Raw genomic sequence first — 288,358 nt, 5'->3', positions numbered from 1 at the left:
CTGCCCAGTGTGTTCTCCCTGTGCTCGACGGTTCTTCCTGTCGACAGACGGATGGTCCCACAACCCAAGCAAAATGTGTGGGTGACCTTAGCTAATATAACCCACCAGGAAGCCTTGTGCCTTTCTGTAGCAAACCCAGAGAATCCTTTTTCTACCGGCTTCTTATTTCCTAGGGTTTTTTCAAGAAAGAAAGGAAGTAAGTTTTCTGGAGAACTGCTGTGAATATAATACAGTAGGTGCAAATTACATGTAACATATTACAGGTTACTAACATTTTATCCTTTTAACAAAAAAAACCCAAACCCCAACAATATTTTCTCATCAGAAATCAACGTTACAATGGTTAAGTAAAAAAAGAATAAACATACTGGCAAACTGTATTATACAGGAACCCGGAAAACTCAAAAAGCTTGTAAGAGGAGAATTCAATATCTTCTACACCTTGACATCAGTTAATCTCAGGGACTGTTTAAAAAGCTTTTTTTTTCATCATGTTTCCACTAAAAGCAGACGCACAAAGCCTCATAAATCTTGAGAGTCTATGTGCCCTTTCCAGCACAAATTTTGAGGTTTGGGTTAGCATGTAAAAACTTGTAAAAGCTTATCCAGACTGAACTTTTGAAGCTTATCCATTGCTAATTGTCTCATCAAGCATTTGCACCTTAAGTACCAACTGTGTCAGCAGCTTGTTCCTACTGTACCATTTTGATGCAAAGGCTCTGGATATCTCAGTGTAAATTTCTTGATTGTATTGAAATTATTCCCTCACAGATCTTTGGCATTTCTGTAGCTGAGATGAACAAAAACATTTAGTTATAATTTTTAGATGGACTAGTCTCTTATGTTATATATGTAAAAGAAAATACATTTTAAAATTTAATTAATTGTGAATGATGGTAAAGTGCAGGCAAACGGGATATACATAAATACTTATGTTTTTCTACCTCTCATATCTGTTCATTTTTCTTCATTTCACTTAGCAGAAAGCCATCTGGTTAGAAAATAAATTCTCTTCCAAACAACTGCAACCACACAAAACTGAGGCAGGGGGAAATGGTTTCATAAACTCTAACTTTTTCCTATAGAGGTTGATTATGTTAAATCTATGCTCAGTTGAATAACAGGTGCTTCTCTGGAGAGCAAGTGAGAGCTCATGTCTGATTTGAGACAGATGGAAAGTTCTGTTGGTTTGCCCAGCTTAAACCACAATGTTGAGCTCACAAGGCTCACTGAAAACTCTAGAAAAGCTTAATTTTTAAAATTCAGACTCATCTATGACCCAAATATAGACTGACTTTTGAAGTGGCACAGTTGACCAGAGATCTTTTGTGATTGTGCTGTAAGGAGGTGCTTTTGAATTAGATGATCAATGGAGCATAGAGGCGTGAGAAAGGAATCATATTAGGATGTGAAACCAGCTAGAGTATGGTACAGTGTAACTTCATGGCACAAGATAATTGTAAGGTCCATTGTGCTTTTTAGCAAGTCAGCTTGATATCCCCTATTATCAGAGCTGAGTTCTTCCTTGGTTTTGCTACGTGCTGCAAGATAGATACATCTACCCTTGAAACACAATGGTAGAGGTCATGCATAGGGGTGAGAAAGATGATGATGGGAGGAAGATTATGCGGGCAGGGGTCGTTCGCCCCTTGCCCTACAAGTAGGGCATGCACAGACTGTTGCCATTAGGTAATGATTAGGCGGTGTTTGGCTGCCATTCAGGCGTCACCTTATACTGCATACTGGCCCTACGTAGTGTAATGTGGAACTGATAAAATGGGGTGTCGGGGCTGCTGAGCCGAGTGACACTCATCCTACCACTGAGACTGTGTTGCTCCGAGGGGACTCCCGCTAAGCGTGGGCACCGACCAGCTGCTGCAGATCCTGACAGCCCTGGCCTGTCTGTGTGGGTAAGCACAGTTTATTGATAGGAAGAAACTTTTTAATATCAGTTTAGTGTTCCTTTAATTCCCCTTTTATTATTGAATATTGTTACATAAATAAGTTGTTCATAGTATTTCCCTTTAAACTCCCTTTTTACTAGTTAATATCGTATTATAAATGCTGTTCGTAGTATTTGTTTTTAAGGCCACACAATAAGGTAGTTATTTTGTATCCTTTTTTAGTTTTTGATTCTCTTTGCTAAGTTTATTATTATTATTATTATTATTATTATTTTCACTGTAATAAAAGATATTTTGTGTGTTTGAATATTTCTGGCATTTGTCTTTATTCCGGACATGTATCCAAATGAATTGTTACATGTGCTATTTCTACTTGAAATTTATGAGACTTTGTGCATATTTCTTTTCTATCTTGCCTTGAGCTGCCTTAGAAATAGAAAATATCTTGTTCTCTATTTCTTATGTTCTTCTTTTAGAGTAATTCAAGAAGTGAAAATAAAAATATAAAGGCATGTCTATATGTACCCACTCAAACTGTTTTGAAGTTTCAGAGTTCAGATCATGTTTGTGGTGAGAGAGAGGATGGGAGTTCTTGAGCAATGCAAACAATCTGCCCATCACTATCTTAGCACTCAGTTTTCTGTTTTACTTAACTGGGGTTTTTTTAAGTAGTTCTCTCACAGACTTTTGTGGGGAATGGCTGACACCTGTAGATAACTTCAGGTCCATGAGGAATCTTAAACTAGGGTAAGACAGGTGAAATTACACTGTCTGCAACTTCAGAATTTTCCTGCATACTATTTACTGTTTGTTTCATGTTTAGTGCTGACAACTGTACCAGAAAGAATCTAAATAGGGAAGGAAACTGTTGGGGAAATTTTATGAGGCAAACTACAGACATATAAATGCTGAAATATAAAAGAAAAAATTAATGAACAATGCATTGAGCAGAGTCCTACTGCAATATGCAGTTCTGCACAGTCTGCAAAGATGTGTCACAAGCAGATTCCTTATACATACTTGAACCAGCACCAATCACAAGCACAGTTGTGTGGGACAAGTCAGCCCAGTCCTGGATTCATCCCATAGCCCAGCCCAAAGGTGACTGCTGGTTTGGGCCCTTGAGTGCCTAAATTCCAGGATGCTCTACAAGACAATTCACCAAGGACAACTTTACTCTCTTGCAAGGAGTCTGTTATGTCTCTTGCATTCCTGCTTTCAGCAACTTTAACCCCTTCTTGCAACTGGGCCTCCTTGCCCTCCCTCTATGCAAAATCATTTCTCTGTCACAAATTACCACTGCTGAGCAGTTACAATTAGAATTTCCCTGTAAGAAGTAAATGCTAACCAAATTATTTTCCTTAACTGCATATAATGTGCACTTCTAGGCTGAAGTCCATCTCTCTTTCTCTCTGTCTCTTCCGCTCTCTCCCTGTTTCCCCAGTTGTCACCATCCTCCAGGGCCTCTAACATAACAGGAATTTGCATTGATTTGCAAGTGTTTTACTTCTCCCTATTTTCCCCAAACAAGAGATAGAAAAATAAGGAAGCAAGCCCTCACTCTAGGCTGCCTGCTTTCCACAAAAGGAGTTAAGCTAGTGTGCTTCATATGCTTTTTTTTCTAGGAGGGTGTTCAAGTGCTGATAACACTCAGTTAAAAATTTCACACATCTCTCAGTCTGACTACCCTGGATCAAGTGCTACAATATTCAATTCATGCCCAGACAGGTGCTGAGTGGTGGCAGGTTTTGAGGCCAGAGAAATGTTTTCCTTGGCACTTAGCCCCACATTCCTAATTCCATCCAGAATGCTTTCATTTGGGACAGAACAATAACCCATTGCACCAAGAGGCCAGTCAGTTAGCCATGAAAGGCTGGCATTTACTAGAAAAATAATAAGCTTTATCACATAACCCTCCTCCAAGATCAAAACATGGGGGCAGGGGCTAGAAATCTTGTAGTCACAATTTGTGCTGTCTAGCTTTTTCTGACTACAAAGCTATTGACTACCTTGCAACAGGTATCTTGTGGAGGATAATCAGTGCTATTTCCTTCCATCAGCACATGAACTCTGCAATATCAACTCTACAGCAAGATGTCAAAGTAACCTTCACTGTAGTGAGCCTGCCAAATACTAGCCAGACATTGAAAAGGGTCTAACTAGTATAGTTGCCCACCTTCTGCTGTGAAGGCAGTGTGCACATTCAAAATGAGTTAATAATTATCACCAAAATTCACCAAAATGAAAGCTGTCCTCTGGTCAAGTCCATGTCCATTAATCTTATATGTGCTTAGAGTTGTGCTTAAAAAAAATCCTATAGTCCACAGCTGGAACACACTCTTTAATCACTGTTAGAGTCATGATTAAAGAATCACAGAATGGGTAAGGCAGCAAGGGACCACAGTGGGGCATCTAGTCCAACCTCTCTGCTCAGTTAAGGTCCCCCAGAGCATGTTACTCAGGAGTGTGTCCAGATTGTTTTTGAATATCCCCAGGGAGGGACACTCCACAACCTCTCTGGGCAACCTGTTCCAGTGCTGAGTCACCTGCACAGAAAAGAAATTCTTCCTCTTGTTCAGGTGAAACTTCCTGTGCATCAGTTTCTGCCCATTGTCTCTCATCATTCTCAACACCACTGAGAACCTGGTTCCACCCTCTTGACACCCTCCCTCCAGATACTCATAAACATTGATAAGGTCCCCTCTCAGATGTCTCTCCTCCAGGCTAAACAGGCCCAGCTCCTGCAGCCTTTCCTCATAAATGAGAATCTACAGTCCCCTCATCATCTTCATTGCCTTTTGTTGGACTTGTTCCAGGAGCTCAGTGTCTCTCTTGTATTAACGAGCCCAGAACTGGACACAGCACTCCAGATGCATCCTTTACTAAGGTTGAGTAGAGCAGTAGAATCTGCATCGACCTGCTGGCAATGATCTTCCTAATGTACCCCAAGATACTATGAGGGCACACTGCTGGCTCATGGACAGTTTGTTGTCCACCAGGATTCCCAGATGTCCTTCTCCACAGAGCTGCTTCTCAGGAAGTCAGATCCCTGCCTGTACTGGTACATGGTGTTACTCCTCCCCAGGTGCAGGACATTACACTTCCCTTTGCTAAATTTCAGAAGGTTCCACTCTATCTCTCCAACCTTCTGAGATCCTTCTTAATGGCTGGACAGCCCTCTGCAGTATTGGCTACTCCTCCCACTTTTGTGTCATCAGCAAAATTGCTGAGGAGATGCTCTACCCCTTCATCCAAGTCACTGATGAATAAGTTAAACACTGGACCTAGTACTGACTACTGGGGAGCACAGGCCTGCTTATGTCTGAGTTTGACAGGAGTTCCTAGTTCATCCACGCAGGTCTCCTGCCCTTTTTGTTCACTTTATTGCCCACAGAGGTACACCATTCTTGAGCCTGGAGAAAATGATCCTTGATCTGTTCTCTTGGACCCCTCTTCCTTCTAGGGCACATTCCCATGGGATTCCTCCAAGAAGGTCCCTGGAGAGGCCAAAGTTAACTGTCCTGAAGTCCAGTGTCGTGATCTTACCCACTGGCCTTCTTCCTCCTTGCAGGATACTGAACTCCATGATCTAGTGGTCCCCGTAGCCAAGGCCACCACCAACCTTCACATCTCCAACCAGACCTTGATTGTTAGTATAAAGTCCAGCACCACACCTTCCCTTGTTGGCTCCTCTACCACCTGTACCAAAAAGTTATCATCAGTGCTTTCCAAGAACTTCCTGGGCTAATTGTGCCTTGCTGTGCTCTTCCTCCAGCTGTTGTCAGGGTAGTTGAAGTCCTCCATGAGAACCAGGGCCTTTGACTTTAAGGTTGCTTCTAGGTGTCTGTAAAAGACCTCATCTACTTCTTTCTCCTGATCAGACGGCCTTTAGCAAACACTGGCAATCTGCCCTTTAATCCTCATCATGCTCCTCGAGATTGATCTCAAAATTTCCAGTTCTTGCAGTTGATGGTATGCTTCCTCTCCTGTTTCTGTGGAATTTTCATTAAAGTCAGATTGACATGCAAATACTATGCCCCTTCTGCATACAATTGTGCCTCTGGAGAAGACAGGGCTCCTGGGAACAGAACTGGAAACAAATACAATCTTGAAGTCTCATTCTCAGTGTGAAGAACATGCAGCAGATTCACCATTAAAAGTTCCTGAATTTAACCTTCATGAAAAGTCATTGGCCCAATTGAAGGAAAAAACTTCTCTGCTCTGCACATAAGAAACCAACTCAATTACTTGTCTTAGTTGCGAAAAGACCAAATCTCACCTACTCCCCCCCAAAAAGACATTCATGACAGCATTTCAGGAGACTCAGATAAGACAAACATCACGTCTGAAACAAAACTACAGAGTTTCTGTTTGGTGCTGTTGCCACAGCTGACAACATACATTCAGAAATTAGTAAGTCTGACTACTTTTATTGTATGCCAGGGTGCAGAAAACAATATTAAGCTCTACCAGGATTAGACATTTTCTAAAAAGAAAGCTTCAAACTTTTTGAATACTCACTTATGACAACTTTCTAGTGGCACAAACAGCAATTAACTTCAGAGTTTATGAGGTTTCTCAATCAGTCACAGCAGCATTTTAATTAACAATGAAATTAAAAGCAAAAGGTTAAAGAGTAAACTGAGCTGCAACCTGCTATCTGTAATCTACAGGAAAAACACAGCATAAAAATGTAAAGGAAATGCAAAAAGTCTTTGTGTTCAGCACAGTTAGAGAGGTGCTGAGAAAAAAATTAAAACTTTTTTTGCCTTAAAAATCTATAAAACTGAAGAATGTGAACTTAAACTGGTATTATTTTGTCTCTTAAACTGATGTCAAGAAAGAATAAAAAGTGCAATGCTGCTTCTCACTGGACAAGCAACATTGATTCTGCACTATCTGGTGAGCTATAGCAGTGACCCAAAATCTTGCTCACTTCCTCTGTTGGCTTTCATCCCACCACAGCAGTGATATTTCCTAAACCTTTCAGAGCCTGCATATTTCCTTCTCTTTTCTCAAACAAGGGGCAGCATAGCTCCAATTCGTTACTGCAGAGTACTCCTCCTTGACATGACTTTCATATGGAGTTAGTCTTTTGAATTCTTTCTTCACCTATGCCAAAAATACTGTACTACAGGACAAAACAGTACCTTTAAAGGATTGCAAAAACAGCTGTCTGACAAATAAGCATACCATAACTGACTGGCAATTTAAATAATGGGTTGAAAATACTCCACTCATAAGAATCTTTTCCAATCCAAGCATCAATCTAAATGCCAGCTTCCCTCTCTTCTACCCTCATTCCCTCCCCAAAGAAAAAGAAAAGAATCTCATCAAACATGGACTAGAAAATATAAATGTTCTATAGGTGCACTGAGCCTATAACCTGTTTCTGCAGATAACTACGAAGCCAGCAAAATGTTTCTGAAAATTTGTTGGCTGAACAACCTAATCTTGAATCAAGGGCCATTTTATTTTTGCCTTATACACAGACAGTATCCAGCTTAGCCTTCTCTGCAGTAAATGCTTATTTCCATGGTCATCCTAATACAGAATAGAAATAAGAATTTGCTACACTGTCTGCTTAATACAGCACAACTTACTTCTTTTAATTAAAAAGGCCTTTCAGAAAAAGAACAGTGAGCATGCATGAAAGAAGGAATTAACAGTGTATTTAAGAGGTTATATAGAATCATAGAGCCATTTAGGTTGAACAAGACCTTTAAGATCTTCAAGTCCGACCACTAACCTAACACTGCCAAGTCCAACACTAAACCATGTTCCTAAGTGCCACATCTATACTTCTTTTAAATACCTCCAGGGATGGTAACTCAACCACTTCCCTGAGCAGCTTGTTACAATGCTTGATAACCTGTTAACATGAAGATTTTTTTCCTAATATCCACTCTAAACTTCCCGTGGACAACTTGAGGCCATTTCTTCTTGTGTCCTGTCACTTGATATCTGAGAGAAGAGACAGATCCCCATCTGTCTACAACCTCCTTCCACATAGTTATAGAGAGCAATAAGGTCTCCCATGAGCCTCCTTTTCTCCAGCCTAAACAACCTCAAGCTCCCTCCACCACTCCTCATAACACCTGTGCTCCAGACTCTTGACCAGATTCAATTCCCTTCTCTGGAGAATTTACAGTATGTCAACGTCTTTCTTATAGTGATGAGCCCAAAACTGAACACAGGATTGGAGGTGTGGCCTCACCAGTGCCAAGTACAGATGGACAATCACTTCCCTGGTCCCGCTGGCCACACTATTTCTAATACAGGGCACAATGCCATTTTCTTGTCCACCTGGGCACACTGTGGGCTGATGTTCTGCCAGCTGCCAACTAGCACCCCCAAGCCCTTTTCTGACAAGCAGCTTTCCAGCCACTCAGTCCCAAGCCTGTAGCATTGCATGGGGTTGTTGTGATTCAAGTGCAGGACCTGGATATTTTCCTTTACATAATTCACACCTTTCTTCAGACATAGCTTAGCTTTTAGCTTGGTCAGGTATACCTGTAAAAATACAGATCTATATCATAGAATTTACACCCAAATGTCACATTTTCTAATTTGCATCCATGGATTTGAGACTATTTTTACCCAGAAAACTGTGCCTTAATATGGAACCACTTTTCAGATTAACTAAAAAACAAACAAACAAACCAAACCCACAAAATTAAAACAAAATAAATGAACAAACAAAAAATAGAAAAACTCCACACTACCAACATTGCCACAGCAGCTCTGGAAGTTTTCAACTACTGAGAGCCAAAAAAATCCTTTGGGTCAGAAAGTTCTTGCAAGCAGCCCCAAAGGCCAGAGAAAGGTTCACAACAGCTGAAAGAAATGGAAAGGTTAGCTGACACAGTTCTTAAGAAATTCAACAAGACTAAATGCTTGGACTGAAGGCTCAAAATACAAATAAATTATTTTCCATTTAAAAGACAAGTCTTGGAAGAAAACTGTATACAGACATTTGGGTTCTACTATATCTTTTATGGTTCAGTATATCATTCTGAAATTCTGCTAAAGGCAGTATTGATAATGCAGGCTATACAAGATTTCCAACAGCCTAACTAGCAAGACTTCCATGTGACTTCTCTCAAACTTTTCTTCCAGAAACAAAAATGAGCCCCACTATGCCCTATGTTTTCATTAAACAGCTTTTTTTAATTCTGGAAGAATGTGTAAACTTTAAGACTAGTTCTTCCAGCCTCACGCACTTAATCTTTCTTTTCCTAAATTAATATTAAAAGGGAAAAAAAGCTTTTTTCTTCTTCCTCTGAAAGCAAGAGTTTTGCAATGAGCTCTCAATGTCGCAGGATGAAACACTAGGAGGGCACTAGACAATTTTTGTGTGTTGGTAGATAAAGCTCCACTTTCTCTTCATCTCTCCTCAATCCAGAATGGGCAAACAGTGAATAGTCTGGGAAAAATCATAAACAGAAAAGAACAGCAGAAGAGGCTGATGAACAGGGCTGGTTATTCTATTTTTCAACAAATTTTGAGTTTTGAATTGTGTTCTCCACTGAAGCAGAAAAGAAGAAACTTTTGAATGTTTTCACAAAAGAGAACCACATCAAATGTTTATGTTATGACAAAATAAATTCTTTGATTAAAGTATATTTTGCCAGAAATATTTCTGTTGGCTCAATACGAATTGGTATTGTTAGTAAGATAAAGTAAAACAAAAAGTATTTCACTTCAGGAAAAAGCAAGGAGCAGGGCAGAAATTATCAATATCTCAGTCATAAAATTCACCTCTCAGGGCTAACAGAAGTAGTAAAAAATCAGTTTAATTCCACATACATATAATGAAAACATCATCACATCATTTGTGTCCCAAATGTTTGCATTTGTAAGACCTTAGTCTCACAGTCACCTATAACATGACTTTCTCACAAAAGTGAATCACTAAGTACATTTAGGTTATTGAATAGGTTAAAAATATCAGTTGAATTTGCAGTTATCCCCTTAAGTTTTAAAAAGTCTTTATTTCTTTCAGTGTTGGAGCATACTATGATTTAACCGCAAAGTGTGACAATATCCTATTTGCAAAACATGCCTTCACTTAAAAAATAAGAACTATTTAGTCCTGATGATCAGATTACATTGCACGCATTATGTTAAAAGACAAATGTGTTAAGCAATGTGATAGTATTTCATAAAAAAATTATTTGTCAACTTAAAATAAATATATTCAAACCTGGCACTTTATTACATACCTAAGTTTACTCAGCTTCCAGTGAAAAATGCACAGATACACTCTCAGGCTCTCTAATATTCTCTATTTGTTTCAATTTACATCTAAGGAAAGACAGAGGGATCACCCCACAGAAGAAAAAGATGTATGAGAACTACCAAATAATTTGGGAAAATACATTATTTCAGAACTTAATAACAGTTATATTAGAATAAGGAAAAATTTAACTCAAATGTTATATTCTTTATGGAACTGTTTTGTATTAACCTAATTGCAAAAAAGAAATTAAGTCTTCCTGCTGAAAGGTAATAAGGTTACTTAATTTACTCACAACAGTTTCCTGACTAAAGTGCAATTTTTTTCCTACAAAGATATCTATAAGCTCAAATAGTAACATGTCTCCTTATAAAGGAGGTTTCTAAACTTTCTATGTGGAAGAAAAGTCAAGATATAATTCTATCATTCATAGTCAAATAGCATGAGACTTTATATGAGACTACTTTTGTGGTAGGACATGGATTGTCTTCCTATTTGCAAGCAGAATATACATCAGAAGTTTCTTTTCTGTTGATATTTCACAACTAGGCACAGAAGCACAGAGGAGTGCTAAGTTCAATTCCAACAGAACTTTGTTAAGTATTCCCAACAAAGCTCAACTTATGTATGTGAGTTCTGCCACTTGGTTTCTACAGCAGCTACTGCTGCGTCTGAGTTGTGATGCTTTGAGTTTCCCCATGCACCATCCTGGTTGTAGCTTGTTGCCTATTTGAGGAGCCCCTAACAACTATACCTTGCATATGGAGCCTCAGGTCTAGGGAAAAGTTACAAATGTTTTCTTGTTGCCCTCAAATTCTTCTTCTTCTAGCACTTGGAAATTCACATTTTAGTCTTTGTTATAGAGAGGACCTTGCTAAATCTCTAACACTAGCAAGCACACTCGGTTGAAATTACCAAGATGCAGTTATTTTCAACAGTAAACACAAGAATGCAGTGAATATAATGGAATGCACAGAGCAGAGAGCATGGAAACTAATCTGCTATTATTTAATGGATTTGCAAATTACCTTAGGGAAGATATTTACAGATAAAACTGCATACGTTCCTATAAAGGGACTTTAAAATGTCCTTCAACAGATTAAGCATATGACACAGCACCTACAGGATGGACAAGGGATCAGACCCAGCCAGCATGGGTTTACAAAGGGCAGGTCCTGTTTGACCACCCTGATCTCCTTTTATGATCAGGTAACCCACCTGGTGGATGAGGGGAAGGCTGTGGATGTAGCCTACGTGGACTTCAGCAAAGCCTTTGACACTGTTTCCCACAGCATACTCCTGAAAAAGCTGGCAGCCCACAGCTTGGACAAGGGGCACTCTGTGCTGAGTTAGGAACTGGCTGGAGGGCCAGGCCCAGAGAGTGCTGGTGCACCCAGTTGACATCCGGTCACTAGCGGTGTCCCCCCAGGATCAGTGTTGAGCCCAGTTCTTTTTAATATCTTTGCTGATGATTTAGATGAGGGAATTGAGTCCACCATTAGTAAATTTGCAGATGACACCAAGCTGGGGGGAATGTCGATCAGCGGGAAGGCAGGAGGGCTCTGCAGAGGGACCTGGACAGACTGGAGAGTTGGGCTGATTCCAACAGGATGAGGTTCAACAAGGCCAAGTGTCAGGTCCTCCACTTTGGCCACAACAACCCCATGCAGCGCTACAGGCTGGGCACAGAGTGGCTGGAGAGCAGCCAGGCAGAAAAGGACCTGGGAGTTTGGATTGACAGGAAGCTGAACATGAGCTAGCAGTGTGCTCAGGTGGCCAAGAAGGCCAATGGCATCCTGGCCTATATTAGGAATAGTGTGGCCAACAGGTCCAAGGCAGTGATTCTTTCCCTGTACTCAGCACTGGTTAGGCCACAGCTTGAGTGCTGTGTCCAGTTCTGGGCCCCTCAGTTCAGGAAGGATATTGAGGTGTGGAGCAGGTCCAGAGAAGAGCAACAAGGTTGGTGAAAGGACTTGAACACAAGTCCTATGATGAGAGGCTGAGGGAACTGGGGTTGTTCAGCCTGGAGAAGAGGAGGCTCAGGGGAGATCTCATCACTCTATAACTACCTGAAAGGAGGTTGTAGCCAGGTGGGGGTTGGTCTCTTCTCCTGGGCAGCTATCAGTAAGACAAGAGGGTATGGTCTTAAACTCTGCCAGGGGAGGTTTAGGTTAGACATTAGGAAGAAATTTTTTACAGAGAGAGTAATCAGCCATTGGAATGGGCTGCCCAGGGAAGTGGTGGATTCTCCGTCCCTGGAGGTTTTTAAGATGAGACTGGATGCGGTACTTAGTGCCATGGTCTAGTAACCACGGCGGTAGTGGATCAAGGGTTTTACTTGATGAACTCAGAGCTCTTTTCCAACTCAGCTGTTTCTATGATTCTATGATTTCCACTGAAATTAAGTGAATTAGGTTCCTAACCTTGTTTGGTACTTCCGAACCCCATATATATGCACAGTGGTACATACCACTTGCGAAAATATGAGCATGGAGAATGGTTTGAATACCCCTTTGGCTCCTTAAATCAACACCTACTCCATTAATTAATCTTTTACTTAGCTTTTCCTTCAATAAAGTACAACAAAATCAAATATCTTTGACATTCTACATTTCCAGTTTGGAAGAATGCAACCAGAAAAAGAAAAGCTTACTTAACAAATGTCATATGTCTCTGTTCAGAGTGCATGCAATTTTTTTTTTCTCCAGGAGAAAACTGTTCAGAGTCAATTATTTTCCCTTGAATGATAGAAAAAATGTTTTATATTGGCTTTCTCATTAGCTTTAACTTTCTTATTATGCAAAAGTAACACTCTCAAACAAGTTCTACTTTTAAATTCTTTTAATCAGTATATGGTTTGGAAAGACATGCAGTTTATACTAAGCATTTCTTTACTATTTTTTTTTTTTCAGTGCATTAAGGTAATTATTACCACATTACAAAACCAGAAATATTTCTGCATAAAGTGCTCCATTTTTTATCCACCTAGAGCAATCAGCATGTATGTAGAAGAAAAAGAAAACAATCACATTTACTTGTCATTTAGGTTGGTTTGAGCTAGGTGTAACTACAACACAAGTGAGAGATAACTTAAAGTTGAAGGCAGACATACAGAATGACTATTCTTGGAACTTTGGGAGTGCTGTAGCAATGTCTCAAGTTGTGTTAAATTTATTCAGAATTCTATTTCAGTTAGTATCAGAGTAATTATTCATAGACTGTTTATTGAACAGTGCATAGATATGAGAATATCTTATAAGAATGGCTTCCTTTCAGGTGATGATCTTAATGTTTTATTTGAAAGTGCTGTCACAGTCCATTTGTATCTCTAGAATTTACAGCACAGCCTACTCTGTATTAAACTTTATTTCAGGAGCTCATTCAGAAATGCAACAACTAAACACAATAAACAAATTCCCTCTTGCCCAGAGCAATCTATCAGGTGAATCCACTTATTCACCATCCAGGTAATAGAGTTTCATAACTTATAATCCATAACTCTCAATATCATGCACTTATGGGGAAAAAAAAAGTATTTTATCTAGCCAAGGGTGAAAATGTTCATCCTTCCATCTTTGTCACAATGCAGATGTACCCTGGGTCACACCGGGAAGCACAAAAGCCTCAAGAGTCTAGCTGCTGTTGGATCCACTTCAAAAGCTTTCTGGGATAGCTGGCATTTTATACCTTGAAGGTATATTTAGAGGATTCACATCTACCATTTCCATAAGTTAGTGGATTCTGATGACACTGCCAGGGAAAACATAATTTCCAGAGGAGACAGCAATTTTCTAGGAGACAATTGCTGCATAATGGTCCTGTAACTCTTTCTGGTCACCTGTCCTGCCTACATGATGCTCCTGCTTTGACCTAATGGCACTGCTCCCAGCATTCATCAGGCCTTAGCATGAGCTGGCTTAGCCAAAATCTACACAGCAGTTGAGCAAACAGTCAAAATGCTCAATAGGTCATTTAGGTGTTCGGGCCATTCAGTCATTGGAGAGGGAAGAATAAGTTACCTAAAAATAACTTACAGACAGACAGGAAACTTCTTACAAATAGGAACTGAATCAAGAAGACAGTAGAGTAGAACTTAAAAGTTCTGTATCCTACTTTGCCTTCTTATGAGGGCTAAAGGGTAAAAAGGAACCCATTCCTTTACTGGGTGGAGGAACAGATTGGTAGGGTATTTAATTCAGCTTTTGAGTAATTGATTTTGTGAAACATAGAAGCTATAATTCTTCACAGATTCCACAGAAGAACCTTAAATGAATGTACTTTCAGAGTTTCAGTTTTAATTTAGCAGCTTTAAAGTATAGATCAATACGGTTTCCTTACACTTAAAAGTTGTAGTGTTCCATAAAAATAAAGAAAGTTTGTCTAAAATAAATAAAATAAATAAAGAAACTTGTCTAAAAATTTAGCCTCCTTGTCTTTCAGTCAGGCCTAGCAATTAGAGGAGAGCCAGGATGTTAAAATAAGAATGCTATAACACAGGAAATAAATGAAGCACTATCTACATATCTTGTGTAATACTTTTAAACAGGAACTCAAATCAGTTACTTCCACGATAGCTATAGTTAGTACTATAATGGAATGTGATTATTACAGCACTAAACAGAGAGTGAAATTTCTTTTTTGCTCTATTCAAATCTACAAAAAATGTTTGCACAAGCATTAAGTACACATGTACATAGTAATTTGTCTAAGATGGATGTACTGCAGCAAGTTACAATCCTAACATCCTTGTCAAATGTTGCACAGTAGGACATCTAAATTTGGGGCAATCCAGTTCAGCTATGGCAAATTCTTGGCCATTCTATAGAAACACTGATAATGTAGTGAACATGATTCTCTTAGGCTTCTCTGGAAGTCAGGGCCTCAATGTCCTAGTTAGAACAGCTGGGACCAGTTCATCACTGTATGGGTGTAACCCAAAACTGTGTATTCTATAGCCTTCCATGCCATTTCCCAGAAACTGTTATCAACAGACCATTTACACCATCTGCCCAGAGCACGCCTGACTCCTCAGGCTATAAACCAGGTGTTAAGAGGCCTGCAAGACAGGAGGATGCTTCTGTCCTCAGGTCCATTGTGGAACTCCCCACCCTGAGGGAGGTACTGGGCATTCCTGCCTTGAACCGGAGGATATATAATCTTGGAGTCATGGGACTCTTTTTTAACTACTTGTGGGATCCAGAGAAGGACTGCAACCACCACTCTCAACCAGACTGCAATCACCACTCTTGACCAGACTGCACCAGCACTCTCACCAACAGGTTTTTCCCCTCTCCTTTTACTTCGGACTCAGGGGGCCCAACGAACACCACTCTGTTCATGCCCCAGGGTGCTGGGTTATACATTTGGGTTTTGTGGGTTAAAACCAATTGTTTGTATAATTGTATTTATTGTATTATTTTATTAAATTGTTATTCTGATTTATAATCTCTCTTTTGGGTTGGGTTCATTTCCCCTGCCAATTTACCTTTAAACCAGCACACTCAAACGTGTTTTAATTATTTTTAAAGATAATAACAATAAATATGGTTTGAATTATTTGTTCATTAATGTCTAGGTTTAAGTTAGAATCAACATCTTACTCATGTGTGGCAAAGTAATCAAGAAAATATTTTCAACTGGTTTCATCCGCTTGTTTAAATATGCTGTCCAAATAGCTTAGTTTTGTCCCTTGGAATAATGCAGTTGACTAAAACTACTTTTTTCATGAATTGCAACTGCTCTAAACACAAATCTGTCTTTTGGTCATAAAATCAATTTGACATAAAACCAAATACCTGAAAAATATATAAACTATGTGACTTTTATTTTCCCTGACTACTGTCTCACACACCCAGTATACAAATGGCTCCATGCTGTTGAGGCATTTGCCTTAACTACTCACACTTCATATAGCAATACAAGCAGTTATATGACACAACACTCTTTAGGGAAAGGCTCAATGCAGCAATTAAGCTGGAAATATGCTCAATTAAATCTTTGGACATTGTGTGTGCAGTGTTTTCATTCACAGTATGAGAGAAACACAGCACAGTAACTGAAGCCACAGAAAAACAACAATTACAAGAGTAGTTCTACTTTGAAAAGTGGTTATTAAACAACAGTGCTTTCTTGGCAAGTAAATGGAGCTGATCACTGTATATGTGAAAGCATATTTGTTAATCTCTGCAGCAAAAATAAAATAATACATGAACAGTTATCAATTCTGCATATAGTCAGAGTACATGTCTGACCTCTTTGAAGATAGAAGGAAAAAAAAAATGAAGGTGGATCAAGTAATGTGCTTGGAATAATAAGTATTTAGGATAACACTGAAAATTATAGTAAATTCCTTGTTCTGCCCCAGCTACTCACTGTGACCTCCAAACAAGTTATCTAGATTATTTCTACTTGTGAAGTTAATAGCAGAACAAAGTACACTATACATTGCATAAAGAGTTCATCTTCTGTCCATTCTGCTTGCTGTACTTCGCAAAAGTTGAGCTGAAGATATCTGTGTACATACAGCACTATTTCTTCCACACATCCCTCTGTCCAACATTTAGAGTGTGAGTAGGCCTGCAGATATGGTCCCTAAATTTGCAAAAGTACTCCTGAACATAGTACATGCCTGTGTGGGAATAATCCAAGGGACAGGATAGTCTGTCAAAATTTAAATTCTTTACAACAGTCTCAGATTCATTAGCCTAAATCGACATGTACAAATACCTTTTGACTCATCATTTCAGGCTAGCCTAAGTGAAACGTTCCCATATAGGCATGACAAATATTTTTTCCTCTTCAGGATGCTCTTTTTACAGAAAAATCACAGAATTCCACAGTAGGCAGTATTCTTTATGGAGTCACCTTTCAGAATTCACTTGCTATGGGAGAGAACATGAAAAATATAATCTACCATAATGCAAATATTGTCATGAGATATATGGGAAATAATTTTAGATGGGAAAATGCCTACAAACTTGATGTGAAATGAAAAGAATAAAGAAAATACTCTGAAACAGAAGAAGAGTGTTTGAGCCCTGATTTGTCCAGATTAAGGGTTGTACTGTGGTTAGCCCTGCATGGATGCACATGGAGGGAGGTGTAATAGAAGGACCAAACTTTCCCTGTTAAGGGGGTTTTGATTAGTGTTCTTTAATAATTTTTAGCAATATCAATTAGACTATTTATTATGTTTAATGCTGTTTAGCAATTAAAATACATCACAGAAATCATGATGGTCTAGCATCATGTCTCCAATACACTAGGAGAAGAGCTGAAGCCCCTACCTTTTCTATTTTACATAGGTCAGCATGGCCCACTGGGCAAACATGAGGCATGACTCCTTCTACAGAAGGTAGTACTCTAAAACCCTCAGAGGCATCCTGGATTATAAAATTAAGACTGTCCTTACTATCTGTACACATAGCATAACAACCTAGTTCGGTTTTTTCCTTGCTGATTAGTCATTAAAAAAAGACAAAGTTCTCTAAAGAAAATTAAGCTTAAATAAACTTTAAAAAGCACAGACTAGATATGCCTCCTCATTGGCTTCTGATGCTGGGAAGCAAACAAAAAAACAAAACCAACTTGCAACATGAATCCAAGCACCCCACAAATCTTTAAAAATATTTGTGTGAAATTTTTTATAAAATTTTGCGTAGATTTAATTTCTTTAAATTTATGGCAGTTTGGTTGATTTGTAGTCCAAATACATTCAAAACCAGAAAGCTGTATTGTGGAGAGAGCAGGATTGTGTGAGCAATTTATCCTGCATTTGACATGGCTGGGCACAGACAGTGTAGAAGTGCACAGTCATCATGGCTACAGGTTCTGAGGCTGAAACAAAGAGAAATCTGTGGCAAAATTAAGGAGGAGTCCCAAGAGGTAAACAATGTCTTCACATTGTGTGGACACCTGCAATAATCCAATTAGAAGTGTGTCAATAGGGCATGTTTAGATCATGAACACTATCATGTAATCAATAATGTAAAAGTGATCACACGTCGGGGTGTAGAAAAAGTATAAAAAGGGTAGCTTATGTAAATAAAGCGGACATTTTGTAGATCATACTGGTCATGTGCAATCTGTCTCTGAACCCCTCTGTCAACACTATATTTTCAGTCAAAACAGATAAGTGTGACCTGACAAATCAGAAAAACACAAGCAAACAAGGGATACACCTTCTCCACTTGATTGTTTCAGAGTCTGGCCTGATTAGCTTGTAACTATGTTAGCTCAAGAATTTCCCAGTCAGACTAGTTGGATCAATCTGATTTGACTGTAAACTAAAAAGTTGAAGAATCATGGAATCAATTAGGTCAGAAAAGATCATCAAGTCTAACTTTTGATTGGACATCACCATGTCAATTAGACCATGGAACCAAGTGCCACACACTTGGCACTTCTTACATCCAGGCGCAGTGGTTCCACCACCTACCACTGAAATGGGAAGCCCATTTCAATGCTTGACAACCCTTTCTGTGAAGAAATTCCTCCTAATGTCCAGCCTGAACCTCCCCTGGTGCAGCCTGGGGCCATTTCCTCTTGTCCTGTCACTGCTTACCTGGGAGAAGAGACCAATCCCCACCTGGCTACAACCTCCTTTCAGGTAGTTGTGGAGAGCCATAAGGTCACCCCTGAAGCTCCTTTTCTCCAGGCTAAACAACCCTAAGCTCCCTCAGCTGTTCCTCATAGGACTTACCCTCTAGATCCTTCACCAGCTCTGTTATCCTTCTCTGGATTTGCTCCAGCACTTCAATGTCTTTCCTAAATTGAGGGACCTGGAACTGGACACAGTGCTCAAAGTGTGGCCTCACCAGTGCTGAGTACATGGGGGCAATCACCTCCCTGGTCCTGCTGGCCACAGTATTCCTGCTACAAGCCAGGATGCCATTGGTCTTCTTGGCCACCCCAGCACAGTGCTGGCTTATGTTCAGCAGCTCTCAACCAGCACTCCCACCTCCGTTACCTCTGGGCCAGTTTCCAACCACTCTTCCCTCAGCCTGCAGCATTACATGGGGTTGTTGTGGCCTAAAGACACTGAAAAGGACAAAGATATTGAACAGGACTGGAAGGTCACATACATTTCTTATTTCACAGTGATTAAGGGACAGGAAAATTCTCTGTGTCTAGAGAAATCACACACACAAATACCAGACAAAAAAATAGAAAGAGAATAAATTTAAGTCTTCAATAAGTGGCATTTCCTTGTGGACTGAAAAGTAGCACCAATGTAGTCTAAAACCCAGCAATGTGAAAAACAACCACTTCTTGTGGATCATTACTTACCTAAGTAAGGACAGTATATTCTAGCTTTGATGGATAAAAGAATCTTTTCATGTCCAGACTAGGATAGACTACAGTTCTTATTAGCCATTAAAATTTCCATAAGCTTGTCTATGCAGTAAGTTCTTGAGTGCGATATTCAGAATATTTCTAACATGAGGAAGGTACAGCATCAGTATTCAGGAACACAGCTTTGTATTTCCTGGAATTATTAAAGTACAGCACAGAACAGTTATGCTAGAACTCAGTGTGCTAGAAACTAAACTAGAGATAATACAACAAATGATTATACATCTGGGACAATATTTCAAACAGATTGAAGGGTAAGAAAAGGTGCACATCCAGATATTAACATGATAAGCAAGCAAACAAGAGTAAAGTGTGACATGGATAAAAATTACCCTGACAGAACGGTTGGCAGAATCCTGGATAAATTCCTTTTAGAATAATTCTGAGCATTAGAAGTCTCTTTCTATCATAAAAAATATCTAAAACAGTGAATCAGACAAGTAAAGGAAAGCTCCTCAATATTTTAACACTGTAAAAAAGAAGTGTCCACATATTAATGTGATGCTGGTGAGATACTTTAGCTGAAGTTATTTGCCCATTTAAGTTTTACATGTACTGAAGAGATCTCTACATTTCTAGGATTCTTAGAATATTCAAATAATAATAATAATAATGTGAACTTTCTTATTTTGCAATGCAAAACTAAAGTACTAAAAACTGTCACCTGTGGTGTAATAAGTTACTTTCAATTCTATACTGTCTCAATAACGGCTTTCAAAGTATTCACAACTATTAAGCCCAGGGTTTAACTTCAATAAATCATCTTTGCTCTGCTAAATCAGGATTTCAATGAAGTAAGGCAGCATTTTAAAAAAATTCTTAAGGACACACAGATTTCATTGATTTTGACATTCAAAAGTTATTTACTGAAATCCCTTAGATGCTTTTGAAATCCGTAACTACAAATCACCATACTCTTGTTTCTTCTGTCCTCCCTTCCCTTAGTACATACAACAAAGCTAAAGTTAACTTTTCCACAAAAGCTAAAATGAAGTTATATCTCATGTACTACAGTTAGTGGTAGGCATTCTGATATAAATGACAGCCAAAGCTTCTACCTTATTCCATATTTTTAATGAGGTTTCTTTAATATATAGGTAGAAACATTTATTTTAAAACATATTATTTTTCACCTTAGTGTGTACCTAAATCACATACATACAAGGAAAAGAAAAGTTCTGGTAACTGTTCTTCAAAAAACAGTACTATGGGATGAGATGTCTACTACCTACAGAAACTGCTATCGTAATTTTCAGGGCACTTGATGGGAGTTTTCAACAAGTTGAAAATTATGGATTTTTAAGGGGTGTCTGTGTTCGGCAGCAAATGTAAATGCAGACTAAATCAGCCAGCCTTTTGAAACTTCCCACTTGTGGCTAACAAATGCTATTTTTTTCCTTTCTTATTATCTTAACTTGATTACTGTTATTCCAAATATATAATAATGTGATTGCATGTAGAAGTTAAGGACCACAAAACTTGGCCATTTTTCTAATCAAGATATATTCAGCTGGTAATTTACATTACCGTTTCTGCTTATAGTCAGCTGCATGAGAGCAGACACTGCCCTAAGTTGAATTTTGCTAAAAATCACAGTTTTTTTACTTGAGGCAGCAACAGATAGGCATAAGAAATAAAAAATAGCCATGTTCTTAAAGTATTGACTTAGATCTCGGGAATTCCAGGCTTTTGTCACAGATTTCATGTGAAGGATTGGAAGTTCACATGATCTCTCTTAAATCTTTCTTTGAGATCAAATTAAATAGGTCTTAAAAATCCATGAATCCTCTACTTTCTCCCATATCACTCCAAAAAAAATAAAATCAACAACAGACTGAGGACAATGAAACTGAAACTACTTCAACATTTTCCCTTATCTTTTAACAGTAGCACAAAACTTTTTAAGTTTAAAGGTTCAGCATGTCTTTTTTTATTTTATTTTATTTTAAATAGCATATTTTAGATTTTCCATTTCAGTCAAAAAGGAATGCCTGAATACCACAGGAAAGGCTATTCTTGTGTAACTTTCCAGTTCAGTCATATCTAGGGTATACTGAAAAGCTTATGCTAAATGTTGTTCCCATATCAAAGAAATTCTACTGAGTTTTCTTCAACTTAAAATTAATAATCCTACCTGTCTAAAGGCATCTGCAAACCTCCAGACAATTCAAAGCAAACTAGACTTTAGAGACTAAACTTTATACTCTCATTACCAGCTAATTCAAAACTTTGCACACATTCTTGTTGGATGTTGCCCTCACAAATTCACAGATTTATCAGTTTTCTCTGTTCAGAATGTGATTCCTATAATTTCTATATGTATTAGGAAGGGTTTGAAACCATGACACCTTTAAAAGCTTAACAAAACCCAGTATTTATTACCAAGAGGTGGCCAACAAAATGAACAAATCCAAAAGGGAGGAAGGAGAGAAATAAGCCCCCAGTATGACCTCCCCAGTTACCCAGCTGTTGCCCATAAAGTTATCTTACCGACCTAGAATACCTATAATTACCCATAGCAGAAGCTGCATCCTTGGAGAGTCAGTAAGTTCACAAACTGGCAGGCGTCCCTGCCAAAGGCAACATTGTCCTTGAGGTAAAGCTAGCTCCCTCCAAGAAAGCACTATCTGCTTTTATACAATTAACTGAGTGACCTCAACCTGGGCAGGAGTGGTCATCACTGCCCAGCCATAGGCTCTGCATCCCACCCCCTTCGTTATGTAAGTGCATCTCTTCTGCGCACACGTGGCTTTCCCTGTGCCTGCATACTCCACTTGAGGGGGTCTTTTCCAAATGAGTCTGAGGGCGCTACTTCATCCTCCTCCTCCTCAATCTCTCCTTCAAGCGACCTTGGAGGACAATTAGCCAATCACAGAACACCAATTAAAACAGTTTATACAAGAAGCTCTCTTCAAGGACAACTTTCCCATTTATCAGTGCTTGTTTTCCCATAACTTAGGCAGGGAAAGAGCAAAACTTTCACAGGTGGTGAGGCCAAACACAGACAAAAAGTATCAGCATAATTAACCCTGATATGCTATAGCATCTGGTTACATGAGGAATGTATTTATTTCCTTTGCTGCTATACTATATGCTGCTATACTATAAATTTGTTAATTGGTCAGATTTTGTTTTGTTTAGTGACTTTCACACCTTCAAGCTCTAATTCTAAAACATCATATTGTCTAAACCCTCAGATTGCCCTTTCTTTTGTTCTTGGAACAAAGAAATTCTTTTAAAACTCTAACAAAAGTCTAATTACAGAACCAAAAAGAAAAGCTATATAGAAGTAGTGCAATGCAAACAATAGGAAACAGTCATTCACTACAAAGAAATAAAAAGAATATGACCAGCATAATGAGAACATGAGAAAATACTCACGGGAGGAAGTGAGTGAGCAGTTGCACGGTACTTAAATGCTAGCTGAGGTTGAACCACAACCCTGGGACAGAGTTAATTTTCTTCTTAGTAACTGGTACAGTTCTGTGCTTTTCAATTTAGTATGAGAATACTGTTGATAATACAAGGACATTTTAGTTGTTGCTAAGTAATGCTCACTCTAAATCAAGGACTTTTCGGTTTCCTATGCTCTGTGAGTGAGGAAATACACAAGAAGCTGGGAGTGAGCATGGCCAGGACAGCTGACCTGAACTGGCCAAAGGTACACTCTAGCCCTTCATCCAGGCCATTAATAAACAGGTTGAATAAGGCTGGACCCAGTATTAAACCCAGGGAAACACCACTGACTACAGAACTCCAACTGGATTCTACTACGCGGATCATGACCATTCCGCTCTGCCATTCAGCCAGTCCTTGATTCACCTCACTGTCCATTCATCTAACCCACATTTCCTGAGCTTACATATGAAAACGTTATGGGAGACAGTGTCAAAAGCCTTGCTAAAGTTGAGATACATAACATCTACTGCTCTCCCCACATTGACCTATCCTGACATGCCATCACAGAAGTCTATCAGATTGGTCAAGTGTGATTTCCCCTGGCTACTCCTGATGACCTGCTGTTCTTCTCCATGCTTGGTGACGACCTAAAGAATTTCCTGTTCCATCACCTTTTCAGGGATGGAGGTGAGGCTGACTGGCCAGTCAGTAGTTTCCCAGATCCTCCTTGCCCCTTTTGAAGGCGGGAGTAACATTGGCCTTCCTCCCAACATCAGACACTTCTTCTATTCTCCATTTTTCAAAGATGATGGAGAGAGGCAGAGCAACATCTGCCAGCTCCCTTAGCACCTATGGGTGCATCCCATTAGGGACCATGGATGTTGTTATGGGTGTTGAGTCTGTCCAGCTGATCTCTAACCCAACCCTCTATGACCAAGTCTTCCTTTCTCCAGCCTTCTTTAACCCCTGAGGTCTGGGACTCCAGAAGGCTGACCTCAGGAATAAAGACTGAGGCAAAAAAGACATTCAGTAATTCCACCTTTTCTGTGTCTTCCATTACCAGGTGTTACGCCTCAGTCCAAAAGCCTCAAGTTTTACTGGGTGTTTCATTATTATTTAGATCCTCAATAGTCCCGACACAAAACTTCTGCAGTCTTAGTCCTTTGATACCTTGATTTCACATCCAGAGAAGAAGCTACACACTTTTCTCTAAGAGAATTTCCTTTAATTTACTGAGAAAATAGGTGTTTAGGCAAGAAAGATTTACAGGAGCAACATACAACCAAGGAAAATATTCCACAAAAGCATTACACTTAATAGCAGGCTACTAAGTACAAAAGGATTTCCCTACTTCCCTCCAAACAGCATTCTGAGCTCTGCTTCTATACTCTTCCAAGGGTTTTACCAGCCAGTAGGCGTTGCTGTGGAGTAGGAAAACTTCGTTGCACTCAGCAAAACACCAACCCACAACTTAAATGAAATACCACTCAATTGGTTTTAAGTTACTCAGAAGAGGAAGAAAAGAGTAAAGGAAGAAAAGAGAGATTAAGAGAAAAATAAAGAGAGAAAGAGAGGAGAGAGTAATAGTTACTGCCAAGAGGTCACATGGTGGCTGGTCCAGAGAAAGAAAGCCAAACTAAGATGAAGCTTATGTGTGCCTCTTTTACAGAGTTTGGTTACTGTGGCCATACCCTCTAGGCGGGACATTTGGTTCACTGCCCACTCACTGCCCTTCTAGCCAAAGTGAAGGGTGCTGCAGCCAATCAGAGGCTCCACAGGGCATGGTGTGGGCAGGCTACCAGAAAAGCCTTCCTTGATTGACAGCCCAGACACATGTCTCCTGGCCATGTGCCTCCAGATTGTGGAGGCCATGTTGGCTGTAGGCCTTACCATGTGCTTTCTGTCGGCAGGCCTGGCCATGTGCCTGCAGGCCTAGACCTAGGCCTAGCCCTTCCCTGTATCCGCCCCACACACAGACAAGATGGTTGATTTGACCCATCAATCAGTGAGATAAAAATCTGATCTCTAACACCAGAACACCCATCTGATTCTTATTTCTCATCTTATTCTGATTGTTGATAAATTAAATTAATTTCCCCAAGTGGATTCTGTTTTGTCCATTATGGTAATTGTTAAGTGATCTTCCGGTCCTTATCTCAACCCATGGGATTTTAATTGTATTTTCTGCTCTTATTCTGTTGAAGAACTGGAGTGATAGAATGGCTTAGTGGGCACCTGGCAGCTTGCCAAGATCAACCACCACAGAGCTTCCAGCCTGGTCTAACAAGCAGATTAAACACCAAACAAAAACTGCAATTACATGCTTTTTACTGAACCTCTTAAAGCTGAATTTCTTAGTTAATTAGGTAAATTATATCCAGTTGCTAAGTCTTCCACATCTCAGCCACACCTGAGGTGGACAAATCAGAGAAAACCAGAATGTTCTGCAAACCAAGGGCAGTGAAGCAGAAATAGCAAAATACCAATCAAGAATCTCCACTTGGTATGAAGAGAGGCCAAGAGCTCTTGCAATTGTGAATTTGGCAACAACGTCTGCATAAGGATTGCTGAGCTTCTGCATCAGATAGGTGATATTCCTAAACTGCAATCTCCTATTGATAAATAGTACTGAATATATTGTGATACTAGTTTTGAAGCACAAAATTAACCTCGGAGAAATGTATCATCACTCTTGAATTCACGGGAGTCAAATAAGCAGGGGTATTACTGCACTGGTGCCAGAAGCAACTTATGTCATAAAAGTGAGTGGTAAAAGCTGAATGCTCCCAGTTTGGGTTCAGATGTGCAGTTACGAGAATTCACCCTTTAAGCGAAAATCATAATACCTTCCTAATTACCAGTCAGCATATTCAATGAAAAACATTTTAAATTAACTATTTATGCATAATTTGACACATTCCTAGCAGTAAAAACCATGTTATTTAAAGCATAATGAAAGTTCTCTCTACATATTTCAGGACACACAAACTGAACGCAACATTTTTTCCTCCACCATTTCAACCAGTTAAAGTATATTACTCTAAGAAGCAAGCCAAATTTTCTCAAACTTGTCTTTTTAAGCATAAAAACCTGAATATATTTTTCCTTTTTTTTCTCCTCTAAGTTTAATCTTCAAAAGTCCTAATAACTAATAAAAAGTCTTTCTCCTCGGGAACACAATAAATAAAGAGAGTCTCTCAAAAAGCAATACTTACTTCAGAGTATAAAAAAGCATCATTTTGAAACACTTTTGCAGCCCTACTTGCTTAGCGGGAAACTGCTAAGGTATGAGAAAAAAATGTAGACAGCCATTTAAAATCTAGACTACTGACTTCTGTTCTTTTGACAGGTTCTTTTAAGTTTGTTTTCTATAAATCTCTGTCTGTACCATGGCAACAACATAGTAGGTGTTCTCTGGTGTATGAAAGTCACATATGACAATGCAGTATAAAATGTCCCAGATACCCCAGCTCTGAACATCTGCACAGGTCAATAAGGGAAATTCAATCATTAAAGCTGGTTTACTGGTTTTGGTTGTGCTGGAGTTAATATTCTTCATAGTACCTCATATGATGCTATGTTTTGGATTTGAGACCAAAACTGTGTTGATAAAACACCCATATTTTATTGCCAAGCACAGGTTACAGAGAGCTAAGGATACAAATCCTTAGATTTAAAAGGATATTTAAACTTAAAAGGATAGAAATAAAACTGCCCTATCAGCAAGAAGGCTGGAGATGCACAAGAGGCTGGGAAGGGACGCAGCTGAGACAGCTGACCCAAACTGACCAAAGGGATATTCCATACCATATAGTGTCAAGCTCTGCATATAAACCTGGAGGGAAAATAGAACATGGGGGATATTTGGAGTTATGAAGTCTGTCTTCCTAAGCAACTTCTATTTGTAATGAAGTCCTGCTTTCCTAGCAATGGCTGAATATCTGCCTGTTGATGGGAAGTACTGAATTAACTTCTTTTTTTTTGTTCTGCTTGAGCACACAGCTTTTGCTTTACCTATTAAGATGTTTTATTTCAAGCCATGAGTTTTCTCTCTTTCTCACTCCCACTATGGGGGAGTGAGTGAATGACTGCATGGGTCTTAACTGCGTGTAAGGGTTAACCCATAAGAGCTGGGCTAGCAATCTGGCACTTCTAAATTAATGTATGCTTTGTCTCAGTCATGTACTGTAATATGTATATTATATACAGTCCCGAAACAATTTACAGTGTCTCTAGTTTGGATGTTCTAGGACTACACTATCTTGCATAACTGTAAATGTGCTTAAAGAGATGAAACAAAACCATGAAGATGTAGATTTGCTCAGTCTCACATGCTTAACACATTTTAATGCTTAATTCTCATGCTTAACCCTCAGTGGGAGATCCAAAGGTCTAGATCTGGGCCTAGAGGACCATGAGCTATAAATAACAACAAAACAGGATCAACTGAGGTGTGGGGGGAAAAAAAGTATAAAATTCACACTATTTCTTTTTCCATATGGTAATAGAGACTACTACAAAGGCTTTAAATCTGCTTTCATGGTCACTGACCTCCCTAAAAATAAGCATGCTAACATGTGCCTGTGAATAGACCACATTTCTTTGTTTCTATTCTTCTCAAATATTCAAAGCAGAAAAAACTATGTGGAACCAGTATATAACATTAATGACTAACAACCAAAGAGAATAACTGTAAATTAAAAAGACGTGGATAAACTCTTTGTCATGGTTTGAGATAGCCCAAAATCCAATTCCCTAGCTCCATCCCCCCTCCCACATCTCAACCCAATGTGAGATGGGTTTTTTCCAGACAAAACACAACCGGACTCAAAGTGGGGGAAAGGGAATATATTACAATGACTGTACAAATAAATATCCTAATACATTATACACAAAATCACAACTATCTCTAAAATGACATATAGTATTTACAATGGATCAGATCTCTTCTCCCCTCCAAATAAAAGTCCAGGAGGGAAAGAAGGACAGATCCCTTCCAGTCTCTCAGGGCAGCAGCTTCTTCAGAGTAGCAGAAGCACTCTGTCTCTCTCTCTCATGCATGCAGCTGTTGCTGGATCTCTGCCAGCACTCACGAGGGAGGTATCCAAGCCCCTCGGCCCCGTCATCTTTCAAGTGAGGGGTCTTCTCTTCCATGGGCTTCGTAACCCCAGACAAAGGCCGTTTCACCACGTCATATCACGAGACGCAGGGGGTCTTCGTGACGGTCTGGTATCTCCAGGAGATTCAAGCTCCTTGCAGGGCCTCTGTGCCCTGCCTCAGGCTGCGAGCTTCTTTGTAGCTTGCAGCAAGGGAGGGCCCCCAAGGCCAACCTCCCACACCGTCCTGGCTCAGCTCTCAGGACGACTGAGCTTCTCAGCTCCTCTCTGCAGTGCATGTTGCACTTCAAGGCTCTTTCAAGTAAGAGTCCATCATCTTCCTCCCTTTCTAGGAGGTATCAAAGGAGTTTGGGGGGTCTGGTATCAGTTCTTACCCCCAGAACTCTGTAGCTCTGCTGCTAGCTTCTGCTGCTTCTCTGGTTCAGTTCTTATCAGTTGGCTTTTAGCCATAACCTCCGGACGCTGCCGCCGCTTCTGCTCTGTCTCTGCTCACTCACAGTAGAAAACATCCCCCAGCTCACAGCTACAGGCACATAGTCCAGCTTAACACTGTTCCAAGTCTCTGTAGCCCCCAACTGGGGCTGGGGGGCCCCAGAGGCCCCGAGGGGCTCAGAGCCCCTCTCCTCGTGGCTCCTACAACATGGCTACCTCTTCTAACAACCAAACTACAACTCTTCTCTTCCGGTGCTGGTGATATGTTTACATTTCTGCAGGAGCGCTCACTGGACAGAACTTCAAAACTTCCAGGGGTTTCCACCCCTGGGGGTTACCACTTTTCTTAGCCTCTGGGGGGAAAACAAGGTTCAAACCACTACACTCTTTCTTCCCTTTCTGTTAGTTATTCTACAGGAAAGCAAAGTACTATTTCCTACCATATACCTCAAATTCAAATATTTTCACATTAAATTATTCTCCTTCCAAATATACATTATACAAGATCTGACTGAAAGGTACCTTGGCAGCGATGACATTCTGTGAAATTTCAAGGCTTTCCATGTATTACTTAAGGTGTCATTTTTGTGCACTCCATTTTTGTGTATTTTATGCTGTACCATGAATCCTAATTTAATACATGTTTGTTTATATTAGTATTGTACTCTGCAATTTAGACTCTAATACTGGTTCAGGGTATTCTTGTTTGCTGTTCAAAATTTATGCTCATTTTCTAAGAAACCTCATATAGGGTAAGGCTCTTATAGTCACATGCCATTAACTTAACTTTACTACTCATCTAACCCTGGTATAAGCGAAATGTTCAAAGGCAGGCAAAGTAAAATACAGGTCAGTAAATATCTTCTATAATTGTTAAAGAAATTTGTGTACAATAGTAAATCTCTCTTACTGCTGCCTTCATACTTGCTGGCTGATAGCTACCACACTCCTGTTCTGTGGGTCAGAATAAACAGATCAGTCAAGATTTATCCATTTTACCTTATCAGTCACTCTACAGGCTTTCAAATATACAAAACTCTATTTGGTATCGAAAGCAAGATGTTTTCAGCAGGAGGGCTGCAGGGGTGGCTACATGCTGGCCTGGGCCAGTTACAGCAAGTTCCAGAGAGACCCATCACAGACCAGAGCTGAATCCACCAGAAAAGTTAGAGGTACATCTGTAAAAATGTATGTAAGAAAGGACAAAAAACACCACAGAGAGAGAGGAAGAGGGGACAGAAAAAAAAAAAAAGGCGAGAAACAAGAGGGGGAATATCGGGCTCAGAGAAAGAGGAGAGGGAGGAAGAGGTGCTCCAGGTGCTAGAGAAGAGATTCCCTGCAGCCCATGGAGGACCTGCACCAGTGCAGATAGTCACTGCAGTCCATGGACAACCCCATGCTGGAGCAGATGGATATTCCTGAAGGAATTGCAGCCATTGTAGCACTCATATGACAGTATATTTTCTGTACAGGAACTGCAGCCTAAAAGGACCCGCACTCTCGCAGGCGGGAAGTGCGAGCAGATAGGAGTAGCAGAGACTCACTACAGTACACCATTCCCATCTTCCTATGCCACTTGAGGTGGGGTACTAGCAGGACACTAGGGTGAGGCAGTGATGATGAGTCTGAGTAGGGGTAAAGAAAGATGTTATTTCAAAGTTTGTCTTTCTTTCCCACTACTCAAACTAGTGATTACATTTTTATTTTAATTGGCAATCAATTAACTTATTTTCCCCATAACAAGTATTTTTGCCCACAACAATGACTGGTAAGCAATATCCCTGTCTTCATCTCAACCCTCAAGCTTTCTCATTCCTGCTCTTCCTATTTTCTGCCCCACAACATGAAGCTGTAAAAATGTTTAACTTTTCTGCAATGTTTACAAAACATTTTCTTCTGGTCCTAGTGAAAGGAAGTCACACTGGGCTACTCTGTACATCAAGACTTCAATCTTTTTCATCATTACAGTCACTCCTCTGAAATATAAAAAAATAAATAATTAAACCTATACCACAACAAGAATGGTCTACCCAGCCTGAACATGAGGCTCCTTTGCATGCACTTGTGATGCTAACTAAAGTTGAAGAAACTTTCCTGTCTGACTATCCAGGAGCCACTCTGGCAGTCACCACCTGAGATTGTCACTGCTGGCACCGAAGCCCCTTCTCAGCAGGTGGCTCCAGTGCACCGACGGGTGCCCCACTTAACTCCCTACACACCCCATTCACATGATCAGACAGGTTTCCCTCACTGGCTCTGCCCCAAGTTTCCTGTAGCAGAGTCACAGATGTCTGGTTCCCTGTAGCAGTCACAGGTGTCTGGTTCCCTTAAATCAAGATCACGCCTTTATTCGTGGTGCAGCAACACAACAACACTCGAGCTAGTGCCTCCAGGGAGGAACTCCAAACAAAGGAATCCCTCTGGGTATACAAAAGCCCATACAAAAATTGGGGTTTGTTCCTTACAGCCTGTATGCCCATTCCAATGGTGATTTTGGATCTGGAGTCTTCTCGTCCTTCACTGGCTCCTGCAGAGTCTCTGGGTGACCAGCCACTAGGCGCCACAGGTCCATGTACCCTCAGCTGTGCACAGGGTTGGCGCCAGGCCACGGCTCGTGACTGGGGCCTCAAGATACTTCCCCCCTCCAGGGCACAACATGCAGCTTGCAATGCAGCTGCTCACCGAGCTGTCTGCACTGGGTATAGTTCTCAACACTATGTGGATACAACAGGTCACAATCTTAAAGCTAAAAATTGTTAGCTAAAACAACAGAAAGATGCTTTTCCCCCTCTCAGTTTATCAGCTTAAAATCCAGTACCTTTCCCACTACAAAGCACAAAAGTTGTATAACTATTTTAGCCTAAATATGCTGCAATTCAACCCTGACTTTAGTTCAGTTGGTTAGAGCATGGAGCTAAGAACATCAAGGTTACAGGTTCAATCCTGCATGGGCCATTCACTTAAGAGCTGGACCTGATGGCTTTGGGGATCCATTCCAACTCAGAATATTCTGTGAAATTCTATTTTTTTCTTAATTTTTTTTCATCCCATCACAGTCTTTCTCTGCATTAGGAAGCAATACAGACCAATTAAGGGCAGGTTAGTACAGCACAGCAGTTAGTGCTGAGGACTTCATGTCAACAACACATGGATTTGGAGGCTTTATTTTGGAGTAGCTTCAGTCTGACCACCGAGACCAAACACCTGTTAGTGGTTAAAGTGCATTAGGTGTACTTTTGGAGTACTTTTTCTGATATAGCTGGGGGGAGATGGGGAGGGATGGCAGAGAGAGAGGCAGAAAAGAGAGAGAAATAGTTCATACATTTCAAGACTGTCTCAGGATATGAACCAAAATATTTTCAGTGGTAGCAATTGGGAGATAAAGTGCATTCTTCATGCAGCCTTAAACACTATTATGGATGCTAGATATTCAAAGAAAGTGAAAAGGAATTTATAGGAAAAAATTTGCAGCAAAATAGGAATGCTGTTCTATTTCTATTTCTTTATATGCAATTCCATCAAAGGTAACTTTATCAAATATGTCACATAAAGTATATTAACCAATCCTTTCTCTTTTATTCTGTACCACATGTGCTACATAATACTTGATGCTTAAAGTCAGGAAATCAAGTGTATTCTGTCGTTTGGATCCCTTCTATTTCCTGGCATATCCAAGCTCCTCATTAAAATAGGTATGTAGTTCTGAGCGACATGATGTCCAAAATTAACTATTTTTCAACAATAGGAAATTAAAGAAATTACAGCAATATAATGTCTTTTATTTAAATATTTATTATATATCCTAATAGATATATAAGTTTCTGGATGGCTTATTGCTCCCATAACCTGCAATAACTGATTTCATCAAATAACTTTCCAACCATAGTCATTCAGGCAAAGAAAACATAAATACCTATATTATTCAGCAATCTGAAATAATGGACATTCTGCACTGAAAGTAAAGGGGACACTTAGGAGCATGGCTGTTTCTTCTTTCTTAAAAAATAACCACTTCATTACTCACAAAAGATTAGTATAGTTGTTGTGCACCAAAATATACTATAGTATCCATAATTTGTATGTGTCAACAGATGTGTTACACAAAAGCCTGCTAAGATAATAATTCCATTTTCAAAAACCTCTTACCTTGGAGTCACTGGCAGGCCTGGGAACCATAGCTTTAAACAAATGTGAACTACATTTGTGGAGTTTAAAAAACAAATTGATTTATTTTTGTCTTTTGCAACATATCCACTAAGCAAAATTTAGCATCTGTAAATGGCCTCTGTGTCCAAGTGAATGGACTCAATATTAACTTGAGCAGAGCTTTATGGTTGGCCCCTCTCCAGAGCCTGAGGCTTCAGGCTACATTCCTAGGATTCGGTGTGCACGGACTCTTTTTTGCTATGATTAGGTAGTTCTCTGTTAGAACTCATGGCAGCAAATCAATGTCCTTTTCATACTACCTGCTGTGCTTTCTTAATCTCTTGGAGTTCAAAACCCAGAGAGGCTGTATTTCATTCCGGCTATATAGCATACTGGCAATTTCCCGTTGATTAACAAATAAGCTTCTAATGCTTACTAGTGGTCCTACCCTAATCTTTATATGCATTTACCACTTCCTGACTGGCAGAGTTAGTGTGATCTGTCCAGGGAGTAGACAACACATACGTTCCTGGATCAGCTAACTTGGCAACTGTAAGACATAAATACAAGCAGACAAAAATAGCATCATGTTGGGAAAACTCTAAGAAAAATGGTCTAACACACCTTCTTTAGGAATTGGTAGTAGAAAAGATGAGGGGAGGGGAATTAGGTTCCTTTCTTCTTTTTCCTCCTCTGGTCTTTGAGCAGAAAATGAGATGTCAGCCACAAAATCAGTAAGAGAGTGGTGCCTCTTCTTGCTATAAGGCTTTTCCACTGTTTTTCTTCAGACTGAACTAAAGTCAAAATGCGAGCTACTTCTTATGAAGTTTCCTTAATTTCAAAGTCCAGTAATATATGGTATAGTAATTTGTATTTGCTTTTAAATGGGCAGGTGTAAGTCACAAGGCACTTCATTGTTTTTGAAGGCTTTCTCTTCACTTATCTACAAATTGGCAGTGGAAAAAACCCTTGTAAGATTCTTTATGAATGAGTGACATCTGCTGGATAAAATAGGCTTTAAGAGAAACATTTCCCCGGAGTTCCATAATCTTATCATTCCAGAAACCAGAACTTAAAACCAACCAGAGCTTCCTTTTTTTTTTTTTAAAGGGAAAAACATGCAAGCAACACATTGTCTCTGCTTTCAAAGTCCTCAGTCAAATCAAAGTGAAGTTTGTGCTGAAAACAAATGAGCTATCACGAAATTAATCTCATTTTTCTGTCTGGAGAAGTATTCAACAATAAACATAACATTCATATATATATAGCCCAAAATAGTAAATGTACCTTTGCAGAACTCTCATTGGTAGGCTCTCATAATGACAATATATCTGTTGTTTAACAAAGCTGCTTTCTAGAAATTGTAGATAAAGTTTAGAGGTTTTGTTGCCAAAAGAATACATATTAGAACTATATTGAGAAATCAATGTCAAGGAGCAGCTAGATCACCAAATATAGAATATATGGATGAAGTCTTTAGCTGGTATAAATAAATTGGCTACTACTTCTATAAACAGTACTTCTATTCCTGTCTTTCTTCCTTTCCCACTAGAACAAGTTGAAGAGTCCTGTGATAATACTTAAACCCCCAGAAAGATATATAGCATATTCATACCATGTCTCAAGACATTTCATGGAAACACAAAGGACCTAGAAACTATCTGTACAATAATTTTCTAGGCAAGGAATATTTTCTTTAAATCTTTCTCTATAAGGATCCTCCAAGACCTCTAATAGGAATAACCTCCCAGAAAAACTAATGGCTACTTTCTACACAGACTCCTAACCTTTGTTTGAATGCATCAGGACTTTTGTACTGCTTATACAGACCTTCATAGTAATGTCACAAGTAAATCACATTTCAAGTAAAACATGTATTCCCACCAAAACATGACAATCCTTGCAAGTAGAATTGTATTGGCCTAGGCATATCAGTAATAAAACAAATCTGTCCAACCACTGTTGTTCATTGTTTGAAACTGAATGATGCTCACAAAAAACCAAACCAAAACAATCCATGTATATAATATACAATATATTTACTCTACATAAAGCACAATTTAGACTAGTGCTCTCGTGTACCAAAACAAGTCTAACAATCTACTCTGACTGAATTCTGTTTTGCACATTAGATATTTCTTAATCAACATTGCTTTTTGTTAATATTAACTTGCACTTTTTTAGCTACTACTTGGCCCTAATTTCTTGAGGAAATGAAGATCCCACAATTCCACTTCTTGCGGAGTAGATTGCTCATCAGACTTAAGAGAAAGCCAAATCACATGGAATTGGATCTTTTTTTAAAGCTGCTTTGGTATCTAGGTTCAGGAAGATGGTAAGTGTTCGCCAGTTTTTTAGAAACATCATGAGACCTCATGCCAGTAACCCTAGTAAGCACTGTAAAAAGCAAAGGAAAGAAATATGAATAACAAATAGATGTGAAAACATACATGTATACACACAAATATATTTTTTGAAAAGGGATATTTTGTCTCATGAACCCTCTGAGGGGGTCAACAGGCTTGTTAGTCTACTTGGTACATGGGTAGGAATTGCCAAAAAGCTTTCAGGAAGGTTCTCCCCTCTTCCAGTCAGTGGAAAAGGATAGCAAGGGAAGTAATTACATTTGCACATACAGAACAAAAGGAAAGTGCATTTTTTACAGTGAAGCATCATGGCCTCTTCAAAAATCCTTTTGTCTAACTGGTTTCTTCCTCTACCAGAGGAGCTATTTAGTAAAGGAGAAGGAGTACTAGCCAGTTTCCTCACAAATGTTCCAATATACTGATCTTAAAGGCATTCAAAAAGATATAAATTATACAGCAAGTCTTTCACCCATAAAAAGGCTGTAAGACAAGAGGAAGCTGAAGCCTCCAGCAAGGTGAAGGAAAGTCAGATTAACCAAATAAAAGCAACAAACAAAATTTTGCTGAGATAAAATTTAAAATTAAATTTCCCCAGTGATGTCTATGGCAAAATCTGGAGTTATACAAACAAGTTAGTAAGAAAATTTCTTTTTCTCGTGAAGTTACAAACCCAAAGATTTTCTTTGCATTCTTCTCTTTTTCAAGACATTATAGATTTTATCTTTCCCACGTCAGGATTCTCACATTGCCTTTTATCCTATCCTGACTTAAGTTATAGATATAGTACTATGAGCACCATGAATTACATTTCACACCCGCCTAGACCACTCCCTTGGTTTTACTAATGCACACTATTCCTGTGACTGCAACAGCTCAAACTGAAAAATATTTAACACATGTATTGTCCAAATGCAATTGTGCAAAAAGATCTGATCCACCATAACCTTTCTGCCACAGTTTCTCAAACAAAGAGTGGTGCTTTGCAAAGAACAATTTGAGAATATCTGCTCTGCACTTGATAGTTTCAAAAATGATACTAGGGAGAAAATAGTTATTGCACATGACAAGGCAGGGAAGGGGAGCTGTTTGTTCTTCCAGATAATTAACTTCCATCATGAGGGAGATTCTTCTAGCCACTCAGGCTCACTTGTCCACCTGCACGTTCTGTTGAAGGACCAGGATTTCACTCCTAGATCAAGCAATTCAAGATTAAAATAATACCCACAAAAATATCTTCACGAACTAATAATAAAGTGAGATAGGGTTCCAGACAGGGAAGCACTTCAGTCATATTTAGTTCTTCTTGAAAATTAAAGAGAAAAATGCCATATCTGTTCATAGCAGACAACCCTGACTAACTCTGTGAAGGCAGACCTGAAAAGGAGAAAAGCAAACACTGTTTCTGAGGAACAACAGACCTGACCCAGATGGGCAGAGCTACAAGGAGGTAATGGGCTCCATCAATGGCCCTGTCATTGCAGGGGATTGACCAGGACCAGGGCCCAGCCAGGTGAAGCAGGAGATGTGGCCATTTATAGAGGTGGTCTGAGCCAAGTTGACCAATAGCCCCCGTTCAGGGAGCTGCAGTGGGATCTAAAGCAGGCAGAAGGTGGAGGTCCCAGGTCAGGCTAGGCAGGGCAGGGCCTATTAGTGCCCTCCAGGCCCTGATGTAAAGCAAGCAACTACTTCAATAATTACATTTTTTCTGACAGCCCAGGATTAAAAAAAGAAAAATCTTTTTTGGATTTCACTTCTGAAAACTATACTAAGGCACCAGTACATCCCCAAGAAGACTGTTGGCCAGATATTCAAGCCTGAAATAACAAGAAGTTTCCAAGTCAGACAGCATGTGCCAAAACATCTGGACTTGCATACCAGATCACAAATTACATATTTTTGTCATTCATAATATAATTTTGACAGGTTATCCTTACCCAGAATTTCCAAAGGAAAGGGACTGGGTAGTGTGGCAAATTGCCCCAAGTACACTGGCTGTTCCTCATTTCTAACTGAAGAATAATTATTTACTGTCCTGCCTCTAGTTACTCAACATTTTCCTCTTAAATCCGTATGTAAAAAAGTTAGTTATATTTGTCTATTATCTAATACTGCAATTCTTAGCACTTTTAAAAGACAAGAAATCCTCTGAAATATCTGTAATCCTAGATTTTGACAAGCTAAATAATTATCTTTATATAAAGCTGCATTTTTCAATAATTGTTTGTAAAATTTAGTGCATTATAGTTAATGTTTTAGTTAAATAATTTTCAATTTGGTATAGATTCCTGTAGTGTTAAAATTAGGAGATTGAACATAGATTTAATTGGATAAAAACTTAAATGAATTAATTAATTTTTAATAATAATAAAAATTAATAATATAATATTTTAATAATAATAAATAATATAACAAATAATATTTAATAATAATAATAATAATAATAATAATAAAAGTTGTGGAAAATAAACATGAAATTTTTCATCCCTAGGAAAGTTTAATTTTTCTGCAAGAATACTCTCAGGGCTCCAAGGTGATCAACAGGCTTTGATGGCCCTGAACAGTCTCCTGTTTTATGCTCCCTCACTCCCTGCCCCTAGGCCCAGAAGACACACATCAGCTCAGGCTTGGGAACCCTTACCCCTTTTCTGCTCTGTGCCATGGTAGGCCTGCGGCCAGTCTCCTGGATGGACTACTCAGACCTTCAAAGCAGCATTACCTCCAGCCCTCCCTTTGACTCTGTCTGCTTTTGCTCACTCTTGAAGCCCATATCCAGATCCTAGAGCTGGTTTATTCCCTGATTGTGTCAGGGCTTGTCAATGAATTCAGTTACAAGTCCTCGGCTCTGCCCACCTGGCTCAGGTCCAGGGGTACAGCAGCCCATCGGTGAGGGCACAGCCTGCACTAATGCCTACCAAAGCTCCTGACTTTGCATAGCCCCACTCCTACTAGTTGGTAATGACAGTAAGATACCCAGAATGCAGTACTTCTTCACCAAAATCACTCAGTAAGGATCTAACAAACAATGTGTTTGAATATATATCACCCAAAAGACTTCCTTCAGGTATTTTTTTTAGAATCACAGAATTATCAAGTTTGGAATGGATATCCACAGGTTATCTAGTCAGACTCATGTCCTGCTCAAAGCAGGTTGCTCAGGGCCCTGTTCTATTGAGTTTTGATTACCTCCAAAGACGAAGATACTCCAGCCTCACTGATACACTGTTTGACCATCATCATGGTGAATTTTTTTCCTCTCTAATTGGAATTCTTCATGTTGCAGCTTGCATCTACTGCTTCTTGTACTACCAACACTCACCTCTGAGAATCATCTGGCTTCGTATCTTCTCTATAGGTAGGCATAGACACCAATAAAACCTGTCTTTAGCCTTCTCTTCCTAAGGCTGAAGGGACTCTGATCTCTTGATCTCTCCTCTTAGACCCCTTCACCATATCCTGATAGCTATCCACTTGGACGTGCTCCAGTATGTCACTGCCTGAGTTCTGGCCCAAATTTGGGCACAGCACTCCACATACAATCTCACAGGTATCACAGAGAGGGGTAAAGCCACTTTCCTCAACCAAAAGCACATTGCTGGCTTATCTTCAATTAGTGTTCCAACAGTATCCCTGATTCTATAAAGCCTCTTTTCATCTGCCTGGCCTGTACTAGTGGATAGGGTTATTCCATGCCAGAAAAAGGAATTTCCACTCTCCTTTACTGAACAAGTTGAAATCTGTTAGTTGCCTCTGCTGCACAGAACAAATATTCATTATGGATCTCTATAGTAACAAAATTACTGTCTGTATAAGGCTTGATTTGCCGTGTTATCCTCATTAGTGAACATAGATCTTCTTAAATGAGAAGAAAAATATCTTTCTATCACTTCTTCAGAAAGTCTTTAATTACTAGTATTTTGTTAAAGATTCTGGGAATAGAGTATTTCACTGCCCAACTCCATATAAGCAGTCATCATCATCATGGCTAGGTTTCGCGAACGAAGATTTGGGAAGGGCTCTACCCACATTTGCTACAAGTGCGCTGGTGACTAAAAAGGCCAATACGAGATAGACAAGACTGGTTGCAAAAGACACAGCAGAAGGACTCCTTAGGTGGTATTAGCAAGGCACGATTCTTTCTGCGTTGTCTTTTCTCCTCAAGAGTGATCCTGCGTGCTTTCTCAAAAGAAGCAGCAGCGTTATAGGTAGTGTGTCTCCAGACCTCCCAATTTGAGGCCAGAGTAGACCAGTGATGAAGATCAATATGGCCAAGGCTGAGATGTTGTTTCAAGGAGTCGTTGTATCTCCTCTTTGGGGCTCCTCTCTTGCAGAAGCCAGTGGCAAGTTCACCACAGAGCAAGATCTTAGGGAGGCAGTGGTCCTTCATCCTTGAGACATGTCCTGTCCAACACAGCTGTGTTCTTAGCAACATGGCCTTAATACTCGTAACTGCTGCCTGTTCTAGAACAGATGTATTGGTCACATAATCTGACCAGTGGATGTTTAGGATTGTCCAGAGGCAGCGTTGATGGAAGCGTTCTAGGAGACACAGGTGGTGGCGGTAGATGACCCATATAAAAGAGTAGACAGCACAATGTCTCTGTGAACACTGATCTTTGTACTTTTCTACAGGTGTTTATTTCGTCAAACTCTTTTATGGAGTTTTCCGAAAGCACTATATGCCTTTGCTAACCTGTTGTCTATCTCTTCGTCAGACTTACCGTCCGAGGAGATGAGGCTACCTAGGTAATTAAACTGCTGGACTGATCTGAGCTCTGATTCGCCAGTGGTGATATGGGGATGATGGAAGACTTCCTGAGGTGTAGGTTGATAGAAAACTTCTGTCTTTAAGCTGACTTCCAGCCCAAAAAGCTCAGTAGCCTCTGCAAAGCAGGATGTTAAACGCTACAGAGCTACTTCTGTGTGGACGACAAGGGTGTCGTCATCCGCATAAAGCAGTTCCTGGACAAGATGATTTAAGGTCTTAGTGTGGGTCTTCAATTGCCTTAGGTTGAATAGGCTTCCATCAGTACAGTATCGAATGTAGATATCATCTTCATCATCAAGGTCTGCCGTGGCCCTTTGGAGCATCATGCTGAAAAAGATTGTGAATAGGGTTGGTGCAAGAACACAGCCTTGTTTCACATCATTAGTTATCAGAAAGGGCTCAGAAAGTGCATTGTCATATCTGACTTGGCCGTGCTGATCCTCATGGAGTGAGATGATCATTTTAAGGAACTTGGGGGGACATCCTAAACGTTCCAAAATCTGCCATAGACCTTTTCTGCTCACAGCATTGAAAGCCTTGGTGAGATCAGCAAAGAGAGACATCTTTGTTCTTTTCCATACACTTCTCTTGCAGTTGTCTGAGAACAAATTCAGCTTGAATTTCAGTTTCAGAACTCAAAGAAAATCTTGCTCTCCACAAAACTCTTAGCCATCTTGACAGTCATATAGCAGCACTCCATATCGCAATATTTAGTGAATTTATACTCATAATTTCCCTGTGAGACCACACAGGAGCTCTCCTTTTCATCCTCCCATATGGGGGATATAGGCAAACAGATACTATGTGCCAGGCTAACATGCAATATAAAATTTTTGAGATCTGATCTTCCCTTTACTGACAACAGCAGAAAGACCAGAGATACAGGGTTCATCTATGCAATGATTAATGTCATTGATGACACATGATAAAGCCCCAAATCAGCTAGAGCTTCAGGGCAGATATGCTCAGGCCTCTCATCTCTAGCAAGTTGCTTGAAAAAATAGACCAGAGAGTTTTAAATCTCAAGAAAGTCATGCTTCATTTGAATATCAAATATGTTATTTTGGTTTAAATGAGGAAGTAGAAAAACACAGTGGTTATGATAATAAGATATACTGAAGGTTTAAACAGAACTCATAATTCCCTTCCTAACCCCCAGAAAGGTATTTCTAGGTACAAGTTTTGACTTTTCATTCTCTTATCTTCACAGCAAACTGCCCATTTTTCCACATATGTAGGGGGTTGGACCTTGCTCCTGTAAACCTTGAGCACTCTATATCATGAGGCTTGTGAACCTCTTCTCCCACAGAATAGCCTCCCCAAACAGAATAATGATCTCCCTTTCCCTCTAGGACAGCGGGCCTAACCTTTCTTCCACAGAGATACAGTGCAAAAGCAGAATCAAGCAAAGAGAACGTACAGCACACTGAACTATAATTTACTATGGTTGGTGGGCCAAGTGGCTACATAACTGAGATGTCAGAATGTCATTGCAGGCCTTTTGGGCATTATTCCATAGGAAAGAACATTTTATAGTCAGTGCATTGTAGGAAACAGTTTTATAGACTTCATTTAGGAAAAAAAAAAAAGAAAAATCCATGTCAGAGATTCCCAAATCATGTTTGTTTCACAATAAAATATTTAAAGCAATAATTGTGTTTCCCACCTTTCTCTTATACCACTTGTGCTGCAACAAATTGTATACAATCGTATTTCTGTATTTAACATAATCATATTAAAGATATCCTACTCTTCACACCAGCTGCTCTTAAAAAACCAAAACATTTGTTTCCTCAGATTCAAAGACAACTTAAATTTTCCTGTGTTTGTCAGATGATAACACCTATATTTGACATTCAGAGAAACAGATTTATTTGTGAAATGCAAATATTATACAGAAAATATTTTAAGGAAAACAGTAACCATTCCAGAACTAGGCAAACCAAAAGGTCTTTCATCTATCTTGACTCTTCGTGAGATGTGTGCACAGCCTAAGAGTTAATTAAAAATGTAGAAAACTATGGACCTATTATACCTGTACTAAGGAAAATTAAAAGTAGTCCAAAAAAGTTTAGATAACAGAAGAAAACACAGCGGGGAAAAACCTGTAGTTCTCTATACAGCATACATGAGAATGCAACTAGCAATAGCAGAATTATTATTATTGACTCAGTGCTGCTGTCTGTGCAGGGGCTTTTCAACTAGATGAAGACTTTCAACAAAGTCAGCAGATGGCAAATGAAATGCTAAGAGGCAACCTGAACGTTATTTACAAAGAAAAACGTTTATTTCAGAAGACATTACTTGATACTGGGAAAAAGAAATGGCCAGAGTTTAAATGTGGTATCTGCTTAGACGCAGGTTCTGGTCAAATCACTTGAATCTCCCTAGGAGTAAAAAATAAACTGTTAAGATACATGTTGCAAGAATTCAGAGCCTGACCTTGTGTACTGAGTTTTCATGGTCAGGTTTTAGTAGCAGGGTTGGGGCTACAGGGGTGGCTTCTGTGAGAAGCTGCCAGAAGCTTCCCCCATGTCTGACAAAACCAATGTCAGCTGACTCCAAGATGGACCAGACTCTGGCCAAGGCCAAGCCTGTGAGAGAAGATAGTAACACCCCTATGATAACATATTTAAGAAGGAAAAAAGTTATTGTGCAGAGTGAAAATACTTGAAAAATATGCATGTGTGGAGGATGGGATTTGACTACGTGTCAGAAATTAGTTTCATGAGTTTATAAAATCTGCAGGTTGGGAAGATATAGCACAGAGGAAAGTAGAGATGTCTTATTCTGAAGGCACCTTTTCCTTTATTTCTTGAGAAATAAATACAAAACTAAAAATAGAAAGGAAACAGTAGGGCAATAAAGACTCTTGATTATCCCTACTTAGAAGACAGAGGAGAGTAGCTAGCAATAACACCTCAGCAGCAGTGGAAAGGCATATATTAAGAGTAAATTTTTGACTCTGAACTTTTTGCAGACATTTGGAGAAAAGTAACATGGAATTTTATGTTAGATTATAAATTCCTTAGTCCAGTTTACTGGTCATTGTTATTTCCATTTTCAAGTTTTCCCAGATACCTAATGTGAATCTTCCGTGCTCTAACTTCATTCTTTTAGAGGTAATCCAACTCACCAGGGTCTTAAAATTCTTTTCACTTTGCATGCATTAAGAGCAGGAGCTCGATCTTCCTCATAACTCATCCTCCTTAGCAAAACACTTTAGTCTCATTAAACTGAGACACCATCTTTTCAATAGGTGGCTAAAGGATTCATGCCACTGGCAGAATTTTGCTTTTTTCAACCATGGGGCAAATTCTATGGTATCTAGCCTGCTAGAGTCAGATGGGCTTCATCTATCTAGCAAGGGCAAAAGGACTCAAGCCCATAAGTTTTTTTGGGTTGATCAGGAGGGCTTTAAACTAGGTTTGAAGGAGGAAGGGATTGAAATCAGGTTCTCCAGAGCTGAGCCTAAGGATGGAAAGCCAAAGTTAGAAGTGAAATTAGCAGCCCAGCTGAAGTGATGTACACCAATGCACGCAGTATGGGTAACAAACAAGAGGAGCTGGAAGCCATCGTGGCAGCAGGAAAGCTATGATGTAGTCACCATTACAGAAACGTGGTGGGATGACTTGTGTGACTGGAGTGCTACCATGGGTGGCTACAAACTCTTCAAAAAGAGTAGGCAAGGTAGGAGAGGTGGAGGGGTGGCTCTATATGTTAGAGAGTCTCTTGACTCTGTAGAACTTGAAGTCAGTAATGCTAAGGTTGAGCGCCTGTGGATCAGACTCAGGGGGAAGGCCAACAGGCTGACATCCTGGTGGGAGTCTGTTATAGATCACCCAATCAGGATGATGAGCGTGATGAATTATTCTACAAGCAGCTGGCAGATGTCTCAAAATCACCAGCCCTTGTTCTTGTGGGCAATTTTAACCTGCCAGATGTCTGCTGGGAACTCCACACACCAGAGAAGAGGCAGTCTAGGAGATTCGTAGAGTGTATAGAGGATAATTTCCTGATCCAGCTGGTAAATGAGCCTACCAGGGATGGGGCCCCGCTAGACCTGCTGTTCACAAACAGAGAGGGGCTGGTAGGAGATGTGGTGATCGGAGGCTATCTGGGGCACAGTGACCATGAAATAACAGAGTTTTCAATACTCAGGGACACAAAGAGGACCATTAATAAAACTTCTACCCTGAACTTCCAGAAGGCAGATTTCAGCCTACTCAGAAGACTGGTTCAGAAGGTACCTTGGGAAACAGCCCTTGAAAACAAAGGGATCCAGGAGGGATGGACATGTTTCAAGAAGGAAGTCAGCCAGCCTGGCTGAACATGGAGATTTTTGAAGGAAATTAGGGAGAAAAAGAGAGCTTACCAACTATGGAAAAAAGGGCTGGCTACTCATGAAGAGTTTAGGAATATAGTTAGGTAATGTAGAAAGAAAATTAGAGAGACAAAGGCACAATTTGAATTTAATCCAGCCACTTCTGTTAGGGATAACAAGAAGTGCTTCTACAAATACAAATAACAATACAAATCAATAACAAAAGGAGGGGCAAGGAAAACCTCCATTCTTTGTTGGACATGGGGGGGAATATAGTCACCAAAGATGAGGAAAAGGCTGAGGTACTTAAAACCTTCTTTGCCTCAGTTTTCAACAGGAAGACAGGTTGTCCTCAGGACAACTGGCCTCTGGAGCTGGTAGACAGAGACAGGAAGCCGAACAGCCCCTCTGTAATCCAGGAGAAAACAGTTAGCAACCTGCTGAGCCACTTGGATCCTCAGAAGTCTATGGAACCAGATGGGATCCATCCTAGGGTGATGAAGGATCTGGGGGCAGAGCTCGCCAAGCCACTCTCCATCATTTACCAACAGTCTTGGCTCACTGGGGAGGTCCCAGACGATTGGAAGTTGGAAAATGTCATGCTCATCCACAAAAAGGGCCAGAGGGAGGACCCGGGAAACTACAGGCCCATCAGCCTGACCTCAGTGCCTGGCAAGGTTATGGAGCAATCACACAGCACCTACAGGATGGACAAGGGATCAGATCCAGTCAGCAACAGGTTTAGGAAGGGCAAGTCCTATTTGACCACCCTGATCTCCTTTTATGATCAGGTAACCTGCCTGGTGGATGAGGGGAAGGCTGTGGATGTAGTCTATCTGGACTTCAGCAAGGCCTTTGACACCATCTCCCATAGCATACTCCTGAAAAAGCTGGCAGCCCACAGCTTGGACAAGGGGCACTCTGTGCTGGGTTAGGAACTGGCTGGAGGGCCAGACCCAGAGAGTGCTGGTGAATGGTGCTGCATCCAGTTGGCGGCCGGTCACCAGTGGCATCCCCCAGGGATCAGTGTTGGGCCCAGTTCTGTTTAATATCTTTACTGATGATTTAGATGAGGGGATTGAGTCCACCATCAGCAAATTTGCAGATGACACCAAGTTGGGGGAGCGCGTCAATCAGCTGGAAGGCAGGAGGGCTCTGCAGAGGGACTTGGACAAGCCAGAGAGTTGGGCTGATTCCAACAGGATGAGGTTCAACAAGGCCAAGTGCCGGGTCCTCCACTTTGGCCACAACAACCCCATGCAGCGCTACAGGCTGGGCACAGAGTGGCTGGAGAGCAGCCAGACAGAAAGGGACCTGGCAGTTTGGATTGACAGGAAGCTGAACATGAGCCAGCAGTGTGCCCAGGTGACCAAGAAGGCCAATGGCATCCTGGCCTGTATCAGGAATAGTGTGGCCAGCAGGACCAGAGCAAGTGGTGTGTCCTGTACTGTGTCCAGTTTGGGGCTCCTCAGTTTAGGAAGGATACTGAGGTGCTGGAGCAGGTCCAGAGAAAAGCAACAAGGTTGGGGAAGGGACTCAAGTACAAGTCCTGTGAGGAGGGGCTGAGGGAGCTGGTGTTGTTTAGCCTGGAGAAGAGGAGGCTCAGAGGAGACCTCATCACTCTCTACAACTACCTGAAAGGAGGTTGTAGCCAGGGGGCATTGGTCTCTTCTCCCAGGCAACCAGCAACAGGACAAGAGGGCATGGTCTTAAGCTTTGCCAGGGGAGGTTTAGGTTAGATATTAGGAAGAAATTTTTTACAGAGAGAGAGTAATCAGACATTGGAACGGGCTGCCCAGGGGGGATGGTGGATTCACCATCCCTGGAGGTTTTTAAGGTGAGACTGGATGTGGCACTTAGTGCCATGATCTAGTAACCACAGTGGTGTTGGATCAAGGGTTAGACTTGATGATCTCGGAGGTCTTTTCCAACCTGGTTCATTCTATGATTTTAACTATCATGTTGCCAGGTAGAGATTGCAACACAAGGGCCTTGGTATAGCTTTCTCACAGTTATTGTTAGTAAACAATAAGCATCTTTTAAAATCTCTCTTTCCATCCCTTTTTTCCACTACTCTAACACCAAGAAAATCATCCTATTTCCTGGACTTACTGTGCACTAATATTCTCATTTCTTACCAAATGCTTAGTTTTATGCCCACTTTTTAAGATTCATGCAGTGTGTGAAATCTCATAGCTACCAAGTGTTTGTAATAACTATTGAATATAAAATGCAGCTCTTAATTTCTTCAACACATTTGAATTGTTCAGTCATGTTGAAACCTAATGTCTGAGTCTGACTGTGTGAGTACAATAAACTGCCAGTAGGGAAGCATTTACCCAGCCCTGTCTTTATCTCAGCTAATAGTGTCACTTATACCTTCATGTATCTCTTTTCCTAAACAGGTTTACAGAATATTCAGCTGCAGAAGTAACTAAAATAAAAGACTTCATTTAAACTGGAAACACAAGTTCTAAATGTTATTCTTGTAGAAATGCTACAACTAGGTATATGAATACCCAGAAGTCCTCAATCCATTATGTACATGCCATTAGAAAAGAACACAGTAGAAAATTGTAGATGATTTGGTGGGTTATTATTTTAATATATAAGGCCAACAGAGTGAGAAGTAAAATGACTGAGGTTGTAGAAAAGATCAGCAATGTTGCCAGAAATAAAAAACAAAACTCCTATCTACACTGTAACCTGTACTGAGTCCTTCAAAAACTATATGAATTGCCATATGATGTGGGATTTGATAAAAGATTCATCTAGTATCTCATAATAAAAAAAAATTATCATATTATGTTTCAGAGGGAAGGTTTGCTAAAAAAGTTTGAATAAAGTTTTCTGATGAAGCAATTCACACTAAATTGTCATTATCTTTCTCATCATTACAATCTACAGAGAACATTTATATTATCAAACTTATGTGGGTAAATTAAAATCTTCAAAAAAGGTTGCACTGTATTTGTTCAGATCAGAGATGTATTCTCCCCAGGGTCATTTTAAAGTACTGAAGTGGAGATATTTCTTTCCTCTCTAAGACTTTTCCTTCTCCTCATCTACATAAAAGGTTTTCTGGACTTTAACAACAGTAATCATAGGGCAGTGCTTGAATTACAGTTTCTCTCTTAGTGGAAATGTGTCATAGTTTGAAATTGGCCCCCCCCGAGAGTGGGGGGCTCAGAGGTGGTTGGGTGCCAGGGCAGTGTTCCCTGGAGAGCCAGTCACCACTCGTCTTGTTCGCTTCTGCTAAATATAATATATATATAATATAAATATATATATAGGTGCCTTTAGTTTGTATAATATTTATTTGTGTAAATAAATGTATATACTTCCCCTTCCCCCTATAGAAGCCTCTGGCCTGAAAGTTTCTCTCCAGTGTTGAGATAAATTGTGGGAAGGGGTGGGGGGAAGCCTGGAAATTGGATTTTGGATTTCTAATGTGGCTCAAACTGCCACAAAATGATAAATAAATAAATAAGTAAACAGCTAGTTATCCTTTTTTTTTTTTTTCCATTTACAAAACAAATTGTATATCTTTTGGAAACTCCTCTGAGTCTTCTACCACCAACTGAACATCAGGCAGTAAAGACGCATTTCTCCAAGGTCAACTGCCCCAAAAAATCATCTCTGAAAGTTAAACTGAAAGGAAGTGACATCTTTTGGCATTTACTTTAGATTTTACACTCCTGTAAAATACAACTGTGTATAGAATTAGCACAGTACTCTTTACAACCACAATACTTTGGACAGAGGAGAAGTTAAGATTTTATGAGGATACCTGGGATATCTTCCCACAGCATATTTTTAAATGTTTGCCATTTTGTACAAAGTCATTCCAAAAGGGAAATGGTCCTATTTATTTTTATGAACCTTAAGAGATGAGCCATGTCTGGCAGAGAAAGTTTAGCTCAATTCAGAGAAGAGAACTCCAAAAGATAGAGTAATCATTTCTACTCCTTCACTGCATTTGGATGAAGATGTGAGAGCCCAAGAATTGTGTTCACCATATCTCCACACTCTGCCTCAGAGAAACATGCTACAACTAACTGCTAGAGCAACTTATGCTCCCTCCTTTCTCAAGCAAGCCACTGACACCAGAATCAAAAATCTCCTTACATTTACATTTATTCAGTGAAATTTGTCTAAATGTAAATTAAAGAAAGCTATATTAAAATAAGTCTAGTTTGAGGTCAGAGCTAATACAAATGGTAAGAGTTACAAACAAAACAGAAAAAATAGATTCCAACTTAATAGAATTTTACAACATGTCTGTAAGTCACAAAATATTTCCTGTGACATCGTTCAGATTCTCTGCTTCAATAGTACTCTAAAGACAAGGACTGATGTTTTGGTTAGGTGATAAGGACTGAGAAAATTACTATTTTCAACCCCTCAGTAAAGTCTGAGCAAGTTATGTAACTTTGAAAAACTCCTACAATAACAATTTTACATTAAGATATACTCACTGGAAAACAAAAATATTTTGTTCAGTGTTCTAATAAATCACTCATTTCAGTTGAATATTTTTTGATTGTGTACTTCTCAGAAACTCAGTCCTGTCCACGAATTTCAACCACATCAGAGGTCAGAATCCTGGACCTTGTGATCCCTCATATTAACTATAAAAATACTTGTATCAAACAACATGTGCCAATGTAAAAAAAATAACTATGTGAAAATTGTTGGAAGTCCACTAATGGTTATGTATAAGTAAACAACTGAAGAAGAGCAGAAGAAAAGCAATGGAGGCACAGAGACTCTTCTTTGGCCAGAAAGTCAAACAAGGCCTGTATAGAAATGATGGGTGAATTTCCATCTGCTTTCAGTATGATTAAGGTTCCACTATCTGCCTCATGACTAGCAATTCTACTGAATGATGCTGTTTCTTTGAAGAAAGCAAAAAGGAACATGCATAGAAGAGAGCCAGAGGTCTAAAGTTTATTTTTCTGAATACCTCACTCTAGTGCAATTATTTAGCCTCCAAGATACTCTTAGATTAACTGATCATAACCACTATAACAAAACCGCAACCCAAACAAAACAAAACAAAAAACCAACCAAACAGAAAAAAAAAAACAACAACCAAAAAAAATCAAACAAACAAATAAACAAAAACTACAAAAAACCAAACAAAAAACCAAACCCCAAATAAAAAACAAAACAAACAAACAAACAAACCCCACTTGTAATAGCATTTTTGCATCTAACAATGACACTAATCTGCAATTAGGCATTTTCTCTGACCTTCAAAGCCTTTTAGTGACTATGTTGCTTTCTTCTGTCAGGTAGAGTTGGGCTTTTAAAACCTTGCAATAGAGAGTGTGACACTAAAGAACAAGGTTTAAATATGTGGTATTGTTATGTCTACAAAACTGCAATCATGTGGAAATATTCTTTTCTCCCCAGGCATACATAGTTTTTGGCAGTCAGTCATCAGTATGCCCTGGGGAAACATTAGATATCAATCTGATATAAGTAGGAACTTCAGCACTGCTCTGGCATTACTGAAGACATGTGTTAGTGAGTCTGTTCATTATAAAACAGATATTTACCCATGGGTAAAAGGAAATTAAAAATAATGTTGAAAATCTCAGTGGCAAGCAAGAAATATGTCCTTCATTACTGTGTAGCTTCAGGAAGAAATACATACTTCAAGCTACTTAACCCAGCCTTCAAATACAGCTTGATGCCTAGCTCCTCTTCAAATCAAGACAGAGCTCTAAGGCTCAGCTTTCTTTAATCTTTTTGTCTACACTAACTTCACATGTCTCTTCTTTCAGCACCCTGCCAAGATTTCATAGTAAAAAAGAAAGTGATCCAACACAACACAGTTATTGTTTCAGTGAGTCAAAAATAGGTCTATATTGAAGACAATATGAATCAATTGATGTAACTTGGAAGACATCAGCATGAGTACCAATACTAATTCACGCTCATATACAAGTTTATTTGCCACAGTTGCGCTTTTTTTAGTATTTAGAGTTAGCTTTAATTGAGCTGAGCCAAATATATCAATGCTGAGCTGCCACATTACAAATATGCACTCAGTTCTGCTTTGTACTGTTTAAGAGGAAATAAACACAAAAATCTGCTGGCAATATTTTATCAGCAAGTGCCCAGGTGTGATCTCTGGAAGAGGCTACCCCAGACCGGGTATGGCTGATTCCAGACAGCTCCACAGCCCTAGTGCAGCCCCTCAACCTGTCAGCCTCTCAGCCATGGGTGCCATAGGGGAAGCACAACTGAGAAAGGGCAGAGCACTGGCCAGTGGGGGGTTGCTGAGGGGAAAAGTAGAAGAAACAGCTCTTAAATTTACTTTCCCCAAGTCATATCTGTTTTGCCTGTAATAGTAATCAGTATGTGACCTTCTTATCTTTGCCTTGACCCACAAGCTTTTTCATCATTTTACCCCCTTGTCCAGTTGAGGAGGGTACACAACAAAGAGCAGCTAGATCAGGGTTCGGCAGGCAGCCAATGTCAACAAATATCTATTGGAAGAATTGAGCATCTAATAAAATGATTATTTATTAAAAAGCCAGTGCTACAAGGAATGTACAAATAGAAACAGAACAACTATAAGTAACACAATGCCAGGGTTGCTAAAAGAACTATTTGATTTTTAACTGATGGGTCTTAAAAAAATTCAGTACTCAAAGAGTATCAAAAGGAAGAACCTATTGAAGCAAAAAGAAAGGGTAACACTATTGGACTTCAGAATAAGAAGAGGACTGATACCAACTATTACAAAACCATAAGCCTACCTGAAGAATCAGTATTAGAGAGGAAAGCCATTCTATTGTACTCATGCTCTGCAGTGCATATGTGCAATTATAGTCACACTTAGAATAAAAGAAGAGTGCCTCTTCCAGGTTTCTGAGAACACAGTTATTAGGCCCATACTTCAAGAACTATGATCAGCAAGAATATACATATAAGACCAGAGAAAAAAGATCATGTAACAAAGAATACCTGATTTTCTTCTAAAATTAAATATCTGAGGCAAGATTACATTGTGTGACTTGTATCACTAATTCAGAATGGCTTGGTTATAAATACTAACTACCAAATACACTGCGAATTAACTGAAGCAATTGAGAGAAAGCTCTCAATTTGTAGAATGAAGTACAGTATATGGTTAGCTACCAACCAGCTCTATTGCACTTGTTCTCTAATAAACAGGAGGAAGAATTAACTCATATTCTTAAATGAAGCTGCTGTGAAGATAGGTAAACACTGAAAAATTGGAATGAAGAAAATACCTGTGGTAAAAATGGACAAAATAATTCAAATATATAGAACCAACAAATATTTCTTCTCAGAAGGGAAAATTAAACAGTTTGAATAGGGAAGAAACATGGAAAAGGAAGTGATGGGGGGAAAAAAAACCACAATAAAAACAAAACAGAAAAACACAGACCTCAATTATGTGAAGAGCATTTCCTAAATGTCTGGTCAAAAGTGACAAATAGAATGTCCTAGGCACCATGTAGATGAGCAGAGACACACAAATCCCAGCTTCAGGAGGTTTGCAATTGCCTTGTCAGGCAGGCAGATGGGCTTAAAGAAATGTGAGTTGGAAAAACAAGGTTAACAATAAAACAAGTGTTTAGCATAAAAGCAGTTGTATTAGATGTGTTTCATACAGGAGATGTGAAGCACTAGCAATAAACAAACTATCCATTTTGGGGATACCCACTCTACTTCAGGTCATAGAGCAAGACAGCAGAGTCTCACTATATCTCAGCTGAAAATGTAATTTATGGAACAATTGGAAAGGAAGAGTAAAACTCAATAGCTAAAATGCTTTAATTTCCTAGTGTTGGAGAAGGAAACAATAAACATCCTCTCGTCTGAGATTCATTCAAAGACACTTCATACACTGTTAAAAAAGAAATGTTATTCATTCTTCACTGGCAACAAGGTAAGTGGGAAGTCATATAGCGATTTATATTAATTTTATTGCAGATTTTCACTTTAAGAGTGGAAACCGTGTCCACTACTTACTCATATATTATTCCCTTTGACTAGTGGTTTTTGGTTTACTAATTTACTGCAAGTAATTGTACAGCAAATTAAATATGGAAAACACATTACACTGTCTGCATAGTCTAAGTTTTCTGCATCCTTTGAAAAACTGAAGAAATTTCTTCACAGTTCTGATCACTCTCAAAGATTTAGTCATGACTTCACTAGGACCTGCTGGCACTTGCTGTTTTAATCACTATAAATGAGGTTGCAAGGGTTCTATACCAAAGAACATTTGCCTTTATATGCTACTCAACCTTCAAAGCGAGGTCAAGTCTCAGACTCATATATCAAAAACAAGCCACTGTTGGCCTAGTCTCACCCGTACTTTTGCAACAGGAGATCACTGACTTCTGACTCATTTATCAGCTGCTGATGATTTGATTGTTTGTTTTTCCTTTTATTGTACCAAATGTTTCTTAGATGACTGTAAACTTTGTTTTCATTTTGTTTATGTTTTTCTGGAAATGTGTTTTCCTACAGAGGTTTCTGAAGCAGTCATTATCCCTTTTTTCCCAGATCTTTGTGTTTTGAGACACAGAATTCAAGTAGCGACCTGTCTACTGCCAGATGTGGGATATCACAGTAAGTGTAGCACAAGGGAAAAATATGCCCAGAACCACAGATTTCTACGAATTTAAGTCACTTATTCCAGGAATAATATTCCTGGTGTACACCATACTGAAGCCATGACCGCCGGGTGCTGGGTTTGTTCACATACGTTCACAGTATGGACTGAAGTTCCTCAAGTTGTGCATTATTAGATCCAGCCAGTTTGCCCACCTACTAAGTCATATTTTATGTTTTGCGCGTGGCATAACTAGTCCTTAAGAAGCCATTGTCCTACATTTGTTTTGTGGCTGAAGTCAATCAGACCTGTAGGCTATTCTCTTTCGGTGACATCCATTATACCAACCAGTACTTGCTAACAAAAGCTTAAGGCATTTCATCAGACTTCTACAGGAGAAAAACAATGGTAGTTCAGTGACAACAAAAAAGACCTAAGTAGATAAAAAATAAAACAGATGCTCACCTGCTTAGTGTAACTAAAACAGCGTCTGAAAAACAATTCATTAACTCACAAGTCAACAGTATCAGCATGCAAGACAAGCTTGTTTGATGGATTAATTCAAAATTAATCTGATCCCAGAGATGAGGACAGATAGAATCTCTTCTTTCTAGTTAGTGAACACTGTTCCTCCTACCTTATACTCTGGGAACATCTGTATGATATAGCTATGTTTTTTTAAGTGCTAAATAATATGCTATCAATTTTACCTCCCTTAGGTTGAGCCCTGAAGTTAACCATTTCAAAATTACATAGTCTCTGAAGCTACTGTATCTAATAACCAAAGTCCTTTGAATAAAGCAGTGATTTTCTTTCTATAATACTCTTTTAAAATAAACAAAATCTATTTATTTCTTACATACATGATGAGGGAAAAGAAACCCAAAAAGAGCACTGTTTTACACAGGAAGTTTATGGTAGAGTTTAAAGCTTAAGCCAGGCTTTCTGCCAAGGCACTGTTGTGAGCCTAAACCTCATAGGCATTCTTTCAGCTTCCTATTTATAGTCAAAAGAATAGTCTATTTACATACTTAGCATTTATAATAGTTGAGCTTGAGCTTCAACCCCCTCCATGCTGCCATGACCACACAAACAGGGACAAAATGTGTCTTTTAGATTAAATCAAATTAAGGAAGACTTATGCTTAAGTGACTGTGTTCTGACTTGCTCCAGTGGCCTGTCTCTATGTGGAAATAGGAAACAATATCTACTCTAATTTGCTTTGGCAAACAAATCCCTCCCCTTACCTGTTCTGCGGGAGCAAAAGGTGACGTGCCCATCAGATATACTTTTGCTCTGATGCCTTATTTTGCAATTAGAGATTTCTAAAAAAGTTGCCATGGTTCTTTTCCTGTCCTACTCATTTATTCACACAGGATTGTAGATAATTCCTGCGGTAGAGCATTCTTCAAACACTAATTTAAAGTAGCAGCATCCAGTTATGTTCAGCTATCTGAGGTTTGAGTAAGGAAAAAAAAACACCATAGAGTAAGATTTACTGAAGAAAACAAGGCTAAAAAGACAAGTCATTCAGGACTGGAATTCACACAACTAAAGAACAGCACTTCAGTAATCACAGCATGCTGTGTAGCAATCTGCCACCAAGAACACAGAACAATAAGACCACATGGGATTTAAAACTGTGCATTGCCGTATGGTAGATTGGGAGTACCTAACCCTGACAAATACCTGAGGATTTCTATGCTTTTGAACTTTCAGAATATGCCTATAAATGAAGACAAACATAACCCATGCCTCAAGGAATGAAAATTGTCACTTCTCTGAAACTAAAAGCCTGCTCCCAAATTGTATGAATAAATTTGAAAAGAAAAAGCAAACTACGAGAAAGTTTTCTGATAACAAGGGCAAAATCCCTCATTTCAAAATTGCCTTTCCCTTGTAATCAAATTCCACACAAAGGCTGTCACAGAAATAACATGACAGCCAATTGCTCACATTAGAAAAGTCTTTATAGGAGTTTTGCCTGGACTCAAAAGCCCTCATGTCTCTCATCTACTGCCATTGCTTGGATTAAATGTTTCTTTTAATCTCAAATTCTGATGTTATCAAACTCATGGAAGCAGGTATTAAGAAAGGTATAGGGTTTGTAAGAAGAGGGTTGTTTGCATGGGTTAATTTAAAATATTCTTTGTTTCTTTCATAGTATTTTTATAATGGTAACTTGTTAGGGAATTGTCCATAAAAAAACCCACTTCTGCTCTTCCAAGTGCTTCAGACTGTTGACTGCCAAAACAAGTAGAGGTGGGATGGGAGGAGTTCAGCTGACAAAAATATGTCCATGGGAAAAAATAATTTCAGTAAAACATTTAACTTTTTTTTTCAGTTTAGTTCACTTTTTACCTTTTGGAAATGTAGTCAGTGCTACTTTTCATTTTCTGGCTAATCTGTAATGTCCTAGAAAGATCTCTTCTGTGTGTCAAACTAGACTTTTGGCAAAATGAAGAAGTCGATCCCTCAAATATCTATCCCCAGTTGAGATCATTTATATTCTAATATTACTTATATTCTAATAAAATACTTTGGATGTTTTCAACCTATATATAGGTAGCAGCCATATGCACATAACAGGAGGGGTAGTCTAGAGCACAGTTCTGCACATACATTCAAGAGATGGGAAGTTTGTTTATACTAAAGCACTACATAAAATTGGGAACATTTAGGGTTCAGTAGCTGCTTGACCATAGTGCCGTGTGTGGATAATCACAGTTTTTTGACAGATGCTAAAACAGTGAATTAAAACGACTTGGCTAAAGCTCTTGCTGATGGTAGGTTCCTGTCAGACTTGTTTGACTATTGTCAAATCATGGGGAAAAAAAATAAATCAGCATAGATCATGAAGCTCAATCAGCAGCTAAGACACATTAATCTGATATGCTAGACTTCTCCAGTTCAGGAACTAAGCTGTGAAGGGCTTGGGTATCTGTGATTTTGAGGCAGCAAAGTATAGTGGATGGTAGGATGTGGGAGGTCATGAGCAGTAGCAATCTTCAGGGGAATAGCTAATTCATGCTGTTAGCTAATTAATGGATACTCTGACTTATTCCAGTAACTTTTCAGTGTAGACAACAAAGAAATTTTATTCCAGGTCCCACTTATGACAGACCTGAATCTGCTTCATGCCTCAGCTACCCCTCTATTAAACAGATATAATGTTACTCTAACATTACTCTAAGGATAATTCCAGGAATGTTTCTCAAAACTGTGATAAATGATCAAGAATCAGTGCATAAATCTGGAAGGGACCTCAGGAAGTCATGCAGTTAACTTAAGTGATGAGATAAGATAATTTTAGTGCATGGTTAATGAATTACCTGACTTCAAGAGCAACTATGACCCTGAGCTGGCAATATGACAGGTAACATCCCTAAATACTGAAACAGTCATTAAAAACTTCTCAAAAACTAGTAATATTTATTGCCTTCTAACTTCACACTTAGTTGCAGCACCTGAAAAATGACAGAGTGAAACATGTGCTATACTCACAAAAAAATCGGGAAACTCTTCTAACCACATCAGGAAAGCATGTGCAGATACTATGTTCTGAATAGAAAACTGTATTCAAGACATACAGTTTTTTAGACCTGTGGGAATACTCTAAATCTCTGAAAGACCAAATGCCCAAAGAAAGATTCAGTGGAACTTGTTGGAGCAAGGTCAGGATAAAATATATGGCTTCATGATGTAACAATAGGATTTCAGTGACCTCAGTCATTTTCTTTCTAAGGTTTTCCATTCAAGAACTATAATACAGTTATAACACACAGTCAAAAGTAAAGCTCCAGTCCTGCAAAATGACAGTTTCATGCCATATATGCAAAAACTTATGGACCCACTATATGGACACAGAAAGAGACTTGATTTGTATATAAGAATCTGAATTACTAGGATTTACAAGGTCTTCTACATGTACTTGTGCATGCTGCACTAAAAGAGAAAGCAATGAGTTGAAAAACAATTTAAAAAGTAGACGGAAGAAACAAAAAGGAAGAAAGGTTCAACAGAGCACAGCGCATGAGAAAAAAACATCAGAGGGGAGAAAGCCAATTAAGCGACTATAGTCCAAACTCACTGAAATAACATTAAAAGATGCATTTTAAAGTTTTTACATCATTGAAGCAGTTTCAGCCCTACTTAATAAAGGCAGATTGAGTTTATATATGAAAGTACTGCTTGCTTTTATTGTTCGTCAGTATGTGCAAAATCCGCAAATCTTTAGATACCATTTGCAATTTTTACTATGTTAATATCAACCAGCTGATGAAGCTTAGCCAGGCACACCAAGATTTAAAATCTGTGTCCTTTCAAATATTCATCTGAATTATACAAAGTATAAACACATAAACCAGCTGAAACATCTGAAGGGAGTTCAAGGTTCTCTAAAGCACCCCTATTGCCTCCCTTCAGTCTCAGAAGCCCGCTGTATAGAAATATTAAATGTTTCCCCTCATTCTAATGTTTTGTTGTAAAGATTTTTTCTGTTTGACTCACTGACAGTATCTAGTTGGTGCTGTCATCTCCAGCCACAAGGGACTTAAGCTAAAGAATAACTGTATGTATCTTACAACAGTCATCTTGGATTTTTCGACATTTTACAGATTTTTGTGTCTAGTCCTACAGTTTCAACTCTTATTTGGACAACTTGAAAAACTTGTCTAGTCAGCTCAGTTTTGCATCACTTTCTTGCTGTTCTCCATCTTGCACGTAACAGCACCCAAACAGTGAAATGTGCCATTTCACCTCTACTGTATTTTGCTGAACATCACAAGTCATGAATTCAAGTGAAAGAAAAACACTGCTGACAGAAAGACAAAAGCTCGATTTTCTCACACTTCATGAAGGGATAGGTGTGTGTGGGAGTTTATTTTAGCCCTTTACAGCGTCAGCATACACAGGGTGCCAGTGATGAAATATTTCTTTGGTTTGGTTTTGATGGGGTTCTTTTGCCCAGCTGGTATAAACAAGCAGATGCACAAAATTTTGGTTATTGATCTGGGAAAAAAACCAGATACTTGCTGTGCCAAAGTCACCTGAGCCACAGGAAGTGTAGGCTGGTGGGACTGGCTGAAGGCATCTTCATTAAGGATGGAGGCAGCATTCTCCATCACAAAAGAGAAATAATACCATTCTGGTCATGGAGCAAGGAGACTGAACAGGAAGGAGACTCGCTCTTGATATCACATCATTAGAAAAGCTGCAGAAGGACGTTAATGCCATTTTGTTTGAGCTAGACTACCTACCCTGAGAAACACAAAGGGGGTCTTGTTTAGTATTTGTATGTGAAGCTAAAAGCATAGAAATGCTAACAAGGATGAGATTTAAAAAAGCCTATGACTACAGGAGTCTCTCAAATAGGAAAGCTGATATTTCTATTGAAGTTGTAGGGCACTATCACTAAGACTTGATTCTCACCCAGCAGCAGTTAATTGTGCAACTGAAAATCTCCCCCATTATACAATAGCAAAGGGTGGTAAATAATGATGGTGAAAGCTAGAGGCATGGATAGAGGACAAAGGCAGATATTTAAAAACTGGTGCATAAAAACTATATGCAATTGGCTCAATAATTTGAAGCTTTGCTTCATTTGCTTTAACCAAATGAAGAGTATTTGAAGCTTTGCTTCAAATTAAGGCTTTTCTGAAAGCACTGTTTTTCTCCTTCATTTAACCACTGACATCTTCTATGAGAGAACCATAAAAAGTGTAGGGACGTGGTTCAGACTACATTGCTCTGCTAGAGTTTCTTAGATGTGACAAAGATGGAAAAGCTCCACTTGTGCATCTACTTTTACACTCTGAATCCATCTTCACAGATGAGAGGAGTCAGTGACAGTAATTACATTGTTGTGAGCTCACTGTTGAGAGGAAGAAAAATGTCTATGCTAGCCACAAGCTATTTTTTATATTTCTCACTTCATACTTAATAAAAAGAAACTCAAAATATTTACAAAATCAAATTAAAGTATTTACTCTGACCCATGTAGATAGCAAACACAAACATTAGAAGGGAGCACTGCAACCTAAAAAGCCTTTGACTAGAATACTAGCTTTTCAAGTTTCCAACAGATCTCTATAATTGCCATATTTGAATACCAGTATTTTAAATTCACTAGAACTAGTAACTGATAAAACAAAAAAGCTGTATTCAGGTATATTCAAAGTTTCCAGTCTGAAGTGTAAGCAGAGACAGCTCTAATACGTGAGAGTTCAAAGATGTGGTTAGAAAGGCCTGCTTGTACGACTGGGAGCATGTGTTGCAGTTTCCTCATTTTGGCATCAATCTACTAAGAAGGTCTTATATTTCTCTTCATAATACAAATACCTTATCATTTCTGGATGTTCTCATGGCAAAAACAAAAAAAAACCAAAAAAAAAAAAACCACAACAACAACAAAAAAAACACCTAACAAACCAAATCAAACAAATAAGCAAAAGAAAATTCCCCCAAAACACAAAATAACCCCAACAAACCATGCCACAAAATCCTTACCAGACAAAGCAAAAAAGCTTGTCTAGGGAACATCCATTAGCAGCAGATTTGACTTAATTTCATCTAGGTCCTAGGACACATTAGTTCCAATTCTCTGAACATATTGAAAACCACATCATGCTTTTTCAGTGTTAACTACATATAGAATATATAAGTTCATAATAGGTTTCTAATTACACAATAGTATACAAGCATTATAAGGCGTTTCAGAACAGTATCATACACAAATTTTGCTAGAAATTTACTTAAAAGGTGTTATTTTTAAATACCTGTAAAATCCATTCAGAAACTATGCATACTAATGACTTAAAGGAAAGAAATGCCTGTGTGTCAGGTTGTGCTGATGCAGCTCAGGGTAGAGGTTAGAAACACAGCAGGAAAGAGTGATATCCTGTCTCTCTCATAATTCTTCATATTTCACTCTGGGAACTTCTAAGTTTGACTCTGAGCAGTTGGAAGGAGGTATAGTGAGCTAGCAGAGTGGGGATGTGGGGATACAACTCCCAGGAGAGGGGGTACAAGAGCTCAGGGTTCTCCTTGGTAGGTTTCTAGACCCCATTCAGATCCTATTCATTGCCCACAATCACCAAAACCACCTCCATTATTTCCTGCTTTTTAGAAACCAAGTGGCACCATTCAGTTTAAGCAGAATGGCTTCAACTTCAGAATAAAACAAAGCTGAACAACTTATGCTGCTCAAAAGAACTATCTCCTCCAAGGATACTGACAGATAAAACATGCCCCCTGTTTTCTGTGGAACAAAAAGTGTACATGCAATCACTGTTATCTTAACTAGCTGAACAGTACCTCGGAAAGCTCAACAACAGAGAATTAGTTTTACATGCCCAAGTAGGTCTCAGGCACTGTACAATCGCTCCATCTGCTGGGCAGACATTTTCAGTGATCAGCAAAAACTTCCGAGGAACCTAGAGATGAAAGGGTGACAGTGCTGGGAGCTAAGGGAACCCGAGTTAACCACAGTCTCCACTGTAGAGACTTTCTTCATGGCTGCTTAATTCCAAAGGCTAAGAGAAGGCCTTTAAGCAAGAATTTGTGTCTTTAAAACTCTTAAGTACAATTCCCAGTATGGTCAACCATAAATAGTAAATTAAATGAAAAGAAAAAGAATTCCCAACTGCGTTCTCTCAAGAATAATAAAAGCAGATGCTCCCAAGGAAATAAGACAAAATAAACTTGGGCACAGTAGTAATTCAATGGCAATTAGGACTGTCAAGGGCTCTGAAAGTAAGGTTTTCTTTTGGTTCTGTCATTACCTTGCATGGCCAGACTTCTTAAATTTTCCAGGCTTTCACTTTCCTCCATTTCAGCATATACAAAAATATAATACAGTGCACATATATGAGTATATAAAAAATAGAACACACCAAGCCCATGCATGACAACTGATTCTGGAAGTCTTTGCTTAGCACTTTGGTTACATAAGGAAAATTCAATTTTGTATACAAGTTAAGCAAAATGACTTCCACTCTCCTCACAGATCTGCTTCACATGACATGGACTGGTAATGCTGTGAAGCTTCTGATTTGGTGCTTTGCCGTATGGAGAGAGAATCATAGATAATAAGCAAACTTAATTGCGTTGCTGAGTCAGTTTTTGTATCTGTATTAGATAAGACTGAAAGAATAACCTAAATTTTAAAATCAGTAAGACTTGCCAGTGGCAAATGCAGATCTCATGGAACATATTTAGAAGTATGCAGATAATTAATACCATATAGACCAACACTATATTATAGTTCTGATAACATAACATGTGACATTCTTGTCTGGCTGTATGTAAATGTATTTGTGGGATGCCAGTATGTTTTTTTGCAATGCAGTTTTGGATAGTTTGTATAAATATGGTATCTGAGTCAGTCTAGGATCTGAGTGTGACACTGTGTTTCTGATAGTGTGGGGGCTGTGGGCTCTGTCCTTGGAGGTTTACTAGCATTTGCTTTTGCATCCCAGCAGCCATGCTTGCCTTTCAGGCAAGGACCCCACAAGCAATAGTGCTGGCACCAAAGGGGAGGGGAGAGCTAGACATTCCCTCAGCAGCAGGAATCATGCAAGCACTTGACCAAATGACAGTGGTGGTGAGGCTCACTGCATGCTGGGCAACTGCCAAACTGGAAGCAGTCTTCAGAGCGTAACCTGGCATCATAAACACTTCAATACTTGTTTGAAGGCAAAGCTTACCCAGGAAGATAGGCCATTTTAGGAGAAGCATATGATGCTGTCCAACAGTAAGTCATTATCCATGTGTGCCAGATGTTACCGCAGGCTCAGGCACTGTAAAGTACAGGCAATGTACCCAGGAGCCACCGTGCAGAATGTGAAAGGTCCTTCTCTGTCTTTCCACACCCGTTAAGTCAGCATGTAACCCCATATGAAGAAGCAGTAAGGACAGCGGATCTTGCCATTGCCTGGCAAGTGAAAGGCAACGGCTATTGCCAAGTTGTGTGTGCAGCAAACAGACCTTGGTAATGTGGGCACACAGCACAGCAGCCACAAGGTCACAGGTATCACTTATGAGGGAAACTCTCTGACCGTGTGAGCGTGCTGTGTGTAGGGAGTCAAACAGGGCACCCATCATCTCACTGGAGCCACCTGCTGCAAAGGGATGGGGGATGCAAATAATCCTAAAGGGAGCATTTGTGCAGTAAGGTCTAATTGCTGGTTTAACTGATGCCTTGCTTTAATATATAATGGAAAGTCATTTGAACACCTTTAATACATGTGTGTTATGTCTTATATGTACATGTGTACACATAAATGTGTATATATCTTTTACATATGATATATATGATTTATATATATCATATATGATTTATATATATAATATATATAATATATATCACATGTATGATTTATATATGATTTATATACATATAAATGTGTATATAGCCTTTATTTCAGTACCAACCGTGTAGTCCAAGATTCAGCAATTCAGTCCATCACACAACAACCAGTAAAGTATGACTTGGATACTGCCCCCACTTTAGGAGAAACCCTCAAGACCATACAGCAGGTGAAAATCGGCAAGGCAGCTGGGGTTGATGGAATTCCACCTGAAGTCTGGAAACATGGGGGCCTTGCACTCCACACCAAATTACACGAGTTTGTGGTGCGCTGTTGGGAGCTCGGTGAACTACCATCAGACCTTCATGATGCAGTCATCATGACTTTGTATAAGAAGAAAGGTATTAAATCAGATTGCTCAAACTATCGTGGTATTACTCTGCTCTCCATTGCTGGCAAAATCCTGGCAAGAATACTCTTGAACAGACTAATACCCACTATAGCAGAAGGAATTCTACCTGAAAGTCAGTGTGGTTTCAGAGCCAACAGGAGCACCACAGACATGGTGTTTGTTCTCAGGCAACTGCAAGAGAAGTGTAGGGAACAGAACAAAGGTCTCTATGTAACCTTTGTCGACCTCACCAAGGCTTTTGATACTGTGAGCAGAAAAGGTCTGTGGCAGATTTTGGAACATTTAGGTTGTCCCCCCAAGTTCCTTAAAATGATCATCTCACTCCATGAGGATCAGCACGGCCAAGTCAGATATGGCAACACACTTTCTGAGCCCTTTTTAATTAAGAATGGTGTGAAACAAGGCTGCGTTCTCGCTCCAACCCTACTAACCGTCTTCTTTAGCATGATCCTCCAAAGGGCCACAGCAGACCTCGATGATCAGGACGGTATCTACATTCGATACCGTACTGATGGAAGCCTTTTCAACCTAAGGCGACTGAAGGCCCACACCAAGACCTTAAACCATCTTGTCCGGAAGTTGCTTTATGCTGATGACGCTGCCCTTGTTGCCCACACAGAAGCAGCCCTGCAGTGTTTAACATCCTGTTTTGCAGATGCTGCTGAGCTCTTTGGGCTGGAAGTCAGCTTAAAGAAGTGTAGTGGTTTGAACCTTGTTTTCCCCCAGAGGCTAAAAAAAGTGGTAACCCCCAAGGGGTGGAAACCCCTGGAAGTTTTGAAGTTCTGTCCAATAGGCGCTCCTGCAGAAATGTAAACATACCACAACCAGACCGGAAGAGATGAGTGGTAGTTTGGGTTGTTAGAAGAAGTAGTCATGTTGTAGAGCCACGAGGAAGGGGCTCTGAGCCCCTCGGGGCCTCTGGGGCCCCCCAGCCCCAGTTGGGGGCTACAGAGACTTGGAACAGTGTTAAGCTGGACTATGTGTCTGTAGCTGTGAGCTGGGAGATGTTTTCCATTGTGAGTGAGCAGAGACAGAGCAGAAGCGGCGGCAGCGTCCGGAGGTTATGGCTAAAAGCCAACTGATAAGAACTGAACCAGAGAAGCAGCAGAAGCTAGCAGCAGAGCTACAGAGTTCTGGGGGTAAGAACTGATACCAGACCCCCCAAACCTCATTTGAGACCTCCTGGAGAGGAGGAAGATGATGGACTCTTACTTGAAAGAGCCTTGAAGTGCAACATGCACTGCAGAGAGGAGCTGAGAAGCTCAGAGCGTCCTGGGAAGTTGGACCGGGACAGAGAGGAATGCAGAGGGGGTGACCTTGGCTCCCCCCTCACACTGCTGCCAAGGTGGCAGCCTGAGGCAGGGCACAGAGGCCCTGCAAGGAGCTTGAATCTCCTGGAGATACCAGACCGTCACAAAGACCCCCTGTGCTTTGTGATATGACGTGGTGAAACGGCCGTTGTCTGGGGTAACGAAGCCAACGGAAGACCCCTCGGTTGGTTGGCGACGGGGCCGAGGGAGCTTGGATACCTCCCTCGTGAGTGCTGGCAGAGATCCAGCAACAGCTGCATGCATGAGAGAGAGAGATAGACTGCTTCTGCTACTCTGAAGAAGCTGCTGCCCTGAGAGACTGGAAGGGATCTGTCCTTCTTTCTCTCCTGGACTTTTATTTGGAGGGGAGAAGAGATCTGATCCATTGTAAATACTATATGTCATTGCAGAGATAGTTGTGGTTTTTGTGTATAATGTGTTATAGTATTTATTTGTACAGTCATTGTAATATATTCCCTTTCCCCCACTTTGAGTCCGGTTGTGTTTTGTCTGGAAAAAACCCATCTCACATTGAGTTGAGATGTGGGAGGGGGGATGGAGCTAGGGAATTGGATTTTGGGGCTATCTCAAACCATGATAAGAAGACAGAGGTCCTCCATCAACCTGCACCTCAGGAAGTCCCCCATCATCCCCACATCACCATTGGCCAATCAGAGCTCAAATCAGTCCAACAGTTTAATTACCTAGGTAGCCTCATCTCCTCAGATGGTAAGATCGACGGAGAGATAGACAACAGGTTAGCAAAGGCATATAGTGCTTTTGGAAAACTCCACAAAAGAGTACGGCGTAATAAACACTTGAAGAAAAGTACCAAGATCAGTGTTTACAAAGCCATAGTGTTGTCTACTCTCTTATATGGTTCCGAATCATGGGTCATCTACCGCCACCACCTGTGTCTCCTAGAACGCTTCCATCAACGCTGCCTCCGTACAATCCTTAACATCCGCTGGTCCGATTATGTGACCAATACATCTGTACCAGAGCAAGCAGCTGTCACAAGTATTGAGGCCATGTTACTGAGAATGCAGTTGCGATGGGCAGGGCACATCTCAAGGATGAAGGACCACCGTCTCCCTAAGATCCTGCTCTATGGTGAACTTGCCACTGGCTGCCGCATGAGAGGAGCCCCGAAGAAAAGATACAAGGACTCCCTGAAACAACATCTCAGCCTTGGCCTTATTGATCACCATAACTGGTCTACTCTGGCCTCCAATTGGGAGGTCTGGAGACACACCATCTATAATGCAGCTGTCTCCTTCGAGAACACACGCAGGATCACTCTCGAGGAAAAAAGGCAACGCAGAAAGAACCGTGTCTTGCAGAATACACCATCTAAGGAGTCTTTCTGCTGTGCCTTTTGCAATCGGATATGTCTGTCACGTATTGGCCTCATAAGCCACCAGCGTGCCTGTAACAAATGTGGATAGTGCCTTCCCAAATCTTCGTTTGCGAAGCCTAGCCATGATAGCCTTTATATGGTATATAATCTTTTATATATGATATATGATTTATATAAATATTAAATTTATTAATAAGATTATATATGTGTATATATCTTTTATATAAATTTCACAATGCCAAAGAACTAATTTTAATATATTATTTCGCTGCATATCAGCAATCTTATATGCACATATTAGTACTAAGTCCATATATGTACGACTATATGTTTACCTGTTAAGCTTACTAGACTTTGCATATGATACCTATTTCTGCTGTGGGCAAGGATTCCAATGTCTCTTTCTAAACTACACTTAAAACTGAAGGTTTTCCTTGCCGTAATTAGCAACTGGTTGTACTTTAGATACTCCATCAGTGGCACGTTCATCAGTACTTAACAGTGTGACACTGACAACACCGCTATTGCATGACAACTATAAGTCATCCAGAGGAATGGAAAAATTTTCATTACAACTTGGTCGTAAGGGGCTACTGTTTCAGGGACGTGTGACACAAACATTAAACTTTTTTTTTATAAAGAAGAGGTCTTGGAGGACATGATTGTCTGCATTCTCACAGACAAGAAGAAAACACATCTGTATCTGATATCTAGTTCAGTTTGTGAATTTTTATGTACTTTCTTCTTCCTTTTCATTAGAATTTATCCTATCTGAGAAGGATTTCTGCTCTTATAGAAATATACTAATTCACAGGAACTTGAGTTTCAGAAGTGCATTCTAAAGCAAGCAAAATGGAGATTCAAGAGTTAAATGCTGAGTGCTGGTCCGTTCAGTGGAGAGTCTGCATAGGGGAGAGAATGGCCAGGTGGTTCAGGAGAATGGAAAGACAATGGGTGCTGTTACCTCCCACTAGTTTCTTGCTTACTGATGTGATGATTTCTAAAGATGGGTAAAATCTTGGCATTATTTAATTAGAGCTGTGAGGAGAGTGGAAGTCATTTTGCTTAACTGGTATACAGAATTGATTTTTCTTTATGTAACCAAAGTGCTAAGTAAAGACTTAACATGCATGTGTCTTAACATGGAGTAAGTGCTAGAATAGTTGGTATTTTAATTGAAAATCCAGGTGCTGAAGTCATGTATTTATGAAGAACTTCACTGGTTTAATTTTTTCCCACCTAAGCATATTTTCAGACTTCATAATGCTAATATTCAGAAGGCAATTGAATTTTTTTCCAAGTATGAATACGTCATCTTTTAAAAAGAATTTTTGTTGTGTTTTTAAACATTAAGACATACAGCTATGTATGGCACATATCACAGTAGATATCGAGATATCTATATAGTCTCTAATCCTAATAAAGAGCTGGCTTTTCAGTGTAACAATTAGATTTGGAAAGAAGATGTAACAGCAGGCATTGTTTTTCCCCAAATAGTTTTTGTAGTACGCAATTTCACCGTGTGTCCAGAATTTATAAATTGTTATCAAGACTCAAACACTGATTAGCCTTAAAAAAATTCTATACAGAATACATTTAGATATGTTTTATGTACATGCTATTGCTGGACCATGTAGTGTTTATACTGAGAGGTTTTTCACTGAAAATTAGTGAAAACTTCTTTTGAACAAGAAAGAAGTCACTAACTTGATTCTGGGTCTTGAAGCCTTAAAAAAACCCCACAACCAAAAAATGATGGCCGGTTCTTCAGAAAAGTCCAAAGAGCTCAGCAGTACTGATGCTTCACTGTGAAGAAACTTGAGTTTTCAGTGATGAAACAGCATCTGTATTATTTACCTGTGATAAACATTCGAACTACACTAAATCCTTAAGTGTACAACTCAGTAACCAGCTACGTGCTCAGGCTCACCAACAGATGAAGTTCATCTTTTGCACCTTTGAACAGAGAATTGAAACGTCTTTTATGCTGTTCTAGCAAAGTGAAACAAAAAAAGAGATTCTTCCAATCATGATGGGAAGTGCTCTGAATGAAGAAGTAAAATTTTCTCAACAGAAATGTGTACAAATCTGAACTGTGAGGTCATCAAAACACTGCAAGCTCTAGTCGTAGTTGTTATGAGGAACACTAAGGCAATATCTAAACCTGATAAGGCAAAATCTGATCATGTTCCAGTTTCTTATTTGCACATATGGGAATAGAATAGAATATTTCAACTGGAAGGGACCGACAATGTTCATCCACTCCAACTGCCTGATTACTTCACAGCTGACCAAAAGTTAAAGCATGTTATGAAGGGTGGTGTCCAAATGACTTTTAATGCTGACAGACAAGTCAGGCATGACCAACTGTAAAGCCCTGGTCCCAAAGCCTCAAGCTTTACCAGGAGTTTTATTTTTATTTAGACTCCAAGAGTTTGCCCACCAAACTTTTCCAGAGCCTTTGAATACCCTGAATTCACATAAAGACAAAAAGTCACAGACCTTTTCCCAAGAGATTTCTTTTAATTTAGTGAGAAAATAAGCATTTTGGCAAAAGGTTTTACAGGAGTAAAATACAAGCAAGGAGAAGTACTTAACTAAAGCACCCAGTACACAACCACCACTATTTTTAATGAAATACAACCCATCAGTTTTAAGTTACCCACAAGAGATTAAGAAAGAAAAGAGTAAAGAAAGAAAGAGAGATTAAAAGAAGAAAAAAGTAAAGAAAGAGGTTAGAAGAAGAAACTTGTGCTACCATCAGAGATCACTTGACAGCAGGTCCCACGAGAGAAGGCAGGCCAACACAGAAGCCCTCTGCACCTCTATTTATGTGCCCTAGTCAATGTGGCCACCCCTGCCAGGCAGGACGTCCAGCTCACTGACTACTCAATGCCATCCAGGCCAGAAAGAAAGGTGGTGCAGCCAATCAGAGGCTCCAGGGGGTGTGGTGTGGGTGGGCTACCAGACAGGCCTTTTTTGATTGACATGCCACCCACAGCCACATTGCTCCCAGGCACTCAGCCATGTTGGCTGCAAGGCCTTACCTAGTGGACACTGATACTGGGCTCCTGGTCCGCTCCCCCCCTCCACTACACACACACAGACAAGATGGTTGATTCGACCCAACAATCAAATAACCCAGTGAGATACAAATCTGGGCTTTCACACTCTTCCAGGGTCTGACAGCCCTCTTGGTAAAGAAATATTTCCTCCTGTCAAATCTGAACCTCCACTGAGAGATGCAGGTTTCAGCCATTGCCAGAGTCCTGGCACTGGGTAGCAGGGAGAACAGATCAGCACCTGCCTCTCCACTTCCCCTCCTCAGGAAGCTGTAGAGAGCAGTGTAGTCAGCCCTGAGTCTCCTTCCCCCCAAACTACACAAACACAGTGTCCTTAGCTGCTCCTCAGAGGACATGCCTGCCAGTCCCTTTGTCAACTTTGTTGCCTTCCTCTGGATGCATTCAAGAACCTTCACATAATTTTTAAACAGTGGGTCTCACTCAAGGTGAGGCCGTGCCAACACTGAATACAGAAGGATAATCAACTCTTTGGACTGATTGGTGAAGGTGTGTTTGATGCATCCCAGGACATGCTTCATCCTCTGGGCTGCCCAGGCACACACTGCTTACTGATACCGAGCCAGCTGCCAACCAGCACCCCCAGACCCCTTTCTGCAGGGCTGCCTTCCAGCCACTCCTCACCTAATTTAGACTTGTGCCTCGTGCCACCCTGTTCCAGATGCATTTGGACTCATTAAATTTAGTCCCATTAATCATTGCCCCACGCTCCAAGATATCCAGATCCCTCTGCAAGGCATCTTGTCTCTCTTGAGAGTCAGCAGCATCTCCCAGTTTGGTACCATCAACAAATCTGGTAATGGTGCATTCAAATCCTGCATCCAGTCACTGAGAAGCATATTGAACAGAACTGGCCCTAGAATTGAGCCCTAAGGAATGCCACTGGTGACCAGTGACCAGACAGATGTAGCCCCATTTACTCCAACACTTGAGCTATGCCCTTCAGCCAGTTTGTCACCCAGCGCACCATGAATCTGCTCATTCTACAACTGGACAACTTGTCTTGAAGGATGCTGGAAAGGACAATATCAAAAGCCTTAACTAAAATCCAGAAAAATTCAATCCATCACCTTCCCTTCATCCACTAAGCAGGTGACCTCATCATAAAAAGACAGCAAAACAGTTAAACAGGACTTTGTGAAACCATGTTGACTGTACCTGGTGATTGCACTATTTTTTAAATGTCTTTCAATAGTTATGAAAGTTTTTGACTGGGGTAGAGTTGATTCTCTTCACAGTAGCTCCTATGGGGGTGTATTTGGATTTGTGCTGAAAACAGTGTGAATAACACAGAGATGTTTCCATTATTGCTGAGCTGTGCTGGCATAGCATCAAGGCGTTGTCCCTCTCTGTAAGGTAAGAGTTAATAACATGTGCAGCATAAGCCTTAGACATGCCTTTGGTGGCAAAACTTGTTGCAGAAAATGTCAGGCTTGGTGGTGAAAGGTTGCAGAAAACAGCACAGGTGCCTACGCACAAGCTGCAAAAAGAAACAAAGTGTTGGTTCTGGCTTGTGGAGGCAGGACTGAACCCTGCAACTGTCCATTGCAGTGTGTTATATAACAAGTGTATAACTGCTCAAGTGCAAGAAGTGGGGTCACAAATAGGACATTTGATTTTGGGAGTACTTGACTTGTAAGACCTCCAGAGTAGACCCCCGACGACCACTGAATTAAGACCCAAGCATGTGCAATGACCACTCCTACTCTTGCCTTATGCTAATGAGGAACTGAAAACCACTACTACCCTCACCTCCCATGCCAGGTACAAAAGTGACTCAGGGTGTGAACCGAGTGGGACCTTACCACCACAAAGCCAGTGGTGTTGCCGAATACCTCCAAAATTGTTATGAATAACAGAACCCTCTAATACTGTCTTTTTAGTGTCAGAAAGCAAGGCATTGCTTTATTTGCAGCACTGGGTGTGTACGTGAGTGACAAAAATCCTGCCTCCATACAGACACCAATACATCACTTTTTCACCTAATTATACATTTTTAACAAACAAAGAAATTGATGTTCATCATTAATTAGTATTCTATCCACTACTGGTTTTTAATCTCTCGTTGCTTATGCTAATTAATTCATACTTTTAGTCTTTTAGTCTCAGTAGGGATTTTCCGAAACAAATATCGAGTCATTTTTAGTCTTCTTCGTTATCTGCTGCTTTATGCAAATGATATTTATTTCCAAATGTCCAGCTTCAACAACACATCTTTCTCTCATGGCCTTTGTTCACTGAAGCATATCAAGATTAACAAAACTTACAGTTTTAGTACTTTTCCCAAGCTATATTCTCACAAAAGTTGTTATGACAACTGTTTTCTATATTCTGGCTAAAAGTTATTTAAGGTCTAACACACAACCTATGATTAATTAAAACAACTAAATAAAAGGTTAATTAAGACCATTAATAAAATTAGAAAAGTTATGTAATTTCAAACAGTGGGACCCCACCATCAAGAAGCAGTCTGGCACACGGAGGGACTAATTGTACACCACTGGATGCACATTGCTAACTATCTTCTGCTCGCACTCCTCTCCCCCCTCTCCTCTCTCTCTCTCTTTCCCCTATACACCTAATGTTAGGAATAAAGCAGGTATTGTTGAACTGGCATTTCATCTTATTTGCACCTTAATTTGGGCAGAGGACTTTAACAGTGGATCCTAACAGGCTCTCACACCACCCCACCAGTGAGGAGGCTTGGGGTGCACAAGAAGCTGGGAGGGGACACAGCCAGGAGAGCTGACACCAACTGACCAAAGGGATATTCCACACTATATGGTGTCATGCTCAGCACATATAGCTGGGGCAGAAGGAGGAAGGGGTGTACATTCAGAGTGATGGTGCTTGTCTTCCCAACTCATCATTACACGAGATGGAGCCCTGCTGTCCTGGAGATGTCTGAACACCTGCCTGCCTATGTGAAATGATGAATGAATTCCTTGTTTTGCTTTGCTTGTGCATGCAGCTTACTGCTTTACCTATTACGCTGTCTTTATCTCAACCCATGAGTTTTCCCACTTTTCCAAATCTCTCCCCACCTCACTATGCGGAAGTGAGAGAGTGGCTGCATGCGGTTGTCACTGCTTGCCTTGCCGACACCTATCAGCAAGCCCAAAGTCGGCTGTGGGAGAACAACCTCTGTTCAGACAAACTCTGTCTTCTCCATGTGTGCCCTTTCTCCTGTGTCTGCTGCTGTCCTGCTGGTGCTCCTCGTGCTGCTCTGGTGTCCATCACAAATAGGTACTGAGTAGCAGAACAGAGTAACAATTCCCAAAGAGCTGCTCAGGCAACCTCCTCCATGGGGCTGTGCTACCGTGAGCTGCATCACTAGAGCTTTGTGGCTGTATCATTCCACCAGTTGGCAACAGGTCAGATCAGGAGACAAAAAGGCAAAAAACCCAACACTTCTATTGAGTTTTTGTCATTGTAAATATCTAACACAAAAGCATGTAGAAAGGGAATGCCTTGTTCACGTGAGCAGAAATCCTAGGGATAACTTGGGAGTCAGAGCCATCCCCTTGTCAGAGACTGAAATGGTTAACGGCTTAAAAACCAAAAAACTTTTCTTTACTGTAGAAAATTGCAAAGAAACAGATGCTAGTCTACAGAAGTCCACTCCTCCTTGAATATGCCTACTAATTTGGACTGTGAAAGGACCTTGAGATAAGGTGGTACTAACTGCCCAAGTATGCCAATCCAGAAGGGCATGCATACCTGAAGACACAAACTGGATTTCCAGATAAGGGAAGAGGCTGATAAGATGAAAATCCTACAAGGTGGGATACTCCTTCTTATCATGCCCATGTCCTCCCTTACATGATGACTCAGCTGTGAAAACCACTCCAGGGAGCACCAAAGACATTCACACCTAGCCTGAGCCTGGTTCATCTCGGATGATGAACCATGAAGGGCCATGATTAATTCAACTACACTGACAGCTGCAACATCTTAGAAGGTGTCAAAGACTTGTGGAATGTCTGATGATCCAGTATTACATCATCCAGGGGAGGTACAGGGGGCGTTTCCACCTAGCACGTTATAAACCCCATGAAATGGGAGTTAGGTGGACTCTTTCTCCCCACCACTCAACAGATACAGTCTGCAACCATTGAGAAGACCCTAAGAAGAGCACCAATGGGACACTGTCAGAACCTATGGAGTAGTGATATCTTTTTCTACTTAATCTGTTTCTCAGTCACTTGTAGGGAACCAAATTTATATGACCCTGGGAGAAACTTAGAATGGGAACTTGGCAAGATAAATGCGGACATGGTGAGATCATAGAATCACAGAATCATAGAATTAGCCAGTTGGAAAGGACCCCTGAGATCATCAAGTCCAACCTTGATCCACTACCACCTGTAGTTACTAAACCATGGCACATCCAGTCTCATCTTAAAAACCTCCAGGGACGGAGAATCCACCACTTCCCTGGGCAGCCCATTCCAATGCCTGATTACCCTCTCTGTCATCCTTGATAAACCCAATAACCTTCTCTGATGAAATGACTGGTTTGGATGAAGGTAAGGCAGTGGACATTGTCTTCATGGACTGCAGTATGGCCTTTGACACTGTCTTGCGTAACACCTTCCTAGACAAGGTGTTGATATAGGGGCTAGATAAGCAGACAGTAAAGTGGATTGAAAAGCACCTGAAAAGCTGGGTACTGAGAGTGTTAATGAGCAGTGCAAGGTCTAGTTGGAGGTCAGTAAGCAGTGGTCTACCCCAAGGGTCCATACTGGGTCCAGTCCTGTTTAATGTTAATCAATTACCTGAATGGATGATGGGGCAGAGTTTACCCTCAGCAAGTCTGTCAGTGACACAAAACTGATGCTGAGAGAGTTGGGACTGTACAGCCTTGGAGAAGAGAAGGCTCAAGGGGGAGTTTATCAATATGTATAAATAATGGGAGGGTGCAAAGAGGACAGAGCCAGGCTCTTCCAGTGGTGCCCCGTGACAGGACAAGAGGTTATTTGCACAAACACAGGCAGTTACCCAGGAAACATTTTGTTACTGTGAGGGTGACTGAGAACTACGACAGGTTGACCAGGGAGATTGTGGAGACTCCATTCCTGGAGATATTCAAGCTGTCTGGGCATGGTCCTGGGCAAATGGTTCTTGATGACCCTCTTTGAAAAAGGGAGGTGGACTAGAGGACCTCCTTAAGTCCCTTCCAACCTCAACCACTCTATGATTCTGCAAATACTAAAACATTAAAATGGGTCCAAACATTTCTGCTTTATGAGACATTAAATGTCTTCAAAGAAAGGGAATAGTTCCGGTTTGATATCCCTTACAGTGACATGCAATGCAAATTCCTTCTCAGTTATTCAGCAAGATCCTTAAATTCTCTAAAAAGCGCCCCTTTGCCTTCTTAGTACTCTGCCAGATTTGCTAGGACTCCTGCAAGCTTCCTGTTTCTGACTTAAGCTACTAAGAACTTCTTTAGCTACTCGTCCTTTGTGCACGCTGCCTGATGTAGTTTACACTATTGTAATCTTTGTGCTAGGTGTAAACAGCAAAAGCAGATGAGGGATTTACTCTGCCTATCTTGGTGGGCCAAGTTTTCTTGTTTCAAGATTTTTCTAATAAAAATATTTAAAAAATCACAAGGCAACAGGTTATGCCCCTTTTTATGGAGTATCACTGTTCACTTAAAAAGTCCCTCCAAAGAAATTTTTTTACTGACCCTTTCAAAGACAAAAACACAAAAGGGCTGAGTGCTGACTTGTTTAATCTTGCCAAAGGAAGAATGAGGGACTGAAGGTGGGTCAGATCTCTTGCTAAAAATACCTCAGGGAGAAAACAGTTATTCATGCTAAGAGATAGTGCTGGCATAAGAACCACTGCCTATAAACCAGTTGTGAATACATGTAGGATGAATACTGAAAGCATATTTTCATCCACTAGAGCAAACAGACATCTTCAAATGCACTGAAGAGCAGCACACATGTGCACAATGGCATCCAAGTTCAAGGACAGGAGTTTAACAGGAGAGACTGGACTCCTGACACGGAAGATTCATTTTGCTCTTGCATCCTTGTCATCTGTTCCACATTATAAAACATTCCCATAAAAACTAATACTTTTTATTAGTAACTCCATTGCATTACGCCCACGCATAAACCTCACAACAGCCTGTAGTGATGAAAGACAATAAAGTACACTCAACGAAAAATTCCTGCCAGCCTAGAAAAGGCATCGGCATGACATACCAGACATATCAGCATGACATATCAGTCTCCAAAACAATCCTGATAAAGCATGTATATTACTCAACCTTCAATGTATGGTTGATGCACTAATTTTGAACCTATTTCAGCTAGGGGTAAGATTTGTCACCCCCTCTCATGCTCCTCTGGAAGGTTTTCCAGTGTAATCACTGTAGAGATACAGTTAAATGGGTACAGCATCTCAGAAGATGACATCATATTCTTCCTTCTTACACTGAAATACGCAAAACAGGCAAAAGGTGTTTTTATATCACTATAACCAAAAATTAACTAGGGATTCAGTTCAATTAACTGAATTGAACCACTAACACAGACTCATGCAAAGTCAAGTCCTTGAAATAAATCTCAAGTGTTTCTTAAAACTAAACCCCAGCACGCAACCTATTCTTAATTCACGAAGAACGTTTTACTCATTAGCTGGTTTTGAATACCAGAAGGTAACTTTCATTCAGAACAGATGGCCATGTCACACTGTGTTATGGAATTCCACATTTGTAATTTTATTATAATTCTGAAAGAGGTGGTATCTGAAGAGCAGAGAAAATGACTATACAAAGAATTTATAGAAAGATTCATTTATATACTGCAGACCTTCAGATGCTTCTTTACAGTTTCAAGAAAAAAGTAAAAATTTTCACTAATAGAAAAACCAAGAAAGAAACATTAAATTTTTAATGATACTGTTGGATACACTGAGACCATTTAATTAAAAACATGGCTTTTAGCATTTTTTTATTAACACTGTATGATTATAGTACCATATTTACTAACTATGTTAACAGGAGTCTGGTTAAATGCATGTGTCAACTTGCTGCCATTAGTTATGAAACTGCATATACACATCTACCAAAAATCTTGAAAGAAAGTGCTGTGTTAAAGATTTAGTCTTGTATTTGCCTTGAACATATAAGTTCCATGAATATCTTTCTACATACACTACATAATGGTACATACTGAACTATTTTGCTTTGTGCATTTTTTAATTCATTAAAAAGCAAGAGCACATGGCACTATACCATCCAAAGGAATGCATAACAGAAAACTTCCCTTAGAAACAGGGTAACTTCTTTTTTCTCACTTACCAAGTAGAGCTAAACTCCCAGGAAATACCACCAGGAGTTTCAGCATTCAATCCCTTATGCTTTTGAATTTAGAAGACCTTGAAAAAGCACAAGGAATAAAAAGTAAGGCCCTGAATGGAAATAACAATACATGAGAAAAAAGACATTTTATCTTCAGCCCAAAGGCCAACACTTGGTGTCTGAGAAGACACACTAAAATTTAAGTACTTTCTACAGAAGTGAAAAAATAGAGTAAAAAATTCTTCCTCATTTCAATGCTCACAATGCATCAGATTTAAATCTAACTGAGACTTAAATCTAACTGAGATGTCAGCTGAAGAAATTCTCTGGGCTCCAACTGGCTGACTACATTAGGCAACTGGAATCTTTGTACACCAAAAGAATATTAAAAGAAAACTCGTCCTAACATTTTTTAAAAGGAGCAGAACTCCTGGAAGTAAGAACTGCATTCTTTTTTTGGATGGTACATAAACTCTTTAAGCAGTATACCTCTGTGCCAGAAGAACAAAATTATTTGTTAAAATCAGAGCCTTTGTTGCTTCAATGGTAGCTATTGCTCTTTGGATTGCTTCACCCTTTCACAGACATCCAATGCCCCCTGCTACTAATACACCACTTTCTGGTCCCAATGCAAATCTTTCTTATCTTCCCCTCTCTTCCCCACTCCCTTCCTTTTAAAAAGCATAAAGTTATTTACACAAAATTCGTAGTTACACAAATAAAACACTTTGGCTATGGTCACTGAATAAGGTTTCCCTGGTCCTAATACTTCAGGAAAGAGAGCTATTAAAAAAAACCATCATATTTTATACAGGACAAATCTAGTTCAAATTGGTGGAACCCTCTTAAAATACAGCCCAACCAGAGTTTCTCATTCCATTTAACCGTTACTTAGTAACAGTGGATAAAAGGATTAAAATCTAAAAGTGGGTATAGTTACTAGTTAATCCAGCGGCTCATGCATTCAGCATGTAGTATTCAGCATGTCATTTTATTCCTCGGGTTATGAATATAATGTTGACAGCCACACATGAAAGAAATAGAGGCAATGAAACTTTTCAGCACTTGCGAACACTAAAGCTCCTTTATTACCCCCAGTTCTCATATAGGGGTCTAGTACTGCTCTTTTTGAGTGAATGGGAATTACACAGTAGACCTCAGAGGCTTACTCTCCTTGTGCAGGCTTCCACTGTAACCTACTGTATCGATTTTCTGAAAAGCTAACTAGCACTTTCTTATGCATTTCAAATATCAATGTGTTTAGAAAGATACCGAGATATGTACAAGTGTGATGGTTGTAGAAATCAATACATAAATGCTCTCAAGAAATGGGACAGAGGAACAAAATAAATTCCATTCACTTTCAGATTTGCTGACTCAAGGAATTATAAATCAAAAATAATTCCTACTGATAAAAAAAAGCCAAAAAATCCTCAAAAATTCAACAAAAGGGGGGCAAAAGAATCTATAAATATAATTATTAGGTAGGGGAACAAATGTTACTACCAAATCAGTGTTGCAGAGACAACACTGTAACACAAAAGTATCTTGTCACTGTAACACAAAAGTGAAAATATCAGACTCTATTGTCTCTATACAGGTTATACACACTTTTACTTACACAAAATAAGTAAAGAGGCAAAGCTCAGCAATGGTATAGTTTCAAAATGATCTGTATGACATATCAAGATCTGAGATATACTATAAATTACACAATTTTCCTCTTTGTTTTCCCCTCATTTTTACCCTGTAATTATTAAAATGCAGAACGTTCCCTGCTTAGTTCTTTGTATAAAGACAATACAAACCTCCCTAATTACAAAACAGATTTCCACACAAACTTTTTTTGTTCTGTCACTTTTTCCTTATTTAAAAATTTTCAAAGTAAAACAGCCTAGCCCTCTTAATACTAAATACAGAGCTATCTTCCTGAATATTCCAACTGCCACTCCTTTCTTACCAGAAATCAACCTGCACAAACCTTCTCTTCACATACATCTTCCCCTTTCTCCATTCAGTTCCCATCACTGATCACAAAGATGAAGGGAAGAGCAAATAGTCTTCCTCAGCTGATCATTCTCTTAAAAGCACATTTGCAAGGCCTATAGCTACCATTGATGCAACCATGGTAAGTGTGTTTGTAGAGGTTATACACTTTCTGAACAAAAAAGTAGCACAATCTAATGAGCATTTCTGCTCCAATAAATGATGAGAAACAGCGTGTGAAGATATATTAGGAACCCTTCAGGAGAAGTCTTTTGTTTATGCTTCATTCAGGTATGGGCTACATGGGTTTGGGTGGCACCCAGCTTCTTTTGTTTTATCATCTGATATGAAAGCAAAGCAATAGTGCTTTGTGAAGTCAGAGGCATCTTCAAATAAAAACCTGAACCCTTGCAAACAAAGTACACAGACCATCCTCTGCTTTCCTTACTGGGAATGACAAGGTTCAGACTGTTGCTGAATAGCCTTTCTCCTTCTCACACTGATTTCCTTCAGTGACGTCAGTGAAGAGCTCTGAATCAAGGATGGAAAGGCATCAGATCTTCTTCTGAGATCCAATCATGACCTTTGATACAAAGTTCACAATGGCACTGGCAGGTTGCTCTGGATCGTGCTCTGCAAAGAGGTGGCATACGTTGTCTGTGGCACTGCCTTGCTTCCTGGCAATGAACCCAAACACTCTGCAAGGGCAGCAATCACAGTACGTCAGAGAAGAGACAGACAGGCATCACCTCTCTTCATAACGATACTGCAGAAACGAAGCACACAAACCAGACTTCCTCTGTTCTGATGGACAAGGCCCCATGTGACTGCTAAACACAGTGATCCAGATGGACCAGACATTTCAGGAGAGAATCAGGGAAGGACACTTCCCCCTTCCTTCTACTCTGTGTGTTGTCAGAGAAGTGCTGATGACCCTTGGGATACATTTAATCTGATTCAATACTGCTGTTCTCTTACCTATCGTGGGGAGTGTGTGGTGTGGTGTATCAGGGATTGCCTAAAGAGAGGTTTTTGAGGGACACACATCTCAGTGAACAGAGTATTGTAAAAAGGACTTAGACCATCTATTTCTTTCTTACTCTTCTTCACTTTCCAGAAACAAGTGCCTGAACCTCTCTGTTTAGGTTATTTCTTTTGGTTAAAGGGGACAACAGTGTTTGCCTTCAACAGAAAACACTTTGCAATCCACTGGTAATTATATATTTATGCCACACATTAATATTACTAAGAGTATTTTCATCTATGTATCACAGGGGGCGATTTTTTTCTAAAGATATCATTTTAAGTGAGACAAGTAAGCTTGTGTACTGTTGCTGGACAAGTGGAACACAAAACTGAATAGCAAATAGTTCTGTTTTAAGTTCTGAAACCTTAGTCAAATCATAGACCTGAAACCTACATCAATCAGACATTCCACCATCACCCATCACACAATTAGGCCTCAACTTGAAGAGGTGTACATGAAGCAACTAAAGTCTAATTACAGTGGGCTGAGAGACTTCTGTCTCTCAACAGCTGCTTTCCCTTCTACATCTCTGACAAAGGTAATTTAGAACACCAAGAAACTGATCACTTTAATGATATGCCTAAAACATTCAGTTAAAAGACTCACAGAAGTGTCCACTTACTTTGCAGAAAGGCCATCTTTCATCCATCTTGTCCATTAAGAAAGCAGTAAAAAAATAAATGGAGAAACAAAAATGAAACCTATGTTAGTTTTGGTTTGCGTGGTTTTTTGTTTGGTTTTTTTGGGTGGTTTTTGTTTTTGTGTGGTGTTTTGTAGGGGGTTGTTTTTTGGGGGGAGGTTGGGGGTTTTTTTGGTGTATCAACAATATAAACGGCATATTAAAAATACTGCTTATCTTCCTTACTTTCTGTCCTGTGGATCCAAGGCACAGAAAATAACAGTATTGACTGAATAATGTCGCCGAAAAAAGAGTCTGGATAGGAAGAAATAGAACAAGTTTCAGAAACATTTAAGATACTTAAAATTTTAAACAATAAGCAGATCTGAAAAATAAATTTTTTTAGTCTTAACAATGACAATATATACTTTTTGGTATTTCTGAGTGACCTTGAAAGCCAACTGAACTGCTCCAAGGAACATGAACTTTTTGAACCAAAGGAAAACTAATCCTCAAGCTAAGAAAAAGGATTAGGAGTATTCTAAAAACTGGTCATTTAGATACGATATTAGTACATAATGCAACTTCTTGGAACTTGTGCATGATTTGATTACGTTACATTTCAAAATATACACACTTCTAGGCATTACAGTTTAATGTCCTGTCCTTGATCTGCTACAAATGATTGCACACCCCATGGAATTAAGAAGTCTGGCACTTTTTTTTTAATCTATAATGAATTCCTATTGTCCCTTTTTTGTTTTTGTAATTTTTCAAAATGAAAAGAGTTCACGGTAGCCTAAATAGCATTTAGTACAAAGTAAATATAAATTAACTTTTAATCATAGTTTTTTACAGGATATCCAAAGCACTGTTTTAAATACTGGAGATACCCAGCATCTGCTTAAGTCAACTCTGTTCAGTGATACTAGTGAAAGACATTGTAAAGATAAATCATTTCACTGAATAAGTTCAATATCAAATGCTGGCAAAGCCATTACTTTGTTTTTTTATAAGAAACAGCAACAAAAAAATGCCATGGCAAAATGACCTTCCGGAGGTAAAATATGCCATGTGGAAGTAATCTACATAGTTTAAATATTACTAATGTCCATAGCTCCAGTACTGCAGCCAGCTTACACTGTCACCATCATTCTTTCGATAATCCTAGTATCCTCTAAGAATGTAACTGGGAACATTAAATCAACAGCAGCCAACACTTGCTGAGGACAGGGCTGGATAGTCTCTTCCCAACCCTCTTTTGCTTACTTTCTTTGATTATCTGTCAGTGTGATTCCCTGTGCAGACACCTTGAAATGGACAACAGTTGAGACAGGAGAAGGATCTTGCATCAGTGTCAAGCTCAAGGCTTTCTGTACTGCCTGGTAGCCTGTGAGGGATTCCATCTCCACTGAATTCAGGTACCACACATTACAAGCTGTAACAAAAGAGGGGAAAGGCTTTGAAGGGTCATAGGCATTTTGCTCTCCCTTTGTTTTTAATACCGCTATATTAAAGCCAATGACTATATTTATCTATTACCCATAGATCCTGAAATTTAAATAAATACAAGACATTACCAGAGAGTACACTTGTAGGGACTACTGGAGCAAAGGCTTTCCCGAGGGGAAAGAAGGGGAGTGTTTTGCTTTTAAGTTCAAATACATCAGCCAATTAGAAAATACACATTCGCAGCATACGTTCAAACATTTTTTTAGTTTCAAACAGTATTTAAACTATATTCAAAGGAAACTATTCACTTGTTTGACATGACAAAAAAGTTTTCACCCCAGAAAGAATTGAGATTTGTTGCAAAGCTCACTTCTCATTAATTTCATAGTGTTTTTTATGTTTAGGGATTTCAGGGTAAACAAAACACTGATAAAAATTACTGACATATATTTTTAGGCCTATTCTTTGCTTCAGCATGTTCTTACTTCTAAAAGAACTATTTGTCTCCCAGAGATAATAGTAACTTCTGAAATATCTCCATAAAATAGATGCTCATTGGTTTCTAAGGTTACCAAACAGTTACTTTTTTGACCTGGTTTAATATCAAATCTGCAGTGAGCACTACGAAAAAATGTACTAATCTTACATAGAATTATACAGTGGTACTATAGTACTGTATAATACTACATAGTACACCACTATCTAACATTGTGCAGTACAACTTACTATTATATAGTATTAATAGAATTATTCACACACTCATTTTGGGACTGTGGTATAAAGTCAAATTTACAAACAGATTAAGAACAAGCAAGAATGATTATACACATCCATAGCTAAACACTGGTACCAACAGATTTTGTGTTTGGTAAAAATATCTATGTCGGTATCCAGGACAGAATTTACAACTCTGGCAGCTGACACGTACAAATTACCATGCTAATATTTCATTTGTTTAGCACTTTAGCTTGGCTTGACAACATTATGAAAGCAAAGATCAAATTAATCTAATGGCTTCTCTTGAAGCCAGGTAAATCCTGGAAAACGAATTTAGTAGAGCAATGTAAAGATCAGAGAGAGTTAAAAGCAAAATCCTGGCTTTAAGCAAGGCAGAGAGAACTTAGTATCAAGAAATAGCGGAGGTAATAAATTCACTAGAATACAAGACACTCTGACATGAGAGAACATGAGCATGAACAGAAAGAACTAAGAATGCTAGCATACACAAAAAAAAGATTGCCAGCTTAAAAAGGAGATTATGGGAAAGGAAAGGTAATGAGAAAGGCTGAAAAATTTCTCATTTAAGAACATCAAGCATGGTCTAACAATGTATTTAATGCAGCTGTGCTGCAATGTTGCTGCTCTCGGTCTTTCACACATGGCATTTTGGAGCACGTTTGTGCCACCAGCAACAGCTTAACAATGCTGCTTCTAGACTGGCAATGTGATTTGTTTAGAATGCTTAGTCCCCTGACTGTATCAGTGGAAACAGAAATGAAGAACTGTGATTTATTTGCTGCAGAAGATTTTGTTGCTGAACAGGAAGTTTAATAAAGCAATGTCTGTCCTAGGGAAAAGCCTCTTATCTGTATGGTTTCCAGTCTTCAACTGTCACTCTCCATGAAGCAAAGGATTTCTAGTCGGCTTCTGCATTTAGATCATAACTGGAAATGCTCATTACGTTTTTCAGACAGCTATAAAAAATAATCATTCTAGGAGAACAAGTAATATTTTGCATGTGGAGTGGGAGAAGGGTAGGGTAAAGAAAGGCAGGGAGAAAGTGTATCTGCTTTGAAGTTTCTTTGAAAGGACAAAATGTACAAGTTTCTGGTTTGCACTTCAGTGTTGAACTCCACCAGCTAAATGTCTCTATGACTGGAAAGGGACTGCTGAAACATGGAAAATCAGTGGGAAATGATGTATCAGGGCAAAATAAAAACCAAACACCTGATAATCTCTCCTAGCTAATTTATCTATTCAGGTTTCAAACCCTTGTTTAAAAACGAAAGTAACAACAAAACAGGTTAAACCCAAATGTACTAAGCACCCCAAATGATCCATGATATGACAGCTCCCATATGACTACTGCCCCAGTTGAAGGAAGAATTATTTCTTTTTCTTTGAAAAGCATTGTCTGAGCAAGGAGAAACCAACATTTTTTCTATATTGTCCACAAGAAACCCCAACCAGTGAGCCAACATGTGCTCACTCCCAGCACAGCCTCGCAAAGACTTGCTGTTGCCTCAGCCACACATGCCTGCTCAATTACAGCACTTGAAGTAGTACTTCACATTTTTAAGTCAAAGCAGATTGCTGCACAAGCAAGGAGCAACATTCTCTCCAGAGCTGCTCAGCTTGGCAACTGCCTCCTTCAGAAGTGCTCTAAAATAGGTGAGGGCCATGAGGCAGCATTCTTAGAAAGGCACGCTTGGCCACAACACTCACTTGTGGTCCAGTAGTAGACTAAACTCAAAGGAGAGCGGTAAATGTAGTGTATTCCCATGCTCTAACGGCACTAATTGGGTGGATAGATAGATCCTAGGGAGAATTCAAAGCAGCCTGAAAACCAGGGACCATGGGAGGGCATGGACAGGATTCCCTGGGCATGCTCACTGTATAGTGGAATAACACAGTAGCTGCATTTCTTCTAAGGACAGCCTTAAGGTTACTAAGAGGTACTCAGAGCAATATCCAATATAGTGAGTTAGGATGCCACCACAGTTCTTCATACAGGTTGTTTAACTAGCTCTCTGGATCAGCCATACACAAACAAAGCAGCTAAGAAGCAAAGCTGCCCCTACACAGCTGCTGCTAATACCTCCATTTGAGAGTGATACAGATGGTATCAATGCATAGCATCACTTTGTTTGGAGGTAGTCTGGTCAGGGTTCTTTTGTCACATCAATAATCTCATTGTAAGACAAATTAACTTGCCAGAATGGGTGCTGCAGTATGCGTGAGAATCCATAAAACAGCATCCAATGGGAAAGACACAGGATATTTCCTAACAACACGCAGTACAGCACCAAGTGAAGCACAGCGCATTGTTATTTAATATTTTTAGGGGTTTTTTCAGATTGATAGAACAGTAAGCATTTTCCAGTGGTATTGTTGACCCCTATTACGAGAACTTAACTTAACTTTAACCTTCCTTAGTTGGCTTTTACAGACCTCAGACATAGATCATGAACCTCTGCAACCACAAGCTGAAAATATCTTCTCTAAGATCATCAGTTATGAAAGCAATGTCACTGCTTAAAAGCTGCTGTGCTTGAATAAACCTCTGTATACCTCACAGTCTCATGAAATACATGACTGGAAAGCAAACACATGACTGTAGAACTTAGGAGTTGGTTGCAGAAAACAGAATGAACCTGGTACATATCCACACTGTACCCTTTACACTTCTACACAGCACTCTAAATTTAGTTGCTCCCTTTACACATCCTTCAGTCTAGTCCAAGTTTCAGTTTTTCCCAGCCTGTAAGATACAAACTTTGGTGACAGTCAAATGCAAGGAAAAAGTTTAACAGACCTGCACCCTGTTTGAGAAGCTCTGCAGCTGAGTTTGCAGCAGTTTGTGGAGAAGTTTCTGCTATCTCCTCCAAGGGATCTGCAAACAGAAAACACTGTCAGTGTCTTGTATGGACTTCAATCAACAAATCAAAGCATATGGGCAAGTATGAGTTTAGCATTTTTAACTGTGATCTCATCTACTGGACAACTCTTGGCCAGAAACATGAAACAATCTTGTATCTGAAATTATAATCATTTATGTGGGTTTTGTGCTGCATCAGGTTTTTTTACCTTGAGCACTGCAAGATGCTAAACCTTTATTTCCTGACAATAAAAGACATAACTCCATAGGCATATGCTGCAGGGGCACACGATGCCACACTGAAACAGTACTTATAGCTATATTCCCTCACTACAACCTGAAAATATTTTAAATAGTGAAATTTTAACTATCTCATTGTATAATTTACACTAATTTATACATAAAGGCTTTGTGTTACCATGATGAAGCCAATTAATTATATTTTGATTCAAAAGATGACAACATAATGCTCCTTTCTTCTTCCTTAAAAAACATCTCAACCTTTAAGACAGCAGTGGAATGTTTGCCTCCCAATCGTTTGTTAAAATTAGTGAAAAAACCATCTACCAGCCTGTTGTTTCAATTATACAAATGCATGTAAAAACATGTCACTTACTGCTTCCTTTAGCATGATGTAAGCTAGCTTTGAATATATTCAAATGAGGAAGAGAGCCATAATACAATTTGTGACACTGTCCACATGTCTAGAGTTATAAGAGTTATCCAGATGCTTTAAATACTCCAGGTATTGCATCCTGTCATTAACCACAGAAGATCATCTTAAAACATGAGATCAAATCGGATTAAAAACTAAATACAAAATAAAATTTCACTGTGGTATGTTTACTCAGGGCAAGGCAAAAGTTTCAGTCCTGTACCTCTGGCAGAGAGGAGTAGTTTTCCATTTTAGGTGAGGAGGGTAAGGAGAACAAGCCCACCTGCCACACTGTTTTGCCACATAAAGAGATCTCTTGTCACATCTACCATAGCATATTTTTGTGCTAAAATGGTTTCATTAATGTATTTGCATTAATCAAATGCTATTTTTGAACACTGACATACAGTCTTTAACAAAAGTTTAAAAAGTTCAGTCAAAAACCACTTGAACATTTAACATCTTAGTAATGCGTCTGAGGTTAACTTAACGTGGGAGAATATCAGACAGCTGTGTCTAAATCTAACCATGCATGAGCATAATATAATGTCTAAGTACATTTGTCTTCCTACATGCTAGATTACTGTGTGGATTTCCATGATGCATAGATTTTTATGACTGGAATATCACAGTACTAGTGTGTTCACAACTACACCTTGGATTAGGGTCATCACCAGTACTGAAGAACAACTCTTAAAACACAGTTTGCTTCCCTGAGCATTTTTGCTTAGCTCTCGACTTGTGACACATTCACCTGCCTTCAGACACTGACTTTAAAGCAGAGTTTGCCTGGGTATATCTCTTCTGTACTTTAACAAGCATACCTCTGTCTGGGATGAGGAGCTTGCAGGGCAATGCCAGTGGAGTGATGGAATGCTGATACACCAGAGCTGTCAAACTCCCTGTGGTCAGAAAAGCAACAACACATGCACAGTTAACTTGGTGGACAAAAAGAATGCACAAGTTATGTTTGCTTTCAAGTATTTTATAGACCAAGGGCCCCTTCTGCTTCCTTTAAAAAAAAAAAATCTCCTGGTACCAAGAGACCAAGAAGGACCCAAGATCTTCTTGGGTCAACTTTAGTGTATTCATGCTTCCCATCCTAGTTGGATGATCTTGAACTCATTAATCACAATCATATGCCCCCTTTCCCTGCTTAAATGCACTGCTTAAATCCTAACCTAAATGTCTTTACTTCAAATGGAGAAAGCAAAAAAATGCCAAAATACAGTCAGTAGATTCTTTTCAATGCTCTTAACTTCTGCTACATTAAATGCAGTAAAATCTTATTAAGATGATAAGAACACAAGAGGTCACTATTCTATTATGAGGCAGAGAAAGACCGAGGAGTTCTACCTCTTAGCCACCTTCACTGTCTAGTGTTCTGTTTAATACACATACCTGTATTCTGTACTTCTGAAAGTGTAAAAGACGGTCTTGGGTAAATCCCCTTTCATTCAGTGCAGCAGTGAGGTACATAGCATTCTCTATTAAATTATTCTTTTTTATTCAAAGTCACTTTTGTCATTTGTACTTGGTTTAATTAAAATAATTAAACATTAATAATCCTTGAAATTAGCATGTGAAACTATACTCTAAGCAGTGAGAGGAAAGCGCAATATTCATCAATCTGTTTGTACAAAAAGCCATCCTTCAATACCATTTACAAACAAGCATCAAACATTATAACTATGTGCTGGAGAAAAATCCCAGCTCAACCAAAACCAACCTCATTTTTACAGTTCATCAAAAGTTTCTTCGAAATGGAAAGATGACCCAATTCTTACAGAAATGCAAAGACCAGTTATTCCAAACTATTACTCCTTCACTTTATATTTTGTGTTTCCCACAAAAGTGTGTGATAGTGCCTGTCCACCTACTTTGTGGACTTTTTCCCTGGGGAAAGCCCACATTTCAGCAGGGAAAAGTTAGGAGAGGGATGAAGAAGCAGAGGAACTGTTTTGTAAAGACCATATGCCACCCATCCCCCTGTAGTGGGCATGAGAAGTCTTTGGGGAAGCAGTGAAATTGAGTTTGGAAAAGGGGAAGGATAAATGCTATTTTCATACTAGTCTTTGTTTCTCATGTGAAGGAAACTTCCTTGACCAATCATCTAGGAGCCACTCTGGCTCCCACTGTCACACCATGTGAGCTGGGACTGAGGCCCCTTCACAGGAACTACACACTCCACACTCATGGTCAGACCAGGTTTCCTTACTGGATCAACCCAGGTTTCCCATAGCAAAGTCTCACACATCCCAACACTTAAAATAATTTAATATTGGTGCAGTAACTAAATAAGAAACTAAAAACTCAAGCTGTGTGCCTTCAGGAGGGACCCCAAACGAAGGAACCCATGGGCTTTTATATCCTTACACTCTAAGCAGGGGAAAGTCTGGAGGTCATCGGCTCCTGCTGTGTCTCTCAGTGTCCTGTCCCCTGGAGCCACAGGTCCACAGGCCCTTTGTTATTCAAAGGGTTGGCAAGTCATGGCATCTTGACTGGGGCTTTCACCACTTACACTCAACCTGCAGCTCACACTGCAGCTGCACACCAAGCTACCTGCACTGAATGTATTCCTCATACTCTCGCTACGTGAATATTGATTTTAACTGGAAAAACTTTAATTTTCCCCAAGTTGAGTTTCTTCAGCTCAGTAACTGGTTAGCATCTCCCTGTTTTCATCTCCACCCACAAGCTTTCTCATCTTACCCTCCCACCCCACTGAGGAAAGCAAATGAGTGAGCAGCTAGGTAGGTGTTTGGCTGTTGATCATTACAGTTATCATATTATTACATTGGGTAGGCTGACACAGCATAATGTACTTTGTGAATGTATCATTCTGGTCTCATTTTAGCCAGCTTATATACAGCACATATATAACACAGGACAAAACAGGGCAAAGGTCCTGAATCAATAAGGACCACAACAGCGATATAGCTCAGCTATCTGATGCGACATTGGCAGTGGTAGACAAGCTTGACTGCTTGAAGCTTGGTCATGTGCATCTGTGCTAGAGCACCCTGTACATCTACTTAAGGTAAATGTGTACAAGGCTCCTGTAACCTTACAATGGGTTCCTACAGAAGTCATCAGGACTCGAGCTAAGTATTCTCTTGTTCGCACTTCACCCAAGTCAGCACTGGCAAATGCAAACTGTTTCCATTTTCTCTGTCCCTGTGATGCACAGTACTTACCAAAATATGGTTCATTTGGGCATCCTTTCAAGCGTACCCCCTTCTGAGTACATTCAATCAGAAAATGCCTCACAAGTTCATTTGACAAATCTCCAACTGTGTTAAAAAAGAAAGCTCATGAAAAGAAGCAATGAACTGACAATTCTCACAAATTAGCAAGTCATTATGAAGCACTTTGTCCATATTATGACCAAATGTTTTATATGCAGCACGCAAAGAATACATTAGATCTACTTTGCTGCAAAATTACAAGCTGTAGTAAAAAGGTCATTTTGCAACAAATAAATAAGCAACTAGCTCACTTTAAACAACCAGAGGAAACGGTTTTATATTCATAAGTGATTGACATCCAAATATACACTGGTGACCAAAATTTCCAAGCATGGTCACAACTACAGACGGGAACAGAAATTTGGAAAATGAATGGTTAGAAATTTTGATGCACTTGCCCATTAAAAGAACTCGTAACCAATGTGACCAGAAAGCAGAAGTACAAAGAAATACTCCAATTTCCAGTGACAGTTCTGTTTGCACAACTTTTCCAGATTAAAACAACAGAAGATTTAGCTACATGAAGATAATGATGCCAAGTCTTTCAGTGAATTTTTAAATTTCAAAATATTTGCAGTTTTATGCTAAGTCTCTGCTCCTGAAAACAAACATATTACATGAAACACTCAGGTTTCACTAGATTTGTAAAGACAGTTTTTATCTCTGGAATCTAGAACAAACCAAAATAGTTGGACATAACGAGGAGATTCAAAGTCCAAGAGATATTGAAAAATTCCCCTGAGTTTTAGCATTCTTTTAAACATAAACATATATATGTAGACGTATAATTAAGGCAACTTAATTATTTCTTGAAAGATGCATTCACAATATTTCACACCTAACTACAAACTGAATCCCACTCCAAATAATTACAGGGCTGCTTCACAGCAATGGGACAAAGCTATGCAATCATTCAAACCTTAACAAAAGAGCAACAAATGCGAATACTCCCTTTGACTCCGATCTAGCAGGAAACACATCAAGGGTTGATTTTCAGGCTAATACAGATGCACATATTAATACGGACAGCAGAAACTTCTATACAAGCAAATATTGTAAAGACGGCTCTTTCAAACAGTTTACTGTTTGCCATTATGCTCTCGCAAAATTAAAAATAAATGACTACAAGGTATATGGGAAGGGGAAGCCTGGAACAAGAAACCCTGCAGGAAACGGAACAAATTTGTGCCTTCTGGGATGAAACAATGGATATCAAAAAGGCTAAGTATCACAAAGTAAGAAGTGGAAGAATGCTACAGTCTTACTACTACTTGCCTGTGGTACTACCAACATAAACTCTTAAAGGCTAGCAGGGTTTGAACTTTCATGTCTTTCTGTACTTATTGCAACTATCACCACCCTCTGTTGTCTTTGTGACATGGAAGTGGTTCTGCTGATGTTTACTGGCAATAAAAAGAAGGACTACATGGCAAATTGTTATTAAAAGTTGTTTCAAGATACCAGATTGAAACAGAATTTGTAATAGAGGTGCACTGCTAACCTAGCCCCAGAGAAAGCAAACCCAAACCCAAAAAAACCAAACGAACAGCCAACCAACCAACCAAAACAGACAAAACCACGCTTCCATAACAACAACCCTAAGAATCATTGCTTTCCGATGATCTCTGTTGCTTGGCTCACCAGATAGCATGTACTAATGAAACACAATGAGCTTTGTAAAAGAAAAACAGTAGCAATAAAAATAACCCCACTACCCCTGCAGTAGCACAAATGGAACCAAGAACACTACAGATATTGGAGGCTGAGTTTCCATACATCGATTAATGATTTCTGTACGTTCTTCTCATTTTACCTTTCACAACCATCAGGAACATGGAGGCACTGAAACCAGGAGAGTGGGTGTATTTCACCACTTCTTTTAAACAATTACCACCTTTCCTTAGGGAACCACCTACTGAGTTTCAGTTCTACTTAACTGAACTGAATATTTTGGGGTCAAAAATATTCAACCCTCCAGCGAAGCGAAAGCTTGACATGGTGGTCTGTGAATCAAATGCAGACTTCTGATTGCTAGGGAGGATTAATTGCTGAGATGATAATAATTTTCTATTAGGTTGAGAAGGTACAACGCATGCACAGCCACAATGAATAGATTTACACATCATGGTGAAACTATATATGTCTCATTCAACAAGGTACCAAATGTAGCCTGCAATTCAATTGCACTTATGAGATGAGAGGAAGATTCCAACAGATTATTACCCAGTAACAAGGACTTCCTACTATGTATGGTTTGTTTAATAATATATAAAAGCCCTTAAGTACCTTTCTTTAACTGCAGCACAGAAGGAGGTGGTGTTGCAACTTTCATTGCTAGCCCATAGGCTCCCCGGAAAGAATGACTGTCTCGAACAATGAACGACCCAGGTTCCTTGTCCTTGAGAACAGCAATGGCTGCAAGGAGTTCCAGGAAAGAGAGAGAGAAAAACAGTTCAAGTACAATGCACAGACTCAAAACGTACAGAAGTGCAAATCTATATTTAATACAGGTTTAAAGGAAATAAGATGCTTTTCTCTGTCCTAATTGCTGTAGAACAGAATACAGTCAAGCATATTTGGGGGACCCAAGTGGAAACATCTCATCCAAATTTCACAGATACTTCTTTCAAAGAAGCCTGAAGTACAGATCCCTACTGATTTTTAAACTGAGAAAGGTGCTAAGGTCCCACCAGGATTCCTACAACCAGTGCAAGAGCAAGATGATTTCTGTTTAGATTTTGTCAGCTTGTTAAAAGTGTTACAGACTGCATAGCTCTCTGTAATTCCCACCGTAACTAGACAGCGCTGTTTTTCACTTCCTATTCAGCTTCAACAGGCAGAACAGATTTGTTTTCATCCACCACCAAGTTTCTGTCTCTGCAAAGCAGTCTCACTCCCTTAGTAGTTTTAAAGCAAAGGAAGGGAGGTAACTGAATATTTTGCTCTTTCACTGTCCAAAAGGTTTCTGAGAGCAGACAGTTCTTTGGTATTGCTTCATGCTTATCTGCCATTCCAAAATCTGGAGCTTCTTAGTAAAGGATATTTGCAGCAGCTACCACAGGTAGATCTGAATTACTTCATAGTTCACTCAGTTAGGCTAATAATTTGATTAACTGATAATCTGATTAACTGGATATTTTTTAAGGACTATTTGACTGCCCTTTCACACTCAAATTCAGAAGCCTTTCAACCAAAGAAATTAAGTGAGGTTGTCTGTGGCCCTTCTAGGTTTAATATTTCTTTTAAACATCAGGGATGTATCAAAAAAACTTAACAAGATTTCATCAACTAGCTTTTCTGTGAATGGATATACCAGAATATAGATCAGTTGATATACCTTGTTCTCGTGAAATATTGGGTTTATACCAGAACTTGGATGTGTCCTGAACAAATTTTACGGTCACATGTTTATCAATTGTGTTTTCTGTAAAATAAAAGGGGAAAATGTCAAGATATCTTTTAAATATAAAAGCATTTTTACTTTTCTTTCTAACATCTAATCACCCTAATTACTCAAAAATCTCATCATTAGGACAATTTAAAGACACTGAGCTGTTTTAGAACCAGAAAACACATAAGATACACTGCACTAAGATTCTGAAAGCATGTTTGAAGCTTCATTTTGCAAAATCTACAAAATATTAAAAACTCTTATAAAACTGTATTAAATACACACTTCTCAACAGGGTCCAGTGAACACACATCTACATTTTTAACTAGTAGTGGCACAGGTCTAAAGGGTGCAGAGAGAAGCCAGCCCTTTTTAAAAGAAATTGGACTCCACGTTACTCACTTGTAGTTTGGCAGTTGAATAGGCAGGCTGCTCTTCGCAGATAATCTAGGAAGTGCAGGAAGAACTCTGCATCCTTGTTTTCTGAATAATACATCCAAAGACAGTGAACTGGTACTACTTACTGCAAACATTCAAGTCCTCTGTGCCATTTTCATTCCACCGCTTTTTTTCCCCTCTATTTTTTTCTTTCTCTCTTCCACTTTTAAAATCTCCTAAATGCTTTTTATAAACTCATATAAAACCTAATGTATTTTGCATTTCTCTGATGCAGAACATACCTGGCACTGGGGAAGGGCTTAACATCTTTGAGAAATCTGGGAGGATGTTTGGGAAGGGAATGCTGATTGTGCTTCCACTGTGAGGGCTAGAGAAGCCACTTGAAGAAGGTGACACGGAGGCAAAGAAACATTCTCCTTCAGAGGACCTCTTCTTCTCTGGAAGAGGCGGTTGAGCACGTACGTTCCCTCCATGGTGCTGCTGAACTGTACTGTTCTGGTTATTGTGTCCAGAGGTCACTCTAATAAAGTTTTGTGTCAAAAAGCCACTCTCCTCAGCACTTGCCACTGATGAGCTCAGGGTTTTAGGAGAGGTGCTAGCATTGGCTATGCAAGTAGCTTGTGTCTCCTCTCCAGGAGAGCTACTGCCCCTGACAGCCCCACTGTAGCTCAGGTAGGCACGGGCACTGCTACTGATAGCATGTTCTTGCTGTGGTTCTGCTGGTGAATTCTCCAGGTTGCTCAGGGTGACCACTTGCAGTCCTGGAGTTTGGAAATGAGACAAGAGAGAGACATCTTGCATAGCATTTGAAAATTCAGACGGCACAAGGTAACCTCCTGGCTGCCTGGTGTTTCCCATTGAAAACTGAGGTGATAGGGAAGCTTTAGGGTTGCTTTCAAGCCAAAGACGTTCTGTTGCAGGAGAGCTGTCAAAAAAATAAAAAGCCAAAAAATGAACATAAAAATAAAACAACAGCCAAGTCATTCCTTTAAAAGGTCACTGTACAACCCATACTTCAGCAATCATTGAAAGCAATGAAACACCACACCCAGGACAATACCTCAGAGTGCTCTTTGAAAATTTGGTGGACCAGATAATGCAGCCGGATCAAGGGATTCCATTCTCACCCTGACATTCATTTCTTCAGTGTAGGTTACTATGTTCTACTTATCTCCACCTAACCATGTTGATGGGATAGTTTCTGAGTTTGCACCATAGAACAGTCCATCAAATCAATGACAGTTGAAGATACTTCTCCTTCTCCCTGTTTGAGAGGGTTACTTTTAATATGAATGAGTTTAGTGAAGCTGTTCACAGCATTGCTTCACATACAGTGGTCTTGGTGAGCTAAAGTTCTACCTGGAAAAGAGCAGTAGGAGGCAAGAATTTCTTATGCCAAAGCTGCCATCAAAGGTAGAGGTTTATAGAAGGAACCTGACATGCTCAAATCAGTTCCTGCATGCAGAGTGTCTTTTGCTCACAAAAAAAAAAAAAAAAAAAAGAAAAAAAGAAAAAATGGGCTAAGGAGGTAGCTGTGCACCATCAAACAATAAATTAATAACTATTATAAAAACAGAGTTCACAAGGTCCATCTTGCAGACCAGGTTGCTTTTAATACAATTTATATTTTAAAAAAGAGGTAGGTCCAGCTGTTGATTTATTTGACAATGGAACAATTTTGATTTATAGAATTAGAATTAAATATTTCAACAGTAAACATTAGATTTTTCTACTGCGTAGCAATTCTACCTATTCAAGTGAAAAATAAACAAAAATTCCTTCTAAACAAGAGAAACTAAGCTTCTGATGAAATCATCTGATAAAAGTTTGTCTCCCTGCTTCTAAAAATGTATGTCCTTAGACTGTAGCTGGAAAATATTACTAATATAAAATCTAGAGGGAGTAAACTCATCATGAAATGCAAGGGGGAAAGAGTTGACGTAAGATATATATTAAAAAGGAAAGGATATTTAATTAAAAGGGAACTGTGGGCATGGATGCCAGTAGATTTGAACGGCTCAAAGTAGAAGGACCATAAAGAAATGGAAGGGAAGCAAATGGAAAAAGACATCACTGCAAGAAGAAAAAACTCTACAGCTGTAGCTATCTGCTAGATGAAATGAAAAATGACAGAAAAAATACTTTGAAAGAAGGGAACAAAATTTTCTCGATAAAGTCTGAAGCAAGTATGTAAACTTGATAACTGCGTTGCCTGAAAGCTTTTAATATGTATCCACTTATTTGTTTCATTGCATCCTCTGCAGCAAACAGCAACATACTTTGTTCAGTCTTATGATTCACATTCGTAATCAAAACCAAAACATTCTTTCACAGTCTCAGTACTGATAGAAAATTGAACCAATTATATTGGAAGATAAATAAAAGATAAATAGGTAACAACATACTTGAAGTACTCACTGAGAGTCTGACAACCAATCAAATACTTAATGAGAAAAAGTAATCAAATAGCCAAGAACAAGAACAGGATAATTAGCCATAAAGGAATGTTATCGCATAGTGACAGAGAAGGTAACCTCATCAGGTTATGCCACCTTGCCTATTAAGTAAATATAGGGCATAACTAATGACTTATGATTATTTTTATGGTGCTCTGAACCTTCAAACAGTAGCCAGGGACTCTTTGTTTGTTTGCTGCTTTTTGGCATTTCTCAGCTTATTCTGTAAGCTCCTCTGGACAAGCACTACTTGGTAAATTTATACTATTCAAGCTCTGGTCCAGAGCCCTACAAGTTTACCACAATACAATTATAAAATAATAACATTTCTAAACCTGCTGAGCAGTAGAAAGGGAGTCAGCTATACACTACCAAAACAAACCCACTGACATTTTACTGACTAAAAACGCATGGATTGCAGCAAGAAGAGTGCACCCTTTCTCTCATATTCCAATGTGAAATTTTATGAAACAGTTTTCAGTAAACCATAAGAGATGTTGATTAAGCACACAGAAAAACATATATGAGTTTGTGCTAGCATGTAACATAACTGAGTTATAAAATCCTATTTATTTTTGTCTTCTCTGTATCTTCAAAGCTAATTGTGTCCCTGACATAATAAACAATATCTGTCCAGCTGGTGGACAACATCTACATTAAATGTCACAACCAAACTCAAAGTCCCTAGACAAATGCTCTGCAATGAAGACGCAATCATAATGTCTTGGCTGGGAACTATAGTTATAAGAACTAAATAAAAAAGTAGGGGAATCTTTTCCTACCTTTCTGCCCCTGGGATAGGACTGTTACTTGAAACAGCACAAGAAGATGCAAAACAGGGTTGAAAGGGGAGATCCATCTGCATGTCGGCCCTCAGCAAAGGATTAGTGCCCACAGTGCTGTCAGGCATCACCACAGAGTGGTTAATGGCTTCCACGTAACTTTGAGATTCTGTGGCAAAGAAAACAAAGTAAAAGCAAATTTAAAAACAACACGCATTTGAAGAGTTTTTGTTTCTTTGAGCACTAACAAGTTATTTCACAAAATTATGTTGATCACTGAAAACATCCAGCAGGTCAAGTGGCATATGGAATAAAGATTACAGAATTGCAACACAAACTGTTTGATCAGTTCTCCAGTATACATTCCCCAGATGAGAACGGACCCACCTGTTCCAAGATGTTTTGCATTCCACAGTACACAGTGTTAATCAGGTACATCTAGTCAAGCATCCTGTGTGACTATATACACTACCTGCACTTAAACAGCAGAGCGACAGAAAATTGAGTATCCTGGTTCTGGCCCAGGACAGGGTTCATTTTTGCAGTAGCCAGAAGGAGACATGGCTAAGAGCTGGAGGTTATTCTATACCACCTCAGGTCATTGCTAAGGGTGGGGGGGAAGGGAGTCTCTTCCAGGGAGAAGGGGTTCCTTCCGGTTGAGTAAGCATGGTGGAAGGAGCAGTGGGACGGCACCAGTTCCAAGCCAAAGGGAGCAGTGAGGGTGGCATGGCTGCAGTTGGGTCAGGTAAAGCTCCCCAGTAAGCATTTTTGCACGTGACTCGTTCTCTCTTTTGTACGTTTTTGTTATTAATATTGTTGCTGTTACTGTTCATTTTCTTATGGCTGTTTCCAGTAAATTTTTTTTATCTAAACCTACAATCTTCACCTTTTCTGACTCTAATTCTCCTCTCCAGCCCACTGCAGAGGGAAGGGGGAGATGGAACGAGGGAGCAGCAGCAAGGTTTGGAGAATCTCACAACATTCGGGTATTAATTCAGCCTGCCCATTCAGCCCACTTGCTGAATGAGGCAGGGGACCTGGTGCATGATGGCACAGAACACAATGAGGTACTCACCGCCTTCTTCATATCAGTCTTTACCAGTAAGACAGGCCTTTGGGAACCTCAAACCCTCGAGACCACAGGAAAAATCTGGATCAAAATGTACCTTCAGTGGAGGAGGACTAAACAAAGGAGCACTAAAACAAACTGGAAATATTTAAGTCTATTGGAGTCTGACAGGCTGTACACACAAGAGCTGAGGGAGCTGGCTGATACCACTTCCAGGCCACTCTCAATAATCTTTAAAAGGTCTCAACAATTGGGAGAGATTCCTAAAGACTGGAAGAGAGAAAGCATCACTCATACCTTCAAGAAAGGTATGAAGTATGATCCAGGGAACTGCAGACGTGGTTAGCCTAACCTCAGTCTCTGGAAACAAATTCCAAACATATGGAAGAACAGAAGATGATTGAGAGTTGTCAGGGTGGATTTATGAAGACGAAATCATGCTTATCCACTGAGATAACCTTCTTCAATAAACTGACTGGCTTAGTGATTAAGGGAAGAGCAGCGGATGTTCTTTATCTTGATTTCAATAAGGCTTTTATCATGGTCTTTCATAACACGCTCATAAACACTCTGAGAAAGCAAGGGTTAGGCGAGTGGACAGTGAGATCTACTAAAAACTGGCTGAACGTCTAGGCCTAGAGGCTTACAATCAGCTGCACCAAGTCCACTAGAAGGCAAGTCACTAGCATGATACCCCAGGGGCTAACACCAGGACCAATACACTTCAACACCTTCATTAACAACCTGGATGATGGGATAAAGTTTCATCAGCAAGTTTGCAGACAACAGAAAACTGCAAGGAGTGACTTGACAAACCAGATGGTTGAGCTGCCATTTACAAGTGGGAGAAATGGGCCAAGAGAAATCTTAAGTTCAACAAGGTGAAATCCCAGGCACCAGCACATGTTGGGGACCAGCTGGCTGGAGACAGCTCTATGGAGAAGGACCTGGGGGTCCTCAGGGACAGTAAGCTGACCATGAGTCAGCAATACAACCCCATGGCAAAGGTGATCAACAGTATCCTGGACTGCCTCACAAAGTGTTGCCAGCAGGTCTAGGGAGGTGATCCTTCCTCTCTGCTTAGCATTAATGAGGCCATATATGAAGCTCTGTGCACATTTATGTGCTCCTCCGTACAAGAGAGATAGGGACTTGCTTGAGCAAGTCCAGTGCAAGGTCTCAAAGATGCCTGAACCGTCACTGGGACTGGAACATCTTTTATATAAGCAGGGGCTGAGAGAGCTGTGACCGTTCAGACTTGAGAAGAGAAGGCTCAGGGGTATATTATCACTGACTGTAAAAACCTGATGGAAAGGAATGAATGCGCATGAGCCAGTCTTCTCACTCTTCTGCTCACGAGGAGAAAAGGACAGAACTGAGGTTGAAAGGCAGTTTAGTTGCACAGAGCAGCACAAGGTTTAGCTACCTGTTGTGCTCGTTTTGGCTGGGATAGCATTAGCTTTCTTCACAGTGGTAAGTATGGGGCTATGTTTTGGATTTGTGCTAAACAAAGGGTTGATAATATAGAGATGTTTCTGTTATTGCTGAGCAGGGCTTATGCAGACCCAAGGCCTTTTGTGCTTTTTATACTGCCATGCTGTTAAGGAAGTTTGAGGTACATGGGTGGCTGGGAGGAGACACGGATGGGAACAAGTGACCCAAACTGACCATACAACGTCAGCATATAAAGTAGGGGGAAGAAGGATGAAGGGGGCACATCTGGAGCAACGGCAATTGTCCTCCCAAGTTACACATGATGGGGCCCTGCTCTCCTAGGGATGGCTGAACAGTCAACTTCTCCTGGGCCTGCCCAGGGGAAGCAGTGAATTAGTTCTTTGTTTTGCTTTGCTTGTGCGTGCAGCTTTTGCTTTCCCTATTAAATTGTCTTTATATCAACACATGAGTTTTCTGGCTTTTACCCTTCCAATTCTCTCCCCAGTCCTACGGGTGGGGGAGTGAGTAGTGCTTAGTTGCTGTCTGGGGTCAAACCATGACACCTGTGCAGCTGTAGTTTTCACGTGTGAGTTCGTCCACACCACAGAGACACTAATGTAAAGCAACTGTAAACTGTAAATTATTTTCTAATAGCTTACAAACAGCACCAGAGTAACTGGTTTCTAAAGTGACTGGAATCTGAACTACATTCAATTTAATGATACTGGACACAAATACTAAATGATGTAGTTAAATAGATGCATTTGGATGAAGAATAATAAGGATGCTATTACTGAAGAGCTTTATACGGCACCAGTTTCATCCTATTCTTTACAGGTACATTAAATAACCAGTCAACCTGCAACGAGGATTATATTTTATTATTCTGGATTAGTAAAAAAAAGTCAACACCTATTCACATAAACGAGGGTCAATAGCACTACTTTCTACAACAGAAAAGGCCATGCACTGATACTACAAATGCCTGAGCATCTGAACAGCTTCTTGCACCTGAACAGTCCCATTGACCTCAACACACATTACTCAACTGGAATCCAATAAGACAATCACAGATGAAACAATATCTAATTACTGTCTCGAGAGCCGATGCACTTCGAAAGATGGGGGGGAGGGGGGGCAAGAGAAAATAAAAAACAAACAAAACCCCAAACAAACAAAAAAAACCCTGCAAACAACAACAAAATACAACAAAAAATAACCAATCAAAAAAAACCAAACCACAAGAAAGTTATTAAACAATTCCATACCTTCAAAGAGCTAAGATCGCACTAATGTACCTTTTTACACAGAAATCTTTCTAATGCAAAAAGGAGGAAGGCCACTGAAACAAGTCTAAACAAATCTTGCTTTCCCTTCAATTCAGGGCAGAACCTGATAGGAGCATGCAAGGTACTTAAAAGAAATGCCTGAGATAAGAAAATCTGCAAATCAGTGTCCTGACTATAAACCATCTTAATTCCTCACATAGCACACATACTGTACAGAGTAAACATTTACCTGGATGAGGGAAACAGAAAAGTGCAACACTGTCTTTTACTATACGCATTAATTGACTATATCCACAACAGCCATAAAAGTGAACTTCAAGGAAATACTGCAGAAACGTTGTTTGGTGTGAAAAAGCTAGAGAAATCTAAATCTCTTTCTTATCTACTAGATCACCTAAATGACATTCATCCTTGTACTGGTGCAAACAGAGTCAGAAAAGCTGGTTGCATAAACCGATGATTTAGGCCATATTTCTACTAATATGAGTGGTGCTTGTTTACACACATATATAATACACAAATATTGACTGTTTATCCAAGTATTATAAAAACTGATGTCAAGTTTTGAGCAACGATTTCAAGAAAAATATAAAAAGCCAATTAGTTTAATGTAGGTTGGTCAAATTGATGCTGTACGTCTGAAGACTACTGGAGTCTCCCCAAACATCCAAGTTTAACTAGGCTAAAAGCAGACAAATGTCCAGAGATCAGTACCTGTAAGACAAAGTATTAAAAGTGCAACTGACATCTCATCTCTGCACATGAACATGCAGAATTATACTGCAGGCTGAGATGACTCCATTACAGTATAAGAGAGTTTAATGCAGGCATACGAATTATGATCACAAGTGTAACTCCATATGCTTGCTTGTTTTCAGTGCCTCTACGTCTGTTCCTCTGATACCAGACTACATAGGGGAGCCTCTGGAATACAGTTACCGAGAGGCTGGGGGCAGGAAGGGGAGTGGCACTCCTTCTGAAATAGCTGAAAATCTTCTCCCACTCTAATGCCATCTCAACTAAGTGCGTAAGAGTTAATCTAAAGGATAAAGCCACCAAATTTCACTCCTTCTTCCACAGCACTTCCTTGAAGAAATGGACCAAGACTTGTTTCTTCTCTGTTTCAGGCGCTGGACTGTTGCTATTACCTTTAGAGCACACTACACTTCATGAGAGAAGGACCGCTGTAATGCTCACAGATGCAACATTTCTTTTCACCCCCATTTTCACAGGTGTAAAATACTAAACGAAGAGTGGAAGGCCACTGGCAGCCAGGTATGTCATCTGCAGAAAGAATACAAACTCAGTACAACTCTTCCCAGGCTATAAACAAGTATATCTGAAAGGCACTTCCCAAGAAAGCAGCTTTGTTTATATTTCAATTAGAAACAAGCCTGCTGGATATTTCAGCTATGTCCTCTCCATTGTCTGATGCAGAGTCCACACTCAGTGGTCAGCTTTTAACTCTTTATCTCATGGAATCAATAACTCTGCAAACTCTTCGCTTCTACAGGATTTCTACATGCATGGTAAGAACTACCCTGGCACGTTTGATGCAAAGCATTGGTGCTGCTCGGTTCAGGCCCCTACCATGCCATTTATAGCTGTGGAAATATTGAGAATGCAAAAGTGCAGCTCCCTGCTTCAAGAAGTGACATGACAAAGCCAAGATCATTCACGTCTGTGTCTCTTCATGCAGCCAGGTAAGACCTACAGTTACTATCACTGCTCATCAACTTTACAGGCAGAACCTGAGAGAGGAACTGGACTCTTTGCACAATACACTATTGAAAAGTGACATTCAGGAACAAAATGAATACTATTGTGCCAACATGCAAGGTAGAAAAATATCCAGCTCACTCTTCTACCTGGCAGCAAACTTATAAGTTGCAGGCCTCTTCCAGTCGTAAGCCGAAACTCCCGGATATGCCTAGGACACAGCTATACTAATTAAGATGTTACAGATTAACCTGTATTTTAATCCACTTAATCTGTTAAAATAAAAAAGTAAAAGGAATTCCACCCAAAAATCTACCAAAAAACCCCGGAGTGGCCTAACCCACACCATGGTCCAGATAAAAGATAGGTAAAAATACTCCTTTTCCTTTCTTGTAACAGCTGAAGGTAAAAGCACCTCATACCTTTGGAGACAATGGTCCAACAATGGCAGGAAAGTGAAAGCAGTCATTCCATTATCATATCTTTTATTTTAGTAGCTTCTCACACATTTCCAACTTTGTAGTCCTTTTTGTGAAAAGATGACATGCATCACATGAGCTTGAAAAATCCAGTCAAGACCCTCAGTTACATCTTTTGGGGAAAGGGAGCTTTAGGTCAGTTTTCCGCTGCCAAAACCCTTGGCTGGACACCCCACAACAACTTCAGGCTAGCCTAAAAGCTTAATGGACACAGAAAACCATACTGCTCTAAAGTAAGCCAAAGTAACCAAGCCACTGCCTGCCCTAAACAGTAAGCAGAAGGATAAGAAGCTTTGTGCAATACTTTTAAATTTAACAGTCTATTCTCGGTCCATCCTTTGATGACTTCAGCAATGGTGAAAAAATCCAACCTCACTATAAGACTTGCAAGAAGCCACATCAGACATGGCTGTGAAACATTCCTCTTACCAACACACTCAGAGGTCCCTCTGCTTCCACCTCTCACTGTTCACACCAACAGCCAATGAGGCAATTCCTCTACACAGACTTCCTGACAAACTTGTTTAAAAAGACAGAACTGAAGGTATCCAGGAACATAATGGAAGAGGTTTTGTTACCTTCTCTACACCGGAAAAATATTTTTTTGGTTTTGGATGGTCACAGTAGAAGGTTTTTTTTGGTTTTGTATGGTTGCATTCTGCTAAGGACTTCCTCCCTTCAAAACGCATTGGAAAAAGGCACACAGTACTCTCCAGTATTTGCCAAAAACTCCATGGCACTTTGCAGCTTGGCATTTAGCTGGCTCCAACTACGTTACTTCTAACGTAAACTCCATCTCAGCGCTGAAGCTGTTCATCTCTCCTTCCCACATCTATGGAACTGTAAAAGTTTTTATGTTAATAGTCTCTGCTGATACAACTTTATTCTACCTAGGAGATCAAGGGTGAAAAGATAACTCTTTCCCAACATTAATTTTTATTGCTCATTAGGCATGTTTACTCTGCCATTCACCTGCATGCCATGCAGAAGGTTTAGGCTCCATTCAAAGTTGAAATGTTACATGTGCAAGGAAAGGCAGAGCAAGGACTGAAGTAAACCCTAGCCTTTAGTATTAAACATCAGAACAATCTATCTAGAAACACAGTGGATGGCTCCATGGCTTGAACTGTATCAGTAAGATAAAAAGGAGGCACATTTTATGAAAGCAGTTTGTTTAGACATGTTCCTTTCCAAACCTTAAAATCTAAGAAAGGAAAAAGCTTTATCAGGGAAACAATCCACGAAAGCAAAAACCCCAACAAGCAAAATACAGAGCTAATAATACTGACTAGGCACAGTTTTAGTTCTTCTAAGACCTTTTGCCAGTATTTCATGAATGGAAATGCTGATGAAAAGATTAGTTAGAAAAATCACAGTTTGAAATAAAAAACTGAAGCAAGCAAGAGAGCTTCAGTGGAAGAGAAGTACTAACCTGCAACATTCAGTGGTAAGCTAACTGTACTGAACAAAGTGAAAAGAACCAAACAATTCCAACGGCACAGTGTGAGTATGGAGGAGCTCTAGAGGCTTATGGTACAACATAAAGCCAGAAACCCTGGCAACAGTGAATTCATGACAAAAGGATTTGTCTCCCTTGAAAAAGAATCATTTGAGTAGCTGACAGAGTGCTAACAACAGAACTGGCACTGATGAAGCTACAGAGATCCTTAGCAACCTCTAAGGACAGAACTAAAAACCCTGCATGTGAAGAAAGGAGGCTGAAAGATGGCCCACTTGAACCAGTTTACAAACCAACACCTTTCCAAGTCCATTAGCACTGTAAGATTCCTATGGCTTATCCTTTTCACTCTCTCTTGCTTTTCCAAATGCACAGGTACCAAAAACTATTAAGAGAAACAAACTCTCTGTTGCTTTCATTCAGTCTGCAAACAATATTAACTTCACTGAAACTTTTGTCTAGTATACTTCTTATATTCTGCTTTCAATGTCAAAAAAATACAGTGAACCAAATTATTCCCTTACATGAAATCCATCAAATTGGGTCACATTGTTCCTTCCTTTTCACAGTATATGTGGAAATCAATGAAAGATGCTTAAGGTCTTGTCTTCTACAATTTTAGATGCCAGGGAAGGGAATAACTTTATTGTCTCTTTTGCACAGTATACGCTATCCTATCCAACGTAAGTAATTCCACCTCTCATTTAGAAATAGTACATGTCATGAGCCAAAATCATGTAGCAACATGGAGATACTAGTGCTTCCCACACTTTTCAAAAACCCACCAACAGCAAACAGATAGAATAGAATACAATTTCTTTCATGTTTGTGAAGGAAAAGACAAATTACTATTGCTTGGCGATTCTGCTCTTTGCAACCAATCAGTAAACAATCAGTCAGGCTGAACCTGGAGAAGTTATGAAGATGGTAGCTCAAGCATCTAAGTATTAACCTTTCTGAGCGAGAAAGGTTAGCTTCAGTTGCTTCATCTGAGAAGAATTTCAATGGAATATGTATGCTGATATATGACAGAAAATACAACAATGGGGTGGCTGACAACCTAGGGAACAAAAAAACAAATCTGGAGACGCGGTAAAGTATTTCTCAAATACATTTATTTGGTGGAAGAAGTAACACATTCAACAGGTAGAACCCACACTGCTAATAATTAAAGATAATCTACACTGCAGTACTGAAGGTTTTTAACTTCATGCAATTATTTACTGTATGCATTTAGAAAGCTTTCACTCTATTTTGGGAACCTTTCAAATGTATTTAGAATTTAAAAAAATCATTCTTGCCTTATGCCTAAAGAAGGCTGTAAATGATCCATGTTGTTCCTCGAAGAAATAATCCTTGGCACAGCAGCCCTCCCCAGTAAGCACTGGGTGAGGAGGGCTAGCACTTTGGAGATTCTGGCCTGCTGGCAAGATGCATGGCAAGAGTGGGGGTGCACTGGGAGATTCCTGTGTTCCATAATGGCCCCACAGAGGCTCCTGCCAGTAACAATCAAATGCAGCCTCTGAAGCTATGCCAGGGGTCAACTTATCTCCAGGCAACCACAGGATGCCAGAATTAACTGCACTTACCCTCTGCCCCTTCTGCAGGGGGATAAGAATCAAAAGGGTGATTTACCAGAACCCACTCTCCCCCACCCACAGTCCCTGCCCTAAAGATTATATGATCTGACTTCTTTTCTACTGAGGAAATAGCCAGACCATTTTACAGATAACTTGGTATCGTACACTCAGTCAAACACCAAAATACAAAAAACTTCTATCTGCTGAACAGAATTTGCAATACAGCATCTTCAAAGCAATAAAACCCTTATCATGCCTTTCTGAAGGACTTTCTTATACTTTTTATTTTCCCAAATAGCACCAGGAAAAAAAAGAAACTTCCCTGGGGACTAAAGCTTTCAGTTGCACATCTTCTCATGTATTTTAAAAGATCTTACAGATGGTCTGCTATTCACTGCCGTTTTAGGAATGCAAATCAGCTGCAGAGGCATGTCCTCAGGTCATCCACATCACGTGCAAATGAAAAATGTAGCGTTTATTAAAACTCTCTTTTAGGAGACACACTATCAGTACATAATGCATAAACAAGAACACTACTATTCTGTCTTTAAGGGCAGCAGATCATTCAGTGATTTTAAAAAACAAATCCAACAAAACGATTAGAACATAGTTATTAACATGCCCACACTAAGTTTTCACAGCAAATTGGTGAAGTGGCTTTAGAGACAGACAATTCCATCCTTATCATGGTTTATCTCATAATGGAATTACAGTTATTCACATTGCTGAATACATCGGTTTTCATTAAATTGTAAAACTAAATGGCAATAGTTTTAGAGCAGGAAAAAAAACAACCTAGGAATTAGAAGTATGCAAATTGGTACTTTCAAAATGAATAGTAATATTTTTTCAGGCAGAATGCACTGAAAAGCCAAGCATCTGTTAAGAAAAGAGAGTAAAATGTCTGTCCTGAGCTCCAAAGTTCATCAGCTATAGAAAATTGCCTGAGATGTTGGAGATGCAGGTCTGGGTTCCCTGTGCTGAACTCAAAAATGCAACTCTTGTCTACTGACACATACAACACAAAACCAAAGGACAGGGTGCAAGGGTGAAGGTAGAGGGGGCAAACTGGAGCAAATATTGAATGACAGAAGAAGGGACGAAGCTTGAGCCTGATTTTCTAACATTTCTGAAAAGCAAGCACCAAGACTCATCCACGGAATTTTTGATCTTGTGTTATGATCCTATCTATTTTTCCTAAGGCAAAAAAAAAAAAGGAAAGAAGGAGTCTGCACTCCCCTTTTCCCGTTTCAATCCAGTTCCCTGGTACCAGCAGGCACCAGAGGTCCCAGGCTGTAGTTTTTGATGCTTGAGGTGTACTTAGCCAGGAAAAAAAACTGGAAGCGATCAAACTGATGTTTGTACTTTCTACCAAAAGTGTCACTTTGGTCCCACTCTTCTGCTGTCAGAAAAATACTGCCTGAATGTGACACTCTTGAACTGATCACTTTTCTAGTAACTTGCCTATAAGAAAAGACTGAACCAAGCTCACTGAAGCTTGAATAGCAAAAGTGAGGGCTGCTTTTTGGTTTTCAAGTAGTATAACTAAAGCACTTTCATTTTAAAATCAGAAAAAGAACTGATTTTTTCAGAAGCTGCTATTAATTGAAACAGGTAAAATCAAACTCAGTTCAGTTTATCTTCAGTGCTGTTCAGTATCACAAAACAGGACTGAGAAGGGAAAATCTTTGGTTTTTTTCTTGATTTGACTCCTGAGAACTGTGATTCAGTTACGCTCCTTTTAGAGTTGCAGTCCTTACACAAGCATCTGCTGCTACTGTCTGCATAGAAAACTTGTTTGCATTAAGGCTGTAAGAATGAGGCTCTTTATTCTGGTGCATCCTCTACATCGTATCACACAACAGTTGGTTGATCCAAGACCCTATTATATGTTGATGGAAAATTCAGATCTAGAGAAAGAAAGTGAAAGTATTTTCCATGTACTGCCAGAATTAAGGAATTACTCTGCCAGTGCTAATGGTACAACGAACTCTTTTTCTCATTAAGCAAGAAAGGAAGTAAACTATGTCATTCAGGAAAGACGTTTAAAAGTCTGTACATTTTTCATGCTTTTGAAAGGAAATTCAATGCTTTGATAACATTACTAAGAACTCCTCAGAGAAGGAAAAAGACTAAGCCCAGACAAAAATTTCGTACGTAGACAACAGCTATGTATGTTTCCAGCAGTCCCCATTTCTTCTACCTTGTAAAAACCCTACCACGACGCACAAAAAATTAGAAGTCTTCCTCGGCAAAGAAGTGACTGCACAATGCTCCCGAGCCCGGCCTCATGCCCTCCGTCGTTCCACCAGCGACCGCAGAAAACTCTCGTACTGGCAGAACTCCTTGTTCTCAGTTTCTCAGGAGACTTCCAACGTCGCTACATCACTACAAAAGGCACAGCTCTCACCCCCCGCTTCTTTTCTACAGAGCTCGCAGCACCAGTAGCAGGCCGCAGCCTCCGTGTGCGCTCCGTGCTCCCCTTCCCTCCCCGCCCCGCCGGCAGAGCGGCCTCAGCGGCCTCCGGCGGGCGCTGCCAGAGCCCGTTTCGCTTTATTTACACTCCCGCCCCCCCCTTCCCTCGGGGTCACGTTTCTCTGCCGCTGCGCGGTCCTGCGAGGGCATCCAGCCGAACCCAAGACCGATAACCCACGAAACGAGTTTTCAGACTAAGGACGACGCACAAAACATAAGGAGCTCAGGGAACCACGAACCTACCTATGGAAGCCATGGTAACAGCAGCTCTCCCGGAGGGTACGGCCTGTCCGCAATCCTCCTTCCGTGCCGCCGTGCCGCATGCTGCACGCTTTTCACCAAACCGCGGCTGCGTAGCGCGCCGCCCCGCCACGCAGAGACTTGGGAAAAGCCATTTCCCACATTTACCCGCACCCTCCGCTCTCCCCCGAGTGTTAGAATATCACCGCAAAGAGGTGTCTGCAGCGAGAGAAAACCAGGCTCACGATCTTAATACAGCCACCTAGACGAAAAGAGCCGGAGTTCACTTCATCCAGGCGGAAATTAATTCCCCGATTGTTGTTGGGTTAGGTTTGCCGCTTGCTGTTTAGCTCAACTGCTCAGTCAAGTATATGCTTGCTCTGCTGACTCCACCTCATTTGGATGTGACGTCTTCCCCCGCCTCGCGCAGCGCCGGCAGGGCGGAAAGCTCGCGGCCGGCACAGGAGCTGGGCCGACGGGCGGTTTGTTTTAGTGGGGATTTTTGGTTGGTTGGTTGGTTTTGGTTTTTTGTTTGTTTTTGTTTGTTTGATTGATAGGGCTTGGTTGGGGGTGGTTTTTCTGTTGTTTTCTGAGGGGCGGGGGAGGGTGTTCTGGGTTTCTTGGTGGTGGTGGTGGTGGTGTTCTTCCCCCACCACTTTCTTTGACCTTACAGATTTGTTTCTTTCAGAGAGATGCAGGACACGGAACCGAGCACTGAAAGATCAGTGCTTTTTAATGTGGACCAAAGCCCAGCTGCTCTGTTATACCAAACTGGCTCGACGCTCTAGAATAAATTTAGCATCCAGAGCTCTGAATAACCTTTGACTTGCCTCCCAAGATCTGTTTCACAAAACATAACTTGTAACCTTACTGTGTTGCATTCCACATACCCCGTCGTTGTTCTGAGCAGGTTTTATTTACAGGTCAGGAAGATGAGTGGAAACACTGCAGCTCCACAATGAGCAGCACGTTTCCTCCTCAGAGCACCGGATTCTCTGAAAGGATGACTGTAGGAAATTACTAGGTATAGACAAAAACAAATATGACCATTTAAAACTTTCCCATAATGAATTACTGTATTGCTTTCAAATTTCTACCAGCATATTTTGAACGTGTCTACTAAACTCTTTTGATAATTTAAAATTATACAAATTGGCTTGATTATAGAGAGAGATGAGTCCTAGTAAACTAATTAGAATTTTTCTTTCTTCCACGGACTAAAATGTAAATCAAACTACTCCTTTATAAGAATATTCATTCCTACTACTGTTTTTCTTCATACCAGTTACTCCTAATTAAACAGGTTTCATAGTGGTTGCACTAAGGAGACCCAAATAGAAAGGGTTAATTGTGATATATACCATATTATCAGGTAAAGAGAAGAGAAAATCCTTGCTGCAGGGGCAGAACCAGTTATTAATGCAGCAGTCCAGAGCTGCCATCAGTTGCTTCAATTAATTCATTATACAACTACACTTTGTCTTGGATGCTTCCCGGCAGAAACAGATGCAATCAAACAATAATAATTAGAGAAAACTGCTCTCCATAGAAAGCATTCCTGGCTCTGCATAAAAAGCAATGTAATCACAGGAATCTTTGGATATCTCATTTCTTTCCTGATTTTCAAACCTTGGAAGCTTTGCTTTTTTGGCTATTTACACTTGCTGAATTAGAAGAGAACAAAGCAGATAAATTTAACAAGGCAGATAACAGTGGTCTGACATACCATACAAAGAAGGCTGCAGTAAGTAAGAAAACATTATTTTCCAAAGTAATGTAGAGATGTAATATAAGCAGAAATCAGGTAATTAAAATTATTAATACACTTGAGTTTTGTCAACATTTATCAAATTCACCCTTAAGATTTTTTTTTTTCGCATAGATCTTTCTAACAAAATCAGGCTCAGTTACACTTGGCAGACATCAAGGAAATCTCTCTCACATGGACAGTTAAACAAAACAAACAAAAGGTACAGGACAGAAAATCTCACCTTTTGTTTGTCCTTCTGTCACAAATTCAAAGTTTCAACCAGATGAAATGAACTCCAGGGAAGAAAAAAAATTCATCTGAAATTCTAAAGCAAGGCTAGTTGTATACAAAAAATAGAAGAGTTAGGAAGGGAAGGGCGGTGTTGGATGTCTCGGGTGAAGAACTCATTGGGTTTAGGTGAGCACAGTTTGTAAGATAATGCCATCTCAGAAGGTCTGTTACTTGGCAAGGAGAATTGGTTTCATGGCTGTTCCAGGCACAGCACAGCCACACGGATCAGCTCCTCCAACCTCTGCCAGGTGGTAGTATTTACTCACATAGTGAGTTCTTCTAGATGAAGTGCACAAGATTCCCAGTTTGATCAGAACCCATCACAGTGCAAGATCTGTCCAAAGTAGCTTAAAATGCAGGGCTTGAATTGTAACACAGGCTCTTCTCCAACATAAAGCCCTGCAGGTGGGTGGCTATGCTGTGGCCCTCATGCAAATTCAGCTGCACTTTGTGAAGGAATGGCATGCATTTCCGTGCTACTCCCATAACAGAGAGAAATGTGGGAGTCAATGTCAAGTGGTTGTGCATTTCTGATTTTGTCTACAAGGTGCCTTAATATAAATGGCTTTGTGAAATAACATGCCTAACTCTGGCATGGAAAAACACAGATTAATTTAGTTTTCTTCTCCTCTGCAAGAGGGAATAAACATGAAGAAAATTAATGCTGAGGAGAACACCATCTTAAAAAACATAGAGAAACGTGACCTTTGGACTATAAACAATTAAGTGCAACTGAATGTGTATTTCCTCTCTGTCCCCACTCAACACTGACAGGTCTGTAATTCTGAAACTGCAGAACATCTTTGACTTGTGAATGCAGTAGACAGACCTTCCCAGACACTCAAACACAGGATCACTTTAAAACTTTATTTTTTGGAAAAAGTGTGCTCAAGCTGTATTTCAGTTTCTGGACTTTCTTCTTCAGCCTTCCCTAAAACTACATGGATTACTCTGGCACATCAGAGACATGGAGTACCACATAATATAGTAGGAGGCCTCACCCTGGAAAAGTTGAAAAAATTTCATGGAATCATAGCAAGATAAGTAGTTGTTCCCATGGATTTTTGTTAATTTAACCTTTTCCAGACAAAGTGACTAGTGACATCTCAAAAATGCATGCTACACACATGCACGGCTAACAAGCACCATCAAGTATGTGTAAAATCAACCCAAATCTGCCAGACTGCCTGCTCATTCAATCCTGTATTTCTGTTAAACTGTTGATAAGTTTCTGCCAATGGCTTATCTCTTGCATCCTCAGAAGGAGCAAAAATTACTGGTGGACTTCTCAGCTTCAGATTCTTCTGTTTTTTATATATGTGTAAGATATTATTCCTCTGTATTTCAATGAACACATGCACAGAGAGTTATTTATCAAATGACAGATTTATGTGGGGAAATGCATGACTTTTCCCACTGAAAGGGAAAAAAACAGAAACCAAGCTCTCAAAAACTTAGTGCTTTAGCAATCTCTCACGTAATCAATTTTTCAGTGGTTCTTAGTGAAGAAAAAGGGGGAAAAAACACCAAACTAAATCACCACCACCCACCAGTGTAATATCAGGGTGTATTTCAAACCTAACTGAAGAGGCACATCTGCTTTGAGATGTGATCAAGTGACAACACTGAAGGATTTATAAACACATTTTTCCCACGTAATATTTCATTATGTAAACAATATTTGTTGGCATTTATAACTTCAGAATTACACAGTTTATTTTGCTCCCTGAATTTTAGAATTTTGAGCTCTTACAGATATTAGTGAACATAACAAAAATCTGTGTTCAGCACCCTTGGAAGTGCCATCATCTTTTCAGCTAATGGGTGCATATTTCAAGTACAGTCAGTTATCTTGGATGGCAAGTATAAAAAAGCCTCACATAAATAAATACCAGATAATGCTACTGCTGTCTCTCAAGAGAAAATATCTTTGGACTAGAGCTACAGGAAGGATGTAAGCTGCAGGCTGCACAATTAAACTTTCAGATGTATTGTTGCTGAATGAAATTCAAAGCCCTGGCACAACCCTGGATTTGCCATGTAATAGATGGGAAATACAAGCCTTGAAGAATCATATTCATTTGGTCACCTAAGGCTGGGTAATAAACACTGCACAAGGGAGATTTTATGCTATTGTAGAGAGCTTAAAATTGCTGACCAAAGGAATATTTTTACACAAGTTTCACACTTACAGACTTTAAGCAGTCTAATGGAGTTAGCCCTTTATCCCTGTCAGAGAACTTCCTTTAAATCAGGCCACAGATCTGAATTTAAGTTTTCTTCCTGTGAGAAGTCTGTTCTATTCCAATTTTTATTAAATAATAATACGTATGAACTAGGCCAGAAACAGAAATTTGGCTCAAAAGCATCTTAGTTTTCAGACCTGCATAGGAAAGCCTGGTTCAAGTCCTGCTGATAATCATGCAGAACAGGAAGATGACCTTGGATGTCTTCCAAGACATATGAATTCTTGAACTGGTCATTAGATTTGCAGGGAAAAAGTTCCTCCTTATAAACACGATATAGAAAATGTCTAGTATTTAGGTTCAGTTGGTGGAAAATGGAGAAGACAATCAAGCTTGTAAATACTACTGGCTTTAATAGCATGACTGTGCAGACCTGTCAAGACCTCAGTGGCCACTTGACTGAAGTCATAGTATTTGCTTTACTGTTTGCAGTGCTAATGCCCACGATACTCACAGCTCTCAGCACTGGGTGGTGAGAGTAGTAGGAGGATTCCTCAGACTGTAAAGTTCCAGAACTGTGGCCATCAGTGCAAACACTCCCTTGCTTTGATATTATTTTCTGACCAGCTTTTCCTCTCAGAGTAACTCAACCTGAAGTTTCCAAAATGCATCAATTTCCTGAATGATATTAGAAGACACTTATTTGACAGGCATGTATTTATGAGTCTCTTACTGCATCTATTTGCTAAGCTAACCCTGGTGCCTAGCAATGATCCCAGTAGACTGCTCGTATAGTATTGCTCCCTGACAGAGCAAATACAAATTGGAATGAAATTTGTAGAAAAAATACTGCATAGAGAGGACATGTTTTGAACATATTCTCCATTCTCTGTTTTGTTTTCTAATGTTTTCTTAAGCTTTATCTTCTTTTTCAAACATGCTTTATCATTCCATTACCAAAATATTTGTGGCAAATGAACATAGGTAGGAAAAGATCTTAAATTGCTAAGCTGTCACTCAGACATAGAAATAAATGGCAAGATAAAAGAAACAAATTCTAAGCACAGCAGAAACATTAACAATATACTTTCCTGTTTCACACAGTATTGAGCTTGATCTTATAATTTCAAGAGACATGAGAACAGTATGAGGTTCCCCTTACTTATACAGGTCTCAGCTTTCATTAAAACACTTACTAATATACCTTAGTACTAGGCAGTTTTATCAGCTGAGTGTGTCATCTCCCAATTGGGCATCACACCAGTTTGCAGAGAATTACAGCCAACAGGTACCCTTCAAAAGCATCGAATAAAGGGGATGAATTTTCTTTTAACCAGGTATGAAAGTATCTAAATAAAGCCAATGAAAAAAGAAAGCCGCAACTGATGTGTAATCTCAAGCTATTTTTAAAATATTCCCACTGTTTTCCAGAACAAAAAATATCTTGCTAATCTTCAGGTAACATTTTGATGTGATCAAGAGGATAATGGATTTATAATCTAATGCATCCTGTCTTAGGAAACTAAGAGCTTTGTCTGTTCTCTACCCTCAACAGAGAGCGGCTCTTGAGCGCTCAGGAAAAATGAACCACTTCTTGACATAATTTATTCCAATTTTTGCATTAAACAGTTTTAACAAAATAAACACAATATAAAATTTACTGTCATATCATTCAACTTTCTAATACTGGTGGGTAAATGTATACAAATGAAAGCTCAGTTTGGCTCCAGTAATTAAATATATCTGAATGAATGTTCCCTTAGGCTTTTTATACTCTTCAACTTGTTCTTCATTTATCTTCGAAGGAAAAAAAAGTAAAAAAAAATCTGAATATGATAAAAGATAATAACAAGAAATTACAAAAATTTCTTCAGGTTTTTCGAAAGCAGTAAAATTCATATGGCACACTTTAATCTTCTTAGAAAGATTACAGACTTCTTTATATTAAAATTTTTATTTCCTAGAATTTATCGAGTACACAGATCAATTCAAGGATCCCCATGACTATTCCACAGATTCAGAACATCTCACCTGCAGTACTGCATTATCTTCATAGCTGTTTTATAAACTCCCAGCAAAGAATTTCATTCTCATTTACCCTCCACTGAAAATGTAAATGAAATTTCATTTCATTTTCTTTTCTTGAAGCTTTCTGACCAAATTCTTAAAACACCATGAGAGAACTGACAAACTGAGAATATTCAGGAAATCCAGTTACAACAGTGGGCACAGTCTAGCAGTGTGATTGAAATACTGAGATTGCCTTCACATTGTTTTTCTTGAAATGCTATAGATGTACTACTGTTTAGACTCTAATTTTATTTATACCCAATTTAGAGCTTTTAGCACAGTGTTTGATGAAAGACTGAAAAACACAAGAATCTATTCTGCTTTCTGCACTGATTCTTAACGTACCGTCATTACTTCTCTTAGCCCCAGCTACAGTGACTCTGCTCCTCCCCAGTTTCCGTCCTGCTGTTTCTCCCCCAACACACACACATAGTTTTTTCCTCTCCACTTTTTTTTCCCTCCACTTTTACCATGGCAAGTACTAAGTCAGTGCCAAACCTTCTGGGAATGAAGGAAAAAAAATTCAATGTACCTGTAGCCCCTCAGGGATCCTAAAGTCACTTGGGCAAAAAAAAGTGTATATACATATTAGAGAAATTTCATATATCAGGTTTTTAGAGCAGGGCGTAGTAGAAGATGGCAGGAGGTAATAATAAATGAACGCAAATTGACAATTCCAAAGACTATTAGAAGAATTGTGTGATTTTTCAAGGCTTTTTGACACAACTAGTTTTGCAGAGAGAAAGAGAAAGGGAGAAAGCACACAAGTGAATGCTCAACATATAATCTTGGTGCAATATGGTAACCATAATAGCATGCGTCTTACGCAAAACTTCATCCAGGTTTTTCTCAGTTATTAACTCCTTTTGAAAAAAGGCAGTTGTTTAACTTTCAATTCACAGTGTTAGGAAAAGTTAGTCAAGACCAAACAAACAGCAGACAGACTGCATTAGAGTGAAGTGCTCCAAATAAGGGATGAGGTCTACAGGCTGTGTCTTCTTGAAGAAGAACCCATCAGTAGTTATTTGCTTTAACGGTACTAGTGTGGGATTATGGAGTAGTCAGACTTGTTGAGGTACCACTGATGAAAGACTTATAACATGCAAGAGACTTTAAAGATGTCCTGATCTAGAAAGCTTATTGCATATGAATTTCCATAGGACAATATTTTCGTCACAAGATCTGCCATTCTTCTAACACAGTTCAACATTTGAGTGGATGAGAAAGTGGAGAGCCTGTTTCTCTCCATTTAGGGTCCCCATCACTTAGATACTCATTTCCCTGAGAAAAAAGTTAATTCACATTTGCTGTTTTAGGCAGAAGACTTCATATAACTTTTCAGCAGTGTCTTTGTTCAAATGGATAATGCAGAGAGGGCCCTTTTTAGGGCGACAGTCTCAGTTCTCTGATTTACTTATCAATCAGCACTTTCTCCATATGGAATGAAAAGTCATCCATTAAAACCAAGAAAATAAAGCAATGTGAATATTTGCACAGGAAAATGAACATGCACTATAAAACAGTCTTTCCAAACCAGTATCTGATTCTTTCTCCAAAGCACTTTTAACAGGGCAAAATACCATTTAAGGCTCGTTCTGATCTATGATCACACTGTTTCCGTCCAGATGAAAATCCTGCTACAAAAGTGAAGGGGACAGGAAAAGAAGAGAGTGAATAGCTTTACAAGATCTCTTCAACGTAATGTCTGAAGCACCTAATCATCTTCTCTTTTTTTTTTTTTTTTAATTCTGCAGGATTACAGAGAAGCTGCACATGGAATTATACACATGTGCACTAGATTATGCATTCTGCTAGCACAGTATTTTCCCTGACCATCTGTAGTACATGAATTTTTCTCATTCAACATGATGTTCAACATGTAGGTCACAGCAGACCCTGTCTCTTTGCAGAAGTTTAGCTCGCGGGGCTGTAAGAACATTTCACCATGAAATATCTTTGTCTTGACATGAGCATCAGATTTAAAGAATTTTTAAGTCTGTGATCAGGTACAACACTGGCTACAAAACAAAATGCATTCATGTTTCAGAATATTTTATGAAACTACAGTATCCAAAATCAATGCAGGACAAAGTATACTTTAGAGAATGAGCTTTCTTATGAAAATCCAGTAAAAAGAATAGCATAATTTGTAAACTTTAACGTATCAGCCAAAGAAAAGACATTTATATTGTCCCACTGCTTTATCATCACATACTATCTTCCATGGATTTGGCACTACCTAGTTTTTTATATTCTGTTATGTATAATTGTATTCCTTTCCCTCTGAATCAATGACATGTTAGAATGTTTACTGAGTGGCTGAAATACGTACAGTTTTTTTAAAGTTTCATTTAGAAACACATAACATAGCTGTAAACAAAACCTAGCTAGCTAAATGCATTAATATCTAAATATTTAATCTCTAAGCCAGAGAATAAAGCTTCGGGAAGTTAAGCAGTGTGGACTGGGAGACTACCTCCCATGAAAATCTTACCCAAACTGAGTGGGGGGAAAAAAAAAGCTAAATTAAAGCTGATTACCAAACAGCTCAGTTGTAGACATTTAACTGTAAGTATTTTGGTTAATACTGCTTACTAAAAGCAGGCATAGGCTACAAGTATTTTAAGTTATTTTCAGTTTCAATTTGGTTCTTCTGTTACAAGATATTTTCCACCATTCTAATTGATATAAACTAAATTAAATGGTTATGTTTTTCAGCATATGAGATGTAATATTACCTTTGCTGTGAATTTGGACTATTAGAGTGAAATCACTGATAATAAGCAATGCTTATTTCTCTGCAGGCCAAACAAATACAAAATTTCCATGTTTATATTTGAAAGATATGTTAAGAACTGTACTATAATCAGTGGCACATAAGGAGGGAGGTCTGTGACAATGAAGACTTGAAAATGCATCAAGTCATCTCCAACCTTCATGCAACCAAACCTTTGTATAAAGGTTAATTTTACTGAGGTCTCAATGAAAGTAATCCAGGGACAAAAAGTGTGATCATAGCACATTATACCGACTTCAGTCCTTACAACAGCCAGGAAGCGGTCTCTGAACATTTATGATTAAGCTTTACAGTATTCCACATGCTCTTTCTGGAAGACTTCATTAAGTTCACGCTGGTAGAATCCAAACAGGAGAACTGAGTCCTTTCCTGCTTGCTCCTGAAGCCTACGGAGGCTTCTTATGCACTGGTAAATGGTATATTTATGATAATTAAGAAACATTAGGTGTTTGATTATAAAAATATTGTGTAGATGAACACAATATTCATCCATGAGATAAACATGTCAAGGTCAATTTCAGGACAATGAAAAACATAACTTCGTATATCTGCTTTGTATTAAACATCATAAATTTCCTGTCTCTACTTGTATTTTTTATTTCTTGTTAAAGCCTCAACAAACAAATGAAAAACCACAAGAATAAACAAAAACCCAAAACACCCAAAAAAACCCAAACCCAAAATCACAACAGCAAAAACCAAAATGCACCTTTGTTTCCAGGAGCACAGAGCTTATGATAACCATGCACATAAGTGGATGCGCTCTTGTTTTAGGCAAATGAACCCAAATGTCTGGAAATGTTCCATACCTATTTCTTGATTTGGCCATGTATATCTTATATAAGCAGGTAAGAGGAGGAGAGAAAGGCAGGTAAAAATCAATATTATATGAAAGCTTTTCACACTGTGGAGAAAGTGTTTGCCCATCATAAACAGGGAATTTTTTCCTTTCACAAATTAGTTTCACTTTTATTCCCAATGCTACTGACTCTCCTGACACGCAGAAGACATTTTCAGTCTAGAACCCTGAGACTCTTTTAATCAAACAATTAAGCAGTATGTTTTGTTTCCCTTGCAACTCAGTGACTGGAAGAACTTATAATCCTGGAATAACAGTATGAAACTACAACAGTGTAAAATTCTAATCAGTATACAATTATGCAGTAATGAGGATATCCTTTAGGTTGCGGCTCTGCCTTCCGAGAGATTTATAAACACTCATCACTACTGGATGATGTAACGGAGTAAGTCTATGTTAGTCAATTGGAGGAATTGAGGGTTAAAATGTCAGATAAAAACAGTCTGTAGGAGAAAAATTGTGGAAATACTCCAGTGTCTGGTCTGGAAGAGTTCCATGACAGCATGAGGAGAAAAGATGAAATTTTTAAAAATTTTAGAACAGATGCAGCTCATACACGACCTTTGAGTACAGTACCTAGGTTAAGCTCCAAAGAGAGGATGAAAAGGCAAGGCCTTACATGTTTGAAGGCTCCAAGATTCCTCCTACCAGCACCAATGCTATCATTCCATCCTATGCACTGCTTGAACTACACAATACTTGGGCTGTTTAGAAAAGATGGAAAAACAAGGCATTGTGTCTTCTCTTTGTCAGTACATTGATAAAGGATTATAGACAATCTTCCATTGTTCTGCAGATCCCTGCTTTCTGTTACAAGACAGTGCCTGTTTGTGAATGGAGATTTTCTACGAAGTTCTGTCTAAGCTTTGGCCAGGGCTGAAGAAGGGGCAGCTCCTCACATCCAGCCTGAAGGGTGGAGTGGAAGGGCGGTTAGCCAGAGTTCAGTCCTCTGTCAAAGAGCTTACTATGCTTTTATTCTATATACAAAGGGACTGCAATTAGCTGTATGCTGTCTGAGACAAGAGAGCCTTTATAAGCTTCAAAATGGCCTACAAGTAATGTTTCTGTTCCTTCACTAATGTATGAGACTCTCCCTCCCATGGGATATACAACTGCCATTGTGGTATTCAAGAGAGCTGTATATGAATTCTACCTGGATTCCTGCTTTTAAATGGGGTATTTATAAAACTAGCCATATTATAGACTGCTAGCCAGTTTATAGACCACTCAAGTTTGTCTCAAGAAACAAGGTAAGGTATCTTTCAAAAGATAATTCAGATTGAACTCTGTGGGTGCTGTATTACTTTCAAGCTATGTAAAGTAAGGAAAAGGGCGATGAAACCATGGCAGGAAATGATCCCTGAAGTAGCAGTGCTGACCCAAAATGACTGCATGCACACATACTGAGGGAGGTGAAACTTGCTCCTGTCTGAGAAAGAACAAGGCTCTGGAAAGAAATCCTGCAGGCAGGACATCTCCCATAAATGTACAGGGAGAAAGAAGAATCACAGAGTAACAGAATCAGCTAGGTTGGAAAGGACCTCTGAGATCACTGAGTCCAACCTTTGACCTAACAACACCTTGCTTACTAGACCATGGTACTAAGTGCCACATCCAGTCTCAAACACTTCCAGGGACAGTGACTCCACCACTTCCCTGGGCAGCCCATTTCAATGCCCAATCACTCTTTCTGTAAAGAACTTCCTAACGTCTAACCTAAACCTCCCCTGGCACAGCTTAAGACTGTCCTGTTGCTGGTTGCCTGGGAAAATAAACCAATACCCACCTCACTACAACTTCCTTTCAGGTAGCTGTAGAGGTCTCCCCTGAGCCTCCTCTTCTCCAGGCTAAACAGCGGCAGCTCCCTCAGCCTCTCCTCACAGGACTTGTGCTCGAGTCCCTTCACCAGCCTCATTGCTCTTCTTTGGACCTGCTCCAGCACCTCAATATCCTTCCTAAACTGAGAGGCCCAGAACTGGACACAGTACTTGAAGTGCGGCCTAACCAGTGCTGAGTACAGGGGAAGAATCACTGCCCTGGTCCTGCTGGCCACACTGTTCCTGATCCAGGCCAGGATGCCACTGGCCTTCTTGGCCACCTGGGCACACTGCTGGCTCATGAGCAGCTTCCTGTCAATCCAAACTCCCAGGTCCTTTTCTGCCTGGCTGCTCTCCAGCCACTCTGTGCCCAGCCTGTAGCGCTGCATGGGGTTGTTGTGACCAAAGTGGAGGACCTGACACTTGGCCTTGCTAAACTTTGTACCACTGGATTCAGCCCATCTATCCAGCCTGTCCAGGTCCCTCTGCAGAGCCCTCCTGCCTTCCAGCTGATCGACACTCCCCCCCAACTTAGTGTCATCTGCAAATTTGCTGATGGTGGACTCAATCCCCTCATCTAAATCATCAGTAAAGATATTAAACAGAACTGGGCCCAACACTGATCCCGAGGGACATCACTAGTGACTGACTGCCACCTGGATGCAGCACCGTTCACCAGCACTCTCTAGACCTGACCGTCAGCCAGTTCCTAACCCAGCACAGAGTGCCTCTGTCCAAACCGTGGGCTGCCAGCTTTTTCAGGAGTATGCTATGGGAGATGATGTCAAAGGCTTTGCTGAAGTCCAGGTAGACTATACCCACAGCCTTCCCCTCATCCACCAGGTGGGTCACCTGGTCATAAAAGGCGATCAGGTTGGTCAGGCAGGAGCTGCCCCTCTTAAATCCATGCTGGCTGGGTCTGATCCCGTCTGTCCTGTAGGTGCCGTGTGATCGCACTCAAGATGATCTGCTCTATAACCTTGCCAGGCACCAAGGTCAGGCTGACAGTCCTGTAGTTTCCTTGGGTTAGGGCATAGTTTATGAAAGGGAGACAGATAGATAACACCACTTAACTGATTTTGCCTAGCAAAGTGTTTTCACCTGGAAAGAAAATTAAGATTTCTAGGGATAACAGAGCACCATTTTATACTGGGTTTTATAAGGCTTTATTAAAGATCGTGCTCTTCAATAAATAGATTAAAAATCAGATGCATTCAAGATACGAGGTTCAAAGTTTACAAGAATATCTTAAGAAAGAACACATAATTTTATCATTTTTGTACATATGGACTGGATGTCATTGCAATTCTTGACTACAGAATATAAAAACCCATGTATTGTTTTTTTGAAATGTATACTTTTGCGCTTTTCTAAACCCACAACAGAATCCCTTGGTAAGTGCTAACTACACTGAATGCTATTCTCCACAAGGAAATGAGGAGGAAATACGACAGTAATATATCCAGATAATTGGTAACCAGGTTACAGCATCCTCACTACTAATGTGGAAAGCAGATAAGCAGCAAAGCTGAGATGCAGCACAAAGCAATTTTGAATTCAGGGGTGATCTGAACTGAAACAAAAGGGGCAATAATCTTAATGGTAGAATTAGTCCATGACTTCAAAGGCCTTAATCTGTTGAAAATTTCCGAAGAAATTTGATAGAAGTCCAAAGTTTTGACAAAAATAAAAAAGACCACATCAGCATTTAAAAGAGGAGCAAGGCTGCAAAGAAAAGTACTAAAAACTGGGGTTTTTAAGAATGCTTGCAAAATGCACGCTGTTAGTGTCACCTTTATTGCATGTGCATTAAAGCAGTTTCAACCACCAGAACAGGTATTTCTGTTCCCTTCAGATTCTTGGCCGCATTCAACACACAAAACACAACACTCTTGGCTCTGAGCATGAATTAGGGATTGGTAGCAGAAATAATAAGAAGTAGCCTTCTTCACTTCTTGCTAAAGTCAGAAGGCACCAAAGCAAGTAGATACAATAAATACTTACAGTAGATATAGGCAATAAATAAGAATAATAGTGAAGTTAAAAGAGAGAAAATTAAAATAATACTTAAAGTAGGTTTCTAATTTGCCTCTGACAATAGAAGTTTCTGTGCTCTGGTGGGAAAGTCACCCAATCAACAATCCTTTGAGATGCTTGCTAACAGTGAATTGCATGTTTTCTAGCTGACCCACCTCATACACCTTTAACCTTAGTGTCACAGTACATTATGTTTCCAGATAAAAGACAAGCCCTACAGAGATGAGCATTTAACTTGCAGCATTCAGTGCACCTTGAGCCTCATGTTTAAATGGGCATTCTAAGGGAGAATTGTCTGCTTTGGTCTAAGCTAGAGTAATTGCTTTCAGTGTTCCACTAAGTGAGTATCTAAATCCAACACTTGAGAGATGACCCATTTAGAATAAAGGAGGAGAATCAAAATAGAGAAATACACTGAAAGTCAAAAGTTTTTCCAGGGCAAGTCCTAACTCTTAGCAGCATTGATGGAAAACATTTAACAAGAAGGTGTTCAGTAGATTAACCTGTAATGGATTTGCTGAAGCTGTCCTCAGGAGAATACCTACCACTATTATTTAAGAGTTGGGAGAGTAAAGGGAAAAGCCACAGCAACTGAACCATAAAGAGATGTCTTGAACTGGGTAGATGATTTTTTATTACTAAAGATAATTTTATTCTGTGTTGATATTATTTGATTTTGACAACTATTAAATGAGGCAAATTAAACAGGAGAGTTGGTTTGAAGATTTTTTTTAAGTCAGAACTGCAACACTATTATTGCATCAAAATCCATCATCAAATTTAATGAAAACTCTACTATCAGGAACCTGCCTGAGAAGACAGTCATAGCCTAAGCAATAAAACTATATCTATACATAAACTTTCACTTTAAAATCTTCTACTGCATAAAACTTAAATGAATGTCTGTGATTTTTATTGAGATTTTAAACAAATTAGTTAGTTTCCTTCTATGTCCAGCACTTTCTGTGCAAAGTCTGGAAATACTTTTTTCTTTTAAATCTTAGTGTTTTCAAATAATTTTGCACAAAAAAGGTCATAAGTAGCAGCTTAGCTGCTATTTTTAGCAGCAAAGAGTTAAGGTCTCAAAAATAATCCTTTATTAATAAAATTCATAGCTGGATCACATTAAATCTTTAACCATTGTGGTGGGGAAAAAAAGGGTGTTTTTCCCCTAGAGTTAAAAAAAATGGTAACCCCCGAGGGGGTGGTGTCCCTTGGGGTTGATCCAATCAGTGCCCCTGCAAAATTTAAACATATCACACCAGACCGGAAAAGAAGGATGATGAGGTAGTTGGAGAAGAAGTGGCCATGTTCTGAGACCACGAGGGGAGAAGGGGCAGGAGCCCCGCTGGGGGGCCACGACCCCCAGCCCCCTGGCTGGGGTTGTAGAAACTCAGAAACAGTGTTAAACTGGACCAGGTTCTGTGACTGAAAAGCTGGGAGTCTTTCTCCACTGTGAGTGGGCAGCAGGAGCAGCAGCAGAGACAGCACTGAGCAAAGAACTGTGGCAGAAAGCCAGAAAGAGATAAAAAGCAGCAAAGGTGGCATGCAGCCAAGCAGGAAGACACAGAGATGTCTGAGAGAGAGAGAGAGAGAAGAGAAAGCTCAACAAAGACAGTTTTGGGGGTAAGAACTGAATCAAAGCCCCCCAAAACCCCTTTGAGACCCCTCTTAAGAGGAGGGGGTAGACTCCTACTGGATGGAAGTCCTAAAATGCAACATGCAGCAAAGAGAGAGGAGCTAAGAAGCTCAAATGTCTTGGAAGCTGGACTGGGACGGTCGGAAAGAATGCAGAGGAGGGCCTTCCCCCCACCACCACCACTGCTGCCAAGCTGGCAGTCTGAGACAGAGCAAAGGAGCTCTGATAGAACGCTTGAGGAAAAGACTTTCAACTGAAAGCTGCCCTAGATGTTCTGACTCAGGGGAGCTTGAATCCCCTGAGGAAGGGATCTTCATGGGGGTCTTACACCCCATGATATGACGTGGTGAAGCAAGCCTGTCCCTGCATCACAGTCCACAGGAGAGAGACCTTCGTTTGGAGTCAAAGGGCCGAGAGGGGTGAGAGGAGACCCCCCCTTGTGCATAACGGAGAGAGAGATCCAGCTACAACAATCCAGCTACAGCTGCTGCATTGAGGAGGAGAGACTGCTGCCCTAAAGGTGGAAAGGATCTTTCCTTCTTCCCTTCTGGACTTTTACTGGAGGGAAAAGAGATTTGATCAAATGTAAATATTACTTTATCATAGGAGAGATAGTTAGGATTATGTATATAATGTATTATAATATTTATTTGTGTAGTGATTGTAATATAATTCCCTTCCCCCCACATTGAGTCTTGTGTTGTGTCTGGAAAACCTCTCTCACACTGGGTTGAGTTGTGGGAGGGGGGCTTGGACTCGGGAATTGGATTTTTGGGGGTTTCAAACCACGACAACCATATAATCATCTGCTAACAAGTACTTTTCCAGCTTGCACTTTTACAAACTGTATTGTGGCAAAAAACCCCTCCAGAACATTCATTCCTTTGATTAAGGATCTCCTTCATTTGAGCAGGCCAAGCTCAAATGGAGAGACGGCAAGAAGGATATCACCCCTCGTTCCTCAGAGGGAGACAAAACCTACTTAAAATCACATGGAACTCAAGTCTCCTGACAGTACCATTTCAACATTATCAAATATCAGCAGAGAGATCATGGAACACTGAAACCACGCAAACAGATCAAGAGAAGAGCAGGATTTCCTCTTGTTGCTGTGATGCAGCTGCCTAATTGCTCCACGCTGATTTCGGACACTGAACGTGAACATGGGACTCCCTGTTGGCAATTAAACACTGGACGGCATTAAATCTTTCTTGGATAATTCTTCATTATTTACTTCTTTTTGGTATGATTAAAATAGAACTGCTAAAATCTGTTTTTCTGACTTACACGTCTAAATTCACCATTTATATGTCCTATTTATAAACCACTGTTTGTGTTCGTTGCCTATATACACGGTTCATTTTCACATTATTTAGGAAGTAGGGAGTATCTTACCAGGAATGGTTCTGTATAGCTCAGACGGGCTGCTGACCTTTTGGCTGGAGAGAATCCGCTGCTGGTATAGTGGAGGTGTTGTCACTAAGGGAAAAGGAAAAGGGCAATTCCTCTTCAGTAACAGCTAAAATGTTAATAGTGATATTAAAATAAATAAATAGAGATGGACATTTTCTTACCGTATGTCATCTCTGGTGACAGGGAAAAAACTGGCATGGATGTGACAGATTCATTTCCATTTTTTGTTGTGGAGATTTCTCCACCTATTTCATCTTGATAACTTACAACAACCATCTAAGAAAAGGCACAAAAAAGCAAAATTATGGTGTGAAAATTCTCACTTAACCATTGTCATAATTTGAGATTGGCCCTCCCTGAGAGTGGGGGGCTCAGAGGTGGTTGGGTGCCAGGGCAGTGTTCCCTGGAGAGCCAATCACCACTCATCTTGTTCGCTTCTGCTCAAAATCATATATACACAGCATCAGAAGCTGCTGGCAGTGTTTTTTCTGTTGGTGTCTGCTGCGTGTAGGTGGAGAAGGCCAGGGGGTGGCTGGGCTCCTTCTTTCCCCCCTCCAGGGGGGAGAGAGGAGCCCTGCGGCCCCCCCAACTCTGCCTAGGCCAGAGTTAGGGACAGCATTTGGAGTGTGTGCTGTGAAGGAAGAGATTCACAGCACCTGAGGTAAGAGGGAGGAGGCCAGGCCCTCTTTCCCCCCCCCGAAGCTGCGGGATGCTTGGGACAGTGTATAACTGGACAGAGCTGCCTGTGGCCAAGGCTAGGGGGCTTTTATTCCCCTTCACTGCATTGAGGCTGGTGGGGGGTGGATTTTAAGGCTCAGCATTGAAGCAGAGCCAAGTGGACGGGCTGCTGACGAAACAGCTCAGAGCCAGGGAAAGGAATCCCAGGTGAAATTGGAGACAGACCCAAGAGAGAGGCCTGGAGGATGTCTCTGCCGTGATTTAAACGCAGGACAGCCGAAAACCCGGAGGAGGAATCAACATTCCAGGACGTGTACGCTGATAAGCTACACTACAGCAGCCTACGAACCGAGGTATGAGACTGAGAGAGAGAATGACACAGCAGAGACTGACATGGGACCGAGGAGAAAGGACTCAAAGCTACTTTCTTGGACTTCGTGAGGAGAAAAACTGCAACAAACAGCTGGAGCTTGGTGAGGGGGGAGTGTTTGGGTCCTCGAACACTCCCATGAGAGATAGATTGCGTTACATATCAGCCTTGAAAGGCTCTTCCTGGACTAAAGTTAAAGGGAGGGGCTTAAAAGGACTGATAGAAACGTTATATATATATATATAGTTGCCTTTAGTTTGTATAGTATTTATTTGTGTAAATAAATGTATATACTTCCCCTTCCCCCTACAGAAGCCTCTGGCCTGAAAGTTTCTCTCCGGTGTTGGGATAAATTGGGGGAAGGGGTAGGGGGAAGCCTGGAAATTGGATTTTGGATTTCTAATGTGGCTCAAACTGCCACAACCCTACGACACAGTGGGGCATTCTTCGTCAAATTACAGAAGGTTTCTGTAATCAAATATAATACAATCTACTGTTCCAGCAGAGATATCTTGGAACACTGAAAAACATGCAAACACACAGAATAGACAAGAGCAAGATATCCTTAAACACTGAATTGCATTTCTGAGGTAACTGCAGTCATTTGTTCTTCTTGCCATGATGCAACTGCCCAATTGCTTCACATTGATTTTGGACACTGAACATGAATGGGACTTCCTATTGGCCATTCACTTCAGTAAGTATTTCTTGAAAAATTCTTCATGGTTTACCTCCTTGGTCTCCCCTAGAGCAATTGGTGATCCTAGAATTATGGCCTCATCAGTAGCAGGAGGTGTCATCCATCCACACCTGTTACACGATGGCTGCCCAGGGACATCATTGTCATACTGCCCCACACTGAACTTTCTCATCCTTTTCCCTGTTGCACCATCATCTCGCATACCTGTTGCTGAAAATAAATGGGCAAGCTGATTAATAAACTCTTTTTTTTCCCAGTTAGAGTTGTTAAAACAAACTTTAATATTGTGCCTGTAGTGATTCTATTCAAGAATGTTCATGAAATAACTGTTTTACAAAAACCACATAAGTGGGGAAAAATATCGGTTGTAGTTAGCCTTGCTGACACCAGCTTGAACATATTCACAGTGCCCTTGATTCTAGAGGAGTCAGTCAATCAGCACGTTTCCGCTCATTTTTGAAGCTGCATCCCCAGTGCCATCGGTAGAGCTTGCCAGCAGGGGCCGCTACGGGAGCTCCAATGGGAAACCTCTCTTGCCACTCCTGACGCACAGCGCTTCTGGGCAGAAAAGCTATTGCTGCGGTCCAGGACTGCATTCTCCCCAACCGCCCCTCCCCCCCACCGCCCTAGTTTCTTTTTAGCTAAAACAGACCCTGGTCCTTATAAACTCAGCTCATTGTACACCCTTTGTGACTCACATGACAATCACACAATCACAAAAATTAGGTGTTAGATACACTTAGAAGCTGTAACTGTTCTGAGGAACAGCACAGAAGAGTAAGTTGACCCAGCAGAACAAACCAGGATATTCAAGGGCATAAAGCAGTATTTGTTTCCAAAGTTGCTATTAAGAGCATGTCATTAGATACAGGCTTATGATTAGCAGTACTTTATATCTGGTCATCCCCACCAAACAGCAGGCACTTCCAGAACATTCCTGCAGCAACTGCCTATTCTACCCTTCTTTGTAACAGTAAGGATCCCACAACAGTCCTTACTGTGTAGTCACAGGACAGTACAAAAATAACTGTATGCATAGCTACTATTCAAATACTCCTCTGAGACCTTTTATTGTCTGTACATGCAAAAAGCTCTTTGAGAATTAGCCGTTTCTCTTAAAAGAACTGAAGATTTCTAAAAGAACTTACTTTAATTGCTTGGTGTCATTTAAACCCTTACAATCATTTTCAACTGTAAGTATGTGTTGATGAAGCACATCTCCTACACACCCTGATCGTGGCACCATAACAGTAGGAGTCCAAAGTGTGCCCTTCATCTAAACCAGCGCGAGGGCTGAACTGGACTTTGGTAGAGAAAGACAATAGCATACACCTTACACACACATCCATTCTGTACAGAAGCCAGGGTAGAAAGTCTAGCATGCAGCATAAGTATTTGTATTATAGACATTTTACCTTGATTACACAGTGCAATTATAGAGCAACTATGCACAAATATGCTTTGGTATAGAAGAACAGTTTTTATTCAAGATTGAAACAGAGAGATTTCAGATTAAAACGTATGGTACTTAAATGATTTTGCATTGACATACATATGTATCAAACTAAGTAACTTGCTGGCAAGTAGTGGCTTATCCTAAAATTATTAATAAATCTCTTGCAAAACTACTGGATTAGATACATCCAAAAAAATCCAGCTCTGCTAGCATCAAAGCCAGTATGATAGTAACTACTTTAATAACTAACTAACTAGCTAAATTAAACCCTGTCAGTCACTTTTGAAAATTCCAGCAGTAGGGTTAAATTTCAGGGTCCAAATTTAGCTAGTTATTTATTTTATTGAGTCAACATTTATACACCTAGCACATTTTGGAAAATACATAGCTGAGATTCAGTTTTTATGGTGCAATTTCGAAAACTAAAATACTTTTTAAGCATCCATATTGTAATCATCTATTTAACTCTTTTTCCCTTGACTTGAAACTTTGTGTGATCTTTCATGTATGGAAAGAGTATTTTCTGAAGACACTGTGAGCAAACTAAATGCATGGCTCAAGATCTTCTAAGCCAGAAAGGGACATGAAATATCAAATACCTTCCAAACCTCTTAAATGATGCTAAAAAGTCATGATGATTTTTACTGAAATTGAAGACACTTAGGAATATAGACTGAGTTCATACTACTCCAGAATTTACCAACTTTTTGTATTGAATTTCTTTTTTTGATTTGAAAGTTCATAAAGAAAAATGAGTGTGAATCACTGTGCAGAATCTCAGACCATCTGAGACCAGACACTCCCAGTCCCACTGCTCCTCCACAGGAGGCAATCGGAGGCAGGAACAGCACAGAAGAGCTTTCACTCAATTTGTAACCAAGTTAATGAGGCACAGACAGTTTATTTTGGAATACTCCTCTCTTAGTTAACACAGCCTCATAGACTACTTTATGAGAGAGAATGTCTACCTTTTGAATAGGTCAAAACAGACCCATTTAAATTAAATGCAAATTTTGCTTGTCACACTAATGAAAGGACTTAATCATCAATGATATTAATACACTCATGTCATTAGTATTCATACACTCATGAAGCTTGTAATTTCTACAAAGTTAATGTAGTCCCCAGAAATCTGGCTACAAACAGGTATCTCAGAGAAAATGGATATTTTCCGTAAACAGACTGGAAGTGCACAATATATCAAATTCCCAGCAGATGCTGGACAATAGAGGGGAGAAGTTGAGCTGATATATTACAATAAAGCTTAAAGCAACTAAATCTAAGAGATTAAAATTGAGGGAGTGAGCAAAAAAATACTTTTACTTAGTTTATTAGTTTCAAAAATGTACTTCAGAGTAGCCTCATTTAATGTACCAGAGTTACCAATTTAAAAGGCATCTTTTATAGTGTAAAGTGTCAGGAACCAAGACTTCCTAGAAGCTACATCATTCGTTTTTGTTCTTATAATTTAGCTTAAATTTTTGGCAGAGCTTCATAAATATCCCAGGAGCACATATTTACTTCTTTTCTTGAATGCATGTGAACTGCAGAAGTAATCTTGTTTTTCCTGAAGAACAAATTATAACATTTCAAAAGCTTGGCATCAGAACAACACTGGCCATTTCTCTTGTCAAATGGTTATCACTATGCTGATGCTACAGCTAACAGAAGCATGGCCAGTGGCTAAAGGTTAATTGTTTTTTGGTTTCTTTAGCTGCTTAGCTTTCCTGGACTACTGTCGAGATGTATTTACAGCTATTAGAAAGAAAACAACACTAAGCTTAAAATCTTGTCTATGGTGACATGCCAATAACAGTACTTTATCTCATATACTAGCAGTTGTCCCAGCTAAACTGCAAAACAAATTACATTATCTCTCGAGATGTGTCATACATGCTTGTATTTACCAAGTGCATTAAAAAGGTCCACATTTACTTTCAGTTACCACAACAACTACCAAGATGATGCCTGCATGTTTTCACTTGATTCACAGGGCTTGTGGGCTAGCCTCAAAACCAGCTTTATGTGAGAGCAGAGCAAGCACAGCATACGTGGTAGAACTCTCTGTGAAGAACTTTTCTTGTGGATGTATAAAAAGAAACTGGGCTGATAGCCCTTCTACCCATCATGGAAGTCCTAATCATTTGTAAAACAGAACTATCAGTCTTTTCCAAAGCCCAGCATGGTGCATTGAAGGCATTCCCTTAACTTCTACACTAGGAGTGTGTATCACAGCTAACTGTGCAAATTAAAGTCAAACTGGAGCAGATAATTACAAAACAAAGTTCAAAAGAAATATAAAAGTTTAATTAAAGTCAAACTGGAGCAGATAATTACAAAACAAAGTTCAAAAGAAATATAAAAGTTTCAGCATCTTGTTCTTTACCCCTCTATAAGAGGCTCTAAATCACATTAGGATGTTGTACACAAAGCAGTTCTAATGATCTGAATACTACAGGCCACTCAACTACCCTTCTATACCTCTGCATTGTTCTTCTTGATAGAGGAAGTTCTTTGCTTTTTAAACAAAGCGATATATTACAGAAAAGACTTTTAAAACTCTATCAGCAAACTCATTCAAACTGCTTGGGGCAGGGGTGTGTGTCACCTCTCAGCCTCCTTCTCTCTGAACTAGACAAACCCAGCATCCTCAGCCACTCCTCGCAGGACATCCCTTCAAGCCGCCTCCCCAGCTTTGGTGCCATTCAAGCACCTTCACATCCTTGTTAAATGGTAAGGCCCAGAACTGCACACAGTACTCAAGATGAGGCCACATCAACACTAAATACACCTTATAAAGCAGGTTTATTATTAGACAATGCCAGACAATATCAAATCACCAAGAATCAATTTCAAACTGAAGTCATTAAATTTAAATTTTTCACATTTAAACGTAAGACCAAATATGTTTTCATTTACAATATTGCTTAGAAATTAGCAAGTATTTACATCATCTTCAGTGTTTAAAGAAAATGTGTCCGATTGCTAAATTTTAGTCATAATTTTATAAATAAATGAGTGATCAAAGGTGATGCTTTGGTTTTTTCAATCAAAAGTACTATCAAACTTTGAACCTAATACTATTAACTGAAATTTCACATTGTCCTCAACAAGTACTTAAAATCTGGAAAGCAAGAATTGCTGCCATCAAAAGGAAAGAAACCGATAGTTTTTACAAGACACTTACATTAAAAATTTACTGCAGAAATTATCCAACTGATTGCAAACATGGTGAATTGTTACAGCATTAAAATATAAATGTCTGAACTCATAAAACTGATTTTAACCCCTTTGATCATCAATGCTTAAGTAACAGTAAGGTAATTTTCTCTGGATAGAGCTTAAGCAATGTTAACTATTATTTCACAGACAGTTACTCGCTTACTTAATTTCATTTATTCCCCAGCAGGATTTTTGGAATATGCAATTCATTTTAATACTTTCCCTTTCACAAGAGACAAAAGGTAACACCTATACATACAAGAAAATCTGCCAAACTTCTGGTGGTTTTAGAAAATTACATACTGTTTCATGAAACAAAAGGAAAATTTACTAGGATGTATGTTTAATCAATAACTAATTAATACAACTTAATACAACAGACTCTACAAACAGACAAGTTAGAAATCATTGCTGTGTACAAGAATGTCACACACAGAAGGGCACAGAGAGGAACAGACGAAGCGCTTGCACTTCAAGCGAGCTTCTTACCACAGCTCCAACTGGTGTGAAAAGTTAGCATGACATGAGAGGCTCTACCAATTCAACCCACAGATCAATAAAATGCAGGGTTCTCTTGAGAAAGGTACAGTGAAAACTCCCATAAGGCTCTTTTTCCAGTGCCCCTTTCACAGACCTCAGCAGCAGTCACGAAGGCTGAAATAACACTCTGGGGAGAATTATGTTAGCATTGCAGAAATTCCAGATGCCTTTATAGCATTTTAAAAAGACCTATGAATTACTGGGAAACAAAGGGATTCAATCCAACATAAGGCTTAAGAATTCATCAAGGGGAAAAAAAGGTCCATAAGTTAACTTCTAACAGAGGAACATTTAGGGACTATCCCACATACTAAAAAATGTTACTAACAACACTATCCAAATCAAAAGTGATTTTCTTCTCTAGCACCAATTATCTGCTGCAAAGTTTAAGATTTTTGAAGACTTGTAATGATCAAGCTTTCAAGACAGCTTTATGCTTAAACCATAGCAAATCTATTTTAGGAACTTAGAATCAGCTTTACAATCACACTTAAAAGAAAAATACCATCCTCAAAGACAGCAAGACAAAACTCAAGCTACACACTGCTATAGTGGGAAAAGGATAAGCAAATATATACCCAGTTGAAACAAAATCACAGAATCACAGAATACTGAGTTGGAAGAGACCCACCCATAAGGATCATCGAGTCCAACTCTTAAGTGAATGGTCCTTACAGGGATCAAACCCATGACCTTGGTGGATTTCTGATGCAAGTACTAAAGCAGTATCTTGATATACTCAAATTTTCAGATTCATAGATCTATAGAAACACTGTTTCAAAGGGATTAACTAGAAAAAAAGCCAACTAAGCTGTGTCTGTGATATCTTCAGTGCATTAATCTTTCTAAAATGTAGTACAAAGTGATGCTGCACACCATATTTAGCAATGATTTACAACCAAACTATTCTTTTTACCCATATCTACAGCAGTTAGTAGACTAAGAGTGTAGACTCCTTATAATCCATTAGTCTAACAAGCGAATGAAAAGGTCTAAACTCTACCCCAAATCCAAGCACACCATCGAACCTGTCCATGTAGGGCAGAGAGCAGCTCTGCAGGTCTGGACACTTCAGTTTCTTAGCCCTTTTACACTACATTGAGGATGGGCAGCAAGCCTGTTGCAAAATCCCAAATGGTATTTCCAAACCATTAGAGCGAGTTCATAATGATGCTACATGCAGGCTCACATCCTGAAAATTACAGGATGGAAAAAAAATTTGTGGAGTTAAGTACATGGCACAACTTAAATTAAAAATTACAGTGCTGCTAAATGTAACTAAAATTCAGGTTTTAGCTGTAGGTTAAAAATTAATTTAACTATTTGTTTTAGTTCAGTTTTAAAATTTAGATTAGTTAAAACTCCAGTTTTAACTTAAAAAAATCAATTTTTACTTTTAATTTAGCTAAAATATCAGTTCAAATTTACTGTTAACCACTGTAAAATTACCTCCCAAGTCAGATACCAAAATTTTCTTGTGCAATGAAAACTACAACAGTTTTTGTAGTGTATTGTACATACAAATAAGGCAGGTGAAGATTTGGACAAGCTTTATTCTTCTCTCACATCACAACTTATTTCAGATAGACTGAGTCTGCTCTCCCACAGAATAGCAAAGTGAATGGGAACATCTGGAACAGTTCAATGCTTTTAAAAATTATTATTTAATAAAGTATGCAAAAAGGATTTCTTCCCCTCTCCTTTGTCTGCAGATGCACTGTAGTATGATTTATGATACTGTACTTTAGACCATCTCCAAATATTTACTTTTAATAGAGGAAAGATCTCTGAAGATATTCTAGACATCTGTAATCACATGCTTAGCCACCTTGTTTTTATTTTTTTAATGCTTTGTTTAATGCACAATTCTTTACTGAGCTGATAAGCTATATAAACTCCATGCAAAATGAAAGGCTGTATGAATTGTGTATCTGTGTTGTCCCTACAATATTAGGTGACCTAGATATGTTTTAAGATAATAATTTCAAACACAGTAACTTATGCAGGAAGAAGAATTAGAATGAGCTGAAAGCAACATATATTTCAATCTTATGGAAAATACAGTCCCACCCTTCCTCATGCTGGCCAATTCAGACAGAAATGCATCTCTTGGTCACAGAAATTGAAACAGGCTGCCTCAAATCTTGAATGACTGTGTTCTCCTGCATTCTCCTTTAGCTTGATCACATCTCAGCTGCATCTAACATTTTTCTAAAGATGCAAATTGTTACATTTTAACAGTGACAAGGTGAGACACAGGTGACAGTAATGGTAGGTTTTAATGAAAATGGGTAAAAACCTTTCTGTTTTATAAATTTATTAAGATTCTTGCTTTTACAGTTTTCTAGGTAGAAGCAAAACATTGGTTTAGCTTTCCTTCACTACCTAATAAGCACAAACCTTGCACTAAAAGATGGTTGGTTTGAGAAAGTAAGTCTTACAAATACCTTTAACAGTAGGCTGAGTCATGTGTTATTAGGCATGAAAGAATACACAGAGAGTGAAATAAAGGGGGAACATAAGGCTGCAGATAAAAGCTTATGTACACACATCAAAATTTCTCCATGCTACAAACTTCCTGTCATTTAAAATTAAACACTATTGCAGCATTGTGTTATTAGTAAACAGCAACTCCCCTGACTACCAGAAACTCACCTCTGCATAACTCAGCTCACATAAAAGATAAAAATTGGAAAAATCTTAACATACAGTGCAATGATTCACACGTACCACTGAAGGAAAAAAGCAGTCACCAGCCACTGTTTTATATGGTTCATAAAGATACCTCCTGGGAAGAGAAATTCAACAATCACTGTCTGCTTCTTCCTATCTTCAAAAACACTGACCAGTTAACCCAAGGCATCATTTTAGACAGAACCCAGAACTCTGCTGCATGGGCAGCAGAGTTTGTGCATAGTTTGCACAAACATAGTTTGTGCCATGTTGACCTATGCTAAGGGAATAAAAACATCTAAGAAGCAGCATGAAAGGAGAGGTAGCTGCCTATCTGTGAATCAGTGCAGAATCATATGAGCAGAGGCAAGAATGCACTATAATGTACGTCCCAGCTGACACACACACAGTTCATTCTTAAGCTTATTCTTCCAGCTTTGTGGGGCACTGGAAACATGCACATGCCTTTTAAGGCGTACATTTTCTGCATGTTCATGCAGGAGACCAGATAACTCCACCATCCTCTTGGAATTCAGTCTCAAATTAGACACATGCATATCACGCATCCTGGCAATCCCATTCACCTCCAGCACTGTTCGCTCCCACTCATTCAGAATATCTCATTCGTCCATTCAACCTCACTCAGACCATTCAGTCCTGATTTGCCAACTCCCTCCATCACAGGCAAATTCATTCTCTTAATATACTTGTTAGGTCAAGGGCTGTTTAAGTCATGGGGTATAGAACTTCCCCTAAAACCTGACTATGTAAGATCAACCATTGTGAGCAACTGCTGTTTTGGCTATGCTTTTATTCATGACTATTTCTTCATCTCCATAGCAGTCAGCATTTCTTTGTGCTATCAGTTACAGCTCCTGGGCCACAGTAGTTTAAATAGCTAATTAACTGCCTTGGAGATTCGCCTGCTTATCTTAACTCTATAAAATTCTATGAGGCTACTCCAAGGTAAGATAAACCACATCCAATACATTCAGGATTATGGCCACTCCTCCCAGCTTTACGTCATCAGCAAACTTGCTGAGGAGGCACTCTACCCCTTCATCCAAGTCATCAGTAAATTAAACAAGACTAGACTCAGCACTTGATCCCTGGGCTACAGGCATCCAACTAGACTGTGCCAATGATCACAACCTTCTGAGACCTGACTTGCAGCCAGTTCTCAATCCAGTGACTCAGATCAATGGTGTATCAAGGGAAAAAACACTCCAGTGTTCCTAATTCTTAACATTCTTTCAGTTAAATTGCTTTTTCCCCTTGTTGCTTTGTGCACACCATGCACAAATGATTCTGTTATATATCAATGGGGCAAGTCCAGATACGTAAATAAATACATTCTACAGCATTTGGAAAATCAGTCTGTGCTGGTGAACTCCCAGTCTCAAGCAGAGGTGACAGCACGCCACCTATGTGTTGTTTTACCTTTGGAACCATGAGCAGGTTTAAAATCAAACTCTTGCTAGTCTGAACTGAATGTTACTTGCAGAAGTCAGAAAAAGAACATTTTAGCACTTGACATAAAGACAAACTTTAAAAAATTATTATATTGTGCTAAAACTACACAAAGTAATTAATTTTTTTTTTAAATATTGTTTAAGGGCTGTTCTTATGTTGCTTCCTGACTACTAATTCTCTAAAACAAATCCTCTTCCAGAACATGCCCCAAGGACACTGGTCTTTATTTACTTGACTTTAAAAATGGAAGTGACTCCTACTTCCTTTGGGAGATGACCAGAATTTTTGAGAGAAATTCAAATATCTCTTTTTAGCTTCATGTATTTAAACACAGAACTGTAAAAGGTGGCTTATTCTGAGTGACCTTTTTATCCCCTTCACTAGATTTACTGTATATAAGGAGAAGAGTTCTCTCCTGCTGAAAAAAATCTCAATTTGTCCATCAGCTAATAATTTGAAAAGATTCAAGAGAATTACAAACTAATTAATGTCACAAAATGGATATCATTTATTAAAAATAAGCAGTGAAGCATCTCACATATATGCATCATGGATTTCTGGACTTCTTTAGTCCTCGGTTACCCTCCTAAACAGAAAATTGTGATTTCTCCTTCTCTACAAGCATCCCATCCTTAATCACGTAAGGCCTGAACATTAAAAGAAACCACACAGTAGTTAGGCACATTCATCGTTGATTGGTTTAGCATATCCTACAGGGCTTGAGCTGAAGCAGCTCATTTGTGTTCAATGAGGCCATGGGCACATCTTCTGTCATGTCAGCTCCTCAAATCATGGAGACACAAGCTATTCTTTCATTGCACCATGACTGGAGTCAGGAAGAGGGAGAAGAGGAAGATGGAAGGGGAGGAAGGAAGGTAAGGGGATATGTCCTGCCAGAGGAATTAGACCACATAGGCTCTTCAAACATGACAGTAAGACCAGCAAGAGCTTGTTTGTCATAAATTTTAGCTACACCATTAATAACAGGTTTCAGTGAACTTAGCCAGAGGCAGACTACTCATCCTTTTGCAAAGCTGCTAGTTCTAGTAGCATTACTTAGGCAATATATTCAGCAAGTGTTGCATGTTTAATTCCACCAATTGATTTCTACAGTCATTTCAGAACCAGAGATAACAAGCAAGCACTGGGGCGTGTAAATTTTTAAACAGAAAAAGGTTTCAGAAAGAGCATGTTTTAAAATACTTTACTGGAAAATAGTACATTATTTATAGAAATATTGCATAAAAAATTTAATGCCAGCAGCATTGCACTAAACTTGAACATAAAGTTGTTGGAGTTTTTTCTCCCACTTCAAATGGAAATAATGAAAAAAAAAACAAACAAACTATAGATGCCTTCAAAGAATGTCTCAATGTACAAATTCTGCTCCCTTAAACTTACAGCAGCAAAAAATCCCAGCTGATGATCCACAACAGATAAGAACTTGCTGAACAGTATTTTTTTCAAGCAAAAAACCAAGTACCCACAAAACTCACTTATCTTACATCAATTTGATTCCATAATATCTTGGATTGTTACATAAAGAGGATATCAGAAATAATCCCTTGATAATCATCCTCAAAGTTTTAAGTCATGACCTGAGGGTCCTGCTGTACCATATCATGAACACACAGGTGCTAGAAAAAGCATTATGTTCAGAAAGTATTACAGCTTACCATGCCGGGAGTGATTCCTGTTTGTGACCTCTAATTTGTCACGGCCTACAGGACTAATCTCAAGCTCTTCCACATTCACATCAAGGTTGGCAAAGCCATTTACTTGATTTCCGTCGCTGGTGACAGTGTTAATGCGGGTTGGGATAGGTTCAAAGGTAGGGTCTAACTCCAAGATCAGCCTGTTCAGTTGTTCAATGGACTGATCAATATCCAAAGTTGGAGAAGCTGGCAAGTCCCCAGCATTCTGTCCTAGATTCAGGCCATTTGTGTTCCTTTGAGGCACTGGCCTTGACTTAAAACTCTCAGCACTTGCATGTTCCTCAGTTTCTGCAGCACCCAGCATACTTCCTAGTCCTCTCTGCACAGCATCTCTGCTGCTGGAGCCACGTGTTGGCATGTCTGGGACTCGAGATTGGCTCTGGACATTGCCCAAATTCTCCACAGCATTATGAATGCCAACCCTAATTTCATTCTCTGGGGCAAAACCATATTGGTGAGCAGTGACTATCTGCTGCTGGCGCACCCAGGACTGAGTAGAGTAGTTACTTGGGCCATAGGCTTGAGGATGGGCTGAGGCAGAAGGATTCCGCTGCAATTGCTGAGTTGACTTTGGCTCAGTTCTTGAAAATGATCTCTCATAGAGGAGATCCACACCAATTCCCAGGTCTGCAGCAAAAGCATTGTGATGCTCTTCCCCAGCATTACTTCCAAAGCCATCTGAAAGCAGTGAGTTCTGACTGCTCTTGTGACAACTAAAGTTCCCTAGGTGGGTAGAGTGCTGCCCTTCTGAGGAAGACAAAGTTCCAATGCTGTCCACACTGTGAAGGTCATGATTAGGCATTTCGTCATCCAGTATATCAGTCTCCCTGTCCTTCACTTTGGTGACTCCATTCATGTGAACTTGAGCTGGCACTATGTGGTGAGTCCCACTGTACTTGCTTTGAGCATCAGTCATATCCTTGGTGGTGTTCACAGAATCCTCCAGACCAAAGCCATTAAGGAGCTGGTCCAGTTCTGCCTTCTCTTGTGGGCTCAAACCACATTTGACTCCTGGCATACGGTGTTCCTCAGTCTTGTCTGTCCTGATGGAAGCTGTGGAGTGTCCTGAATCACTACCAACAGACAGGGTATGATCACTGTGATCAGGACTGCCAGTCACAGGAGCACCCTGAGCAACACCAGGGATGTTGTTGTCTGAAGAGCTCTTCTTTCTCACTTTTGCATAGAGACTGCCATCAATGGGACCTTGGGTATGCAGCACTGTGGAGACATAAGTGAAAAGAAAGGGAGACATAAGGAGAAGACATGATATAAGGATTTTGACTGGTGTCATACCACATGAAGTATTCCTAACACTAATGGTATTGTTTACTCTACAACTACAGCAAACCACCAATGGCATTATCTTCTTTCATTTTACATTTCAATTTATAACAGTTTTCTAGATTAAAACACAACATGTCATTTATAGATCAAGATCAAATATAATTCACTCTTTTTATGCTGTTTTGAATGCATATTTATAGCTCTTCATATTAGTTTGAAGAATCACACTTTACAGCACTAGAAATTTGAGTGGTAGCTACTATGCATTCCATTCAGAGCAAGAACGGTACGAACCTATCAGCAATATTTGCCTTCAGTATACATATTATACTAGTTCATGCTATTTGACAGTCTAACTACACTATGAAGAATCATTTTCCCCCTTTCTTGGTGGTGCAAGGACAAAACAAGCCTTCAGTCAGAGTTGCAGTCCTCTTCACAAAGGATGCAAAAGTAAATATTAGATTATGAAATTTCCAGATGTGTGGAGGATCTAGTATGCGTTTCATGGTTTTGTTTCAAAAAAGGACTAATGAACTCAAGTAGATGGTTTCACTGAAGCAACTATATTGACTTTGATCCCAGAACTGTTACTGGTATCTGTAAACCCTGCTGCTTCTTGCTATCTCAAGACATGCATCCTGTATTTTTATTCTGATCTATTGATTTTCTTTCATGCTGCAGCCATCATTATTTTTGTTCAATAACCAACAAAAAATGAATATAAAACATGCAGCAGAAAGTCAAGAGAATCAAAGTTAAAGATTCAAATCTCAGCCTCAGAATTGTCTCCTACATACATGTTTTATCACATACGTAATATTTTAGATATTATTCTTTACTGCAAATAGAAATCATAGAAAATATATACTCAACAATAACAGACTTTTTCATGCTGTGATTTCTCATGAGCTGTGACTTCTAGGACAATGATGCACACTTGGCACTTCATGCGGAAGTACTGAGTAACTATTAGGTGATGCTTTTCTGTTTGCTTAGTTTTGAGTTTAAAAACTAGAAAAGAAACCAATAAAAAACCTGCTTTGTTTGGAGTAGTTGAATATCCTGACACGACATAGACTTGAAGAGGTTACAGTTCTGAACTGGAACACAGTTAAGTAAATACCAAACTTGTATACTTGAACTATTACAAAGTCTTCCTGTCTGACTTTTCTCCTGTGCACAGTGCTGTAAACCCTTCAGACATGCTAGTCAGTCTTAAATACTTCACACCAGATCAAACATTCTAGCATGCACATTTAGTTCTCCTTGCAGAAATGTTAAGTACAAAAAACCTGTCAAATTCTTAAGTACGGCTATGGAAGCAACGGAAAACCTTTGTGTATTTCCCTCTGTTAGCCTTCCCTGTACCATCCCACAGTACCATCCAAGCATAGTAACAGCAGTACAAATAAGAACACAGACAGATGCCAGTGGACTACTGACCTGAGCGTCTTCCACATGTGCACTCTGTAAGATTCAGAGAAAACCCTGTCCGGTACTTCAACCCCTTCCAGTACTTCACCCCTAATACAAAATTATCAAATTCATTCTACATGTTGCCTGGAACGCTAAGCAACCACAAACTATTTGGGGGTCTTCCGACTGCAAACTGTACAGCTTCCATTCTGAAGAAGAGATGCGAGTTCATCTTATTAAAAACTCATTTAGGAAAAAAAAAAGAGCAAAAACCCCAAACAGAAAATGGAATACAAAGAAACCTACAGCCACATAATTGAATTATAAATATCAAGAATTATTCATCCCCCCCTCTTAATGTTTCCACTTAAAACAAAAAAAGCTTTTTTTAGAAAGCTGGGGTTTTTTCTCTTCAATCTGTATAGCAATGTTACACACAAACTGGAAAATGTACAAAAGTAATTCTCAATTTATTTTTAATGGGGTTAAGAATTAGCCTCATTGGGTATAAATATGAACATAGCTTTCAGAGGATAGGGGCTTAGTTGCTTATGATCACTGTTTGCTGTTTACCTATGAAGTATGCAAACTAAAGCAGGTGCTTCTTTCCATTAGATTTCAGATTGGATGCAACAACTTTACAATATTCAGGACTTTGTTGGGATTTTGCTTTTTTCAAATTCTGACTATTTTACATTTTTTAGAGACTGTTCTTCTTCATACTGCATTTATGTGTTAGTACAAAGCTTAAACTACTTCAAGTATTCTGAGATATCTTTGAAGTAAGTTTAAAAGTATCTTTTTCTGATAAATGTCGAAGTTAAATAGCTGGTTTTGAACTCTCAAATTATTCCATTGCTAAGACATTTAATTAGTTACCACTCAAATCCATGTTTTAATCTGAGCTATAGTTTGAGTGAACACTAAGATTGTAAAAAGTTTCATGCTTGTCTGAATGGTTAGCATTACCCGTTCAGTGTCAAGGAAGGAAGTGGGAATGCTTTGGGCCAGTAAATCAGATGAAAGGAAGAAAAACTCTGCTAGAGGAATTTCCCCCTCCCCTAACCTGTCATGTAGATGAATGAAAATATCTTTTTTGCAAACAGTTTTCCAAAATTACTTAAAAGCATAGATGTCTACTACACTGAAGAATGACATTGTACCCCTTAGAAGCCTGATTGATAAAGAGATACTGGTGGGAACAAGAGTCTTTCTGGGACTTCTCATAGGGTTTGGCTCAGAACGGTCCCCCCAAAAAAACTGCTTAGAACAGAGGTAGCAAACGTAAGAGACTGAAAGGTTCATGGCCAGGAGAGAAAAGCTTACATACATGAGTCTGCATATGTTAATGAGTCTGTATATGGAAACAACTGGTCTGGAGCTTCAGCAGTAACCATGTTTTTGTTACAATATGGTAATTGTTAAAAATAAAATCTCTGAAATTGGAAATTTTTCTAAAATTACTAGAGCCACTTCATATAAGCAACTGACAACTGTGAGTTGTCTGGGCTTCCCAATTATTACATATGCAAATGAATCACACAAACCTGTCAGAACTGAACACCATGGCTGAAGGGATTATGTCAGCACAATAACATCTCTGTGAAATATTTTGTCACCATAAAAGGGGCAATTAGGTTTTGTGGCATTCAGTGTCTCACCCTACTACCTCAAGATTGCTAGTATGCAGAATACCGGATTAAAATGCCTGAACATCTGCAAACATGAGTACTATCTTACTCAGTGTCAGCCTAAAACTGTTCTTAACCAAGAAAACAACCACTTATTAAGAACAATGTCACAATGAAATAAACCAACAGCTTATATTTTATGCATGCTGCATTGTTATCTGATAAATGTAGATTATTTAAATTGGAAGGAAATGTACATACATGAGAGGAGAACCAAGAACTCAACATGACTAAATGCGCAAGCAGTTTACCAGGATTCCCAGTCCTGCATGAACCATTTTAAGTGAACATTCAGCTATATAAAAAAGAAATTTAAGCTGCATAAGAAAAATGTAATTGGTAAAGTGTGGGAACCAGATGTTTTACTTAAGTATCCATATCTGAAATTCTGGTCTACTGCCAAGTTTCAAAAATCCCTAAGGCAATTTCTTAAAGCAGTGGCTTCCCAAACAGAGGTCTCACTGGTCACAACTGGAATGGTGAGCCTGGCAGACATTACTTTTGATATTTATCCTAGAGCTCAAGGAGTCATATTATGTTATACGTCTACAAGTGAAGTGAGAAACAGAAAAGTCTGGGACCTGCTGATTTTTGGCTCTGAATTTAAATATCAATACAATATTGTCAGATGTCACAAGGAAATACCTGTGATTGTAGATCAAAACAATTTACTTGCAACTAGATATTTTGCTCTACTAGACAGCTGCCTTTTTAGGAACAAAAAAATTATCTCTGCATTATAAACAGATGAGAAAGAATGAGACTTGCAGCTAAACAAAAATCCAGCTATTCTGATGAGTCTCTCAGCAGGGCTGTTCTCCATCTCTTCATCCCCCCAGCCTGTATTGATATCAGGGGATGTCCCAACCCAGATCCAGCATCTTGCAGTTGGTCTTATTAAATTTAAACTATACAAACTATATATATATATAAATCATATATATAAAAACTATATATATATATAGTTTATTTTTTCATAAAACTAGGACAAATGAACTATTCAAATACTAGAAACCTCCAAAATACAAGGTTTTGAAGTTGTTCTTATGTAACACCTTCTCTTCATATGCGACCTTTTTCTTAATCATATTTTTAGAATATGACTTCACTAGGACTTTTGGACTTCACTTTACCCTGGTCTTCATCCATATTTTTCAAAAAGAAGTGATAACCAACTTAATTGCAAAAGTTAATCTACGCATATAGGTAGGAAAAATTTTTGAACAAAGAAAATGAGAAAATGTAATGGCAGTGCAACATTTTATTCTATTCACCTTGCTAGTGATGGTACCACAGAGCATTCAATACCTCATCTCCATGCACAACTCAATCCCTGCTCTCATGTTTTTTCCAAGGAAGCAACACTCTGTAAAATGCAGGAGTAACACAGTTGTCAAAAACCAAGGAAAGTTCACAATGGAGACCTAAGAAATGCTGGAATTTAGTTAACCAAACCAAAGGGACCCACTTTCTTTCAACTTAACTGCTCTTCCCAGGAGCTGTTCGAACTCTCTGAACTGCCCAGGCTCAAGCCTCATTACACTCCCACACCAAGACTGAATTACACACACACCCTGCCCCCAACATCAGGGACTCCCTTACAAATGAAAACCTCAGAGCAAAAGGTATGTGTGTATTTTTATTCCTCTACCTAATACACAAAGAGCAACTTATTTAAAAATTAGGACCTGAAATACTAACACATACCAAATTTAGTGGCACCCTTCCAAGCCTGTGTTTTCCTGGCACTTCCCTCCTTAAAATCCAAAGATACAAAGGCAGGTTTGTGAATTAAAAAGATTTCAGTCTTTCAGTATTTTGAGTTGTCCCCACAGCTACCCCCTGTCCATTCACCACTTAGGAAAACACATACCAATAAAAGCCAGTTAGGTAAACTCATATACCACAAATTCAGCAAGAGCTGTTCTGATTCAGTCCACCTGAACAAAAACAGGATGGCTGCAAACACACAAACCTTTGCAAACTGTACCCTTGTTCATGTTGCAGCAGGAAACATTACAGAAGATCTGGATTATTTTTTTCAACCTCATAAATAAATATTTTTACCTTCAGGCAAACTGGACAAGTCCAGAGCTGCATTCCATCACAGTTAAATCTTTTTCTGTGTGCTTTCCTTTCCTTTCTCTCTCCCTAACAAAGACAGGCCTTCATTCCTTGTGAGCTCTTCCTGTATATTTCCTATAAAATCCATACAGAAATACGTGTGGTTTGTATTTCCAGCTCTTGAACCGCAATAAAGCTTCTTATCTCTTTACTAGGCACAATCAGGAACTTTCTGCAATAGTTAATCAGTAGTTCATTTAAATCAACTAATTTTCTCTAAGCAAAACTATGCACAGAGGAAAGTCAAAGTTAGGGTAAAACCCCCTAGCTTTAAAAGGCCAGAAATGCCTCTACTCCCACTGTTTGAACTGCACCTGCTGTTCCTGCTCCTGGAGGTAAATGGTCTTGCTAAAGAAGCATGAGACTTGTATCAGCCAGAAAAAGCAAATGAAAATGTGAACACAAGGGGGGACAATCAAGTTCAATGAAATCCGAACTACCGCAGCCAAGGAGAAATGGAAATGTGTTGGCTAAAAAGGTAATTCAGTCTACAAGCTATTTCCTTACAGTGGTTCTTTTCACAGACTGTTTCAAAATCCAAATGAAGCTACGTGAGTTTCTGGCATCTTTTTTCCTAAAACAAACAGCTGCTAGAAAAACTTGTTCTCCTGCACTGAACAATCAGTTACTGCTCTCGAGCTCCCAGACCCCAGCAGGCTTTGCCTTCTCTGTTTTTGGGATGACTCACCTCAAACTAGGGGGATGTGAACTCTTTAGTTCCTCCTTTAATAACAGCTGTATCTCACCACACAGAAGCTCACAAAATTTTGCTCTAAACGTTATTCCAAATGTACATGTGCATCACCACCAGAGAGCTGTGGCCCTGGACAATGCTCATTTTCTATTTCAGGGACTGTCAGCACTTGAATGACTTCTCAGTTGAACAATGGATAAAAGTGGCTCTTGTATCCTAAAAATAAATCTACCTGTTCATTGTTAATGTAAGAGTTAGAAGTTCAAACCTAAATGAGAAAGCACAGACTTTTTGGTTCAAGTGTTTCTGTTCTTGCAAATCAGTAAATGGCTGCACATGAAACAAGTCAGGACTCTGATAAAAGACATAAAGCACACAAAGTTGCGTTTTTCTCCCTGGGGCCTTTTGCTTAAATAGCACTGTCAGGTATTTGTAAGTTTCTCGTGTTCTGGACTTCTAAATAAACTTTTGAATTCTTTCCACTGCCTTGGCATTTCTGGGGATACCTGTGTATCTTACTTTATAGGTGTATTTCCCAAACATTCAAAAGGATCACATTTGTACTTTAATGGTTTTACAAGTACACTGGAGCAAGAAAATGTGCTTCACAAAGCACAAGCTTCTAGACCAGAGGCTGGCTGCTGTCCAGCCAATATGGAACAGAGGCAGAGTCAGCCAGCACAAACTCACCCTTAGAATACTACTGTAATATAACATCCCCCTTTTGCCCACCTGGGATCAAAAGAAAATAATACCTGTGCCATGATCCAAAGTACAAAGAACAGACTGCAACATTTACTACTGCAACCCAATATACAGAAGCTATTGTGCCATTTTGATTCTACTTCTACAAACTTTTCTCAGTCATTTTAAGCAAAAACTTAAAGTACCTTGTGCTTGGATAACCAGCAAAAGAACAACAAAACATCACGGTACAGAAACATTGCCACAAGTACAAAATACTAAGCAAAGTTTAAGGCATTTCAAAGTCACTGAACTACATGAAAATATTTCCCTTCATTCATATCAAAACCAAAGCCCATCTTCAGGAACACTTCACTAATTTACAAGTGTATACTCCAAATGTTGAGGTTTAGAATTCATGATTATTATTCTTCCTTACAGTTGGAACAGCACACACACAGTGAATTGTGCATTTCTCTTACTATACTGCTAGGCTTTCAGCAAGAATTAGTTATGCTCATTAAGTGTAAAATAGTGGAAAAACACTGGTTGCTGAAAACTGTACAGGACCACAGTATAAAACAAAAAGGCTTAAAGGGGCCATCTAGAAGGTCAACATAGTTAATTTCCTCTTTCTGTTAAGTATGGAATGTGTAATTTCACAATATTGCCATTATTAATAAAATTGCTCCACCACGCTATGGCACCTTCAATAAACTGATCTTTAGATGTTTCTAAACAGGTCCACATATCGAAAAGGGAAGTAAAGGCACAGATACATTTAGCAGAACTTTTTGATTTCCTAATTTGCTTGTTGAACTTAAAAAGTTTTGCACTGGAACTCAAGAGACTTGTGAGTTATTTTCAAGTATTACAGCAATAGCAGAAGCAATATATAGTAACCTTATATGATGATAATTATAGTATTTACTTTTCTCAAAAAAAAGTACTTGAAGATGATCTACACATGCTCAATACAAGCATATACTAACACAATAAGTTATGTGTATTTAGTGCAAAATTTATATTGTACCTAAATGACTTAGAAACAAATATTCTTCATACAAAGAATATTTTACATGTATTTACTGAAAGGGAGACATGGAATATCTTGACATCAGAAGCCTAAGATGAGCTTCAGAGGTTTAGCAAGTCTCTCAAATGGGTAAGAGATTAGGAAACATTCTTCAAGGTCCAGAATAAGATAAAAGAAACAATATCTAGCCCATACTACTTGAAAGACAGGTAGCTCTTCAAAACTGAGACACTGAAGTATAAAGTTGTGGGACTCAGAAGGACTAGTCTTTTATGATGATGCTCTTTTCCGAAGACAGGAAAAAAACCACTGGCACATATATTAAGTGGTTATGCAAGTACTAATACCACCTTGAAAATACATGCAAAGGGGAAAAAACCCTCTCTATGGTTCACTAAAGAGAACCACTATTTGCAGAAGATGTTTGCTGCAGAAACCTTTCCATGAAAAGTTCTCAGTTCTTCAGTATCTGCTGTATATATTCAATGGCAGAAACTTAGCACATATGCTTAATTAACCTGTGTGCCATACTGAACAAAAGAGACAGTTACAGGATAATCCAAACAAATCACAGCATGCCAAATTTGCTGGAAGAGCCCTCCTTCAAAACCAACACGTGTCACAGAACCAAGCCTACCTGATCCACCTTCATAACAAGCCACTTTCATAACAAAAAAACACATTTTGCACAAGCTGTAAGCAGAAATTCATCAGGCCTTTCTAATCAACAGAACATGTTTGCCGATGGGCAGAAAAGGGTGAACGTCACACCACAAAATCATTAGTCTTCTTATGAAGGGAGTGGTGCAGTGGCTAGCTGAAATCCTGAAGCAGGACCAAGAGGAAAGAGTCAATGGAAAGAAATCTAGCCAAAAAAGGCAAGGTACGTGATGTTGAAAGACCAGTTAAAGGGCAGAACAATATGACTACTTCAGGATTTACCAAAAAGAAGATTGCTATTGCTTCATGGTGGCCTTAAAAAAACCAAGAAAACTCCAACCAATTTCATGTTGTCTGTTGTTTTGTAAGTCTTCCCAGATATTTGTCATTCGACAATTATAACTAAATCGGTATCATAACTCACAAGTGCATTCATGCACATGCAATGATTTTATGACCTCTAACATCATGTGCAAATGGCGCCACGACTGATTATGCCCTTCACATTTTCTTTGGTTACTGGACTCAACACTCATATATATATGATGCGCAAGGTAGTTCAGTGTATGCATGCTTTGGTGCAGACACAGAGACAGAACTTAAATGCTTCTCTTTCTGGTCTTAGGAAAGTCACAGAACAAACAAGCACCAAATCCCAATTTGCATTTTGGTTTGTTTCTTCCAGTTACACTTTTAATCTCCAATGCTTTATTCCCAAGCAAGTCAAGTGTTAAAATATATCCAATAAAAAAAATATACCCAATACCTACACCATCATGAAAGCTATTTTTCCTTGCCTAATGAAGCTAACCAGGTGGGGTGCCCTACTGCCTTCACAGGAAAGAAGAATTGTTAAGGAAGCGGGTGCAGAGAGGAAAGCAACTGTGGCAGAGGTTTGCCTTTCACAACTTTTTATTCAACCTGGTCCATTAAGCAGGTTATAAGATTTGGCTAAGAGGTTTCTACTGTTGTATCTGTACACAGAAGGAGAGAGATATTGATTTGGACATTAGTGTTTAAATTAACAATATTAACAACCAATTAACAACAACATGACTAAGAAACAAGCATGACTTGTAGTCGACATGACTAAGAAAAAGCATATGCTAAAAAGTAAATGCAGGCCTGCTCAAAAATGCATATAACCTGGGCAAAGATAGACTTGGTTGAAAAAGCAGCATTACACGATCCCTAAGATAATGCTAGACTGTGCTAGCATTTGTTGCCTTCCTCCTAGTTTCTACTGTCTGAATCTTCCTCTGCTGAAGAGAGAAGTCTTTTGCATAGTCTTACAAAAATACAACAGCAAAAGATATTTGAATGTACCATAAACTACCTTAAACATCTATTAAACCACTCAAATTTCACCCTGTGGTCTTTGGGTCTAGAAGTGTAACAAAAGCTTTTGGCAAAGGGCTAGTGAATAAATCCTTGGGATGACAACAGTGCTTATTACTGACACAGGACAGAAATAAATTGGAAGACATTAAAATGCTTTTTTAAAAAGCAAATAGTTGGCTCTGCAGTAGCTTTGAAAGTAATTGACAGGTGCAACCTGTGCTTCAAATAAACCTGTGCACTGTTAAAGACATTGATCCTAGGGGGTGTGGAGGCAAGGGTACCCAAAAAATGGAAGTAAAGGTAGTTAGAGGCATATGGAAAAAAACAGGTGCCTAGGGTAAATGCCTATGAGACCCTGCTTCTGTTCTTGTCTTCAAACATAAGACTTTTATTATTTAGGTTAGTTATAACTATTCCTCTCTGGCTCTTAGCCAGAGGGATTGTTGGAAGGATTCTGTTTTTATTTGAGATAAGTTTAAACTCAGCAGCACTGAAAAATGGTACCTAGCAAAATCAATGTCCCAGGTCCCTAAGTAAAATGCACATAATTCCTCACTTCAGACACTGCCTTATCAGTACGGTTACATGTTTGGGTAAAAGGTAAAAAATAGCTTTCAATATAACTGGACAGGCCAAGTTCTGGAACTCAGCTTAGCACTTAAGCAAATACTCCAGACTTTCAAAGAAGTATTCAGTAAAAGAGATATTCTTTTAAAAGAGCAAAAAAAGTCACTTTAAATCAGTAAATCCCTTGAAAGTCTGGCCCCTGGCTGCACTTAACGGTTGGCTCTTATCTGACCTACCCAAAATATTATAATAAATTTCTTTTTGGCAACAAAATAAAGAAAAAAAAAGGCAAAAAACAACACAAACCAAACCAACAAACAAAAAAAAACAACCAAAGCAACAAAAAAAAAAGACAAAAAAAACCCCAAACCCAAAACACACAACAAAAAATCCACACCAAGCACAACCAAAAATCCCAAATCCCCTAAACATGGAAATGAGAGTCCAGAGCAATCTCAGCTTATCAAGCACAATGTTGAAAACACCTGTGTGAACTTATATTTACTCCCTAACATACTGAGCTAACAAAAAATTTAAGCCACAGTTCTTTTACAATTAATGCTGTATTAATGGAAGAAAAGAAAGAGAATTGACTATTGCTGCACACTTAGAAATGAAACCTTATGTTTGCATTCAATAGTGTTAACATACAAAAGATACCATTTTATATTATTTTTTCTTCAGCTCATTGTCACCTTCATGATTAAGTGGACTAACCAGTTTTACATTATATATGTTTTTAAAAAAGGAACATACAGAGCTTCAAGAAACAAAAGACTTAAGTTTCCTCAGAGAAAAATCAATTAAAGACAGACACTCCAAGGCATTTCAGATACTGTTTCAAGCTGGCAGCATTTTACAGTGTAAATGTTTCTATCTTCTATAGGGGTGTCTATTTTCTCTGACAGACAGAGGAAAATTGCTGGAGGCCACTTTTTAATCCCTACCTTCTATCAAATCTCTTTGTCTCAAAGAATATTGCAGCCAACTTGTGACTACAAGCTGGAGTTACCATTTATTCAGCACCAATTTATCCTTCAGCTTCACTCACCAGAAATGGCATAAAAGCTGCTGTTTTCTTAGGTAGTCATCTGCATTCCTGTTAAGGTACCAAAGCCAAACAGTTTTGCCTCAGCTCTTGAGTTTTGCAATACTGAAGGGGCCCTCTGGGAAAAACAAGAGTTTAACTACATGTGAGGGCACCTCCCCACTGAATAGCTATTTACCTTGGCTGAAGAGGAGAAGAAAATTTCAATAAAAGTCAAACATCCCATCTCATCACATGACATGGTTGCATACCAGAATGTTAGCTATTGCCTACCCGGAGACACTTCTCAGATACTATTCTTTATGAAAAGAAAAAGAGCAGGAACAAACCAGTTTATAAATAATTGACAATTTTTGACTGATTGTTGCTGATTACAGTTACAGAAGGCTAGAGAATTTGTAAAGCAACATTCTTGAGATATATGAATTTGGATTCACTCAGCCTACCCTATTTGGCTTAATTATAAACATCTTTTTGTTGCCAAAGCTGTTTCTTTTCTAATTATCAAAAACTATTAAGCAAGCAAACATAGTTTGCTAGGAAATAAATAGCAAGGTTTTGTTGAGAAAGATACTTAAGTATCTTAAGTTCCTGCCTTACAAATTACTTAAAAGTAATTCTCTTGTCATTTTAAGCAATTTCTAACAGTGCACATGTTCTTTTCTTTCCACAGATTGTAGAGCTGGAAGACAAAAGAGCACAGAGGGACTTAGTGGTTCCACCTGTGGGCTCCGCACAAACTTATGGTTTCCACCTTCCAAAAGAAGACTTGCACTTTCATCAGGAGGTGTTTAACAACAGTATCTCCTATGCACTATAGCAATAATGCTGAAAATTATCAGTGAGAACTAAAAAGAACCCTCAACAAAAGAGAAAAACCTTTACCATTTACCTCATCCCTCTGGGAAGCTTTTTTCAAAATTATTTGTCATTTGGTAATGGAGGTTTTGGTATTAGAAGACACTACACGTGTGGCTACAGGTATTATATCTTTGTGGTCAACTTGCTATTTTGTAGCAAATGAGTGACCTTTTGTAAATCCATACACATCTACTGTATGGTAAGTGATGCTTTAAAGAATAAAGTAAGAGTACTCAGCAAGATCAAAAGCAATTCCTGTTCCTTCATACCACAAAATCCTTCCTGACTTCAAAACCACAGGAAAAGCAAATGGCAGTTATGTTAGACTTCTACATGGCAGTTGGAAGACCCAGTTCTTGTGATTACAAATCCTACATGTGACTGCATACTTTTAAATCAGTGTCATGGTATTCTCTGTCAAGGAGGAGGAAATGTGATACAAATCGAGAATTAGAAACTTAATATAATTTTCAGTCTATTATGGAGGACCACTTCCCAAGGTGAAACAGTATTTATGAGAAGAAACACAAATAATTTAATGCTTTCCAATTGTCAAAATTCCTTAAGAATGTTAAGAATGAAGGATAAGGAACTAAATTCAGACAGCAAACTATCCATAGCCTGGCTATATTCAACACATGTACACAACCTTATTAACAAAATGTTCAAGATCATTTAAAGGCAACTGCTTCTGTCTGTAATACTGTATCATGCCAGCAAACCAAGAGACCTTAGGAACATTTTTCTTTTATCATGTCCTTCTGTCTTTTTTTCTTTTGGTAATAAGGCCAAATAGTTGTATGATTTCAAAAGACATATACTGCTTTCTTGTTCACTTCTAAATTTTTTATTTAAATACATCAGCTTGGAAATAGCTATTCCACACACAATATACCTGCAAAGAAAATTCTGTCCACTTCACAAGGCTCCTTTGTAGCCTTCCTTGTTAAGAAATTTCATAGGCCTACATTTTTTAAATTCACAAAAAGGTGTATAACTGTAATATAGGAATCATCTGTCACAGTAACATCTCATACTATTCCTACTGAAATTCCTGTGGGAAAACAGGTCCAAGTAAAATCATGAAGACCAGTTTCTACATAAAGCTAGGAGTTTAACTTAATGTGAAGTAGATCTGAAACAGGCATTCTGTATGAGACTTCCCTGATCCTTAAGCATACCACCACTGTTATGCACTTTCAAATGCACCACATCTTGCACCTTAATCTTTTCTGAAATACAGAAAAGATTCTCTCTCAGCCTTCAGGATTGTAGCTAAAGGCTTCAGATTCGAGGGCTTTTGACTTAGATCACTTTCTGAATGTGAAGTCAGCCTCTCTTAGTGGTCTCTCACCTGCAGTGTAAACTAGGACTCAATACACCTTTTTAATGTACAAGCGAGATACTGAACATCTGCACAAACCATAAAGAGAAGCCTGCCCCAGTGTTTAGAAATCTTACACAGAGGATGACTTAACTGCACTATATTTACCTCAAGCATCAGACTAAGCTTAAATTTGTGCTAAGAACTGACCTCATCCTTAAGAGAAAAATATACTTGTCCCCCATGTGCTTTAGCCCTTCATTGTCTTTTGCCCAGCTTATGCAGAGCCAAATGGAATTGCTCTGCCTGCAATTCCATTGCTGAATATCAGAGGGTAACAGCCTGCTTCCTAAATGGTTACTTGAGAAGAGATTAACTGGATACATCTCATATTCTTATGGTATATTTTCTAGCTCGACTTGAGTGATTTCTTTGCAGATGCACAATGAACTCAGTATCTATGCTAAAACATTATATTTCTGTTCTAGCTCAGGTAATTAGAAATGTATCATGCACACAAATTAGACATAAAAGCCTTTATGACTTCTGAACAACAGGCAAACAAGCTAATAGTACTTGTGAATGGTCTCTGATCAACTCTTCTAGAAGACATGAGCAGCATACAGTTCTGTATCTTCCAACAGAGTGCTGCCTGCACATTTACCTCTACTTTCAATTCTCTGTAGTAGTTACCTACAATGTAATGGATGAGAATGGGAAAGTCAAATCCATCTAGCCAATCAATCTCAGCAATTAAAAAATATTTTATATCAATGCAATTCTTGGTGAAGGCTAGGTATATACAAAGGAAAGGGAAAAGGATGGCAGATGGAGGGAGGTAAAGGAATCACAAATTATATGGAAACATCCTGGGTAGAAATTAAGACATCCAGTCAAGATTCACACTCTCTGATGTTACTCCTTCTACACTACACAGTCTTATCCAACTATAAAAGCTCTGATGACTCCCTTACGGAATGCTCTACCTGCCCCATGTAACAGCACCAAATGACTCTTCTCTTTACACTCCCTATATTCCCCTAGTTTTCTGCAATTAGAGTCTGCTGTGCATTAGGAAATGCTCCTGTACGAGACTGAGGCAGTGAAAAAAAGTCAAGCTTCAAGTATGAGTCCGCCCTAAAACCCTCACTGATATGGTCATTAGATGGTCAATGTTGAATTCAGATTATAAAAACCGACTGAAACTTAGCCTAGAGATCAGCTAATTAAGTATCCTAGCTTTGTCTGTCTCTCATTTCAGAACAGGAGAGTTGTAAAAACAAGAACTTTGCCATCCATTCAGTACCTTGTCTCATGTTTTTACTTGCAACAATGTAAGGCTTGCGTGTGTCCTGAGGTGTGCAGACACAGGTGTGACATTCTGAGTCCTTACATGAAAACTATATCCATTAAAAGCACAACATTCATTCATGCAAAACATCTGAAAATCATCCACACTGAAGTCAGAATCTGAAGGCAGCTACTGGAGCTTTTCATTTTCTACATTCGTCAGCAGATTACAGAAAAAAAAAATCTTAAGAAATAAAAGGGCAATTTGGAAATAGGTAAATTTACAAGGGGCGATATGCAAATAGCCACATCCTTTGTTGTTTGTTTATCCATAACAGTCTAGTGCACCTTCTGCAATACTCCAGATAACATAGAAAGCAAAAGCTAAAAACTCACCATATTATTTTGTTGTTCTTAAAATTCTGTTAAGATTCCCACTACAAGCTTTAGAACAAAAAAAAGAATCTTTAGGCAAATTTACAAGTAATAAAGTAACTTGTATCAATGAGTTGTTTCTCAAACCAATTCCATGCATTGACAAGAATCTCTCTTAACTAGTACTGCTTTCTTTCCTAAATTAGAGCCACTAACGCTAAATAGGGGAGATTAGACAGCTACTTAACGCATCAGTAAAGTGGCATTAGCTTCAAGCAAATGAGATCTCCCTTCTCCTTCCAAACACTGCAACAGTGGCAAAAAGTTTTGCTTTGGTCTCATGTGATTAAATACTCACCTTCCCCATCAGGGCTCATATTTTCATAGGAATCCCAGCGTATTAGTGGGTCTGAGGTATTGTAATCAACTATTATTCCATGATCATTCTGATAGTGTTCACATCCTGAAAAATAAATATATGTTTGAGACCAAAAATTATCATAGTCACATTTTTAACGATATACAGACACAGATGCATGTATGTGGCCTTCTGACATAAGTTTGCTCCCCAAATGGCAATATCATATTCTGAAATGTAAGAAGCAGCAATAGGGGAAGAAAGATTAAATAAAACAGTTTTAAAAAAGCTTAATTTATGGTTCAAGCAGAGAATTTTATCTTGAGCTTCTTGATTATGATGTAGTCTGATAATTTGGATCAACGCCTAAACACAACTAACACAGATGACCCACCCAGCCATACACAACGAAAACAGAGAAGGAAACCACAAGTATCTATAAAGAGATGGTACCAAAGGAATTATAAAATTAGACTTTTTTTTACAGGTTATTATTTTGATACCAGGCAACTTATCATTAAAGATGAATAGGGAGAGCTGAAAACTGTGACTCTGTGTCCTTTTCAGTTCCCCCAAGGTGCCAGTTCTTCAGAACCTGAGACTGGGCAGCTTGCCTTCAACGTGTTTTGCTGCTTTAAAGTGTGTTCTGCGAAACCTATCTGGAATTTTCAGCAGTAACCCATATTTTTGTGCCCTTAACAAAGCATAATGTAATATTCAGGTTTTAAATGTGAGGAATTTAGGTGTGGTCACAGTGATTCCAAAGCAAAACACAGGCATCAAGAACTCATGACCTTGAACTTGGCTTTGATACTGATGCAAATCAAACAGGCTTTCTTTCTGTCTTTTCACCTCTATCTAGATAAGGGAACAAAGAAATTCTCAGTTATCAACTCTTCGACTGTGTCTGCAGAAGCAAGTCCTACCGTAAATTGTTCTAAAGCAACAGTGTTATCCACATGCTGTGACTTTTAAAACATAGTTAAAATTAGAAGGACAAGAATGTTGTTACAGTCCTATACTTTTACATACAAGCTGGAAAAAGCTGTCTGTAGAATGTTTCTGTGATGACATTTGTCACAAGGCAGACTGATGAAATTTATTACTAAATATTTAAGGGTCTTACATTCTTGGCAACCTCATTCTTTCTTTAAAACTATATCACAGTCAGTTATGTTCTAGAATACCATGTCCAGTTACAAGCTACAGAATAAAAGAAATGTATGAATAAAGTGTAGCAAGTTCAGGGGAGCATGACCGGGCGGTCAGGACCGAAATACTCTCCCTGTGAGGAAAAACTGAGGGATCAGGGCTTCTTCAGTCTGAAAATAAGATGGTCTTGACAGGAACCTGACAGCAGCCCCTGAAAGGCCATAGAGGAGACAGAGCCAGATGGGAGCAAGGCAGAAAGACAATATGGAACAGGCAAAATTTGAATCTAGATAAGTTTAGAGTCAATATAAGGAAAAATAAATCCACTGTTAGGACAGTTGGACATTGGAATAGCCCACCCATTCAGGCTGTGATGTCTCCATCCTTGAAGGTTGTCATGATTTGACTGGACAAAGCTCTGAGCAACCTGGCCCAATCTCACAAATGAACCTGCTTTCATTTCAGCAGGAGGATAGACTAGAGATACCCTGTAGTTATTCTGTAATTCTGTAATATTTCCAGATGTGGAAAAGTCATTTTGCAGAAATTGTAAATAAATATTTCAAGGTGAGCTCTTCTTCCTAACCAGTTAATCCCTTAGACAGTAACTGAACACAAATATCCAATTACTTAGAACGTTACTTTCCAACAACTTGAAGCCTACTAAAAAGACCACACCTCTCATCTGCCATCTAAGGAAGGGAAACTTGAAAAAATTTTGGTCCTTTATTAAATATGTCAGCTGTCCTCTCTTCAAGCATTTACTATCCAGAAATGTTTAGAACAAGCTAGACAAATTTATTTATAAAACTGTTTTTCTTACATAGCTTTCCAACAGGCTGAGATTTTTGTGTTCAGTTGGACAGAATCCAACTTCCTACTGGCTGCTGCCATAAGTTTCTAAATTATTAAACTGGGGTGGGGGAAAAAAAAAGGAAAACATGCAATTCACAGGACACTGAATGGGAATATGTATGAGACATACAGTTAAGAGTATTTGGTTTTCATTCAATCTCAGGTAGAATCCATACTTTTTGGGACACCATAAAATGACTAAGAACACATTCATTAACAGAATTAAATTGCAGTATAAAGCATGATCTTAAGTTCTTACTGCAGGTCATAATTATCAAATAATCTCAGACATATTATAATAGAATTCTAGAACCATACAGAATATATCCTACAAACCAACTTCAAAGGAGAAGCATTTCCAAGAAAACTATAACTGTATCTCTTTATGCTAAACTGAAGACAGTCCAAACTTCAGTACTGCAAACATAATCAGTTGTGACAACATCCAAAGAGGGTTATAGGATAGGCCACTCCTGTCACTTATGCTGGGCCAAGCTACCTATACTATCCATGTTTTATACAGATACACTAATGTTTTCTATTAGTTGTCAGCAACTGTTCTGGTATAGCTTTAAAACAAAATCTGATCATTCCTAGGCTGATGTAAATGCAGAGTCTTCATTAAATTTTTCAAATTTAAACAAGTCACTATATTGCATATTTTAATGACAAAATCAAATTTCAGATTTCCTACAAGAGATTTAGAATTTTTTTTAAGTACGTATTTCAGTATTATTTATTTTCAAACTAAGCATACTTTTTGTTCTGTATACTCACCTTGAATTTTTTCTGGAGTTCCTGAAAACACTAATTCCACTTTGCTGTAATCCGGGAAACGGTCATCTGAAAACAAAGGATAGGATTTCAACAGGCTGTCTTCCAGGAGGGCAGCTTCAGAGCACTCAGAAATCAGGATTCTCTATAGCTATCTATACACATACCCTCATCACTCTTCCCTTCTCACTTGCAGTTTAGTGATTTGCTTTTAAAAATCACATTCTTTGTGCCACATGTTCTCCAGAAAAGATCACATAAGTGCCAGCTGGAGTTTTGTTTACTTTCAAGAACAGTCAAAAGCCGAAAAGATGTACAGTTCCTAACCCTCTCTCTAGACAGACATGGTTGAGTTTTGCTTTTAAGAACACATCCATGAAAATTAAAATTGTTTCCTATATTGGCTAAACTGCAATACTTGATCACAAAACTTCTGTGTAGCCATATGTTGAATGTGGGACAATATGCTTGATTTTAGCTTGCTAGTAACATAGCGTGAGAGAGTTACAGTCCTGCATATAAACACTTTTATGTTTTATTTTTATAAAACTGAAGTTATAATTCTGGAAAATTTTCAAGTGTGTCTGAAAACTTTATCTCCATTTTTGGATATTCTGAAGCATATTATAAGATCTCCATACTCAAGCAGACTATGTCACAAACACAGCAAGAGACTTTTTTCATCATCTTATTTCCTTCAATGGTGACTAGCAGTGTCACCATTTAAACAAAGGTCTATTGTTTTTATAAATGTAAGAGAAGGTGATAAGGACTATGTAGGAGAATCTGAGTATTTTGACAGGTTGACTCACTTGAAGAGCTTTTCTTTCTTTACCTGTGTTTTCTTGTGTTTATCTGTGTTATGTGCTATAAGTTAACTATAAGTTAACTAACACAAAGCAGTCTCCCTAAAAATAAGGAAGGGAAAAAAACCCAACCAATAATCCTTTTGAAAATGTGTGCTGAAGATGATCATTGCCATGCACAGGCACACACCTGCATCCCCATCCACATACACATCCAAACAACCACAGAAGACAAGTACCTTTGTTCGCATTGTCCAAGTCTTCTTTGCCAAACACCAGGCCATGTCCTTGAATAGCTCCAGTGTGAAACTGAAGGCGAAAAATCACATCACGAGTAGCTGAACGGTATTTTTTGTGATAACACTTCATCTAGAAATAAAAAGAAACATGTCAGGACGTATTTTCTTGCATTAGTTGCTAATTAAAGCAGCCACAATGCAATTTACTGTAGACACCTCTGATGTTGAACCGAGAAGGGTATACATTATTCAATCTTTTAAAATTACAGAGGCCCAAGGCAGGATATTTCTAGATGTATAAGAAATAATAATTGCTGTTTTCATCACTATCAGTCACTGATCAGTAGGTTATGTTTCAGAATCACAATACCTGGCAGTACAATACTGAAATGCTGATCTGTATCCAGACTTCTTCGCAGTACCAAATTAATGAATTTCAGTACACCCATTTCAAAATAACTGAAGAGTATGAGGAGTTTTTCAAAGCAAGCCTGCAAGCTGATTACATCTATTTTTGGACTTTTAAAAAAATCTACTCTAGTGATAACAGTATTTTGATTTATGTTACTGCAGGAAGTTGGTAGCAGTTTTGATATCTTGCGTAGGACACAAAACTCTATAAAATTATCTAGTATGAATTTCAGCAGGTAAAAGTAAAGACAATATTCTCTAACACCATCTTCCCTAAGATTAAATCTATGGATATTTTACCAACTAATTCTCTGAGTCAACTGTAATACAAAGCCACTCAGTGTATTCTAAGAACAATACATAAAAATTTTGGTAATCATAGTCACAGGGCTGAAAATTTTATTATATTATCCTGATGATATCAGGTCTTTATGATAAAGCAGATATTAATGAAATGTATTAAAAGACAACAAAAATCACTTTTATTAAAGGCAGACTAAGAAAAGTGTCCTAGATAGAAAATACCAAACAACTAAAGAGTGGTTATTCAAAATGAAGCAATAGAAGAAAGATGTAGGAGTTTAAGAGGGACACTTTTGGAAGCTAGGATTAAAACATAGTTATGAAATTCTTCTCACTACAGGATTTGAAAACTCTAACACAAGCCCTTGTTCTCTAACCTTCATATAGTAACCTCATGATGTCTTAAATTCCAGAAGTTAATCAGGATATACATGGCACATAGGACAACTACTGAAATATTTCAGCCCATGTACCAGAGATGGTTTATGGTATTCTCTACACAAATTACATATTTCTAATCCTTTGTAAGGGCTGGGAGATTCTCTATGCAAGTAATCATTATTTTATCTGAAAGTGAGGAGGTTGTTTGTTTTTTCGTTTTTTTTTTAAAGATAATCCCCCTACAGCATATTGCCAATACCAGATAAAACAGTATTTGCTTCTTATTTTAGACAGTGCTTTACATGCACCAAAAGAAACTTTGTGTACACTGTGAACATTGTGATCCCTGCCTATTGAAGGAATCTATTTCCTTTTAGTCCAACACAACTCCCACCATCACTTCACTACTTAAATTATCAAAATGGAAGGTACAAGTAAGTTTGACTGCTTGATTCAAGAATAACTAAATGCTCATTCTCCACTACGCTGAGCAACTCTATGTAAAAGCAAAACATCATCATAAAGGATGAAAACTGACAGTTTGCCCAGAAGTGAAAAATAGACAAAAATGGAATTAAGAGAGCCCCGATGAGAGGCATGAGTACTAACCTGCTCCAAAATGTAGAATTGGTGGGGAAGTAACTGTGATAATTCCATTTAATCATATGATGTGAGCAAAAAGAAGTTTGAAAAGAGTTTCTTTAAAGTTATATACATTCCTCCACAATGTAATTTTTAAATTACAACATTAACTTCTTTAGCTGTTCAAACAATCATACTATTTTTACATGTGGATCACATATGACAGTTGTTGAAGATACAGAAAACTAAATACCTGAACAATACATTTTATACTTCAGCTTGTCAAGAGTTGGCTTCGCACAGTTGCTGGATTTACAGACAATGTACTGTCTTTTGCATAATTGTGTTCATAAAAATGGTGAATGAGAGAAGGAGTTCCTCCTTCTTTCTAGTTTCTAATTCAAAGTAACAGCCTTGGATAATTTTAACACAGATTAACTTAAAATTAAACTTAATTAAAGATTAAAATTAATTTAGTATAGCTTAAAATTAACTTACTGGTTTATGAAAATATGTCCTCTCTTACAATCAGTAATATTGTACATCTATACACAGATACTGAAAATATCTTTTAGTGATCAGTACATATTGTAAGCTTTCAATGAAGTCTAAGTGTAACTTTGAATTCTGACTCCACTACCTTCTGATGCCATAATCCAGAATTAATGCAAGCCACTATAATATGCTGGAAAATACTTATACGCATTTACAGATGTCAGTGCAGCTTTTCAACAGCTGTGCTGTTTCACCAAATGCTGTTCACATTGTATTAAATTCTCTAAAGCAAGGATATTTTTTTTCCTTTTTTCTTTTTTTTAAACCCTGCACTTCAAGTAGTTAAACCTTTTGGAACTGGAGGTGAAGCATCCTAGAGATTATTATTTTTGTCTGATACCACTGATGCTTTTGCTTAGACATAATAAAAAAATATTCAAAACTTAAGTGAAGCCTTTGTTTAGGAAATATTACTATGCTGAACAAGACAGTTACTTCCTCAGAATTAGCTCAAATAATAGCATGTGATAAATGAAGATGATCTCTTTTAAAATTATGCAAGCATTACTGAAAAGCTATGTACCCTTTTTTCATTCCAAGAAACTCATTTGAGAGATACTGAATGGATCTTAGACTGATTTTTGTTGTTATATATTCCACTTCCTTAGGCACCAACAGTCCACCAATACGTTTTAATTTGAAACTGTCCAAAACTTCCACAGTAAGCCAATTTATAAAAGTATATTTAAAAATTGTTTCTCCATTTTTCAGTGAAAGAAAGAAAGAACACTATTTCAAACTGAATGGGGGAGGGAAGATGAAAAAAAGAATCCGATACTAAGGACTCTATGGTGGTTTAGGAATGGTACTCTCCACTTCAGTGTTCCCACTGAAACACTGCAAACCACACATGGCTCGATCCCTCCCCCTCCCTCTGGGGCAGGCTGCAGAGAAGAACTGGAGGCACAAAAGACAAAGATCACAGGCTGAGATAAAAACAATTTACTGCAAACAGCAATGGGATAGTAAAACAAACAGTGTCAGCAAAATACTAATGACAAGAAAAAAATCCCTAACGATTCACAGGATTGCTCACCCACCCACCCTCTGCCACAGTACCCAACACAGAAGGGAGCCCTTCTCCCCTCCCCAAAAAATGAGGTGACTTGGTATAGAACAACCTCCCGGTCCTAGCCATGCCCCTCCAGGCTACTGCAAAAGTTAACCATATCCTGGCTGGAACCAGGACAGACCCACTTATATTTAGGTCCAACATTTCTCAAAAGTAGTCAATAACATTAAAAAACATTGTGAAAGCTACTAGCAACAGACCAGGAATACTCTCTGACAATGCTTCCCCCCACCATTCAATCCACGTGTTTTAGTTTAACAACTTGAAAGGCACAGCAGCTATTTTTCTTTGCTTTCTCTGGGCTTAACTGTATATGACAATCAAAAAAGAAAGCAGAGAGATTTAAAATTATAGTGTTGCAATGCACTATATCAGGACATATAAATTGCCTTCTAAATATTGCATGTGCTTGTAGAATCAGAAAGCTTTTGTTGGGTATCACACCTTTGTGAGTCCCAAAACAATTTAAAATTACTTAGGTATTTTCTTTACAACATACAGTTTTACAATTTTGCACACTGTCTGCCAAATTATAGGACAAACAAATTTTAATGCCAAGCTACAAATACTCCCCAAAGTAATCTTTAAGAAGAAGATAGCAATACAGGCCTTACTGGACTTGGTGATACTATGAAATGGGAATGCTGAAAGCAATCGTTTTGGCTCCTAAAAAACCTTCCAGTTTTGAGTTTTAGAAGAATTTTGATTCCCATGAAACTCAAAGATGATGACTGAATTAACTTAATAATGTATTTTGTAGCATCTCCAAGCATTTCCTCAAATAATTTTTTTACAAGAACACAAAACAGAACAGAGACTGTAAAGTAAATGGCACATTAATAGATTTTCATTCCATACAATTAGCTTACCATAATATCTCCCTTCAAAAGCTGGGCAGGGTCTATAGCAATGCAGATTCGGTTTTGATTTTCTGACCCTATACTACTCAACAGGAGAGAAAGGAAGAACAAAATATATGGTTTAAAGAAATAAAAAAAAAACAAAAAAAAAAAAAAAAAAAAAAAAAAAACAAAAACAAAAAAAGACTTTGTAATTCTGCAATTATGAAAATTAAAACCTAAATTCAAACATAATGGGAAATGTTTACAGCTTACTATATTCCAGATGTATAAACTGGTTGCATAGCCTGGTATAACTTCAGAAAAGGCCGACAAGCTGAAAAGAAGTCAACAGAAAGACTGTTTAGTAATATTTAGATACAGGAAAACAATTACAACTAGGAAGCTTCATGCACATCCAGACTGAGCAAAGCAGCACACACGTGGTGCAATGTTGACTGTAAAAATATCCTTCAAAGCAAAATTTGCTTTGATAGATTCATTTTCCCCTAAAAAAGTATTTTATTTTATGACAAATATACTTTTTCCTGATCTCCAGACTAGTTCTGAATTGGATATTAGGATTTTAAAGGATTCTGGTAAGGACAGAAACAAATTCTGCAAGAAAATAAAATTATTAAGGAAGTAAGACAATGGCCAAAACAAAACCAACCACCTCCCCAAAAAATAAAAAGCGTTTTCAAAATTAAACAAAATATTTGATCCACAGTTTCGTTTCGAAACTAATAAGGCCCTTAAATTTCTTACTTGAACAAACAATACCCTGACTTTATTGAAACAGTTATTTTAGAAATAAAACCAGACTGAACAACATTGACAATGAATATTTGTAAATTCATGCTGATAATATTTTAAAAGACCAGTGCTATTTAACTCTCAGATAATAAAAATACAGATTCATAGGGCTGCTTTAGAATCATAAATCGTTAGGGTTGGAAAACACCTTTAAGGTCATCCAGTCCAACTACTAGAGTTGGATTCTTTTACTGTGCTCTAGCACAGTATCTTATCATTTTACTTTTAAAGCCACTTAGTATAGCAAGCCACCTTAGAAGTATTGGTGAGGCCACACCTCAAGTCTTATGTCCAGTTTTGGGCCCCTCACTTCAAGAAAGATACTGAGTCGCTGGAGTGTGTCCAGAAAAGGGCAATGAAGCTGGTGAAGGGTCTAGAAAGTAAGTCATACGAGGAGTGGCTGAGGGAGCTGGGGGTGTTTAGCCTGGAGAAAAGAAGGGGAGACCTTCTCACTCTCTACAACTACCTGAAAGGTGGTTGTAGCAAAGTCAGCCTCTTCTCCCAGGCAACTAGCGACAGAACAAGAGCACACAGCCTCAAGTTGCATCAGAGAAGGTTCAGGTTGGACATCAGGAAGAATCTCTTCATGGAAAGGGTTGTTAAGCATTGGAACAGACTGTCCAAGGAGGTGGCAGAATCACCATCTCTGGAGGTGTTCAAGAAACTGGATGTGGCACTTAGTGCCATGGTCTAGTTGACAAGGTAATGATTGGTCGAAGATTGGACTCAATGATCTTGGAGGCCTTTTTGAACCTAAATGATTCTGTGACTCTGTAATTCTGTAAGCACACCATAGCCGAACAGCTTTTCCACAGAAAATTCAATCTCAAAACAGAAAAGAAATTATATTTACAATTATTTCCTAAACAAAGAGGAAATTATTGTGAAACCTGACAAGGTTCTCAGATCTTTTGCAGTAACAGGGTTCACAGCTGTTCAAAAACTAGGCAGACATGAATAGCATCAACTCTTCATTTAAGAGAGAACATGAAATTCATTTGACCTGCTCCAATTTTTACTCTTAGGATGTTTCTCTTCTGGTTTCATTATTGGAAATATTTGGATGGATATCAAGAAGATACTCTACTTTGAGATTCATGCAGGCTTTCTCGAAAGCTCCAAAATTAAACAAGACTTTAATCCTATACCTGAATAGGAAAAGTTAGGTAATTTACCTCCCCCAGCATCTAAGGTTGGGATGCCATGAAGAATAACATAGTGCAGGAAAAGAGGGGTTGCATTCATTTTCACAGATCCAGATAGAAGGCCACTTAAGAATTGCACGTATCTAAAAATACAAAATTTATCTGAATTAAATAAAAGTAGTAATATCAGGGAAATACATTATTTACACATTGATATTTCTAGATCATGAATAATGAATAGCATTGTGACATGGCACATAACTCCAGAATAATAATCCTCACAAAACAGCATTAAAAGACACTTTACCACTTTATTAAACGCATGGCTGTTGCATTTCTGTTGTTGATATCTTCATTTTAGTTATTTACATCACTACTCTAAGTAAGAAAACAACTAGAAGATACAGTAAAGTCAATTGTTTTGGTACACATTCCTAGTTGCAAGTGCAGGTCTTAAATAGCTTTCACAGCAGTATGATATGGGTCCTACTCCATCTACAGTGAAGATCACTTCATTAAAATAAGAGCAAGAAGTGCCCTGTCAGGAATCTTAGCATTATCAGCAATGCAGTCCAATGACATCTTCATAATGAGAAGTTATCTCATTCAGCACAAAACAGAGGAAAATTACCATAGCAATGTGAAAATCATTTTATTTCTGCTATTTAACACCTGGTTTAGTCACAAGCTCATGAGCAAATACATGCAAGTGAATATCACTGAAGTGTACATTAAACAAATTCCTCTTATTTCCTTAAATAACCAAGGGAAATCAGTCTCTAATTTTTCTACTGGATTTGAGTCCCTTTTTCTTCCATGCCTATGAGATGATCATCATTTAACATTATTCTCAGGAATGTATAAAAGAAAGAAAAATCACCTCTTTTTCCCCCTTTATCCACAGATCTCATTAACTGAACTCATACTGCACAACTAAAGATATTCTGCCCAACAACAACAGCTTTACTACACCAGAATGGGGGTTGTGGTTGTTTCAAATAGTTTTCATTTTATAGAGAGCTAGCAAAGCTCAATTTATTTTGAAACGTTAAGTAAAGGCAACTTTTCTTTTTGGTTTCCTCCTTCAGAAAGGTATTCTGAAAGTACTTGGTACATCAAAAGCACAAATCTACAAACTGTCACACCTAAACAAAAAAAACAGTGCAGCAAAATGTTTTGTCTGAATGTTTGCTCTCTACCACTACCTGCTTTTAATTATTCCAAAAATTTGACTGAATTTTTGAAATCCTTTCTCAAAGCAGTGCATTTAAGAGGCCGATAGGCAGTCGGCTTACTTTTGAGAAGAGAGTTCAAAGATCCATCCTGAAAGTTTATGAGAAATTTTTTTCATATGAAGGGTATGTATCTGCATGTCTTCTTCAGGCAAATCTTCAACTGCTTATCTGAGAGTAAGTGTCCATTTTAAGTATTGTCAGAATGGATTTAGAATAGGAGATGTGGTCTATAGTTATTTTTCTTGTCACTGTTACAGCAGTGGGGAAAAGCTGAGTGATACTTTTAGGACTGATGCACTTAATGGCCACAATTTATCTGAACAAAACTTACTGGTGAAAAGTTTTCAAAATACAATTAATGGATGAATTTTCATATTTTATCATATGGAGATCCACCTAAGCTATATCCATTTATATGTCAACTGGATTTTAACAAGGACATCACTAATTAATTACCCAGGAATGGTTTCAGAGAAAAAGCATTTTAAAAAGGTGATTCGGGCCACTCACTGATCAGAACAGGAACAAAAAAAAGGGTTATAAAATTATCCAAAAATATTAGAATTGGTTTTCCCTGCAATAGGATTAGTAGCCACCGGCAGGCCAGGCAAAGGTAGGAGAGGCAATATTCAGGAGGAGAATGGTTCTGACCAATGGTTTGGAGAACCTCCTCTGTTCTCATGGGAAATAACTCTCCAAAATAAAGTGTCTGTAAGTGTATGTGTCAGGAAGACAGTAAGAGCAGCTCAAGTTCAGTACTGCTGAGCAAAGATATAAATCACATCAGTCAAGAGGTGAACTGAGTATCTCTGAGACCCTCTCCCTTGCCCCCCCAGAAAAATTAATTAAGCAAGTGTCCTTGAAAAAGGTAGGAAAAGATAAATGCAACTATTTACACCTATTTAATCTCTAGTTTTAGGACTCACATACAGATCACTTAAGTTAGTGGCTATTGAAGCTTCCTGTCAACATGGTTGAAAAAACTACCCTCATGCACAATTCACAGGCTCCTGTGACGGTTCCTGGCTCTCCCTGAAATATGCCTGCTGCGTGAGGCTTCTTGATGGGAAGATTAACAACATCTATTCCCTTTTGCTGCTATGGTTCACATTTCCTTTTGTGGTAGGCAGCATTCTCAAATTCTTCTTATTCAAATGCAATACACATATATGCAAACATAAAACTAAAACCAAAAAAGGCCACTAAACTTCTAGTTATGAAGTTTATTTCAAGTCTAATGGAATGTTGTGTTACTATTTTTCAAGTTAAAAATAACTGTGCATGCCAACAAATAGGTTCAAAAACTAACAGAAAAATTTTTCTTATTTAGAGATAACAAAACTAAATGCCTTACTCTAGTTGTTACTACTGATTTTTCTGCTTTAATTACTAGCAAAGGCTTATACTTTAAACAACTTCTAAAAAACCTACTGCATACATGTGGATTAATACAAAAATAAATGAACAGTAATTACTAAATCAAATCCAGTTGATATTTTATATTTCTAGAAGAAGATTCACCTATATCACAATTACTCTGATGGATATCAGTCTGTTCTGGTACTGAATCCTTCATTACCTCTCATCAAAACAAGGTAAATAGCAAACTCCAGATCTATTCACTTTCCAAAATGTTTTATTACTTTGAGTCCTAACTCAACTTTATTTAGGCAGACTGAAAAGGTAACACATCCAGATAGACATAATGAATAAGGCCTGCTTTGACAAACATTTACTAGCATGGAGATGGGGCAAATGCATTATCTATAGATCCTCTAAACAAGTATTACTAAGATCCTTATTGCACACTAATCAGCACACATTCCATACACATCATTTATGTCACAATGAGTTTACTATTATCTTGGAAGAATCAAGAAACAGATTGTGACATCTTTTTATTAACAAACAATGCAGTTAAGAACTCAGATAACAGTGTGGTACAAAAGATCTTATCTGTCTTGGTCTACATGCAGGATCTGAAGGAGAGATCTCATCAATCAAGGAATATTAACATAAGATAAAGTGCTAAGAGTTCAGGAAGCATCGGAGGATCTTGTGGAAATAGTCTTCACATAGCATGGGAGAGAGTAAGGGATGGGAGCAGAAGATAATGATGACATTTCTTATTGGTATGAATCAGAAGCAAATTGAATACCTTCTTTGGGATGGCTGCATTAAAGCTGAAACTTTATCATCAAAGAATTTCTTCATAGCAAATCTGTCTAGAGCCTGATCAGCACTGTCAAAAGAGAGACACAGATATCATGTCATTTTGCCTTGGTGTTTTCTTGGAAATTCTTCAGGTTACTGCTTGAAATATGCAAAAATATTTGAAAGACAAAAAGGAGGGAAGCAAGGAAAAAAAGAAGCACCTAACTAGCAACTTCAGCACTTTGGACATTGTGAACAACATTTTTTCCACTGACACCTTCTCATTCGACACATTAAGGCAGTTTCCTTCCTGAGGCAAAGCACCTACCCTCTTATTCAATTAACTGGATTGCATACATGCAACATGAATATGTTAAAGTCATAATGTAACGAACTTGGGCAAAGCCAAGCAGCTCAAGCTCCCAAAGAAGAATACTTGCCATAATTTCCTCCCAGTACCACTGGGGACTTTTCTCTACAAAATAAAAATTTATTCTCTTTTTCAAAAAGAACTATAGTACCCAGCTAGCGGATCATTTAAGCAGTCAACAATTCATTCAGTCTTTGTTTGCTGTGCCCTGAGCCACCAAGGAAAAGACTATTTAAAATAAGTGGTTTATGCCTTTTCCAAAAATTATTTAGAAGTTGCCAATTGTCTTGACAGGCTGTAAAGTCAAACCTTCTCTTTATGAATGTTAAAGATTACACAGTGTGTACTTGACCTAAAAACTTTTTCTCACCCAATCCATCATATATCTTCATATATCTTCATCCAAACTACCATTCAGAATTTAGGCAACCCATTCCTAACGGGCCAAAGACTGCATTTGCGTGTTAAAACAGAGTTTACCAACAATTACAAAGAGCTCTGTTTGACTTCACTAAATTTGATGACACATTATTCCTTCTTAAATGAGACAAATCAGATATTATAAGACATAACCAAAATAGATTCACATCATTAAAGGTTTTTTCATAGAATCATGGAATGGTTTGGCTTCAAAGCGACCATAAAGATCAAGTAGTTCCAACCCTCCTGCCATGGGCAGGGATACCTTTCACTAGACCACGTTCCTCAAAGCCCCATCCAGCCTGGCCTTGAACACTTCCAGGGATGGGGCATCCACAACCTCTCTGGACTGCCTGTTCCAGTGCTTCACCAACCTCATGGTAAAGAATTCCTTCTTTATATCTAAACTAAATCTACCCTCCTTCAGTCTACAGCCATTCCCCCTTCCCCTATCGTTGCATACTCTTGTCAAAAGTCCTACTTCACTCTTCTTGTAGGGACCCTTTAGGCACCGGAAGGCAGCCAGAAGGTCTCCCTGGAGCCTCCTCTTCTTCAGGCTGAACAACACCAGCCCTAACCCTCTTAGCCTGTCTTCGTAGGAAAGGTGTTAAGCCTAAATTCACTATGCCTAGATTTTTTGGCATGTTGCCAGAAAATGAACAGTAGCAGCAACAATACTTATGAGAGGGTACTAGAAAAGAAATATTATTGCTCATTTCAGAAACCCAACAAGAGACAATACCCAATCACCCCCTCCAACATGTTACCCTTGGAACTGGCCTTACCCAGCTGGTCCCTCCAGCCTGGAACCAGCATTACCCAACCATTCCCTCCAGATCAGAACTGGTGCCATTGCACCACTCCCTCTACCACACTTTGACCAGAAGGAACCCCTTCTCCCCCAAAGAGACTCCCTTACCCCTGTCCTCTTCTAGCTTCTGCAAAAATTAACACTGCCCTGGACAGAAGCAGGAGATATGTGCATGCTGACAAATCAGGAATTTTATTTGGCATGAACATCAAAGTCTTCTGAGTACCATTTCTGACACAGAAGCTGGCACCCTCTACAGCTGCAACCATAGTAATTTTCTGCCAGGTACCACCTTTAAGGATGACATAATATTGCAACACTGAGATCACACCACAGTACCGTACTACTCTTACTTGACTGATTTTGTCATTCACAATGCTTCTCAACAAAATATTATGAAATTGGGGCAATCACTGTTGCAATTACTACTTGAAAATATTCAAGTACTTTTTTCAGCACATACTGGTGTATACAATGCACCTGGCTTCTTGGTCTATAATGACCTCTCGACTGGGCTTACCCTAGTGAGCACAGATTGTTATCTGAGATTCTCATTTTCATGAAATCCATGAGTAATTTGCCATCAACCTCTAGTGATTTAAGACCCCATCAACTACAGCAGTGGATCAAATCTATTACTGACAGGCTGGTGTGAATTCAGAACCAAATTTGACTTAACCATGGCAGTTAGAGGGCATTTTTATTGTAATACATTTATGTACGTGCATATATATAAAAGAAACCAACGGAAAACGATGTGATTAAAAACCCAACAAACCCCTCCGAAACACATTTCATCCTTTTTGAGACCATCTATTAAATTTTATCCTTGTTGACAAATTATCAATTGCCATTTCATAATCTGAGCATTCCAAACGAATCAACTAAAAAATCAAAATAAAGTCTAGATTATTTCTTAAACTGCATTCTGCACTTTGATCAATGTCTAGGAATTTTCTATTCAAATACTGTGTCCAGATTCTAATATCTGTTTTCCTTAAGTACTTTAAGAATAATTTCTCACTGATTCAAAAGAGGTCATCTTGAAACACCCTTTAGAAGTTTCCTGCAAACCATTAAAAATCTCAGTTTTGAAGAGACCTTAGGGTGTCACCTAGTCCAACCTCCTACTGAAAACAGGACTACAAGAGCAGTGTGTCATGAAAGCAGGCTCTGTTAAGACATGCTCCAAGACTCTTTGGGAGGAATGTCTGACAAACCTTAATTGACAAACTGACAGAGACTACTCAACTAAAAGGCATTTTTCCTTATGTATATTGTAAAAAACACACAACATGCATTATTCACACTTACCTTGCAGAAACATTGATGAAGTGCATATACGATGATATGACTACACCTATTCTTCCTTTTCCCCCCTGTATTGGGAAAAAGGGAATGATAACTTATTTATTACATGAATGGGCATTATTTTATTTAAGACCCATAGTAAATACAATTTTAAGACAAGAGATTCAGTCAGTCCTTTTACTCATGCATTCCCTTTGTTGATGGAAAGGTGGAAAAAATGGGCAGCAGCTTATTTGTCAATGCAAGCTGGCTCACAAATGACAAAAAAACCCACTAAATAGGATTTCTATGAGCATGCCTGTCAAGTCTTACTGATTTAAAGGAATGGGGGGGGGGGGACAGAAAAATTGTGTCAACTATTCTAATTTTTTATTATTTTTTCCCAGAAATCATTCACAACAAGTTTAGACAATGTTGCACTTTCCAGCATGAAATGCTATAAATTACCTATTTTGGAAAGAATACGAGTTTCTAACAGGTTCAGGCATTTTTACCTCCCCAACATTTGAGATTTACAACTAATTTTCTATGGATAATTTAAAAAATGCTCCAAAGTAATTTTAAATAAATGTACATGACAAATTCAGTACAATCTACTAAGCAGTAATTCTCATGGATTTCAAAATGTTTTCAGTTTCTCAGCTGATACACATAGCTGGCTGTATCTATCTTTGCAGGTGGAAACCAAAATTACCAAAAGACATTAATCAACAACATGCATTATCAATTTGTATATAACTGTATATCTAGAAATACTTTGTTCCCTTTTCTTTTGTCCTGTGAATGGCCCTTACTCCTGGCAGTAGTCCTGCAAACTAGTAAGACTTCAAGCGTTTCATACAATAATGGCATTCTGCCTGTAAGAAATTCAGGACTGGGGACTATAGAACCTGACTTGAAGAGAAGTTTTGGTAATATTATCACGCTCATTTTGTTTAGAGTAACATCTGCTAGTGATAGAGAGACAGGTTTGCCTCAAGTGTCACCAGCATAGCTACCAACTCAGTTCTGAATTCATTTTATCCACATTTAACTAAGGTTTTTCTTTATTTCTCTTCTTTGTGAGCATGGAAGGGGAAGCTCACAGCATACTGGTAGCTTTGCTATAATGCATCGCAGTGATGCTGCCAGTTAAAACCTTGTCCCACAACAAAATTCATGAACATCACAGAACATGAAGAGCTTCTAAGGAGTTTCCTATAAAGCTGGAAAAACCTCAAGCTTCTAAATACGCCCACAGAAGTAACAGTGACCTTTGCAGGATGTGAGCTAACATCACTGCATGCTGTATCTGCAGCAGGGGCTAGGATCTTAGTCATCATAAAAAGCAATCTATAACAAGCATGCAAGGTTAGTAGATTTAAGCATACTTATATCAACTGAAGATCTGGCATACTGTTTCCAACACTGAAAACAGATCAAACTTATTATTTTTTAAAAAGAGTAAGAATAATGTTTTTGAAAATGAATACGAACTATGTGTATATAAAAGGCTCACTTACTCTGCAGTGTATTACCACCACATGTTGAGGATCATTGTTCAGCCATGATTCCATAGCCTTGCAGATGGTGCACACCTTATTAAGAAGCGGAGCATGGAGATCAGGCCAACCCACATCCATAATCTGCAATTAAACAAGTAATATTTACAAGAGACACCTTGACCCTAGTATCACATATTATAATCTGGATTCAAATAATTGTGATGGTTCAAAGTCTCCACAGTTCTTCCAATCCCAGACAACCGTGCCATTCAAATGCCATGATGCTTACAGGTCTCTTAAGGGGAAGAAGGGAATTTGTTTTTAAGATTCTGGTATTTTATAAAAATAAACAAAAAGCTCCCCCCACAATCCCACCAACCACTTAAAAGTGACAACATTTCTGAAGATCTCAAGTTTTTAAAGATTTTTCAATTAGATATTCAGGTATTTTATAACAGTAAAGAAGGTCAGAGTTAGAACAAAGATTGTTCTAATTTGATTGGTTTCATTTGATTTGAAATTTATTTCCTTAATGTGTAACAGACATGGCATCTTAATTTTTTTCCTTTTTTCTATTCAGCTTTAGTCACTACATAATACTGTTTACTCAACCTATTATTATATGCATATTTAACACTAACAAAACCAGTAACCCAGTAACCATGAACAATTTAAATCCTTTATGATCAATAAAGCACTGAAAAGGTTAAAACTAAGAGTTCTTTTAGCTTCAGTTATCTGATTGTACATTACAGTATATAATCCCAGTATCCTGTGACTCCACAAAGAAAGTATACTTGAAGTAAAATTTATAGCATTCAATAGGAGTTTTTCAGAAGTCACAACAGGTCCTGTGTATAAAGTCTAAGAAAACAACAGGAACAGGTATGTAAAACACAGACCTAACAGACACAAAACATAACTTGGGAAAAAATAAAAAGGGATGCATGTGGGGCTTTTTATCATCTTCCAAAACTTGTTCTCTTACTCTGTATATCAACACTTGCATAGCTTCAGGGCTTACCAAGACATTTAAGTTTTATTTAACACTAGAAACAGATGTTATGGAAGACAATCAATACCTTTGGGTTAAGCTTGGCAAGGTCATATCTCTTTTCAGAGAGGTTTAATACCTGTTAAAAAAAAAAAAAAGAAAAAATCAACCATTAAGATCCATAATTTATGTCGTAAATAGCTGTATTTGAAACATGAAAACTACAAGAAACTACAGTGATATGGTTTCAGGTTTGTCCACTGTTCTACTAAACTAAATTAACATTTGAAGTCAGGTACCACTAGCAAATGTATTTTAGGTATTCAGTTGTTATATGTTGAAGCTAAAACTGAAACTAAGTGCACATTTTGAAAAAGGACAGTTAAAATTCCACTACATCTTATTTATTTTGTATGGTTTTATCTGAGTAAGAGGTATAGTGAGAGACCTGGGCACCATGCAAAATAACTGCAGAGTGTAAGAATTAACAATGAAAAGTCCGTGAGGATGGTACAGCATTAAATATTCGAATTTGTGGGCCTGACAAGAAATTACTGCTCTGTCAAAACTTTGCAGGGAAGGTATGACATAGCTATTTAACTATAGCTTAGCCTATGAGATCTTCCAACTCTTCTGTTAACTCATTAAATAGCAAGTTACCATACACCTAGTGCTCAATAAGGAACAGTTAAAGAGATAAACTGTAAAATGAACAAAAAAAAAAGCAGTGTATACAAGTATAACTGTCTCTTTCATTAGAAAGTACTTTAAATCAGTATCAATAACAAAAAGCTGAAATATCAATACTGAAGAACTGAAACAATGCTACTGAGGCAGATTCACAGTGTGGCTATTTCACATCACAAGTTAAGTACACATGACATAATCACTGAAAAAGTTTCATTACACTTTTGAAATGGAATAAACAGATCATAAATTTGAGATAGAGTAAATATAAGTCCATTATATATTTTACTATTACCCAAGGACAATTTAAGAACCCTTTTCTAAAGTGTAACGCTTTTCTAAAATACCACCTGAGGCATTAACCTCAGCTGGCTCACCAAAAAAGCCAGAAGTCAAAGAGGTTAAAGGAACTACACCATTTTCCTTCTAGAAACTGGTGTCTGCTGCTCACCAATGTGGTACTTAAAAATGTGCAACTCCATTATGGACATAGTGGAAACAGTATGACATTATGGCACCTCTAGGAAAAATTACGTTTTTTAGGCAAGAAATTTATCCAGATGAAGAAATACCCAAATTAACAAGGCACTCAAGACAACAGCTTCTATTTTAAGCTGCACAAGCTTCTGAAATTACATATGATATTAACCATAAAGGGTATACACCACTTCCATTGATCAAACTACAAAAGAAAGAATAAAACTTCTTTATATTATGAGAAACATTGTCTAAATTCCAGTTTTCTGTTTTCATTTTAAACGGATTACTCCTGAAGAGCTAAATAACAATCAAAAATTTTTATGTTCATTCTCTGATATATCAGGAAGATATATCAACAATTATAAATAAGACTATACTTATCCTTCCATAAATATCAATAGTAATTTAACAGGAATGAAAAGAAAAGTCTCTTCTACAAATGAGACATTTTTTTCTAATTTTCTTTTGGTTTTAATATTTGCCAAAAAATTAAGAGTTGCAGTTTTCGGTACGGATCTCAGTACAGAGTTCTTAAAATTGGTGAAAAAGCTATGTTAAGAAATCAATTACCTAAAATTTTGTACAGGGAAAAAAAGGGCTATTTGATAATAACTTTTTTATCCATCTTTCTTGTTGCTTTATATTTAAGATCAATTTAAAATTCCTGTGTGTCAGAATACAGCCCTGTTCATGATGGGTATTTGTCATTGCTGGATCAGATGTCAAACTCAAAGATACCCAAGTCCTGTGAAGCTGAGATACTCCAGGAGTCCTATCAGCATAGAATAAAGACCAAAAGATACAAGAACCAACATTTCACATACAACAACAAATCAAGGCATTACAGAAGTCTTTGAAGGGAAGCATATACCATAAATAGATGTCACTGTGTGTTGGGTTTGGCTGGGGTAATTTAATTTTCTACACAGTAGCTCACAGTGTTTTGGATTTATGTTGAAAATGGTGTTAATAACACAGGGATGTCTTCATTATTGTTGATCAGCGCTTACACAGTGCCCTGGGCTTTTCTGCGTCTCACACCACCCCATCAGTGAGTGGGCTGGGGGTGCACAAGAAGTTAGGAGAGGACACAGCCAGGAAAATTGACCCTCACTGACCAAAGGGATTTTCCATACTGTATGACATGCTCAGCATATAAGTTTGGGGAAGAAAGTGGAGACATTCAGAGTGATGATGTCTCCCCAAGTCACCACCACACATAATAGAGCCCTGCTTTCCTGGAGATGAGTGAATATCTGCCTGCTGCAGGAAGCAATGAATGAACTCCTTGTTTGGCTTTGCTTTTGTGCAGAGCCTTTGCTTCACCTATTAAGCTGTCTTTATCTCAACCCATGTGTTTTCTTCACTTTTACTCTTCCAGTTCTCTCCCCCGTCCCACTGGTGGGGAAGCGAGCAAGCGGCTGTGTGGGACCAAGTTACTGGCTGAGGTTAAGCCATGATACAGTGGAAGATTAACTGCATCCTTTTTGGTCCCTTTTTGGCATATCCTAGGTCTACTTACTTATATTTTGGTACAAGAAAGAGAAGCATTAGCATCGGTTTCTAAATTTTTATCTGTTGGAGAAGTCACATTTCTTCTAGGTACCAAAGTCTGCAGGGAAGATACTTTTTTAGAGTAACGAAGCAGAGAAAAATTTACCGCAAGCTATGGACAGGCTTTCATCTCTCCATAAAGGACTCTTATCTCAGACCATCAAAGTATAATCCTCTACTGCTTAGAGAAAATTAGATACTTAGGATTTTTTGTTCATATTCTTCATAACAAACAGACTCAAACAGGAAACAATGCACTCACACAATTCTTTGAGTGTATCATTCCCTTCTCTGTTCTCACTATCAACTGCAGCACAGAGAGAACAACTAGGTAAAAAATGACAAATGCCGATTTGTAGTATATGTTCTGCTAGTTGAGACCCTGGCCCAATGAAAGAGCAGAACTGTTCCCATCAACTTCAGCAGAATTGCTGACTTGAATACTCTTCTGAGGAGATTTTGGGGGTTTTTTGTTTTGCCCATCATGGCTAGGCTTCACGAACGAAGATTTAGGAAGGCTCTATCCACGTTTGTTACAGGCACGCTGGTGGCTTATGAGGCCAATACGAGATAGACATATCCAATTGCAAAAGGCACAGCAGAAAGACTCCTTAGGTGGTATATTCAGCAAAACATGATTTTTTCTACGTTGTCTTTTCTCCTCAAGAGTGATCCTGCATGCGTTCTCAAAGGAAACGGCAGCGTTACAGATGGTGTGTCTCCACGCCTCCCAATTGGAAGCCAGAGTAGACCAGTTAGGTTGATCAATATGGCCAAGGTTGAGATGTTGTTTCAGGGAGTCCTTGTATCTCCTCTTCGGGGCTCCTCTCTTGCGGCAGCCACTGGCAAGTTCACCATAGAGTAAGATCTTAGGGAGGCGGTGATTTTTCATCCTTGAGATGTGCCCTGCTCAGTACAGTTGTGTTCTCAGCAACATGGCCTCAATGCCTGTGACTGCTGCTCGTTCTAGAACAGATGTATTGGTCACATAATCTGACCAGTGGATGTTAAGGATTGTTCAGAGGCAGCCTTGATGGAAGCGTTCTAGGAGACGCAGGTAGTGGCAGCAGATGACCCATGATTCGGAACCATATAAGAGAGTAAACAGTACTATGGCTCTGTAAACACTGATCTTTGTACTTTGCTTCAAGTGTTTATTTCACCAAACTCTTTTATGAAGCTTTCCGAAAGCTCTATATGCCTTTGCTAACCTGTTGTCTATCTCCCCATCGATCTTACCATCCGAGGAGATGAGGTTACCTAGGTAATTAAACTGCTGGACTGATTTGAGCTCTGATTTGCCAGTGGTGATGTGGGGATGATGGGGGACTTCCTTAGGTGCAGGTTGATGGAGAACTTCTATCTTCTAAAGAAGCTTAAAAGATGACTTTCAGCCCAAAGAGCTCAGCAGCCTCTGCAAAGCAGGATGTTAAACGCTGCAGAGCTGCTTCTGTGTGAGCAACAAGGGCAGTGTCATCAGCATAAAGCAGCTCCTGGACAAGATGGTTTAAGGTCTTGGTGTGGGCCTTCAGTCGCCTTAGGTTGAAAAGGCTTCCATCAGTACGGTATTGAATGTAGATACCGTCCTGATCATCGAGGTCTGCAATGCCCCTTTGGAGCATCATGCTGAAAAAGATTGTGAATAGAGTTGGTGCTAGAATGCAGCCTTGTTTCACACCATTCTTTATTAGAAAGGGCTCAGAAAGTGCATGGCCATATCTGACTTGGCCGTGTTGATCCTCATGGAGGGAGATGGTCATTTTAAGGAATTTAGGGGGACAACCTAAACATTCCAAAATCTGCATAGACCTTTTCTGCTCACAGTATTGAAAGCCTTGGTGAGGTCGACAAAGGTTACACAGAGACCTTTGTTCTGTTCCCTACACTTCTCTTGCAGTTGTCTGAGGACAAATACCATGTCTGTGGTGCTCCTGTTGCCTCTGAAACCACATTGACTTTCAGGTAGAATTCCTTCTGCTATAGTGGGTATTAGTCTGTTCAAGAGTATTCTTGCCAGGATTTTGCTGATATACATGTGCCTCTTGAGCAGGTTGAAGAGGTATTCAAAACATAAGAAAAAAAGAGTTTAAAAACAAGCTCTGAACCTACAACCTGGCTGTGGTTTGTCAGGTTGTCTTGTGAATTCACAAAAACATACTTGAAGCAGATGGCATCAAGGTCTTTTATGACCAAGACAGCTGATTTCCAAAATGTTCATTAGAAAATAAATTAATAAATAGAACAAAACCAAAACCAAATAAAAAAATTCCAGCTTTGCAAGAGAAACTGACTACATTCCCTCTCAGAGAGAGGACATACTAAACAAGAATTACCATATATCAGATTTTTGTAATACAAACAGGTATTGAGATTTAACTAGACTGAGACTTACAAGCTTACACTGCTGTCCCATGGAAAAGAGCACTGAGAACAGCTGAATTTGTACCTGTACTGTTTTACATACAGAAGCTTTATATACATCTTCAAACTATTACTATTTTGTGCCTTATAAGCTACCAGTGTCTGACAGAAGGGAAGTGAAAGGCACCAAGGCAGCATGCTGAGGGCATCAGACCACGGCACAAGTATTACACATGCATCTTGAGGACAATCTGGTTCATAATGCACCTATGACATTTTGGGTTGTGAGCAAAAAGATAATGTATTGAAATCATTAGATGGAATCTCTCCAGAAACTAATTTCTACTGAGAGTAAAGTTCAAGCTCCTGAAGTCAGAGATTTTACTCTAAGAGTTTATACACACTAACTAAAAAGACAGTAGAAGGAAAAAAGTAAATAAAATGTTGGTCTTGTTTTAAATTCACCTTCATAGAACAAGCTGAGACAACACATGCCATGGCACTAGCCAGAAAACAACACAGGAGATTAATAGCTTGTGTTATCATTAAAAAAAAAATCTGCACACAAGGATCATTATAGATTTGCTTAAAATTTAATTTCCTATAGAAAACTAAACAGCAGTAAAAATACGCATCTACAGCAAGTTAATGAGAAAGATCTGAGAACACACCAACAGCAATCCTACTTTTACATGTTGTTTCACAGTATACGGTAGAGACAGACAGTGAACACATGATGGTGAGAGACTATCAGATGCCCACTTGAGGAACCAGAGATAGCTGGCTGTTAGGAAAAAAGAACACACTCCACATTGCAGGGTGTGTATTTTTTAAAAGCATACTTTGGACAATGAAAATGGTCAGTGCAATCATTCTACAGTGTTTGACTATGTGTTATTACAAAGAGACTGCAGTGCCCCAGCAAAAGAGTGCTTTCAATATCTGTTCTTGACTAGCAGCTTAAAACATTACTGAAAATCTTGCACTTGCTTGCAAGGCTGTAAAGATGGACCAAAGAATAACGTCTAGTTTATAATGGTATGTGTGGACCTACCAGTAGCCTTCCTGTGTAGACAAAAGAAGATGTATCACAAAACACTCATCTTACACATACCAAGTAATTATTGCCATGTTTGGATTTGAGCATTCGGGTTACATCTTGTAGATTGTGGAGGTAAGTTTCCTCAGAACAGCTAGCAGGGAAAGATACAGCAATAATCCGCTCTGTGATGTAAGTGAGGTCAAGTTCATAGCCTTCTTCCATAATGTGATCAAAGTCCACACTTCTGTGAAGAAATTAGATATGGCAGTTCACAGCAAAGCAGCCAAGAACAAACATAGCATATTAATGAAAAGAAACTGCAACTTGAACTCCTACAGACAAGCATCAGATGTTTCCAATAATTTCATTACAATTACAACTCATTAAATGCCTACAGAGCTCAAATTATTCAGTTCAGAACACAAACTGAGTTATCCAAAAATCAGAGTTCTTCACATCAAAATCACAGTGAAAAAATCTCTGCAACCAGTAACGTGGAAAAGCACTAAAATGAATACAAGCACTTTTGGCAAATACCAGCACAACAAATTTGGGAGTTAAATAGGAAACTTCTAGGTACTTATGTCTGCACACATCTCTCTGTAGAATTCCGCAAATGCTTTACAAGTTGGTAGATTCACCAGTGATCTGTAAAACATTGCAGATCTTGAAATCTGCTCTGAGTAACACTGACACGAATCTAAAACCAGTCCCCAGACTGCAAGACATGAATATAATCCAATTAATTTCACAGGTTAGTGTACGGATACTGTTTACTTTAACTTTTCTTTCTTTTCCAGGTTAAGGGCACAATCTCACCTTGTCTGTCTTAACAGAATAATCAAAAGATTCTAGTCATTAAATTACAAAGTAAGCTCAGCAAATATGCCCAGTTGTTTTCTCAGACAGAGATTGTAAAATGGTAGTTGCATAGCAGGTCATGTCTTGCAGAAGACTGAACTCAGAAATCACAACCACAAATAACAAAATCTAAACCCACCAAGGCAAGATGTGACACTGCTACATAAAATACGAAAGAAATACTTGCTGTGATTCTCTGTCACAACTGGAAGCAGAATTCTTCGAAGCACTGTTGCAATTCTGCAACAAAGAAAACAGAACAGTCAATCCAGAAGCTTACTTACTGTCACTGATGTCAATGTTTCTGGCTTTTTTCCTTGTTTTTTATGTGGAAAATTGTAACAAGAGGATATGAGAGGATCATTGCCCTGTGTTTTGAAGGCAAACACTGTTGTTACAACCAAGTTATGTCTAACTCTCTATCACCTCTTCCAACCCACTATAGCCAGAGAAGTCTTTTGTGCTGTCTTTTGTGCTCTTCTTGGTAACTGCATTAAGATTAGAGAAAACATAGTGGTCTTTGAAAAGATGAAATTTGAATTTTTTTATAAACCTGCAAAAGCAAGTTCCTCTCAACTGATTTCCTTATGACAATATTGAAATATATACTCAATATATTCCTGAGAATTTATTGTGTAGTAGTTTATTCTTGTAATTCCATTTGTTCAATAATAGCAACTATTCATGAAAAAGTATAAAAATATTCTCCCTTGTGAACCTTGGTAAAAGGAAAAACAAAGACAGCTACTACTATACTAACAATAAATAAAAATAAATTAAAATAATTCATTCTACATTTAGTTATGTCTATATATATATTTTAGCTTTGCATATATATTATTTTATATATATATTAATTTACATATAGTATATATTTTATTTTAGCCTTTAGATAAGTATAATATGTTTTAATACAGAAAAGAAGGAGTTCAATTTAATATCATGTATCAGTAATTCCACAGGTGAAAGAGTATTCACTCCTCTCCCTCCCCTGAATATACAGAAACATGCACACAAAAGCTTATTTAGATTAAGGGTAAGAGCTGGAAGGCTGACAAACCCTATTTATTTTGGCACACACATGGCAAGTATTCCCAAACCAAATAAACTGTGTTTGAATGGAAGAGGCCTTAGAACCTTACATAAAGTGATGCTGTATATCAAAATCTGGGAATAGCTAAGACATACAATCATGAAAGTGACACGTTTTCTTTCAGAATTTCTGAAAGAGAACTGTTCTGGCACATTTTAAAGCACAACTGGTGTCATAAGGTGCACCTCACGTAAGTCCCAGTTTCACTACTTCCTGTCTTTACTTAGACAACAGAAAATGAGGGAACTTCATGGTATTTCCAGCCTCTTTTTACACAGTCCTTTCTTAGAATTTTAAAGGTTGTAGGTAATACACTATGGGTGCCAAAACAAGTAAATAACTATACTTGAAATACAAGACATAAATTCAAGGTTTTGGCATATTTTGTTTTGGTTTTGTAACTAAAAAGAAATTAGCATCATGACTCTCCCTCCACTTCCTTGGCCTCTGTTGGTTACACAGATGTATCCATTGCTTAAAAAGTACTTCCACCATTTATTAAAAATTATATGACTAAACCTCCATGTAACCTGAAAAATCAATCATTTAACAGCTTCCTCTGGTAAGAAAATAAGTGATAAAATCATTCTCTGTTGCACTGTTGTGCCACATAAATTAGCATATAACCTAGTAGCATGCAGCATATAAGCATATGAACAACAACATAATTCAAACCACTAACAAACAAAAAAAAAACCTGTTAGTGAGATATGTATTTACTGTAAGCATGCCATGTCACCTACTGAAATACACAGTTCTATATACTCTTTCCTGTTCTGTGTACAAAAATGGATAGTCCTGACAACTTCCGCAATTAAATAACTGGTACAACTTAAAATTTTAACTGATAGATTTATATTTTTGTATGTGTAAGCAATCAGCTTAGTGTTTTAGACTGTGTTATGGATACTCAAAGGAAACTTCAAACAACACTGGTAATTTAAAAGAATTCTTCCTTCGATATCTCATCTCTGTATCATGTTGCATTATATGGTCTCAAATAGCTGCAATACTCTTCTATCTGTCATTATGGGTACACTTTTATACAGATTCTGTACAGCTCCCAAAATCAACAGAACTATACCATTTTTAAAAGATACTTTGATTCAGACCATCAAACTCTCCATTGCCTATCTATGGTGCACAAAACTTACTAAACAAATTTTACTTAAACTTGCATAAGGTCACGATCACCTTGCATGTTATATGTTGGTTACAGTCAATGACTTACTGGTAAATGGACAAGCAGTCAAGGACACACAACCATTTTTCTGCATGCCCTCTAGATTATATTCCCTTCCTCTTCTTTTCCATGGCTTAATTATCTTGTAGCTAGCAATGCATTCTTTTTTTCTTCATATTTATTTTTTACTAACTCTCGATGACTACACCACTAACTTTTCCCATCACAGCTGCAATATTTAGCAAAATCCAACAAAGATATGAGTTGCTACAGAGGTAAAATGTTTACTGAAAAAGCTTTTCAAAGATTTGGTGAAGCATATAACATATATACACACACCCCTACAACATGTTCTTAATATGAATAAGTGTTCCAGCATTTCTCACAACAGGCAAGCTGAAAATGTAAGCCATATCTTACCATGCTTCTGACTGAATTCTGGTTTTGACTGACTATTAAACTTATTTCAAACTTCTGTGACTGCCTCTCTGGGCTTTTTCCTAACATTTCTGTGCAGTTTCAGGGTCATTTCACTAAGAAGGGCTTCTTTTTCATTCTGGACCAAGTCATACACACCTACCATCAGAATACAAGTTTAACCAAGCAGAGGATTCAGTGGCATGAGGCAGACTATCCATAAAGGCAAATCATTTCCATCCGAGTAAAATAAAAACAAAACAAAACAAACAAACAAAAAAAATCAAACCAACAAAAAACCCACCCAAAAACATTGTTTTCTGCCTTGTTGCACACTGGAGAGATAATAGCAAAACATTTGGCTAATCTTCCCAGAGAGCAAATGCTGCTATCTCCCAGGATGGACAATTACCTGGAAAATCTCGCAAAACTAGGTATGATTTTCATTTCCTGACAACCAACAACAGCAGAGAAGATGAAAGGGAATTAAATTAAAATCAGTGGCTCAAAATGGGTGTTTAAACACATCTGGCTAAAAATTTAGAGTTGTAACCAGGCCAGATTCAGTGAAACTAGCGCTTGATATATTGCCAGTAGGACAGACCTGAGATTAATCTTCTGTGAGCTTTTCCCCATGATTCTTGTTCCCCTGCTTCCCTGGGACTGCCTGGCAATGCAAACGCTACAACCAGTCATACAAGAAACAGAGTTTTCAAAACAGAAAACACCTTCTATTCACCTACTCATTCAGTTTTAAGGAATTTTCGTATTCCAAACAAACAGATCAATCTCAAACAATAACATATAGAAGTTATTCTTATGTAAAGAAGTGCGAGGAGCCTTTTGGTAAAATTAAGCTGCAGTTGTATGGAAGACAGCAGGGGGAAGCAATTGCTTATAAAAGACAACCATCTTCTCACCAGTCACAGAATTAGATTACCAAGCAAATTCATTGCATCCAATGCACTACGTCATTGCCCTTTTCCAGTAAAAATTCAAGCCATGCAACTCTTTCCTTTGACATCATCCTTATTTCTTTCACCACCGTTGGCTCCTGTCAGTCCTAGGCTCATCACAGAGCCCAGTTATCCCAACTTTCTCAAAAATTCAGTCCTCAGACAAAAGCATCCCAGAGTCCACTACAGTCTTTGGATAATAAAGAACCTAAAAAACAGTCCCATACTTAATTCTACATAATTTTCACCAGGTCACAACATTCACTAGACAGCCTGCTGTCAATGGAAGCATAGAAAGTGAGCCAAAGAGCCCAATTAAACTAAAGTACAGCTTGAACAAAACAGACTTTTGAGATCAGCCCTGTTAATTCACCTTCTTCTGACACCAAAGATGGTGAACTTGTTTATGGATTACCTGGTCTGCCTCAAATAGCAAGCTTGTGTTTGTCCAATGCAGCATGCAGCATCTCATACCTTTACAATCCTACTTTGAGCCACTCCACAGCTTCAGAGCAAAAACATGACAAAAGGTATAGTATAGGCCATCTCACACTGTGTGGCACAGAGGTGGCATTGAGACAACTTCTCCATAAAAGTCCAGAAACAGAAGGAATAAGAAATAACCTTCCTGCTATATCTTCTGTGATGAAAGGCTGACTCTCAAGGAAAAAAATGGAGACAATCAAGTAAAAAAATAACACCTAAAAAAAAAATCATATCTGTAAAAAAAATATCAGCAAGATGATCATCCACGACTTTTCCAAGAACTGAATACGGAAATCTGCATTACAATCAGTAGGCTTAAACACTTCAGAGGCTAAAGTCCTCTGTCATAGAGTGCCAGAGACCAGAAAGGACAAAGGGTAAAGGGAGATCAGTTTTACCCCAGATAAACTCATTTGCATTTTGGCAGTACACTGAGTTACTATGTTTTATATAACAGTTCTAGAAAAATAGATTAAAAAAAAAACTTAGTGGGTAAACTACTAGTTTCCAATACCAAAGTAAAACTAGACACATGGGCCATGCATGAACTTAAAAATACCAGGTGGGATAATGACTTGCCCCTTTTGAGACCAGAATCAAAGACGACAGGCTAAGGAAGCCAAATGAAAAATCATTCAGTTACCTTCCCCAAGGCCCTGTTCCTGGCATTGAACTATAATAATATCTGCTTAAAAGCTATCTCAGCAGAATATAAGAAATACTGATTTCAAGGACTGGGTTGTTTTAAACAGTTGAAACAGCTGTACATGAACTACACATATGTTCCTCCAAGAAACAGCACTGCTGAAAACTCAGGGCTCCAGGATCTGATATGTATTCATGCAGCTCATCTGTTTCTCTCTTGGGGTCCTTCTTGAGTGAGAGTATTAACAGGTATAAGGACCAATGAATAGAAACTACAACTATCTGAAATGTAAATCACTAATTAATCTGTGGCTTAAAGGTATCAGGACATATTTTGAAAGAATGACATGGATCTATTTGGGATGTAAGTATTTTATTTGTGCCTATTTTTCATGTTGCTATAAGTATCAGAAAATTTGATTAGCTAATCTGCCATAAAACTACATGTATTTTACACAGCATTTTACACAGCTTCTGAAACTCTTTTCCACATGATTGCTCACCATTCAAACACCATAAATAAGAATAAGAATAGAGAGACTGATCAGCAGAAGACCTGAATACATTTGAAACAAATTTGTAATGCATTTTCATTCCCCAAGCCATGGACAGGGATCAGAAGAAATTCTGCAACCTATTCTAAGGCACAGTGTAACAGTTCTATACACTCCAGGATACTGCAGAAAAAGACAGAACAGTGAACTACACTGATAGTTGGACTACTCCACCATGATAATTCCTACTGACACAGTGAATGTGATGTTTTGGATGAGAACCAGAATTTGAATACCAGAACCTGAATTTGGTCTCTGGCTTTAGAATGATTCCTATTGCAGAAAAGATTCATGCCTTGCAAATGCAAATGTCTCTATGCTATTGTGTATGCATTGCTTAGTAAATTTTACAAGTTAATTAAAAATATTTTTGAAGTTCTCTCTGCAGAAGAGATTTATCATTTCTCCTGCAGACGGCTATTTGAGAGCAGATTTTAGTTCTGTTCTGTATGCTGTGTCCCATAAAAATCATGATCTGTTCCCCTGTGTAGTATAACAGCAAGACTCCAAACAGATGTGCCCCTGGCAGTGTCTGCAGAAGTTATAAATCCCAGCTTGCTTTCTCTCTGCTAAAACCTACCCAGATGGCAAAGGTGCTCCTATGATTCTTTCCTATGACACTTGAGCCAAAACAGGTTAGGCTCCTCTAAACAAGTTCACTGTAGGGCTCTGCAATCCAGCTCATTTTTATCAAGTTTGTGGGGCACTTGGATATGGAGTTCTATCTAGCAATCTGCCAGGGAAACAGGGAACCAAAGAGGGCAGAAAGATCATCTTCCAACTCACTTTTATTGACAAAAGCAGCCCTGCTCACAGCCTGAAATCTCCTGGTACAGCCAGGTTGTCTATTCATCCTTTGCTCTTTTCTTAAAATATTTAATTCATAACAGAGAGAAGGTATGTAGCACATTTTTGCTACTAAGGACTCTTTAGAAGAAAATACTGAATACATATAAAGTTATTATTCAAGTGAGAATGAGGCATAATTAGTGTTTTAATTAATGTAAAATTTCACAGGTATACATACTCACATTTGGAAAACTGTATTTTTGAAGCCTTAGCTCTACAATGTCTCAAGACAAAGAGTTTAAACAAAGTTTTGTGAGGCTAGCACCTACCCCTAACCAGTGCTATTGTCTCTTGCACACACAGAACAGGAGCACTAACTCACTCTAACCCAGGTGAGTTAGAGTCGTGTCAACACTGAAATGACTGTATTCCACTACGAATCTATGGAGAAACTTCCTATATTCATATTTAAGTGTTAGGCAGGGAGTGTACTTCAACTGACTAAAATAATACATGTGGTCTAATTCTGGTTGTAGTATAGTTTCACAAGTACACTAGAGCTTTGAAAGAGCTTCCTGAAGGAATACTATCCACAGGCAATGTATTTAAGCACAACAGATACAGCAGAGTGTAAAAAAGTTTCTGCATTAATTCACACATACCACATGGTGAGGCTCTGTAGAAGTAATGTATGGCATGATCCAGTACTACCTAATACAAAGCTCCTGTATGTGTGCACTCTGCTTCCTAATTCTGTAAATAGCGCACAGTGGAAAGAAAAAAATGCGGTGGCAGAGGGAAAGACTTCAGAGTAAATCTCCTGCGTTTCTCTCTGACCTATTTAGGATGTAAGAGATGAAAACTGAAGTAAACTTTCATTACAAATTTTGCACCCTGTTAACTAACAGAAAATTATGTACACACAATCCTTGGATAGAAAGTGACAGAAACACTTCTGCCAGCCTTTAGTTGAAACAAGAAGCTTAATTATTTGTTTTAAATATGTTAATATTAAGAATAAAATAATATTCCAGTCCATAAGGGCACAAGGAAGCCCTCTAAATGTAAGAAAATGCACTTCTTATTTCCCAAGTAAGAATGTGCTATCCATCCCTCAGAGCTATCCCAAACACTAGAATTAAGCTAACAAAATTTTGCATTCTAGGTAGTGTCAGAACCAAGTCATCCTTTGCTCCTGGAGTATACTTGTCCATAGAAAGTAACTACCAACAATTTCAGGAAACTTGCTAATGGTCAAATAATAATCATTGCAAAATGCAATAAGACAAAAGGCACAGCTGAAAAACATTTAAGGCTGCCTTCAAAATGGCTGTGCACAAGGTATTACATGTACAGAAAAACAACCAGAAAACATATGATCTTGGCTTGTGCAATAAGCAACCAGTAGAAACAGAAAACCCTCTAAAGTATTCAAATGTAACACAATTATGCTAAAAACTTCCAACTAGTGACAGAAAATGATCTACAATTATTTTCCTCACAATGTATCTCATTATTTTGCTTCATGCTTGTTGCACTAGAAGCAGCTGTCAAAACCAATTATTCACATACAGATAACTAAGAACTTAGTTCTTCTCTGATTTTTTAGTTTTAGTTAATTTGTCTAGATAAGAAAGCAAACAGCAAACTGAAAGGTGAAACAATCACGTCACTAGTCATTTATAGCTGGTTTCATTATCAAATATATTCTAGCAACTAGAAATAACTCTAATTTTATTAGAACAGTGTGGTTGATAGCATGGATTCAACCACAGAAATACCCTTGGTTGTAGAAAAACATTCATTGCCAGGCCAAGTAAACAAACTATACAGCTAATACAAACGTAACCTCTGAATGTCTCCTGTCTACATGGGTAACCAAGGATCAGAACTCTTTACACCCTGCACAGAGTGGCACCAGCAGCATTACAAAAAAAATGCAATGCACACAAGACTAGCACTGTGCAACACATGCTCATTTGTTGCAATAGAGAACTGCGCTGGAATTGAACAATGAATCAGTGAAGACCATGTACATCTTGCAAGTCCTTTCCTCTGTCCCTTTTTAAATTTTAACCTCATTTTTACAGTAGTGAATCAAATACCTGCATCACAGTTGCCTACTAACAGATAGTTAACTATAGGTATCTCCCATTATTTATTTAGAAATCTACAAAACTTGACATCTCTGTTAAAAGATAACTCTAAAGGACTTCAAAAAGTTGTCTTCTTTGTCTTACTTACTTCACAAAAATTGTGCTAAAAGTATACTTTTAAGGGCTATCAGTATCGAAATCAGCTATACGTCCCATTTGCACAAATTTCTACATCAGTTAGACTGCTGGGTTCTATTGCACTTCAATAAAAGTATTTAATACTACTTGTACCAGTAGTACTACAGCCATAGTAATAAAGGGTTGGAAAGGGGCATTTATTTGTTTTGTAAAAAACATGGCATACAAATGGAACAAATAAAAGCTAAAAGATCAATTGCATATTGACCACAAGACAAAAACTAGTATCATTCTTGCTGGGAAAAAATAAAATCTCTTGACTTTCTGTACTCTTCTGAATACAATTCAGTCTATGAATACTTTAAGATTTATCTTTACTTTCTTCCCTGCTTAAATTAAAAATAAGAAATGTAGAGGTCATTTCATTGTTCCTGGATAAACTGAAGTGTGAAGAAAAACCACTTATGCTAATCAGAAGCTAATTTCACATAGTATAGAAATCAAAATGTGTACTTTAAAATGGTTAGCAATGGATGCTTTGTGAAGTTGTAGTAAAAACAAGCAGACACAAACAGGAAAATAAATCAGGCCAAGTAAAAGAAAAAGGAATAAATAAAATTACTTACGCTTCTGGTTACATGATTTTTAACCACCTCAGAGTTAGCCTGCAAAAACAGAAAAGTTAACAAAACTGACTTTAGTTTTCCAGATAGTTTAACTACATTCTAAGAAATCCCCTCCTAACATATACACACAACGACAACAAATTCATCTTATCATCTTATTCATCATTCAATATTCATCTTATAGTACTAACAAACAAATTATCTTTCAAACAGATGTGGAAAAACTAATTGATTTTGCATTATCATTCTGCATATTCAGGTCTTGTAAGACAGTGCTCAGGTACTGGGAGTGCCTATTCCAAGTTACAATATGCATGGAGATGTACACTGTTAACCACATGTGCCCTTCTGCCTCTTTTCCCAATCTCTCATTTTATACTTTTTCATGAAAACAGACACTTGCATAGGTATTAATGACATGAACTGCCAGGAATTTTCTGTAAGTGTTGTGCAAAAAAAATCTGTACAAGGCTGGCTTTAAAACATGCTAAATTATATCAACAGAGATTTAAAACAAACTTTTAAAAGCAATGAGCCAAGCTATTACTACAAAAATGTAACATGAATCACCAGAAGCACAGCATTCCAAAAGTACATCCTTTTTTATTGATGACTACAATCAGCATGAAATTAAGGTGATATAATGGGGAAGTACAGTGGTAAAACTATGTAAAACAGAAAAAGTAAAAATGTTTGCCTAAGACTTCAACAAAGCCAAGATTCAGCATTTCACAAGAGAAGATATCTTCAGTAAAGATTTTATAATTTGGATTTAGAATGGAAGAATAACAGAAGTATTTCATCTTGAAAAACACTCAAAATGAGAAAATGAAGTAACACTAGAACTAAGTGCTGTAGGTTAGGTAAGACTGCACTTGACTTCAGTGGGATTAAGTGCAGCCTCAGCAAGTTTGTTGATGACACCAAGCTGTGTGGTGTGATGGACGCAGTGGAAGGAAGGGATGCCATCCAGAGGGACCCTGATAGGTTTGAGAGGTGGGACATTGCAAAACTCAAAGTTCAACAAGGCCAAATCCAAGTTCATGCACCTGGGTTGGGGCAATCCCAAGCACAACTATAGGCTGGGCAGAAAATGGATCAAGAGCAGCCCTGCGGAGAAAGACTTAGGGGTGTTGATGTACAAGAAGCTTGACATATCTCAACAATGTGCGCTTGCACCCCAGAAAGCCAACCATATTGTGAGATGCATCCAAAGAAGTGTGGCCAGCAGGTCAAGGCAGGTGATTCTGTCCCTCTGCTCTGGTGAGACCCTACCTGAGTACTGCATCCAGCTCTGGGGGCCCCAACACAAGAAAGACGTAGACCTGCTGGAGCAACTCCAGAGGATGGCTATGAAGATGATCAGGGGGCTGGGGCACCTCTCCTGTGAAAACAAGCTGAGACAGTTAGGGTTCAGCCTGAAGAAGAGAAGGCTCCAGGGAGACCTTACAGCAGCCTTCCAGTACCTCAAAGTGGCCTACAGGAAGTCTGGAGAGAGACTTTTGGCAAGAGTATGCAGTGATAGGACAAGGGGGAATGATTTTAAGCTGAAACAAGGTAGATTTAGCTTGGATATTAGGAAGAAATTCTTTACTGTGAGGGGAGTGAGGAACTGGACAGGTTGCCCAGAAAAGCTGTCGATGCCCCATACCTGGAAGTGTTCAAGGCCAGGCTGGATGGGGCTCTGAGCAACCTGGTCTAGTGGAAGGTGTCCTTGCCTAGGCAGGGGAGTTGGAACTAGAAGATCTTTAATGTCTCTTCCAACTCAAACCATTCTGTGATTCTATGGTTCTACTTGCACACATCACCAATCATAGCATTTCAAAATCAAACACAACAAAATATTCTTGTCCTCACTCTCCAATAAAGACAGTTCAGAGGAAATTTGATTGTTATGGTTAGAAAATAAAAACTTCTTTTCTACGGAACGAGGAAAAATCATTCCAAAACAAATTATCCCATCTTCCATCATCATAGAAGAAAACCATCACAGATCCCTGCCAATGGCTCCCTAAAAACAGCCTTTCTGAAAGAAAAGTCATTAAAGCAAAAGATAAAATGACACTGTTACTTCAAAATAAAGTTATATTTCTTTTACTCATTAAAAAAAAGGAACATACATCAGCCCTTAAAAGAATGCCACAGGAGATGCTCTAACCCCCTTGCCTCATTGAGGACAGTTTCTTCACCTTTGTTAACTGTTTTGCTAGTCAGTAGGGCTATCTTGCCCTGAAAGCTTCTCATTTGGATTCCACTTCAAAGACAACCAAAACCAAATTAGCTCCCCCTTTCCGCCCACATCTACAAGGTACTGTGACATTTCTCCAAGAAATAGGCTTGAGTCTTGACTCCAGAATCAAAAGCAAGTTCATACATAACACTTCTGCCACACACACTTTGTTACTTATATACAAGTACTAAATTTTTGAGCCAATGTGAAAAACCTAAAGCAAATTAACCAGCATGATTTCTGACATGACAGTGAACTAAACTTGAATTGGATGCTAGAGATTGAAGTTTAGTTAAGCAATAAGCAAACAGAATCCACCATTATATAACAGTCACACCAAACATAAGAATTTAATCTAAGGAATCACAGTTCTATCTGAACAGAGGGGTCTACATGGATACATGATTCATTGTGTTTATTAAAATGAATGTTGACTATAAGAAAAGCTGATTTTTAAATTAACATTAAAAGATTTTTCTTTTCCTTTCGAAAGACAGGTGGCAGTCCTCCATGACACTAATAACTAATGCTACAGTCATTTATCATTTTAATATTTGGCTGACATTCATTTTATAGTGGTGGGATTAGTGCTGTCCTTTCCTTTTACACATTCCACTGTTGAGAAAGCATTTTCAAAGACTAACTAAAAGCATATTCCCAGGGGATATAAGATCTGTCATTCTTAGGATAAGTTATGACGAAATAGAAAATTACGCAGACAAGCAGGAAAAAACCCCACACTTTGGAGTGTGTATTTCCCTTTTCCAGTGTGAGCTGTCCAGCAGAATCTACGCAAGTCCATTTGTTGTTTAGAGAAATCAAACATATATAAAAAGTTTCTATGCCAATTGAAAACTAATGATACAGGAGAGTCCGAAACACTGATAATTTTGCTTTAGAAAAAGAAAGCTAGGAAGGCAGCAAGAAGCATGCTTTACCTTGGAAGAATATTATGCTTCTGCATTTATCTGCTACAGTAAATAGCATCACACTTCAGAAAAGCAGACACTTCTGCCTTGCAGAAGTACCTCCCTCACTCAGTGGAAAGGTTTAGAGAAAATAAACAAGCAGGCAAACCTGGCTCTGAAAATTGCCAAACCTCTCCCTCTTGCTGATCCCCTACCTCTGTAGTTTGTTTTTTTTTAAAGAAAGTCTGCTGTTCATTTCATTTTGGATGAATACGTGGGACTGAACACACTGCATTATAATGAAACTTCATATTTGAAGACCTATTGAATCTTGTAAATTCTCTAATATTCCTAGAAACAACATGAGCCCTCCCTCCAAGTAAACTATAGCTTTTGAATTTTTTATACCTTGCACTGCTCAATTCAGGATCACTACATTTCATTCATTTAGGGGAGTGGTGTTTCCATACTCAGGCAGTTTTATTCTCTGTTCCCTCTTATGGCTAAATCAGAGACATTTATGAACAAGGTGCTGATTGCACTTAAAACAGCATTTTGGAACATCTGCTCTGCAGATCTCTGAGGTCCATGGTCTTACTCTGGTAAGCACTTGAAACGTAAAGCCAAAAAACAAACTCCAATGAAGTGCATTACACACAGGCAAATCGAAAAAAAGTTTGAAAAATATTCATATTCGAATCGGGCATCAGCTCACAGCTTTTATCAAGAGGGTGTCTCATAAGTCTGTGCTTCTGCCTATCTTTGACACTAAGAAATCAAGAAAAGTAGATTTATTTCTTTTTTTGAAGTTGAAAAAAAAAAAAGGAAAGGAAGAAAAAAACACAGGTCAAAATTTAATAAAGCAAAACTGAATAGCAAGACAGAGCAAGCTACAACCTACAGCACTCCCTGGCAGAACTGCTCTGGTGAGAGTCATGAAAGGAGCCAGGAAAGGTCACAGCAACTGGGGATGTCTGGAGACTTAGTGTATCCTTCACCAACTCATGCTTGCTCTGTGCATATAATGCTTGTTTTGTATGCACCTCACAGGTCCTGTGAGCAAACGCCTGAATGTAGTAAATAGGAAAAAAAGTCAAGTCCCTCTAAAAAACAGACCTGGGCATTTTCCTAATTTTTTGTAAGATTTCCGTGCTATTGTTTGAAAGAAGAAAGACAGGAAAATCTAGAAACTAATTAGCCATTAGTCACACTTTTATTACAAATCAAACCCACCTGACACATTTTCCAGAAAAGCTTTCACTGATTTAAGCTGGACACCAAAATTACAGCCAGCAGAGCAAAATCATTGCATATGTCAGTTTCTAACTATTTACTCACAGTCATCATACTCCAGGGTATTCAGAGGTCATACTGATCGACCCAAGTTAACATCTTACGTCTTCTAATACCAAGGCTCCACTTAAAATGAAATTGGAGAATGCAATCCTTCATCTACACGCACAGGCCTTCCCCATAGCACACAGTTATTTAGCCTCATATTTCTCAAAAAATTTCTTGCAGGTTCACATTAAAAACAGATGGGCAGAGTTCCATCAGACTGCCTCACATTGTTCTTCTGAAAAGATGTGTTTAAAAATGAATGCAGTAAACATAAAAATTCAAGCTGTCATATTCACTGATCTTTTTCATACAAAGCATCTGGGGAGGACTGCATTCAACGGACAACATGAAAAAGAGGGAGGGGTTTTTTTGCCATAGGGAACAAACATTCTTTCAAACACTGTTAAGAGTACTGAGTTTTCTTAAGGTTTTCTGTTGTCTTGCTCACTTTCCCCATATACAGTTGGGGGGTTGGTTTTATTTTCTATCAACATGTATTTTCAGCTTTTAGGGGTTTTTTTGAGAAAATGCTGGCACTAGGGTGAATACATATAGGTATATGTTAATTGCCATAGATTTCAAGTAAAAAATGAGGTATGCAACTAGAATAAGGGCTTTGTGACTTTATCACTTAAATTCTTCAGCATTTTTTTCAAGGTATTCTCTCCTGCTCCTTTTAAAAAAGGACACATACACACACAAAAAAACCCAAATCTATTTCTCCCACAATTTCTTTTATTCTGTTCTCTTCTTATTTTGAAAGAGGTTAGAGCACAGTTTGACTCACTATTCAAAATCAAATGTTTAGTTAGTTATGAGGGGTATAAATGTTCAAGTCTTTAATTTTTCTCCTCAGAGACAGAAAAGAGGCTTGAACAATTAAGGGGGAGAGGAGTGAGGCATAATTAGACACCCTTCCCCAATTTTGTCAAAATGATCAAACTTCCACTGAAGACTTAGCAAAATAGCTGAACAAACTTCAGTTTGAAGTGACTGTTATAATAAAATATATGTTGCAAATAAGTGTCCACTTACTCTTTCCATATCAGAACAGTTGGTTATGAAAAGTGATGTTTAAATGGTAATCTAGAAGTATGCAGAATTTCCTGGTAATCATTTAGGGGAGTGGAGGGAAGAGGAAAAAAAAAAAAGCGGTGGGAAAGGAAGAAAAGTTATAAAGATCAAATCAGAAATTTCTCTGTTCAAGATCACTATTTAACCATGTCTTAGAATTGATAAGTCATCCAGTGATAAGGACCATTCATCAATGAAGTTATTCTACAATAAGAATCCACATACATAAGAGGTTTGGGCCTTCACACCACATTTCATTACTGCGAGATATTTGTCAGGATAGGGGATGGGCCTCCGAAGAATTAAGATTTAGTTTCCTTTATTCTTTTCAAAGACACACCATTATGAAGGATGGAAAAAAAAATTCAGCGAAGAAGACAAACTTACTGATCTTGAAGCATCTTAAACTATCCTAGAATATTTCCCAGAATCTAAAAATTACCTAAAAAATAATATCCTTCCACTAGCTTTCCTTTAATTTTTATCTTTAAGTAACAGATTAAACAAAACCTATTTGGAGCTTTAAGATTAGGGCCTAAACCTTCTCATTTTGGTAGCACTAGAGAAAAAGACTTATTTAAGAAAAAAACTGTGTAGCTGTTAGCAATTTGTTTTAATTTAAAAAAATACGATCTACTGAGTAACTAGTAATCTTGCAAAATAAGATCCAATAATTCCAATAAAGGCTTTTCAAACAAACTTACCATTTTTGATTTTATCATATTTTAGAAGTATTACGCAGGCTAAGTCACTCTCAGGTTAAAAAAAAAAAAAAAGGCAGTGACCATATGTGGTCACCACACATGGCACTTTTCTTTCCTTTTTTTTCTTCCAAAATCTTTGGGTCAAGCTATACATCTCTGCAATGAAAGACCATTTTTAAAAATAGCCCATTGCCTCTTCATGAAATATAAGTGCAGAGGAACTGGTCATCTTTGTTAAACGTTTGGCTTGAATTAACAGAGCTGGACTAGCATTATCTCCCTTTCTCCAATTTGAGGAATGTGCATGACAACATAAAGTCATATTAGAACACTTAGCAGCTGTTTATATTCTAGCACCTGAACTCCTAATAGCTGCATTGAGTTGATATATGAGGCTCTTGATATCATTACAAAGTTTCAAGATAAATGCCTGTGCTGGTTTAAAAGTTAACTAGCAAGGGGAAATGAACTCAACTCAAAAGAGAGATTAAAAGTCAGAACAACAATTTAATAAAATAATACAATAAGTACGATTATACAGACAAACAATTGGTTTTAACCCACAAAACCCAAATGTATAACCCAGCACCCTGGGGCATGAACAAAGTGGTGTTCCTTGGGCCCCCCCTGAGTCCAAAATAAAGGTAGAGGGGAAAAATCCTGCTGTTTTTTTGGAGAGTTGTTACAGTCTGGTCAAAAGTAGTGACTGCAGTTCAGTTGAGGGTGGTGGTCTCAGTCCGGTTGAGAGTGGTGAGCTGCAGTCTGGCTGAGAGCAGTGAGCTGCAGTCTGGCTGAGAGCAGTGAGCTGCAGTCTGGCTGAGAGCAGTGAGCTGCAGTCTGGCTGAGAGCAGTGAGCTGCAGTCTGGCTGAGAGCAGTGAGCTGCAGTCTTTCTCTGGATCCCACAAGTGGTAAAAAGTGGTAAAAAGGTTCCGAAACTCCAAGCTTACATATTCTCCAGTTCAGGCAGGAACGCTCAGTCCTCCCCTCAGAGTGGGGAATTCCATGAAAGGGTATGAGGATGCTCAGTCCTTCTCTCAGAGTGGGGAATTCCATAAAAGGGTATGAGGATGCTCAGTCCTTCCCTCAGAGTGGGGAATTCCATAAAAGGGTATAAGGACAGGAACATCTTCCTGTTTCGCAGGCCTCTACCGATAACAGTTTCTGGGAAATGGCATGGAAGGCTATAGAATACACAGTTTTGGGCTACACCCATCCAGTGATGAATCGGTCCCAGCTGTTCTAACTAGGACAATGCCTCATGAGAAATGGGAAGAAAGGGCCTCTTTGGAAACTGGCATCCAAGCCGAAAATAATCAATAAATCCCATATTCTGAAGAAAAAGAACATCTGTGAATTTCATCAGGCTTCAACAGTCTTCCAACAAATATGTCATGGAGAGTTTAACTACAGTTATTGCTATAAGCCACCTTAAGGAGAGCAATACAGGAAGCCTTTACACTGGCTAAATATATGCAACGCTTATTTAAAGCAGGCATACGAAATTGTTTAATCATGTGAAAACTAAAAGGTTGGACTTCCTTGCTGGAATAAATGGTGACAAATCCATGGTTCTGCAGCAAACTGTAATGCCACAAAGTTTTGGTTAATTTGGATAGATGTTGCCCTCTCTATTATCTAAAAATCTCAAGAAGATCAATTCTTGATCTTCTCAAGATTTTACACTCGAAAGTTGTAAAAAAAACAGTTTACAGCTAATGCCATCACAGATCATGCTCCTTCAGACCAACAGAACTCTTCATTAAACAGATAAAATTTACTTGTGCACAACAAAGACTCTTAATCTAAAAACGTCACCATACTTCACATCAAAAGCAAAACACACTGTTCAATCTCTCTCTCAATAATAAGAACACATTGCACACTATGTAGTAAAATATTTCACCTACAGATTTCCCTGCAAGAAATTTAAATAGAATTCTACTCCTTCTTCTGCCTAAAACTAGTAAATGTTTTATTTGGGGACTGACTATACCTCTGTCTACATCCCTGCTAGTAAACTAGAACCGGTTAGGCCGCTTTTGCCATCTAAGCTCTTCACCTGTCAGCAGGTCACACTTGTGCCCAGATTAGCACTGCCCTATATTAACAGTTCACATAAATCAAATTCAATCAGAATTATTAACGACTGGTAACATACCCCACAGGTTTAAAATTGTTCCTGAATCACAATGACAAATGTTCTCTGCCAGAATCAATACTCGGGTTGTGTGCACAACACAAAAGAAACAGCAAGTGCAGTTGCCAGTATGCACCTAATACTGTGAGTTGCATACATAAGAAAGGGGTTTTTTTCTATTTATAATTTTAGCAGTGATGCCATACAAGATTCTCAGACCCTGATGTGGGTTAATTCATAAAATTACTGGGTCAAATTTAGGAGAGACCTCCAATGAGTTGATATTCACATTCCTCATAATACCAGAAATTACTGATTTAGGTTTCCAGGCTTTCCTTTATAGGATAATAATTTTAAAAAGCACCTTTTGACTTCTGTGGTTCATAATAAGTAAGTATCGCTACCTGTATTCTTCCAACAGGGAAATCAAGACACTAAAATATGCAAAGTGACTTAGCCAATTCACTTAGCAAGGCAGAACTGAGATGCAGGATTCCTAATTGCCAGTGGTTGCATTACAATACACAGAGTTCTTGGCTGACACTTGGGCATCAGCTGTTGGCTGATTAGTCCTAGTAATGACACTAGTGGGTGCCAATGCTGGTTCAACAAGTAACTGTTACACCCCATTCTCCAGGCATCACTCATGTTACCCTTGGAGCTGGAATAACCAAATTCAGTCATGCAAGCCAGAAAAGGCTTATAATTTTCCTATCCTGATTAAGTGTGGATTAACTTCCTGTCTTCCACCTTCAACAAAAAATAACAGGCCCCAACCAAATCTTACAATACTTGTACTTTCAAACTGATATGAGGCATCAGTATGTTGAAATAAATAATCAGTCTTTTTTTATTATTATTTAAAACACAAATAAAAGCATAAAACATCCGGTTTTATGCTTTCTTGCATGGGACAAGACACAGTAACAAGCTTCAGGAATAGACCCTTAATTTGCCAAGCCTTCAGAGAGGAAAGGTGATGGCACAGTACTGAAATAACAAGAGAATGTATCAGACTGCAACAATAACCTAACCTATAACCTAATAAAACTTGATGGATATCAGTAGTGCCAAAAATACTTACCAGCTCGTAGTTGCCTGGAAAAAAGCAGGGTGTCACTACCTAGAATAAAAAATGATAATAAAGTAAGGAAAAACAGATACTTCCTCTGAATATGTCCCAATTGCATTGATTGAACTCCCTCCAGGCAGAGTCAAAGGGTCACCAGCCAGACCAGGTGCAGACCTGAGTGTCCACTGCTGCTCTCAGCTGCATTACTTACTTACAGGGAAACATGGAGGGCTTTCTCCCTTCCTCTATCCTTTTCAGCATTCTTCCATCATCATCTCAGTTTTAGTTAATAAATAACTTTTCAGCTTTTTGAGAAACCTGGAACTTCAGCAATCCCCAATACCTTACCCTTGTTCTGGAACTTTTACGGGGCATGGGCTGAGCAGAGCAAGTAGAATAGATATTCTGTGCACTCACACAATTTCAGAGGTTTGGCTCCAAATTAAAACACTTCCTATGAAGAAGATATTGTGTATACATCGCTCCCAAAGAAAACAACAACACCACAAACAAAAACCCACAAACAAACAAACAAAAACCAACAAAAACAACAAAACACCACACACACACACACAAAAAAACCCCACCTTGTTTGAATATTCAGAAAGCAAAATTCAAAGAAATCCAGGAAAAGCATGACTAACATGGATTACATGATGACTAGAGAAAATCAAGTGTTAGATTATTTCTACAATCCCATACAACAGGCACCCTCAAATTTCACACATAGAGTCAGAAAACTGTAGGTTCACCCATTTACGCCACTCAAGTGAGCTTCAGTAATAGTCACCGTGCATGTTCACTTTAACAAGCACCTTGAGGTTAACTCCAGTTAAACAGTGAAAACTGTTTCATTTAATATGTTCACCTTCAAATTAATGGCTCTCCAGGACAGACTCACCTCTCAACCAGCAGAGTGGAGCCAGAAACTCTGCGGTAACACCTGGACAACAAAGGAGTTTTCTTTCAGGAACTGTTGGTGAGCTGTCCTGCCTGCTTTTTTGCAAGCAATTTAACCACTTGGCTATAATGCATCACTTTCTTCTGAGCTACAGTTTTATCAAGTAAGAAATGCTGGCATGCATGCCACAGCTTATATGTAACACAAAGGATGTGCAGGTGAAGGAATCTTCACCAAATATATAAAGTGACCTACTAAAAATCCTGATCACTAATTCACTACTAACCATGTTACAAAATTGATGAGAAAGGGTAAAAAGAGCAGCAAATTGAAGCCACTGACATCCTGCAAATAACGTAAAGTTAGTTATGTTAGGAGACCTTCAGAATGTTGCACAGATGATTGTGAGGAGCCCAAATGGTAAGCTCATGGACATATTTAATATGAATATTTATATACATATATATATATATATTTACACACACACACACTTCTTTTTTTAAACACACACACTTAGCTATTTCTTTCAATCTACAACTTCGGAGTTAAGTCTTGAAAATGTAAGAAATTTTTCTCTTTAGTTTTCTTCTTCTGGCATGTCTGTCAGTTATTGTCCCTCTTGTCCCAAAACAGCCAAGCCATAAATTCCCTTACTAACTTAGAAAACAAACTAAAGGATATTGAGTGCAGTATATCTTCAAGTAACTCGGTGCTCTCAAAGATACAAACTGCAGCATGACAAAATGAAAAATGTAAATTCAATTTCTAGGATAAAAAGGGACACAGAGAGGATATTAACTTGAGATAAAAAACTACAATAGCTTTGTTTGTTTGTTTTTTTAAATAGACCATCTCCCATTGCGTGATATTAGCATCTAACTCAGACATTTGTCCTGGAGATATCAAGTAGCCTCAGTATTTCATGCCAGACAGAATAGCTCTAAAGCATGCCTAAAACCCACCAAGTTTTCCTCTTCAAATTAAGCATTTTTTGGATACATTGAAAACAGCAGCCTTAAAGGAAGACTTGGCAAATACAGCAGAAACAGAACAAGCACTTTGCAGTCAGTAGAATATTTTAATAAACAAGATACAATTGTTTCCCCAAAAGAAAAAAGATAAGATACAGTAAAATCAGCTGAGCTTCAATGCAGCTATAGACTTGGGATTATGCCTTATGAAATAATGTCTGAAATTAGCACCTGAAATTAAAAGTTACGTGCCTTCAGGAGGGTTTTCAAAATTTAACGTATTTATATACATAAAAATTCACATTTCCCTTTGTCTACAAAACGACAAAGTTATTTCAAACTAATTCATTGAAGGAAAAGGAATCTTTCACAAGTAACTAGGAATGCAGTTATCCCAAGATACAGAAATGTATTGTTCACATATAGAAAGCCATCTAAAAGTCTGGCTTTCTTCCATGCTGTGATATTTTGATCTTGCTATGTCACAGTCCTGACCTACATCACTGAAGATGTTCAACTCTTTAAAGAACACATATAGGGCAAAGACACTTGTTGCATTGGCTATTTGGGAAAAGGGTTAAAAAAAAATAAAAAAACACACACAAAAAAAACCCCAAACAAACAAACAAACAACTCCAAACTCCAATGAAATAGAAGGTTCCTAGAAGCAAAAATGGGTTTCTCTTGATAACTGTAAACAAGAGATGAAGCCTCTTCCTTTATCAGTTCACTAGATTTGCTCCAAAAGAGTTCAGAAGCAAAAGAAAATAAACTTGGTCAGAACCTGGGTGTAGCTAACAGGGGTTAAAACAGCCAGCAGGAGCCAGGATCCTAAAACTAGATTTTACTGGACTTTGCACTAGCCCTCTGCACTGCGGTTTAGTTTGCCAATTTGAACTGTAAATGCTAGCTACTGTCCGTCCTGAGATAATCTGTGTAACGAATTAAAGAGGTTTATAAAGCAGGTTGAAATTATTTGACGCAAATGAGTGTAAAAGCATAATATCTTTGCTCAAAATGTCTTGCTTTGCCAGTGTCTTCAGCTAAAAAAAATAATCCTGATTTTGACAACTGTACACATCTTTGAGAGACTTGACTTCTGCTTTCTTTGTATGACATCTGACCTCTCCAAGCTTAATGAAGTATACATTCCTCAGGGAACTATGTTACCCTTTCACGACACTAGGACTACTTCTTTTGGTATAATCCCCATGAGAAAACATTCTTTATTTGCAAACTCAAACAAAATTTGCAACACTACCAGACAGGGAGGGCCCCAGGAAGCAAAGGGGATACAGTTCTACCAATATTTTCCACTCCCAAAGGAACAAGCTACAGCATGGATTGGATTTTCTTGAATGGAAACGAACTGTGCACTAGACCTGGTACCTCAGAATTTTGGACCTATAACATATATATCGGTCTGATTTCTCAGGCTTTCAGTAGGCTTCCAACGTCTGAGCAATAGTGATAAGAACTACGGGCATTATGGTCCTATGGTCATAAGTAGCACAGAGTCAAAAGTATCAGAAGTTTTAGGAGAAGGAAATAGGAGTTTTGTCATGACAAACTGCAGAGGCCACTGCTCAGCCCACAGGTTTCACGGCATCCAGTGTACCCCTAAGATCTAGGACAGATAGATGCCGCCCATGATAGGAAAGAATTAAAGATAAGATATTAACGATATTAAAGCAATATATAAATTATAAACATAGGTTAAAATGGGGGGCAGAGGTGTATTTCTCTTGATACATATTACAGGGAAGAAGGGCATGAGGTAAAGAAGAACACCAGAAGTCTGCAATGTCATTCTTTTCCACTCAAATCACAGAAAGATACGAAAGCAGAAGTCACGTCTCAAGCTTGTTTGTAAAGTAACGAGTTTGGGGGTGGTTTCGGTTTTTTGCTTTATTTCCCTACAGTCGAAACCCATCCATCTGCAGGATGACACTCTGTGGCACATGGGGCACCATTTACAGCACCATTTGTGGCAAATGAATTCAAGTGGGACAGACTTTTGTCCAGGCAGAACCCTCTTGTAACTTTATTGCTCCATAACTATACACAGGCTCTCAGCTGACTCTGGGTCCAAACTCCTCAGCCAGGCCAGGTGTTTCTTATCTCTCACATACCACATACATCCACGTGACTCTCCCAGCCACAGAGAACAACCATGCTTCAAGCAGCTTTCCAGCTTGACCTTGCGATTCTTTTCACACACACACTACTCTTAGCTCTAGCTAGCTCAGGACCACAATATTATTGTTTCAGTATTTTCTTCTTCTTCTTTAGCTGCTCCTACAACACTCTGCATCTCCCTAAGGCCTTCAATGCTTTAATGTATTAAATCACAAAAAGGAATTGCATCAGGCAATACTAAGATACAGAGAGCAATTTAGCACAGGCTTGGTTTCAGTCTGACAGGATTGCAAGAGTCAAGTCAGAGGCAGTGACCTCTCCAGCATGAAGTTTATAGAAAACCTTTGGAAAAACTGTTGGGAGTACACTGCTCAACAAGTCAAAGGACACTAAAGTAGCCCAAAGGGTTGTGAACCAAGCAGGAATCTTTCACTTTCCCACTAAAATGTACTCTCATGTTGTAAAGAAAGGGTCCCCTCTACAAGGCCCCCATTTTCCCATTTTTAAGATTGAGAGCACTTTGTTGGAGGCTGACATGAAAACAAAGAAAGTGTCTGAATTTTATGGCATTATTTCTGACTTTCTTATATCACAATAGCTCTCATTTTAACAAATTTCTCTCCTCTCAAAATACATTAAAACAAAATCTTAAACATTTATATTCCGAACATATCTTCAATTTTTCAGCTATTCAGAAAAGACATAATGCAAGAATAGGGTACAGAATGACACATTTAAATACATATTCTTTTAATCATCAAAACTAGTTCTCCCAGATGGCTTTCACTAAGACTGAATTTGCTCTATTATGCTTTAACTGTGGGAGGTATTTTAAATGCTTCCTTCAACAAGACAGAACAAGACAAGAGAAGGAGCCTTTTAGAAATAATTTCTAGTAAAATACCATGAAATGCTGCGTTACCACACAGAAGTAGTAAAAGAAAATTCTAATGAAGCTTAGATACTTCAGTTTGCTGATACAAAACAGTCAGAACTTCTGGGATGGAGCTCATAATGTTCAAAACAGGTAATATTCTCATTATGTTTCCACAAAATTGTGGTTATTCATAAGGATGTCTGTACCTCGGTTTCCAATCTTTTATCAAGACAGTAAGGCAATGTACGGCTCAGGTGGCTTTAACTTTGAGATGCAATATTGCATGAAAGAATTCAACCAGTTTCATGAGTATGCACACTTTATCAAAATACCCAGCAAAAGCAATATAGTATGACACAGCAAAAGTAAAATAATATGGCACAACAATGGTGTAAAATGCTATACATCACTGAGGCCCAGTGCATTTTGCCTGCTACCCAATTACAGCCACTGCTGATGTTCAGAGTACCCTTCAAGATGTTGCTATTGCCTTTAGCTTTAATAGTGGATGCAAAAGCAGTGCCTCTTGAATAGAAGCCAAGAGTCTAATGTACAGTAAGGGTAAACAACTTTTTATAATAGAAACTCAATAAGAAAGGATTGGTATATTCCTGTAAGCTACTTGATTCCCATTTCCCAAAGACAAACATAGCACGAGATATGTAATATGATCTAAGGAAGCATTCCAAGCAGCAGCAATGTAAAATGCATCAGTCCTAGGTTCTTTCATCCTACCTTCAAGGGCTAACAAATGCCTTTCTCCTTCTCTTAAAAAAAATAATAATAATAAATAAATAATTTTTAAAAGTTAGATGGCAAGTCTGTGTGAGATTTCCTGTCAGCAAATAACTGGAGTAATAAACAGATCCTTCCCAAAATCAGCCAGAACAGGATAGGGCACGGGAGGAAAAAGCAGAATTTTTTTTGTTGTTTCTTTCTCTGACTAATATAATCTTATCCTCTTTTCCCCTTGCCAACAGATTTATTTATTTTTAATGAAAATCAGCAAGGAAACAAACCAACCTCAAAGTATACATGTTCTACCTAGGTCTTGCACAACAAGAGCCAGCTATCTGAAACTAAGTCTAAATAAGAGTTCTTATCTAAAAACATTGAAGACTTCATATGAGCTACAAATGTCAATCACAAAACTCATACAGCAATCCCTTGGACTTCAACTGCAAACATTTTCATTTCACCCCAGTGCCAGGTAGCACTAGTAGGGTTCCATGCATGGCAGTATTCATGAGAAACAGTGCCTCTAAACAAAAAAATTCTTGAAGTCTTCAGCCTTATTGAATGTGTTTGGATTTATGGATTTCCAGAGAAATGTGTCAATCACAGAAGTTCATTCACACAGTTCTCTCCCGAAAACAACAAAACAAAAGTTTTCATTTAAATTCTTGATTCCCTTTGCCCAAAATCTAAGAAGGGTAAAGGAGAACCCATACTGAAATAAAACAAAACCCAACCAAACTCATTCTTCAAAGGGTAAAATTATCTGCCTTCATGTTCATCCACTGCAAGAGCCAGAGCCCAGCTGCACAACCTTAACAAGCCTGCTCCAAGAAAGCACAAGGTTTATTCACAAACTTGTCCAGGAAGTACTCAAGTGACAAAAGCCAACAGAGACGTCTGAGACCCAGGACAGCTTGTGCTTTAAATCTCCAGACTAAAAATACGTGACCAATATTAATGTGTCTATATATGCAGATATATATAGATAGGTAGAAGTTCTTTATTTTCAGAATACAAACTGAACAAACCAACTAATAAAACCAACTATCACTCCTTGCTAATTTTTATGCTTGTGATTACTTTCATTCTCCCTTCTATACTGCTGCTAATCACATGTTTTACATTAAATCAAGTTAAGTTTTAGTTTATTTCTATGCATTTTTCTGCAATCATGTTCATATTTCCTAGACTGTTAAAAGAGACTAAGAAAGAAAAAGTTAGGGTATCACAAGGAACTTCGGGGGTAGTGGGGAGCTTCCTTTCAATCCTCTCCATCATCAACAGCTTAATCAGTTTAAGGGAAAAAGAAGAACAGTGTGAAGGGAAGAATTATATTTTCTCAGACACAAATGCCTAGACAAGAAAGAATTAGAAAAAACAGCCTTTGAGAAAAACAGAAGACAAAGTGCCAAGTCAGAGTTTATACCTTTTATGATTAAAATAATTTTGGTAGGTTTATAAATTAAAAAATGCTAAAAACATATTATAAATATGTCATTTCTCTCTTTAAAAAAAAAACACCTACAGAATTTTAAAGTAATCTTGGTTTACCAGCATTCAAGTGGCACAGCACAGCACATGAAATTAGTCCAAACAAGTATTTTAGTCTAATAATATAAAATTCTGAAGCTTTGATTAAATTTGGACTTGACTGAGATGTTTAAGACAGTTTATTGAAGCTGAAGGAAGAAGTGTGCTGAATCAAACATAAATAAATTAATCTTACTGGAACTGGAAAAAACCATGGAGCTTAGGTTATTAGTCTCCTTGAAACATCATTTCAGACTTGCGAAGATTCAATGTGTATTATGTAAAGAGTCTTTTTGGCTTAAGCATAAAAAAAATATTTTCCAGGTTGAATTAAGGATAACTTAAGGAATTAAGGAATAAAGGAATTAATAATTAATTTGCACAGATTAAATAATTTATGCAAAAGCATAAAGCTGCCTCACATCTGATTCAACCAAAGACTCCAGTAAATACGCTGACTGATTCTAAGAGAATTTAAGCATTTGCTTACACACTTAATAAAATCAGTCAGTTCTCAAGAGGGAGAATTAACATACAAGAAACAAGTCAAAAAAAACATGGTCAAGAGACATGGTCAAGAGGTTCCCCCTCTAGCTTTCACTCTTCCCACAAGACAGAAGATAGAAACTGGTTTTCACATTCCCAGACTTCAAAAGGACAAAGTCTGGCTACAGTCATGAGATGACAACTTTCGATGACTCAGCTCTATACCACATACCTAACAGACAGAGTAAAAGCAAAAGATAGGAAAAAAAATGGCATCCCAAGACAGAGAGCTAAGTGAAAGCCTTGTGGTGGGACAACTAAATATTCCTACAGATCATACATTCCTATCATAAGCAGAGAGATGTGTCCCAAGAATAAGCTACAAAACAGAAAGGACTCAAGTTCCCAGAAAAAAAAATGCAGAGTAAAGCCCTGGGGCATTAGACATATTGCAGCTTCAGAAATGTCAGGGAACACTAACTAGGTACATACATCTGAACAATACAGAAACATTTCTAGATTAAACATGTAAAGACTGAGGCCATACAGGACAGTCAAAAAAATGAACCAGGTTTCATACAACAAAAAAAAATTTTTTCAGAATTCATTCTTATGATGTTTTTCAGAGTGAAATAAAAAACACTGCCTTTTAGAGAGCATTCTAAAATATAATACATATGGGAATAGAAACTATTTTCCTCTAGAGTGGTTTTCTGCACCCATCACTTAAAAGTAGTACAGATGAGTAAAGCACAAAATATTTTTAAAAGTAAATGGAGACAGTATTATATGTTGGTATAAAATTTGAAAAGTTGGCTTTAGTTCTAAATAAGCCTGCTGCAAAACCAAACACATTACAACAGCTTAATCTATGCAAGGTCAATGACAAGTTTATGAGAACTTCCCGTGATCAGAAGAGGTATCACTATGGTTCAGCAACTTAATAACACCCTGGCACTGTTGAAGCAGGGCAGCATTTTTAGGTTCTCTTTTACATCAACATGCAGCTGATGCAGTTTCTGAGGCTAGAGCGACAGGGCTGTCCTAGCTCAGCACTACCAGTGTACATCACACTGATGAGTGCCGAAGTCATGAGCCTTATACAAGTAGGCAGAGAAGACTCATACAAAGATTCTGAATTTAAGCTACTTGTTGCCTTACTACTTCTCTGAAAAATCAGAAAATAAGCCTCTTGTAAGAAATATCTGATTATTAAATTCGGTTTTGTTTCCAGAATTTGTTTTTTTATATTCTGCAATACATGCTTTGTACATGCTAAATGAAGTATGCTTCATTTCAATTATTCAAAAATTATAAAGCATGCCAGTATCTTGATGATAGCTAGGCTATTATATAGTATTGGCACTCTGTATATTAAGTCTTTTCAACACTCAACATCCTGAGAGCATAAATACTAGCTGAAAGACAGTTTTCTGTTTTTAACATATGTTACACATACGAAATTATTTGTCTCCAAAACAAGTTTAAAGAATTACAACAGTCTCTAGCATAGTTTAAGTATCATCATTTCAGGAAACTCTAGTTCCGTGTAGCCCCTACCCAAGCAAATCTACAAGTTACCAATGTTATCAACAAACTAGATTCTTTGTCACGGAACCAGTGAATTCCATACTGCAAGTGCTCTTTGGAGAACTAAAGCTACTGTGCAAAGAGGGATCAATTACATCATCTGGTCTAACAAAAAAATACTTCTTTCTACTAAACTGTTTTGCTTCTACTTCTGGACCACCATTTCTAATAGCATTATTACAAATCATTATCGAATGTAAATAGGTGATAAAACTCTTTAAAAGGTAATACCTTACTTGCAAATTTAATTACCACTGTATTTTATCATCTTATTTCATTAAAAAAACCAGAATTCTGCATTTACTCAGTATACCACATAACACAGTGATTTTCAAATGCACATGTGCCATTTTTACTCAAAATGAGAGATGCTCGGCCAAATGAAACTTGTGTTTACTAGAGTTTCCCCAAACGGCCTGAAAAAATCTCTAAGTCCTTCACAAGTAGAGATCTTCTCTTGAATTTAGTTATATTTCTTGGAAGCACTGAACAAAACAAATCCTTGCATAAGACCAAACATCAAGTCAACAACACAGGTAATAGGACTAGATCTGTAGTGTCCAGAAGCTCAGTGCTCTCTAACTATAACAAACGCTGTCTTTACAGATAGCAAGTACTAATCAAACATTTAAGTTAAAAGAAGGGAATATTATCTCATTAAAGTGCTTCCAGTACAATAAAGCCCTCCAAGACTCCTAGATTTAGACTGCAACACTCTGTAAATGCCTCTGATTTACACAAATCTAGCAAGGGGAAACTCTAAGTCACCTGAGACCATGGAAATACTGATTTCAACTTGTGTAAAAGGAACTTGAAGATTTTTAAAAGTAATAAAAATCCAGTAATGAAACTGAACTGAGGGGAATCTACATCAATTAATGAAAAGTAATAATGTCCTTTTTATATCCCAATGCCAAAAGTTTGCCTTTAAATCTCTGTTGCTGTACAAATTTTAATATCTACATATATGTGTGTATATACACACACTCTGAAACACCTAGAGGGGTACTGTAAAAATATATAGGTGTGCATGGATACCTATATACACCTTATTCACTCAAATATTTGTTTTTTATTTTCTGGCAGAACTGTGTGATTTGTATTTCACCCACTTAACTTGCTGTTTTCAACTGAAAACACATCCTCCTGTGGGAGAATGAGAAATTCAACCACTGGTGCAAATATTTTGACTACATAGGGACCTTTTTTTTATTAATGGTAAGAACAATATCCCAGATAGGCATCTGATTTAATAATCATCTTATTCTTTATTAGTTGATACAGATTTTGTAGTCTCAACTGTGAATATGTGGGATCAACAGCAGAAAGGGAGGCCAGTAAGTACACTTACCTTTTCTTCACATTTCCTGTGGCAGGCATATTTGCAAACTAAAACAAAAGTAAACAGAATATATGAGTAAAAGAGTATGTGGATTGTCTTCTCTCCTTTCTTTAAATCAGCTTCAAGAGATCAGGCCAAACTCAAATCTGTATATATAAAAGTATTTACATACTTCAAAACAAAACTAAACTAAAAATAGAAATTCATTTAGTTTTCACCCATTCCTGAAAGATTAGTTAAACTACAGCAGCATTATCAGATTTGTGCATTCTATCGGCTTGTGATAACATATGTCTGGTTAAACGTCATGAGCTGATTGTCTTGACACTTACTTTTACAGCTTCACATGTGCTGGAAGTGTTACCACTTAAATAACACCAACAGTAAGATGAAATTGTTCCCAGAGTAACCTGTGAATCTTAGTCATATCAGCAGCTCCAGAGACCTAAGAAAAACAGGTTGACTTCAACTCACAGGCAACTATGACTGGCCAGAGTATAATTTCATAATGTGATATTCAGGTTATACAGTGTTGCAAACATTATTTCCAAGACATAAGCACTTGAGGTTTTTTAAATTCCTGTAAGAGCAGGCAAGGATTAATTGTACCAGCAAGTTCAGATTCAGAAAACAGCACTTAACTTAAAAAGCAGCCAGATGAGCAGCAATGTAACTATGATGCAGCAGCACAATAGCTAGAATCTGACACAGCCTGGTTTTAACTGGTTTTCCATTTATACGCACTTCCTTCTTTACTCTGAAATTTCCTTTATTTCCATGCAATGTCTACCCTTTGGGTTACCATGAGCTAAACTTACTAAATTTTAAATTCAGGAAAAATTTACTTATTCAGTCTCCAAGATCAGTAAGCTACAGAATACCACAGAGGTTTAACTGGAAAATTAACTGCAGCCTAACCATAGACCACTGAAGCTGAAAGTCATGCTTGTTTCTTGATGTTTTCTACCAAGAGGAAGATATACAGCCTGACCCAACAGGAAAGATACAACTATCAAGGTGTGAGGTCAGCAAAAACTCATTTCAGATTCAAGTGCATTAACTGCTGAATGAAAAACCCTTATGCTGCAGTCACTTCTCAGGGCAAAAAAAAGTAAGGATTACTGACCCATCTTCTATTCAGTTTTGTACATGCTATGTTCACTTATTTTCCCCATGTACAAGTTAGGAACGAGTTCTTTGTTCAGAGTGCTTCACAGGATAAGTTGTCTTTATTCTAAAAATTTATTAGCTTTGATGCAAATACACTACTCTAACTATTAGCACTGATAATGATCTATAGCCACACACCACTTACAAATGCTATCACCTTAAAGCAAATGGAAGACAGCTTTTAATCCATAATAAAAAGCTTAATTTTCTTGTGTGACATACAGAATAAATAACTAAATTCATTAAGTGATTTGACATACCAAAACTGTCTAGTAGAATCCATATTTTAAATCAGCATGATTAGCTTTAACTTTGCAAAAGGCTAATATGTTCTAAAAATATGCATGTTATATGTTTATTCTATAAGCTACTTTGAGACAAACACTCACAAAAAAACCAAAGAATAAAACAGTAAATCTGTAAGAAAACCCTAATATTACAGGCAAGGTTTTCATGTTCTTTACTGATGCTTAAACCTAGACTTCTGGGGGGTGAGATGAAATACAAAAAATAGATTTCATTCCATGACAAACTTCCATGATATTGGTACTGCTTCATGCAAAACCAAATCACAAATGTCACCAACAAAACACAAAATCTCTATTAAAGACGTCAATAACAGTAAATGCAAGCACTGAGTTTTTTCAGCTTCCATGTAACAAGTAAAGTCAGTGTTTTCTGCTCTTGTGAAACACAACAGTACTTACTCTCTTTTTTGGAAAGAAATCACTCAAGTCAGATGTGAGCTTAGCCTGGATAGCAACGTCAAGATTCAGCCTTGAAGAAGCACCTCATTCAAACTCATAAGCAACACAGAAACAGATCATACGAACTCCATACATAATTAAAGGAAAAACACAAACAAAACTATATTGCTATATTTATGAGATTCAAACAAAGCAAAGACTTAAGCCTCAAGAGGTAATCAGTCAAATAACATCAGGCAAAGCTCTCTGACTGAAACAAACAGCGTACTTTTTTTCAGGTGTTCAAATCTATTACGTTCTGAGCATAGAGATCTGATTCATTCACAAAGACTGCTTTACTCCTCCTCAGCATACAGAAACATCCTATTCATATCTAAATCCAGCACTTGTATGGATTAGATTAAGTCATTATCTTTTCTTCTTCAATATCTAATAAAGCTGATTATAATAAAACTGGATGGAAATAAGCACTCCAAAAGGAGATCACAGGGCGGAGGAGGGAGGGAGAAGTATTCGAAGCATTTGAAAGGGAAGGAGATATTAAGAAAATAATATGAATTGAGTATGAGGAAGCATATGGGCACACTAAGAAAGAGTGAATGGAATAAGGGCAAGGCTGCAGCAGTCCAGTATCTGAGTATAGATGAGTATTGGAGAGAAGCACTGTTGCCTTTCCAGGCACATCCTTTTACAATTCAATTCATATGGGTTTCTCAGCTATAGCTGCTACCATCAAGAACAGTGAGAGATCCCTTCAGCAACACTAGCAAATTCAACAGTTATCCACAGAGAGAAATCAATTTGCTTGATATTTCATTATTTAGAATTCATTGTGCTAAAGCTACGATGAATTCTACTACATCGCAGAACTGTTTTACCTGGATGATTGCAACACTTCAGTCCAATGCTGGTTTTATCTCAGCCCAGGCATTTACAGTACTTGCAAAGAGATAAACTATTTCAATCACTACCAGATTGTCAGAGAGACTGAATCATGGTTCAATATGCCAGCTTTTTTCTTTATGAAAAGCCTTAAATATTAGAGATGCACTTTCAGAAAATTTCTAAGGCCAAAAAAACAGTATTATATCACAATTGTGCAACACATGCCTTTTCAGTGCAACAAACATGCAATGCAAAAGCATATGAATAACTGAACAACTGATTTGCTGTTAGTATGCTAAGGAAAATACATACAACTTACATTTAAAAGATCTCAACAAGCATCTTCTACTGAAAGCTGGCATTCTTAAGGTAAAGCTCACAAGTGAACTAGCACTCAGCTCTCCTCAGGACTGTAGCCTAAGTGTATTCAAATTCTAAAATGTGCCCAAAACAGTCCAGAGGATTTAATCAATGTCACACTCTACAAGGCTACTTCAGTTCTTCAGCTGAACAGCTGAATTTCTGCATCCCACACATCAGCTCTTGCAAATACCATACTTTCCAAATTTGTGTTCAAGGATTTTGGCACCAGTTCCAAGAACAACTGTCCCAAGCTGGCTGGTAATAAAAGGGAGACCAAGCCATACTTAGTCAATTTACTATACTTCAAAACAGCTCCTAAACAATAGATCCAAGAATCCATTTTCTTAAAAGGAGGAGAAAGGGGGGGGGGGGGGAAAAAAAAAAAAAAAAAAAAAAAAAAACATATTTCTTTGCATCAAAATGAAGATGTGTTAACTCCTTGTCCTAGTTAGAACAGCTGGGACCAGTTCATCACTGTATGGGTGTAACCCAAAACTGTGTATTCTATAGCCTTCCATGCCATTTCCCAGAAACTGTTATCAACAGACCATTTACACCATCTGCCCAGAGCACGCCTGACCCCTCAAGCTATAAGCTGGGTGTTAAGAGGCCTGTGAGATAGGAGGATGCTCCTGTCCTCACACCCATTGTGGAACTCACTGCCCTGAGGGAGGTACTGGGCATTCCTGAGGATATATAATCTTGGGGATCTTGGGACTTCTGTACCACTAGTGGGATCCACAGAAGGACTGTGACCACCACTTTCAACCAGACTGCAACCACCACTCTCAACCAGACTGCACCAGCACTCTCACCAACAGGTTTTCCCCTCTCCTTTGGACTCGGGGCCCAACAAACACCACTCTGTTCATGCCCCAGGGTACTGGGTTATACATTTGGGTTTGGTGGGTTAAAACCAATTGTTTGTCTGTATAATTGTATTTATTGTATTATTTTTATTAAATTGTTATTCTGATTAATAATCTCTCTTTTGAGTTGGATTCATTTCCCCTGTCAGTTTACCTTTAAACCAGTACACTCCTGTAAGTCACCAATATTGCTGCCAGGTTAAAGAGAGAAGGACAAGCATGGTGAGTCGTTGTTTTCAGACTTAAGTTCCAAAATTTTTGTGAAATCAAAGTTCTGTTTTTTACACTCTTGCATGTAAGATGCTCTTTGAAAACCCATAGCAATGTATTTGTAAAGTAAGAAACTACTTCACTAACCACAGCATGATTTATGATTTAACAGGACAAAGAGTTTAACTTTTGCTCTGTGTGGTAAAGGCTATGCACCTTGACAGATTTTAGCATTTAATGGTCATATGGTATGGCAATATATTTCATATATTCCATACAAACATTCTGTCACACTGCACATGCAGTGAGTATTAAAACATGGCTAGTTTATAAGGACAACCTTGCACTTAACCACAGCTGTTATCGAGTGATTCTCCATAGTGGGTTTTTCTGTGTTTCTTTTTAAACAACTATGTACAACAAGGGTAGAAACAAGCTAATTCAGGAATCCTCTTGGGGCAGAAACTTGCATACAAATAGAGAATCTAAGAGATGTAACCCAGTTTAATACCTTTCTAATCTCTAAGAAAAATCACTTGCCCCGAAAGCATAGACTCTACAGGCCTCGATATTAATTTTTAACTTCCTGGTGACAAAACAAGTTGGGATACCGAGTCACAGGCTTAGATGTTTAAAAGATGCTTTCTTTCCCTCAGCACCTCCAATGCAGCTTCCCGAAACAGATAGATGCTATTACACCTATTTTTTGACAGAAATAGAAGAGTCCTTGAAGATCCACAACAAAATGTAACCTAAACCAAGCATATAAAAAGACTTGTGTAATTAAGACTTAGTTTTTATAGCTCCCAGTTCCAGTCTTCTCTCTTAATACCAGGTAAGATAGGTATCAGACCATCGCAGTAGTGGTAAAGCCTAGCAATTTTAGTACGTAGGCTAGTGCTACCACTACTGAGCAATATCTCAGGCCTGCAGGAAATGTTTTGCACAAAATATCAGGTCTGCCATTGGCTCTGAAGAAAAGATGGGGGTTTTTTTGTTAAAACATCTTAATTTGGTTTCTGAAAATGCATAGTAAGGCCACCACAACAGGGTCTCCAGGCAGAGCTTGGTACAGAAAGCCACATATGACCAAAATCTCTTAAATGGCTGCTGGCTACCTCTCCCCTCCCCCAACCACGTGGCACACCGGGCGTGGAGAGGAGGCAAGAGAGAGTTTATTGTTGGGGGGGTTACATTTATAGGGTTAGGAGGATTCAAAGAGTAACCAATTACAAGTCCCAAGGGGTTTACAGGAACACCCAATCGCAGGAAGGGGTTAACAACCAATAGGAAGGGGTTAAAAGAGTCCAATGGGAAGACCTCAGGATATCTTCTCAGGAACACTACCGTGGGGGGTCTTGGGAAAAAGAAAGCAGGAGCCAGCAAAGAGACTACAAAAAGCCATTTTGAAGCATGTTTAAACCACAGTTTCTCATATACTGCAGATTTACTGCCACAACTACCGTAGTCTGGTTGAAATGGTTTTGTGGATGAAATGTTGCAATGCAGCTTGCCGGCTATTTTTATTTCAACGAGTGTTTAATAATATTGTGATCAGATTGTTAGAAATAAACTTGCATCAACACACACTTTCCTGCTGGCCTGTTCCTACCAGCTTTGCAACAATTTGACTTAAGAAAAAGGTCAAAAGGAAAGCAATATGAAAACCAGACAGATGGAAATTATTTGCAGCATTAAATATAAATTGTCATGCAATTTTATGTGAAGCAGTTTTGTGTGACTCTTACCCCACCCCTTTCTGCAGGGGATGAGGGAAGAGTACCCTAGCTGGAAATACTGGGCTTTAGATGCAAAAGTAAACACTTCTATTTTTAAGGAGTTATCAGAGTTACATGCCAAGGATTTCACAAGTCTAACAGACACACTCCAGCAACATCTGCTGGTGCACTTCCTATGCCTCAAACATTTTTCTAGATTTTCTTTTGTTCTTTTTTTAGATTCAGCCAACCATTGTCTCTTCATCTGACTATTGCTCCCAGTACTTCATGACAGTGAGTGCAAATATAGTTTTTGAAGATGAAGGCTAACAGACAGTTATGGGAAATTTGTGCAAAGCTTCAGCATTTTTTTACTTGGAGTGGCTATACAGTAAAGAGTGTTTTGAATGAGCTTTCCCACAGAAAAAATAGTCTACTTGTTACTGACAACAGCAGTGGAAAATCTTTATTAAGAGAAAAATATTTTGGCACTAGTGCTGCAATTGCACATCTCTTTCTTTACTCCCACTTTCTTCTTGTCTTGTAGAAAAATCTTGACCATCAAAGGGTAGGGTTTGGGGTGTTTTTTCTGTTTGGGTTTTTTTCTTCCCTGCCCCCCCATCATGGAATGTATAGTCAAACTTTATCATTTAAACTTCATCCTGAAAAGTCCTTGGTTGGGGGCCTTTTTTTGTTTGTTTTGTTTGTGTGTGGTGTTTGGTTTTGAATTTCTTACAGATGCTGTTACAAAGGCAGAATATTACCAACAATGAAAATGTTTTCACAATTTTAAAAATAAAGTACTCATACAGCAAATTTCTCCCATCTATTTAAGCTACACCTACCAGTTAGGTAGGAAGTTATTAAACCTTAAACCAGTTTAGAACCAAAGGTTATTTTTTTACCTCCTCCCTCCAGCTAAACAGATAACCCCATGTTGCAACATTTCATCCACAAAACTATTTCAACTAGACTACAGCTTACATGCCAGCAACCCATATGAAAACAAAAAAATGGCTAGACTGTCTCCAGGTTTTTCTCATCTTCAGCTGCAGACAGTGCAAGAACTGTAAGATGTCAAGAGCTTGCACATCTGTGATGGATATTGAAAACAACCTGTATAAATCATGCTCAGAGCAAGGATCAAAGAAAAATAGGATATCAGCTTAAAATGGGCGATCTCCAAAATAAGTAAGAAATCTGATATTGCTAGGAAACTTATTTTGTGGATAAGACCTAGTGGGCCTGAAGTTCTGATTCGCAGATGTTCTTAAGCTCCTATGGAAAATATAAGTGACAAAGACCATTACCAGAAGAAAAAATAATATAGGCTATGCAAAGGAGATCATCAGTATGATCCTTAAGTACTTACACAGTTGTAGGCACGTTTTCTAAGGGTATTTTTTAAATCTCATCAATGACAACAGATGGGAATGCTGTTCAAAATCAGTTAACAACTACTTAACAGTTAACAACTCTTACCTATTTACAGGGTTCAGATCCAGAATGTGCCTAAACTGAGTTATGTTTGTAGCTTTCTTCATGTACTGGAGCAAATTCTCCAGTGTTACAACAGTTCTTTTCACTCATCTTTTCTTTATTTAAACTTTATCTTCCTATACATTACTCCTGTCTCCCATAGTAGTTGTTCCTCCAGCCCCACCCCTTGTTTTGAAGCCAGTTAGAAGGATGAACTTTAAGCCAAATGCATCAAGATTTACACTGAGATTACTCTCACCCCATGGCATATCAAGTTCATCACATTCAAATTGTACACTCTAATGATGGTAGCATTTCATTTCAAATTTTCATGTTAGAGCAGGTAATTCTAACTTTAATTTACCCTTAGAAATTTTAGGTTCTCTTTAAGTGGTCTAAGCTTACAAAATTGCAGGAGTACCAGATCAAACAGCAGTCCCTGGCTTTCCTGTCAAAAATTGCGAGGTGGAAAGCACACAGGATCACATTTACTTTTTTTTTAATTTATTAGCTGTAATGAACAGAAGCTGCAGCTTTTTAGAGAACTCTGAGATTTAAACCTTAACTTTAAAATAAATTTTATAACCATAGATCAAATTCTGGCATGATTAAGTTGGTCCTTCTGAGGTAAACAAATAGGGAACTCGTGTTTTCAGTACAGACAGTTTTCTGAAACATCATCTACCAGATGTGAACATTAAACATTCCACTAGAGATCTTTGCCTTGTGTATTTTTTATTTTTAAATTAGTAGAAACTTACCTTAGAGATTTCTGTCAAAACTCCTCCCCCCTCCCCCAGTTCCCACTGAGGTTGTCAATTTTACTACCTCTCTTAGCTCCAGAGAGAGCTGTGTTCAGCCAGGATGCTTATGTACCACTTGTGTACTCCTTACTAATTACAGTGGCTTCTTTTGTATCTCTTATGCTCCAGTAAGTCTTTATTCATCCTTCCCTTTCATGTCTTTGCTGCTGTTATGCACATAATTTCCATAATGCACATAGCTTCCATCTTTCACTATCTAAGCTCAGCACTGAAATATGAATGCATACCTTGTACAGCTCTGTTAATTAGAGTACCTTTTACTAATCTAGTGGAACTTGCTATTTACTGTGCGCACCTTTTGTCTAGAGAAGAGGAGCTGACCTCCCAAGCCACAGATGGGCTACAGCCCACATTTCTTTTTTCAGTCTCCTCCTTCCCAGAACAGGACACTCTGCACCACTCATGTCCAGGTCAACATCCACCCATTTCTGAAGGGGTACTAAAAAGACTTCTCTACTGTAACTACAACAATTCATGCAGTCTCCCTTGGATATCCTCCCAGATGACTTTCACAAACAAGGTGACAGTCAACTGAAATTTTATAGCAAGAGCATGGGTCCCTACCTAACTCAGCCTTGCTTGACCAACTCGTAATCTCTCTTCCTTGGAGTTCACTCCAGCTGTGAGCTATTAATCTGCTCTAGGGACAAAACAAACCATGCTCTTTGGTCCTATAGCCTGCATGTCCTGATTTAAACTTGGAAGTAATCAGCAGTTAGAAAAATAGTATGGTTTTCTGATTTGTATTCTGCTGTTCCTTGACAAGTCTGAACCACACATACAAGAGATTCATCATTGTAAATCTTTAAACTACTGAAGCAATTATTTTAAAGCTGTCTTAAAACAGTCCCACAGAAGGCAATATGATTTGCTGGATCATTGCTCAAAAAAAACATGTAATCGTACATACAAACACCATGCAGAAAGAGAAGAGTGATATGATGAAAACCCCTTTTAATTTGATGACAATCTTTTCATCCTCTCAAAGATGTCCCACACTAAGATTAACATGATTAGATGGGTATGCCTATGGCCATCATTAATGATCTTATGGTTAATTAACCAATGTCTATTGTCATAATTAACTATAAGATGGTTTCATTCTGTTGAATTAACAGGGGGTTCATATGTATAATATGTATTATAAAATCAATAGATTGATAGATTTCATAATACACCCATGTAAGTGCCTAGTAGTACAGGATCTTATTTCATAAGGATCATGCCATGGAAACTAGAGTAACACAAACACCTCTTCCTCACTACATGCTTTGTCATTTAGAGCCAAGTGTAACACCACTGGCCCAAGCATGATACAAATTCCTTTGGCATTTCTAGCTTTCTAATTTGTCTGCCTGTAAAAAGAGACATGCTTTGCACATTATTAAGATGCTCATATGTTATTACTGAACTTGGCACTTATTGAAAAACAGAGTATATAAAACCACCTGCAATATAATTATATAAGATTAAATATGCATATATTTACACACATGGTATGCCCAAACAATTTGTCGGCTCCAAGTGAATCTTAATGTAAAAATGTATTTTGACTTGCCAGAAGCAACAAATATTTGATTAAATACAGAGGTCTCTTTGTATTGGGTAACTTCCAGCTAACCCAAAATGAGACTTTAAGTGGATCACTACCCAACCACAAGCACAGTCACAAATGAGTAGGTGAATTTCAGAGGAAAATACCAAACCTCTTAGAGAAAAACAGCTCCAATTGTTTCTTCAAATCCTGACCTATGATCTTTAAGCATCTGGAAGGTCTTGATTATACACAGATATTGTAATTTGATGAGAAAATATAGTTTCTACTAGCACTTCATGCTCAATGAAACAGTTAAGGACTTATTTACTGTAAGCCAATTAACAATTGCATGAAATCGTATGTTAACACAACTTACAACCCAGAAGTTATTATACAGATGTATAATAACTTATCATAGTAAAGAAGGTGAATTGTATTCTTTGTTACACTCAGCTTGCCCATAATAGCATGGTAAGCATTTCTCTGCTAACAATATAGTTAACAGCACATGCCAACATAATTTAACACCTCTTGGGATAACATTTATACGTGGTTCAAAGTATGAAAGTTTCATATATATACATACATATACATGATTTCAAAGGAAGAAAGCAAAGCTCTTATGTAGTCAAACCATCAAGGAAAAAAGGTTTTCAGGAAAACACAAAAAAAATTAGAAACTAATATTCTATAAGAACTCTTACTGGGATCATTCCAACATATATTTCCACAGTCAAGACATTCATAGACGAGTTAGATTAACAAAAAGATACTCAGTTCATTCAAAGAATCATTAATTGCTTTAAGTTCAAAATTTAGTTTATGGAATACTTTGTATTGCATGTAAACCCTCATTAGCAGCACCTAAACTAGGTCACTTAATCGTCAATTGGAGGTGAGAAGAATTTCATCAAAAGACATCTGTACAGTGCTTCAAGTTTTCATACTTATTTCACTCATCACATCAATGCTCTAAGAGCTACGAAATAATACTATATTATTTAAAACTACTCAAATTTCCCAGATCTGGTCTCCAGTTTTTTTAATTGCCAGAAAAGTAGTTTCCAGAGATTCAAAAAACCTAAGAAGATCTCTGTTCTACACTAACAATCATTTGATCACAACACAACCACGAAAAAAAGCAAGGGAAAATAAAGTAAAATAGAAAATTTTGAACATCTATTTTACATATATAAAATATAAAATAAATAAAAAATAAAATCAAAATACTTCTGTAACATTGCAGGTCTTTCACTAACTATGTAAATATGCGCCATTAGTATGTATTATCTGCTTGGCCCTGAATTAAACTGAACTGTACTTCAGGGAAGATCAAACCAGAGTTCAAATCCATTCAAGTTTGAGTAGTGCTGAAGAGATATGGGGAGTCATGTGGTCCACGGTTTACTGCAAAATGTGCAGGTATGGTAGAAATCAATCAACAGCTGTTTGTCCTTACTTCATAATGAGAATCTGCATCAAAGACATTGTCCAGCGACAAACACGCTTACCAGGCACAGAAACAGCCATGAGCTTCCCCTTCTTCAAATCTGTCTTTCCTTTATGCCACTGTTTTTGCTGAAAAACTGTAACTGAGTACGCTTTACTGAGGTGGACTGAAGTACACAAGGACAAAGAGACATCATCATTCAAGGGTACCCTTCATTCAGTCGTTCATTGTTCACAGTAAGCTTTCAGAAACCGCATTTAGACCTTGCTACAAGAAAAGGACACATTTTGCAAGACAGGGCTAAAAAACACATCCCAAAAATGTCTGCCACATACTAATGAAAGCTTATCTAACCAACACAACACCTAGTTATAGCTTTTTTTTTTCCTTACAAGTCAATGATTCATTGCTAGATAAACAGCAAATACTACATACTGACCAATCTGGAGTTCTCCCCTCCCTCAATTCTCTCACATGTAAATTTCCTTTAACTGATAAGACACAGACTGAAAGGAAACTGCAGCCTGTACAAAGAGCTGTTATTTTCTGAGAAAAAAACTGTTAAAAAGCAAGATTTTTCTCACTAATAGACAAACTTTATTTCTTCTTAATTAAAGGCTTTTTTTCTCCCCTCCCTGCCCCCCTTTCCTGCAATGCCAATTTACACACTTTCATTCAGCAACATCAGGGGAAATTTACCAAAAGCACCAGTATTTGACTCCAAAACAGCTAGTTTATTTTTCTTCATATTAACAGAGTTTCACGGTACTAGCGTATATTTCAAGTACTGCAGTGCTGGCAAAGAAAGAGGCAACTTCCAGTTCCAGCTTTTCCAGAACTCTTCTTTATGAAGTCCATGTTGTAAGTTAAAATACAAATGGGTTCTTATTAAATTGAAACTACTTGGAATCATCACTTCACTGTGCAACTCCTGTTTGCTCCCATCCCACAGATAAGTATCAATCAATCAACAACCAAAATGAAACAACAGCAAAGAACAGCGGGTCTGCCTGGTGCTTACATCAACAAAAGGGGCTATGTGATAGTATCAAGGGGCTCCTTCTGAAAATTGCATCCAGAAACCTAGAGAAAATTATCCCGGACTGACTTAGATACAGACACAGACTTACCAAAGACATGAATGTATTTGAATGGGGAGTGTGTGTGGAAGACCAGGGTTGGAGGAAAGTGGTTGAGAGACCATTCCCCGAGGCATTTAAGTAGATGTGGAGTTAGGGACATGGTTTAGTGGTGTACTTGGAAGTGATGGGTTAGTGGTTGGACTCAATGATCTTAAAGTCTTCTCCACCCTAAATGATTCCATGATTCAAAGCACTGATTCTCTTCTGGTACAGTGCTTTTTACACTGAACCGGATCAAGAAGTTCTTTAGGCAGTTCCTTCACTAAGCAGGCTTCCTTCCATAAATACTATTTCTGCTAAATTGAAAACAAGTAAATCCTAAGAACCAACCTTCAGGACAGACAGAAGAAATATGTTAAAGAAATGCATTCATAACTACCACTCCTATGATGATAACTATAATGCTGAATACATAGCTGTTCATCTGTAAAGTCTGCACCACAGCTCAGGTAATGGCCGCATTCCTTCCACATCCAAATCTTTCACCTCCCTCTCAAACCCTCAGAGGATCCCTAAGGTGTCTGAAGAATATGGTTGGGAAAAGGTGGGAGAATGAGATCCAACCAGAACTGGAAGCTGGTGCGAACATCTCTCAGTGAAATATCCACTACATTTTACACGAAGAGACAATAGAATTCGCATTCTAGGAAGTAAACCATATATACAGCAAGTAAAGAAACTGTTTCATTAACATGGAATAACTGGAGTTGCATATTAACCAGGCAGAACAAGCACAGGGGATCAAAAGCCCTATCCCTGAACAACTTGCAGAAAGTACCTGTTAAGCTTTCCCAACATTTAATTTCATCACAGGTATCTCATGGAGAAGTAGGCTCAATTCTACACAGCAAGGGAGAAGATGGAGGGAAAACAGTAGTAAGGAGCAGGAAGCAATGCTAGGGGCAGAAAGTCTCTAGTCTGTATATCCAGATCTTTATTATTTTTGCGAGTGATCAGACTGAAGGACTAAGGATTAGACAGAGCATAATACAACTGGAAAAATTAAATAAATACACAGCTGCTCTTGTGATTTTTTGCAAATTAATGTAGATAAAACATGCCTCAGGGAAAGAGGGTCACACACTTCCTCATTTGGAGACTGAATTCCAGAGGCATCTGTCACCCACCGTGTACACATCACTCACATGCTCCTCACAGAGCCTCCACAGGCACTGCCTTATTCTGGAACCTGTCTGAATAGCACAGTACTAAAAGCACGTGATTATACAAGCCTAATTACCTACTACAGCAACCTATTGCCTGACAAAAGCAGGGAACATTATCATACAAAAGGAAGGAAATAAACCAAGGTAATACATGCTTAGTCCAGGGGGAATTCCAGAAACATGGATTCCTAGAAATTTTAACATCAATATAGAACTAATTTCCTTTACACAGCAAGAAAGTAAACACCACATCACACATTACTCACCTCTGCAAGAAATTCCTTGGCTGTCAATTACTTGTTTACAGATTCCACAGATTCTGGATTTTTTAAAAGACTTGTTTTTGAAGGTATGAGACCTTGAAGCTGTTTCCTGAGGCTGGAAGCAAGAAGAATAACATCAGACCATCACTCAGCTTTTGAGTTATACTTTTAAGTGAAATATAAATAATTCTAAAATAAATATAACAGTAGTACATATATAGTATATATACAAATATACATATATAATACATATATAAATATAGCAGTAGTAATATTTAGTAGTACATCTAATATAATGTCATATTATATTTAGTAGTATATTTAGTGCTTGCACTCTATCGCTCATCCTTGCTCTTGTTCAACAACATGAGCTTTTTACTTTCAAGAGTAGGAAACAACAGAATGTTAGGAACCTCTTGCATATCAGGACACAGACATCTCAATTCATTTTTATTGTCATTTCAGAACTCACTTTATGACTTACCTTTTAAATATGGAATACAGTCTACGATATGACCCAACAGTCTTCCAACCTAAGGTCTTATCTACATAAAAACTAGCACTGGTTCAGGTAAAACTAGTTACAAATATCCTAAGCAATGCTCTATCACAGTAGCAAATTTAACTCATCTGGTACAGAAGGTAGGTTGGGATGTCTTAATAATATCTTGGTCAATAAATGGAAAGCATCCATGTAAGCTGACTTTGGCACAGATCACTAATTTTAAAATCCCTTCTTTCCTGCATAAGAAATATACACTAGCTTAAAGTAACGTTATTTCCACAGTGTCACAGCAGCTGAAATATCATGTTAAAATATAATGCAATAAAGAAATTTCTAACTGGGGACAGAACTCAAAAAGTCAGTATCATATATGCAATGGCTTCTATAACTCTGGAAACATTTAGGTAACATTTAGATAACAAAACAGAGGAGTCTACGAAAAGCCTATGACAGCCATTATCTCCTCTGGAAGGCATGTAACAACATTCATTTTCACTGACAGATTTTTTGAAAATATCAGTAACCTATTCAAAAACAAAAATACATTTCACCAGACCATGAAAATCTCCAAATGTCTCTTCATATTCTTCATTTTCATTTCACATTTGCACCTTACGTTTTTTACCGTCAGTACTGCAAACAGGCCTGCATTCAACACTAATACCTGTGCTGAGCTTTAGCAGCGCAAGTGTCTAGAAGCAGAAAGCTGTCCCTCCACAGCCAAGCCAGACCACCACAGCACCCAACTTCCATCCATATGTCTGATGAGAAAGTTTCCCAGTGTGTGGGCAACACACAAGGTAACGTGGCAATGAGGTATCATGGGATTTCTTTGTGGCTTTAAGCAACTCAACATGCAGCTCTAGGCAAAATGTTTACTGTCTCCAAACATAACTACAACACAGTGCCACAATAGGCACAAGAACAGCCATAAAAATGAATGTCACCTTCTAAGTACTACCTCCACATGGGCCTACCCAAAACGCCAAAGAAGCCCTGAGGAACACAAATGGCAGTAATTGACCACATTGAGCAGGCTAGCGGCTCAGAGGCCATCCCCAGTGGGGATGCACAGTCAGCCTGATCTTAAGAATAGCTTCAGGAAGTATCACTGGTTTTACCCGCAGTGTAAAACCAAGATAATTCACATACTTCCATAAACAATATGGTAGAAATTACAGGGTCTGAAGGAATAAGCCTTAGTCTGGACTCTCAGGATCTTTCCACTAGTGAAGTGCATTAATCAGCAGAAATTAGTAAGAGAAATAATTTAATAGTCCACATCCTTGAAAGGCTCAAGCAGGGGATAAAACACTTGAGAAATAAAACTGAATTGTAATTACAGTGCTTCATTAGACACTTCAATCACTCACTGTAGAAATCAAAACCACAAATTTCCCTGTATCTCCAACTGCTGGCATTTGCAATATGTTACTTCAGATTAAACTGAAAGATGTTGTAAGACATATGATTTATATTTAAAAAAAAAGAACAGCCGAACTCCAGAATTACATATGAACATACTTGATGGCAAACAGATCAACTTTATTAGTTTTGAAAAATCTCTGCCATGATTGAGGGTTTTGCCTTTGAAAATACAGGAGAAGTTTTTGAAGAGACAGAGGTCTAGGAAGGAAGGAAAAGTACCATTACATCCAGGTAACTTCACTAATCCAACACAAGGAGGTTCTGTGCCATACATGGTTCAGGCATTGTGCCCAAAGAGCTGAGAGTCCCTCATGTCCACAGCCTCTTCTATGTAAAAAAAAAAAAAAAATCAGCAATGCCATCATTTCCACTAGTTGCTGCAGTTTCTATGCTTTGTAGATTTACAAAAACCAGAAATCTCATTTTATTTTATCCTCTCTTCTTCCCTACAGAGTCTAACTTCTTGGACATGTCTGCAACCCCTTGAAAATGAGTTTTGCAGAGCTTGCACTTTTGAAGAAATTAATAGATAAACTTCACTAAACGTTTATTCTGTAGTTAGGCCTGCTTCTCCTTATTTCCTACCTCTCAAACACTTCTTTGTGAACTCTGATGCTTAAACTGTTCCAAAGAAAGACAACTGTCATGAGAACTCACTGTTTAGAATACTGGAGTTTTGTGTAAGTAGGTCTTAATATCAGTTGATCAACTCGTCAATCTGTCCATTTAATTTGTAATGTAAACATCAAATGTAATTTTCCTTCATGGCATTTAGGAGATATTCTGCAATTGAGCCTCTGCATCTGCATTAAAATACATGCATTTTTTGTTCACTTTTGTTCATTTTAGGTACATTGCACTATGTGGAACGTATGGGGACAGGGGGAGAAAATAAAAGCAACCACAGCAGGCAGCAAGCAATGCTACTTTCATGAGGCTTAAGACTGGAATCTAAAGTGCATATAACTGCTGGGAGAAAAAACTGGAAGAAAACAGTGCAGAATCACAGGCTACAGACTCAGTTTTTGCCCAAGAAAAAGGCTATAATTATTTCTGGTCTCAACTGATAGTGTTATGAAAATTACACTGGAAATATTTTGCTATACTATGCTCTCTGTGGTACACAGAAATCTAATGAAGCTGAAGTTTCTCCCAGACTTGCATCAATATAACACTGCAGACTGCCTGAAGACTTAAATGGGCATCCCTGGGTATGATGAATTTCAAATACTACTTATCATTGAGCATTTTCATTAGGTAGCAACAGGCAAACAGGCTGCCCCGGATGAGGGGAGAAGAGAGGAGGATCTTCGGAGGGCACAGAGGTTTGCCAGTCCAATTTGGGGGTGGGGAGGGGGTCTGACGGCCGTAGGGTCTCAGTGGGGAGGAAGCCTCTGTATCCCTATGAGGTTGCGAGCTATGCTGGTGACGATACATGCCATAAGCAGGGTCTCCCATGCCAGACAGGTCAAAACCAAAGGGTCACATATAAAATATGCACATGGGCAGGATGGGCTCACTAGCCCTCTGGCAACCATCCTAGGAGAAGGACAACTCTAATTCCCAAACCCAGGCAGATGGTGCTTGCTTAGCCCTGTAAGGCCATCCATCTAAGAGAAAGTCACTCTAATTAAACGTACATCCTGAGGACCTCACTGCCACCGTCCAAGCTCGCTTGGCCCTGGCAGATGAACCTCAGGATTAAAGGGTGGGTTCAGTTCCACGCATACTGCATCTCACCTAAAAAATCCACTGCGCAGGCTTGAAGGCTTTACACATTCACAAAGTCCTGTAGCAACAGGCGAGGGTCAAAATAGCAGGTGAAAGGTACATTGGAAGCCGCAGCCCCAACCCTGTATGCAAGTGGTTCAGGATATTGGTCATTTGAGACGGACCGGAGATGACAGGTCTCTTGGGGCAGCACCCTGAACAACCAAGCAGCCTTTCCAAGGACAGCACTGCTTGCTCCACTTGGAGAGAGGCCTAGAAAAGGTGGCCTAAACAAAGCTCATCTCCACCTTCACCCAGTTGGTTAACTGCAGACCAACAGGCATCTTCTTCCAATGGGGTCACACAAAGATCAAGACAAAGGCATACATCTGCCTCCAAAGGTGTACCTAAATTAACTCTAGCATGTTGGAATATCAGAACCATGCTCGATTCTGCGGATAGCGGACATCCTGAGCGGCGTTCTGCCCTAATTGCCCATGAACTGGCTCGTCTCAACATCGACATAGCTGCTCTCAGTGAAGTTCGCTTTCACGAGGAAGGCAGCCTCAGAGAACATGGTGCCGGTTACACACTCTTTTGGTCAGGTAAACCTAGAACCGAAAGGCATCTCTCAGGAGTAAGCTTCATGATCAAAAACTCCATTGTTCCTAAACTCGAAAATCTGCCAACAGGTCACTCTGACCGCATTATCTCCCTACGCCTTCAACTACACAACAAGCAACACGTTGTCCTCTTGAGTATATGTGCCCCAACTCTCCAAGCTGACCCTGCCAAAAAAGATAAATTTTACGCTGACCTGCGCTGCCTTACCCAAAAGGTTCCTGCAGGTGATAAGATCATTATCCTTGGTGATTTCAACGCCAGAGTAGGTAAGAACTTTGAAGCCTGGAAAGGAATATTAGGCAAGCATTAGTGTTGGAAACTGCAACGATAATGGTCGACTTCTGCTAGAATTCTGTGCAGAGCAACAGCTCACCATCACTAATACTATCTTTCAGCAGAAAAATAGTCTGAAGACAACCTGGATGCATCCTAGATCTAAGCACTGGCATCTCATTGATTATGTCTCGGTGCGACGGAGAGATGTCTGTGATGTCCATCACATCCACGTGATGCCCAGTGCAGAATGTCAAACAGACCATTGGCTTGTGCACTGCAAACTTAACTTCAATCTTAAGTTCAGACCAAAAAGGGGCAGTATCCCAAGGAGGAGACTGCAAGTTAACAATCTCCAATCAGCCACAGTGAGAGACAGATTCCAGGTAAACCTTCAAACTAGGCTCAAAAACCATTCCATACATTCTACAGATTCCTCTCCTAAAACAATTTGGCACCATATTAAAAACAGCATCCAGCAGTCCTCTGAAGAAACCTTAGGGTTCTCCTTCAAGAAGAACAAGGACTGGTTTGAGGAAAACAATCAAGAGATCCAGGATTTGTTGAGGAAGAAGAGAACTGCTCACCAAGCACACCTTGCTCAGCCTTCCTGTCACATAAGAAAAACAGCCTTTTGTCTTGCATGCAGCAAGCTCCAACAGAAACTCTGTGACATCCAGAACAAGTGGTGGATCGATCTAGCTGAGAAAACTCAATTATGCGCAGATACAGGTGATCAGAGAGGATTCTATGAGGCCTTGAAAATAGCATATGGGCCTACATACCAGGTCCAAAGCCCCCCACTCAGTGCAGATGGTCAAATGCTTCTGACAGATAAAACCTCCATTCTGAATCAATGGTCTGAACACTTTCAGACTCTTTTCAGTACTAGCCTGTATTTCAAGACTCAATAATTCAGTCCATTCCACAACAACCAGTGAAGAATGATTTGGATATTGTCCCCACTTTGGGAGAAACCCTTAAGGCCATACAGCAGGTGAAAATTGGAAAGGCAGCTGGGGTTGATGGAATTCCACCTGAAGTCTGGAAACATGGGGGCCTTGCACTCCACACCAAATTTCACGAGTTTGTGGTGCGCTGTTGGGAACTAGGCAAACTACCATCCGACCTTCGTGATGCAGTCATCATCACTTTGTGTAAGAAGAAAGGAGATAAATCAGACTGTTCAAATTACCGTGGAATTACTCTGCTCTCCACTGCTGGTAAAATCCTGGTAAGAATACTTTTGAACAGATTAATACCCACTATAGCAGAAGGAATTCTACCTGAAAGCCAGTGCGGTTTCAGAGCCAACAGGAGCACCACAGACATGGTATTTGTTCTCAGACAACTGCAAGAGAAGTGTAGGGAACAGAACAAAGGTCTCTACGTAACCTTTGTTGATCTCACCAAGGCTTTCGATACTGTGAGCAGAAAAGGTCTATGGCAGATTTTGGAACGTTTAGGTTGTCCCCCCAAGTTCCTCAAAATGATCATCTCATTCCATGAGGATCAGCGCGGCCAAGTCAGGGTGATGCACTTTCTGAGCCCTTTCTAATTACCAATGATGTGAAACAAGGCTGTGTTCTTGCACCAACTCGATTCACAATCTTTTTCAGCATGATGCTCCAAAGGGCCATGGCAGACCTCGATGATCAGGATGGTATCTACATTCGATACCGTACTGATGGAAGCCTTTTCAACCTAAGGCGACTGAAGGTCCACAATAAGACCTTAAATCATCTTGTCCAGGAGCTGCTTTATGCTGATGACACTGCCCTTGTGGCCCACACAGAAGCAGCTCTGCAGCACTTAACATCCTGCTTTGCAGAGGCTGCTGAGCTCTCTGGGCTGGAAGTCAGCTTAAAGAAGACAGAACTCCTCCATCAAGCTGTACCTCAGGAAGTCTTCCTTCATCCCCATATTGGCAAATCAGAGCTCAAATCAGTCCAGCAGTTTAATTACCTAGGTAGCCTCATCTCCTCGGACAGTAAGATTGACAGAGAGACAGACAACAGGCTAGCAAAGGCATATAGTGCTTTCAGAAAACTCCATTGTCCTAGTTACAACAGCTGGGATCAGTTCATCACTGGATGGGTGCAACCCAAAACTGTGTATTCTATAGCCTTCCATGCCATTTCCCAGAAACTGTTGTCAGTAGACTATTTGCACCACTGCTTGACTCCTCAGGCTATAAACTAGGTGTTAAGAGGCCTGCGAGATAGGAGGGTGTTTTTGTCCTCACACCCCTTGAGGAACCCCCTGCCCTGAGGGAGGTACTGCGCATTCCTGCCTGAACTGGAGGATATATAATCTTGGAGTCTTGGGACTTTTTTAACCACTCATGGGATCCAGAGGAAGACTGCAGACCACCGCTCTCGACCGGACTGCAGACCACCACTCTCGACTGGACTGCAGACCACCACTCTCGACCGGACTGCAGACCACCACTCTCGACCGGACTGCAGACCACCACTCTCGACCGGACTGCAGACCACCACTCTCGACCGGACTGCAATCACCACTTTTGACCAGACTGCACCAGCACTCTCACCAACAGGTTTTCCCCCTCTCCCTTTACTTTGGACTCAGGAGGCCCAACGAACACCATTCTCTTCATGCCCCAGGGTGCTGGGTTATACATTTGGGTTTTGTGGGTTAAAACCAATTGTTTGTATAATTGTATTTATTGTATTATTTTATTAAATTGTTATTCTGATTTATAATCTCTCTTTTGGGTTGAGTTCATTTTCCCCTGCAAGTTTACCTTTAAACCAGCACATCCATAAAGGAGTATGGTGTAATAAACACTTGAAGAAAAGTACAAAGATCAATGTTTACAAAGCCATTGTGCTGTCTATTCTTTTGTATGGTTCCGAATCATGGGTCATCTACTGCCACCACCTGCGTCTCCTAGAACGCTTCCATCAACACTGCCTCTGTACTATCCTTAACATCCACTGGTCAGGTTATGTGACCAATACATCTCTTCTAGAACGAGTAGCAGTCACAAGTATTGAGGCCATGTTGCTGAGAACGCAGCTGCGTTGGGCAGGACACGCACGTCTCAAGGTTGAAGGACCAGCGCCTCCCTAAAATCTTGCTTTATGGTGAACTTGCCACTGGCTGCTGCAAGAGAGGAGCCCCGAAGAAAAGATACAAGGACTCCCTGAAACAACATCTCAGCGTCGGCCATATTGATCAACCTAACTGGTCTACTCTGGCTTCAAATCAGGAGACCTGGAGACACACCACCTATAAGGCTGCTGCTTCCTTTGAGAAAGCACGCAGGATCACTCTCGAGGAGAAAAGACAGCGCAGAAAGAACCATGTCTTGCAGAATATACCACCTAAGGAGTCCTTCTGCTGTGTCTTTTGCAATCGGACATGTCTATCTTGTATTGGCCTTATTAGCCATCAGCGTGCTTGTAACAAATGTGGATAGAGCCTTTCCCAAAACTTCATTTGCGAAACCTAGCCATGAAGATGAAGAAAAGAAGTCTTCATGAAAAGGCTGAGGCCCAGTTAAAAAAACAGAAACCTTTGCAAAACTAAGCCATATATCTATTTCTGTAAGATTGCTCCAAAAATAAATTACAGGAAAAATAAGGAAAAGAAAGTACACTCAACTGAGAGGAATGCGGCCTCTCAATCCTTTCTGTTAAGTTTACTCATTGTTACTTCTGTTACTTCTCTACTTCTTCTCCCTAGTCTTACTTGAAGTGCACAGCAAAAGTCCCATGATTTCTGAACAGTTACCTAAAGATCCCATAGAAAAATCAAAGAATAAAATCCCATCAGATTACCCACAGTTTCTCGCAACCAATTAACACTGATGAGATAGGACTGCCCAGAATACAACAGTTGGTATTATGCTGATGACACAAAATAGTTTAGAGGTTTTTTTCTCCTCTCCACATAGCAAACAGCATTTTTTAACTGTCCTACTCCTGAACCAGTATTCCACATTTGTTGCAGGATTCATTTCTAGAAAAGAGTGCCTACCATGCATACAAACCCCTCTAAAAATGGCTTTAAGAACAACAGGCCTGACCACAACTTTTTGGTAACTTTAAAAAGTGATTATCTCAAAAGTCTCACACAAAGATAATATGAATATGCAATGAAGAACTTTACAGAAATAGCAAAGACCATAGATTACAAGATTGTTTGCAGTTCTCGTGTATGAGCATTTCTTGGAAAACATACTATAATTTGCACTGTACGTTAGCCAAATGACATTAACTGAACATATCACACACATTTAAGTACATCTACGACTACGACCAGTGAATACATAAATTTTGCAGAGAATATGGGATGGTGGTAAAAGAACTAAAAACACCAAAGGATTTTTACACAGATTGAAATAAGGCATTTTTGGCTGCTTCATTCAAAAAAGACTAATTCTACAGTGTCAGACATAGCACATACATATATTTATATCTATATTTACGCACACAAACTAAAATGTACACAAATAGCTAGTTATACTACTAACACTTACTACTACCACATAACTTCAGAGGAATTGCAAAGTAAATAGTGTATTTGTCAAACACTCCATTTCCTCCTCATTCATTCAAGGCATTTCACAGAAAGACAGACTAGGAGACCAAGCTAGAGAAGAGATATATGATTCAAGTGAGAGCACATGCAGATGTTGGTGATGAAAAAAATGTCTCCCCAAACCAGCTGATTAAAGTTCATGTCAAGAAGAAAAAAATCCATGCAATTTGGTAGTACATAATTGTACAAGCATAAGGGGCCAAAAGAGTAACATTAAACGATTGTTTAAAATATTTGGTACTGTGGTGGTTTGGGCTAGGCCTTCCTTGGTGACCAGTTTGTAACCAAGTAAGGGTCCAGATTTACCCAGTATTCCCTACAATTTTTACGTAAGCCAGACTATAAGAAGAAAGGAGGGAAGGCCTTCGCTCTCTTTCCTTCCGGGGGCTTGGAGGTGCAGGTTCCCTGCTGTTGAGTCTGTCGTGTTGGGGAGCGAGGCCTGGTAAGGCCTTGTCGACCTTGGGAGGCGGAGGTTGCCGGCGATAGTCCCGGAGCGACTCTCGGTTGTCCCAAGGAGAGTAGTGAGATATTTCTTTGCTAACTCTTTAGTTACTAGATCTCGGGCTACTGATTGGGATATATATATATATATATTATTTTGGTTTTGTTCCTTTTCCCTTTCCCCTTCCCTTTCCCCTGTGAAATTGTATATATATTTCAATTGTATATAACTGTAATATAGGAGTAAATATATTTATATCTATCACTTTAGTTGTCTCTCTCTCGTTTTGGCTTTTCTTCCTCTTCTCCCTGAGGTTTTGGCGGGGGGGGGGGGAGCGACTTCTTGTGGTAAGGTTTGGAGACTTGGCAGGGAGCCAGCTTCAAACCATATCAGGTACTATAATTTTAAACAGCAGAAGTCTAAAGAGATCAGGGCCTTCGTTACTTTAATAAGAAACTCTGCCTAGGTACCAAGGTTTCAAAGCTATACGCTTTTCTAAAATAAAAAACTGAAAAGGAAGTTTCTGTCCAATGACCTTACAGGACTTACACAGATGTAAAGAAGGAGGTCAATGTGCAAAGCACCTCCATTCAAGGTTTATTCAGCATATCAACAGCCAGTTGTAAAAAACATGGCTCAAAACATAAGTATGCTTTACTGCGTCAGCACAATATCCATCTCATTCACCCAAGCACTTCACTGTTGTTTCAGAGACACTATCCAAGCAGAGCAAACCACCCCTTCTGTGTCCTACTCCTGCTCGACCAGCCCTGCTGGAAGGTCCATCACTGACTCACCCTTCCAATATCCCTGTTTTCCACTAGTTTTGTCAAACTCTGCTTTAAACATGCTGGTCCTTTCTGCGCCACAACCTTCTACAGCAGCAAGTTCTAAAAAGTCACACTCCCCTTTGTTTAAAATACCTTCAATTGTTCATTTCAGAGTAAATTCCCACCACTTCTGACACTATTTTCTGCACTGTGGGACTGCATGACTAGTTTTGTCTATGTTAATAAAGAAGCAGCAGAACCTAGTCTGCCACAGGGTTCTGGAATGGGGGTCTGCAGCCTCAGTCATGAGGTTGTCTGGAGGGAGCCATGACTGAACATAACAGCAACTTCACTGCTCTCTGACAAGAGAGACCTATGTCTCATGCACTATTCTTTAATGCTACACGCATTTACATTTGTTCTATGTAGACAATTCACCCTGGAGGAAGTCCTTTATCAATTGCATGTGCTCTTCTCAAGGTTTTAAATTCTTGAGACAAAGCGCTATCAGTTTTCTTTGAAAAATGGTTTCTACAGGATGCAGAGGTAATATGAGAGTAAAGTGTTTGAAAAAGACTGACAGTTACATAAATTTCTCTTTCCTTTTCAAAGTTTGAAGCCAGCCACCTCCAACTTTAAACAATATACAGAAACTTCATCATATATGCATTTTTCCCAGAAAGTTTGAAGTCCTTCCCCTTATTATCTTGCTGAGATTTCAGTCCAGAAGACAACAGATCCAGATCTGCACAGAGGTGGGTGACACCTGCTGAAGAAAAACAGCACCCATGGGGGTCTGAATGCATGCCCATTAGCAGCCCAACACTCTTTCCAGCAGAATGCAGGCAGCACACCTGCTCGAGAAAGGTAAGGCTGCCTTTCTCCAGCAAAATCCTCACTGCTCTCCTTCATCTCAGTATCCCTAGGAATCAGTCACCTGCTGAGAGCAGTGGTTCATTCCCCCTCCTTCCAACAGGAACAAACAGGGGAGCCTGTAGTCATTCCTCACTCATAAAATAGCAGCAGATCTCACATTTTCCATTTCATCACTTTTTGTTTCAGTATCTTCATTTCTCCACTGCACATGCATCTGTATTTGTAGAAAAGCAATAGAAGACAGATGGACAGTCTATTAAGACAATCGTTACTCCAGACACTGGAAAACTTGTCTTTTTCATCCTCATCTCATTGGCAAACCAACACTTTGTTCTGTGTGGGAAAATACCATACAAAGGAAATGTCTGAAAGCAGCAAAGGACTATGTGCCTCATGAAAGCTCAGTGTTTGTCAATGGCTATTTTTCTTCTTTGTTAAATGACCTGGCCTTGGCTTCTCTGCAGCTACAACACCGCTTTTATTACACGAAGATTGGAACTCCCACAAATTCAGAGCTAGACAGCTGAAGTCGAGAATTCACATACTGAAATAAGGGGGGAAAAGGCTATCTCTGAACATACTTGGTTTATTCTGTTCACAGAAAACGTTAAAGGGCATAATAAAATTTAAAAAGTTAAAATTCACAGACATCACATCTAGCCTTGAATTGCTGTCAGCTAAAGCTTATTTTTTTCCCAAAAATCATCTTCTTCCTAGAATCTCTAATCAAATCTCTTCCCACTGAAGATGAATCTTGTAGGTACACAAACACACTGAGGAAAGTATACACTTCTATCCATGTTTCCTCCCTCTGTCTCAATAGTCCCTAATGAACTGTTTACAAAACCAACAAATGCCCAAAGGACTGCAGCAATGTAAAACTTAACCCTCCTGTGACATGATGTAGCTAGTTATAAGCCCAAACACCAAAGATCTACCAAGAGTTTTATCTTGTAGCAATTTCTGATGTGGTAAGAACCAGATATCAAAACCAAACAAAATAATAATTTAAAAAAAAAAAAAAATCTACCAAGGAAACAACCAGGAAATTTACCAAAATCTACAAAGAAAGAGGAGAAACGGAAGTAGAAGCATAACAGGTCAGACAAGCACTAGAAAAAGGACAGATAGCAGCAGCTGTGTGCCAGAACACTGGCCAGAAAAAAATAGCTGAGAGGGATGAAGATGCATGTCACTATGTCAGTCACTAAGAAACAGAGGAAATATTACTAATGCAGTGAATAATGTTACCCTTTTCATATAGGCTCACAGCTTGAGTTTTCTCCCTTACCCTTACAATCCTGCTTGAGGTAGATGTGCTACACTAATACATACTCAATTTAGCACTTTAGGTTCATGCAGACACTGTGCACAGCACAGAAGTGTTACCTTTCAAATAGATCTTTCAGATATATCTTCTTCCCCCTACTATCTTCCAGAGAAAGTCAGCATCCAGGCTAGAAATACACATCAGTAGGGAAGCTCACAGTTGCACAGTTCATTTATGTGTATATATATATATAATATATATATATTATATATATATATATACACACGTATGTGCATTTAGCAGTTGCTATACTGAGGAATCATGAATGCTGAAAGCATTTATCAGGGAAGTCATCGGTCAGATTACATCTTCAAAAATAGGAAACAACAAGCTTTCCAAGCATGAAAACCCCATTAAAGGTATTCAGAAGGATGAAAAATGGCAACCTCAGTTCAATTTTCTCCTCTCCCCACACATATCCTTGCTTAACTACTTTATTTTAACCAAAGCTATCTGTGTGCTTCATAGGACCTACTAACAAAGACAGTATTAAAGACTGCACGAAGTCTACCTGGACATTGTCCTTAGAAACACTAAGCAAGGAACAGAGTGCAGACCAGCATCTGTAGCCAGAACATCTTCATTCAACACCTATTCTCTCCACGTCAAAGTAGGTAGTTCAATTTATTCCTCTAGGTCAGAAGCAAAGGTATTCCAAGCACTTGTGTTTCAGTATGGAAATAGCGCTAGTTAAACAAGCAATCCCATACAGATTACCATCTGCACTAAAAATAGTAACTCATATAGAAAACAACACTCTGTGTTTATGCATGGAATTATGTCTTTATCTATTTCCTCTTTTTACAAATTTATCTTACTTTATGTAGTTAAGACTGTTCCAAACAGTAATCTAAACCAACATATTTTATATAACTTAAAAAAGGCACATTTTTTTGCATTTCATAAACCCTGAGGATTCAAAATTTTTAGCTTACAAAATTTTGTATTCAGTAATGTAAGTAATTTAAGAAGAGAACCTCAGGGGGAACATAAAAATCTTTATTGTCCACTTTTAGGTAGAACTTAGTTTCTTTCATAATATCTGGTTTTACTTTTTGCTGCCATTTTACTGAAGCTTAGACAATTTTTTCCATCAAGTAATAATCACCCATTTTCAGGAAACAGAACCAAATTAATATTACACAGACTGTTACAAAATTTTTTACAGGATAATATAAGTACCACTCCAAAAATCAGAAATGTTTACTCAACATTCCTGCTCCAGGATGTAATTTCATTACTTTCATCAGAGAGCAGACAACTTGTGGTTAGCCATTTATTTTGTATTTTTTCCTGGTGTTCCTGTGTGGTCTTGTCAGATGAGTCTTTGAAAACACAAGCTGATGAAAAACACTCTACTTGTAACCGTAGATTTTGCATACCTTCTATTTATTCTCCTTTGAGATTAAAAGATTAGTGGTACTGACCATTTTGAACACATCTCTCAAAGTGTTTCACGTTATAACAGTATATTGAACCAGAAAGTCTCAATCATATTCCCTTATTGCTACTAACCACAGATAATATTAATACAGAGCCGCACTCACCTAAGCCCTAACAGGTAAAGCAGAGGAAAGAGAGAGAGTAAAGGTTAGTACTAGGTAGGTTTGTATTTCTACTGAAGAACATGAACCACACACACAAAAAATCCCAAACAAGCAAAACCCAGCAAGCAATGGTGTTAAAACTTCCTGGTTAAAACTGTTATTCATATTACAACAACACTTCTATGATGCACAACTATTTTAAAAAATACTGAGAAGGAATAAAGGTTAGCCTGATGGCAGCAGACACACTTGTCACTGTGGCAAAGAGCAAAATAAGGCTCCTCTCCTGATTCTCACGCTGCTTCCAGCTCTAACCATTCTTCACATTCTGGTACCTAAATCAATACTATGAAAAGTAGGCTGCTCAGGCTCCAGCAGATATGCCAAGCACAAGATGCACTTACACTTTGACATACAGAAAGAGAAAGCACTTGCCACGTCAGATTCAACCTTTACCTTTGAGAGAGTAAATGTATTAAATTATACGATGTTCAGTAAACATATACATTCTGATGTTTAGCCTCCAACTCTGAGAGTAAGAAAAATTTAGCAGCAAAGCATACCATGTTACAGTAAAAGACTGCATCAATAGCAAGCTAATCACCAAAATTATTACTATTTCTGCAGAACCTCAGATTTTTATACCTAAAAAAATTTGAATTAAGTTAACCTTAGCCTTATTATTGTAACCATATTCACAGTCACTTTCATCACAGACTGGAGTGAGGATAACACCCTTGGCCTGCCTGTCCAAGTGGTCTCCACGTTTTCGATTAGCTATTCCATTGAAATATTAACTTCTAGTAGAAATACAAGAAAATAGCCATCTTGAAAAATTACATAAATTTGGGTCACTGACTAGTGCAGGCTGCAAACAACTGGGAGCACTGTGTGCTTCCACCCAGCCAGGAAAAGATTTGTTTCTGTTTGTACTGGCCTGAGGCTTAGAACTTTAATTTCTCTCCTCTGCCATGCAAAAGAACCAGGATAATGTAAACTGGTATAAGCACAAGGATCACATTCAGCTACAAGACCTAAAGCTCTTGTGGAAATGGAAATCAAACACAACAGACATTTATAAAGTTATTATACAGTGCCTGGCCTGTAGCTGATTAACTTGGTCACTTACCCAAGGACAAATAATTAAAGAAAAACTATTACATTAAACACAACTGTTACTTAACTGACTTGCTCCTTCCTTTTGGCTCAAAAAACTATGCACTTTAAATTTCCAAATAACTATCCTAGTTATTTCCCCGGCACTAAAATCAGAACCTCTTATCGCAGCAAGTAAAGAAAAGCTCACTAAAACATATGCTTAACTCAATTTTCATGATCCTTTCTAAAGGACCAATGAATCCACTTGAAATACTAAATTTAAATTCTTCCTTCTAACAACCACGAAGCTCTACAAACCCTTACTCCTCTTATCTCCAATCTCATCAGTATCACTTCATCAGGATTCTCCAGTTTCCATTCACATCTGTTGCACCAAGGGTACTTTCATATCATCACAATGGAAAAGTACTGTTTTTTCACCCTTCTCTCAGAACAGTTTCCTTCAAATTCTTCATGATTTTTACTTTATCATAGCTTAAGACTTCTTTTCTTGCACTTTTAGAGGACTTCATTCATTATCACAGCAGTTACTATTCCTTCTACCCTACAGAAAAAAAAAAAGAAACCATTCCAAGAACAGACTCTTCAAATAAAGTCATTTCTAGATCACAGCAATTTACAAAAGCAACAGTCCCATGATACACTTGCTAAAAGCTGAAATAATTTAATGGAAATGTAAAACAAAAACCACGTGAGACTAGAGAATCCTTATTCCAAAGTCTTAGCTAGTTCTGACATCCAATTGTTCCAGCATCATCTTCATTATTAAAGAGTACATCATGCAATGTATCAATTTTGCTGTTTAAATCAAATAAAACTTTTGACCTATCTTTGCTGCTTGGACATGTTTGTTTGCAGGTCTGCTGACAAGGTCGATCGGCAGACTGGTATTTTTATAAATGCTGGGAAGAGAAAGCACAAACACTGTTTTTTGAAGACTTGAGGTGTGTCTGTGAACATCTATTAATGAAGAGGTAATTTATTAATAAAGAGGTAGTCTTTCAAAAGAAAGCTACCAAGTCTAGTCTAGTCAAAAGTAGGCATTTATCACTCAACATGCCAGGATGGTCAGAAGTTTTACTCTTTCAGGATCTTCAATCTGGCAAAGTAGGCTTCTTAACAATAGCAAGCCATTTGAAAAAACCAAGCAACTAAGAGCAAGCAGCAATACTGCAGCACTGGGAAAACACCACCTGCAAGTGTACAGTTAGCTACTCAAGATTTGTATGTTGAATTTTTGGTATTATGTGACTTTCTTTGTATGCAGTTTAGGGCAGAAAAATCTGTAAAATTTTTCAACTGTCACTGTATGTCAATGTAGCCCTTGCCCCTTCCTTTACAGCTAATGTACAACTTCCAGACAAGAAACCACTTTTCTACAAACACATAAAACCTTATTGACCGTAGTCAGAATATACACTGTTCTCCCAAGCAAGAGTGTACATAAGAGAAAGGGAAAAAGAGAGAAAAGAACTCTCTTGCTAATGTTCTTTCAGCAAAGATTTATAATCCCTTAATGTTGCCAAACAAACCTACTACCTCCAGTCAAAGAGAGCCTAGTGATTGTATACTTGTTTTATTTGTTAATTTTCACTACACACAAGGCTTTAAGGCAGTAAAATTTTTCATAAGCTGAAACCCTCAGCAGTAGAGAAACCACAAGGAATGTAGAGATGTGATTACCTTCTTCCAAGTTCAAAACAGTACTTCAGAAACATCAGCATATAAAGTAGGTTCAACTGCTGAGGAATGAACATACCTCAGTTTGTCCACCAGCCAAGTCTCCAGACGACCTGTTGTCAGCCTGTTTTAAACAAAGGGTTGCTTTAATTAGTGAAATATTACTGACAGGGCAAATTCCAAAAATACTTCACTACAATTAGAAAACCTTTTCCCCCCCAATAAAACAATTTTTAAATAGCACTTAACCCCTATACAGCCACATGGGTAAGCTCTAAGTATATCCACTTCTCCTCTGTACATCAAAAAAATAGTTAAGTGAGCAATAAAAATGTTTACCAAAGCATCTGAAAAAGCTTACTGATATTATTACCAGAGGATTATGGCAACAATTCATTTCAAACCTGTATCAGATCCTGATAGGACTGAAGTTCCTTATGGGGGGCAAAGGGGAGGCCTGTGGCATGGCGGGGGGAAGCATAAAGGAAAGTAAAATGCCAGACAACTGTTCAAACCAGTTTTCAGTTCAGGTTAAGTTGAATTCACAGCCTATTACTATACTGACTGTAGTTGTCACATTCCCATAGTTGCAATTAGTTTTCCACCTTTTTGCTTTCCCGTTATTCTTTTACCACTTTGAGCAACTTAACAGGCCATGGTTCACCATGTGTCCCCAAGACTCTAACCTGTCCCTGCAAAGTCCCCCATACAGCCACAAGCATATTATGCTTATACATCATAGCAACTTGAACTGTGGAAGTCAAAATTTACCACTGATAGAACAGGTAGTAAGACATCAATACCAGTGCATATATTTTTAAACAAAGAAATACCATTTTGCAAACAAATAAAGGGTGGAGTTAAGTATTTTATTCTTAGAATAAGTGATAAAATCCTTTAAAGTTAAGCCAAACCAAACTCTGCAATTCAGTTACCTGAACTACTGTACTCTATACACTCAACTATGACAAATTAATCTTTTCCATGCAAAACATGCACATATACACAAGATATTAATTGTATTATACCTACACCACAACATACAGATGCCCTTTTTTTGTTCTTTCTGCTTGCATGTGCTGCGAGTACAGACACGCCTTCAGACTAAATGAAATGTCTTGTCATAATGACACTTTGCAGAATATTTATTATCTTTCTATTACTCTGCCTCTTGGAGGATGGCTGTGTTTAAGTCTCTCTCTGAAAGTGAATGTAGTCATATGAGTGTGCTCTGTGAAAAGGAGAAAAACCCTTATAGACTTCCTGGTTTATGTGAGGTATTCTCCAAACATCAGGTTCCCTGAACTGAGATTAAGATTTCATTCATGCAACTTGGTGCTCCAGTAAGCTCAGTCTCAGGAAAGCAAGGTCATCTAAGTGAAAATTTCTAAAAGAATCTGACTACCTGGAAGTTTTACACTTACAGATGTCCAACTCATGTCATCATTTCCAAGCATTACAGCCAACATGAGCTTGTACAGCTCATAATCTACTGAAGTGATTACTTAAATCGTGACCTATGCTAAGAGTTTCTCTTTACCGTTGACTGATCTAAATCTAGAGGCAAATACTTCCACATAGACAGTAACATACCATCATCCTCCAAGGACCTCCAAAGGTCCTCATATAATAAGTCCCTATATCTTATGCAATTCTCAAAAAAAAAAAAAAATTAGTTTTTGCAGGTATTGTACAGTTAATTTTCTTTAACTCACCTAACTTTCTTTAGTCATCAGCTTTTTTTCTTCAAGAGACATTTGTTAAGAAAGCAATTCTATTACTAGAAACCACTTCTGGCACCTGCAAAATGGCAGGATTTGCCAATTTTTTAATTTTTTTTTTAATACTTCCATACCACCCAAGATTTCTCAAACATAAAAAAACACCCCATGTTTTTCTTGGTTTACTCAAATTTAACCTCGAATACACAATCTCCTACTAGCAGAGGCCCAGCCACCAGCAGCTGACAAGAAGTCTCCAAGAGTTCAGGAGGATTCAATTGCCCCCAGTTTCTTTTAAAAAGGCCTCTGTGATGTGGGTGAGTCTTTATATTGTTTCCTTAGGACCCCAAAGCAGTCAGAATGAGCCAGCAACTACAAAAGCATCAAGGCAACTCATCTAATCAAACTGAGGACAGACTGCAATTATTCATCCTAAAACGTGGCCTTTGTGAAACATATTTCTGAACAAAATTCTGTGAGATTTTAAAATAACCAAAGAGAGATCTGCAACACAGGAAAAAATTCCACTAACTAAATACTAGAAGCTTATCCAGCACTGACTTTTATGTGCTTCTAGTTTCTATCTTAATCAAGAAATAAAATCTTCATTTGTGGCATGCTATACCCTCACAGAGATTAAAAGTTTCAAATGACATATATGCACACACAAATCTTTCCAAAGGTTTCCCACCCTAGTCCAGGGTGGGAAAAGAGGTAAGAGATTAATTATCTCTCTAACCTGATGAGTGCTATCTTACCTGCAGGATAAGCACTCAGGCAGAATTCTGAGAAAATACAGTGTGAAGAAAATCCTGATACTTTTGGAAAATCTTGACTTAAAAGAGCAACTTGAGAGGAGGCAGGGCAATACAAGTTCAACAGAAAACAATTTCAATAATCTTTAAGAAGTTTGGTTGAGAAACAGATATTTGATATCACCAAACGCCTGCTTACTTTCAGGTTACTTAAATATACATAATCATATACCTAAATATATGTAATCATTTCTATTCATGTTTAAGATGTCTGAAGTTGAAATAAACAAGAACTAATTATGTTCATAAGAGTGAACTATTGTGGATTGACAGTAAAGAAAATTTTCCTAAACTCACTGACTTTTCTACACAGTACCCACATCCTACAGAAAACCACAACATTATACACTGAGATGCATGGGAGGCTTTGAGTGATACTAAGCAGTTTTACTTCCCTCATCCTGCAGAATACATGATGTTGTTCTGAATGCAAACTCAGATGGATTAGTGCCAATTTCTTCAAATATCATAGATTAGGAGTTGTGCAGCCTTGCATCTCTTTTTTCTTCCTTCCCATCTGCTTTTTCTTGCATTCTCTCTATCTAGTCTGGAACTCCATCTCAGCAGACAGAGAAATGTCTTCCGGCAGGCAAGAATGAACAATCTCTCTCCAGTTACAATCATGTGTGGGCTATGAGCAATTTTGCAAACATAAAAGGAAGGAGGGAATTTGCTACCCATACATTAACAAGCTAAAACAAGCCAACCTGCAGATGGAAAGGATCAAAGCGTCTGTTTAAGTCACCTTAAAATTAATTCCCTCCAGGATGTTCACCATCTTCCCCCATTCACACTATGTTCCCCCAGTCCCTCTCAGAGCAAAAAGTCAAACGCTTTTAAACTAATATGATACTCCCCAGAATACACGCATCCTTCATTTCTCTTCGAAGAACTATGTTCCTACCTCTTCTCTCTCTATCTCCAGACATGTACAAGCAGATAGTTGACAGTTTTTATCCCTGTTGTCTATCAAACACAACATTATCCTTCACCAAAACGATTCAATGTAGGTTCAGGTTGGAAATGGCACCTGCATCACAAAAGAGGCATTTTTCATATGTCTGTCCTTTCCCAATGATAAAATAGCAAAAGCAATATATATCATCCGTAACACAGATTCTTTGAAGCAAATTTGCTTTATAAAAAGGAAAAAGTGAAAAAGTGAGAAGCTAAATATATTGGGAAAGGCAAATATATAGATTAAGAGAGGTAGTTCTTTTAGTATTTCCACAATTTTATTCACATTTGAGCTGCTACATTTTTCTCTTAGGCAAGCTGAAAACTATCATGATTTAGAGAAGGCCTGAAAAAAGATTCTTGTTCTGCTAAACTACGGACAAAAAAGCTACATCTTCCAAAAAAAGTCTAGTTGTTAACATGAATAACCCAGTTTCATTCCTACAGAAGCATCAAAATTTCCATTTTTCACAAAAAGTGTTAAAACAGGATATTAGCTGCTGTGGTTGGTTAGAGCTATAATAATATCAAATCAAATTCTCAACACATCAGGACACAGGTTGGATTAAGGAAGCAATGGCTCCTGTGAGTTTACAAGCAAACCTATCCTGCTATCACCCATGTTACATCCATCAGCTTCACTATACTGAAGAGTGTGTAATTCAGAAAATCACCGCATTTCTTCATTAACTAATTGATCCAGCTACACCTGAAATACTTCATTATATCAGCTATATCACACTGAAGTTGTACTCAATCTTCATCTGAGCACAACACTATTTCAGAAAGTGCAGGAGAACTTCAGTTCTGAATACAGCAAGTCAATTACTTGAACTAAAATTCCCAAATCTATTATCACATACAGCAGATTTCATGGCCATAGTAAACAGATAGAACTGGTGCCCAATTTGGTGTCATTAAGAAATAAATGGAGCAAGCTCACCACTCTTGAGAACTATCAAAACATAGTTCATGACTCATGGGAAAACCTTGATTTGCTCTGTATACATGCTTCATCTCTCACACCACTTCAAGTATAATGAATCATGCCTGCTTGAACACTCCAACTGTTGTGAAATGTTTTTCCTTCTCAGCTCTATGGGTCTTTGGAACACTACAACTAACTACAATAGCATCCACATGGGTAAACCAAAGCAAGTGAACTGAACTACCCAAAAACATTAATACAGCCAATGCTCCCTCTACATACACTGTAAGAGAAGCATCTTTCTCCCACAGCAGCAACACCCAAAGCCCTCCTCTAAGCACCGGATGCACAATTCCACCTAGTTAAGCAACATCAGACATCACCATACAAATGACACCTGAGAAACTGAAGTTGCTTTGCAAGAGGTAGAACAATTATTGTATCCCAAAAGACAGAAAATGCATTCAAGAAGGCTAAGTGTCAAACTCCTTCCCTGCATATCATTCTCTCTCCCTGCATATCAGTATCAAGCTATATTACTGATATTATATCAGTATGAGTCAGATACAGTGAGCACATGTGACAGTAAAGTCTGCTTTGCTTGAATTTCAGTCCTGTGCTCCACACATTAGTCACCACATTCTTTAAAAACAAAATAAAACTCAATCAAAAAATGTATTAAAAGGAAGGAAAGCCTTTATTCACATTTTGTTCCAGCTCAGCCTAACCATGTTTTCTGTATTAAGCAAAATAACTATGTTTTCACAAAATCTCATACCTGCAGGGAAAGCAGTTTCACTGAAAGGCACACAGATAAGGCACTAACCAGTGCAACTGGGTGTTGATATAATGTGTTAATTCATTAAAGTAGAGGCCTTCCTCTTCACAAATAAGCACCAGCCATTAGAAAACAATTCTCAAAGATGCTTCCGACTATTCATCAGTTCCTTCAAGCCACATGTGATCTTGCACCACATGATCACAGACCATTTTGATACTATTATCTTAAACTAGACTATGAATCAAGGTATTAGTCCTGGTTTCCCCCAGAGGTACTGTTCTGTACTTCCTGATTTGAGATATCACAGCTGAACACAGCCACTCTTTCCCAATTAGCCTCCAGATCTTCTTTCTTAGGAAGTGTTATACCATCTCCTGCAGGCCATAATGAAAGCTGGAGTGCCTTATCATTAAGTAGTCTCTAGTTTTCAGGAAAGGTCAGCTTGTTGACAAAATTTATGAGCCTACCTGTACAAAAAAAAGGGCTATTATCTTTTCAGAACACAATGAGCATCTGCATTTCAAAATAAAACTGTGAATAATACCATGTATACAAACAGGAGACAGTCAAAGTGTTTCAGTTACATAGAAATAAAAAGTTAAAACTGCATTTTTTAAAATTAGTTTTCTTCAAAGTAACTTTGCACAGCAGAGAAAGCAGATATTTAACAAAAGAATACTCCCAGCTTAAGCCAAAAGATTTTGACATGCTACTCTTGCCCCTCCTGTGGAATAGAGTTTTAGCTGCCTTCTGGAATAACTCTTCTAGAGATTAATTTCGTAGACAAAACTACAAATTCCTTGATGCACTTCATCAACTCTAATAATAAAACCATTGTGCTTCAGCAAAGCAACTCCTTGGAGTAAAGTACAGTGCTTACCAAGGTGGGGAAGGGGGGAGAAAATATCACAAATTAAGCACATTCCACGAAGCAGAACAGAAATACAAGCAAAATATTAGACTGAAAATGTAAAATTTTTAAGCTTCAAAAGGCAAGAAGTCTACAGAAGAAAATTAAGTGTCATGCCAGAATTAAACTCATTTCTTTTCCTGCCCCATCATTAAGCATCTTGAAACACCTCAGTAATTGAATATAGACAGATAAATCTTAACAGCACATTCAAGCTTACACATTTAAGTATGCTTCTGGACAGAAGGCAGGCAAAGGAGTGGCAGGACAGCACCAAAATATTTCATGTAACCACAGTATATAAGACAGAAGGAAATAAGACAAGTAAAAGAATATTGGCATCCATAAAATACAGCAGAACGTGAAAAGCTCTCCAAATAACATAGAACTGGAATTAATTTCAGCAAGGCCAGTGCTGAATATCTGCTGAAAGGGAAACCTGCAAGGTTACAAAAAGCACAAAAGATGCATAAAACTCCTTTGAAAACGACTACAGAATTATTGTCAGTTATTTCTTTTCACAGTCACAACCTATAAAAAAGGTGTATAAGACTTGTCCATATTTACTTGCTATATTTCACTTATGGATTGAGGATGCACTTCTAAAATGTGCATGTTTCTGATATTTGAAAAACACAATTTTTCTTTCAACAAGCTGCAATCAAAGTGTAAGAGCAGCTAAGATAGAATAGCAGGGGTTTTTAGACACTTATAACCTTACGGCTCAAAAAAATCCAGTATTTGGGCTAGACAGGGGAAAGCAGAGCAGAATTTTAAGAAATGGGCTAATAATCTCAGTGGTTCAACTGAAATCTACTAATCTAAACATTTATTACTTAAAATCCAATCTACTACTAAAAACATACGTCCTCCTCCAGAGTTTGATCTTAAACACCCTAACTTACTGAAAATGCCACTAGAAATGCCAGGTTTCCCAGAACCTGTAGGTAATAGGTCATAAATTGTACTTGATTTTTCATCGTCTAAATCAAATCCATCTCAGCAGAAAACAAAAATTATCCTAAAAGCTAAGTGTGGCTGATAGCTTCAAGAGTAAATGAATGACTGCAAAAAAAAAAGACAGCACTCCTCAGAAAAGACTTTAATTATTAAATATTTTGTGATCATAAATAAGTGTTTTCAGAGGTTTTTCAAACTCAAATTAAATTGACTACATGCTAAAATCAACATAATTAATTTAACCATAGACCTAGGCTCTCTCTTATTGACCACTGCAACAGACTACATGTTTATGACCTAAGATCAGGTAACAACTCCTTCACCAAAACCAAAGGGAATGGTTTGTTACCAAAATCCAGGCACCTAAAGTTTCTTTCTGTACATATTATAAATAAAAACCTGGCAAATTACTCATAACCTGGCAGATGTACAACATCAACAATTTGTTAAAAATTACATTTCAATTGCAAACACTACAGAAAGGCTCAGATCCACTGGGTAAACAAAACCTAACATGTATATTCAGGAAATCAGGTGTTCTCAGAAGTACAAATACACAATGCCCACAAGGATATTCTTTGGTCTCACAGCTACTACTTCCAGGACACTGACCGCTAGGAAAATATCCTGTAACAAGTCACTATCATCCAAAGCTAGACAAAACAAAACCTTGCTTGCACACAAGCTGTATTTCAAAACAAAAGCTTGGATGCACACAAGCTGTGTTTCCATTACTAACACATTTACAACTAGGGGAAAAGTCATACAAGGCTGTGGAACACAGATTATGTCTCCCTTTTCACTAGCTCCATGAAAGGCAGAAAACAAGGATGCCCACCATGTGGTACAGAACCCAACACTGCTAAAGGTAGGGGTTATGAACCACCCCACCTCTGGAAAAAAAACTCTCAGGAGAGTAACTCATTAGCTTGCGCTTGGTATCAGCCAGGAATGCTTGTGCTACACCTGGCCAGAGCACATCTCAGTCTCTCCTGGTATAGCAATTACACTTCATACTAAAGCACTGAAGCAGTAAGGGGAGAGTCTGCATGCACAGCATATAAAGGGGTAAAATCATAGGACCTCTTAGCCAGTACACTCTCCTCTGATGTGGAAGGCTCAGCTTTAAGCTCCTTCTCTCCTTTGCTTCCAGATTGCCAATGAGCACCCCAAACACAGTGCTACGGTATCTGCCTCTTCCTGTCTCTGTGAATACTGGATTATTTACCACAATTCAAACACCAATTTTTCCCCCTTCCCAATGGGTTGCCCTCAATTCCACCCACCCTACTAACTACCAACTTACCCACCTGATCGCAACAAGCCATATCCACTGGCCACCACAACCCAGCTGCTGCCCTGAAATAGGAAAATTTAAACTACCTCTTTCAGAGGACTTAGCTACCGACACTACAGCTGCAGAGGACTGGAGAAAAAGTATATAGCCACTTCTGCCCTTGCAAGAAGCAACAGCAGCAATCTGACACTGACCAGCAGGCCGAAAGGAGATGCAGAACACAGCACACAGCTGTCTGGAACCTCCTTATCACCTACACAGAAAAGATGGCAAGCCCAATGGAAGTGTCCCTGGGTCACTTTCAACCGCACCAACCTGCTGAATCATTAAAATGGAAATACAGAAACCTGACAGCAAAGAAAAAAAAAAAAAAGCCTCAAAACACATTGAGATTAATAAGGATGATTTAAGACACAGAAGTCCCCTATTTTGGCAATCATGAAGCCTTGCAAAAACCTGAAGGTTTTGTCTAAGATATTTTCATACTGAAAGACAGAAGGTGCAACTTGCTTTATTTTTTTTATTGGCAGAAAGAAACACTGATAGAGAAAATATTTCAGCAGAGGCCCTGGTATCCAACAAGACAATATTACAGAAATATAAATAGCCCTCGTCAAATTACACACTAGTAGCTTCTTTTTACCTTATCTTCTCAAAAGAATTTTAGTAGTACTAGCTGCAGAAAAAGCAAAAGTACATGAACACCTATGGAAGAAGGAAGCCAACCCATTTTACTTCAACTAAAAAGACAGTTATAAATACACATTCTGACAAGTGAGAATAGAGTCTAAGAAATGGTATGCAAGGGACAAGAAGGCAGAATGGTACATAGAAAATTTTATATATGGTCTAATTCATATGCTTCCTTGTATTAAAAAAAGATCAAACTCATATCACAGGATTCCATAGTTTCCCCAACTAAAATTATCTCCTTCAAGAAAAACAATAATACAGCGTTTTAATTGAAAGGAAAATCATATGTCTGCTAGTTAAAGTCTAAATCACTCTCACTTTTTCACTCTGCAAGCATACAGCTTTGAACAGAGAGGAAAAAAGATGACCTCTAGTCCACTTTTTTTATTTTATTTATGTGGTTAAGGCTTAAAGGAGATCACCACTTTTGGTTTTTTTAGTAAATTAATGTAAGACTGAAAGCTTAAATTGAACTGAACTCTAGACGTTTTCCCTGAATACATAAAACCTAATAGAGTGCTCTCTAAACATTACCATTCTTTTTCTCATCCCCCGAAATAGCAAATACATTCCTAAATGGATTAACATCCTTTTTCTGCCACCCCCAAAGCTAAGACAGTGTCTATGTAGCTTAAGGAACTACAAAGAGGTAACGGCATCTTCCCTTCCTCTGTCTCAGGTTGCTTAGTTTCCTCAGATGGCTTTCAGTGGAGGTACACTGAAAGCAGGCTGCATCAACACATCTGTCCATTAGATTACTGCAGATCAATCTGCCACTTTATGCCTGAAGCAATGCATTCTCTCAATTCTGTTATCACACAGGTCTGTACCCACAGGGTAATTAGATAATAGCACAGTGGGATTGGGGGGGGAGAAAAAGAAAGAAGTGAACACCTAGTCCCTGAGAAGCAGGGTGGTGTTAATTTCCTATCACTGGAAACACAACAGATCTTGCAGGCTATGAAAATTCTGCCTTAATATATCAAGCACAGAACACTACACCCTTTTCTGGAGCTTAACAAGTCCTGAGTATGCAAGTCCAGTTATATTCTTAAGCTGTGCAAAAAAATAGCAACTTTAGAAGCAGAGCTACATGGTGAAATACATCAATATAGAAGACTACCGAATCAAGAGGGGAAAAAGGGTGAGGGGGCACTTTCATGCATCACCATTATCACTACAGAGTCCCTTACACTGCCATAAAGAAAAACTTTAGTCTTTCATTTACCAGAAGTAGCTTATTATGTTTATTCTGCCAGCCCAAGCACTGCACTGCACTGCACTAAAGGATGTGGCCAGCAGGACCAGGGAAGTGATTCTGCCCCTGTACTCAGCGCTGGTGAGGCCTCACCTGGAGTACTGCGTCCAGTTCTGGGCCCCTCAGTTCAGGAAGGATATTGAGGTGCTGGAGCAGGTGCAGAGAAGGGCAAAAAGGCTGGGGAAGGGACTTGAACACAAGTCCTATGAGGAGAGGCTGAGGGAGCTGGGGTTGTTTAGCCTTGAGAAGAGAAGGCTCAGGGGAGACCTCATCGCTCTCTACAACTACCTGAGAGGAGTTTGTAGGCAGGTGGGGGTTGGTCTCTTCTCCCAGGCAATCAGCAGTAGGACAAGAGGGCATGGCCTTAAGCTTCGCCAGGGGAGGTTTAGGTTAGACATTAGAAACAAATTCTTTACAGAGAGGGTAATCAGCCATTGGAATGGCCTGCCCAGGGAAGTGGTGGATTCTCTGTCCCTGGAGGTTTTTAAGATGAGGCTGGACGTGGCACTTAGTGCCATGGTCTAGCAACTGTGGTGGTAGTGGATCACGAGTTGGACTTGATGATCTCAGAGGTCCTTTCCAACCCGTCTGATTCTATGATTCTATGATTAATTTTAAAAGCCAAAATTAATGCAATGAAGTACACTCCTGTCAGTGCTAAAGGGTGCTACAAGGAGCAAGGTAGCAGACTGTTCTATCCCCAGTTGCATAATATCATATTGCAGGCTATTTTTCTGAAATGTAACTTTTATTCATCAAATGGCAGTCCTCACTTTGGGGACACTGGCCTGCCAAAACTTTAATAGCTTTGACTTTTCCTGGATGCTTGCTTTCCCACCCCTCACTAAAATAATTTGCTGCTAAACACCACAAATACTTACATACAAATCCCTGTTGTGCAAGAAAAAATTAAGCAGGGACCAAACTGACTTTAAGAGAAGCTATACAGTCACCTGGCTTGTTTCTTGCCTTCCAGCCACAAAGGTACTAAGGCTGGAAGAAACACCAAAAAAAACACAACAAAAAATCCAAAAGCCAGCCCAACCAAAACAAACAAAAAACCCCACAACAAAACAAACCCAAAACAAATAAACAAACAAAAAAGGCTGAACCATTATGTCATTCCCGGCCCCCCACTCCTATCTTCCTTCATAGCTGAAGAATCTTCGTCAAGAGGGATTTTCCAAGAGAAAGTTCTTCAGCAATAGCTCAGGTGTGTAGTTAATACATAAAGACCCTCATAAGGATAGGGTAACTTCTGATTACTTTCAGTGCCACATGTGAGCCCTCTGTACTGAGGCGCAGGAACTAAAGTTAACTTGACCTGCGAAGGTTCTTCTTTTCTAGACTTCACTTCCTTGGTGCTGGTCAGTCTTAGCCTGTTGATCCACTCCACCGCTAAAAATGTCTGACATTTCTGCATCGAAAACAAAAGGAACTGCTCTACAGTATCATTTCACTCAAGCAAAACATTTTAATTCTTAAATCATCAACATGAGGTAAACAAATACCTTTACTTAATATCACTTCCACTGTGATCTTCTCAACTTCGTTCAATGAGAATTAGGACTCAAGACTACCCATGCAACACTTTAAGCTGCACTTAAAGGGCAAAACTGTGGCAAAAAAATAAAGTTGTAAATTTTTGACAAGTTTTGTGAAGCTGATGGATAAGGCACATTCAGCACTTGTTACTATGGTAGGAATTGTACAATCAGGAGACTATTCCAGCATGCAAATGAATTAATATCTGATTCTTCAACTGGCAGCCAGAAAAACACCACTAGAAAATCTCACTAGGAATAAAACTGAACTCTAAGCCCTAAAATTAAATGCTTAACCAGTCAATAAGTTTTTATATCTTTAGTTACTTTTAAATTAATTTCCTTGCATTGGTTTTCCTTCACTACAGCTGTTTTGCAATTTTAGCCCTGCTTGCTGTTTTGGTTACCATCTCTATTTTTGTTAAAGAGCATATTTAGGAGACACATGGGTAACGATACTAATAAGGTTTTACCCAAATAAGACCCACACATCTCTCAAAAATACCACCTCATTCTCTGTCATTTTGGTCACTTACAGAGAAGGAAACTCAGACACAAAAGAGATGAAGAAACTCTCAATCAGCTTTGTCTAATGAAAAATAAATTGCTGTATTTTTCCAATATTCTGCACTATTATATCACTATCTCAGTGATATCTTCCAATCTTCTGCTAGCCATAGAGCTTATCATCAAAGAGACAGATGAGCCAGAGGGATGGACTCCCATGCCATCTGCAAGCAGCAGAGAAAGAGAGAAAGAAAAAGATCCCTGTTGTGGGTTCTGTGTTCAAGATATAAATATTTTCTGAATGACCAGCAAACAAGGAGCAGGCCAAAGAAGGTAATGCCAATGGTAATGATATCCCAAAATATCACAGTTGTTCAGTAAAACAACCTGCAGAAAAGTACTTTGGATTAAATCAGAGATTGCAAAAAATACTGATTAAACCACTTGTTGCCACTGTCTTCTCTAAATAATCACATACACATCTATGCTGAAATGGAATGTTTTAATTTAACTCATGGAAAACTCCTGACAATGCAGCACTGATTCATGAGCACCTGTACTTCCAACAAATTGACTAAGTAAGCTTTCCAATAAACATTATTTATTAGAAATAATCAATTTAATTACCACAAACAAAAAGCCAGTTTTGGCTATATAGGATTAAAAATCCACTACTTCAAATACTTCAGAGGTTCTATCTCACAGCTTCAAAGTCATCAAGAACCTCATTACTTTCAGGAAAAATCCTGCTTGGCCTTCTATACAATAAACTTGACTAACTAACTGCAGCAGTTTCTTCTAAAGATCAGCCAGCTTAAGACGTTTGTAATCAGTCATGAAGTTGAGCAGTATACAGAAGTTTCCTATCAAATATGACCTTAAAAAGACCCAGTCTCATTCATACAGCTAGCGCCCTTATAGCTCTCACCACTGTTTCATTTCATACCTAGTAAAATGTAAACACTGCTATTACAAATGTAATGCCACCAGGCACTCCTCAACACATAAAAAAATTCTGTTTAACATGTACACAGCATTCCAAAATTAAAAAAAAAAAATCAAATTCCACAAAATGCTGTAATTATCACCTAATCCTAGGCTTGGAAATGTGACCCTTGGTTAACGGTGCAACTCCTTACCACTCAGGAGACCACCTCAACGTGGAAGATCATAGCTCTAGAGCCTGAGCTATCCAGCCTGCGCTCCTGGCCAGCACCAATGCAGGTTTATGACCTGTACAGTTGTCAAAAGACACACAAAAGATCCTGAACCTCGATCCTCAGTAAATATTATTTATTAAGTAAAGGCACCAGGAAGCAACCAGAGATTTTGACCTTTCTTCATGCAGCTGGCAGTTTTAGCCAGCGATGGCAAAACACTGCCAATAACATAACACTGCCAATAGTTCAGCAGTTTGGCACTGGGAGAGATCTGGGTGGGTACCAAAGACAACTCCATTTATCACACACACGAACAGATGCGCTGCAGTAGTCCGGGCAGCCTCGGCAGCGGCTGTCCGTGTACGGCGACCCGAGGAGCCGGGCGTGAGGGCGGCTTCCCGCTGCCGGACGTACTTAAGTCCCACACCGGGGATTTCCCTGCCTGACAAGCCCACGGGTTTAAGTAACTTTCCAGGCGCGTGCCTGGCCACTAAGTTGCCCAGCATGGAGAGACCCAGCTTGACTACAAAGATACGAGAGCGCCTTCCGGGCCCCTCGGCCGGAGCCTGCCTGCGGACGGCATGGCCCTCAAGCCCGGCGCCATCCTGCCCTGCGGCGGCGCTCCGCCACCTTTACCTTCCCGATAACGCGAATTCGTGAACGCTGTCCCAGCGGACGGCGCTCCCGATCCCTCTTGGATATATGCCCCAGCCCCCGGCCAGCCCCACCGCTTGCAACTAACTACCCCTCTCCCACCCTAACGCGCCCCCCGTGGGCGAGAGTGCAGGCCTCCCGCTCCCGGTGTAGGCTGCCCCCGGAACCGCCGTCTCTCCTCAGTCCCAAACGCGGCGGCACTGCGGCCGCCAAGGGGCCTCCCTGCCCTCCCCGCCGCCAGACCTCCTCCGCCCCCCTAGGAACAAAGCCTCGCGCCGCTGCACCGGCCGGGCGCGCTCTCACTCGCATGGCTCCCGACGGCCGACAAAGTTTACCTCGCTTTCCTGGCTCCGCAACAGGGCACGGCGGCTCGGTCGGTGAGGGGATGCAGAAATCCCCTTCCCTTAGCGCGGACACACTTGTTTTTATTTCGTGCGCTTCCTCCCGCCGGGAAAAGCGTCCAGCGCCTCGTTCAAGGCTGGGGAGGAGGCGGGGAAGAGGCGCGTACCACCAGTCCCGCCTTGGGGCGGGGGCGCGCGGAGCAGCCGTGCCGTGCTGTGCCCTTCTGCCCTCGCCCTGCGGCGACAACAACACCGGCCCCGTCCTCGGGCTTCCTACCTGGCGCCCTCTCCCCGCGGCAGCCTGACTGCCCCGCTCGGAAGATTGGTCCGCTTGGGAGCGGGCCGGAGGGCATCGGGCGAGGAGAGCGCCGCCACCCCTAGGGCCCTGCATAGCTGGGCTTTCCTAGCCGTGCCCCCGCGGCTTTGAGCTTAACTGCAAGGCTGGGAGTTGCAGTCTCTGGGCCACGAACACGTACCTCTCTCCAGGACGGCTTGCCATGGCTGCCGGCAGAAGAGTGAGCCCTACAGCCATGGGCAGCCACGTGCTAAGAGGCCACAGTAACGAGGCCGAAGTTGGCTGGGTGCCGAGAGGTCTGCACCTGCCTAAGTTTCTCAGCACGGCACCAGAGGTGCCAGGATGACACCCAGAAGCACTGCTTAGACGCTGCCTAAGGCTGTATATTCCCTGTATTCATGCAAGTACAGTTCTTTACTGCACTGACATTTATGTTATTTACACAGCAAGAATAACCTCTCCCTTCAGGTAAGCTCAAGAAAGGGCAGCTTCAGACCTGGAGTTCTGCAGGATCCACAAGCTGGGCACTGTCCTCTGTACCTGCTGGTTCACAGCTGCTGACTCTTGAAAAAGGGGATAACTTACATGGCATAACACAAAGAACAGGACAGGGAGGAAACAGAGGTACTACTGCCCTTTTACTTCACATTTCAGAAAGCAGAAGTTTCACCCTAGTTGCAAGAAATGACAGTTCATGTCCATCCTTTGATGTAGAATATCATCTCCTTAGGTACCCTGAAACTTAGCTGAAACAGGTATAACCTGAGGCCCATTCCTTGATTAGAATATATATATACATTTATATATATATATATATATATATATATAAAATCAAATATTTCCTGAAGCAAAGAGGAACTTCATTTATAGGATTGAGATGGCTAACACAGACCACACTATTAGCTGGTAGCTGAGTCATAACTTGAGAGGTGAATGCATATCACCAGCAACAATGGAAAGGATTTGAACATGCCTGTTATGACATCATATTGATGTGACCTCTTTGTAGCTTGATCCAGGAACAAGCTGACAGAAGTGATAAGCAAGAATAGATACCTTACTCTATTACTCCTAGAGACTAGATTTACAGCCAAGCCCATTCTAGCACTAGGCATTTCCCCCAGACGTATTTAGGCAATACAGTGGCTAATATGTGCAATTCTGTTACACTGAGGATGAAGGACCACCAATAGAGATCCCAGAGCCAGGTTTCAAAGTTCAAAGTCTGTTCTTCGCAATGCTTCATATTATAGGAATAGGCAGACAGCTGACCATATGGAAGGCAATGACACCCGAACAAATATATGTCACTGGGAGAGCAATATAATGAACATCATGCAAACAAAAGACACACTAGTTCCCAGATATGCTTAGGGTCTCACTTAGAGAAGACTATATTATATTGCTAGAAAAGCTCTAGCACATTTAGAAGCAGACATAATCAAAATCCTTTATTCATCATCACATTTTAAATCTCTTCTTTTTCTTTGTGCCAAGGAGAGAAAGAGAACGTGTTACAAATCTTTTAGACATGTGCATCTCACTGTTTTCTGAGATACAGTTTTTCTTAGACTTCCTGCTGGATCAATGCCATCTGCATAACCCCACTGTTACGGCTCATATTTAAATAATACCTTATGTGTCCCTAAATTAAGCCAAGAGGCTCTTGGAATGGGACCAAGCTCTTAATCAGCAGTGTACCGATAATCAGCACCTTCAAAGCCTCACAACATTTGATGTTTCTCTTAAAGCCCCATCACACAAATCACCTGAAAAATTCACCAACAAAACAAAAACAGAATTACAGTCACCTTCTACCTTTCAAGCAAAAGTTTCAAAACTTGACCTCCAAGGAAAAAAGACAGAAATTATTATATTTTTAAAAATTTAAACTATCATGTGATTTAGCACTCAGACACATGATTTTGAAATGCAATACTTCATATATATGCAGATATCAGCTTACAGATGCACATATTTTTACATGACACTAGCCAAAGGAAAAAAAGTATTTATTTTTGCATAACACCTTGCACAACACAAAAATGTGAAGGCTCAATGTCAGGAAGTTCAGTATGTAGGGTTAATGCCACAGTGTTAGCTTAGCATGTTCTTTACATTTTATATTACATCTATAATAAATGATAGCTTCTTATATGTCTATATCTGTAATTATCATCTTTATACCCTGAATTCCTACCCTCCTCACTTCTCCTAGGAATGAGGAAGAATAGGAAAGGTGAGAGAAAATCTGTCTGTGTTTTAAAGAAGGTTCAGTGTATTCGAATCTGCCTAGAGGTGTAGTCAATGACCAAATTAAGCATTCATCTCAGACACAAACTTGCTTCATCAAGGAATTTGCTATGTGAAGGGAGTTGCTACATTAACCTGCTAATCAAAATAGTCTTGCCTTCTAATTTAATAACACCACAAACACTTTTAAACATTCCAAATAATGGAGTAAGAAGAGTTATATTAATGACTCATATCTTTTACACACTGAGGGTCACTGATTTTGCAATGTGCTTTATTCTTACTGTTTTCTATAGAAGCAATGAAATTTGAATCATGTATCAGGTAAACAAAGTTTTTTAATCAGAATGAAGGGGAATTGCTTTGTCAATCATCACTGTATTGAAACTAACCATCCACACTTACCAGCAACCAAAAATTTGGAGAGCAAGCTATGCAGAGATCACAACACAGAAAAATGGTTTCAGTCCTATTGCTATTTTGCTCAAATAACAAAAACACAAACCAAAACAGTATTCTTTCATGTGCATAAAGTATATACAGTGATGACATATCCTATAAACACTCATAAGGCATAGAGATATACATCACATTTGTGTAGAGAGTACTTGACACATACCAAGTTTCCTTTGAGCAAGTCTCCTGAAACTTGGTACACTCTCTCAAACTAGGCCACAATATAAATTTGTAATCTGACTTCAGCGTCAGAGATCACAAAATATTAGCTTTAAGTAGCTCCAAAGAAACTATGTAACATAAACAGTAGCATAAGAATTTACAATGTTTCATAAATGTCTCCCCAGCAGTTCTGTATTCTAGGATGAACAACCACCACATTTTTATTTGCAACAAGAAAAAAGCAGAGTTTTCTAGTAACTGGTTTTATTGCTTCCTTTCATTTTCAACAAAACAAATCCTTATAGCTGCAGTGCTGTACAAGTAATAATCATCTCATTCATGTACTGTTAACAGAACTGATGATTTTTAAGTTCCTTTCCAACCCAAACTATTTTATGATTCTATGCCCCTCCATATGTCAACTTTGGGCACCAAGTCACAATTTCATACATATTCAAGTTACCACACCAACTGACCATATTTAACCCCATGTTCTATGTTCTAGGAATGAACCCACATTACCTATTTTCCATCACTGACTTACTAGTACAGACGATACATGGTATCTGTGGTGGTCAAAAAGCTCATGTTAAATCTGCTAACTGATCAAACACACCAGTGGTTGTCTTACAAGTGTGGCAATGAAACATAAATCTACATTAACCTTCTGAAACATTCTATTTGTACAAAATCACATGATAAATACAAAATCTCTCTAAACTATTAATAACTTCAGTCCATACCTATAGTGTGCTGCAGAAAAATCTAACATTAATCTTATTGTCTTTTGGTACTCTGATTCTTTATGAAAAACGGACAAGAACCTTGCACAGTATTTACAACATTTTCTCCTTGTATTGATTTGCTTATTATGTTCCTAATAAATGATTACATTTTTGCAGGTTATCAGCTTGCAAGGACATGTCTACATTGCCCACTACAAGATAGTACAGGCATGCTGAAAATAACCATTAAAAGGCAGGACTACGTAGTTTTAACGTTGGCTCATTTATATTATGATATAATGAGCGCTGTGTGTGTAATTATTCGCGTAATCCAATACTTGATGCCCTGTGATATAACAAAAAATGCCTGATACTTTACATTATCCACTATTCTTCAGTTTCCTAGAATTGTTCCTCTTTTTTATTTTTTTCCCCTTGAAAAAATAAAAAAGCAGTAAGAAGAAACTAGTGAGAAACATTGCAATTGGTAAGTTTAAAAGTAAAATTGTGAAGGCTGTAGAAAAGCCTCTAATGTACTGTATAATTGCTGCTTTGTGTAACATATACTAGTATGACTATAGTCCAGAAAAAACTCCAAGTCCAGAAGGTGCTTTCAACACAAGTCTGGTGGTAGTGAGTGAGGGAAATCACGTGCTACTTGATACAGAGAAAACTGATAGGAAAGAGAACTAAATGAAAAGTAAAACAGTTGCTGCTTCTTACTCTTCTCAGAACTCAATCACTTCCTCTCATAGGGCTCAGACAGAAGTTCCACACACAGGGATCAATTGCACAATTCTTCAACTCTTGGGTGGGCAATGAATCAAATGCCACGTGTCATACTTAGTGTAACATAACTGAAAATTCAGTGCAGAGGATACAAAAGTTGCTGCAATTGGCTACACAGAGTTCAAGAAAACAGAGAACCAAGAGCTGGATGTTGCAAAATGCCTTCTCAAATCTCAGTGCATTGCTCCATATGTACTCTAAGCATTGGTGACTGCCTTTTTTTTTTTTTTTGGTGGCATGGGAGCTTTAAAATAATTTATTTCTCTTCCTCCACCTCCCTTCTTCATATAGTGAAACAGGGCCCAGCTCAGAATAATGTGTAGAGGACTTTTTATTTTTCAGCTAACAGCTCTGAGACAGAATCTGCTGTAGACATTGTGTGTCTATGTATTAATGTTAGTAACTGTGTACACTAGCTAGTGGAGATGGTAGGATTTCCTTAAACTGAAGAGAAAGCAAGCTTTCGTCAAGCCTACGCATAGCCTCCTACCTCCCAGTTATGGTCTAGTACTGTCAGCTATCAATCATCATAAAGTCATCTCCAGTTTCATGAATTTTCCTCAACTTTAATTATAATGTCAGCTGTATAAAAAACATTACAGAGTTGAATGACATGTGAGTTGAGACATGTCTGCCTCCAGGCACCAAATCCTGTTTCAAACTCCTGTATCCTTTCCCCTCCACTCCAATGTTTATATATGAAAATAATCCTTTTCTCCCCAGTTTGAATCATACGGGGAGACACCAATTTTATGTGAACTTATGTTGTCCCATGATTTCAGGAGAGTTGCAGTAAGATAACTGTAGCCACATGAATCAGGAAAATACCTCCAGTTAGCTATAATAAGATAGAACAGAGGAACAGTATTACGAGTGAACAAGGGACACAAATAACTCTGTTGTATCTTCCCAGAATTTACATTTGTCCTAGTTAGAACAGCTGGGACCGATTCATCATTGGATGGGTGTAGCCCAAAACTGTGTATTCTATAGCCCTCCATGCCATTTCACAGAAACTGTTGTCAGTAGAGGCCTGCGAGGTGCCCCCCCCCCCCCCCCCCATGCTCCTGTCCTCATGCCCTTTTGTGGAAATTCCCTGACTGAGCACCCTCACACCCTTTTATGGAATTCCCCACTCTGAGGGAAGGACTGAACATCCTTTTATGGAATTCCCCACTCTGGGGGAGGGGCTAAGCATTGCTGCCTGAGCTGGAGAATATATAAACCTGGAGTTTCAGAACCTTGCCACTCTCTCCACTCGTGGGACCCAGAGGAGGACTGCAGCTCACCACCACCCTCAGCTGGACTACAATCACCACTTTTAGCTGGACTGCAGCAGCTCTCCCACCAGCAGGTTTTTCCCCTCTCCCTTTGCTTTGGACTCAGGGGGGGCCCAGGGAGCACTGTTTTGTTTGTGCCCTGGGGTGCCAGGTTGTACATTTGGGTTTTGTGGGTTGATACCAATTGCTTGTCTGTGTAGTTGTGCTTATTGTATTATTTTATTAAATTGTTATTCTGACTTACAATCTCTCTTTTGAGTTGAGTTCATTTCCCCTGCTGGTTAACTTTTAAACCAGCACAACATTCAACTCTGCAAGACAAACCAAAATTATAAGAGTTGAATGAGAAGGAAGAAAAGCTTTAGCATAGCAGCAGTTATAAAACACAGGGGAATCAGGGAATCACATCAGCTACTTGTTCAATAACCAAATCTCAGCATAGTACCCAGTCAAGAAAAATATAGGATAGAAAACAATAAAATTTCTCACTAAAATCTGTTCTAGTGATATGGAATGTTTTAAGAATTTCACTGCATCTTCGGTGTTCATATTTTCTCACTGTACTAAATAAAGACAATAAAAAAAATCTTACAATTCAGCATTCTTCATAGAAGTTTCTGAAAAGTTGCTTTCTGCCTACCCATTAGATTATGCTACTCTTACACAAGTAGAGACAAAGATGTTATTTACAGTAAGTGACAAGAAGCACTGTCATGAGCTATTCTCTATGTCCATTCAGGCACCTGTGAAAGCCCTTAACTTCTCGTGTAGAGCTTACGGACCCCTAATTGGTGCTGTCCCACACTTTTGGCCCACTTATGCTGACACATCTTCCTAGCACAGACTTACGTTGCACTTACATCCTGGCCTACAGGATCTCTTTGGCCACTACAGCCATCTCACCTGTTCTAACAATATGAGCCACACACAGAGAATTACTCTTCTGCCAGGAGGCATCCATCTCCACTGAGGCTTTGTCAGCAGTGCTCCATCAGTTTAGAAAAAGGGATTTTCCCTAAAAGGACTCCCAGCTGATATGGCGGTGCCATTCCAACCTTACAACTTTATAAAGTAGAGCAAGACAAAATTCTGAGATGAAGACCCTCTTCATCCATAATAATCTTCATTTTAATTCCCTTTCTTTGCCATTTGTTTTGTAAGGCTGGAGAGTTCACATTTTCAAGCCTTTATCCAGAACCAGGAACATTACTCATAACAAAGAAAACTGAGATTAATGTATTATTTACTTATCTTCAGAACCTGGACTTTATAAATACACCAAATTATTGCAAGACTCACAATAAAATGAACAGTACAGGCAAGCAAATCCACGTTCTCAAAGCCACAGGTAGTAGATGTTGCCTAGAACTACAGAAAGTTGCTATGGGCAAGGTATATCTACTTATTTACCTATGTCAGCAGAATAGCTGATGTATGTCAAATTTACAGACTGACAAATCTTCCTGATCTTGCATTATTCCAAAAGCAGCAACTCTGAAATGAGCTAGGTACAGTGCTTTTCTCTCTTCAGTATGGAGAACAGAACTAAGCCTACAATAAGGAATGTTACCTCACATTCTTTTTTTTTTTTTTTTTTTTTTTTTGCAATAAGGGAATTTCTCTTTTAAGCTTTGTCATATTTTGGATCATTCCTATGCCTCCTGCAATAGCAGACAAAGGTACTGTGGTAGCCTAACTACATGACTCAGATTTTTGTAATTGCTTTTTCCTTTCTCTTCCAACACTCACTGCAGCAATGCTTAATGCATTTAGTGGAGGAGAGAGGGTCTAGAAAAAGAAACTTGGTGGGCTTCTAAGGTTCTATTTTAAACAGCCCCCATAAAAAGGTATAACAAAATCTCAAATAACTTGAAACACATCAAAAGCTGTATTTTAAGATCTCAGTGTTGTTCAGAGTCACAGAATATTCTGAGTTGGAAGTGGCCCACTAGGATCCTCTAGTCCAACTCTTAAGTGAATGGCCTGTACAGGGATCAAACCTGCAACCCTGGCATTATTAGCACTAAGCTCTAACCAACGTCATGTTTATAGCTTCACAGAACATCTGAAGCCAAGTTATCAGGCCAAGTTATGATGCATTCTAGAAGTAATTTACAATATAAGTAGCAAATGTGTCTTTAAGATATGTTAGCACATTAACAAACTTCAAGAGAACTCTTCCATCACATTCAGCTAACTTACCTGAGTGAACATAACTAAGAAAGCATAATTCTTTGGCTCATCAAGAGAGAGCCTCTGTCAGCAACAAGACAACTGTTGACCTTTAACAATTTATTCATATTTCTGCCTGGGGATAAATTGTGGGTATGTATTTATATACACACACAGGTACACACTTATAATCCACGTACCATTTAACCAAATTACACAAAAGATATTCCCCAAGGGAAATAAGATAAAAACACAACATTTATTGTTTGCAAATGTGGCCACAGAAACCTCAAGCATGCACATCATGCAGCCTTAACTCTTGTGCCCTGAGGGATTCTACTAAGTACTGCTTCGTAATTTATAGGTATAGAAGTGGAGGGGAGATCTCATGTTTGACATTTGGTAATGCTATATCTGAACCTAAACTCAAGTAAAGAAAGGGAATGTCCTTGTTCAAAGGAAGGCTATTATGTTTTCCTTGATTTAGATCCCAGGGCCAAGTTTAATAAACAGTGCAAGTACCCTACTACTATTCTGCTCAGGTACTTCCAACATGCAGTACTTGAGCAGAGATTACTGAATAGAGACTCAGCCAATTCAACCTCATCTGTACACTTTGATGAATAGATAAAATGCCAAAATTGCTAAGTAAGCAGCATTTCAGTTTGAGTTTTCAATAATCACTCAAACCAGACAACTGTTCAGCAAGAGCTGTGTTAAGGTCAGAGCTTACTTTGCATAGATCACAAAACAGTACCGATGAGATAACATCATTTGCTTACAACTAATCCCTAGTGCATTAGAAGGGGAAGTATGTGTGGATAACAGTTTATCACAATACCAGTGACTTTAGGTATAATTAAATCCATGTATTCATTCTTATATCCAAAGCATCTTGCCATTTTTCAGTGAGTTATCACTGAAAGTGATATACAGGGAGGTTGACTGCCTTTAAAGTATATATAACAGTTTCTCCTAGCATATTAACTCATGCCCAGGTTTTATAAGACCCATCCTGTCAGCCACTCCCTTCTCCATACTAAAAGTGAGAGGAACTTCTCTACAAATTCATTTTACCATTAAAATACTTCCAAAAATTTTGGAGATAGGAATTTTTGTCCCTTTTCAGAACAACCTTGACAGAGAAATCAGGGAATCATGTAAATAACTATTTTGGAACAACTGAATAATTGATGAATTTTGAAAAGTGAAAGGTTTGAAATTAAGGTTTACCCAAGAGCAACTCTTTCATTTCTAGCAGAATTCCCTGTTACGTATTTTGTCCTTTCCACCATGAATACAATTGGGATCAGTTCTTATTTCTTCTGTATTTACTATGTTCCCTTACTTTACTGCACCATTTTATTATCTTCAGCTTTGAACACCGTATATGTAGTTGCTATTAAAGCTGATATATACACTGCCTACTTTTCTTTACTTCTGCTGGTGTTCACCTTTTTGTGCATTATGAATGTGCCCATTATTTAGTTTAATAGTACAGTACATCCTAACTGGGATCCACTGCTAGCTTCCTGTTGGACTTGCAAGGCCCATAGCCCTCAGAACCTGGAGTGCCTTTCTACCATCAGAGTATTTGCATATAAACTCTAAGTAGAATATAAAACAGAATTACATTGGTTTCTATCCATTTTCTGCCCTTTACTTAGCTCAAGCCTTTCTATTTCCATAAATGCCTGTACCTGCACAGTCATTTTAAATCACCTCCCTTTGCTAAGTTTGTAATTTTCTTCTCTTTATTCCACTTTTACCACTATGTCCAGATTATCAGATTTCATATTTAATTTAGATTTATTTAAATTCCTATTAAATGTCAATTACTTTAATTTTAGCAATAAGGCTAACTCTTGTTTAGTTTGAGTTTGGTTTTTTTGTAGATAAATACCTTACAAAACCTTCTTGCTAGTGTTGAAAAAAATCTAACAAAAGTATCTAACTATCTGACAGATTAGAAACTAGAACACTAGTTCTAGAAATTAGAATTAGAAATTAGAATACTAACATCTTTCTTCAGTATAAGTCTTGACAATGGTTTAAATAATTTGCACACATTTTGATGACATCTTGGACTTGAAGTATTTTATGCCACCTCTCTTTGGACTCCAGCTTTCATAATGCTGCAGGCAGACAGCTATAACACTGACATCAGGGTCTATGCATCCCAGAGATAGCTTGCACCTTCTTCTGCAGATCAATAGACAGCTATTAAATGCATGTGACTTGTGAATCTAAGATACACCACTGCATGTCTTAAACCACTTCCTTCCATTCAACTCATGCTATAGCCTCAAATCCACCATGCTTCCTTTCATTTTTATCACCAGAGAAAGACATACGCAAAACAAGTTCCCAGTGTTTCACTGTGCTATAGGACAACAAAATCAGTGCAAATAAAGACTGACAGGAAGGAAAATAATTTAAAATTACACAGAAAGATAAAATATTGATCACTTTTCTTATTCTTTCTCACCAAGAAAACTTGGAGATATAAATAACAAGGAGCAGTCAAACTTATAGACAGATACGTAATGTAGAGTTGTACAGAAATACAGCAGAGATGTACAGAAACCAGCAGATGGATACTAACTTGTTTAGAGTCAAGCAATGGCCATGGTAGCCCAAGGAGAGGGATGGCAGGGGCCCTGAGATTAACGGCAGTGTGCAACAGCTCCTTCAGACTGCAGAATAAAGGCCTGGAAAATGTTACACAACATATAACAAAGTCAGCTTGTCAGATGACACAACTTATTTTATAGAGGGAACTTGCTTACTAGTTAAAAATTAGCAGGAATATCAAGCTGAAAAGAGTAGTAAAGGCGGCATGTAATGCTGAGTATCTCTGTGCTTGCAATCCATTTAGAGTAACTTCCCCTGACTTTCAACAGTGCCACAATACAGCTTTAAATGACTCCAAGTTTGATAAAAGTTAAAGTCAGTCTCTTTGGTATGTGGCACTTAATCCAGGGAGACGACTCGCCAGTGCAGTCAGCTTTTACCACATGAAGAAAAGAATACTTGGTATAACCAAAAGCAGGATATATTACAAGAGCGACGATTCTCACAAATATTTCTGTTTCTGAAAATATTGATAAAAATTTTCTTTTCAGTCTGAGAGATTCCAGACTTTCTCTTTAGGCATTTACATTTTCAGTAGAGAAATCATCAAGGTTAATAAATATTTACTTTTCAGGTTATAAATTTATTTAGGATAGCTACAGGTCACAGAGGAGCTATTTACAGGCCTAAGGGAAAAATTTTTGCATTTGCTCTTGGTGGTGAGTTTGGGTTTTCATTTTGCTTTCCTCTGGGTTCTTTGCACAGGCATCCTTAATATTGCCTTCTCCTGATTTACATAAATGTTATCTTAAATGTAGGTGGTTTGTATAGGATTGCGTTATGGTTTTATTCTTTTATTTTGGTTACAATAAATAAAATAATGCAATCACCTTGAAAAATAAGAATAAAGAGGAATGTAAAAGTATATGCAGAGAAACAAGAGGCAGTGATGGTTAATTAAGAAGAGGGAAAAGGATGGAGTAATAGTGAAAGAAGATTAAGTCGCAATCTGCTTGTGGTAACTACTATAAAACCTTGTAAACATGTACGTGCTGAAACACTACTAAAACGAGAGGCTACTTTATTAGTCCTTAAATGAGGAGGAGATACCTTTTTGAAATTTGAAAAAAAAAAAAAAAAAAAAAAAGTAAAAATTACAAGCTTCCTCCTGAAACTTCAAAATAGTTCCCAGAAACAAGGCCCAGCCTGGGGAGTGCCGATGGAGGGGGAGGATTGCAGTGCCCTCCCGTGGCGGCAAGCGCCCGCTCTCCGCAGGCTTGCGGCCAGGGACGAGGCTTCTTCCTATGCTTCTCAAAACCCTTCCTCTTTACACCTCCCGTGCAATAGCAGACTAACCCTCCAAAAACCATCTGTGCTCTTCTAAACGCGCACTTTGGACAGAGTTGCTAATTGTGAATAACTAATTAATATAATCAATTAATACTTTATGTAAAAATAGATTTAAATAACTAATTAATAATTTCCGGGTTTTATTCCCTCCGGGATCAGGTCAGTGCACCTGATAGATTCTCATACAAAAGCTGGTGCTGTTCTGAGCAACAGAAACCACAGCCACAGCTTCAGTCAGCATGACGGTGCTGGCTGTGCAGACAGGACACAGAACAAGGAGTACAAGAGCACGCCGCTGGAGTGTCCAGAGAAATGGTTACATAAAGCTTCAATATGGAGGATACAGCACACACACACAAATGTCCCTTTGTGCAGACCAAGCACACCAAGCAAAGGCCTGGAATCATACAGGAAACATAGAAAAGGCTTTTGGTTAATCTGTGTCAGGAAATAGTGTGCTAATTTCATTTGGGTAATTCAAGCCTTCAGAGATGTAGGGAGGAATATCAAACATTTAATCCCAAAACCATATATTCCAGTAAGTAGTTCTTTTCTATGTGAAATTTTGCTTGCCTACTAAATCCTTTAATTCCCCATGGATATATTCTATATTCTTCTTTTTGTGTGTTTTAGTCTTTCACAATATCTCAGCCTTGGCCTTATTGGTCACCATAACTGGTCTACTCTGGCCTCCGATCGGGAGGCCTGGAGACACGCCATCTATAACGCAGCTGTCTCCTTCGAGAACGCACGCAGGATCACTCTCGAGGAAAAAAGGCAACGCAGAAAGAACCGTGCCTTGCAGAATACACCATCTAAGGAGTCTCTCTGCTGTGCCTTTTGCAATCGGATATGTCTGTCACATATTGGCCTCATAAGCCACCAGCGTGCCTGTAACAAATGTGGATAGTCCCTTCCCAAATCTTCGTTCGCGAAGCCTAGCCATGAGTCTTTCACACATACACAATAACCACGTGCTTTTTTTATCTTAGCACAGCTGAGGCAAACATCACCATATACTTCTGGCTTACCAAGTAAGAAGGTACATAGAGTCAATTAAACCTAAATCCTGTGATGGTCCTAAGTGCCAAAGACTATTTGCAGCATTTTAGCAAAATTATTTATACTCATTTTCTACTCAACACTTTTTCAGAAAAGCAAAAAGAAAAGTTCCTAATATTTTACTTGGAAACACCTGCACTTAGACATTTAAACATGGCAAAAGTGCATGTGTGTGAAAAATTCTCCGTTTCTCCCTCAAAAACAATTAGCAATGTCTTTTTCCACAATTATCCCAGACTAAATACAACTGAATTAAAGCAAGACATTCCCCTTCTCAACTGGAAGACAAGCCCATAGCTTTCAGAGCTGTTAGATAAGTAATCAGAAGTCAAAGAAACATATTAAGCTCCTTTAACATTGAATAACAGTAACTCAGGTTTATATTCTCAGTTATGGGAACTGAAGTTTTAGGATATCATAATTACAAGTGTGAAGACTGGTACAGCTTATTAACTGTACTTATTAACAGAATTAAGTTTCTTGTATAATCACAATTTTTATTTTTTTTAATCTCCATTATGAGGTGCTGTGCTCAGAGACCTTTCCTATACTTATATTTACACCCTTACAATTTGGCAAGATCTCTATAAAGCTATTGGTGTTGATCCTTTAGTGATATACAAAGTACACACACAAACTAAACACTGTCATATTCTTTAGACATGGGTGAAAACAAAAGTATAAGTGTCAAGCTAGATTATTTTGACCTAAACAGTTTTCCTTCCCCACCAAGGAAGTTTGCTGGCCTATGGTTCCATCCTGATCCTACAAGAATACCAAGATATCTCTAAAAAAGCCACATCTTTTACATTTTCAAAAACAAAAGTATTCAACTCTTATACAGTAAGTAGAAATAATTTTGCCAAATGTGAGCCAGGTAAAAGCTGGCCTTCAAGCTTAAACTGTCTGAGCTCCCTCTGTAGTCAGCAAACAGCAGTAGCCAATTATAACATGAGTTGACTGAATGATCTTCCGGAATACTTAAGTAGGAAGCCTAGATTCTTAGTGGCCTGGATGCATAACTTCTGGATAAATATTAATGTAAGCAACTACATACGTATTATAGAAATTTGCGCAGCTTGTGTATTCTCTTTTCTTTGTTTTTCATCTTCTGCTCCCTTTCCCTGTCTCTTACTCACCCTATCTTTAATTTCCTCAGCTATTTTTGTTTCACTTCTGTCATGGTTTGAGATTCCCAAAATCCAATTCCCTAGTCCAAGCCCCCTCCCACATCTCAACCTAGTGTAAGATGTGTTTTCCAGACAATCACACAAGACTCAGAATGGGGGAAAGGGAATATATTACAATGACTGTACAAATAAATACTACAATACATTATATACAATATTAATTATCTCTACCATGACATAAGTATTTACAATGGATCAAATCTCTTCTCCCCTCCAAATAAAAGTCCAGAAGGGAAGAAGAGATTCTTTTAGGATTTATTTGCCTTCATCCACATGGCAGGAGCAGGTCTTTTTCATACTACATTTGCTCCGTTTTCACCTGGTACTTTCTAGTACAATTAGATAGATGGACATTGAATGGGCTCTCAACCCATCAACCCCCACTGCTACATCTGTGTAGAACTTGAGGGAGAAATGGGAGCAAACAAAAAATGTAACTTCTGCATCATGTGGTAACAGGCCGCAGCATATAAAAAAGGTGCAAGTATGCATGGCAATTCCAAATGGCTCCATGTGGCCATTGTTTGGTTGTGGGGCTTTCTACTTTGGCCCTAGTGCTGGACCCATGCTGGTCAGAATCACTGGCTGCTGCTACTACCACACCTCTCTGGTTTCACAAGGAAATCACAGCTTTCTCAACCCACACGCCCTTCCCAGCAATGGAAAACTTTCACCACCAGCAATGCATGCTGCAAATAGATACCACAAACATTCAGAGATATCCAGATCAGTAACAGTGGTAACAATCAGAAGGCTAAGGACCTTCAGAGAGGCCTTTCCTAATGAAAGGTGTGGGGTTCATGTTCTGGCTCTGGCACCCCAAGCAGAGATGTGCTGCTCCAGGAAGGAGTCAGGATTTCCTGCCCTTGTCCTCTAGATAGTTTTGACAGAGGCTAAAAAAAAGAATTCTCATCTCCTTGAAAATTATTTTTGCACCTTTATAAACACCCATCCGTTCAGATGGTTACAAAACTAGGAGAATATATGCAATATGCACTGAGGAAGAAAAATCCAGAGGGGAAAAGCCAGAGCACTTCTTTGCTAACACCGATTATTCAGCTCCCAATGACAGTTTCAAGAACATACAATAAATACAGTAAACATAAGACAAAAGATTTTGTCTTCAGTGTGCCTGAAAGCAAGACCTTATGTTGCCTTTTGCAATTTTTGCAATTGACAGCACGATACAACCCCAAAAACCTGAACTCTTCTCTTGGTTAGCACTGCAGCTAAACCCAGTTAGCCTCATGTTTTTTGCACAGAATGAAAAAAAGTCCCTTTGAACTTACTTCTGGGTGCACTCCAACCATTATGTTTGCAACTTGTGATTTCTGCTATGTCCTGAGAGCTGTATGTATCAGAAACTGTAATCATCAACTCTTTCCTCCTCTTGCACATTAATCTGATATCTCAGATGTCATCCATGTGGCTTTGAAGAAGCCTCTCTCTATAGCAAAGTTTCTGGTTTTCCCACACTCTACATGGTATTCAACTGTGAGAACTAGGTTCACACGTATTCCACAGCTCACGATGTTGTGTCCCAGTTACACATTTTCATGTGTAATTTAAAAGAAAAACAAAACAGGTTATAATCCCATACATAGTTCTGTACATTTTCCTAATGTCATTTGCTTCACTAGTGTAGGTTTTTGCAGGATATCAGTCAATGAAAGTCAGAATAAGTGTGCCTCAAAATAAAGTCCAGCAGCCCATGAGATGATATTATAATCAATCCACAGCTAAATGTCCAGCTTGCAAGTTGTTGTGGTTTTTTTAAATCGGCAAGTACTTTCAGAAGAATGCCTTCAACGTATTCTGATTTTCACAGCATTTAAAGCCATAACGATGAAAGTAATTAGAAGTGCAGGTCTTCCAAGTGACACTAGTAATATTTTTCAGCTTTCTATTTTCAGGATTTCTTGGCAAGGTTTCCCCTCTAGTCCTGTCTCCCAGTTTCTGTATAATGGCCAAACTTCCAACAACATTTGAGAGGAGGAATGCATTGTAGCAAGTTTTTTCTGACTCATTACAAGAAGAGCAAAACGTGATTCTCCACCCACCAATAGCTAAAACCAGATCTTCAAAGAATTCTCAAGAATCCAGAAGCCAGCAGTCTATTTATCTGTGCCAAATCCCTGTGAATTGATGCTTGGATCTGAGCTTCATACTGCAAACCCCAACTCAAATCCTTCTTCTCAGTAAACATCGACTGAAAATGCATTTTTCATATTTGCCCTGTCAGTGTTTGACAGGTATAAGCCAGATTTTAGTTTGCAGTCACATTTGAGATACAGAAGTGTTGAAGACAATAATTCAATTAATTATATCTTTAGCTTTAAAAGGTACAGTGATAATTGATCAAAACACTGAAGATAGCACTGAAATGCAACTGCAGTATTAACAAGTATTCTTGTTATTTATTTATTTATTTATTCATTCATTGTTTTTAATTTTTGTGACAAAGCATAATACATAAAATTCTAAATGGAAATTTCTACAGTATGGGGAAGCAACAGAGAGAATATGAATATTTATAAGAAAATCATTAAATCCACAGTATGGATAACAGCTACTTCTTTGAAGTGCACAAAGCTGTAGCAATGTTCACCATTCTCAGCATGTTTCAGCAAAAAGTTAATATTATATTTTTAAACCTTGTGAGCCAGGCCTTTGCAGCTAACTGTCAGACTTCGAATTAAAAGAGTTTAAAACAAACTGAAAATACTGGGTTTTGATAGGTTCCACATAATTAATTTTTCCATTGAATGTCCTCCAACATTGCTGAAAGCCATTCACATTTCCTGAGTTTTCCAATGATATTCCAATACTGTTACACTGACAACTTCAATAGAGCTGCAAAACCCAAGAAGCAAACATTGCTGGAATGCCAGCCAGAGCTGCCTACAGTTCAGCTTCCACACTTCTAGAAAAGTCTGTGCCTCTGAAGATGGGGGTTACGCACAATGAAACCAAGCACTTGGTTCTGGTCAATTAGTTCTACATTTCAATGAACATTCAGCAACAATGTCCTTTCAAGATGGATTGCAAGGGAGAAGTAAAATGAATAAGGAAAACATCTTTTTGCTTTCGGTATTCTTCCATTTCGCATTTTATGGACATTCAGTGATCCCAGCCTAAAATCATGCTTCTTTATCTGTGTGATACATTAAAACCATATTCCTTTTTCTGTGGGGAAAACAGCACAGTGTCATGGTTTGGTGACACAGAGGCTACTCCATCACTCTTTTGGATGGTTCTGTCAGTGTTCCTTTTCTCTAGGCTCCCACATCTTAAGAATCTTCTTGCTACATGCATAAATGCATTCATAAATAGGAATTCTTTACAAATGAGGGCTAAGGAAACAAAAGCCATCCCTATACTGGTCTGACATGGTTCCACAATGAAGAACACTACAGCTTTTGCCTTCAGATCACTGATTTTAAAATATCACAACCTGGAAACCCTAAAATCCTGCAAGGTTTGTTCAGTTTGAACCAACAGATTCTCTTCTTTTTCCAGGTGGGGACACTCTTCATGCAACTAAAGCTACCCAGAATTCAACAGGAAATAAGTTAGGATTGACTCAGGCAAAAGTTACAGGTCAGATGTCTCATAAGCAGGTAACAGAAAAAACTCTTTTGTGTCAAAGTAACTGCAAACCTCAGCTTTCTCCTACTTTTATAAGTTACAACTATCAGACCTTAGGGCAGTAGATCAGCCACCAGACTGACTGCATGACTTCAACCCTTCTCAAGTAAGTACTGCCATTGGTGTCATGGCACTGGAAGTGCTGAGCGAAGTGACTATACTTAAAATCATTTTCACATGAACATAGTTCTTCTTACAGTGCCCATCAAAATCATTCATGCACAAAGTAGCACTTTCCCCTGCTCAAGCACAAAAAACTGCTCCAAATACCTTAAAGACAGGCTAAAAATACAACCCTGTGTTTAAGTGCCTACCAAAATTACAGCCATACAAAATCCAGATCAAAATCCCCAGGCTGAACAAACTCAACTTCTGTACGATCTTTTTTTTCTCTCTCACACACGCACCACCCATGTCTAGGTCCTGGTGCCACTATGCATATGCTTAAATGGCCACTGCATTCAAGACCACAACATGTCTGTTGTTGAAAACCCGTAATAAATAGACGCATGCACTGGAAACCCGTGAACTGATATGGTAATAAATCTACAGAGAGCCTTCTTTTGTATGGGGAGACTTCAAGGAAAAAGACACATATGGTTTTAATTTTCCTCTAAATGATAGCCATAATAAATACCTGATTTGGCAGGAAGCAGGCATTACATGCCCGTTGGGCTTACATGGACATGAAAAAGAGTTTATATTTGACATTTGCTTTAAAAACATAATGAAAAGCTTTTGCTCTTTCAAGGCCAAAACTTGCCTTAGTTTTTGAGAGTCTGGCTCTGATTGCTTGGATAACTGACAAAAAAAGCATTAGGAGTAGGCTCTTCATTAGTGTTTGTAGCTGGATGACAGAGAACTGAGAGCAACAGAAACAAGATGCTGAACAGCACATTCGCTCTTTGTCTCCTTTACAACCGCTTTTTATAAATAAGTGGCTTATGACATCAAGCTCTGATTCATCACTGGCAGCTTTAAATTAACAGAAAGGAAAGAATATGTAATGTTTCCACATATTGCCATAATTCACTCCATGTGTTTGTCCCTGAATGTCACATACAACTGTCTGCCTGGTGTCCTGGTGGAACAGCCAAACTGTATGACAAGTATTCATAACAGTGAAGATCCATAAGCAACAGTCCATTTTCCATCAGTTGTGTTCCACATTCCTGCCAGACATGGAATGGAGGGCTAATGCCTCCACAGTATTAGATGCATTTGGGGTAGGTCAGAGTTGGAAGGTCTTCTCAGGGCAAAAGGTACCAAAGAGCCAAGGCCAGCTAGCTGTGAAACTGGAAGTAACAGCTTAGTACAGCTCTATTACCTGTCCCACAGTAAAACACCATCAACCTGGTCCCTCCATCCTGAAATCCATACGGGAACAAAAAACATACATCTTGCTCCATATGTGACAGCTCCTGAAAAATGGCTGTCTTCAGACAACGTGTAAGGATGCATATATAATGGCATAATTGAACTCTTAAAAACCATGATGTAGGGAAAGAAACAGCTCTGGGGTGTGCCCTAGATCCATCACCACCATGATTTATTGCTTAATGTTGCATTATTTGAAATTAATACACCACCAAGTTTAGCCAAGTGGTCAAATACATTCTGGGACTCACAAGTAACTTGAGATATGAATAACAACCAGTGTAGACAAATGAATACATTCATACTTGTACATGCAGGTTATGTGCTCCGTTTTGTAAAAATATATGTATTAATTTTTTTCAAAACATACTCTTGCTACAGAAACTGCTTATATTCATACCCAGGGAGTAAAGATGCAATTAAGATTATCATTATAACTTAAGTGTCCAAGAAGTGATAGAGAAGTCCTGGCTTTGGCAACTTTGAAAGCGATCTAAGACATAAGTAACTTTTCTTGAAGTCCACAGGGTCCAAAAGAGGTTTAGAAAACAGCAAGTCATCTCAAGTTGACTCATATAATCAGCTCTCCTTATATTACCAGTTGGTTGAAATTGGAAGCCAGAAAAGAGTGGGGTGAAATAAGTGTTGACCTGTTCCCAGAGAGGGAATCCATGACCAGCTGAATGAGGGCCAGTGGGAAGACCTACAAATCAAGTACAGCAGCATGACAAATCTGTGGATTAGCAGCAGCACTGTCAGGGAGCAAGTCATGCTCACAGCTAGTCATCACACAGGATTTGGGAATGAACTCTGCTTTCAAAAGCCAATCAGACATACCAGACAACCACCTCCTGACCATCATGATCCAAACTGGTCATCCTTGTCCATAGCAAACTCTTTAGGTTTGATAAGAGTCTTTACAAGAAAATACACTGGTTGGCTAATAAAAAGTAGGAATCTCAAAGACTTTGAGAGAAACTTCACTTTACCCTATCACCCTAAAGACTTCTTTGTTTAGTTTTATGTATGTGCTAGTAAACGAAACAGGCCAGGAATGAATGAAAATGCCTGTTCACTTCAGTTAGCTAATTTCAGTTAGCTCTACCTTAACTCAACTTTTTTTTAATCCAGATTTGAAATATCTCTGAAAGCCATAGTGGCAGCTGACTCTCTAAAACATTTCACATCTGTGTTATTTGGGATAGCTGAAGAAGGAAAGACCTACGAAGAACTGGTATTTCACTTTAATTGCAAAGAACTTTTAAGAATAAAACATTAGTGCAGAAAGCAGTATTGACTGATAGATGAAGTGAATTAAAAAGGCCTGTTACAGGCTGCGCTACCAACATTTTTCCGTTGAGTGTCTTTTTACCATTCCATTTATTTCATTACAGTCAAGATTAAAAAATGCTGTATTTTGATAAGACAATGGAAAATCTGCGAAGTTGGAATCAAAATGATGATTCAAAAATTCCTACGCTCCTTACAAGTGACATCTGAGGTTGTAATTTGTTGCATTTGAAAAAGAACCTCTAAGACTTTACATACAAGTTTTATTTTGGATACGCTACTAGCTTTTAAGGTAGAGGTATTCTCAAACATCATCTGATTTCAAACAGAACTTTTAACAAAAGTAATTGTTCCAGACTAAAGCATTAAGGTGTAAATAGACATTTCAGGTGAATCTCCTACTTTTTCTTGCTGTTCTTCCATGGTGATAAAATTTGCACTGTGCCTCTAGGTCAAACTCCCTTTCCCATTGAGCAAAAAAACCCCAGCATTTCATAAACACATCCTAGAGTAATTCTCCAAGAAAAATAAGTTACCAGTTAGGCAGAATAATAATTTCCAACTCAAAAATCGGTGAGATAGTAAGGCAGAGACTGCACAGAGTGCTAGACAACAAATGCAAGAAATTGTGGACTATATTAACGCTTTTTTTCTAAGGATAAAAAGATTACTCAAACCCTAAACAGGTGAGCTGACAAACAGCCTCCAGTTGTCATGAAGAAGAGTCAAACTCCTCACCATCTTACAAGGAACTACAGAGGGCACAAACTAAGACAAAAATAATCTCAACCCCTCACACACAGAGAAACAGCATACACTGAGCACTGGGCACATGCTTATTTTTTACATTCCCACTTTGTTTGCATGAGTTGGCATGGCAAAAACACATCTAGCTGGAAAATCTAATCCCGCTTATTTTGGCTCTTTATGTATTAAAAACAGAGTAGGCTCGAAGGAGAAAAGAAAGTAAAGAAGGGAAGACTTGCTGTCTTCCCTTCATCTGTTTTTAAGAGAAAGCCACTTCACATTTTGGGTGTCTTTTTGCAAAATGGAAGGGAATGTTTTTTCCCATAAGTGATCAATTACAAAAAGTGGCAGGTCACATAAAATGAAATCACAACATGAAGACATCTGCAACATCCAGCCACTGGATTCAAGTCTTATCATGTACTTACGTACCATAGCCTCTTTTCTAATGGTCAAACCTAGATAGTGGGAATTCACAGAAATAAAGCAGGAATACTGCCTATAAGTTTATGGCGTTTCTTGCAAGCTGTTAAGTGGCTTCTAACTTACTCCCTTGGTATCTCCCATGTATGCCTCCCCAACCTCCCCATACATAAGAAGCTTAACATGAGGAATGTTGTTAACTATCACCCATGCTAAAGACGAAAAAGTCCTCATAAATCTAACTTTCATTTTCTGCACAGTATTTGTATTTTAACTGCCAGGGAGCTATATCCTGTATAAATTATTTCCTGGGGAAAAGTATCTTCGCATGCCTGGAATATTTAAGCAGTCATTATCAGCTGTGTATGCGACTTTGTATGAGATTCTTAAACTTTACTTATGAGTTTTATGTTGCCCCAGAAGTCTCTTACAATACTTAAGAGAGCCACAAAGAGCTGGGTTCAGAACTGAAAGTTTTGTTGCTTTAATAGCCATACACCCAGACCCCATTTCAGCCCCCAAAAAGGGCCTATTTATAGATAAACTAAGCATGGTAAAGTAAGAAATATCAGGGTTAAACAAGTGAAAAATCTATACCAGGATACATCACAGATACAATGTCACATCCAAACATCCTGTGATTGATCTGTGTAGCCACATTACAGAAAAAAGGAGGGCAGTGGAAGAGAAAGCTGGTTATGTGAGCCTATCTGAGAGGGCACAACAAAGCAAAGGAAATATCAAGTAGGTATCTCTTTGGAGGAAGAGAGAGTATAATGAGAAGTGTTGTTATGTTTGGGGAGGAGGGAGAAATTTATCATGACCAGCACCATACATGGGTCACACGGGGATTAATCACTCCTAAACTTTAATTCAGTAAAACATTTTAAGTCATCTTTAAAATTCAGCTTCTAGAAACATCAAGATCATATAAGCCTGTAAGTATTTTACTGTACAGGAACAGGCTTAAGTAATTGCTTAATGTTCAAGCGCTTTGTTGAATGAATAACCCCACTGCTGGACCTAAGTACACATTCGACCATGGCAGACTCATGCTCTGCCTCTTACATAAGTAGAACAGAGTAATGCTGTTAACATTTTACTTTTTAATGAAAGAAGACAGGACTGCTTAGGCACCAGTGCTACTCAAACACCAGGAACTCCCTCTGCTTTTGGAGGGTCAAGGGATCTGCATCAACCTCAAGGTCAGAAAGAAGGACCGGCTAGAATGAAGGAGAAATAGGAAAAGGACTCTCATAAAAACTTATCGTAAAAAACTCACACATTTTGAATAACAATTATGATAATTTATTCATTGGTTTGGATGATAAAACGGTGTGTATCAGTGATCTGTCTGTGTTCTGAGCCATCTGTGCAAAGAAACAGCATTATAAAATGGTGGGGGGCCCAAAACTAACCTCCTTGCTTTTAAGTAGCTAGATTTGAAGCATATTGTATCACTTATTCTTCTGTTCAACACATTAATTTCTTCCTCACTGTTCTCTGAGACTTTTATTCTACCAGTTTTCTAGATAGCCAAAGACTGTCCAAGATTCAGGAAACTTCCCTATTTAGATTAAAAAAAAAAGAGAGAGAGAATGAACAATGAATTTTATTTTAGAATAATACAATTTATGGTAAATAATTAAATACTGTGGGAAGAAACAATTCTGAAATTATAAAGCAGCAGCAATGCTCAAAGTAAGCCACAAACTCTAAAATAAAAAAGAATTGTTTTCTATTGTAAGTTGCATGGGAAAGTTCTTCATCTTACCAGCTATCACTTGAGAGCAGTAACCCAGCCTTCTCTTTCCTACTAATCACTTTATATTGTTCTGGAAGGAAAGTGTTTTATCCTTCTTCACTTATCAGTTCCTCTAAGAAATTAATTTTATTAAGTTTTAGGGCTGCATTTATTTTCCTAAAATAAAATGTTTATTTCCCTCTTGCTGAAAAACACTATAAAACTGGGTTAAAATGACTGAAAACTAGCCAGCGAATTTTCCACAGGACACATTGCAGCTGTCAGACAGAAGGCAGGATACTGAAGTTCAGATGTATGTAATTCTTTTGAGTAACAGCCAGTATGTTTTAGTGTAGTTCATCTGTCTGAGACCACTTGGAAACTTAACTAATAAAGCAGCTAAAATTGCCTGAGGTTTTTTAAAAGCTTTTTCCTCTCCTTAGTCATTAAAAATATGATAGACAACTTGCATTTAAGGAATCAGACATTGAGCTGAAGACCTTGAAAAGAACTCCAGTTACATACTGCTCTGTCGTCTGTATTAGGCTGTGTCCTAGTTAGGACAGCTGGGACCAGTTCATCACTGTATGGGTGTAACTCAAAACTGTGTATTCTACAGCCTTCCATGCCATTTCCAAAAACTGTTATCAATGAACCATTTACACCCTCTGCCCATAGCAGCCTGACTCCTCAGGCTATAAACCAGGTGTTAAGAGGCCTGTGAGATAAGAGGGTGTTTTTGTCCTCACGAGGAACCCCCTACCCTGAGGGAGGTACTGGGCATTCCTGTCTGAACTGGAGTCTTGGGACTTTTTTAACCACTCGTGGGATCCAGAGGAAGACTGCAGACCACCACTCTCAACCAGACTGCAACCACCACTCTCGACCAGACTGCACCAGCACTCTCACCAACAGGTTTTCCCCCTCTCCCTTTACTTTGGACTCAGGGGGCCCAACGAACACCACTCTCTTCATGCCCCAGGGTGCTGGGTTATATATTTGGGGTTTGTGGGTTAAAACCAATTGTTTGTCTGTATAATCGTACTTACTGTATTATTTTATTAAATTGTTATTCTGACTTATAATCTCTCTTTTGGGTTGAGTTCATTTCCCTGCTGGTTTACCTTTAAACCAGCACAGGCTGACTTCCATTTTCCCAAAGATTCTCATGTAATAAATAATGTTAGTAACAGGGACACCATTACATGTATTATCCTGACTGGTTAAATAATAATAATGGAGAGGGAACAAGACACACAGTCTAAAGGATTTCCTGTCTATATAAAGTAATAAAACTTATGCCACTTTCCTCCAGGATGTATTCATTAGATGAAAGGACATATTTAATAACAAAAGGGTTATTGGCCCACAAGATTCATATGCATCTTGAATAGAATTTGACTAATAATGCCCCCACTGGCTGGGTCTTCCACAGTTGCCATCCTTTTGGCCCACAATCTGCAAAGAGGAGTTAGCACTGGCAAAAAAAAAAAATTATTTTTAAAGATTCTTGTTTTATTCTGACTTTTCTGTTGCTAAACACAATACAATGAAATTATGCTAAAGACTTCTGAGCCTGTGGGCATTTTGAACCAAAGCTGCTATTCGTTTATTATTCAAGCCATAAACCCTTTCAAATCTTTCTTCCTGGAAGAACTACTTTTCTTCCAATTCTTTCCATCTGTTCAAATAAGTTAGCAATAGCAGAAGTCAGAATATTCCTACAGGGAGATTATGAACTATGTGATAGTGGTGACTATACTCTGATATGCAGTAGCATCCTCACATTTGCACATTTTCACACAGAGTCAGAGATACCTAGATATAATATGGAAGCCTACTGTACAGAGATACACTTGGACTCTCCTTTTTCCTTGCTTTGCACAAGTAATAAATCATCACTTAAAAAGTAACTTCAGCAGAAAAGCATTACATTGAGGATTAGGAAACCTGAAGTCTTTTATGTATTGGCTAAGCAACTCCAAAAAAATTACTTTATTTACTTTACTTTGCACTTCAGTTTTCACTCTGCTTTTTTGCTGATGTAGGACAGCAGTACTTATATACCTTTTCCTTCTTTCAAGAGACTATCAGCAATACAAAAAGCAGGTGGTTATTGTCATAAAATGTTATGAGCTGCAAAAACACCAGTCCTTGAACTGAAATTATCAGAAATTATATGCACACAAGTTCCTGTCTCCCACACTCGATTTCCAAGGGGGAAAAGGAAAAAAAAAAAAAAAGAAAAGAAAAAAACACCAAAAACACTTGCAAGAATTGCTCCTTAAAAAAGTCTGACCTCACTAAAGGTTGTTCAGGGAGTTTGACCTCCCTACAATATTATACATGAAGAAATAAGTCTAAAGAGGTAGTTAAAAAGTAAATATTAAAACAATGAGTTTGCAGGTTACATTGGGATCTGCTGAGGAAGAATTGTGTACAGAAACTGAGCCAGGGCTGGTGCTTGCATTCAGTCCTGACTCCAGCCCAGACTAAAGAGGGTTCAATAGTCAGTGTCACAGTAGCCCGTCACAGTAAGCTGTTAAACCACCCAAGGATGAGGCCTAACCAAATATCATAACTGCAAACCTGTGGCATTAGTGGCAATTTTAAATTAATTTAATTCAATTGATTCCAAGAGAAAAATACTTGTCCAGTGTAACCATACTAGAAAAATCTACCATTCCCCTTGAAGACACAAAACAAACAAACCTCCTCAGTCTTTAGAACATTTTCCTAGTGTCAAATTCATACTATTTTCCCTTCAACTTTGTGTTAAGACCTTCTGGCATATTCTGAGGCAGAATGTCTAATATTACAATTATTTCAACCACCCAGAGGTAGAAATTTGCATGGCCTATTGTATAGATATTATGTATCTTGCTGCTGTAGAAGAAAGATCAATAGCAATATAGAAAGCTCATTTTTAAGCTATTGCTTATTGCCTCCTCTTTTATTTTCCAAATTTAAAGAAAGCCACTGCTGTTAATACATCCTGCTCACTCTTTCTATTCCTTAATAGCAGCATAAATTGAAGTCTGTGCCAGTTTTTTAGACTACTCCACTTTTTGAACTCATAACTAATATTTTGAGAATTACTGGCCCTGCTTCCCCTACCATTCATGCTAATTTAAAACTGATGAAATGCAATGGGTTTAAGAAAAGAAACTCTTGATTTATAATAACATATAAGAAGAGAAGAATGCAGACCATCTATTTCACATAACTTTGTATGAGTGTGGTGAAGCTCTGCTTAGCCCCAGCAGCCCCTGCTACATCCCTATAGACTGGTGGTAAGGAAACTACCAGATTTCAGTATCTTCTTGTTTGGTGTTACTTTCCCCCCTCTCCTTTTAAGTGTCACATAAAGAGAATTTGTTCTCATGGACTTGTCATTCAGTTTATTCTCTTGCACCTAGGTTCAATGTTCAGGTTCACTTGACCCTTCAAGATATCTTAACAGGAGAAGATTTGGAAGTAAAAATTTAGCTTAAAAGGAGATACTCCTAAACAATATTAATAACATTAATTACCTGGAAAGCCACTTGAGCAGCAGACTCTCAATCAGCATCCCCAGGCAGCCACAAAGAAAAGCAAGAAGCAAAGTACAGTGAGGTAAAACTGTCATGGTGAACAGGTACCACACAGTGTGACTGGAAGTCATATAGTGTGATACATTTTCTTAATGTGTTTCAAAAAAAATCAGCCCTTTAAACAAGTCACTTGGCTACAAGACCACTGGCTGCCTGACACCTCAGAGGAAAACACATTTAGATATTTCCTTGGCTTCTATATCCTTAGATATTTTTTTTAATAATAAAATGGCTGTTTGAAGCTACTTGGTTGAAGTTTTAGACACAAGAGCGATGGAGATATTTTCACAGATAGAGTGCATATGAGACAATCAAAGGGAGCTTGAAATCAGTAAAGATTATTTAGTGCATATATCCACTGTTTACCACTTGTATGGTATATTATTCATGAATTTCTGGGAAACTAAGCCTAAAAAGTTACAACAGAGATGGGATGTTTTCAGAAACAATTTGAAATGAAAGACGTTGCTTACTTGAGCACACAAGAGGAGAGGAAGACTGCTATAGCTGAACCTGAGTAAGCAAAAGCATTTAAACATATGCTTAAAATTAATTTAAATCCACTGCTGAATCAAGCTTTCAGAGGTAACCCAGAAGGTAGTGCATGAAAACTCAAAGGTCCAGAATTTTGCTTAGCAAACCAGAAATAGAGATGCTTGAATGAGCCTGTGGAATGAGTTGCATGGTGCTGAGACTCTCAGCTAATGCTCTACAGATTTCTGGTGGTTACTATTTGCAGTTGTGTGAGAAGCTGCTATTTTGTCAGTTTCTCTGGTTCTGTCCACATTCATAAAATCACTGAGATCAAATGGGTTTAAAACCAGAATTATTCAAAGTTGATCAAACTTTCATACCCGTGAAAAGTTGGTATATGTACTTTAGGATTGTCAACCCTTCCTCATTTTTGAACAACAGTAAAGAGAAAAGAAAGAAAAACACAAAAAAAAGAGATTGAAGTTTATATTAAAAGGTAACCAGGAACATTTGCAAGAGCAGGCAGCCGAACGCATGCTCTGGCATGTGCCAGCTGCGGCCAGTGTGACGGTAAAGCAGCACGCTTCTGACCCAGCTCCGCACGCAGCGGGAACAGCGAGCTGCCGCGTACGCGCACCGGAGCGGAGCTCTGGGGCTCCGCCGGGCTGAAACCGGGCCCCGGAAGCCCCCGGCAGGGCGTAGGGAGGTGGCCAAGACGCCGGCCCGCAAACCCGCGCTTTGGCTTTCCTCGCCGCCGAGGGGAGAGGCGGGTGCTGCCACGCGCACCCTGCGCCGCCCCGAGCGGAGCAGAGCAGCCGCTGGCGCCTGGCAAGGGGTGACGGCGGCTCCGACAGTGCCAAAACCCGCCCCGCCACCCACTCCTCGCCCGCGCACCTGAATCATTGTCTCGGCCTCTTCTTGCGCCACGCGGCGACGGGGCAAGGGACGCAGCTTCTTCCCGCGGTACGCCAGGCTGGCCCGGCCGCCCATGGGGCGCCCCCGCCCGTTCCCCGCCTCCAGCGCGGTCCCACGGCTCTGCCCTCTCTCCGCTCCTCACCCGTCGCCGGCAGGCATGAGCCCTCCGCTCCTGCGCCGCCGGTGCTGGGCTTCGCCGGCCGCTGTGAGCTCCCCTGGTTGTCACCCGCTCGGCCGCTCTCCGAGCCCTTTCCCTCTCCGCATCGCCTTTTGCTATCAGACTCCCAAGCTGACCACAACGTGCCACCTCCGTGGGGGGCGATGACAAATCAGAAAGCCGCTACTGAAAGCTGTCTCCAGCTGGAGATATTTAGCGTTCCTTACCCCTTGTGGGAGGGCTTTTGGATCACTGAGTGGTATGGATACAATAACGACGAAACTAATAACTTGCAAAACAGTCCGCTTCGGAGTGTGCACTGCTTTGGGGCAAAAGAAAAGCAAACTTTCCAGCAGTCTGTCACTATAGCAAGCTGATAGCACCCAAGTAACTTGAGAGAGTAAAATGGGTAAAGTTGACTTCAAGAATGACTGAACACAGTTTCAGGAGGAGAGAATCTACAGGAATTTCCTGCTTCTTTGTGTAATCTGCCTGCCTGTGTACATTATTTCCCTTAAGTTTTTAAGATAACTTCTTTTCCCTGCCTGCAAAAGAATGAATACTGTTAAGAGGTGGGAAGGATACTCATGTGATGGAAGCACGGCACTGTAAGCTTAGCGACAGAGACTCTGTTTCCTTCCTCGAAAAAAATGTTTGCTGTCTGGGCAATTTAAGTTAGTAGAAATGTTCTGTAATGTTTTAATTCTTATATCTCCAGCTTTAGGAAAGGCACAGCTGCTTTACACACAGTGCTGAGTCTGTACCTCCCACCAGGACCTAAGGCCATAAGACTGGATAACTTTTGCTACTATAATTAAAGGTTTGTGGGCAAAACCTTTCAGCTGTTTTCTCTTTGGGTTCCCCAGTTTCCTCCAGTGCAAAAGTCACAGTATAAACTAGTGCTTCCCTGACTCTGATTCTTCCTGAGAAGTTCAAGACATATTTACTTCCTGTCATGCTGTAAAAAATGTCTGTAACTGAACAACAGAGGGAGTTCATCATCTATTTCCAAACATTTGAATTTCAGTTCTAGGAGAGGTATCTTAAAATAGATTTAGAGGAACTGAGTTCATCAATTTTGTTTTTCCTCAAGGAACACAAGAGATGAGAAATAATTTCTGAACATTTTTGTTGAGATAACATCTAGAAAGTTCTGATTTAGTTCAAAAGAATATATCTTTTATATTTATATGCACCATTTGGATGTTCTACTTGAGTACTTGGCCCCCATTATGCCAGGCACTCAGTTTCAAGAGACTGATGTTATTTTACTTCAGCAAATGAGTTGATCTTGTGCATGAATGAGTTCAGGTATCCATTGAGTTACTTACGAGGGGTCGCTTTTTGACTTTTAATTTAATTTAACTGCATAAATCTTCCCATGTTTCTCCTTCTGCCCTCCATTCCCTGAACTCTGTGTTCAAAGAGTCTGAATGCACAAGTGAGTTATTTCTGTAGGGTAAGAGATTAAGGGAGAAAGGGTCATTGTACGGGAAGTCTTAGATAACTTGTGGTTCTGATATTGTCATGTAAGCTTTCCTTGAGAAGTCACAAATTATGACTAATAAGCTAATATATATATATGTATATGTATATATATATATATTTTGGAAATATTCCAAACCAACTGGAGTCATGACATGTGAAGGTGATTTTTATGAGCTAGTCAAAAGCAACCTCCCCACCTGGCACTGTACTGGCTTATCCACTTTAAGAGGAGTTCATCTTGTCCTTGTTGACTGATGCTCAAATAAAAGGCAGAAAGAGGAGAAAACTCAAGTCAGTATTGTTACTTTGACAGAATAGGAATGGCTATTGACAGGTTTGAAATACCTGAAATGAAATGGTATAAATGTGGAAATGTCAACACCTTCTGAAAGACTTTTCACAATCCTATCTTACTGGGTTGATCATTTCCATTGCTTTAGAGCTTTGACCCTGCTTTTAATTACTGTCATGTTCTAAGTATGATTTGGTATATATGAAAGTGTTTATAAAGCTTAACTTAACAAGCTGATGTTTCATATGGTGCTGCTGCTTGTTCTGGTATTTAAAAAACAAACAACCAGGATTTGTTTTCTGAAAACCAAAGTAGAATCAAGAATTAAAAGAGGACAGAGGGTCATACTACTGGTTAGATAACTAAAGTTAGAGCTTTCTTTAATGTGCTACCCCTTGGTTTACCAGTTCTTCAAATGCAGCTGGGCGGCTTGTCAGCTATGCAAAAGTATCCAGTGGTTATTTGCTCATAATTAGAAGAGAATTTTATCTGTGAGTTCCAGAAGGTGATGACCTCCTTGACATGTTGTGACAGTTTGAGCCACATTAGAAATCCAGAAATCCAATTTCCAGGCTTCCTCCACCTCTTGCCACAATTTATCCCAACAGCGAAGAGAAAACTTTCAGGCCAGAGGCTTCTATAGGGGAAAGGGGAAGCATTTACATTTATTTTACACAAATAAATACTATACAAGCTAAAAGCAACTATATATATATATTATACTTCTATCAGTCCCTTCGAAGCTTCTCCTTTAATTAGTCCAGAAAAGGCCTTTTCAGGCTGATAAGTAACTAGTATCTCTCTCGTGGGAGTGTTCGGGGCCCCTGAACACTCCCTACCAACCTTCAGCTGTTTGCTGCAATTTTTACTTCTTCATGAAGTCCAAGATAGCTCCGAGTCCGTTCTCTTTGGTTCTGTGCCATCTCTGTTGCGTGGTTCTCTCTTTTGCTTTCTTACTTTGGTTCATAGGCTGCTGTGGTGTAATTCAGCTTATCAAGCGTCCTCCGAGTCAGTTTTCAGCTGCCCCCGGTCAAACCTCTGTAGGGCAACTCCCAAGCCCTTTGGCCTGTCTCCAGTTTCGCCTGGGACTCTTCTCCCTGGCATCGAGCTGCTTCAGCCCGTACACTTTGGCTCCACTTCAATGCTGAGCCTTGCATCCACTCCCACTAAACAGTGAGAGGGAAAAACAGCCCCCTTCTGCAGCCTGGCTGCAAAGGGGAGGGAGGGGGGGAAGAAGAGGGCCTGGCCACAAGGCCTGCCTCTCTCTCTCTCTCTCTCCTGCTTATCAGTTGTTTTGTGAGTCATGTCCCTCACAAACGCTCACTCCAATGCTGCCTCCAACTCTGGCCTAGGCAGAGTTGGTGGGGCCGCAGAGCTCCCCTTCCCCCCCGGCCTTCTACACCTACATGCAGCAGACACCAACAGATAGGATGCCAACAGCTTCAGATGGCTGTGTACATATGATTTTTAGCAGAAGCGAACAACATGAATGGTGACTGGTTCTCCAGGGAACACTGCCCTGGCACCCAATCACCTCTGAGCCCCCAACTCTCAGGGGGGGCCAATCTCAAACTATGACACATGTGTATTGGGACAAAGTTGGGATGATATTTTTGGTCTGTGTTTGGCCTTAGCCACCTGCAGTAGTTTATAGTTCTCCCTGCTAAGTTCACTGATAAAACAGTGAATTTGGCCTTGGAGGGAGAACTTCTGTATAAACTGTTTTAATTGGTCTCTTGTGATTGGTCAATGGCTCGTCAAGGGCATTTGGAGGAGAAAGTGATGATGAGATGAGGAAGGCTCGCCCCCAGACTCAATTGGGAAAGACCCTCAGGACTCACTACGCATGCGTGAGGGGATTTCCAAAGTTCTCACGCATGCGCAGAAGGGGTGCACTGACATAACCAAGGGGGTGGGATTGAGAACCCCTGATGGGGCGGTACTGGCCACACCTCCCCGGGGCAGGTGTTCTCAATGAACTGTATAAAAGCAGACACGCTTTCCATGTTGAGTGGCCGGCTCTTCATGAAGGACCAAGTTGCTTTTAGCGGGGACGCCTGCTGAAGTGGGAGCCTGCCAGCCCTTCGGAACACGCAGCTGCTGCAGAGAGGCTTTATTACTGGTTAGGGTGGGTAAGACTCTCTTATAGGTGGCACCTGGGTGAGTAGGGTGTCGCGCCTTCCTTTTAGGGTTTTTTTTTGTTCACTTTTCTCCTTCCTAATCCCTTTCTCTTGAGTGCCTGTTTTTTACTGTTAGCCACCTTTCATAATAAATAGTTATTTTGTTAACTAGCAACGGTGTCTAGTTTTCCACGTTCCAGTATCTCTCGAACCTTTTTTTTCCCCGATAAAGTAACCCCTCCCAGATACACACATGTCAAATGCTTTCAACTTCCATTAATTGCTAATTCAGGGAACTCATTACAACAAACCTGATCTACTGCAGTACCTGCAATGAAAAGAATATATTTTTAAAGAAAGTAGTAAATGTGGTTTTTATTTATTAGAGGGGCAGGCAAGCACTGATGATCCATCATTATTTAAGAAAATAATAATGGAAGAGTGAGACATTAATGACATTATAGCCAGTTATTTGGTGGGAGAGGAATCAGTCAGGCAAGAGGGACATTTTCCTTGTGGTACCATTATTTTTACTTAGCAGTACAAAAGTTAGTTTCATTTCATGACTCTGATCTGTGTTTGAACATCTACAAAGAAAGATGCACAGAAAGTACTTGACATTCTTTCAAGGCTCCAGGATTTTTTAGCATTATTGCAGCAGGAATGGGAACAGCTCCTAAATTTTGCACATACTGTCACGATTTTAATTGTCAGCCCTCTGTTCTTCAAATACATAGCTTCACTCTGTACTGAACAGTTTTGTTATTCCAGCATATGACTGCCAAAAGACTCCCATTAGCCTTAGCAGTATGTATCAATAGGCTGTTTCTTATTACTTAGTTTATCTGGGCATAACAATAATTATGTATTTGGAAAAAAAATTATAACCAGTTTATTCTACTTGGGCTGACAAAAATAAGTCTTAAACATGATAGATCAATCTACACTAGTGTTCTGGTTTTGGCTCGGATAGAGTTGATTTTCATCTTAGCAGCTGGTACAGTGCTGTGGTTTGATTTTAGTATGAGAATAATGTGGATAACTCACTGCTGTTTTAGTTGTTGCTCAGTAGTGCTTACCCTAAGCCAAGGACTTTTCGGTGTCTCATGCTCTGTCATTGAGCAGGTGTGCAAGAAGCTGAGAGGGAGTGTGGCTGGGACAGCAGACCCAAACTGGCCAGAGAGCTAGTCCGTACCACAGAACGTCATGCTCAGTATATATACTGGGGGGAGTTGGCAGAACAGGATGATCACTGCTTGGGGACTGGCTGGGCATCTGTCTGCAGGTGGTGAGCAATAGTTTTGCGCATCACTTGGGGTGGGTTTTTTTTTAGTTTTATTCATCTCTTTCTGTTATCTCCTTTTTCATTACAACAGTAGCAGTATATTCTACTTTATTTCATTATTAACTCAACCCACAAGTTTTACCTTTTCCTGATTCTCCTCCCCCACCCCTCTGAGCCAGGGAGGGGAGAATGGTTGCATAGTTGCATGGTACTTAGTTGCTGGCTGGGGTTAATTTAATGCATAGTGCTTTAAATGGTACAATCTAAGAGCCAAGCTAAACCAAGAAGGAATGTCCTCTTCTATAACGCTTCACATTTTTCAGAGTCTGCACAAGCAGTACAGCTTTTCGGTAAGGACTTTAGAGGTAGTGTCTAGTTCTAAAGACTGAAGAAACTAAGTACTGTCTTCCGGGGCAGGTGAAATAGTACCTCAGCTATGCAGTGCAATACCTAGACCCTCTGACACTGGTGGAATGACAGTGTGATACACTGGTGTCGGTCACAAGCCCTTAGTCTGATAACTATGCAAGAGCAGCACTGCTGTTAGTAGTTGTTCCAAAACACTTTTTTCCTGAGAAGGAATGTGAGCATGCAGAGTTGAGGGAAAACTAGGTTTATCAGGTTTAATATTTCCAGAGTAAATTCCAGACTCAGTATAATAATCAATCAATATTAACATCACAGAATCACAGTGTGGTTGAAAATGGAAAGAACCTCTGGAGGTCATCTGGTCCAACCTCTTTCGTCAAGCAGGGGCACCAATTGCCCAGGACCACATCCAGAAAGCTTTTGAATATCTCCAAGGATGGAGAGTCCAGCACCTCTCTGGGCAACCTGTGACAGTTCTTGGTCACCCTTACAGGAAAATAGTGTTTCCTGATGTTCAGAGGGAACCTTCTGTGTTTCACTTTGTGCTATTGCCTCTGGTCCTGTGTGGTGGTTTTAACACCAGCTGGAAATTAAACTCCAAACAAGCCCTGCCCCTTCCCCCTGCCCCCTCTGGAAAGAGAGGAACAACAGCAGAGACTATTGGTTGAGAAAACAATTTACTGAAAGCAAACAGCAATGGCATAAGAAACGCACTATAACAGCAGCAATATTAATAACAAAAGTATACAAAGAGAAGGTACCTTACGCACAAAAGCTGTTCACCACCTCAACTTAGTTCCACGTGGCTGCCAGAACAAAGACAAGATGGCAGGCGCTCCCCATCCCTGAGCCCGAGGCGATGGAAAACAATGACGGACAAAACCCCGACAGCTAAATCATCTGCATGGCACCATGCCACCATTCTGTTGTGCTGGGGCTCGGGCTCTGCTGCATCAGCTTCATTGGGCTCAGCCACTTTCACCC

At 38.9% G+C, this 288,358-nt stretch overlaps 1 protein-coding gene across 16 annotated transcripts; it reads right to left on the bottom strand.

Annotated features, from left to right (window-relative positions):
• Window positions 1-74,836: 74,836 nt before the first annotated feature.
• TNS3 (tensin 3) lies at window positions 74,837-281,753 on the bottom strand. 16 transcript variants are annotated; one of them, XM_027662849.1, is made up of 33 exons: window positions 281,643-281,753; window positions 238,698-238,742; window positions 221,749-221,860; window positions 207,972-208,009; window positions 197,401-197,439; window positions 187,922-187,960; window positions 179,126-179,178; window positions 178,150-178,321; window positions 172,042-172,092; window positions 170,978-171,100; window positions 169,479-169,543; window positions 166,568-166,651; window positions 163,205-163,317; window positions 161,490-161,550; window positions 161,244-161,316; window positions 157,071-157,200; window positions 156,029-156,094; window positions 153,245-153,349; window positions 136,447-137,706; window positions 125,438-125,616; window positions 123,820-123,934; window positions 123,641-123,724; window positions 95,056-95,224; window positions 92,099-92,742; window positions 91,365-91,451; window positions 90,314-90,442; window positions 87,977-88,072; window positions 85,604-85,681; window positions 84,062-84,139; window positions 80,344-80,512; window positions 79,321-79,389; window positions 79,078-79,104; window positions 74,837-78,126 (listed from the first exon to the last, which is right to left on the bottom strand). In XM_027662849.1, the coding sequence occupies exons 1-33, from the start codon at window positions 281,736-281,738 to the stop codon at window positions 77,982-77,984; spliced, it is 4,794 nt and encodes a 1,597-aa protein (XP_027518650.1). In that variant the 5' UTR covers window positions 281,739-281,753; the 3' UTR covers window positions 74,837-77,981. The 16 variants fall into 16 exon arrangements, with proteins under 16 accessions (XP_027518650.1, XP_027518663.1, XP_027518665.1 ...); XM_027662862.1 differs by lacking the exon at window positions 281,643-281,753 and adding an exon at window positions 263,882-263,900; XM_027662864.1 differs by lacking the exon at window positions 281,643-281,753 and adding an exon at window positions 253,621-253,652.
• Window positions 281,754-288,358: the final 6,605 nt, after the last annotated feature.

Source organism: Corapipo altera, unplaced genomic scaffold (assembly GCF_003945725.1).
Source record: "Corapipo altera isolate COAL_440 unplaced genomic scaffold, ASM394572v1 359, whole genome shotgun sequence".
Classification (NCBI taxonomy): Eukaryota; Metazoa; Chordata; class Aves; order Passeriformes; family Pipridae; genus Corapipo; species Corapipo altera.
This window is presented reverse-complemented; position numbering and strand designations above follow the sequence as displayed.

Excerpts from the sequence above, each read along its gene's own strand:
- TNS3 (XM_027662849.1), bottom strand. The coding sequence starts at position 281,738 with ATGGGCGGCCGGGCCAGCCTGGCGTACCGCGGGAAGAAGCTGCGTCCC. Across the intron at positions 187,961-197,400 it reads TTCCAGGCAACTACGAGCTG|GCTAACTCTGAGGTGGTTAA; the intron begins GTAAGTATTTTT and ends CTGTTTTTGCAG. Across the intron at positions 91,452-92,098 it reads AAGCCCTTCCCCAGTGCCAG|AAAACACAATTGATAAACAT; the intron begins GTATGTTCTGCA and ends TTTATTTTACAG.